Raw genomic sequence first — 209,463 nt, 5'->3', positions numbered from 1 at the left:
CCCGGGCTCAAGGTCACGGCGGGGACGGCGCTCGGTGCCAGGGCCACGTACGCGCGCCGTGCGGGCCCGGCCTGCGGGACCTTGACCCAGCGCGACCCGAGCGGTGGCCGAGGGCGCGCGCGCGGCTCAGGCCCCAGGCCCTGGACTCGGCCTCCGGCTTCTCGCGGGCGCCCGGACAAGGCTGTGCGTCCGCGCAAAGCCACGGTGTCTGCCCCTGCAGTCTTAGGTGGTGAGCAAGAAATAAAATCACTCATCGTCCGCGGTGAGCCCTCAGTGAAGCGCAGGGGAGTAGTGGGGAAGTAGCTACGAACAGTCTGACTTGCATGGAAAAGTAGGCAACGGATCCGAAAGTATTTAGAAGTTACCAGCACTAAGTAGGCGTTGGGTTCAAGTTTAAACTTTCTTCGGAACGCATTGTATTAAATATTTGGTTTTCCGGACTTCATCCCTTTGACATATCCGTGCCCCGTTTTCCATGTTCAAAAACCAAGCTCATATTGACTTACACGTAGATTTGCTTTCTGGTTTTCTTCACATTGGCTAATTTAAACGTTATCTGTTTGTGGCTAAATAATGAGCCTCTAGAAAATTCAGTTGTCACTTAACGAAAGAGTAAAGGGACTGCCTGTTTGTTAAACTCTTACTATGCGCCAGAGAGTTTATTTAATCTAATCCTAGAAGCAATCTCAAATAACAGGATCTGCATTTTACCCATGAGATGGAACCTCAAAGGGGGTGAGACCCCTAGCTAGAAAAGGCATGTGAACTCAAGTTTATCCGGCTTTCCTACGACTGGTGCCCAACTTGTATTTCCAAATTTGACGTTTGTGTTTCCAAGTTGATGAACAAATCAGTCTCCTTTTATTTTTTATTCTGTTACTGAGCATCTACTGTGTCTTGTTTTTGTTTTTGTTTTTGTTTTGTTCACACCGGTGATAAGAAACTGTGAAATTCAAATTTTCTTCTTTCCAGAAAAGACAGCTGAGGCTGAAGGTGTTCACCCAACATACTCACTTAGAGTGCCCAAGGTCACAAAGCTAGTAAACTGGAGATTTGGACCTGGGTCTGCCCAGTACCCCCACCTCCTGCTGGGGCCAAATGCTCTTGAAACTGAAGCCCAACCTGTTGGCTCTTGGATTACTTTCTCAGGCCCCCTGTATCTTTTGACTGCCTTAACTGTAGGAGTTCTTTGGGACTCAGTCTTAACCCAATTAATTCACTAAGTCTGCATAAATTGAATGTATACGATGTCTTGAAGCCTTGTGGAACTCAGCATCATAGCCGTGGTCACTGTCCCCAGGAAGCCATGGCAGAGGTAAAAATCCATATAGACTTAAAGATTGAGGTAGGTGGTATGAGAGAAGAGCAGGGAACCTACCCCATGAGATCATGGAAGGCGTCTCCATGGCTAGATTCCTCCAATGGCACCTTCTGTGCCATTATGACCTAAGGTCAGTGTGCAGGAAAGTCCTGACCGGGAAGGAGTAAGGCATACTGGGACACTGCAGAAAAGCCTAGGAAGATGGAACATAGGAGTGAAGGGAAGACAGGCCAGAAGACAGGGGGCAAGGAGCAGGAGCCCCATAATTCCAGGCCTTGCAAGACATTTTAGAGAGGTTGGATTTTATACTGAGAGCTGTGGAAGGCATTTAAAGGTATACATTCCAGGGCGACATGATCTGATCTATGTTTTTAACATATTAGTCTGATTTTGGAAAAGAGACGAAACCAAGGTTAATGGCCAACTGAGCAGCTGCTGGTGCCATTTACTGAAAGTCCCTGTTCCACAAGCATATGAGTGTCCACCATGTGCCAGGGGCTGTTGGGAAATATCAGTGAATAAAGTCGTTGCCATCTGGGAGCTTGCTCCTAATTCAGAGAAGGAAGAACAGGTACGGGGTGGGGAGGGGGGATTCCAGAGCACTTTTGAACCTGGTAAAGTTTGAGATGCCTGTGAGCTATTCAAATGGAAAGGTATTTGGCCTGTTTGATCTATGTGACTCCTCAAAGGAGATGTCTGGACCACAGGTTACATTTGGGAGTCGTGGGTATATAGGAATGCTCAATGTTGATAGATCCGTGGGTTTCATTATACTGTGTTGCATTTAATTGAAATTATTCTTAATAAAACATTTTTTAAAACCATAGGAATGGATGCAATTGCTTGAAGAGTGTGAATAGAGAAGGGGCTAAGAAACAGGCCCTGAGGTGTGTCAGCATTCACAGGCTAGCCAAATTATGGAAAGAGCCCAAATGTCCATCAGCTGATGAATGGATAAAGAAGATGTGTGTGTGTGTGTGTGTGTGTGTATACACACACACACAGTGGAGTATTACTCAGGCATTAAAAAGAATAAAATCTTGCCGTTTGCAACAACGTGGATAGAACTAGAGGGTATTATGCTAAGCAGAATAAGTCAGAGAAAGACAAATACCATTGATTTCCTCGTATATGGAATTAGACACAAAACAGATGAACACAGGGGAAGGGAAGGAAAAATAAAATGAGATAAAAACAGAGGAAAACTGTAAGAAAATCAAATATGGAGAACAAACAGGGCTGGGGGGTGGGCTAGATGGGTGATGGACATTAAGGAGGGCACTTGTTGGGATGAGCACTGGGTGTTATATGTAAGTGATGAGTCAATAAATTCATCAAGAAACCAGTACTACACTATATGTTAACTAACTTGAATTTAAATTAAAAAAAAAAATTCACAGGCTAGATGTAGGAAGGAGAGGCAGCCAGGGAGACTGGGAGAGAGCAGCCAGTGAGCACTGTTTGTGGCAGTGCCCAAGGGTAGGTATTTCAAGGAGGTAGTGGTCGACTGTGCCAGATGCTGCTAAAAAGTTAAGAGGACAGAAAACTGAGTTTGCCAACAGGAGTCTGAGTGACCTTGTGAGAGGGATTTCAGAGGGGAAGGAGGAAGCCTTCCCAGGAGACTTATCTGCCAACACCTCTTAGCTCTGCTCAGTGCCGGGCCTGGAGTTCCAGTTGCTTAGAGGACATTGCGCTAGTGTCCTACTGGGGCTTGAGATGCTTGCGTACCCAGGATTCAACTCAGCTTCCTCCTACAGAACCTGCTTGTTCCTCCGGGGTTCTCTCTCCAGTAATGGTCCATCTTCCATTTCGTGGGCCCATGCCCACCCCCTCCTGCTCTCTCCCAGCTAGCCAGTTGCCAGATCTGTCAGTTCTACTTCCAGCAGATCTTGACTCTACCTTCTGTCTCATCATTCCCCACCTCAGCTCTTGGCAACACTTGTCTGGAGTCCTGTGAAGAGTAAGGACTTGAACCTGTAGGAGAAGGGGACAGCTAAAGAATTCTGAGCAGAGCTTTTTCCTATTAGAGATCTATGACATGAACTTGGACTGGATGCTAATCCCTTTTCTTTCCCATTCCCACCCCACCCTACCCTTGCCAAGAAGAACTATGAAAGACATTTTGGGAACAATTGGGGATGGTTTTTGGATTTTTATTTTTTAAGATTTTATTTATTTGATGGAGAGAGAGAGAGCGAGCAGAGTACTCACAAGCAGGGGGGAGTGGAAGGGAGAGGGAGAAACAGGCTTCCCGCCGAGCAGGGAGCCTGATAGGGGGCTCCAACCCAGGGCCCCGGGATCATGATCTGAGCCAAAGGCATCTGCTTAACCGAGCCACCCAGGCGCCCCTGGGGACAGTTTAATATATGAAATGGATATTAGTTAGAATTCTTTTCCTCAGATGTGAAAATCATATCATGGTTTTCTCTTTGTTCTTAGGAGGTGCATGCTGGAGTATTTAGGGATAAAGCATCATAATGTCTATACTCTGCTTTCAAATGGTTTGGTAAAAATAAAGCATATATATAGAAAGATTTAAAATGATAAAATGTGGGGCGCCTGGGTGGCACAGCGGTTAAGCGTCTGCCTTCGGCTCAGGGCGTGATCCCGGCGTTATGGGATCGAGCCCCACATCGGGCTCCTACACTATGAGCCTGCTTCTTCCTCTCCCACTCCCCCTGCTTGTGTTCCCTCTCTCGCTGGCTGTCTCTGTCTCTGTCAAATAAATAAATAAAATCTTTAAAAAATAAATAAATAAATAAAATAAAATGATAAAATGTTCATTTTTTTTCACCTACAGGCAGGGTATAGAGGTCTTCATTATACTGTTCCTTCATCTCTGTGCAGTTTTTATTTTATTTAAAGATTTATTTGAGAGGGAGAGAGAACATGAGCACATTACAAGATTTGGGGAGGGCAGAGGGAGAAGCGGACTCCCTGCTGAGCAGGGAGCCTGACACGGGGCTCAATCCTGGGACCCTGGGATCATGACCTGAGCCGAAGGCAGACGCTTAACTGACTGAGCCACCCAGGCACCCTTGTGTGTCATTTGTAAAAATGAAAAGTTAGGCAATAGCTCTCTATAGCAGCAGTGCGGAAGACAGGCTTATTGGGGTGCAGAGGGTTTGGCGGTGAGGAGGGGAGCACACAGTGACTGCTTTCATGCAAGACTCTTTGGATCAGGCCCTTCAGCCTCCTGTCTCCCCCTCATCTCCTGCTATACCCACATACTCCTGGCCTTGGCAGGTGTAGTTCTGCCAAAATGGCAGGTGTTCCCCCGGACAGGTGCTCCTCATCTTTCAAGTCTTCAGTTCAAGTGCTTCTTCAGAGATTTGGTTCATGTCTCTCCCCAGGCCAACTTAGACTCCATTTCCTCCACCCCGACCCGTGTCCCAACCACTACCTTATGTGTCTATGAGGAGCTTATCTCACGTCGGGCTGTGATCACGGCCGTCCATCTGCTCCTACCCGCAGGCCGCTCTGTGGGGTCAGGGCCGGGGGTGTCCGTCTTCACAGCCTCAGCCTGGCCCAGGGCTTGGCACCTGCAGTGCATGGTCCGTAGATACTCGGTGCTCGAATGAACGAAGTCCATTTCACCACTGCTGCCTCATCCTGTGGCCTCAGTGTTGCACGTATTTCCCATCTGTGGTTGGCTCCAGCTAACCTATAACACTGTCTGTCTAGACACCTCGTCAGGACCCTGTCTTCCTGCCCTTCACCTCAGGAATATGTCTTGAAGGTATGTATTCCTTCCCTTTCATTCGTACAGCCCTAAGCGGAACCCAGGACTGTCCTTCAGTCCTTCCAGTGAGTAGTGAATTCCTCCTGTGTGGCTGGCACTGCTGGGCATGGCCACCAGCAGGGAGCCCAGGAACCACGCTCCCTGCCTCTGTTGTTGCAGTCCACCCGCCACACCACTGCCAGGCTGCTTTTCACAAACTCACTAGCACTGCCCCATGTGCCGGATAAAATCTGGTTGACGGGCATATGGTGCGCAAGGGTCTAACCACTCTGCCCCCTTGCCTTCCCATTCTTTTTCTCACCATCCTCCCACACGCTGTTCTCCTGACTTACTGAACTCTTTGCTGTTCCAGAAATATGCCATACGGTTTTCCAGGCCCCTGGACATGTTCCTTTTCACTGGAATTATCACCTGCCTTGTCCACAAGTCTGTGTCGCCTTTCAAGACAGAGCCAGAATGTCTCTGCTGGAGTTCCTCTCCTCACAGGCCAAGCCAATGGTTCATTCCCTTGAGCTCCCACAGTGCGTGCACGAGTGAGTGTGTGTGTGTGTGTGTGTAAATCTATAGTATCTGAGCGAAGCTTCTGGTTCACCTTTATATCCACAGAGCCTGGCACATAATGCTTATTTTTTTTTAAGATTTGGTTTTTTTATTTTTGAGAGAAAGCATGCAGGGGGGAGAGGGAGAGAGAGTTTCAAGCAGACTGTGCACTGAGTGGAGCCCAACGCGGGGCTCAGTCTCACCCGAGATCTTGACCCGAGCCAAAACCAGGAGTCGGACACTTAACCCAGGTGCTCCATGGCACATAATGCTTCTTCTGTTTAAAGTCTAATATTCTGTGGGGCACCTGGCTGGCTCGGCTGGTAGAGCGGGCAACTCCTGATCTCTCCAGCCCCCACTCTGGGCATAGAGATTACTTAAAATCTTTGGGAAAACACAATAAAAATGAAGTCTAATGTTTTGTAGAATGTACTGCCCTGTACCCCACCCTCTGTAAAGTGCCACACAACATATGTATGACGTTATAAAGACTACTGATCGTGCTGTTTGCCATTCTCAAAAAAGGACCCCAGCCTGGGTCTTACACCCTGACAGCTGTTGGCCTAGCTGCTTCTGCTGTCTTCCGTGATTCAGCTTGGACAGGGCACATTCGTCAGCTTGGGTCACCTGATGCTGAAAAGATTTCTGAGTTTGACTCAACCGGGGGTAATGCTGGGCTGGACTGTGTTTCTTTCGTCAAGACAGTTGCTACCCAAGTCGACAAGCAAACGCCACTCGGGTTCTTGTGTGCGTGTCCCACGATGTTGACTGTTTCTTGGGCTCATCTGTAGATTACAGAGCGTTGCCATATACTTTACCTCATTTTACCCATCTTAAAGTAAATCCGTTTGGTGCTATTAAAACCTGGGAAAATGCTCAACTGGGGAGATTGATGTTTGGGGGGCATCCCTTATTCGTGAGAATGTTTTGAACTTTATAGTCATATCTGGGTTCCTGTTTTCATTTTGCCACGTCTTAGCTCTCATGTCATTTAACCTCTCTGAGCCAAGCTTTAAAATGTGGTAATACCTAGCTTGCTTGGCTGTGCTGGGAATTGAATGAGGTGACGTAGACAGCTACCTAATTCAGTGCCTAACAGGAAGTATGTATTTATTAATTTGTAATCCCCTTAAATTCTAAAGAAGAGGGGAAAAATTACTTTGGGTTCTTTCCCCTTCCAAATTTAGTTCGCCAATGTACCTATATGCCTTTCCTATAAAAGGCTCTCTAAACGTGCACTTTTATAGCTAATTTTAAGTATAATAATAATATATGTATGTGGAAAATTGTCAAATAGTCCAGAAGGCTGTACAATGAAAAGGAAAAACCTTACTCCCACCCCACGCCCAGTCACATATGGTACATTTCTGTACCTGCTTTTTCCACATAATTTTTTTTTCAGAAATATCAACATATCAGTTCATGTAGATCTATTTCATTCTTTTTAATGATTGCATTCTATTCTGATTTTGGATATTCTAAATTTATTTGACCAGTCCCTGTTAATGGATATCTAAATTGCCTAAACCAGGAAAAAACTGGCAACAAGGTGCTAATAAATGTTCTCAGTTTATAAAGTATTAAATGTCATAGAAATTAAATGTCATAGAATTAAATACATGATGATGCATGTCTATGCATTTCTGGAATTAAAAACTGTTAGTAGTGGTTGCTTTGGTGAATATTTGTTATTTTAAATGAAATTCCCTAATGCTGATATTTTTAGAAACTTTCATTGTACCCCTTTCTTAATTGTTCATAGTAGTTATTCCTAAGCTCTTACAATTTATTTAACCACCCCCACAATTTTTAAACACAGTTTCTGTCTAGTGAACTTAAAATCTGAAATAAATAAAAAAACAGGAATTATATAGTCTTATTAAAAAATCTTAAAACTTTCTACTTTGTATATCACTAATTTTGTCTGCCTGCCATTGGGCTTCATGATATTTTTAAGCAAATATCCCAAAATGTGATATGTTTAAAACACTTAACCATTGACAAAATGTTTTTATTGACATAAATTTTACTGTGGTCATTTGGAGATTTGCCACCTTCAGAATTAACTTATTTATATAATCAGAATAAATTGAAAACAAACACCATATGGTTTAGGGTTTTGCTAAAAGGCTAACGACTTTATGTGTAATTTATTGCTTTTAATTTTAAAAGTTTGTTTTTATTGAAAAAGTAGTTTTAAAAACTTAAGTTTTTTAAACTTTCACCATATATCCAGTGCTGTCCTAAGTGCTATGTGGCTGACTATGTACTTAAAAATATACAAAAGTAAAGGCACAGCATAAGGAATACAATCAATGATACTGTAGGAGCGACGTTCCAAACATACGGTAGTTACACTTGCTGGTGAAATAGCATAATGTATAAAGCTTGTCAAATCACTAAGTTGTAGGGACGCCTGGGTGGCTCAGTCGGTGAAGCGTCTGCCTTATGGCTCAAGTCATGATCCCAGGGTCCTGGGATCGAGTCCTCCAATGGGCTCCTTGCTCAGCAGGGAGCCTACTTCTTCTCCCTCTGCCTGCCACTCCCCCTGCTTGTGTGCGCGCTCTCTCTCTCTCTGACAAGTAAGTAAGATCTTTTTTAAAAAATTACTAAGTTGTATAGCTGAAACTAATGTAACACTGTGTGTCAGTTTTGCTCAAATTTATGTATATATATGCATATATGCAAATACACAAAAGTAAAAAACAGTCAGTACAGACATTAGATGGGTAAATCTGTATCTCTTCTGCCTTCTCTCTGTCCCTCCCTGAGGGATACACCATAAACACTTGGCTAATTCTAAGAAATTTTAACATCTAGTAAAAGCAATGTGCAAGATTTTCCAACGTGTTTTTACAAATGCCATTTAGAACTATATATTTTTGTCCTATGCACTTACAAGAAAGATTACATGAACAATACTAGTATTAACTGATTATTTTACCTTTTTACTATGAGTTTGCTGCTTTTTAATCTTCGAAGGATTGAAAAAGTACTTTTATATTACTTGATCATTATGGAAAACATCTTACTGTTAATATTTGCATATTCTATGTTTGCATATTTGTAAGCTTACATCATTCAGAAGTCTTTTTATATGGTTTTTAGCTATTTGTTTTTTTTTAATAATTTTTTTTTTGAAGATTTTATTTATTTATTCGACAGAGATAGAGACAGCCAGTGAGAGAGGGAACACACGCAGGGGGAGTGGGAGAGGAAGAGGCAGGCTCATAGCGGAGGAGCCTGATGTGGGGCTCGATCCCATAACGCCGGGATCACGCCCTGAGCCGAAGGCAGGCGCTTAACCGCTGTGCCACTCAGGCGCCCCTAGCTATTTGTTTTTACCTGGTTTTTAGCTAATATCCTATGAGTTGGTTTTTAAATTAAAAGAACATTTTTTTTTTTAAAGAACATCTTATGGGGAGAAAATTGCTCTGGAATGTTTGTTAATTTGAAAAAGAGGAGGAATTTGTACTATTGTAATGTAGACTGCACCGATTCATCTGATAAAGAAATGGGGAGTTTGCATATCCTGACAGCTTTTCTTGCCTCTGGTTAAATTCCCAGTTCTCTTCTTTAATCCCTTTAATACTCTTTTCCTCCTGCTCTCGCTTTGTGGTGTCTGTGGCCTTAAACAGACCTCATAAGCTAATTGGAAATAATCTGTAGAAAATCACCCAGTGTTTGCATAGAAAGCCCCAGGAAAGGCTCACACCAGCCTGTCAGCATCCCGACCTAGCTTTGCGGCACTGGATACGCTCCTGAGCATTTCTGCCTGCTGTTCGGAATCCCAGTGTATTAGCGCTCCTAGCATGATCTAGCCAAGGGCAAAAAAAATCATTTTGGTGTAGATCAAGTTAAAGATTAGAATTACAAATATGCCGTAATAGGCCTGACCAGAGCTGACGGTCATCAGTTATAAAAGGGATTGTGCAAAAAGAATGGGCACAGACTCCAAAGGCTACATTCTGTATCAGTCCATAAACAAGACGTTCTGGAAAAAGCAGAACTATAGGGACATAGAACAGATCAGTGGTTGTTAGCAGTCAGAACTGGGGAGAAGGGTTGATGACAAAAGGAGTGGGAGATACAGGCTTCTGGTTGTGAAATGAATAAGTCACTGGTATAAAAAGTACAGCATAGGGAATATAGGCAGTGGTGTTCTGATACCCATTGTATGGTGACAGGTGGTAGCTACAGTTACGGTGAGCACAGCCTACAGACTTGTTGAATCACTGTGTTGTACACGTGAACGTGATGTAACAATGTGTATCAACTATACTTCAATTTTTAACAACCAAAAAAGGAGAATTTTAGGGACTGGTCCATATCTTCTTATGGTGGTGGTTACAAAACTGCATTTTGCCAAAACTTGTAGACGTGTATGCCAAAAAAGAGTAAATTTCACTGTATGTAAATCTGAATTAAAATGAAGAAGAGAAAAGGATACAGCTTGTCATTTGTGGTGATGTGAGATTAAGAAGAAGATGAGTCTCATCCATGTTCTGATTTTTTTAATTGAAGTGTAGTTGACATACAATATTATATGATTCAACATTATATACAGTATGAAATGATCACCCTAAGTCTACTTACCATCTGTCACCACACAAAATTATTACAGTATTAGTGACTGTATTCCCTAGGCTGTACTTTACACCCCCTTATTTTATTTTATAAATGGAAGTTTGTGCCTCTTGATCCCTTCACCTAGTTCACCGTTCCCCCTGCCCACAGCCACCAGTTTGTGCTCTGTATTTCTGTCTCTCAGCTCTTTGTTCATTGGTTTTGTTTTTTAGATTAAGTGAAATTGTATGGTATTTGTCTTTCTTAGTCTGACATTTCACTTAGCCTAATACCCTTGTGACCCATCAATGTTGTCACAAGTGGTGAGATTTTATTCTTTTTTTTATGGAGGGCACCTGGGTGACTCAGTCAGTGAAGCGTCTGCCTTCGGCTCAGGTCATGATCCCAGGGTCCTGGGATTGAGTTCCGCATCAGGCTTCTTGCTCCGCAGGGAGCCTTCTTCTCCCTCTGCCTGCTGCTCCCCTTGCTTGTGTTCTCGGTCTCTCTCTCCCTCTGACATAAATAAGTAAATCTTTTTTAAAAAATTTATTTTTTTTTATGGCTGAATAATTTTCACGCACGTGTGTGTGTCTTACAATATATAATATTACATATGTATATGGTATAGATATACACACACCACCTCTCTTTATTCATTCATCCAGCAGTGGGCTTAGGTCTTAGGTTGCTTCCATGTCTTGGGTGTTTTAAATAATGCCACAGTGAACGTAGGGGTGCATATATCTTTTCTAATTAATGTTTTCATTTTCTTTGGATAAATACTCAGAAGTGGGATTGCTGGATTGTATGGTATTTCTATTTTTAATTTTTTTGAGGAACCTACACTTTTCTTCTGTAGTAGTTGCACTAATTTGCACTCCTGACCACAGTGCACGGGGATTCCCTTTTCTTCACATCCTCGCCAAACTTGTTTTTTACTGCCTTTTAGATACCAGCCATTCTGACAGGTGTGAGGTGATATTTCACTGTAGTTTAGATAAACATTTCCCTGATAATTTGTGATATAGGCCATCTCGATGTCTTTTTTGGAAAAATGTGTATTGAGGTCCTCTGCCCATTTTTTAATCAGATTGGTTTTTGGTGTTGAGTTTTATAAGTTCTTTATATATTTTGGATATTAACCCCTTATTATATACATTATTTATGAATATCTTCTCCCATTCAGTAGGTTGCCTTTTCATTTTGTTGATGGTTTCCTTTGCCGTGAAAAAGCTTTTTAGTTTGATGTCCCACTTGCTTATTTTTGCTTTTGTTTCCCTTGCCAAAGAGACAGATACAAAAAAAATACATTGTTAAGACTGATGTCCAGGCACGTGGGTGGCTCAGTTGGTGAAGCATCTGCCTTCAACTCAGGTCATGATCCCAGAGTCCCGGGATCGAGCCCTATGTCGGCAGGGAATCTGCTTCTCCCTCTGCCCCTCCCCTGCTCGTGCTCTCGATCTCTCTCAAACAGATAAGCAGAATCTTTAAAAAAAAAAAAACACAAACACAACTCATGTCTAAGAGTTTACTGTCGATGTTTTCTTTTAGGAGTTTTATGGTTTCAGATCTTACATTAAGGTATTTAATCCATTTTGAGTTTGTTTCTGTATATGGCGTAAGAAAGCAGTCCAGTGACATTCTTTTCCATGTAGCTGTCCAGGTTCCTCAGCACTGTATGTTGAAGAGACTGTCCTTTCCCCCTTTGTGTATCCTTGCCTCCTTTGTCACAGATTCATTGATCATACAACCATAGGTTTATTTCTGGGCTCTCTATTCCATTGACCTATGTGTTTTTATGCCAGTAGCATAGTCTTTTGATTACTGTAGCTTTGTAGTATAGTTTGAAATCCGGGAGCAGATACCAATTAATTATTTGTTCTTCCTTCTCAAGATTGGTTTGGCTCTTCAAGGTCTTTTGTGGTTCCATACACATTTTAGGATTATTTGTATTTTGGTAGGGATTGCATTGAATCTGTAGATTGCTTTGGATAGGATGGACATCTTGATAGTATTAATTCTCCCAATCCATGAGCATGGACTATCTTTCCATTTATTTATTTATTTGTGTCACTCAGTTTGTTTCATCAAAGTTTTATAATTTTCAGAGTGCAGATCTTTCACCTCCTTGGTTAATTTATTCTGAGGTATTTTATCACCCAGTCTCTAATTTTAAAATCTTGTTTTCAGGTTATATACACCTGTATACCTTTCCCATAAAAGAGTCTCTAAACATGCACTTTGAGATTTTAAGTACAAAAATAATATATGTAAGAGTATATGTATAGTTCAGAAGGCTATACAATGAAAAGGAAAAACTCAACTCCCACCCCACGCCTGGCCGCATTCCCCAGATATCACTACTACTAACAGTTCATTTTGTATTTCTGGTACGGTTCTGTACCTGCTTTGTCCACATAATTTATTTTCAGAAATATCAACATATCATTGTGTGTAGGTCTACTTCATCCTTTTTAATGATTGCATTCTATTCTGATTTTGGATATGCCAAATCTATTTGACCAGTCCCTGTTAGTGGATATCTAAATTGCCCATACCAGGAAAAAACTGGAAACATGCCGCTAGTAAAATTTCTTGTGCATTCAACTTTGTGCAGTCGTCTAAATAATGCTGCCTGTAAGACATGACTACTAGTACAATTATTGGGCGGAAAGGCCCACACAGATTTAATTTTGATGCAGATAATGCCACGCTGCCCCCTAGGGAGATGTGGAATCCCACTAGCAAGCGTGTAGAAGTTAAACATGCCCTTAAAAGTTCATAGTTAAAGTATAGTTTGTTACTTCAAATTTATCCTCACTTTCTCACAGTAGGTATAGTAGAAATTCAGTTATAAGATGAAAATTAGAAAATTGTGTATCAATGAAATTTGTATTCTTAGGGTTTTTGGGTTTTTTTAAGATTTATTTATTTATTTGAGAGAGAGAGAGAGAGAGGGCTAGAGAGAGGGCACAGGCAGGGGGAACAGCAGAGGGAGAGGGAGAAGCAGATTCCCCGCTGAGCAGGGAGCCTGATGTGGGGCTCGATCCCAGGACCCCGAGATCATGCCTGAGCCGAAGACAGACATTTAACTGACTGAGCCACCCAGTACCCCAGTATAATTTTTTTAAAGAAAGAATTACTTCATTTCCCCTGTGTATTTTCACATGTATTTATTGTGATAGAGTATATATAACCTAAAACTTGCCATTTTAATCATATTTAAGTGTGCAGTTCAGTGGTAACATTAAGTAAATGCACACTGTTGTGCAATTGTTACCACCGTCCATCTCCAGAACTTTTTCATCTTCTCAGACTCTGTACCAATTAAACGATAACTCCCCATGCTCCTCTCACCTCAGCCTCTAGCAACCGCTATCCTACTTTCTTTCTCTATGAACCTGACTGCTCTAGGTTACCATTTTTTTTCTATGTCAGAAATTGCTCTGGAGGAGAGAAAAACACATAGCAGAAATGCAAAGATAAACACGAACTCTCTGTGAAAAGATGTTCAGCATCACTAATCATCAGGGAAATGCAAATCAAAACCACAATGAAATAATCACCTTACACCTGTCAAAATGGCTGGTATCAAAAAGATAAGAAATACCGACTGTTGGCAAGGTTGTGGAGAAAAGGGAGCCCTCATGCGCTGATGGTGGGAATATAAATTGGTTCAGCCATTGTGGAAAACAATATGGAGGGTCCTCAAAAAATGAGAAGTAGAAATGCCAAGGAGAGTAGGAGGTACAAGGCTTGCAGTTATGGAATGAATAAGTCCCAAGGATGAAGGGTACAGGGTTAGAAATATAGGGAAAAAGAAAAGAAATACCATACAATCTAGTAATTCCACTACTGGGTATTTAACCAAAGAAAGTGAAAACACTAATTTAAAAAGATCTACACACCCGTATGTTTATTGCAGCATTATTTACCATAGCCAAGATGTGGAAGCAACCCAAATGTTTATGAATAGATGAATGGGTAAAGAAGATATGGTATATATAGATACACATATATATACACACAATGGAATATTATTCAGCCATAAAAAAGAATGAGATCATGCAACAACATGGGTGGAACTGAAGGGTATTGTACTAAGTAAAATAAGTCAGAGAAAGACAAATACCATACAATTTCACTTACATGTGGAATCTAAAAAACAAAACGAACAAAGAAACAAACTCTTAACAATAAAGAACAAAGTGGTGATTACCAGAGGGGAGGTGGGTGGAGGGGGGATGGGCAAAATAGGTGAAAGGGATTAAAAGGTACAAAATTCCAGGGGTGCCTGAATGACTCAGTTGGTGAAGCATCCAGTTTGGTCTCAAGTCATGATCTCAGGGTCATGAGATCAAGCCCCATGTTGGGCTCTGCGCTCAGCACAGACCCTGCTTGGGAATCTCTCCCTCTGTCTGTCTCCCCATACTAGTCTCTCTCTCTCTCTCTCAAATAAGTGAATAAAATCTTTAAAAAAAAAAAAAGGTACAAGCTTCTAGTTATAAAATAAATAAGTCACGGGGATGAAAAGTACAACATGGGGAATGTAGTTGATAATATCGTAGTAATAATGCTGAATGATGACATGGTATCTGTACTTACATAGCTTAATGTGTAGAATTGTTGAATCAATATGTTGTATGCCTGAAACTAATATAACATTATATGCCAACTCTATAACTTAAAAAAAAAAAAAACCCTCTCTTAGGAGAACCGCAAGTTACATCTTTTACACCTGACTCCTGCTGTTTAGATTGTGTGCTGTCGTAGTGGCGAGTGGACACTTTGTGGTATCCCAGGTTCTGTAACAGTGCCTGGAATAGGTGCTCAAGGCATGTTTGCCAAATGGGTTGATTGTATGAAAACAGTGTACTATGTGACATTACCTAAAGATGCTGAACTCTTCATACCACTAATGAGACTCAAATTTTTAAATTTGTTATTCCATAGGAGATTGACGTCCTCCAGTAATAGACACCGAGAAGACAGCTGGTTAAAATCCTTATTTGTCCGGAAAGTTGATCCAAGAAAAGATGCTCACTCTAATCTCCTAGCCAAAAAGGAAACAAGCAGTCTATACAAATTGCAGTGTGAGTGATAGGTTTGCTATCTTCATAGTTGACTTTTTCCCCTTTGTTCATAAGTTTATCGTTGAATTTTCTTTTGTTTCAGTTCACAATGTTAAACCGGAATGCCTAGAAGCATACAACAAAATTTGGTGTGTATACCAGACTATCCTTTACTTGGGGAAAATTAACTATTTGAATATTTGTTGGTTCAGCTAACACTTGATAGCAGAAGTGAGATCTTTGATCCCTCCTCTTGAAGCTGAATGTTCAGAGGCTCTTAAGTTGAGCTCTGTATGAGATTGCCAAGGGCGTTTTGATTTTAAGGACTCACACGGCTAACTCATCACATAAGCTCTCAGACGTTAGAATGTTCTAGACTCTTAAGGTTGGAAGGAACCTTATAAGGCCATCTAGTCCATCTCCTCATCCATGCATGAGTCCTTTCTGCAGACCTTCCTGACTGGTGTTTAAGCACATTCATACGTTCCGTCTCTGGATAGCCTTGCATGTTAGGAATTAGAACTCGCATCCTCATGATCTCCATTGTTTCCAGTTTTACTCCTAAGTAAAACTGCCACATGCAAATCCTGTATGTGAACGTAGGCACCATTTCTGCCCAAGTCTTCATTCACCAGGATTCAAGTCCCTTTGGCTGATTCTCCTAGGATAATGAGATCCATATGCTTTTACAGAATTTGTAAACTTTAAGACCAAAGAGAGAATTAAGTGCATTGATTCTTAATTAAGCTAACAAATTGTATTTTAATGATCAGTTGTGAGCAAACATCATTAAAAAGCATTTTTTTTACCTTTCGTATCTGCTACTTTCGTGAGAAAGCAAATGATTTTGTCACCAGAATCAGCATAATTTTCAGATGCAAAAATCTTTTGTCGTTTTATTTGGGGAGGCGATTCATGAACTGTAACATTAGCATAGAGGTTCTTAATCACCTCAGCGCAGTTCTCTTTATTAAACAATGTCCTAAAATAAAGCAGATGCTTATTTCTAAATCCTTTTTCATAAAATGAAATTTCTTGTCTATGCTAACGTTTCCCTGCATTATCTTTCCTGTCCTGTTTGTTATCACTTCATCTCCTGTCTCAGATTTTCATTTCCTGTCTATTCATATTTCCATTTGGATGTCTTCCTCTCCCTTCAAACTCAACATCTAGAAGCACCTGGCTCTTCCTACTTCCCACATGTGTCACTCACCATGGTTTCATTTAACCTTTTCTTGAGTTCTTTGCAATTGGTTGCTAAGAGCCGTGCAGTCTTCATTTGACATGCATTTTGGTTCTATTTCATTTCCTTTTCCTTCTGCCTCTCGTAGCCTGGTGAGCCCCATTTCTTAGTAACCTCCTTGCTGACTGCCTTTCTGGCCTCAAGGCTGTCCCTGTACCTTACCCCACACCCAATCCATTCCTTACAAGTTTGTCCAGCTGATCCCCTGAGTTCCGCTTTCTCCTTCATCGTGTTTTTTTTTTTTTCTTTTCTCTGAAACTTCCAGCAGCTCTCTGTTTCCGTTACCTAAAGGCTTAACTCCCGCCTGGTGTTTGGGGGCCCCCACCCAGTTCTGGGTACAGGTGCTACCTGCCATACAGCCGTCATTCATGTAAGGAAGGCCAGGGCTTCCAGGAACAGCTTCGGTGTCCCCAGCAAAGCAGTTACGACTTCATATTGGTGAAAAACCTAGGCCTCATCGTCAGGCCCCAGCCCCTTCTGGACCCCACGTGGGTCATCTGTACAGATTTTCTTCTACACTGGCTCTGATTTGGGGTTGTTTATTTCATGACAAAAAAGGAAATCCATTTCTAGTAACTTCACATAATCCATCTTTCCCCACCTCTGATTTCCATCAGTCCCCGTGTTATTTCTAACATAAGTCTTTTTTGACCAGTACAACGATCCCACCATGTGTATTTTTTGAAGGGTGGCATTTCAAAAAATACACATGGTGTGGTCATTGTACTGGGTCATAAACATGTATGGGTTTTCATTTAGTTAGACCTAAGACCATTCTGAGCTTTTCTTTGTTAGCTGCATACACACTCAGTTCCAGTGCCCCAGCCTCTGGTGGTGATCACTAACTTACTTTCACTCAGTGCCAGCAGATAGTTCGAACAGGTTCCATTTCCGACCCTTGATATCCTTTTGCATTTATTGCTGAATCTGTGTTGTACTTTTTCATCATAATTTTTCTATTCAAAAAGTGTGCAGGTTTTAGCTTTTATTTTGGGATGGCACGGTTCTGTCTCTTCCTTCTGCTTCTCTCTGTATATTAGAATCTGTACCATAGGGAGGTTTCCATGGAGCCAAGCTCTGGCACCTGTTAAATTAATATTCTGCCATGATGGTCATANGGGGGGGGGGGGGGGGGGGGGGGGGGGGCTGCAACAGGGGATCATAGGATACTTCTTAAATCCCCTCAGCGAGTTGAATTGAGTGGAACCTAATTTACACTCCATGTTGTATCTTTAATTTGAGTTCTTCGGCCATGTGGATGCCCTCGGGGACCGTTAGAGCTGGGTTGCTTCCAGACTGTGTTGGGTTCTAGCTGTCTTCTTCCTCCCTCCTTACAGCCAACTTGTTCTCTGCCCTTGCTACCCCTGTGGTCTCCCTGATCTTAAACATTACTTCCTTCTCTTATTTCTCTCATGCTCTTTTTCTGCTATTCCTGTTTCTCTCCTTCCTGTCTTGGGAACCAGCAGAACTTAGCTCTTAGAAACTTCACCATTCCTAGGTACCTCTTCCCCGCGCCCCCCCCCCCCCCCCCCCCCCCCCNCCCCCCGCCCCCACGCTGAAATAGCAAATAGTAGACCCATGTAGTTCCTGGAATCCTGGGACCTTTGGCTCTTCTTTATCCATTTTTATCACTGTACTTGAGTTGTTTACAACTGTTCTAGGTAGTTGAGGGTAACAGAAACCTAAGCCTCTGATAAGTGGGATATTAGAGCCAGTAGAATTCAGCTAAAAGGTTAATTCTGCACATAATTTTAGCATAAATATATTCTGAGGTCAGTGGTCAGAAGAGAGTAGATGGTCTTTTTCCTATTGCTGATCATGTGCTGTCTGCCCGGTGTAATCTTGTCAGTTGTTTAATGAGTGTTGCTATTTCTTCTCTTTAAGTCAAGAGGTGTTGCCAAAGATTCATGAAGATAAGCGTTACCCTTGTGCTTTGGTGGGGACTTGGAACACGTGGTATGGCGAGCAGGATCAAGCTGGTAGGAAGCAGAAGTCTCTGGAATAAACACTTGTTCCCTAAGCCTTTATTGTTGATGACTTAAATAATATTCAGTTTAATGCTTGTTTTTATAATCAGAGCTTTCCGAGTCTCAGTCTAGTTTTATGGTTAAAGTAGTTTCTACAGTAATTGATTCCAAAAACTACTTTTTGTTGTTGTTTTTAACATTTGAATCCGTTACTGAAACTTGATGGTGTGACTCGTCTGCCAGCACATGGCCCATCCACGTCTGTATTGTGATAACAGTATGTGTATGCAAACTGTTTTCAAGGTAAGAGTATCGTGAAACTCTAAATGAATGTTCTCTTTTAAAATATATTTCAGTCCACCTCTGGAGGTATGAAGGAGGCTATCCAGCCCTCACAGAGGTCATGAATAAACTCAGAGAAAATCAGGTAATGATTTGGAGAAATGTTTCCTTATTCAGACTAATGATGTAATAAATGATAGTACAGAATTAAATGGCTCTTTCTTGTCCTCATTTTTTTTAACATTAATAAACTTTTTTGTAGTAAAAGTTTTATTATTTAGGTTCTTGAAGTTGTGTTGAAACATAATTAACCAGTTGTAATACTATTAACATAACTGTTCTTACTGTAAAAATCAGTTGTACTTTGAAACTGACGAATTGGTACTTTGATCCCAGTACGTCAGCGATGGTAGACACAGTCAGCCACGCTTTACCTAACACGTATCTGCTCCGGGAACTGCCAGCCACACAGTCACTCCCTGGGGCTGACTTCCCTCTCCTCCCCACTCCCTTCGGTAACAGGTGCAGGTCAATGAAGAGAATTTTAACAGCCATATGTTATTAGGAAGGAAAACCTTTTGTGCAGATTCCCAGTCCAAATAGAAGCGGATATTATATATTCTTAATAGAATATTCTGTAGTCTCTATGTCACTTCTAGTAACATGTTGTCAGATGCTGTCGGAGGAACTTACACATGTAGGGAATTAAATTTGCTTACACTGTTACTTAAATAATTAGGATGGCCATGTAGTTTGTCATCCAAATCTGGATGCTTTCGAGAGTGAAAGCAAATGCTTCTAGTTATTATGCTGGTTCAACAAAATGTAAATGGGGGGGGCTGTTGTGGGCCACCTGGGACCCTATTTATGATAGTATTATAGGAGGAACATAAATGATACTAAAGTGGATTTATATGTAAATATTAGAGGATATCATGAGCACATTTTTTATTTTCCCTCAAAGGAATTTGTGGAATTCCGCAAGGCAAGAAGCAACATGCTTCTCTCAAGGAGGAATCAGCTGCTCCTGGAGTTCAGTTTCTGGAACGAGCCTGTCCCACGGTCAGGACCTAATATATATGAACTCAGATCTTACCAGCTCCGAGTAAGTCCTGAAATACGGGTTCACAGCCCTCTCATTCTTCTGTGAGGAGGCGTGAGCACCCCTCAGTGCCAACCACAAAAGTTGAGTCGACATTTTGTGGTGTGTGTTTGGCATAATATTTTGATTGGTTTGTTTTCTCCGCTGTCCAGTCCTCCTCTTCTTTCCTTTTTTTTAAATCATCTTCTCTCTCCCTCCTTCTCTTCCGCAAAGCTTTTTTGTTTTTTATAAGCTTACGTATAATGTTTATTATTTGACATTTTTCCATATAGCGTTGCTATTTTGAAGAGGAAAGACCTAAAATGCAGGACTAGCTCAAATATATAGCATCTGCTGTAATTGAACTAGAGCAACTAATAAATGCGAGACGCTGAATGAATTACACAGCACTGTAAGAGTCAAAGGCAAGAATACTTTGTAAGCCATTCATGATGTTTCCCCACTAAGAACTACTAGAAAGCAAGCCCCAGATAGCAACATAGCAACATGGTTAAAAGGAGTACATATCAGCAGTAAATCTTTGTAGTCTGATACTCACCATTATACTGGAAAAAATAGTGATTCAATTAAATTGAATTTTTTTTTCAAATTTCACAATAAAGTATGAATGGGTACCGACAGTTTAATCATGAGTTCAGTACATCTAGAGAATGGGCCTAACTATGGTTTGATAACCATAACCGGATGACTTACTGTCAATACTGCCTTCTTGTATGAAATAGAAGAGAATATTACTCCCACTGTGGGATAGATAGGAGCATGGTGAGTAATTGCTAATTTGTTACATTTTTTATTTGTTACACTTCACATTATTAAAAATAATTTTTAAGTTAGTTTTGTCATTTGATATTTTTTATACTACTATTTCCATATTTCTTCACAGAAGAGCTAACAAACCAAAATCCAAATCTCTTTTCAGCCAGGAACTATGATTGAGTGGGGCAATTACTGGTGAGTATATTACCAGATGGTGAGTTTATAATCTTACTATTAGATTATTTTAGGTCATAGTGTTAATTCTAGAAGTAAAATCTGGGGATAAACCCATGATTTGATACTAGACTGTTTTATTTGATGTTTTGTTACGAAAGTTTTTGAACATATGCAAAACTAGAGAGAATAATATTGTGGATCTCCCCACCTTCCATACCCATTACTTAGCCTCGATAGTTACCAACACATGGCCAATCTTGCTTAGGTCTAACTCTGCCAACCCAGATTATTTGAAGGTAAATCCTGAATAACATGTCATTTCATCCATAAATATTTTACAAATATTTTACATATATATGTGGGGTAAGGATTCTGTGGGGTTTTTTTTAATAAAACCCCAATGTTGCATTAAGTTATTTCATATTCTGGGATATTACCTTTTTTGAAATGTTGTTTTTGTCATAGAAACAGCACCACGATGACACAGATGCTTGTTGTTGTTTTCTTTATTTAAGTAGCAAAGTACCAGTTTTCCCCAAACTGGTCTATAAATTCACCACAATCCCAGTCAAAACCCCAGCAGGCTCAGAAATGCAAAGGACCCAAAATAGCTAAAACAACCTTGAAAAAGAAGAACAAAGTTGGAGGACTCACACTTCTCAATTTCAGAGTTAGACTCCAAAGCTAGAGTAATCGAGACGGTGTGGTCCTGCATAAGCACAGGCATACAGATCCGTGGGGCAGAAGTACAAGCCCAGAAATAAACTCATATATGAGCCGTCTGTTTTCAGTCCGTGCACCAAGTCAATTCAATGGGGACAGGTCGTCTTTTCAACAAAGGGTGCCGAAACAACTGGATATCTTTGCAAAAGGATGAATTTAGACCCCTACACCTCACATATATACCAAAATTAACCGTAACAGAGTTTTTAGAAGAAAACACAGGAGAGAATCTTTGTGACCTAGGGTTAAGCAAAGAGTTCCTAGACACAACACCAGAACCACAGTCCATGAAAGAAAATGATAAATTATAATTCATCAGAATTTAAAACTTTTATAATTCCAAGGGCATCATTTTTAAATTAAAAGACAAGTAAGTCATAGACTGGGGGAAAATTTAACAAATCATATCCGATAAAGGACTTGTATCCAGCATATATAAAAAAATCGTACAACTCGATAATAAGAAGACAAATAACCCAGTTAAAAATGGACAGAGCATTTGAATAGACAATTCTCCAAAGATCTACAAACAGCCAAAAAAGCATATGAAAAGATGTTCAGCATCATTAATCATAACAGAAATGCAGTCAAAACCACAATGAGGTATCATGTCACACCCTCTCTGATGGCCGTTATCCAAAGAACAGGAAATAACAAGTGTTGATGAAGATACAGAGAAATTGGGACTTTGTACATTGTCAGTAAGGATGTAAAATGTTGCAGCCACTATGGAAAACAGTACAGGGGTTCTTCAAAACATTCAAAATAGAATTATCACTTGACCCAGAAATCCTCCTTCTGGGTATATAGTCAAAAGAATTCAAAGCAGCATCTCAGAGATTTTCACATTCACGTTCACTGCAGCATTAGTCACAGTACCCAAGAGGTGGAAGCAACCCAGATATCCTTCAACAGATGAATGGATAAAGAAAATGTGACATATACATAGAAAGGAATATTATGCAGCCTTTCAAAGAAGGGAATTCTGCCGTGCGCTACAATGTGATGAGCCTTGAGGACGTTAAAATAAGCCAGTATAAAAGGACAAATACTGTATGATTCCACTAGTGCAAATATCTAAAGTAGCCAAAGTCACAGTCACGGAAAATGAATAGTTGTGCAGGTGAAGGGAACTTGGTATTGAGTGGGTATCAGGTTTCAGTTTTGCAGGATGAAAAAGTTCTGGAGATCTCTTGCCCAACAGTGTGAATGTACTTGACGCTACTGAACTGTGAGGTGCCTGAAGTGTTTATAAAATATAATAAATTAATCAAAATAATAATCAAAATAAATTTTTAAAAAATGTTTTCAATGGGCAAAGGATTTGAATAGACATTTCACCAAAGGAGAGGTATAAATAAATGCCTAATAAGCACATGGACAAGTGCTCAACACGCTGAGTCATTAAGGCAATGCAGAGTAAAACCACAGGGGGTAAGACTCACACCCCTTCACATGGCTGTAACTAAAAAGGCAGATGATAACAAATGTTGGTGGGGAATAAATTGGGACCCTCATACATTGTGGCAAGAATGCAAAATGGCGCAGCCACTTGGGAAAACAGGCAGTTACTCCAAATGTTAAACATGGAATGACCATACGGCCCAGCAGTTCTGTTCCAAGGTATATACCCAAGAGAATGAAAGCGTGCACCATATAAACTCATATACAATGATCATAACGTTTTTCATAATAACCAAGTAGCAGAAACAACCTCAATGCCCATCAGCAGAGGAACGGATAAAGAAGTTGTATATCCACATAATGGAATACTATTCAGCAGTAAGAAAGAGTGAACTACTCTTCCACCATCTTTTTTCCTCTCCAAAGGAGTGAACTACTGATACGCACTTCAAATACGTGCTATGTGAACGAGTCCAAAGGAGCCCATAGTCCATGATTCCTTTTGTACGAAATGTCCAGAAAAGTCTCATCTATAGAGACAGAAAGATGAGTGGTTTCCTGGGCTTGGGGTGGGAACAGGAAGTGAGTGCAGATGGACACAAGCGATCTTAGCATAACTGGATTGCGGTGATGATCGCGCAAGTCTGTAAAAATACTTTTTAAAAAAGTACTATACGTCGAATTGGATTTTATGGTATATGAACTATACCTCAGTGAGGCTGCAAATGACACGCCTCACAGAGGAGAGTTTATACCATGAATCCAAGGGGATTCGGAATGAGGAACTCGACAAACACAACACAGTCCGGTGTGTAATCGGCATCCGGCCTCTGCACCCCAGCACGTTGCCTCCATGCCTCTGTTGGAGCACTTGTCACCCCAGGGGGGCTCCGGTTTCCAGTTCTACGACTCTGTCTACAAGGCCTGGCACATCCTGGGGGTTGGTAAACGCCGAATGGGTGGCGGAAACGGGTGGTTACGTATGAAAGAAAGGTCAATAATTGCCAAACCTGTGAACAACCCGTGTGTCTGAGGGAAATGTAGATTCAGTGCCGGTTTTATTTTATTAGTGACACTAATTTCTAATAAGAAACACTTTAAAAATTAGGAATAGAGAATATTTTATTTAAATCGGGTTGGCAAACTTTTCTGCAAAGGACCAGATAGTAAATATTTTAGGCTTTGTGCACCATTCTGCATCCAAAACAATTACTTACCCTGCTGTTCTAGTGTGAAAGCAGCCAAGAGTGACGTAAATGGTTGAGCTTGGCTGTGTTCCAGCAAAACTTTATGGATGCTGAAATTTGAATGTCGTGATTTTCTTGTGTCATGAACTATTATTCCCTGCATGAGATGTTCTTCACGCATTTAAAAAGGTAGAAGTCATTCTTACCATGAGAGCAGGCTAAGAAGGTGGGATTCAGTCTGAGGGCCTGCTTTGGGAGCCCCGATCTAAAGGATAAAAGCATCCATTTCTTCTCTCTTAACAGCCACATTAAACTTAATGGTGAGACACAAAAAGCAGGCTCACGAAACACCAGCTTTTATCATCATAATTTTATCATCCTAATTTTATATAGTTTTTTAAAATCCTATTGTGAGAAAAAAAGCAAGTAGAAGTTATAATAATATAAAGCCTCGGTAATTAAGAGGGATACAAGAGTAGGTTCATGGCCATAAGCGAGATATAAACCCTTTCGCTTCCTTATCTTTAAATGAGAATCTGTGACTTTTTACTTACGCCCAACTTACATGTATTCTCCTTTTTTCAGTTATGAAATTTCTTTTTTTTTTTTAAAGATTTTATTTATTTATTCGACAGAGATAGAGCCAGCGAGAGAGGGAACACAAGCAGGGGGAGGGGGAGGAAGAAGCAGGCTCACAGCGGAGGAGCCTGATGTGGGGCTCGATCCCATAACGCCGGGATCACGCCCTGAGCCGAAGGCAGACGCTTAATCGCTGTGCCACCCAGGTGCCCCAGTTATGAAATTTCTTGCTTTGAACTGTACAATTGCTAAGATCTCTTCTAGCTCCAGAAAATGGTTCTGTATTCTTTTTTTTTTTTTTTTTTTAAGATTTTAAGTAATCTCTCTACCCAGCGTGGGGCTTAAACCCACAACCCAGAGGTCAGGAGTCACACACTGTATGGACTGAGCCAGCCAGGGGTCCCTGTGATTCTTATTTCTAATAAATCTTTTCTTCTTAGGTCATCAAAGGCTACATAATGCAAGTTAGAATTTTTTTTAATTTGAAAACTAGGACATACATATTTAATTGGATACCACTATTATAGGCACCATTTTATTAAGGGACCTTTTTTAGGGAGGGGCCTTAGAAGTGTAATAATTTAGTTGCCCACAGAAGAGGATCATTCATTAGTTCTGTTTTTGCACATTACTAATTCAGACTTGCCCACCGTGGACTTCACAAGGAAGTACTGGGGTTATTCTTCAGTTATTTAAACAAGTACTTATAAAGCCAGTTCAGCCTTCAATTTATATTTTGGCACATAGGTAACTATTTAAGATGGCGATCTCTTCAGTACATGCTTCTGATTATTACCAGGCAAGTATGTTTTCTTTGCCTACTGTAACTGAATTAGAAAAATTCACCATGGAATGAATAATCCTGAATATTTATCACTTATCAATGAAAGACAGTTTTTCTCTGAGTTAGAGTGCACATTAAAGTGATTTGCTTAGTTTCAGTAATTTACCAGTCAGATTTGTAATTTTTGTGAAGTTACTGATCACTTAATTCTAAATATAAGTGTTAACTTTAATACCATTTGGGGGTAGCCCCTGGGGGCAATAGCAAGAGATCCCTCCTTCACCACAAAAGAACCTGAAAGGTTGGGTCCCCCCCAGAGTCGAGCTCATGGGGATGAGAGCCGAGAATTACAAATCGTCCTTGAGGAGTCTGGATTTATCACTCCCGCCCTGGTTGCCCTTGTTCTCATCTTGTCCCCACCATTGTCTTGAGATGTTCTAATTCGGTTGCTATGAAGTTTGCCTCCGGGACGAGAATGTACTGGTCAAGCCAACTCAAATCTCTTGTCCCTCAAGAGTTAGGTCTCACTGTAGATGTTACTAGATTAGAATCCTTGTTCATCTGCCTCCAGTTCCTTTAAATTAATGAGAATGAATCCATCTTTGCAAGTCCTGTCCATTCTGGTACCTCGATGTGACAGACTTCAGCCCCAAACCTGGGCAGTGTTCATGTCAATACACTGAGAGTCTCTGAGAGACCCCAGCTGTGCCTTTCCAGGTGACCTCCTTATATCACTTCAAGCCACTTCCTTCATTTGCAGGTTTGCTTCTTGAAAACTGCTTTTGGAAAACATACAGTTTTTTTAAAAGATTTTATTTATTTATTTGAGAGAGAGCACGGATGCACACACTCGATCTGGGGGAGGGGCCAAGGGGGAGGGAGAAGCAGACTCCCCACTGGGTGTGGAGCCTGATGAGGGGCTCGATCCCAGGACCCCGAGCCCATATCAGGAGTGGGATGGCTAACCGACTGAGTCACCCAGGTGCCCCCGTACGTGTTTTTTTAAACCATTTTAGGATTTCCGATGCCTCACCAAATAGAAAAATAAAGTACCTGGTGCAATAGGAAGGACGGTGTTTAAGGAACTGATACGTTTTGCAGTAGGAAATCTTAAAAAGGAAAGTTTAAGACAAGTGCCAATTTTCAGCCAACTTAATCACAATTCCATGCTATACACATAGACACACATATATACACATTCTTCCACACATAGGAATGCCATTTGGTACTCATTTTCCTGATGGTTTGTTCTGGAAAGAAGAAAGAGGCAGGGGTTCTTTGTGTCATTTTATATTGAAGGGTGGTTGACACACGTGTTAAACTAGTTTCAGGTGTACAGCAGTGATTTGACGAGTGTGTACGTTATGCTACACTCACCCCCAGCGTAGCTGCCGTCTGTCACCATACCACAGCACTATGACGGTACCACGAGGCCGCTTCCGTTTTGATAGTGGTGGTGTGTTGCCAGGAAGCTCCACGTTCACGGTTCTTCAGTGTGTTTTCCAGAATTCATGGTCTGCAGCTGCTTTGAAGGTGTGCTCCCTTCAGCTCTGTCTTAAACCCCGTTCTCCAGGGCTGGTCCCTGTCTCCCTAAGATACAGTAACTTCTGGCATCTTGAATGTTCTAGCATCCACGTTTCCCTCACTCTCTGAGCACGTTCTTGGAGAAGCAGTTCTTTTTCCGTTGGTGGGTCCTATCCTCGGCCAATATTCTTGACTGACTATTCTCAAGCACTGGTTTTACGTTACTCATTACTGTCAACTTCCCCCCAAAATGACTATTACAGCTCCAGAAAAGTATACATCTTATAAATGTGATCTACATTCCAATAATTTCCTCCTGCACTTGATAATTAAAAAACAATTAGTCTTCATATCGTACAACTTGCTCTGAGGGTGGAAGAAATCTGATTCTTTTCAACCTACCTCGTTCAGTATCTGAACATTGTCGTTTTTCCTGACAGGGCTCGTGCAATTCGCTTCAGACAGGACGGTAGTGAAGCAGTGGGAGGATTCTTCTCTCAGATCGGGCAACTCTATATGGTACATCACCTTTGGGGTATGTATTTTTTCCTTCCTGTTTGTGTTACTAGCATTTCAGAGTTCGTTACCAAGTAAGCTGTCCTCGGCAGTAAAACACATCTCAGGTCTGTAGCAAATCCAGACATCACAGAATGTCAGTGTTGGGCCTTCTAGAAGGAAGGAGGTCCACAGTGAAAGGCCCATAGACTCGGGGCACCTCAGGAGGCTGACATGAGAGTGGGGATGATGGAGAAAGGAACAAGAGAAAGGAAGCGGGCAGCCATGGGAGAGGGACACTTTCTAGATGCTTCCCATGGCGCCTCAGAAATTACGCTGCATTGTCTCCAGAGAGGCTGCTGCCCGCATGCTCACTGACTGCCTGCCTCGTGTCCAAGTCCATCGCTCTGGAGGCCCTTCTCCTGTCACCTTTTCCATCCCCCCCCCCTTTTGTCTGGCCTCATCTTTGGTACCTCTCAGGGCCTGACTCAGGTGTGCCTCCTCGCCCCCCAGGGAACGTCACTCTCCTCCTGAGCCCCTGGAGCCTGGTATCATGGGGGTTGTCACACTGTGGCTGTTGTGTCTGTCTCTGCTAGAACGGGAGCTGGCTCTGAGTGGTAGCGTGGTACATTTTGGGCACATCTGTGTATGTTTATTAAAGTTTAAAAAATGAAGGGGCACCTGGGTGGCTCAGTCAGTTAAGCATCTGATGCTTAATCTCAGGGTCATAAGTTCAAGCCCTGCATTGGGTTCTACGCCGGGTGTGGAGCCTACTTTTTAAAAAAGTGAAAAGTATAACTCATTTCTAGACTTTATTAATTAACTGAGATATTGGTTTGACCTATTCGGTCCCGCCAAGTGCTGTACCCTGTCCGCCTGCTGTGTTCGCACGGTACGCACGGCAGGTGTACAAAGGTTGGTCACGGGACTAAGGAGGAACAAAGCCAAGCAAGGGACATGCCATGAGGCGGTGTGTGTGATCAGTAACGTAGGGGTTTCTGTTCAGGGCACTCCCAGCACCTAAGGGGATATAAACTTACCTGTAGTTGGGGGACGTCAGTAAAAGGTGACTTCAGGATCTGAATGGGTTGGCGGGTAAAGGCAGGAAGGAAGGGCTAGAACAGTGATGGAAAAACGGGAGATTACAAAGAGTGGTCAGAAAACGAAATTGTGCGGACTGGCTAAATGGTAGGAGAGCTGCCAGGGCCTAAGTCTGAATGGGAACCCCTTTCCCCCCAAATCTTCAGGGTCTGGGGAGGAGACCCCCATTCTCAGCCCCACCGATCGCTGTTTCAGCTCATCTCAGCACATACTGGGCTTCTCGGGAGTGTGAGCGACTGAAAACCCTGCATCTCGGGGCGCCTAGTGACACAGTCGGTTAAGTGTCCAACTCTTGGTTTCGGCTCAGGCCATGACCTCAGGGTTGTGAGATCGAGCCCCAGGTCCAGCTCCGCACTCAGCATGGAGTCTGCTCGAGATTCTTTCCCCCACTTGTGCTCTCTCTCTCCTTCTCTCTCACTCTAAATAAATAAAATCTTTTAAATAGAAAGAAAGAAAAGAAGTGCAGCAAATAACGAATGCCGCAAGTAACCGTCAGCTCCCCACAGTGGCAGGTGCAGCGCTGTCCTGGGGACCTTCGTTTTCTAGCGAGCTGGGATTTGACTCCATAAATATCAGAGTTCTCAGATGTCATAGATTTGGAAACAAATGTTTAAAATCTGCCTCTAGAGATGATGCTAAACATAATTTAACCTTTCTGGGTTTGAGGGAGGGGTGACATCGCTGTGATTATTAATATTTTTTTAAATAGCATGTGGTCTGTCTGGATGCTATAAACCGAAAAGTCAAACCTCTTCCCTTCGCTCGCCCTCCTCTCAGGCCTGACGCCTGCACCCCCCGCACCCCGTCCACGAGCACGGGGACTGCACTCCTGTCTGCGTTTACAGTGTGTCTGGATGGGGACTCCCAGGTAAAGGAGACAGGCAGGCACCAGGGGGTCACAGGCCATTAGCTCTGTCCCGCGGGAAGGACTGAGGTTTCACAGAGCAACAGCCAGGTGAGGCGGGGTCCGCCAAGATGGCCCGCCGTGCGCACACGCAGAGGCTGGGAACACCGTGCGCTTTGGCATTGGAGGGTGGCCAGACTGCCGCTCGCATCTTTTCTTGAGTGGTGCCTTTCTCTGCCTTCCTTTGTTGTCCTGTTAGTGTCCCAAATGTCCACTGCCTGCTTCCTTCTTTGTAGGAAAAAGTACTGAGATATGCAGAAATGAATTCTCAGTCGCCTGCCCCAAAACTTACCCTCACTCTTCTGTATTTTTTAAAGAAGCACATTGATCAAGCCCCTGCAGTGTGTTGGTTGTTCTAAGCATCATTCCCTTTAACCCTCACAGCCACAAACCACAGTGGGGTAGCTGTGACTCACAGAGGATAATAAGGCACCCAGCATCCACAGCTGTTGAGTCACTGAACTAGGCCCAGACTTGGGCATGTCTGGCTTCAAAGCAGATCTTTCTACGACGTAACACCTCTTCTGTTTACTCCTGCACTTGATGCCACGCCTTCCTCACCTTCCTCAAGGCCTTGCTCCATCCATTTGCTCCACCACCAGCCCATCTAGGGGCTCCCTCCCTCAGTACTAGTACGTTCTCAGGTGCCTCCCACCTTTAAAAGCCCCCCCAACAAAACAGCCTCCCCAAATACAAATGTCCGTTGACGGATGAACAGATGAACAAAATGTGGTATTTACATATTCGTCCATAAAAAGGAGCGAAATGCCAATACGTACTACGACATAGATAAACCTTGAAAACATTAGATTCCACTTATATGAGGTGCCTGGAATAGGCAAATTCATAGACATGGTGCAGAGTAAAGGTTACCAGGGGCTGGGGGGTGGGGAGAATGGGGAGTTAGTGTTCAGTGGATAGAGTTTTTAATTTGCAATGCTGAAAAGTTGAGAGACGGCTAATAATGAAAGGGGGACAATCGTGAATGTATTTCATGCCACTGAATTGTACATTTCAAAATGGTTAAAAGTTAATTTTGCTGGGGTGCCTGGGTGGCTCAGTTGGTTGAGCATCTAGCTTCTGCTCAGGTCATCATCTCAGGGTCCTAGGATAGAGCCCCGCATCAGGCTCCCCACTCTGCAGGGAGTCTGCTTGTCCCTCTACCCCTGCCCCTTCCCCCTCTCATGCTCTCTCCCTCTCAAATAATAAATAAAATCTTTTTTAAAAAGTTAATTTTGCTGTGTATATTTTACCACAATAAAACATTTTAATTAAGAAAATTAAAATTTGAAATTAAAAAATCAGAGCACAGCCCCCCCCCCCACCGACCTGGGTTCCCTACAGGGGGATCACCACACAGTGCACTGGCCATGCACCTGACCTCAGTTGGAATGCTGGGGCTGGTCACGTTAATGCTAACTCTTTCGCTCTGGGTAGTGAGAGGTACAAGATTTGTTTTCCTTGTGTTTTTCAGCATCTTCAAAATTGCATGTAATAAATGTATACTCCATTACTAGTTGAGGGAAATTTTATCTTTAGATGGTTAGACTCCTAGGCCTGTTACAAGGGTAGGTCTTCTTACCAGGAAAACAAAGTCCTGTGGAGAACAGGCGTGTGTCCCAGAATAGAAACCAGAAGCCCTAATTCTTGTCCTTTTAGTTTTGACTGACCCCCCGTCAAGAGGCCTGGGAGGTATTTGCCTGGTGAGTAGTTGGAAGGAGGTTGCCTAGGCTGGAATCAGAAGCCAAGGTACCCGAATGAGACACCTTGTGTCACCACATGACACTGAAGACTGATGCCTTTGACATGCTCTTCTCTCCCCCTGGAGCAGCTTTCTCTTCTGTTCTATTGATGACGTTCTTTTCAACCTTCGAGACCCACTTGATCAAATCACACCCCCAGACCGTTCTCTCCAGTCTCCTCCCTCCCTGTCTTGTGGGCTCTGTTCTCAAGTCCACCACACTGCCCAGCAGGGGCTGACCTTGCCTTTACTTGTCCTCTTGCTCTCCACTGCACTGAACAGTCTGTCACCCACATCACTGTAGTGCTCTGGAAATGTTGGGCAAAATGGAATCGAATATTGCTTATCTATAGTCTGACAGTTTCTGATTATGAATTTAACATGTTATTGAAGAAATTCACTTGGCTTGAAAGGCAGGTCTTGGATCCCTAGATTGTCAAACTTAAAGCGTTATTTATTTTGCTTCCCTCACAAGGCCTAATGTAGTTTTGCTCAGGGTGATCAGCTCACAGTGACTCGGCTTAGTATTAAATCCCCAAGGTGTGGGGCACCTGGGTGGCGCAGTCGTTAAGCGTCTGCCTTCAGCTCAGGGCGTGATCCCAGGGTCCTGGGATCGAGCCCCACATCAGGCTCCCTGCACCGCTGGGAGCCTGCTTCTTCCTCTCCCACTCCCCCTGCTTGTGTTCCCTCTCTCGCTGGCTGTCTCTATCAACTAAGTGAATAAAATCTTCTTAAAAATAAATAAATAAATCCCCAAGGTGGTGTCTTTGAGAAAACTAGCTGAGCCGCTGACTCAGTACGTGATGGACATGCTGGTGGAATGCAGGACATTTTGTTTGGTTTAGCCTTGCTTCTTCTGTGTGGTTCTTTCTCAGCTTACAAGGATCTGCAGAGCAGGGAAGATATACGGAACGCAGCGTGGCATAAACACGGCTGGGAAGAATTGGTGTATTATACAGGTAATACTGTCGTAAACATAAAATTTGTCATTCTTCTCTTCTTACCGTTCTGTGTTTTCCCCCAAGGCTAATATGTAGTTTAAAAAAAAAAATAGTACGTTGCTCTAGGTTGGGGGGATGGAGAATACTCCGGTTTTTCTTTAATAGTTACATGCCTTCTTTTCAATAAGGAGCTTTCATTCTTTCAAGTATGTGTGGGGGGCGCCTGGCGGGCTCAGTCAGTGGAGTGCGCAACTCTTGATCTCATGAGGTTGTGAGTTCAAGCCCCACGTTGGGTGTAGAGATGATTTAAAAGTAAACTTAAAAAACAAAACAAGTGTGTATGTGGTCTGGTACAATTTTCAGACCCTTGTATGTTGTAAATTTTACATCATTATCTTTTTTCATACTTTCTGAATATTTATGACAGTTTTTTTCTAAGCTTTCCCTTTCTCATCAAAATTATCTAGCCCCCAAAACATTGTAATTTAATATAGCAATTAAAAAGTAATTTTGAAAATTAATTTGACATTTTGACTTTACGTACATGTGTGTGCATGGGCATGGATAGCCACGTACATGTATACCATGAAATCCTGGTGGCTTGATTTTTATAAGAACAATTGGGCTGAATACAACCCAGTAATACTGACACAGGTAGTAAGTACCAATCATGTTGTATGTCAGGTCCATTTAAGCCCATCTACTACTAAGAAAATCAGAGTACTTTGTTGTAGAAAATAAGTATTATTATAATTTTTTTTAGTTCAAAATATCATATAATTGTATGTGACCGGTTGTGTATTCTTACATGTTCATTAGTTCCCAGAGGTGTATTTTATTCAGCAGTGACAGTTTTAGAAGTGCTGTCTGTACCATCACATGCAGTATTATTTGATTTTATATAACTTTATTTTAGTTCAGAGTTCTCAGCCTTTTAAGAAGTCACCACTTTTCTTACAACGTGGACTTTCCTAAGTTCTGCAAATGAAACAGATCTCCAGACAGAATCTGCTTTAATTTTAAAAACATCTCCTGGGATGTTAACTGATCTACAATTAGCACGTCTATTTCTGTCCCTGAGATCAGTGCTCTCTTTTCCAGTACTCTGTTCTGATTCCAAGCAGCATGTCTTCTGAATGTTCTCAGCAACCTGTTTGTTACTGTACATTTACCATAATGTTTAGAAAAGAACAAGCACAATAATCCTAATCCTTGTTTTCAGTCCCACTTATTCAGGAAATGGAATCCAGAATCATGATCCCGCTGAAGACCTCACCCCTCCAGTAAACAGATTTTAGATGTGCCTACCTAAATTTATGTGACAGATATTTGTCATAAATTAATTTTAATTGTATATCAAGTGAAACAGAAACACTGAAATGTAAACTGCTGTATATAGCTTATGAGAGACCTCTTTTCTTTAAAATTTACATAATCACAAGAAAGGAAACTATTACGGTTTGATTATAACAGTGCTCTGTAGTCCTCTTTGAAACACCCCTCTGTTTGTCAAATACACCTTATACTACTAGCCACCGCTCTCCACCCTCTGGGAAAAGAGGGCCCAAATTAAAATTTGAATCCTCTCCAAATAGGAACCTAACCATAAGAAAAAGAAGTTACCAATTTCTTTATAAAAAGCAAATCTGTTTTATAATTACAGATTTTTAGACAAATTTCTTGTATCAGGAAGAAATATAAATTTTGTCATGTTACTCTAGCAGTTTTTCTGAGCCTCAGACTAGGAACAATTTAAGAGTGTCCCCGATACCTGAAAATGTTTTAATTCACTGTCATTTTTAATCAGTTGGCATAGTAAACGACATGTCATTACTAAGCTGGTCATGGTTGCTAAGGTACATTTCATCTGTAATTCCGTCTTCACACCGTGTATTGTAATAGCTCTCTGGGGGGGAAATAATGGCTTGAACCTGTGTATCATATGTGATTTTGAAATGAACACCTTGAATAGCACTAATTTTTATTTGTAATATTTTTCTAGAATAAAATGAGCAGCATTAGGAAAAGAGGTTTTATTTTGTCAACAATCATTTGTGACCTCAGACATTCTGTAGTTACTATTTCAGTAAGCTCGCAGCAGATACTCCAAGATCGTGTATGAGGGGTGGTGCATGTTGAGATTTAAGTTGGAATAAAGCGCATACTTCGTCTAGCTCTGATTTAGTTTTTTAATACCGTGTGCCTACTTTGTGACTGTAATCATGTGAAAGTCCCGTTGAAGTGAAAAATTTTGTCTGACCCCCAAATTAAAGAATTTATGTGTAAAATAAAGTGTGAATAAATCTCATATCAAATGTCAAACTTTTACACGTGAATGGTTTTCGCCAAGAACCGATAAAAATCAATTAAAATCCTCTTGATTTTCACATATTCCTTGTTTGTGATCTTTTTTTAGGAACTTGTGCTGAAAATGAGCCTGTCCCTGTTGAAAAACAGCTTGTCCCTGTTAAGTGGGCATCTGTGAGTGTACGTAAGCTCATCAGCTTCTCCCTGGTCGTGGAGCCAAAGTGTTTTGAGGACTGGCTGTTTGTGTACCAGGGCATGGTGTTTGGGGGGTTGGGGCAGCTGGCAGAAGAAAAGGCACTTTCAAGAAAGTCCAGGCTCTGCTCCTTGACGACGTACTTCCCGTCTTTGGTGTTCAGTTCCCTGAATCCATAAAATGGGGAGGTGGAATCCGATGGCATTTAACATCCTTCAGCTCTGAATTTTGTGACTTCTTAGTGCCACGGGAAGCAGTAGGAGAGAGAGGGTATGGTAAGCTCCAGCATAGAAAACCTGCATTTTAGCAGTTGTACTGATTGGATGCTCAGGGCATGTTCGCAGGGTGTGAATGCAAGAACTATTTATATGAAACTGCTTTCAAAACTATATAAGGAAAATTACTGGTGAATTACCTTTACTGGTGATCTGGCTATTCAGAACTGGGAAAAAACTGCTAGGAACAGAGAGAATTTTCACTTACAAATTGTGCGGACTTGAACTGAACCCTGCAGAAGTCCGGAATTTTCTATCATTCACTGCGGTGTTAGGGTTCTCCAGAGAAGCAGAACCAATAGGATATCTATATAGATACGATATACATAAGAAGAGGCAGGAATCGGCTCATGTGGCTATGGAAGCCAAGAAGTCCCAGAATCTGCCATCTGCCAGCTAGAGAACCAAGAAACCCAATGGTATAATTCTGTCCCAAGTGCAAAAACCTGAGAATCAGGAGAGCTGATGGTTTAACTCCCAGTCCAAGGTCAGAGGCCCAAGAACCGGGAGCTCCAGTGTCTGAGAGCAGATGAACGTCCCAGCTCAAGCAGAGAGCGTTACGTTTGCCCTTCCTTTGCCTTGTTCCACTTGGGCCGCTAATGGATCGGCTTATGCCCACCCACATTGATGAGGATGGATGTGCTGACTCATTCTGTTGAATCAAATGCTAATATTCCAGGAACACCCCTCACAGGCACACCCAGAGAGAATGTTTTAGCAGCTATCTGGACATCTCTTAGGCAGTCAAGGTGACCGATAAAAATTAACCATCACAACTGAGCTCACAGTTGGTGGATGAGTTCCATGAGGCTCCCTAAATTGCATCATCCACCCAACTCCCCATCCCGGGGCCATTCAGTACCCAGTGAGTACCGTGGTGTCCAGATGCCAAACAGAATACACAAGAATGATGTTTTCTTTTAGAAACTTTGCTTTTCTCTTTCTGTGTTGCTTTCTTAAAGGAGCTTTCTGTTCAGAAAAGCACAGAGCAACGAACTGACTGTAAAACGGAACTCTTTCAGAATATACCCTACTCCAGAAGAGGAATTTCTGTCCTAAGTCACTGGATTTCACAAAGCAGCCTGCCTCACGCTAGGCTTTAGTGTCCCTTCAATTCAACAAATACTGAGTTTCTATTATGTGCCAAGCATCAGACACATAACGTCATGAACAAAACATGATCCCTACCTTTGTGAAGCTTACAGTCCAGCGAGAAGAGACTGGCAATTAATATATAAAATACTGTAAGTTACACGATATGGCAGAAGTTGATACATGCTCTAGTGGGGGAAAGTAGAACAGGGTAATGGAGATCAGGAAGAATCTAAGGGTGGGCTGGGAGAGTATGCAGTATTGTCAAGAGTTGGCCTCACTGAAAAGCTGAGCAAAAACTTGAAGAAGGTGACAAAGTTAGCCAGTGTTTGCAAGGGAATCCCACCATGCTGGGGGAGTGGCTACAATGGAGCCCCTACGGCAGGGTCATGCCTGGCCCACACCAGAGCAGTGGCGACCACTGGCTGAAAGAGAAGAGAGGGAGGACTTGGTGGGAGAAGCCACAGGTCATGGGGCAGGATCAGCAGAGTGTCGGGAGCTGTTGGAAGGACCCTGATTTTTACTTTGTGATGGGATCCACTGGAAGGTGTTGAGCAGATGAAGGCCATGATCTTACGTTTTAAATGGTGGCTTGGACTAGGTGGTGGCAGTGGAAGTAGGGAGAAGGGGGAAATTCTGAATATATCTTGATGGCGGAGCCAAGATGATTTCCTGAACGAATGACTGCAGGCTGTGAATGAAAGAAAAAAATCAAGTGACCGAAGTCTTGGCTTCCACAGCTGGAAGGATGGGGACGGCTATGGGTGGAGCAGGTGCCACAGGTCTGGGGACGGGAAGACCAGCAACTCGTCCCGAGTCTGAGACGGTCCATGCAGATACCCAGGTGGAGAGATCACGTAGGCACGTGTGAATTCTGCAGCTCAGGAGAGCCGTCTCCCCGGAGATCGGCATTTGTGAATTGTCCGTATATAGAATCTAAAGTCTTATGGGGAGTGAGTGTAGACAGAGAAGAGGGTAAGGAGGAACCAGGAAGAGAGTGAAAAACCGTCAGGGAAACAGGAAGAAACGCAAGGAAGTGGGATGTCATGAAAGCTAAGTGAACAATGTCCATCAAGGATGAGATCACCCGCGTCAAATGCTGCTGCAAGACTGGGTTAGATGAGGTCCGAAAACCAGCCACTGACTGAGTATGGCGGTCACTTGGTGACTCACAAGAACATTCTCTTATTACGATAACTTATCAAATAATCACTTTATTTTACCAGTTCCTGCCCAATTTGTCAAATCCTTTTATTAAACTCCCATAGAAGAACAAATTGTATTATTTTGTCCTACCATGAATTTTCATTGGGAATATTTAAAACTTCCAAACTAATTTTCCATTCGTTGGGTGTAAGTCTGGTGAACATTACTTGCACAAGCCAACTCATTTTTAATTATCATTCATGTGGTATCATTCCTGCTCCTTTTTAAAAGCCCTCTAGGACACACACTTGGCTCTCCTAAAACCAGCACTGACCGAACCTACTTCCTTCCCCCTTATCCCCACGGCTACATGTGAAAGAGCCTTTTCCTCAGTTCCACATTATATGTATTAAATTTATACTTTCAGTCTCTGGCTGGGACACACTAGATGTTCAGTAACGTGCTTGAAGAATGGACAGAAGGAAGGGATAGGGAACGTATATGGAGAGAGGGAGAAAGGGAAGATAGGAAAAGATAAAGTATGGAGACTGTCAGTTCCAGCTGGAAAATACCTGAGGCTCTCAGAAAACAGGGCAGTGTCTTTATTCAGACTACTTTTCATGCAAGTTCTAGAGATCCTTGGAAATTAAGCTATATGCCTAGGTAAACTCGGTAAAAACAATTCAAAAGGAAAACAATAAACATACATCAAAATATGTCCAGAGGTGGAAACGGATCGGCAAAGTACCGAATGGTCCTCTATTAACGAGTGCTAAAACTAGTACCTTTTGCAGAGTTCAGAGACCATTAAAAATGAAACCACTTGAATATTCTGTAAAACAGGTTATCCAACCTAGGGAATAAAATCTACTGAATTAATATACATTAATACCCGTGACCAAAGTGTTAAGTGTTAGCTTACGGTAGATTCTCCTGGTCCCAGTAAATTGTTAACTCTCTGGTAACCCACAAGATAAAGAATGCTGTGGAAATCATTGGCCCGAGCTCCAGCTCTGAATGTGACCTTGTAGCAGTCATTAACTTCTGTGAGCTTGCTGCTGTCTGTTAGAAAGAGGACAGCGGTATCTATACTGCTGACCTCAGGGTTGTGAGAATCACATGAGGACATGTGAAAACACCTTGGAAACGTGAAGGTAAGCAGTGTGACTTGTGGTCAGATCACTGCCCAGGTTTTCTGAACCTGATCATAACAATTCTAAAGGTCACAGAGGCAAAAAGCCATTGTGCTTTCCAACACTTGACTCTCTGGAATCCTCTAGAATCCTCCAATACTCCTGCCCCAGGTCTGGAACGCTCTGCCCAGCTCTTGGGAGTGACAGCCTGGTGGGTGTCCCTGGGAGTCATGGAGAAACACTTGTCTCCAGGAGAAGAGAGAGAAGAATCCTAACAGCAAACCAGAGAAGGGGGTGGGGGTAGGAGATAAATGCCATGGGGTTCTCTCCTTTTTTTAAGCATATTAAAGCTTTGAGGGACTTCTACTGTTTCAATTTAATACCATGAAAAACTTTAATTCTTAACCTCATGACTGCAATTCTTAACTTTCTCTGTCTACATAAGCATTGTGCGTCATCAGGATGAAAAAGGGCGTCACAAAGACAGGAAGCCACATCACACTGCCAGCACTTTCCGCCTCCTGTCCTACTGTAATCAAGTACATTACCTCCCGGGAGGGCTGTTCTGGGGCTGTTTCCAGGGAGTCCGGAATTCGAAAAGCATGGAAGAGGTTCCCGCAGTGCTGGCGTCATTTCAGACTCAGCCCAACACAACAAAGCAGCGATTGTGTTTGGTGCTGTTGTGCAGCCAGCTAAGAGCCGGGCCGCCCGTGGGCCAGAGGGCTTATGCAACTGGTATAAAAGGTTCTACGTGGGTACGCAGTTTCTCGGCCCATCAGACGCCTCTGAGCCAAATCCAGTACGCACCTCCTGTTCAGGCCATTGCCCCGTGGCAGGCAGGCCCTGGAGGCCTGGCAGCTGGCAGCGTTAGGGGCCGAGAGCTCCTGGGTCCTCCGCCTACCCGCTGCCGGCGGGCTCCAGCTCCCGCAGCCTGGGCGACAGCAGCTTGCAGCCCACAGCCCTCGCAGCCACGGCCTGCCCGGGCCTGCCCAGAGCTCGGCTCGGCTGAAAGTGCCGATGCCACAGAACGGCTGCCAGGCGAGAGCTGCCGGCAAGTATTCTCATGGTGAAACAACCGCCTCGTTGTTTGGGGTCTCGTGTAAACGTTGCCAAACCTCTGTCATGTCTCTCCTCCCACAGCTCGGATTTGGAAGGAAATCTGATTCATCTGATTTGGTTATTTGGCTAAATAATTACTTGATTATTTGATCAAGTTTGAATATTCTGTTAAATTATAAATTTTTCAAATAATTTCCTATATTAAACCCTTCTGGCCTTTTCTACTTAATTATCCCCTGCATGCCTCTCCCTAAACCTGTGCTTTATCCTCCCCCATTTTTCTACTGGGGAGGGTATATAACCGCTTACTTTCAAAGCATGTTCTGAGATTTCTCTTTCTTGGCACTGCACAGAATAAACACAAACCTGGCTTTCAGGTCTTTCCAAGTCCTCTGTAATGGTTCATATGGGCTATTAGGATTATTATTAGTAATTCATTTAAGGCGAAATTCATTAGGATGAGTAAAATGTTTTTGAGTTCTTTTACTTCACGTGGTTATCAAATGCCCATTTTTTAAGGTCACTACTTTTGCTTAAGGCTCCATTTTTTTAAGCCTCTGTAACATTCCTGGTATGACAAATTCCACCAGCGAATAAAGCACATCCAGCCCTCTGGCCCACTGTGAGTGTTGGTGGGGGCTGCGTGGTGACCAGCACCACGCCCTGTGCTCAGGGTGGGTCTCCAGCTCCTTGGTTCCTTGCCTGGAGGTTGTTTCTACTCAAACACTGAAAGTTCTTGAGATATTTGATACTGAAATACACGATAGGCAGAAAGTGACAATGCCGCCAATCTGAACTGATACATGGATAAACTTTTATTTACCTACCAGAGGGAAAACCAACATTCACTTAAAGCTGCCTAACCTATATTTCCAATACGGAAGGTGTTTAATTTACTATCCACCTTTAAAAGGTTTCAAATAAAATATCGCTAGGAAAATACATAAAGAATTCAGATTATAAAACTCTCCAGATAATTAACGGTCATAATAATGCTGGGACTGCAGTTAAAAAAAGAGCAATTTTCTGTAGTTTACCTGGAAGTACAGATAATCAGTACGAAATCTATACATTAAGTCATAATAGGCAATTATAAGCGAACGGTATCAAACTGTATAACTTTTAAAAATTAACCTGAAGTTGTTATAAACTGTATAAAAATTGACATTATTCTTCCAGTTCTCCCAAAAGCTCTACAAAATCAGTGATGTACCATTCTGCGTTGTCTTTTACTTGTTGTCTGATCACATTTCCTCCAAATCCAATGAAAACATCCTAAGAGGGGGAGAAAAAGGGGGGTAAAGAGTTTAAAAAAACAAACAAAAAAAGATATGGCAGCAGCCTGGGGCAGTAAGTGTTGTTTGAAAGAATAAACTGTTTGTGCAAAGAGAGGTAAAGCCCAGCCTCGAGGGGGTGCCTCCGCAGTTCCCTGGGAGCCTCCTTGCCTCCCCTGTCCCAAGAATGAACGAGTCAGTGCACCACCAGTGCCGCAAATCCATTCAGGCCGGGACACTGCAGGCTGGAAGGAGAACTTAAGCCCCCTTAAAACCAATACAATCACTTACAAAGATACAATCAAAGATAAACCCCCCCTCCCAGGGGGTGTGTTATTCTGGGCTGAAGGAGAGGACAGCCCCATGATCTCCTGGCAGCCCTCCACTTTCCATCATTAAAATTATTTAATGTTACATCTATGCTATTTCCTTCATATCTACCAAGTGATACCTTCTTGTAGTCAATGATCTTTTAAAATGGTATTTTCTCTTTTTCTGCCAGGATACAGGCACATTATACCTGATTTGGACATTCGAAATTCTTTTACTTGCCTTTTCTCTTCACTTTTGTTTTTAGACCACATAAGGGGGAAAAAATAATGAGATTCTTAACCTTCCAGTTAAATTTAGCCTCAGCCTCCTAACTGAGCTTCCCGCCTCTATGGCAGCCCTTTCTGGACGCCCGCACCAACTCAGCTGTCCTAACACACGGGCTCTCTCCTTCTCTGTCCAGAAGCCTTCCAGGGCTTCCCACGACCTAGTGGTAACACCCAATGCCTGCTACATAGCCTTCACCAATTGTTGAAGAGAAAGCCCATTCCCGCTGGTTCTGGCGCCCTGACCTGGGCCTAATACATCCCCACTCTGCTCTACTGCCCCCCTCCCTCTGGAGCTTCATCCCCCTGCCCCCCTCCCCGGTCCTGTCAGGCCTTCATGGGATGGCTGCTAACCTTCCTCCTGATGACACATTCCTCTGACTGCCTCTGAGGGCTACACGCCTGCTTGCTTGGTTCAGTCAGGCCATGTCATCTTCTGATGACTGATAGGGTCCTCCGTTATTTATAGTTTTGTCATTTCTTGACATCGGGATTAGAAGCTCCCTGACAGAACTCTGCATATCTTCCTTCCACGCACTCCTCATTAGACTAGCCCCGCGTTTGTGACTTGGTCAGTCCCAATGTGGGTTGTGAATCATCAAAGTGACTCAAGTCACTGACTCAAGTCACTTAAAAGGATCCAAAGATTCTTTAACCACTTTGGGTTAATCATTTACAGAGACAACTATTTTTAGATCTCAGGGAACTAGGTAATAAAAAGTTCACCACTATTATTTTTGGTTCAGTTTTTCTTAATTTAGAATGAGACGATAAGGGCAAAGTCCTACATGAAGGGGACACATCTTATATTCAGGACACTTGCTATACAGCATGTTTCCTGCTAGTCTCAGAAAACAGCATTCGGAAGAAGAATGAAATGCTTTAACACAGGCACATGATCAAACCTCCAGGAGCCTCAGTTCCCTAATCACTAAAAAGAAGATTATGTATGAAGAAATACTTTATCAAAGATAAAAAGACAGGGGCACTTGGGTGGCTCAATCCATTAAGCATCTGCCTTTGGCTCAGGTCATGATCTCAGGGGTCTTGGGATGGAGTACCACATGGGGCTCCCTGCTCAGTGGGGAGCCTGCTTCTCCCTCTGTCCCTGCCCCTCCCCCTGCTCCTGCTCTCTCTCTCTCTCAAATAATAAAATCTTCAAATATATATATTTTTATATATTACATATATATTAATATATATATTACATATATATAATGTCTTTATATACATAAAGACATTAAAATTTTGGTTACAGTTATAAGAGCTGGCTTCTTATTTGTGGTATGATTTGGGGAAGTGAAGCAAACCTGAAGCACACACTTGGGCTGAGGGGTGACAGGAACGGGTCGTAAACTTCTAAGCGGTTTTCTTCCTTAGGTTTGCAAAAAGTCAGCTGACATCCTAAGATTGAAGTTGTTTTAACTGTTTTGGTTTTTCGCAATGATACGCAGATGTTCTTCTCTAACTCTCACCAGTCTTACCGAGCTCGGAACCAGCCGTTTCGAGTAAAGCTATGAGCCACAGCAAGGAGCACACGTGATACATACGGCAGGAGGGCAGGCTTCCATGTCTGTGGCTCCATCCCCAATCATGACTATTTTCTTAAATTGGAACTTTTCCTTCAAAAGTTTAATAACTTTTCCTTTCCCTCCAGATTCGGCTGTTGGCTGCATTTCATCAAAACCTGCATATTCACCTTAAAAGAGCAGTTAAAACAGCGTCAGTGATCCACAGAATTACAGCAGGAGGGCCAGCTTCGTGCGTAGATGATACCCTCACTTAAATGTCACTGAGAAAGCTAAAAATGGCCCTCAGTAAATGACACAGCCTGGATTTCCACACCTACTTCTCCGCATAAACAACCTTTGCCTTTGAGTCGCAGATACCTCTTGTCCAGGTTATTCCTTTGGGTCATGAACACCATGGGGTCAATCCTCTAGCTGTCACAGCTGTAATTCTCACACCTCGCTGAGGTGGCAGAACACCATGAAACAATATACTCAAGTTTTTTTAAAAAGTTAATATATAATTTCATCTAAGAGGAGATTCCCACTTATATTTGATCAGTTTTCTTTCTTACAGTAGCTACCACACTCCCTATCTATGTTTTTTAATGATCTCTACCTGTAGACCCTTCAAAAATGTTCCATCGGCACATTTCACATTTTTAAATTTACATTATTTGGTTTTAAGGATGTCAGCCACCCCTTGCCATAACTGGAGACCTCGTGAGAGGGTAGTAAACGCAGCTGCAGCTCTGTGAGGGTCCAGAGAAGGGCCAGGAGGCACTTCCAAGGCAGTGACAGTGCAGGGACTAGCTGCTAACAAACTCTCCTTCCTGGGCCTAAATTGGTTCAAATACAGAGGAGCTCTCAAAAAACTGAAATATAACACAGAACAAAATGAGTCACCTGGGCGCACAGGAATCAAGTGCAGACATTTATATAACGAGAGAGATTAGATGAACACTAAAGCCAGGAGAGATGATAGCCTAAGTCTATTTCACAGAGCAAAGGATACTAAGGGGCAAAAGACATCAGTCAAGAGAACCCTTCATCTCAAAAAAAGAAAAAAACAAACAAAAACCAAAAAACAGAGGGCACTATGCTAAGTGAAATAAGTCAATCAGAGAAAGACAATTATCATATGATTCACTCTCATGTGGAATTTAAGAAACAAAACAGAGGATCATAGGGGAAGGGAGGAAGAAATAAATAAGACAAAATCAGAGAGGGAGACAAACCATAAAAGACTTAACTCCAGGAAACAAACTGAGGGTTGCTGGAGGGGAGGTGGGTGGGGGGATGGGGTAGCTGGGTGATGGGCATTAAGGAGGGCACGTGATGGAATGAGCACTGGGTGTTATATGCAACTGATGGATCGCTAAATTCTACCTCTGAAACTAATAATACACTGTATCTTAATTAACTGAATTAATAAAATTAAATTAAAAAAGAATCCTTCATCTCAATATTTAACTCTGAGCCTGCCTTGCTTAAACTGCATTCCAACAGACATTTCATAAAGACACTGAACACTAAAACTGACAAGAAAGGGCAAATGGTACCTTTAAAGTCTTACCATTAAAGTAGAATTTCAGCCTATTGGCAAACACATTGGTTGGCGGGATGTTGAGTTTTGAAGCAACGTGCTCTACAATGCTCCTGAAGCCACCAGATATTAGGAAAACCTGAACATTTCGCTCTTGGAGGCGACTTACTAGCTCCCTGCAAAAAAGGATAGAGAACACCAGACTGATTAATACAAAAGAAAACACATGAAACATGAAAAGGAAACTAGAACACATGTTTTTGTTCTCAAAGCATTTGCCCAAATACATTGGACAAGGTATACTGTTGCCTGGTTCATTATAATGTTTTATGTATGTCTTTCTTTTTTTTTTTTTAAAGATTTTATTTATTAATTTGAGAGACAGAGCTACAGAGAGAGAGAAAGAGAGCACACACAGTGGGAGAGGGAGAGAAGCAGACTCCCCTCTAAGCAGGGAGCCTGATGTGGGGCTTGATTCCAGGCCCCTGGGATCATGACCTGAGCCGAAGACAGACACTTAACCACTGAACCACCCAGGCGCCCCATGTATGTTTTTCTAAATGCACGTAGAAATTTATAGGTGGTGCCGGACTGCTTAGGAAACCATGCTGCCCATGAACCTAGAAACACAAAATGAAGAGGCAGCTTAGGCTCTCCCTGGGGAGAGAGGGAGGGCAGATGACTTGGACAGGGCCAAGCACTCAGACGGGACCATGCGTAAGAGCTGAAGGAAGCAGGCAGAAGGGCGCACTAGGCAACGGTGAGATACTCTCAAGAGGACATGCCCCCAAATGCAGGTGCTGCCAGAGAGACGGCACCCAGAGCGGGGCTGCTCTTACCTTATGCCCGGCGTCAGGTGTGGGGGGTGCTCCGCTATGAGCCTCTGCACCTGCTCCCGGGAGGGCTGGATCAGAGCCAAGCGCTCTGTGAGGGCAGCCTTGAAAGGCACTGCCCCACCCATGGCCCGCCGTGTCCTAGGAGGAAGACCCACAATCAGGCTAGCCAAGTCAGACGTCCCCGAAGTCCACACCATACCTCCCAAGCTCCTCCAACGTCCACCCACAAGGAAGGCGCTGCCTAGGGCCCCACCACACAGCAGACGTGCCACAATGCCATGGGCAAGACCTGGGAATAAACTTACTGAAAGTCTGCTTGAGAATCATATGAATATTTTACGGCCACGTCTCGCATCAAATGCGGCTGACCACGAAATGGTCTGCGACCTGGTGACTGCAGGCAGCCATGGGGAGGGCAGGAGGGACGGAAGGGTCTCACCCAGGCATAAACTGAGAGACTCTGCACCAAAACTAGCTTCCTAGCAAACCACGAAGGCCACACATTCAACCATGACACAAAGCATGGGACGCCTGGTGATCCCCCACCCTGTCATCTTCTTTGGCTAATGATGGTCACCGTTTTCCTGATGGAGCTAAGAGCATGTAGTCCATATTTATTTGTCAGAGGCAACTACTTTTTTTTGCCATAAGAAGTTGTATAAGTGGACGACTGGATGATGTACACTAGTAAATTCAGCTCTGAGTGACGGAAGAAGCTTACTGCCCGTGATATGTAGTCAGGGACTGAAAATCAGGCCATTGTGGCCCTGGTCCTGCATGTCATCCAAAAGCCACTCTCCTTTGCAGTTCTGTATCACTTCATAAAGTGAATAAATACTGCTCCTACATTTCCGACACAGCGTCCTCAACGCCACAGAATTTGGCGAGCTCATCAATTCCTTCTTCTCTGATGACTGTGCTGTCAACATCAAAGCACACTGCGTCCGCGGAACAGAAAAGTTTCCTCAACTCCGAATGGGAGACCATCCTTGGAAGACTCTTCCTCCTACAACAGAAAAAGATAAATATATTTAAAGACGCATCATCATAAAAAGATCCAGTTTTGCCTACTAATGCCAAAACGCCTCGATTCACATCAAAGTCAGTATATCCCACATAAACATGGGCTCATGGGCTCATTCGTTTTTTAACACAAAGTAAGTACCTTCTAATGTCGGGCTCTGGGGATACAAACATGAGCAGGACCCAACTCTTCTCCCAGGAACTCAGACTAGTGAAGGCACCAGCTTACAAATATATTTGATGTTCGACCAATATTCAACTATTTTGACCTAACAGTTATAGAATAAGGCAAGAGCTGAAGTGGAAATGCACAGAAGGTACTAACGATACTATGGGCATACAGAGAAAATGCTTAACCTCCCCATGAGACAGGGCTGCCAGAGGCACAGAAATTCGAACTGAATCTTGAAGGGTAAGTGACCTGAGTGGGTTCTCAAAGCGCAGGGTATCAGTTCGGTGTGTGCTGGGGGTAGGGGGCAGGGAGATGGAGGCAAGAAGAGAGGGTAATGACGGCAGAGAGAAGAGCAGGGGCAAAGGCAAGGAGCAAGACTGACGGCTGACGCGCTGGAAGGTACCCAGTGGAGTCAGCTGCCAGGCGGTGCACCAGCACGGGCCCTGGGCCAGGCTGACGAGTTTGGATTTTAACATCTAGGTCATGGGAAACCCTGAAAGGCTTTTTGCCACGGAAGAGAGGTCAGAGCTGAACTGCACATCTGTTAGTAACCAGTATAGAGGCGGTAATTGAGGGTATGGCCTGACGAAAGTCACCAGAGAGTGAAGGGAGGGGGAAAAGAAGAAAGCCGAGGACAGAGTCTGCAGGAACAGAAAGGATCAGATCAGGGGCCTGAGAAGGAAAAGGAAAAGGAGGCCGAGACTCACAGGAAGAGACTGAGAGACCACAGTGCTGCAGAAGCTACGGAGGATAATTTCAAAAGGAATTCTGAGGGGTTTTTATTTTTTAAGAACACCACTGGACTAGAATCTTTGGGGTAAATGGAATCCTAAAGGTTGCCTAGACCAGTCTCCCATCAAGTATGTCATGTACGAGGCCACACAAATGATGCCAATAACCTATATTTAGAACAGACACGAGCTAAAAACAGATTCAAGGCCCTGGCCAACCCATCTTGTAACTGATTTCTAACCATTGCATCTGGCAGAATGATCCAGGACAAAGTTGTGCGAAAATGTTTTGAGGCAAGGGGAGGCAAATTATAGCCAGTAGGCCAAATCAGCCTATTTTTGCAAAGCCTGTGAAGTAAGACTAATTTTCACATTTATTTTTAAAAAAATTTTTTTTTCAAGTAGGCTCCACACCCAGCATGGAGCCCAACACAGGGCTTGAACTCACCACCCTGAGATCAAGACCTGAGTTGAGATCAAGAGTTGGACACTTAACTGACGGAGCCACCCAGGCACCTCTACATTTTAAATAAATGAAAAAAAATCAATAGAATAAAACTTTGTGACATACAAAAACTGCATGAATTTCAAAATTCAGTGTCTGTAGCTAAAGGTTCAGTAGAATGCAGCCATGATCACTTGATTACGTGTCCACCGCTGCTTTCGCACAACAGAGGAAAGGAGCAGCTGCAACAGAGACTGTAAGGCCTGCAAAGCCTAAAATATGTACTATCTGGCCCTTGGCAGAAAAACTGCTGACCACTGTTTGGAACCCTTACAAAAGAGTGCTCTTCATGGGAAACAGGAGTTTCACTGGAGACCCACTAAAAAAAGGGGAAAGAGAAGGCAATTCATGAACGAGTAAGATAATAGAGTATTAAATTCTAAACTAACATCAGCCTCAAAGTGAAGGAAGTTTCCATTAAACAGAGACTGAGCTCCTTTGCTGGTTGCCTCTCTTCCAGTCTCTTAATGTTGCAATGACCACGGTCCACCCCTGGTCTTCTCTAACCGTACTTACTCTCTCAATGAATGCATCCAGGCTTGTGGTTTGAATGTCATCTCTAGAAACTGCCAAATGTGTGTACCTGCAGCCCGGTCCTCACTCCCAAACTCTCAACTCCAACCACCTACCTGACCTCACTCAGGTGTCTGAACTCGGGATCTTCTTGTCCCGCCAAACCTGCCATTTTTGCACCTTCCTTCTCTCCCGAGGGCCCATATCCAATCATTCAGAAAACCATGTTGGTTCAACCTTTAAAGTCTAACCAAAATCTGACCACTTCTCACCCTATCCACTGCTATCACTCTAGCTGAGCTACCAATGTTTCTTGCCAAGACTGTACCAAGAGCCTACTAAAAGGTCTCCCACCCAGTTTTTGTTCTCAACACAACAGCCAAAGTAATCATTGTAAGCTAAAGCCAGATCATGTCACACTTCTAGCTCAAAACCCTTCCATGGCTCCTCATCTTATTAAGAGTAAAAGCCAAAGTTCTTACAATTACCTATAAGGACTGCCCCCTACCCTGATACCACTACCACCACCACCACCACGCCCTCCCCCTTACATCTCTGATTTCATTTCCTACTCATGTCCCCCTTGCTCACTCTGCTCCAACCACACTGGTCCCCCTGCTGCTCTGGAAATGCACTAACCCGGCTTCCCACTCAGGGCCTTTGCTCCGGCTGTGCCCCTGGAGGGCATGCTCTTCACTTGGCCAATCCCTTACCAAGAGTTTGCCCAACAACATTGTGTGTCAACTATACTTCAATCCAAAAAAAAAAAGAAATTTTAAAAAACGAGTTTGCCCAAGTATCACCTTTTTCCATGAGCCAACCCTGACCACCCTGCTTAGGACTGCAACCTTGCCCTCCTTATCCTTAACCCAACTTTACTAATATCCTTCACTATGTCTTATTTTCTCTTTTTTCTGTGACATCTATCCTCTTCTAACATATGATAAAATGTGCCTGTTATGTTCATTATGTACTGTCTACCTGTCCTCATTAGGATGTAAATTTCACAAGTGTAGGCTCTTTACCAGCTCTGTTCACGGCTGGGGCCCTAGGACTGAGAACAGGACAGACAGTAGGGCTTGATAATACTTGTTGAATTAAGTGAATGCATAAAGCTCAGATGTCATCTTCACTCTGAAGTCTTCCTTGACTCCCTGGGGCCAGAAAACATTTCTCCCCAGAACTTGCACAGTACTTTATGTAGACGTGTTCTCAATATATGAAATTCATAATACTCTCCTAATTATCTTAAACTTATGTGCATGTCACCTCCTCTCCTGGGTTGCAAGCCCTTTATGCCAAGATCCAGAATTTTCCAAAATACTTACTTTGAGCCTCTTTTGAGTAGATGATCAATGAATTGCTGAAAGTTGAATGAATAAACGAAATGATATAACTGTGAAATACATACCCACAATTATTTTAACTTTTTATATTGTAGAGAATTTCGAATACATACAAAAATAGAATACATGAATTCCATATATGCATCATCCTGCTTCAACAATCATAGCAAATTGTGCTTCATCAATAACCCCACTAAAAAGGGTTCTGTACCCCAATTCCAACATGGAGAGATTCCCACACATCCAAGCAATCTTAGACACCAACATGGTGTTCCCTATAATTCAACTCAATTCTAACACTATCTACCCAGATAGCACCAGATTCCACAGGTTAAGGGTTCAGTTCAACAAGACTGGCACCCCCCCATACCACACACACACACACACACACACACACACAAAACTTATGCTCAAGGTATACAGAGGATGTCTTGTTCCTTAAATATGTCATGGTTTTTTAAACCTCTATGCCTTTGCAAATGCTGTTCCCACTGCCTGAAATCACCTAATCCCTCATATCCAGTGGGCAAATTCCTATTTATTCTTCAAGATGAAGATTAAATAACCTTCCCTATACTATACTATCTCCTTCCTACTCCTTCAGAGAATTAATTAGTCACTCCCATTCCTCTCCTTGAGTGAAATATCTTTCATCTCTGTTTCCAGGACCCAGTAGGCATAAAGAAAATGTTTCATAAATCAAACTGAGTTGAATCTGAGAAATTATTGAGAATTCAGTGAGAATTGAGATTATTGTTCTCAATGAAACTATTCCAACTCAGAGTGCTATTAGCCTAAAATTAAAATCCTTAACCAGCAATGATGACTACCACCAATGAAACAGAACTGACATCATAAATTCTGCAGTTGGATGAAACCTCAAAGCCATCATCTGGGTCTGGCCCCATACCTTTCTTCAGGAACGATATTAATGTGTCCATTTCACAGATTAACAACTAGAGGTATAAGAAAGTTAAATGACCCAAGGTCACACAGCTCCTAAGAAATGGCTAAAAAACTAAAACTTGGATCTCAAATGCACAGAGACAACATAAAACGTGGTGGATAAATTAAGAGGTGGATAAATTGAGGGGTAGATAAATTAAGCAGAACTAAATAAGGTTAAACATTTGATAAGAACCTATGTGGACTCAGGAAATGTCACAGATTTTCATGAAGAATTCAGACCAGGGCGCCTAGGTGGCTCAGTCACAGGTTATGATCCCAGGGCTCTCGGATCGAGCCAGAGTCAGGCTCCATGCTCAGCAGGGAGCCTTGCTCTCCCTCTCTCTCTGTCCCTCTCCCCGCTTGTTCTCTCTCTCTCTCAAATAAATAAAATCTTAAAAAAAAAAAAAAAAAGAATTCAGACCAAAGTTCTGCTAGCTGGACAACACAATGGGTGATGATTCATTAACCGTGAAAGAAGAAAAGTCTGCACATTCTTTGGGAGACCAGCAGATAGAAAAAGGTTTCATAAATCGTCAAATTTCTACCCAACCAGGGAATACCAAGAAGCTTCATGTCCCACTCTCTCTATGGCTCAGTGACCACCCATGTGGCTCTGGTCCAGACGGAATCAACGCAATTCGTATCCCATGGCTAGGTAGGCTAGCTCTCCCAGCCTAGAAGACAGCAGAGATGCAGGGCTTGGTGAAATGCAATCTCACTGAGTGTAGAGAACGAGTCATATGTAAATGCAGGGAAAGCCAGGAACAGAAGAGCTAAAATGAGATAAATGGGACAAGCTAAAGACCGTGCATAAGGCAATATAATGTGATTAAGAATGGGCAATACTCCAGAGATTGACTGACAGGCTCCAAAAGCCTCAAGACTCCTAACACCAAAGCCAGACCACACTGCCACCCTGTGCCTAGCCTAAGACCCAAGAAGCACAGAACAGGCGCCATCTCCAAGAGGCGACCAGTCTCACTGAGAGGACCGGACAAATCATTACTGTTCATGACTGAAAAGCCAGGGGCTTGAGCCTCTCCCCAACCACTGACAAAAGAAGTATCTTCAACCAGACCAACAGCCTCAAATATGAAAGGAAAGACACATATCCTCAAATAAAGTGAGGACTGATTTCCACATCGCCAGATGAACACTAGTCCTGACTTATGACTCAGAATTCCTGACATGAATCTCCTGGGGTGCACTGTGGTACCAAAGGCAGAGAAAAGAGGATGTTTCAGACAAAAGTTGCATTGAATTTACTTGGAAGGCTGATCTCTCTCCATGCAATCCCTAGGAGACAGACCTGGATTATACAACCTTAACTTTCCTCACAAAATGTTCACATCAGGGGACATGCCCTCCACCCCTGGGGTTACACGGGTTTCAGCTCCCTGCTCAGACTTCAGAACAAACGTCCCCAGCCTCCTTCAGCCTCTCCCAGCCCGCACTGAAAATGCCCTACCTCCTTGTTCACTTCCGGTTGCCTCTTTTTTCAGGTCTCCATCAGGAGCCACTCATAATTCAGTCAAAATTCTCATGGCTACAAGGGGGGAAAATCCGCTAAGTTCAGGTGCTTCAAAGTACATTGTGTACATTAGAATTTCACACACACAAAAATCGTTGCTAGAGAATGGACTCTGGATCCCTCACATGTGGCCCTGGGAAGGGAAACAGGACTGGGGGTGGAAAGAAGCCTGGTGGAAGGGTATGTGCTTTGACATGGCAGCTCCCAGGCCCAGTCCTGACCGTTGAGCCACTGCCCTTCCGTGGCTCAGAACAGGTCTCCCATCTGCCCAGCACCCAGCTGGTCCGTCTGGGGGAAAGAGGGGCCAAATGGTAAAGAAGGCTCTGCGGATGACCCTTTCTCACCCCCAGCTCCAAAAGTACAAAAGCAAGTTTTCCTTCAGGACCAGCCTTAGGAGGTCTCATTTTAGATAAGAGGGAAAAACCTCTTCACCCAAACTCTCTTTGACCTTCTTCATCTACGTATTTCATGAGAGGCATCCAAAATCGCCTTCGCCAACTTACTCTTTTGTTAGGACTGACCTCTTACCTTCACTTGTGTAAGAACAAATACAAGCTGGTACAGAGGTTGTGGAGATTGTGGAGATCAAGCACATCCAAGAGAACAAAACTTACTAGGCTTAGATGGGCGTCACCTTGGGTAGGAAGGGTGAGCCTGTTTCAGGTCCTCTGGGTGCTGCAACTGCACAAATGTGGCCTGAGAAGCTTCTGGATCAGAGTCAAAGAGCCTCTGGTAACCGGGCCTACGGTTCCTGGTCAATGCATTTGTAGTACATTTTATGATTTAAAAATAAGAACAACTGTTCTGGGGAACCTGAGATTTTATGGGTCCCACATACATTACAGCAGACAATTTTATTCAAGTGAAGAGGAAACTGGTAACTGATAAATAACGACAACAAAAGACAAATCAGACTCACGTTTCTCCAGTGCTGGGTTCCTAGGAAATGGCACTCTTCTCTTCCTGCTTCTTTCCTGCGTAAAAATGCAGCATAAAGTTCTGACTACAAGTTTCTTTACGAGAGATCTTGTGAGTTCTGCAAGAGGAAGAGCCTAGGAGAGGAGGAGATGAACATCAAGGTCCAGATACAAGAGGAGAAAAGAGAAACTGTCTCGCTTCCCTCTCCCCGCTGGTAGGACTGGTGTGAAGAGGGTCAGATGCAAAGTTCCCGAAGACTGCTTCCCTTGCGAAATGCTTGACTTCTGCCTCCTTTCAGCACTGCAGGGGAGTAAACACATATTTTCTCTGGCTTTGATTCTGCAAAAGCTTCAGGTCTGACAGGCAATCACCTACACCGGATTAGCAGAACGCCAAAGAGAGGGAAGGAGAAGAGAATCTACTGAGAGAATAAGATGCGGACACAGAGGAGCTGACTCAGGTATATCCCAGACTCTGCAAAACAGATCCTGCTGTCTTCAAAACAAGTAGACAAAGTCACCAACATGCCAAGAACAGTCACAGAAGAGTCCCATTGCCCAATATCAAGGGAACACAGCCAACAATTTTGAATTAACATCTTCATAATTAAAACTGTAAATAGAAGTAGATCAAAGTGCCAAAACTCAGAAGAAAAAAAGATAAAAGAAATGGTGAAGAAGATGAGGCAAGAAAAAGCAAAGAGACTGAAAAGGAGAGGAACCATAATGGGAATAAACAATTCAGAGGGTTCAACATACAGTCCTTGGGTAACCTTTCTCTCATCCGATTTTTGAGTTAATCTCAAAAGCAAAAAAAGGAATGTGGCTTCCATCTTGGCCCAGCCTCCCTCCCTGCTCTAAGGAAAGGCAGTTGCCCTATGGTGAGGCCCATCTGACAGAACTGGAAGGGACCCCCAACAAACAGCCAGAAAGGAACTGGGGCCCTCGGTCCAACAACCATCAAGGAACTGAATCCTGCCAACAACCGTGTGAGCGAGCTAGGCAGCCGATCTTCCCCAACAAAGCATTCAGATAAGTTGACCTTGGCCAACGTGCCCTCTTAAAAGACCCTAAACCAGAACCACCCAACTAAAGCTGCTCCCAGATTTTTAACCCACAAAAGCTGAAAAAATAAATGTTGTTTTAAAGTTGCTAAGTTTGGGGGTAATGTGTTATACAGCAACAGATAGCTAGAATAATGGCTTTGAGGTAGGCAAAACTTTCTTAAATAAAACTCCAAAAGTATGAACAATAAATGGAAAACATGATAGAATGGACTTCATCAAGAGTAAAAACTTCTGCTCTTCAAAAGATACCATGATGGGGCACATAGGTGGTGTAGTGGTCAAGCACCGGACTCTTGATTTCAGCTCAGAATCATGACTCAGGGTGGTGAGATCAAGCCCCACATCAGGCTCTATGCCCAGCATGGAGCCTACTTAAGATTCTCTCTCTCCCTCTGCCCCTCCCCACCTCTCTAAAAAACAAACAAAAACAAAACAATAAAACAAAACAACTAAAGATACCATGATGGAAAAAAAGATAAAAGAAAGAAAAAGAAAAGACAAGCCACAGAATGGCAGAAAATATTTACAATACACATATTTGACAAAGAACTTGTTTCCAGAAAAAAAGAACTCTTACAACTCAGTAATAACACAACTTATTAAAATATGAGCAAAAGATTGGGATAGACATTCCAAAAAAGAATATATCAAAATACAATGAAAAGAAGAATGACTACAATAAAAAAGACTGACCACACCAAGTATTGGTGAGGACATGGAACAGCTAGAACTGCTGGGGACAGAAAATGGTACAACCATTTTGGAAAGCATTTTAGCGGTTTCTTATAAACATATGCCTACCATAAAACTCAGCAATCCCACCCTGGAGGTTTATCCAAGAGAAATCAGAGAGCGCTTTATTTGCGACAGCCCCAAACTAGAATGTCCATCAACAGATAAATGGATAAACAAATGGCAGTATATCTCTACAATGGAACACTACTCAGCAATAAAAAGGAAGGAATTAGTACTACATGCCAAAACAGGGATAGACAAAAAAAACCTTATACTGAAAGAAGCCAGACATAAAAGAATACATACAACATGATTCCATTTATATGAAACATTAGAAAACAGAAAAAAATGCTATAATGACAAAAATCAGGTCATTAGGGCTAGAGGTGGGGCCACCTGGCTGCAAAAAGGCTTTAGGAAATTTTCAGGTGTGATGGAAGTGTTATATTGTGCTGGTGATTATAATTATAGTGTGTATACAATTGTCAAAATTCATCCAACGTACACTTAAAATGGGTGCATATTATTGCATTAAATTATACATTGAGAAAACATTAGCTTTAAAAAAGTTATTAGGCGTGTATCAAATTATCTGAAAATTTAAAACGTCCTGACTACTTTATTTCACCAACATGACAGTGACAGCACTATTATCATACTGAAAACCTACCAGGTAGCTGTAATAAAATTTAGAAATCCTGGATTTTATCATTTTCTTTCCTGATCCTCATTCCGATACCGGTCAAATATTTAACAGCAAATACAATGTGCAAGGTGCTTATAAAGAAAATATAGCAAACAACTTTTATGAATGAAAGAATTATTTAAAGCCCAACTTGAAGTTGTCTCCTTACCACAATAGATCTGGTAAGTGCTTATTTAAAATTCTAATTCGGATGGGAAAGAAGATGACAAAGTCAGACAGCCACGGCCACTCTAAATTCCCAAGATTTCCCCAATCTTGTACTGATGACTCCCCTATGCAGGATTGCATCACTCATTCATGCTCTTTGCTAACAGGCACCAGTGGGATAAAACAAGGGAAAACTACTCAAAAGTAAAATGATGAAAAGAAAGCCTTGAAATCCCATGAAATGTTGTACTATCCCGATTAAGAAAAAATACACGTAGCATCAGAAGCCCTGGATGCGGAAAAGGCCGACCGGTAAATCAGAAAGTTGGGCGCCCCGGAGAGATAAACACATGCCCAGACTCACCCGGGTGCCGCTGTTCCTTCCTGGGCCGCCGCCTCCGCCTCCCAGGCTCCCGCGGCTCTAACCTTCCGACACAGCAGGGGGCCGAGGGCTGGCACCGACCTTCAGCCGCGGAGTTCCGAGGGAGGTGACCTGGGCAGAGCCGCAGAGCTTTCACCCAACAATCGTGTGAAATCTGCTGGTAGTGCGGGCGGATTCTGGTAGGTCTTGCATGTGCTTTTCTAAGCTGCAGACAGCACATTCCCACTCTACAGAGCGGAGCTCCAGAGAAGCGCGTGGCCCCGCCCCTGGGTGGGGCTCCCTGAGCCCGCCCCTCCTCCCAGCAGGGGCTCGGCGCCTGCGGCCCTAGCCTCGCGCTCCCTTGGGCGCCGTGGGCGTGTTCACGCGGAGCCTCGCCGCCTGCACCCTGCGGAGGAGGGGCCGAAGCGCTCCCCGCCCGCACCGCCAGGGATGAGGGGGAGAGAGAGAAGCCGGGGATCTCTGTGCTGATTTTGCAATGAACGAAAGCTCCTTAGGGACCTGTTTTGAATCCCCGTTTGACCTGTTCTTCTAGGAATGTAGGTCTCCAAGAGAATTTCAGTAACGACTTATATATTCGTGTTCTATGTCAACTCTACTTCAATTAAAAAAATATATATCTTACCAAAAGCAAAACAACGTATATTCGCAACAAAATGCAGAAGGGCATGAGTGACAAAATGAGTCTGCATCCTTTTACTTTTTTTTCTTGTCATCTTATTTTCTTCTAGGTGTCACTTGCCAAGCTACTTTTTTTTTTTTTAAAGATTTTTTTTATTTATTTATTCAACAGAGATAGAGATAGCCAGCGAGAGAGGGAACACAAGCAGGGGGAGCGGGAGAGGAAAAAGCAGGCCCACAGCAGAGGAGCCCGACGTGGGGCTCGATCCCATAACGCCGGGATCACGCCCTGAGCTGAAGGCAGACGCTTAACCGCTGTGCCACCCAGGCGCCCCTGCCAAGCTACTTTTAAGCTGACTATAATAAATAAGGGGTGAGCACCTCCAAACATTTACCGTTGGCTCAGCTGGCTGGAGCCAGGCAGTGAGGTCCCGCCCTAAAACACAGCCTGAAACCTCTGAGGCTAACAGTTCTGCACGTTCCCTTCAAGCGGTCACTCAGGCAGAGAGGGTGAAATTGCTGGAGCAGGACACTTGGTCACAGCATCCCTGCCCTTTGCTACAGAACCTCCCCAAAACACAATTCTATCCGGAAACAAGGCCGCTGCTGCTCTTCAGTGAGGCGTGCCCTTGAAGTTCAGTAAGAAAACGGTTGCAGGTTTGGGGCACACCGGTTTAATTTCTCCCAGATCTGTCAAAGAGGGTTCTGATCTGAAGGATGGAGAGGAGGAATTTCGATGGTTTGAAATATGAGGTAAAAAATGATACCGCTAATGGGGGAGGGCAAACTAAGGGGGTCTAAACCAACAAAGAACCTGTTTACATTTTGTAGTGATTTAGAAATAAGTATAACAAAAGAACAAGATGTTAAACACCAAATATTTGTATATAAGTATAAAAGGTAACTGAGTATTTCTAGGGGGAAAGAAACCCAACTACAGTAATGTGAAAAAGTAGAATTAATTTCTGCTATTACTCATATTTCATAGATGTTTAATATGAAACAGAATTCAAATAAAATATTTGTACTGAATAAAATCTGTCAGCTACTCATGGTCTCTGTACCTACCTCACATTCACACCTGTACTAACACTTGTGGTCATGAGGTGGCAGTGTTGTAGACACAATCCACGTTAAAAAAAAAAAAAAAAAAGCCCAGAGGAAGCTAATGGATAGTCACAGATACATGTAAGCATCACGAAGTCATCTTGCCTGACAAGGCATAACTATACAAGCAGCTTATGATATACTTCATTGTTGTTCTTCTGAAATACTGTTGAATAGCACATGTGAGCCAAATACAACGTAGTATAATAAAAACATTAGCAAATTATTTGCAGAGTTTTAATCATAATTGGTCAGTAAGAAGTAATACAGGTAATACTGGTAGTGTTCCTGAAAGCTTTCCTATAGATCACATTTTTATAAGCTACCATATTGACTGATGATTAACTGTGTTAGAATCACGTACTTTTTAAAAATAATTCAGTGCTAATAAAATAGCCTTCTAAAAGAGAGTGAGTTGGAACAATCACTCCAGAAGAGAGTGTATCATTCAGTAACACTGAACATGCACATTGTCTGTGACCCAGCAATTCCACCTCTGGAAACACATTCAGAAGCAGGAGTCACATATGGGAATATTCACAGCAATCCTGTAGACATATAGTCATTGACCAGAAACTTAAAAAAAAAAAAAAGAGTATCATTTAATATCACAAATGATAACTTACAACATAAAATTCAGGATGTAGTTATCTCTGGATACAGGAAAAAAAATGAGACTGGGAAGAAATTATAGAGGTTCTTTAATGGCAGTGAGTATACAGATTTTTAAAAATATCTGTGTATATATATTATATATAATATGTATATATTACATATATTATATATGTATCATTATATATGTGATACATGTGATATTTGTATATCAATACATTAAATACCAATACACTGAAATATATAAATGTTTTAAAAGAATATAGTTAGAGAAAAATACAACTTGATGTAAACATTGACATTCAAAATAAGTCACACCATGGAAATATGTCCATGATATGTCCTGTGAATGAGGCACACTGCAGAACAATATATACTGTTTGATTCCTATTTATGAAAGAAGAAAACTCTGTGTATGTCAACAGTAATTCTGGTGAGCAGTTAATTCTGGAGAGTAAAAGGAATGAAAAATTTACCTTTCTAATGTATTTGGTTTCATACTGGTTGAGATTAGTTTAAAAACATTTATCACTTTTGTAATGATTTGTGAATCAATTAAAACTAAACGCTTTAGGAGTAGGGGGAGGGTGAAATAGGTGAAGGTGGCCAAAAGGTACAAATCTCCAGCTATAAAATAATTAAGTTATGGGTATGTAATTAAAATGAGAAAAACGGGTGCCGGGGTGGCTCAGTCTGTTAAGCGTCTGCCTTCGGCTCAGGTCATGATCCCAGGGTCCTGAGATCAAGCCCTGTGTGGGACTCCCTGTTCAGCAGAGAGCCTGCTTCTCCCTCTCCCTCTGCCTGCCGCTCTGCTTACTTGTGCTCTCACTTGATCTCTGTCAAATAAATATACAAAATCCTAAAAATTAATTAATTAATTAATTAATAGATTAATTTAAAAAAAGAGGAAAACTCGTTTTTTTTCCTTCCCATGTAGGAAGCAAAACCCAATTCTTTCTTCCTGTGTTGTCTTTTACTACTTATACAAAATACTTTACTTTTGGTCATCAGATGTGGAAGTTTTACCCCATATCAAATAATTCTCTGCAACACCAGCTGTGTATCCTATTATCCTATAATTTAGCTCAATTCTGACACTATCTTCTCAAAGCATCATATCCCACAGGTTAAGGGCTCAACCCCACAAGGCTGCCCCTCTCCACACACACAGTTCAGATACCAGTTATCATCGGTGCCTCTGACCGACTGGCTCTAGATCAGAGGTTCCCGTGACCCCCTCCTTAGGTTTAAACGACTTGCTAGAGTGGCTCACAGAACTCCAGAAGCACTTACTTACATCTACCAGCTTACTACAGGATACAGATGGACAACCCAAGAAGAGATAGGGTGAAGTCTGGGAGAGTCCCAAGTGCAGGAGCTTCAGGCCCCATGAAGTTGGGGTGTATCACCCTCCCCACGTGGATGTGTTCACAAACCTGGAAGCTCTTTGAACCCCATACTTTTGGGATCTTACGGAGTCTTCATCACAAGGCATGATCAATCATTAACTCCATTTTCAGCCCTTCTCTCTTCTCAAGAGAATGGGGGGCAGGGTTGGAATTTCCAAGCTTCTAATCATGGACTGGTCTTTCTGGTGACTAGGCCTCATCCAGAAGCCCACCCAGAGTCGCTCCATTAGAACAAAAGATGCTCAGGGCACCTGGGTGGCTTAGTCGGTTGGGCGTCTGCCTTCGGCTTAGGTTATGAGCCCAGGGTCCTGGGATTGAGCACCCGGAGGGCACCCTGCTCAGCAGGGAGTCTGTTTGTCCCTCTCCCTCTGTCCCCCTCCCCAGCTGCTCATGATCTCTCTCAATGTCTCCCAAATGAATAAATAAAAAATCTTCAGGAAAAAAAAGAACAAAAGACACTCCTATTACCCAGGAAATTATAAGGGTTTTATGAACTCCATGTCAGAAAGAGAAGTCAAAGACCAATATTAAAATAAGAGATGCATTCTAATCACTTAGGAAATAACAAGAATTCTGGAGCTCTGTGCCAGGAACCTGGGGCCAACCAAAATATGTTTTCTGTTATTTCACTGTAATGTACAACATGGTTGCACAGTTAGTGATACTGTATTGCACACTTGAAAGTTGCTAAAAAAGTAGATCTTGGGCGCCTGGATGGCTCAGCTGGCTAACTGTCTGCCTTCAGCTCAGGGCAGGGTCCCAGGGTCCTGGGATTGAGTCCCACATTGGGATCCCTGCTCAGCAGGGAGTCTGCTTCTGTCTCTACCCCTCCCCCTGCTCGTGATCTCTCTCTCTCTTATGCTCTCTGTCCTTCTCAAATAAATAAATAAATTTTTTTTTAAAGAGTAGATCTTAAAAGATCTCATAAGAAAAAAATTGTAGCTATGTATGGTGACGGATATTAACTAGACTTATTGTGATCATTTCGCCATATATGCAAATATCAAATCATTCTGTTGTACACCTGAAACTAATATAAGGTTATATGTCAACTATACCACAGTAAAAAAAAAAATAAAACAAAATCTAAAATAAATGAAGAAATAAATAAATGTCTCAAATTGCTAAGTCAAATAATTATGTATTAAAAAAATTATCTAAAGTTGCTAACTGGTGTCAGCCAGTTGTGAAATCCTGTAATCCACTTTCCCAGCTCTCCTTCAACTCAGGGTGACCACACATTCCTGATTTGATTAGGGAGATTCATACAGAAACATGCTCAGGAGGTTGCTGGGAAAGCTTTTGGTTACCCAATATGAGAAGAATAACATCTCTGGCCTACTCCCTTTCTATTTCCTCCAGTCTCTAATATTAATGAGATGAGTGGATGTACAGCAGTCATCTTGCAACCATGAAGAAAACCAAAAGAATGACAGCAACCCAACTTTGAAATGATTGCACCATGGTTCCCAATACCAGCAGCCACCCATCTATAGATTTTTTTTTTTAATCCTATTTTTAAGCCAGTGCAGTTGAGCCCTCTGATTTTTGTAGGTGGAAGGTCAAAGAGAGCTGAAGAGAGATTTCAGCTGCTGTCCTCCACAGAGTAAAGAGTTTGTCATTTGAATCTTGTCATAGAAGAGGGGTTTGATACCCATCTTAGGCTTTCCACTAAAACCCCAGAAGGACCACAGTTTAGGAGGAAACATTATGTCCCAGAACAAAGTATTTGCTCTAAAACTGAGAGCTAAGGATGAAGCTAAGAGACCAAGTCTTCAAAGGGTTTGTTTGAGAGGTCAGGAGGGGACAGTGGGACAGACATACATGTGGGGGTCAGCCTGGGGAGTTTAGCCCAGAGTGGCTGAGCTTCCAGAGTGTCTCCCAGATGCCTTGTGAAGCCCTCTTCAGGGCCAGCTGGGGACCCAACAAAGTATAATATCAAGACACCACAAGTACAAGGCAATCAGCCAGTATTTTAACTTCCTGATAGAACAAATGTAAACATTCTTTAGAAAAAGATAATGGAACCTAAGTCCCTAAAATATTCAATCCAAAATATCCAAAATGTCCAATATCCAATCAAAAATTAAGACTTTCTAAGAAACAGGAAAATGAAACCCACAATCAAGGGGGGAAAGGCAATCAATATAATAGGCCCCAAGATAATAATGTTACAATTACCATACAAGATTTTAAAGCAATGAAGCTAAAGCTAAATATATTCAAAGACCTAAAGGAAAACAATGTCACATTCATTGCCCAGATGAGAAATCTCAGGAGGAAATGGAAGCTTTTTAAATGGAAAATATAGAACTAAAAATAAACTAAATAAAAATTTACCAGATTGATTTAACAGCATATAGAAGACCACAAAGGAAAAGGTCAGTGAACTTACAGATAGATCAATAAAGAACCAAGAGACGGGGGGTACAGAAAAAGAAGAACGAAGTAAACCCAAAGCAAACGGAGGAAAGAAATAATAGATAGTAGAGCAAAAATGAATGAAATTGTAAAAACAAAATAGAGAAAATCCATTAAACCAAAAACTAGTTCTTTAAAAAGATGAATAAAATTGAAAAGCCTCTAGCAATATTGAACAAAAAAAGAAAGACACAAATTTCCAGTGTAGGAATGAAAGAAGAGATAATACTGTAGACCTTAAAGACACTAAAAGGATAGTAAGGAAATACTCAGAACATACTATACACATAAATTCAACTTTGATGAAATGGACCAATTCCTTTAAAAACCACAAACTACCAAACTCAACCAATAGGAAAAATATATAATCTGGATATTCCTATGTTAATTAAAGAAATTTAGGGGCGCCTGGGTGGTGCAGTCGTTAAGCATCCGCCTTCGGCTCAGGGAGTGATCCCAGCGTTCTGGGATCGAGCCCCACATCAGGCTCCTCTGCTGGGAGCCTGCTTCTTCCTCTCCCACTCCCCCTGCTTGTGTTCCCTCTCTCGCTGGCTGTCTCTGTCTGTCAAATAAATAAATAAATAAAATAAAGAAAAAGAAAGAAAAAGAAAGAAAAGAAGGAAAAGAAAAGAAAAGAAAAGAAAAGAAAGAAAGAAAGAAAGAAAGAAAGAAAGAAAGAAAGAAAGAAAGAGAAAGAAAGAAATTAATTTAATCTGCAGGGTTTTTAAAGTACCTTTTGAAAAAAGCTTCCAGGCCAAGATGGTTTCACTGGAGAATTCTATCAGACATTTAAGGAAGAATTAACATTTATTTTATACACTCTCTTCTAGAAAATCAAAAAGGAGGAAACAGTTTCCAATTCACTTCATGAGGCCTGTATTACTTGATACCAAAACTAGACAAAAGTAGTACCAAAAAAAAAAAAAAAGGGAGAGAATGAAGCAAGAAAAGGAAAGGAAAGGAAGGGAGAGGGAAAAGAAAAGAAAAAGAAAAGAAAAGAAAAGAAAAGAAAAGAAAAGAGAAAAGAAAACCATAGATTGGTATCTCAGGAACTGAGGCACAAAAGTTCTCAAAAAAATATTAGCAAATCAAATCCAGCAACGAATAAAAAGAACTATACACCATGACCAAGTGGTATTTATTCCAAATATGCAAGGCTGGCTCAACATTAGAAAATCAATCAATATAACACACTATATTGGCAATATAAAAAAGAAAAAACACATCCTATTAACTGGTGCAAAAAAATTATTTAACAAAATTCAACATTCATTCATGATAAAGCTCTCAAACTATGCAAACTAGGCATAGAAGGAAACTTCCTCATTCTGATGAAAGGCATCTACATAAAACCTAGAGATATCCTCATACTTAATTAAGAAAATCTAAATGCTTTCTCCCTAAGATGGGGAATAAGGAAAGGATATCCACTCTCACCATCATTCCTATTCAACATTATATTGCACTAGGCAGTGCAATAAGGCACGAAAAAGAATAAAACTATCCTTTTTTTTCAGATGACATGATTATCTACATAGAAAATCCCAAGGGATTAAAAAAAAATCTCCTACAACTAAAAAGTTTAGTAAGGTCACAGGATAATAGGATACATGGTCAACATACAAGAGTCAACATACTAGCAATGACGAATTTGAAAAAAAAATTAAAAAACAAGACCAATTATAATAGCTTTTTTTTTTTTAAAGATTTTATTTATTTATTTGACAGAGATAGACAGCCAGCGAGAGAGGGAACACAAGCAGGGGGAGTGGGAGAGGAAGAAGCAGGCTCATAGCGGAGGAGCCTGATGTGGGGCTCAATCCCAGGACTCTGGGATCACGCCCTGAGCCGAAGGCAGACGCTTAACCACTGTGCCACCCAGGCGCCCCTATAATAGCTTTTTTAAAAGGAAATACTGAGGTATAAACTGAATAAAGTTAATAAAATATGTCCAGGACTGTAGGCTGAAAACTTTTAAATATTGATGAAAGACTCAAAGACCTAAATAATTAGATAGACATGACATATTCACGAATTGGAATACTCAATATACTAAAGAAATCAACTCTCTTCAAATTGATCTATAGATTTCTTGCAATTCCAATCAAATCCCCAGCATATTCTTATAAATATAGACAAGCTGATTCTAAATTTAAATAAGTAGGCAAAAAAAGGGCTAGATTAGCTATAACAATTTTGAAAAAAAGGGGATAAATGTGAAGGAATCACACAACCTGATTTTAAGATTTATTACAAAGCTACAGTAAGGTATTAGAAAAGGATAGGTACATACATCAAGGGTGCAGAATAGAATACAGAAACAGACCCAAACAAATATCATCAACTGATTTTTTTTACAAGGGTATTAAGGCAAGTTAGTGGAGAAAGGGTATCTTTTTTAATGAATGGGATTGGAACAATCAGAATTTACTATGCTCAGGAAAAAAAAAAAATGAACCTCCATGATCTAAAGTTCACACTTCTTATAAAAATTAACTCAGAATGTATCATAACTCTAAAAACACTGAACTATAAAACTTTGAAAAAGAAAAATATAGGAGAAAATCTTATGGTTGGGGTTAGGCAAATAGTTCTTAGACATGACACTAAAATCACAGTCTAGAAAAGAAAAAAGACACAATAATAATGGACTTCATCAATATTAAAAGCTTATGCTCTATAGTTGTTCAATAGTAGAGAATTTCAGAACTACAAAATGAAAAATTCTGTATATCTATTACCCACAACAATGTGAATATACTTAGCATCACTGAATTATATCTGAAGTTCCAAAAAGAATGATTAAATAAATCATATACTTCATAGTCAATGAAATAATGCTGTATAGATTACACGGTCACCCATACCTATGTGTATAGGATACACCCACTGATAAAAATGTTCATGATATTTACTAAATGAAAAAATAAGTTACATAAGGACATAGTTAAATTCAATAATACCTTCAATCCATTAGATACAATTGACACCTATAGACTATTTCACCCAAAAACAGCAGAACATTCTTAAGTTCACATGTAAATTCACCAAGATAGACCACATTCTGCATCATAAAATGTACCTTAACAAATATGAAACAATAGAAATCATACAATGTCTGCTTTCAGACCACAGTGATATTAAACTAGAAATCAATGACAGAAAGATAATTGGAATCCCCAAAAATATGGCAATTAAACAACACACTTCTAAACAATACATGGGTCAAAGAAGAACTCACAAGAGAATTTTTTTAATATTTTGAAATAAATGAAAATGAAAACACAACCGATTTACATATATATGTGTGTGTATATATATATATGTATACACATATATATACACACATATGTGTATACATATGTGTATACATATATATACATATATATACATATGTGTATACATATATATATATACATATATATATAAACGAACAACTCTATAAACACAGATTTGACAACTAGATGAAATTGACCAATTCCTAGAAAAACACATATATCAAAACTCACACCAGAAAACAATTTGAATAGGCCAATATCTATTAAGGAAATTGAATCAATAACTGATAATCTTCTAAAACCAAAGACCAGGCCCAAACGGGATAACTGGTGAATTCTACCAAACATTTAGAGAAGAAATTATACCAATTCACTGCACTCTCTTTCAGAGGATAGAAGAAGTGGGAATATTTACTTCCACTCATTCTGAGGCAAGTATTACCCTAATATCAAAAACAAAGGCATTATAAGAAAAGACAACTATAGAACAATATCTCTCATGGACACAGATGCAAAAATTCTCAACAAAATATTAGCAAATCAAACCCAACAACATATAAAAAGAATTATATACTACAACCAAGTGGGATTTATTAAGGTATACCAGGCTAGCTCAACATTTGAAAATCACTTAATATAATCATCACATCAACAGGCTAAAAAAAAAAAAATCACATGATCATTTCAATAGATGTAGAAAAAGCATTCAACAAAATACAATACTCATTCATGATAAAAATTCTCCATAAACTAGAATAAAAGAGAACTTCCACAATTTGATAAAAAATATCTACAAAAAAACAAAAAACAAACAAACAACCCCCAAAAATCCTACATTTGACATTATACTTAATGGTGTGAGAAACCAGCTTTCCTATTAAGATCAGAACAAGGCAAGGATGTTACTGCTCACCACTCCTTTTCAACATTGTACTAGAGGTCCTAACTAATGCAATAAAACAAGAAAAGGATATAAAATGTATACTGACCAGAAAGGAAGAAATAAAACTGTCTTTGTTTAGAAATGACATCCTCATCTAATAGAAAATCTGACAAAAATCAACAGCAAAAAAACCGAACTAATAAGTAGTTATCGCAAGGTTGCTGGATACAAGGTTAATATATAAAAGTCATCTCTTGCCTATATACTAGGCATGAACGAGGAGAATTTGAAATTTTAAAAAATGCCATTTACATTAACACTCCCCCAAAATGAAATACGTAGGTATTAATCTAACAAAATATGTACAAGATCTACATGAGCAGAACTACAAAACTGATATATAAAATCAAAGTAGTACTAAATAAATGGAGAAATATTCCGTGTTCACAGATACGAAGACTCAATATTGTCAACACGTCAGTCCTTCCCAACTTATTTATAGATTCAGTGCAATACCACTCAAAATCCTACCACGTTATTTTGTAGGTATAAACTAACTGATTCTAAAGTTTATATGAAGAACAAAAAGACCAGAATAGCCAATACAATATTGAAGGAAAAGAACAAAGCAGTAGGACTGCTTTAAGACTTTAAGCCTTATATAAAACTACAATAACCAAGACAGTGTGGCATTGGTGAAAGAATAGAGAAATGGATCAGTGAAAAAGAATAGAGAGCCCAGAAATAGACCCACATTAATACAGTCAACTGATCCTCAACAAAGGAGCTAAGGCAATACTTGGAGCAAGGACAGTCTTTTCAACAAATGGTGCTGGAACAACATGAATCCACATGCAAAAAGAAATGAATCTAGATACAGGCCTTATACCCGTCACAAAAATTAACTCAAAATGGATCACAGACCTAAATGTAAAATGCACAACTATAACACTCTAGAAGATAACATAAGAGGGGCGCCTGGGTGGCTCAGTTGCTTAAGCATCTGCCTTCAGCTCAGGTCATGATCCCAGGGTCCTGGGATTGACCCTCACATAGGGCTCCTTGCTCAGAGAGGAGTCTACTTCCCCCTCTCCCTCTGCTGCTCCCCCTGCTTATGCTCTCACTCTCTCTGTCAAATAAATAAACAAAATATTTTTTAAAAAGAAAGAAAGAAGATAACATAAGAGAAAACCTACAGGATCTTAAGTATGGCAATGACTATTTAGATACAATACCAAAGGCGTAATCCATGAAATACTTAATGAGCTGGATATCATTAAGATTAGAAACTTCTACTCTGTGAAAGATAATGTCAAGGTAATGAGAAGACAAACCACAAAGTAGGAGAAAATATTTGCAAAAGATATATCAGATAAAGGGCTGTTATCCAAAATATACAAAGAATTCCTAAGAATCAACAATAAGAAAGCAAACAATCCAATTTAAAAATAGGCCAAAAATAAATTTAAAAGTGGGCCAAAGATCTTAACAGACATCTCACCAAAGAAAATATACAGATGACAAAAAAGCATATGAAAAGATGCTCCACATCATATATTATCAGGGAAATGCAAATTACAACAACGAGATACCAGTAAACACCTATTAGAAAAATTCGAACACTTACAACATCAAATGTGGCACAGGTGTGGAAACACAGTAAGTTTCATTCATTGCTGGGAGAAATGAAAAACAGTACAGCTATTTTAGAAGACAGTTTGGCAGTTTCTTGAAAAACTAAACATGCTCTCATCATAAAATCTAGCAATTGGACTCCCTGGTATTTACCCAAATGAGTTAAAAATTTATGTCCACACAAAAATCTGCACATGGATGTTTATAGCAGTTTTATTCATAATTGCCAAAACTTGGAAGCAACCAAGATGTCCTTCAATAGGTGACTGAATAGGGGTGCACCTGGTCATGCTCTGCGTATAAAGCTTACTTAAAAAAAATCAAAATAAAAAAACTAAAATAAATGGGTGAATGGATAAATAAAATGTGTGCAGTACACGCAGACAAAATATTAATTACTCAATGCTAAAAAGAAATGAGCTACCGAGCCAAAAAACTGTAACTGAAAGATATTTGAAATGTTTACCAAAATGCTGAATGGCTGCCTCTCGATGATTTTCACTCTTCCTCATACTCTTTTTGTATTAGTTGAATTTCCTACATGGTTATGCATTATGTATTATGTTTGTCATTAGGGAAACCATAAAGCTATCCTTATAATGGAGAAAAATAGGAAAATTTACATTACAAAGCAATGTGATTACAATATAAAAAGTGCAGCAATTCATCACTGAATCTTCCCTCTCCCCCTCCTAGAAATTCTTACAAAGCAACAGAGAGATGGTTGAGGGGGACATGAAAATCCTGTATTCCACAATACTAGGAGATGAAAAGCAACTGGAGACTCCAAGACCTGAGTAAGGGCTACCAACAGCAGCTGAGATTGGGCAGCAACTGCATAGGAAGTGGCACTCGGAAGTGTTTAAGGGAACCAGCAGCAGCAGATCCCAGAAAACACCAGAAAGTAGATTCCCTGAGGATGAGAGGTTCACATGAAAATGAAAAAACTTGTTGTTCAAAACAACCAGAGTATACACAGAGACAAGAAGTGAGGTTGTGCTGAAGCTACAAGGAATACAGTAGACAGAGAAGGTACAGAGTATCCAAAAGAATGTCTTGGAGGGGCGCCTGGGTGGCACAGCGGTTGGGCATTTGCCTTCGGCTCAGGGCGTGATCCCGGCATTATGGGATCGAGCCCCACATAAGGCTCCTCTGCTATGAGCCTGCTTCTTCCTCTCCCACTCCCCCTGCTTGTGTTCCCTCTCTCGCTGGCTGTCTCTATCTCTGTTGAATAAATAAATAAAATCTTTAAAAAAAAAAAAAAAGAATGTCTTGGAAACCAAATATGGTAAATCTCAGAAAGTAGATAAATAGCTCACCTCAAATGCAGGCGCTATGTTTCCTGGGTGCAATGACAGGTGACGGACGATGCCAGAGAGCACAGGTATGACAGCAGAAGCCTTACTGGGCCAGTTCAGAACAAAGAAACAAAGGAAGACAGGCTACACAAAAACTGTAAAGAGAAGCCACATTGAATGAGATGCTCTGACTGTGGCAGCTAAAACCTTCGGCACTGTTTTTAGCCTGGAAAACTACCTTGGCCCCTCTTGCCCTTCCTCCACAGGAGATCCCTGAAAATCGCGGGTCCTAGAAAACACAACTCATTTAAACAGGGATTAAAAATAAAACAGAGAACAAAGTGACAAATACCTTTACTACAAGTTAAAATTGTGTACCCCCAAAATTCATACGCTTAAGTTCTAACCTCTAGTACTTCAGAATGTGAAACCAGTTGGAGATAAGGGTCTCAAAGAGATGATTAAGTTAAAATGAGGTCTTGCACCCTAATCCAATCCAGCTGGGATCCTACAAAGAGGAAAGTCGGATGCATGGAGAGACACCAGAAATATGAGTACATACAGAACAAAGACTCTATGAGGCCCCAGTGAGAAAGCAGCCATCTACAAGCCAAAGAGAGGCCTTGGAAGAAACCAAACCTGCCGACACCTTGATCTTGGACTTCTAGCTTGCAGAACGGTGAGAAAATACATTTCTGTTGTTTAAGCCATCCAGTCTGTGGTTTTTTGTTACACAAACTAATACAACTTTTCATATAAAATTACCATATAAGAATGGTAGAAAAGGGCAGCAAATCTTACCTACAGATAAAAGTACACACCAGAAAACTGTTAGTCACAGAAAAGATGAAAACTAAGATTGATTATACATTCTGACTTGATATTAAAAACGCAGTTAATTGCCTCCATCCAAACAAAAACACAAAGGCAGGAATTCAGGGAAGAGATGACAAGAGAAGAGGAAGACATAAGACAAAACATAAAATCTAGGGAAAAAGTCAAAGGGCGAAAAATTGAGAAATAAAGATGACACTAAAAAAGAACAGAAAGAAAAACAGATACTATGAAAAACACATTTACCAATACAGAGGATAAAAATGAGCAAAGCAAACAATATATAATGAAAGAGAATTCAGCAAAGTATATAAAATAATGAAAGAGAATGAAAGAGAAAATGATAGGTATAGAAAACGGGCAAGGGAGATACAGCAAAAGCACAGCTGAATTTCCCAAAGAAAATCACCAAAACTTGAGAATAAAATAAGTATTTAAAGATACATAAATAACAGCTATTGGATTTAAAAATAAGGAGAGACACAGTGGAAGAAACCATCAACAGCTTCCTGCTCACCTTGTTGGTGGGAGGCAGTGGCTGTGCTTACATCAGCTCATTGTCCTTAAGATCATTCTTCAGCTCCTCCCTCTCCTGGACCTAGTGTCATAGCTCCATGCCAAGGCCTCCCCGATCTGTCCAGCATCTGCAGGACACTCATCCCATCAAGATGAACCATAGCATGGTCCTCACTTCTAAATGCTGTTTGAAAGCAAGTGTAGTTGCCCTCGCTGGAGAGAACGGTCTCTGAATCAGGCCCAGAGCAATGAAAGGGGAAAGTTGGGAGAGACACAGTCTGGAGAACCATCTAGTTCTCGTGGATCTGAAGATCTCTTCAAGAGAGGAGTTATGATGGCAGAGCAGTAGGGGGACCCTAAGTTTGTCTCATCCCTTGAATACAGCTAGATAGTTCTCAAATCATTCTGAACACCCGAAAAATCAATCTGAAGTCTGAGAAAACAAACGCTGCAAGTCTACTGGTAGAAAAGCCACCACTAACTTGGGAGGTAGGAGGTGTGGAGACTTGAATCCGATGTGATACAGCTAAGGATATGGCAGCAGGGAGAGAGCCTGCCTAAGGAGACTACCCCAAAGGATTATACGCAGCGGAGCACAGCATTGGAACCTTTTGAAGTCGGTTACAGTGGAGGTCGTGCCTGGCATAAACGTGCTCAGATGGGGAAGCCGGGTGGAATATAGGTGTGACAGCATGGTCTGAGGATCCCCAGGCTCGCAAGAACCGTGGTGCCTGAGCGCCGAACAGTTTCCAGGCATAGGGACACGAAAGCCCGCTGAGAACAGTGAGTCTAGATGCCAGTTGTCTGCTCCGTGTTGTCACGAACTGCGAACCGTTGCGTGGCCGTGTGACCACTTTCATGGGACGGGCCCAGCAAAAGGAAGCAAGGTGGCAAGACCTTCCCTGGGAGGAACAGTGTGGGTCTGCAGCACAGGAGTCCCTAAAAGTTTGGAACACAGTGCATGCTTGGAATAAAAACGCTCAGACACAGGCAGGGTGAACACAGAGTTCTGACAGAAACCGTGCAGCCAAGACTGATTGATTGCTCTTCTGTGAGGGCTCACTGAAGAGTTGGGGATGCACATTTTCAGCTCTGGGGCCGGACAGCTGGATAAGGAGATATTCATCCTGCCCCGCAGCGCTGAAAGCCTTCAGGGAGCAAAACAGCACCACCTAGGGGCGCCTGGGTGGCACAGCGGTTAAGCGTCTGCCTTCGGCTCAGGGCGTGATCCCGACGTTACGGGATCGAGCCCCACATCAGGCTCCTCTGCTATGAGCCTGCTTCTTCCTCTCCCACTCCCCCTGCTTGTGTTCCCTCTCTCGCTAGCTGTCTCTATCTCTGTCAAATAAATAAATAAAATCTTTAAAAACAAAACAAAACAAAACAAAACAAAACAGCACCACCTAGTGGATCCCTGAACTGCTTACACAGAGCCCTGCCTCCCTGTGCACTGGAGGCACATTTCCACTAGTGCAAGTCCACCTGAGACCATGCAACAGGCCCCTCCACCAGAAGACCACCACAAACAACTCACTCACACCAAGTTTACTGATCATAGAGGGCTGCAAAGGTTCAGCTCTAGGAGAAAACAGTATCTAGCATTCTTTGTATTTTTATTCTTTAGTCTTTTAGTATTACTCTTTCAGTTATTTTATTTTTTCAATTCTTTTTAAAATTCTTTCTCAATTTTTATTTTATATATATTTTGTATATGTATTTTTAGTTTCCTTTCACAGTATTTTATTTTTACATATATATGTTTTTCTTTCTTTCTTATTTTGGGATTGAGTTTCTTTTAATAAGCAGACCAAAACACACCCAGGATCTAGTTTTTTGTTTGTTTTTTTGTTTCTGTTATTGTTGTTGTTGATGTTTTTGTTGTTTTTTTCTTTTTCTTTCTTCTTTTCTTTCCTGGACAAAATGATGAGATGGAGAAATTTACCCCAAAAGAAAGAATAGGCGGTAGTATTTACAGCCAGGGATTTAATCAATATGGCTATAAGTAAGATATTCAAACTAGAATTTAAAACAACATTACAAAGATACCAGCCAGGCTTGAAAAAAACACAGAAGACGCTAGAGAATCCCTTACTGTAGAAACATAAGAACTAAAATCTAGTCAGGCCAAAAGTAAAAATGCTATAACTGAGATGAAGTCCCAATTGGAGACGACAAAAATGAGGATGAATGAGCAGGCGTGTGAACCAGTGATGTAGAAGAAAAAACTATGGAAAATAATGAAGCTGAAAAGAAGAGGGAAAGAAAACTATTAGATCATGAAGGTAGACCTAGGGAACTTAGTGATCCCATAAAGCAAAATAATATCCATAATATAGCAGTCCCAGAAGAAGAGTGAGGAAAAGGGGCAGAAGGTTCATTGAACAAATTGTAGCTGAGAACTTCCCTAATCTGGGGAAGGAAACAGGCATTCAAGTCCAAGAAGCACAGAGAACTCCAACAAAAATTGGTCGACAACTTGACATATTATAGTGAAACTTGCAAATTACAAAGATATAGAGAAAATCGTGAAAGCAGTTTGGGACAAAAGGTACTTAACCTACAAAGGTAGGCACATAAGGCTGGCAGTAGGCCTGTCCACAGAGACCTGGCAGGCCAGAAAGGACTGACATGATATATTCAATATGCTAAATGGGAAAAATATGCAGCCAAGAATACTTTATCCAGCAAGGCTGTCATTCAGAATAGAAAGAGTGATAGTTTCCAAGACAAACGAAAACTAAAGGAATTCGTGAACAGTAAACCAGCCCTGCAGGAAATATTAAAGGGGACCAATTGAGAGAAAAGAGACCAAAAGTAACAAAGAACAGAAAGGAGCAGAGACAATCTACAGGAACAGCAACTTTACAGGTAATACAGTGGCACGAAATTAATATCTTTCAATAATTACTCTGAATGTAAATGGACTAAATGCTCCAATCAAAAGACACAGGGTATCAGAAAGAAAACAAAAACAAAAACATGACACATTGATACACTGCTTACAAGAAACTCATTTTAGACCCAAAGACACCTCCAGATTGAAAGTGAGGAGGTGGAGAACCATCTGTCATGCTAATGGACATCAAAAGAAAGCTGGGGTGGCTATCCTTATATCGAACAAACTAGATTTTAAACCAAAGACTATAATAAGAGATGAAGGACACCATATCATAATAAAGGGCTCTATCCAACAAGATCTAACAACTGTAAATATTTATGCACCTAACTTGAGAGTGGCCAAATATAGAAATCAATTAGTAAGGAACTTACAGAGTGCGCCTGGTTGGCTCAGTCGGTTAAGTGTCTGCCTTTGGTTCAGGTTCTACATCAGGCTTCCTGCTCCATGGGGAGTCTGCTTCTCCCTCTCCCTCTGCTGCTCTCTGTCAAATAAATAAACTCTTTTTAAAAAGTTTTAAAAAATAACAAATTTAAAGAAACTCATTGATAATAATACAGAAAGAGTAGGGGATTTTAACACCCCACTCACAGCAATGGACATCTCATCTAAGCAGAAGATCAACAAGGAAACAAGGGCTTTGCTTTCTTTTTTGTTGTTGGGTTTTTTTGTGGGTTTTTTGCAAATTTAATATATTTAAATGATTCTTTATTTTTATTTGTGAGAGAGAGAGTACAGAAGAGAAAGCTAGAGAAAGCATGAGCAGGGGAAGGGGCAGAGGGAGAAGCAGGCTCCCCACTGAGCAGGGAGCCCAATTTGGGACTTGATTCCAAGACCCTGGGATCATGACCTGAGCCAAAGGCAGACACTTAAACAACTGAGCCACGCAGGTGCTCCAGAACAACAGCTTTGAATGACACACTAGACCAGATGGACTTAACAGATATATTCTGAGCATTTCCATCCTAAAGCAGCAGAACACACATTCTTTCCAAGTACACATGGAACATTCTCCAGAACAGATCACATACTGGGTCAAAAATCAGAACAAAAAGGTTGAGATCATACCATGCATATTTTCAGACCACAATGCTATGAAACTGGCAATCAACCATAAGAGATTTGGAAGGACCACAAATACATGGAAGTTAAAGAATATCCTACTAAAGAATGAATGGATCAAGAAGAAAATGAAAGAAGAATTTAAAAAATACGTGGAAGGAAATGGAAATGAAAACACGACAGTTCAACCCTTTGGGATGCAGCAAAGGCAGTCCTAAGAGGGAAGTATATAGCAATACAAGCCTTCCTCAAGAAGCAAGAAAAGTCTCAAATACACAACCTAAACTTACACCTAAAGGCGGGGGGGACCGCAAATAAAGCCTGAATCCAGCAGGAGAAGAGAAATAATACAGATTGGAGCAGAAATCAATGATATAGAAAGAAAAAAAAAGTACAACAGATCAACAAAACTAGGAGCTGGTTCTTTAAAAGAATTAAAAAGATTGATAAACCCCTAGTCAGACTTATCAAGAAGAAAAGAGAAAGGACCCAAATAAATAAAATCATGAATGAAAGAGGAGAGATCACAACCAACATTGAAGAAACACAAACAATTGTAATAGAATATTGTGAGTCATATTGATGCCAACAAATCAGGCAATCTGGGGGAAATGGATGCAGTCCTAGAAACATAAAAACTACCAAAACTGAAACAGGAAGAAACAGAAAACCTGAACAGACCATAACCAGCAAAGATACTGAAGCAGTAATCAAAACTCCCCCAAAAAACAAGAGTCCGGGACTAGATGGCTTCCCAGCTGAATTCTACCAAACATTTAAAGAAGAATTAATACCTACTCTTCTGAAACTGTTCCCAAAAATAGAAATGGAAGGAAGACTTCCCAACTCATTCTATGAGGCCAGCATTACCTTGATCCCAAAACCAGACAAAGATCCCACCATAAAGGGGAATTACAGACCAATATCCCTGATGAACATGAATGCAAAAATTCTCAACAAGATACTAGCTAATAGAATCCAACAGTACATTAAAAGGATTATTCACATGACCAAGTGGGATTTATTCCTGGGCAGCAGAGGCGGGTTCAACATCCACAAATCAATCAATGTTATACACCACATTAATAAAAGAGAAAGGATAAGAACCATACGATCCTTCAACAGAGACAGAAAAAGCATTTGACAAAGTACAGCACCCTTTCTTGATAAAAACCCTCCATAATGTAGGGATAGAGGGAACATACCTCAACATCAGAAAAGCCATATATGAATGACTCACAGCACATATCATCCTCAGTGGGGAAAAACTGAGAGCTTTTCCCCTAAGGTCGGGAACATGATAAGGATGTCTACTCTCTCACCACTGTTGTTCAACATAGTGCTGGAAGTCCTAGCCTCAGCAATCAGACAAGAAAAAGAAATAAAAGGCATTCAAAATGGCAAAGAAGGAGTCAAACTTCCACTCTTCACAGACAACAACAGGAAATGTAGAAAACCCAAAAGACTCCACCAAAAAAGTGCTAGAACTGATACAGGAATTCAGCAAAGTTGCAGGATATAAAATCAATGTACAGAAGTCTGTTGCATTTCTAAACACTAACAATGAAGCAACAGATAGAGAAATCAAGGAATCAATCCCATTTACAATTGCACCAGAAACCATAAGATACCTAGGAATAAACCTAACCAAAGAGGTAAAGGATCTGTACTCTGAAAAACATAGAACACTTATGAAAGAATTTGAGGAAGACACAAAGAAATGGAAAAAGATTCCATGTGCATGGGTTGGAAGAACAAATATTGTTAAAATGTCTGTTACCCAAAGAAATCTACACATTCAATGCAATCCCTATCAAAATACCATCAATTTCTTTCACAGAAATGGAACAGAGAACCCTAAAATTTGTATGGAAACAGAAAAGACTCCGAATAGCCAAAGGAATGTTGAAAAAGAAAACCAAAGCTGGTGGCATCACAATGCCGGACTTCAAGCTCTATTACAAAGCTGTAATCATCAAGACAGTATAGTATGGGCACAAAAACAGACACAGATCAATGGAACAGAATGGAGAACCCAGAAATGGACCCGCACCTCTATATCTACTAATCTTTGACAAAACAGGAAAGAATATCCAATGGAAAAAGACAGTGTCTTCAACAAATGGTGTTGGGAAAATTGGACAGCCATGTGCAGAAGAATGAAACTGGACCACTTTCTTACACCATATACAAAAATAAATTCAAAATGGATGTAAGACCTAAATGTGAGAGAGAATCCATCAAAATCCTAGAGGAGAACACAGGAAGTAACCTCTGTGACCCCAGCTGCAGCAACTTCCTGTTAGACATCTCTCCAGAGGTAAGGGAACCAAAAGCAAAAATGAACTATTGGGACTTCATCAGGCTAAAAAGCTTTCGTACATCTAGGGAAACAATCGACAATACTAAAAGTTAACCTACAGAATGGGAGAAGATATTCGCGAATGACATACCAGATAAACAGTTAATATCCAAAATCTATAAAGAACTCATCAAACTCAACACCCCAAAAAAAAAATTCAGTCAAGAAATGGGCAGAAGACATGAATAGACATTTCTCCAAAGAAGACATACAAATGGCCAACAGATACATGAAAAAATGCTCAACATTACTCAGCATCAAGGAAATACAAATCAAAACCACGATGAGATACCCCCTCACATAGGTCAGAATGGCTAAAATTAACAACCCAGGAAACAACGGATGCTGGTGAGGATGCAGAGAAGGGGAAACCCTCTTACACTGTTGCTGGGAATGCCGCTCTAGAAAACAGTATGGAGGTTCCTCAAGAAGTTAAAAATAGAGCTACCTATGACCCGGTAACTTCACTACTAGGTAAATACCCCTGGTATTTGGAAGGGAGGGAGGGAGGGAGGGGAAAGAAAGAGAGAAAGAGAGAAAGAGAGGAAAGAAAGAAAGAAAGAAAGAAAGAAAGAAAGAAAGAAAGAAAGAAAGAAAGAAAGAAAAAGAAAAAAGAAAGGGAAGGAAGGAAGAAAGGGAAAGAAAGAAATTTAAAAAAAATTTTTTCAGATTGCATCTAAAGTGAAACCAAACTGTATGCTGCATTATTGAGGCTCACCTAAAAGTGATTCAGAAGATTGAAATAGGATGACTGAAGATCTGCTAGTCAAGGGCAAATTAAAACAGGAGTAATAATTGTAAAGGAAGATGAGGGGGAGGCCAAAAATTTTAAATGAGAAATACTGCTTACAGTTATAATTCACAATGAAGAGAAAAGTTTTAAGTATTAGCAACTATGTTGTATAAATATCACACTCATAAAGCAAAAATTATGAGTGATTAGGGGGAAATAAACTTACTTTTGCAGTAAAGGAGGTCCTTTTAATGAGTACTCAAATTTACAAAAACATTAGTAAGTCTGACCACATATAAATAAAAATGTCTCCACACGACAAAAACAAAAACAAACTCTTAGTTTTGTTAAAAGACAAATTTGCTGATTCAAGGGCATGAAGAGTCCAAAGTGGTCAAGTAACAGTCTTAATTTCCAATTCATTGGAATTATTACTGTGTCTCCTGTTAGAAGGATGTCTCCCTTTAGAACTAAGACCAGTAGGCTAGTAGAGCATAAGGCTGGAGGGATAAGTAGTAAACATTTTACTGGGTTACTAGGGTTGCCATTCCCATTTCCACCCCTTGATTCTTAGACCGGTGAATGCTTGCTATGAGAAAAACAGCACCATATCTTGGACACTGTTTCAGAGCATATACGCTTCCTGGAGAACCTTTCTCCCAGCCCCACTAGGTACTGCCACCTGGCTGGCGCTGTAACTGAGTCTGAAAGGCCATTCCACCATTCTGTCAAACCAGCTACTTCGGGATGGTGGGGAACATCGTAAGACCTGTGAATTCCATGAGCACGGGCCCATTGCCAAGCTCATTTTGCTATAACGTGAGTTCTTTCACCAGAAGCAATGCTGTGTGGAATACCATGGTGGTGGATAAGGCATTCTGTGAGTCCACGGATGGTAGTTTGGGCAGAAGCACTGTGTGCAAGGAAGGCAAATCCACGTCCAGAGTTAAGTGTCAGTTCCAATAAACACAAACTGTTGCCTCTTCCATGACAGAAGTGGTCCAGTGTAATCAACCTGTCATCAGGTAGCTGGCTCAAAGACTCAGTGTTGGTCTTGGCGGCTGGCAGACTGGGCACTTGGCAGTGGCTAAAGCCAGGTCAGCCTTGGTGAATGGAAGTCCATGTTGTTGATTCCATCATAACCTCATCCTGCTACCGTGGCCACTTTTAAAGTAAACTCACTGGGCAAGGACAATGGTGGCTTGAAGAGGCCAACTGCTATCCACTTATTAAAATCATCCTCTGCTGAGGTCACCCTTTGGTGAGCATTTATATAGGACACAAATATATTCATGTTTTTCACCCATTCAGAGAAGTCGATCTATGTATCTCTTTCCCAGACTTCCTTGTCACCAATTTTCTAATCATGTTCCTTCCAAGTCACTGACCATCCAGCCAAACCATTGGCCACGGCCCCTGAATTGGTACATAATCACTCATCAGGGCATTTCTCCTTCCAAGCAAAATGAATGACCAGATGCACTGCCTGAAGTTCTGCCCATTGAGAGGATCTCCCTTTATCACTGCCTTTCATGGATATACATAGCTGCCTACTTTTGGGGGGTGCCTGCATGCCCTGCAGAACCATTTGTAAAGCAGGACCCAGTTTTCTCTTCCTCTGTCACTTGATCACAGGGAACTTCCTATAAGGCCACAGGTGCAGCCTGGGAGAGAGAAGGTAGGCTAGCAGGAGTTGGGACTGTGGGTATTTGGGCCACTTCCTGATATAATTACTTGTGCTTCCAGGGGCTACTAGGATGTTAGTCTAGTTATAGTTCTAGAAGCAAAGAGGAGTGGTGGGGGTGGGTTCTGAAGAGAATCAGCAGTGTCTTTCAAGGCAACTGCCTTGGGGGAGACCATTACAGTTTCCTAGTGCCATGCAGGGTGTATCTCCTCAGACAGGGGTAGACAGGCTGCTTCTACTGGCAAAGAAAGTACAACAGAATTTAGAGGCCCAATGTCCCAACTTCATCAGGGTGTTCTCATACCTCCCATTCCAAGTATCAGGATCCCATTCCTTCCTCATCAATGCCCTCACTTTTCAATTCGCACTATAATTCAGCTACAAACAGGATGAGATTCTGGGTTTGGTTTTCAGCAATCTCAGCTCTGCAGCTACAGGAATAACTTTCAGGATAGACACAGAAGATTCACTTATACAGTGCTTGGGCTGAATCCCTGACCACCTCCTTATTCCCCCAACTTTGTTCAGTGACATTAGCAGCAATAGCCAATCTCATTATACTCATTAGTTTGACAAAAATATTTGAAGCTATCACATACATGGTAATCCAGTTCCTTGCCTCACAGAAGTGTTTGATTAGGAATATCCAATAGTGACATTTTGCATATTTCTATTATCATATCATGTCACAGACTTTATCGTTACTTTTACTCTCTTTACTACTAGAAACAGAATCATTAGTGTCTTTAAATCTGATCAGATCAGAGAGCCAATTCCAGAAACCCCAGAACTAATTCAGATAATTCATCCTTAAGATTCTGCTCCTTTAGAACTACTCTTAGTATCAAAATCTGTATTAGTCAGGATTCTCCAAACAGAACCAACAGGATGTGTATACATCTATATACCCGTCATAGTGAGGGCATTATCTACTCTTGAGAGAGACTAAAGGACAAATTTATTTTAAGGAATTGGCTCATGTGACTGTGGAGGCTTGGTAAATCGAAAACCTGCAGCATAGGCTGGCAGAATGGAGACCCAGGGAAGAGCTACAGTTTGCATCCAAAGGCAGTCTGCTGGCGGAATTCCTTCTTGCTATAGGGATAGTCTTTATTCTATTAAGGCCTTCAACTGATTGAATGAGGCCCACCCGTATTATGTAGAATAACCTGGTTTACTCAAAGTCCACCAATTTAAATTGTTAATCTCATCCAAAAAACACCTTCACAAAACTTTCAGAATAACACTCAACCAAATACCTGGGAACCAATGTGGCCCAGCCAAGTTGACACATAAAATTAACCATCACAAATGGTTATCTCTGAGGGGAGTTTATGAATTTATTTAAAATTAGTTTTTCCTACTTTTTCTATGATTATTATGTATTATCTTTGTAATAAGTAAATATATATTTTAATAGTTTAAAAAAAAAAAAGATTTGCTTTGGGAAGTCTTCCCTAGTAGCCTGGCACTCAGAATATACCATTATAGCTGTTCAGTACATCATGTATATTGTGTATCTTATTGTATGTTTGTTTAATAGACTAGGAAGGCTCTAAAGGAAAGAGCCTTCTCTTTTCATGTACATATGTTTACCCCAAGCGCAGTACTCTGCCACAATGTACAAAGAACAAATGGCCAGTAACAGAAAAAATATTACCCCAGCTCAATACTATTATTCCACCTACCCATTCTAAATCTGCCCCACTTCTGGGATTTTTTTGACCTCTTCAGACTCCTAGAAGTCTACTAAAAATGATAACCATACAGTACATGTTTTAAAATTCTGTCAATTTTATGTCAAGAATGCCTATAGCCCCTGGCCTTTTGCCATCTATATGTCCACTGCTTTAATTTGAATATCCCACTTATAAAACATGTGTTTTATTTAAAAAGTAATACATGCTTATTTTTGAAAGCATATGTCAAAAGAGCAGATTTTTCAGAACTAGACAATTCTATATTTCATTTAGGAAAAACAAACACACAAAATAGCCAGAAAATTTCTGAAGAAAGATTGATGAAGAGGATCCAGCTCTACCAAATTCTGAACCATATTGTTTTTTGTTTGTTTGTTTTTAAAGATTTTATTTATTTATTCGACAGAGATAGAGACAGCCAGCGAGAGAGGGAACACAAGCAGGGGGAGAGGGAGAGGAAGAAGCAGGCTCATAGCAGAGGAGCCTGACGTGGGGCTCGATCCCACAACGCCGGGATCACGCCCTGAGCTGAAGGCAGACGCTTAACCGCTGTGCCACCCAGGTGCCCCTGAACCATATTGTAAAACCATAGTAAACAAAATATGGTGTCGCTACTTGTAACATAGTCCAAACTGGATCCAGATACATGAGAACGTAGCATATGCTAATAACTGCATTACATTATTAGTGGTGGAAAATGTGAATTATTCTGGGAAAAAAAAAAAAACTGGATTCTGTGTGAGCTCTTTCCAAATACCAATAACCCGTTCAATCCTCAGACACCAACTTTCTTGATTCTCCAACACCAACTGAGTGTCCAGCAACTCAATTCAATTCTAACTCTACCTGGAATTAGCACAGACCCTGCAGTGAACGGCTCAGTCCCAGAAGATTGCCTCCACTTCAGACACCAGTTACAAGTTCCAGGTCTACGTGCTACCTCCATTTCTGTCTGACTTGGCTGCAAATCTGGGGGTTCCCACAATTCCCTCCTCAGGTCTGAAAATTTTTGAGACTGACTCAGACCTTGGGAAATCACTTCACTTAGGTTTATGGTTTATCATAAAGGACACAACTCAGGAAGAAACCAAATGGAAGAAATGAACAAGACCAGGTACTGGGGAAGGAGCACAGAGCTTCCAAGCCCTCTAGGTATACCACCCTACCAGGCTATCAATGTGTTTACCCACCCTGGTTATTCAATTATTTTTATAATCTATCTGCTGCCCACCTCCACTCCCCGAGGATGGGGGCATGGGATTGAGAGTCCCCACCCTTTAATCATTCTGTTGGTCTTTCTAGTGACCAGTTCCCATGCTGAGGCTATCCAGGGTTCCCACCTTGACTCACATCATTAGCACACAGTCAGGTGTATTCTAAAGGGGATTGTTATGGATGACAAAAGACACTCCCAACACTCAGACATGGTTAAGGAATTCTATGCCAGGAACCAGGGACAAAGACCAAATACATATTTTAATAATACCACAGATTCTTATCTCATTTCTTACTAAAATAAATTTCAAATGAATCAAGGATTAAAATGAAAACTAAAACCTTAAAAATACAAAAGAAAACATGGGAGCACTTTAAGAATACTTTTTAAGAACGTAAGGCCTGTTTAACACAGTATAGCACAAAATCCAAATGCCCATAAAAGGGAAAAAAAATACATCTGACTACATGAAAAGAATTTTTTAAATTTTTAATTGGAAAAAAGACATAAATACAAAACACTGTACAAACAGTATTGAGACAAGTTAATTGCAACACAGAAAACATAAAGAGCTCCTAGAAGTCCACAATAAACCAAACAGGAAAATAGACAAAAGACATGAATAGACAGTTCACAGAAATAGAACTACAAATGGCTCTTACGTATAAGCTATATGCTCACCTTCACTCTTGATAAACAAAACTTTAAGATACCATTTTTCACCTATAAGAGTGGCAAACATAGAAACAAAATGTTAAACATGTTGATGTATAATCTTCTGGTTCTTTACTGATACGTATATATACATGTATGTGTGTGTGTATATATATATATATATACACACACACACATATATATACACATACACTTCGGGGACTTAACAAAAATAAGATACTGGACATACTTTGTATATTTTATATTTTCATGTATATACTTCTGCATCTCCCTTTTGTAGAAACATAAATTTGGGGAGGTTTGCAAAAATAAAAATACATTGAATTTTTTAATATTTTGATGCATACCTTGTTTTGGTATAGATACATGGGGTGTGGTTACAAAAATGAGAACATACAATTTATGCCATTTAAAAAGTTTCTCCCTCTTATCAAGAACACCTCTTTATGTCATTTAATATGCCTTCATCAACTTCTGCATGGACTTTTCAACATCCTTCTTTCTGATTGCCCTATCCTTAGTCTTCTCCCTTAGTTCCTCCTCCATTCCACCTCCAGAGTAATCTCCATCACTAGAACATTGGGTTCCCACAGTTGGCCCAGATGTCTTAACCAGGACACGACAGTCAGGAAATGCTACTTCTCCAGATTTGTCTCTTGCAACCTTCTTCCCTCCATCCTAAGTATCCACCTTTCAATGGGCATGCCAGGTCCTTTCACTGTTGCTCTGTCTGGAATCACTCTCCTAAGCCCTCTTGTTCCAAAAAGTATCTAAGTATCTTTCAAATTCCCATTAGCCTTATCTCCTCCAAAAAACGTTCCTTGGTGCTCAAAGCTAATACCTTTGTGTTCACTGTACTTCATTTATCTCAACTATAACATCCTATACTTTACGGACATTGACCTGTTTACAAGTTTATCTCCCTAACTAGGCCATGCGCTTTCTGGAGGATTAGGGATTTTATTTATTTCTATACCCACTGGATGGAATGGGGATAAGGACGAGGAGAGGAGAGAAGTGGTCCTTTAAGAGTGTTTCAGGCTGAAGAAAGGCAGGTAGAATGTTCCAAGCACTGAAAAATTCACAGACCAGAGCATGGAGTAAGTGAGTGAGTGAGAGAGAAAGGGTTTTAACCCAGAGAGGGAGGCACAAGATGTAGTTGATTCTGGAACCAAATTAAGGCATTTATATTTCAGTCTAAGGTCTTGAGGATAACAGGAATTATAAGCAGACCTATGGCTTGTTATTTACTTTTGACAGATTGCTCCAGTAGCAACATGGGGAATAAATGCAGAACAATTACTTGGGGCACTATAGTAATTGTGCGAGTAAGAAATCATCATGGCCTAAGCCTGAGTGGTGTAAGTGGGGATGGAGAAAAGTGGATATACCTAGAAAGTGAAAGTGTTCAGGGAGTAAGTGGATGTGGGGGGCTGGGGCAAAGGGAGAAGTCAAGGGTGAAACCTAGGTTTTTGGCCCTCTCCTCATACAACACAGCATGACCTTGTTGGTCACTTAAACTTTCTCTGTGTTGATGTAATCATCTGTGAAACTGGTTTAATTATACCTGACCTATTAAATTTCAAAGGATTCATGTTAGGACCAAATGAAACACTACATGTGAAGGTGCTATAAGAATTATATAGCTAGGGGCGCCTGGGTGGCACAGCGGTTGGGCGTCTGCCTTCGGCTCAGGGCGTGATCCCGGCGTTGTGGGATCGAGCCCCACGTCGGGCTCCTCTGCTGTGAGCCTGCTTCTTCCTCTCCCACTCCCCCTGCTTGTGTTCCCTCCTCTCGCTGGCTGTCTCTGTCTCTGTCGAATAAATAATAAAATCTTTAAAAAAAAAAAAAAAGAATTATATAGCTAGGGGCGCCTGGGTGGCACAGCGGTTAAGCGTCTGCCTTCGGCTCAGGGCGTGATCTCGGCATTGTGGATCGAGCCCCACGTCAGGCTCCTCCACTATGAGCCTGCTTCTTCCTCTCCCACTCCCCCTGCTTGTGTTCCCTCTCTCGCTGGCTGTCTCTATCTCTGTCAAATAAATAAATAAAATCTTTAAAAAAAAATTATATAGCTAAAAAAAAGAAAGAATTATATTGCATTACACTGTATGAATGCAAAAGTGGCAATTAGTTCATACCTTCCATGTCAGGCACAATACAAAGCATGTTATACATGCAATTTCATTTAATTTTCTCTAAGATGTCACTTACCCCTACTTTATAGATTAGGAAATAGAGTCAAAAAAAAGTTAAATAACTTGTCCAAGGTCACCAAGGTTACCTAGTGGAAACACTGCAAAACTAGAATTCAAACTCAAATTGTCTGACTCTAGGATTCTTCCTAATACACCACCTTGCCTCATTAGGGTTCACTCCTCAAAATTTTATTCTTTATTGAAAGCCCTCCTGAATCAAATGGCTAAACATCTGCTGTCACCTCAATTTCTTCAATCATGGATTGAAATGGATCTGCTCCCACAACATGACCTTTTGTGTGAAATTCTCCAAAGACATTCTAAAGTTTTCCAACTCTCTACATACATTAGTATACAGGCAACACTCCCTTGCTACACTCTTTTGCATCATATAATGAAAACAATTAATTTGCTTGAAAGTGTGATAATGGAGAGTAGTAAAATGATATATGCAAATAGACTGCCCCTACAGGGATCATGTGGCTCTTTCTGTTTTACTGAGACTTTGTCTGGTGGATGTTAATGGAGACGCCGAATTAAAATTTCATTCATTGTGGATTTCTTGCATTAATTTTGACTTTTAAAAAAATATTGCATTAAAATATTACTGATCTCAAAATCTTTAAATCTTGTACCTCAGGAGATCCACTCCCCCTTTCCCTACCTGCAAGCACACGCCTGAAAATTCCACAATCTTCATCTCTGCTCATGTCTCCCCACACATCTGTAACAGTAAATAAATATGCATACATACCAAATAAGGTAAGCACAAGTCTCCTGTGTAATGCTATTACTCAAACTTATATATGTGCTTTTGCGATTCTCAAATATACAAAGCCACTTAAAAGCATTATGTACCAGGGTATTCACTGCAGCTTCAATAGCAAAAGATTGGAAACAACCTAAATATCAACCAGTGAAGGACTAGTTAATTTTGTCACTCTTAAAAGAATATCATGCAGCTGTTAATAAGAACTAGGAATCCCTATTCATATTGATATGGTACAATCGCCAAGATACTTTAAGTATAATACATCCAAGTGTATACTATAAATTAACATTTTATGCGGGGAAATGCTTATGTCTATATACATATTTATTTAAATTCAGAAAGCATTTGGGAAATTCAGAGTCTCTAAAGGTAATTGTGCTTGTTTGAAGGAAGTTGAACTAGAAGGACAGGACGTACCTTTCACCATATACCGTTTGGCACCTTTGAATTCTAACAATTTTCGTTATTACTCATAAAAATGAAATACAAGACATTGTCTTGTGTTATCTAATATGGGGGTGAATACTGGATACTAGAAAATGATTATAGACATCTTTTGGAATTTTGTTTTAAAAAGGAATCCTCTCAAAGAACCGGGACCGCTACTCAATCATTTTGAGTTTTAAAACCTGCCTTGACAGATGCCTGGGTGGCTGTGAGTTAAGCCTCTGGTTTCAGCTCAGGTAATGATCCCGACAAGCTCCTAGGATCCAGTCCCGCATGGAGCTCCTTGCTCAGAGGGGAGCCTTTTTCTCCCTCTGCCTGCAGCTCCCCGTTTGTGATCTCTCTCTGACAAATAAGTAAGTTGTTAAAAAAAAATAAAACCTGCCTTGAGAGCAGTGTGTCCTGAGCGGGAAGGGTGGACTGACTGACTACTTCTCGGCCGCCACCGCACCAATCCTGTAGCTTGCTAAAAAGGCATCAAGCACTTCTACCTTGCATTCTCGCTTCATCTTCCCTAAGCTTAAAACACCTAGAACACTGGGCGAGGGGCCCTTATCAGCTTCACTTCTGTATCCCCGCAGCACCTCGAACGCCTCCAAGCACACAGTAGTCGAGAAAACGCTGGTAATAGGGACGAAAAAAGCGAGGGGAGGAAGCAGGACAAACCGCGCGCGTGGGGGAATAAGGAAGCCCACCCCACACCTGCGGCCAGAGACCTCCATGAGAGAGCGGCCCCCTCTGCAGTCGCGTCCGGACGCGCGCGGCCCACAGACCCCGCCTCCGTCCTCAGGTCCCCGGTCTGCGAAAGCTGGGGCCCGGCGGGCAGCGACACCGGACCACCACTAACCCCTACTACCCGGCAACAAGGTCCTCCTATGCGCAATGGCGCCGGGGCTGGCGGCGAGGGGCGGGACCGAAGGTGCCGCGACCCAATGAGCGGCGCCGGCCGACCCGCCGTCCAATGGCAGCGGCGCACGGGCACGCTGGGGGCGTGCCGGGCGCGCCCGACTTTTCCAGAAGCCCCGGGTAGCGAGCGCCTCCTGGCCACGCTGAGCCGGCTTCGGGCGCTCCGCACGCCGGTCTCCTCCTCTTCCTGTGCTGGTTACTATGGCGGCTGTGAAGACCCTGAACCCCAAGGCCGAGGTGGCCCGAGCCCAGGCGGCGCTGGCGGTGAACATCAGCGCGGCCCGGGGCCTGCAGGACGTGCTGAGGACCAACTTGGGGCCTAAGGGCACCATGAAGATGTAAGGCGGGGCTGGCGGGGAGGGTCGGGCGGGCACCTAGCGCCATCGCGGGCCTGGCGCAGGCGGCCTGGGCCTTGAGCCCGGCGCCCCCGGGCCTCTACGCTCACCGCTGCGGCCCTACCTGCCCGCAAACCCCCGGCTCGCTCCTGTTTCCTGCCCCGGCCGTTTCCTCTTGTAATCGATACCATCTCTGCAAAGAACAAAGCTGCCCGCGTGCGCGCCTTCCTCCCTCCCTCCCCCCCCCCACGCCCTGGGACCCTAACTGAGAGTTGGGCAGGCTGTTTCTCTGAGGGGAGGGGGTGGGCACTGCACCATTCCTGTTACCGAGCGGAGAGAACCAGCCGCGTGGCCCCTACGCCCTAGGTTCTGGGTAAAGTCCAATTGTAATGGGACTCTTAATTAGGTCTCCGTTGGAAAAGTCACACTGTGATTCATTTGTGCCCATTGAACAGGCTGGTTTCTGGTGCTGGAGACATCAAGCTTACTAAAGATGGCAATGTGCTGCTTCATGAAATGGTGAGAGGCTGCTATATTAGGTCGAAAATGCCTTGGTTTTCCGTATTGCATGTGATTTGCAGGAAGATTTTTAATGTTCATTTCCAAGATAGAAGAAATTCGTCAGCTCTCAGCAGGTCTTTCAGACAATGGAGGAAGTAGAAAAGGAATGCAATCGATAATAGTATTGACAGTACAATGCCGGGAGGAACCCTGGAGCCTGATAACTTATTTTTGAATCCCTGTTCTTGCCTTGTAAATCCTTGGTTAAAGGATTGTAGTTATTAAAGTTAACTCTTAAAATCTGAAAAACTGAGCAATCTTGACATAGGTAGAGGCAAAATGATTCTATTTCTTTTTTTAAAACAGCTATTTCTGTCTGTTAACATACATCTCCACCTCCAGCTAACTGAAGGGGAGATAAAACTCTGCTTTACTATCGTTAAAGTCCCCCTGACCGTTGAAAGGGGCAATTGTTTTACTCATTCCTAAGTTTCCAAAATCCAGCATTTAAAATCGAAGAAAAGGAAATGACGAGTTCAGAATAAAATGTAGGGTGTTTTTGTTTTTGCTTTTAGCTGGGCTTGAATTCAGGACCCTGAAAGACCCAGAGATAAAGAGTGGGAAGCTTAACCAACTGAGCCACCCAGCCCCTAAAATTTAGGGTTTTGATAGCGGTATACCATGCCTTCAATAGGCAGGTGTTTGTAAATACCTTCGGTAAGGATTAGATAACCTAGAAAGTTAGTTTTTGTTTTAGTTGGCTAAGTGGTGACCTGCCACTTATTTTACTTGAGTTTTTTTTTTTAATGTGTAATACAATATAAATTCAGAGAAACACATGAACCCAGGGAGAAGTATATAGTATTAACCCATGTAATATTCTTGTCCCCCAAAATTTAACATCACATCTAGATGAGATAGTTTGCAAAATATCTGGCCTAGATTTTTTAAATTGTCAATGTCCCCAAAGACAAAAGGCTGGGAAACTGTTGCAGATTACAGGAGAATAAAAAAAAAAAAAAACCCAAAAGCAGTTCAGGAGCATTATTTGTGTTCTTTGTAATTAAGAATCTGTGAGTGATATTGGAGACAATAAATATCCTGTGCTTACAGAACCTTTCAGTGATTTAGCATTCACTGATGATCTTTGCTTAAAAGGTCTTTTTAATTTTTTTGTTCAATTCCAAATAATACTGGAGACTGCTGAGGTTTTAATTTTAGGAGGAACCTGGTTTATTCTCACAAGAGTCCTAAAGAAGCCTGCATGGTTTTGAAATTATTTCTTACCGTTAACTCTGTCATCTTCAGTAAAACTTAACTAGGCCTCAGATTTCCTCATCAGTAAAGTGGAGCTAATCTTCTCAAATCTGTATGTGAAAATGTTTGGGTTACCATAAATGGATGTGCAAAATAGTTAATGGTGAATTTTAAATCAGTATGGCATGTAGCTGAACACTTGGGCGATATATGCAAATAGATGCACTTAAGGAGACCCATCACACATTTTAAGGTATATTTGGACTATTTCAATTTAAATAATTTTCTTCTTTTTCTACTTTCAGCAAATTCAGCACCCAACAGCCTCCTTGATAGCCAAAGTAGCAACAGCCCAAGATGACATAACCGGTGATGGTACCACTTCCAATGTCCTAATCATTGGAGAGCTGCTGAAACAGGCGGATCTCTACATTTCTGAAGTATACATGATTCTTGTGTTTCCATGGTAGTTTATATATATATAAGAAATGTATATAAATTGAGGTGTTAATAGTAGCTGAGGCCATATAATAGAATGTAAAGAGCAGGGGGCTTAAATCTGGGAACCAGAGCCTGTATCCTTGTCTTAATACAAATTTATTGTGATCCTGGACAGATTGAGGAACCTTCCTTGGCTTGCAGGGTTTTTTTTAATCAAGTTGCATTTCATATTATTTATATATGTCTATCTATAACAGATTGATGGTTGAGGTCTAGAAACAGGATATTCAGGACTAGGCATATTTATAAGGAAAAAGCCAACTAAAAAATTTAAAGAATAACACAATGTTTTTAGCCCTGAGTTAGTTTGAAGATTAAGGCAAAACCTTAGTAGTAATCCAATGCCAAGAAATTCTTGGGAAGAGAGAAAAAGCAGACCCTTAGTCTCCCTGTTTGTTTTTGTTAATAAGTGATGTGAATTGAAAAGTCCCATTGAGTACAGTTTTAAGTTTTGGGCATTATTCCTTGTAGTCTGCACAGTGAACACCCAAGTGCGCTTTATAGTTCCCTTGGTTTTGATTCTGTGCTAGAGCAATGTCTGTTCTTTTCCTCTGCATTGAAAGGACTATTTATCCTTTTAAATGTATTCAAAAAGTCAGCACATTCTATTAAAGCATATGAATGATCCAGAATATTCCTTTAAAAATTTATCTTCTAATTGAAGAACTCCAGTTAGTGATGGTTATTTAATTGTATATTTATAGGGTCTTCATCCCAGAATAATAACAGAAGGATTTGAAGCTGCAAAGGAAAAGGCACTTCAGTTTTTGGAACAAGTCAAAGTAAGCAAAGAAATGGACAGAGAAACACTTATAGATGTAGCCAGAACATCTCTACGTACTAAAGTGCATGCTGAACTTGCTGATGTCTTAACAGAGGTATGTTAAATGTGGTGTGTGTCCAGTGTGTGCACCTATACTGAAAACCCCTGGCATACGTTCTAGTTGGAATTACAGAGTGCTATCTAAAACCTTCACAGTATCATACCATATGAAATAAGTAGTTTCCCCTTTTTTGTGGCAGTGAGCAGCTGATGTGTGTGAAATGAGAAAATCAAATAATAGTATACCTGACCATGTTATAAAGATGTAGTTGGAGTTTTCATTGAAGGTTTATAAAATTGAGATTTTATTGTGAAAAAACTTCTACCAATATTTTTAATAGAATAGTAGGGATGTCAGAAATGTAAATGCCTTCAGTCCTTTACAAATAATATATTCTGTTACCTCATAGAAGAAAGCATAGATTGATTCAGATTTTAAAGAAATGTAAATTTCTCTGAAGAACAAGCAACATAAGTGTCTGGACTTCTGCAAATCAAATTCCTCTAACAGATATGCTTTTACTGTAGGCTGTAGTGGACTCCATTTTGGCCATTAAAAAACAAGATGAACCTATCGACCTCTTCATGGTTGAGATTATGGAAATGAAACATAAATCCGAAACTGATACAAGGTAGGTGGTAGGATGCTAGGAAATACTTACAAAATGTGTTTACAAATTTACAGGCACTTTTTACAGTACATATTATTTGGCTGATTTCTTTTTCTTTGAATTTATGTGTATTGCCTAGATGAATATTTAGTTTATTCAGTAGTGTTTCCTCTTGAAAGGTGGTTACTGGTATGATGTGTTTATAGTCGGAACGATTTGTGGAACGTGAGCTATGTCAGTAATTTATTAAACTATAGGTTACAAAGCATAATAGGAGACTTTTGGGAAATTTAGAATATATAGTAACATTTCAAAGACCTAGTTCAAAGATGATTTTTAAAGGAGGTGATCAGAATTTGAGAGCCTACCAGTTGCAGCTGTTTCTCTGCAGAATTTTCCGTACAAGATAAGCGTGGTTACTTTTGTTTGAATGCCTTGTTTTTGTACTATGTTCTAGATACTGCTTTTTTATAGTTGAACATGCCTGGGTTTCACCCAAAAGTCTTTTTCAAAAACTCAAGATATAAAGTTGTGTGAAAATTATCAATAGTCTCAATTCAGTATTTGAATTTCATTAGTATATGTTATGTATCATCTGGAAATCAATAACAATCAATTTATTATGTATTTCCACAGCTTAATCAGAGGTCTTGTTTTGGACCATGGGGCACGACATCCTGATATGAAAAAAAGAGTAGAAGATGCGTACATCCTCACGTGCAATGTGTCATTAGAATATGAAAAAACGTGAGTTTATAGCCCCTTAAAAATGGAATAGAAAGGTGGAGGAGTTTGGTATTTTGGGCAAGTCACTTGTGAGACTTAAGTTTCCCCACGGTGAGGGCAGTAGTTCCTCAGTTGGGCTTGGGTGAATTATAGGAAATAACCTCTGAAAATAAATCAGGGGCAGGATTGGAGCTTAGTGGCTATTTGTTAAATCTCAAGACCAACCCTGTTTCTGAGACTGCTGGTTTATCTTCTCAAAAAATAAACATTCTCCCCCACCCCCGTTCTGTAACTTTTTTTTAATAGAGAAGTGAATTCTGGGTTTTTTTACAAGAGTGCGGAAGAGAGAGAGAAACTTGTAAAAGCTGAAAGAAAATTCATTGAAGATAGAGTTAAAAAAATAATAGAACTGAAAAAGAAAGTCTGTGGTGATTCAGATAAAGGATTCGTTGTTATTAATCAAAAGGTGAGAATGAAATGAGTCTGTATTGTCCATTTGTTATTTTTAAGGTAACTTCTATTGTAACTAACTGTTGTTTATGTTACAGGGAATTGACCCCTTTTCCTTAGATGCTCTTGCAAAAGAAGGTATAGTAGCTCTGCGTAGAGCTAAAAGGAGAAATATGGAAAGGTATGGATAGCATATTACCTTAGTGATGTAAATTTTACTTATTTTGCAAGTTAAGTGGGATTACTTCTTTTTTCTCTGTTCTTATTGTTGGGTTTTTCCCTTTTTATTATGAATAAAATATATATAATATAAAATTTATTTTACTCATTTTTTCAAATATATAATCCAGTGACATTAAGTTACATTCACGTTATGGTGCTGCAACCATCATCATCCTTCATCTCCAGAACTTTTTCATCTTCCCAAACTGAAATTCTGCACATTAAATAGTAACTTTCTGTTTCTTTCCCCTGCCCCTGGTAAATACTGTTATTCCACTTTGTCTCTATGAATTTCGTACCTCGTGTAAAGGAATCATGCAGTATTTGTCCTCTTGTGTCTGGCTTATTTCACTTAGCATGATGTTTTCAGAGTTCATCCGTGTTGTAATGTAGTAGAACGTCATTCCTTGTTAAGGGTAAATAATGTTTCATTGTATGGCTATATCACCTTTTGTTTATCCATTTATCAGTGGACATTTACGTTTCTCCATTTTGGCTGTTGTGAATAATGCTGCTGTGAACATTGGTGAATGCTTTAGTTTTAAACCATGACATGTGTATGAACATTACCATGTCAAGAGAACATCAAGGGGTTTCCAGAGAACTACTTTTTCCCCAAATCTCACCATGATAAAGAGCTCTTGTTCATGTCTAGGTTTATCAGAGGAGTATTTGCTGACTTTGAAAGAGTGGGTTAAATGTCGAATTAGGAGAATCACTGATTTTTAGCTGGTTGGAGGTGAATGGGAAGGTTTAAGTTAAAATAACATTTTAGGATTTTAGTATGTAATTCTGGAAGATTGCTTCCTAAAAATTATTAATAGTCTCTTTGAACATAATAAAGCCACTTATACATGTCCCTAAACACACTTCAATATTTCAGGCTGACTCTTGCTTGCGGTGGAGTAGCTCTAAATTCCTTTGATGACCTAAATCCTGATTGTTTGGGACATGCAGGGCTTGTCTATGAATATACATTGGTAAGTGTATTGTCTTTCCAAAGATAATAAAAAATGATTTTTGGTTCGTGAATTCTTTGGTAGTAAAAATTCATTCAAACTTAGGATGAGATTTTTGCTTTGTTTACATACATTTTGAAGGTTATTTGTAGTAATGATAAGTCATTGATGGGAAAAATCCCATTTCTTTTATATGTGACTTTTTTTTTAATGAAGTAATTTGCTTTTATGTGATTGGTGTGTTGTTTCCTTATACGCTATTTATTCTTCCATAGGCCTCTACTCTTTTCATTCTTTGTACAACCGTATCCCGTTTTTGAAAATATTACCCCTTCTTCACATAGGGAGAAGAGAAATTCACTTTTATTGAGAAATGTAACAATCCTCGCTCTGTCACATTATTGATCAAAGGACCAAATAAGCACACACTCACACAGATCAAAGATGCAATAAGAGATGGCTTGAGGGCTGTTAAAAATGCTATTGATGATGGTAAGGTCCTTACTGTATTTATATTCTTTGGCTAGTGTAAAAGGCATGGCTGAATACTGTGTTCTTTTTATCAGTAGTTTACACAGCCAGACACCATGCAAAAGTAAAGTCTTCCCTTGAAAATGCCTGTGATGGTATGCTAAGCTTTTTCATAGCATATCGTTTTTTTAAAAGTGGATAACAAGTAAATGAACTAATGCTAAGAGCTTGCAAATACTAGTTAAATTGAACCACGTTGCTATTTGATGTGTTGCTTATAGTGTTTTCAAGTACAGTATTAACATTGTGGTGGCTCTACTACATTCTCAGGAAATTACTGGTTTTTATGTTGTGTTTTATGTATTTTCTTAACAATGATTCTACAGTTTGATTTCCTTCGTTAGTTCAGCATTTCTGTCCTCCCCGCCCCCCACAGGCTGTGTAGTTCCGGGTGCAGGTGCAGTGGAAGTGGCAATGGCAGAAGCCCTGATTAAGTACAAGCCCAGTGTAAAGGGCAGGGCCCAACTGGGAGTTCAAGCATTTGCTGATGCACTGCTCATTATTCCCAAGGTATGACTGCTTTAACCGTCTGTGTTCTTAACTACATCAAAATGAGTTAGCAGATGAAAGTTTTGTATTGTGTGGGTTCTTTTTCATAATATAGATTTTGAGTAAACAGTTTTTATCAGCTTTCTCCTGAATGTAGCTAGAGCAGGTATCTCTTATCATCCAAATGTGTTTGGTTCCTCTGGAGGGGAATTGAATATCTGAAGTTTCAGATGCAGGAGATAAACCATTTTTAGAGGGTTTGCAGTTAAAGGGGTTATACTCGCGTACCAGCTTGGTTTTTGTTTTTATTCTACTGTGTTTGCTCATTTTGGGGGTATTGCTTATGATTATTGTGTTGCTGGGCTTGAAGTGGATTAATGAGTTAGTAACAAATGTCTAGTTATTCTCTGAAGTGAACATAAATACTGGTCTGTCTTCATTAAGGGTTTGGTTTTTGGTTTTTTGTTTGTTTGTTTTTTAGCTTTTATTTATCTAGACAGAGCACAAGCAGGGGGAGCTGCCGGTAGAGGGAGAGGGAGAAGCAGGCTGCTCCTGAGCAGGGAGCCCAATGCAGGGCTCAATCCCAAGACTGTGGGATCATGACCTGAGCTGAAGGCAGACGCTTAACTGACTTAGCTACCCAGGCGCCCCTTTGTTTTTCTTAATTGGAATTATGGTTCATTTATTGTAGAGTGACTATCATTTTTTAGGTTCTGTCTTTAAAGGATTAAATTTGTTTGCTTTAGGTACTTGCTCAGAACTCTGGTTTTGACCTTCAGGAAACACTAGTTAAAGTTCAAGCAGAACATTCAGAATCAGGTCAACTTGTGGGTGTGGACTTGAACACAGGTAAGAGAATGCGGTGGTTTGTAGGGGGAGAACTAGATTAAGGGGAGATAAAGCCAAGAAGGGTCAAAAATGGAGACAAACAGATCTTGGAGGGATGCTTTGCATTTTGACACCAGTGTTATTAGGGAACCGTGAGTTCGATTTTTGATGTTGCTGAGTAGTGGTAGGTGGCTCAGGTTAATATGGAAGGATTTCATGTTGGGCTGGCTTTACTCAATCTTTTATCAGGGACTTTAATAAGAAAATACATTAGATGATGGTATTCATGGGTGGAAAAAGGCTGAGAATAGCAAATAAGGCTGGAAGACAGGACCAAGTCTTAATGAAATGATTTAAAGCCCTAGTCTTAAATGCAATAACACAAAATATACAAGTACAAAGTGGAAGAAAGAGAACTGAGATATACACCCATGCAGTATGTGTAGGACCTATTGTTGTCAATAACATCATTTACATTCAAGTTAATAGAAAAGGTTTCTGGGATGAGGGAAATGATAAGCCCATTTTGGCCAGATTATAGTTTAGGTTCTGTTCTTTACTATGGACAGACGAGAATGTGTCCCCCAAAATTAAGATGTTCAAACATTTGGTAACCAAATAGAGCATTACTATTACTAGAAGTCTTCCAAGTAGAGATCAGCCACTTAATCAAAGATACTGTATACAGGAGTCAATGGTTTGGTGCAAAATTGGATTAATTGAGGAACTTTGGATAATGAGAATAATCAGTGATGAGCAAATCACAAAATACTCTGGTCTTAGCATTCTGATCTTGTAACCTGCTATGTGTGACTTAAGAATACTGGATTACTTTGCAGGTGAGCCAATGGTAGCAGCCGAAGCAGGCGTATGGGATAACTACTGTGTAAAGAAACAGCTTCTTCACTCCTGGTAAGTTTGAGAAAGCCAAAACTAAAATAACCTTTAGGGAAGCATCATACTCTTAATTTGGTGTGTTCTAATTACTTGGGGTTTTTTGTTTTTGTTTTTGGTGTTTTGGTTTGGTTTTGCAAAAATTGTAATCAATTGAAATTATAGAAATTAAACCAGCCTTCCATGTTTTGGAGGGGAAAGGAGAAACTTAATTGGATATAATTTGTAGTTTGTTTGGAAATTGAGTTGAATTAGGGTTCATAGCTCAAATCTGAGCCATCTGATTTTTCTCCCCTTTTCAGCACTGTGATTGCCACCAACATTCTCCTGGTTGATGAGATCATGCGAGCTGGAATGTCTTCTCTAAAAGGTTGAATTGGAAGCCTCACTCGTGTCATCCGAATCATGAAGACTCTACAGAATGATCCTAAGAATATAGCAACGGAATTTTTGTCCAAGCTTCAAATAATTTTCAAAAGCATTTTCTTTTCCCATATGAAAAAAAAGAGAACACTGACACTTAAATTCTGAAGTTCTGAAATTATTAATTACAGTATTTTTTTAAATTGCACTTCAATGTACACACATTAAACAGGCTGTTTTTACCCAATGAAAAGGGTGTTTGCTTTAGCTTCAGTGATATAAAAGTACCATGTTAGATAAGTATATGTTATCTACCTTGTTATTAAATGTTCCTGAAAAAACAAATTATAATGGTTTACTAATTTCTTCTAATGGTTGTATTTTAATTTATCCAATAGTACACTGTTAACACTTGTAAGTTTTTATGCTACTATAAATATTTAAGTAACTTAAAATTTTGAAAGCATCCCTGTTTTAGTGTAAATTCCTGAGTAAAACTATTGGATCATTGGGACTTTTAATGCTTTCAAAGTAGCTGTGCTAGAATGCTCCCCAGAAAAGTTGTAGTGAACAGAAAGATGAGTGAAGTAGAGGCAAGGGAGTTGAATAAGCTCAAGTATGAAGTGGGGGAAATAGAAATAGAGGAGGCAGAGGTTAAAAGACTTTTCAAGCATGGGGGCTAAGGGAAAGGAGAGTTTCAGTGGACCATGTTTTCATACCCCTGCACCTTTGCTTATGCTGAAATATCCATCCCAGACTCTCCAGTGCCCTTTCTCCCACCTGTTTCCACAAAATTGTTTTTATAGTCGGTATATCTCTGCAGTCCTTGACCGTGAAGTTGTGTTTTGCAGTTTTGTATTGTTGAGGACTTGGCAGTTGCGTACAATGTGTGCAATAAATGTTAAGTTGAAACCTTTTCTCTCATCTTGAAATGGTATTCCAGCGCCCCAAGGGGGTTTGAATATAAAAAGGAAGGAAATCAGTCAAAATGTTCTGTTCATAGGGTAATGAAGGGGCTTCTGGAATGGCTTGGTCCCTCAACGCTAGCCCTGAGAAAATTGCTCCTACCTGGCTCCACACCCGTTAAATTCTGTACCCTGGGACTAACCACGCCTTTCGGCCAAAAAAAAAAAAAACCCCAAACCTCGGAGGCCGGGAGCACGCTGTACGGAGGCCGACGTGGTGCACACGGGGCGCATGCGCAGCAGGGCGCAAGGCGTGTGCGCCGTTCGTGTTCCCGGCATGGGCTCCCCGCTGCCGCTGCTGACCCTGCTGTTGCTCCTGTCTGGTCCGTGGTTCGAGCTAGGTCAGTGTGCTGGCCTGCCCCCTGCCCCTGTGTGCCCCAGGAAACATCGGGAAGGGGGTGGGTCCCCCGCCTTCGTCGGGAAAGAGACCGTGGCCTCTCCGCCCGCTTCCTGGAGGGGTTTGGAGCGGCGGGGGGTACCTCCCAGAGGCGGCCAACTTAGCGAGGTGGTTAATGGCTCACGTCGTATCTAACTTCTTTTTTACTTTTTTGAACATAAAGTAAAAGAGAATTTATTAAAGACACTGCCTCCCATCTACCCGTCGCGCAACTTAGTTGCCAATTTATAGCTAATCTTGCTGTTTCCCATTTCCCTGGGGTCTTTTTGAAGTGAATCCAGGCATTACACAATTTTATTTGTAAATACTCACCTTGAAAAGCCAAAAAGACAGAGTCATGAGAAAAATTCCGTCCTCTTTCCCTACCTTAAAAAATTAACAGTTCTCACTGATATCACTTAACAGCAGGTTAAGTGTTAAAATTCACCAACTGGGTTTGTTATCGTTTATTTGTTGAGTTAGTGTCAAAATAAAGTTCATACATTGCAATTGCATGTTGTTTCTTAATTCCCTTTTAATCTGAGATTTCCCTGCTTGCCTCATTTTTTTCTCCCTTGAAGTAGACGCAATCATCAATGTGAGTGTGTCAGAATGAGAACAAGAGGGCTAAAGATAGAGAAACATGAAAAAACTGTGAACTCTGCTGCCACTGAGGAACTTATGGTACTTAGACATCCTTAAGTAGAAACATAACATTCTAAGGTGTGAAGACAAGTGTGGAGGGTTGGAAATAGCACTGACCTGGAAGTAAAGAGACTTGGATCAAGTCCTTATTCCCAGCTAACTAGCTCTTAAGTGATTTTCCTTTTTGGGTCTTGGTTTTTTCCTGTTAAGTAGGGGGGTCGAATTAATGGCCCTTTTAATTCTGATTGTCTGAGGTGCTCAGACAGCAGATACGAAGGATCTCAGTCAATTATTTGCTAATTATTGTGCTCTTGCACTAGATGCCAGGAATACAGTGGCAAAATAGATGTAGTCCTTTTCTTTCTGGAGCATATGATGTAATGGTGAAAATCATAAAGAAGTGGGGAGGAAGAGGCAGAGAAACAACATGAGCAGAAGTATGGATAGAAAGATGCCAGAAGTATTTCAGGGTATTAGTGTCTAGATTTACCTAGCTGGGACAAAGACTTGTATACAGGAATAGAGCAGTAAGGACAGGAATTAACATTTGTTGAATAATTACCATCTGCTCACAACATTTCACACATGCAATTTTAATTTATACAGCCACACTATTAAAATAGTTTGATGTTATCTCCATTTTGTAGTCAAAGAAATAAAAACTCAGATTAACTAATTTGCCTAAGGTCACCCAACAAATTCAGTGGCAGAACAAGAATTTAAGGCCAAGTTTTTAAGCCTGCATTTTTTTCATTACACCCTTATGAATATTACATATAATCCAAATTTTGCCACTTGTTTTATATCTATTCATGTATTACTGATGATACTCCTTTTTATCTGCAGGGAATGGGCAGACTACTAACATGGTCCAGCTACCAGGTGGGAGATTCCAGATGGGAACAAATTCACCAGATGGCAGAGATGGTGAAGGGCCTGTCCGGGAGGTGACAGTAAAACCCTTTGCCATTGACATATTTCCTGTCACCAACAAAGATTTCAGGTACATCAGGTGTTCTTCCAGGAGGGGTAGAGGCTCTTTCTAATTTTCATTCCTAATATCTAAAAGGAAAGTAGCGTGTTTTCTATTACATATCATCTTTGCAATAGTACGGTGGGATAAGTGTTCCCTACATTTTTAAGATAAGAATCTGAAATCCGGAGACTCACTCTATGTTAGTGGCAGAGCTGGGCCTGGAACTCAAACCCCTGACTCTTCAGCCAACGGATTCCATTACACAGGGTATAGTATTGAGAAATATGGGCAGAAGTCAAACACGCAACAAAAACCTCTTCCACGGGGAGAAGGGATTGGGAGAAGGGTCATAGTAGCTGAGAGTCTCTTAAATTCCCTTTATGTTTACTTAGGGAAATGGCGTTAGTTTAGGACAAACATTATGGTTCCAGCTCAGTCTAAGAAGCTATGTTGAGCTGTCTCAGTCTCCTCAAGGTGGTATGTTTTATGTATGTTTGTGTAGGCTACAGTAGAGAAAGATCCAGGAGAGATCTGTAACTTACCTTCAAATGATACAGGAGGTATGTAGAGAGAGGAGGAGGAAAAGGGGGGAACATTAAGACAAAGCAAATGTGGGAAATGACTTAAATGTTACATTGTGGACTTACAACTCTTTAAAATAAAAAGTTATGGGGAAAAATTGATTTAGGAGACGACAGATTGAAGTAAGCGTAAGGATGGTTGGTGTACTTCTCAGGCCCTTTGACTTAGTGATTCCATCTTTAGAGATTTTCCTTAAGGAAAAGATTAAGGTCTTCCAAAAAACATTTAGCTATAAAGATGCCATTGTAAACAAATATTAACAATATATAAGGATCGCTTAAACATATTGTATCAACATCACAGAATACTTAGTGTCCATTAAAATCCTGTTGTCAAAAAGAAGTAATTGTGAGATGTTAAGTGAGGAAAGTAGCTTACAAGCAACATACAGGGTATGATCCTATTTTTAAAGTATGTGTATAGAGTGTATATGCGTTTAAAAAGAACTGGAAGATGAAACATAGCATTAGGTAACAGATTTTGCCCATGTTTTTGTGACTTCCGAATGAAAATAATTCCAGGGAAGCACCTTTTTTTTTTTTTTCCTCAGGGAAGCACCTTCTTAAAACTATTTAAAAATCCTTGCTGGGGAGCAGAACAGGAAAGGGTATACACAGATATATATTAGTTGTGATAATGGATGATTTCAACTTTTTTGTTTTTATCTACCTGTATTTTCTCATTTTTTCTATAATACAGTGTGCATTACTTATATGTGCTTTTTAAAAGAATTTTTATTAAAATTGAAGGAGAAATCATTTCTGATCAGGCTTGCACTATATCATGACAACCAGAAACAGCTAGCTAGCCAGATGCACAGTGTGCACTTTTATATATTTCAAGTTATGACCTATTTTATGATGGAAATCTTTTATATTTCAAATTATGGCACTTATTTATTTATTTATGTATTTTATGACCTATTCGTGGTAGACTTTCAGCAAGCCCCTAAACTTTGCTTAGAACCCACGATTGGTCTCTGCTTCTCTGGTAAAAGATTTTCAAACCGTTCAGACACTCTGAGGTTGGTAAATAACTATTGCTACTAAGTCTGATCCCCTCCCCCATTCTCAGTGCCTCTTTGATGGGTGAACAATGTCTTCTCATATCAGAGGGTTGGCACTGATGGGGTACTTTTAGCCCTATGAAAACAATCCATCTTACCCTGGCAGTTTGCTTGCTGAGATTTGCTATACCATACCAAACTGTGTGAACATCCATTCTCAAATTTCAGCACATCATTTTTATCTGATTCCGTTTTTTTCATCTGTTCGATGGAGATAGTAACACACGTTCTGTCTCCCTCTCGTGACTGTTGTACGAGTAGGTATATAATGAAGACCTTTCAGAAAAGAGACCCATTCCCCACCCTTAGATCTTCTCAGCAGCTTTATTCATCATCTCCAAAAACTGGAGATAACCCAGATGACCTGTGCCTGGTGAGTGGATAAGCAAAATTCGATACATCCATGCAATAAAATGCTACTCTGCAACAAAGAGGGACAAACTACCAGTCCTGGCAATACACGGATGAATCTCAGAAGCATTATGCTAAGTGAAGCCAGACCCAAAAGCTACACGCTGTATGATTCGGTCTATGTGAATTTATATTCTGGTTAAGGGAAAACCATAGGGACAAAAAAACAGATCAGTGGTTGCAGAGGCATGAGGGAGTTTTTAGAGGTGTTTGATAGACTTGCTGTGTAGCTTGATTGTGATAGTGACTCCCTGCTTCATCAAAACTCACAAACCTATACACTCAAAAGGGTGCCTTACTGGGGCGCCTGGGTGGCACAGCGGTTAAGCGTCTGCCTTCGGCTCAGGGCGTGATCCCGGCGTTATGGGTTCGACCCACATCAGGCTCCTCTGCTATGAGCCTGCTTCTTCCTCTCCCACTCCCCCTACTTGTGTTCCCTCTCTCGCTAGCTGTCTCTCTGTCAAATAAAAAAAAAAAAAACTTTAAAAAAAAAAAAAAAAAAAAAGAGTGCCTTACTATATGTGAATTGCACGTACCGCAACAGGTTATAAAAGAAAATCTGCTCAGGCTTTCATGTTAATTGCTTGTTGTTGATGGAAACTCTGTGACGTGTGGCTCTGAGGAGAAGGATATATGAGGTTTTCTGGAACAGGACGGGGTGAGAGTGGGACATGGAACCTTATCGGCTTAACCAAGTGAAATATCTCTTTTCAGGGAATTTGTCAGGGAAAAAAAGTACCGGACAGAGGCTGAGATGTTTGGGTGGAGTTTTGTCTTTGAGGACTTTGTCTCCGATGAGCTTAGGAACAAAGTGACCCATCAGATGGAGGTGAGAGAACGTGGGCTTGCCACTGAGGGGATGCGAGTGGGTTAGGGACCCACCGGAGCCACCACAGAGAATCGCACCTGAGAACTGCAGGCTGGGAAGGAGCAAGAGCAATCCTCCGTGGAAGAGTCAGAGGAGCACACACTCCCGGGCTGAGTTCTGCGTACTGAGACTCTGTAAGGAACCAGATATGTGTAGGGTTCAAGTCACTCCCTGAAAAGGCAAGAGAACAGCTTGGCATCCCTCTAATAATGGTAGTGAGATGTCCTGCTTTCAAGGGGCCAGAAACAGCCCCACTTGGACTACCTGAGTCTCAGCCTGAAGTGTCTGTTCTGCCTCGTGTGTGTCAGTCAAGAAGGTGCCCTTGCTGGGTCAGAGCATCTAGCAGTCATATTTCTTCTTTTTTGCAGTCTGTCCTCTGGTGGCTTCCAGTGGAAAGGGCATTCTGGAGGCAGGTAAGGGTTGGTTCCTCTGCCTCATTTTCTACCCCTGTTGACTCTCATTCTAGAGGCCTGGCTTCCGTAGACCCCTTGCCCATTAGAGATACGAAATTTAAAAGGGTGACCGAAATTTCAAGGCAACGGCCAAGCAACCCTGTCTCCTCTGCCCTGGTCTTGTTTCCCATTGCCCATCCCATTTCTCCCCTGGCTCATATTTATGCTCCCTCTGACTCTGGGCCTCTCCTCACTCACCAGGCTCTCTCTTCCAACTTCCTTGCTCCATCTAGTGGTAAAAGCTGAACCCAGGCACCCTAAGCCTAGCCTTCCTCAGACTTCCGTGAGCTCGCAGAAGCCTGTCTCACTTCATCCTGGCTGTCAGCCTGCAGGTCCTGGCTCTGGCATCCGAGAGAGACTGGAGCTCCCAGTGCTACACGTGAGCTGGAATGATGCCCGTGCCTACTGTGCGTGGCGGGGGAAACGGCTGCCCACCGAGGAAGAGTGGGAGTTTGCTGCCCGAGGGGGCTTGAAGGGTATAGAGATGGCAAGGCGATTTCCCTTTATTCTTCTCCCCATCCTGCCCTGCATGGGGGGCTTTGAAGGGTGGGAAGTCTCCATAACTCCCTAGAGCAGCGCTTCTTAAACTGTGTGGTGGAGGGCCAGGTGTTACTGTTTTCAGTTCTGATCCATCTCAGACCAACACTTGTGTAAAATGCCACAAAAATGAATAACTGGAAAACTGGATTGAAGAAACAGACATAAAATTTGTTATTCTTGGAGATTCCACCGAGACATGTTACATTTCAGCGAGTATACTCAGAACAGCATAGCACAGTGAAGAAGAATTACCCAGACTGCCTTTTCCGTAGGTGTGAAGGGACTCATACAAACAACAAAGTTCTGCGATCCTAACTGAACAAAAAGTTAGGAGAAGGAAACAGCAACTCCCCATATTCCACACCTCTGCTACTCGTTGAACTCCAGCTATACCAGTAGCCAGAATTATTAATGTGATAAATGAGGTGGCTTGTTTATTTATCCAAGCTAAGTCCAGTTGACAAATTTCTGAAATCTTACTCTTAATTTCTGTACTTATCTGGACATGATCTGGTAACAGATAGTTTACAGACTGGCATTAGTCTAACCACACCTGGGATGGCACTGTCCTAGAGCAGATCAGGAATGCAGGACAGTGAGTGGAAGGGACAGGTATGGGAAATAAAAGTAAGTAATCTCTGTCTTCTTTTCTCATCACCTCCTGAATTCCTTTTGGTTCCCTCACTCTCTCTGTCTTTCCCTTCTTCTGCAACCCTTCGCCTCCCCTTCCCTGCTATCTCCTTGCTCTCCTGTCAGGTCAGCTTTACCCATGGGGAAACCAGTTCCAGCCAAACCGCACCAACCTGTGGCAGGTAAGACACACGTTCCTCACCCCTGTCCCTTCTCAAAGCACTGGCTGAGCCTTCTGAAGCTAAGCCTTGTGTTGGGCTGTGGGACTGCAGAGGGCTTGTGTTCTAATGGGACTGATAACTGGGAAAGCAACAGTGTGGTAGGGCTACGTACTGAAGCAGAAGTGAGTGACTGCCCAGGAGTGCTGGGGCTGACTTCACAGAGAAGATGACATTTGAGCCAATGGAATAGGAGTGATAAGTGGAGGAAAGGGTGCCCACAGCAGAAGGAACTACATGAGTGTCAGCACTGGATTAGGAAACGGTGCTGTGTGTTCAGAGATGGGACAAATTCAGAGACACTGGAGCACACGGAAATGGGAGGTGTAGGAGATGAGGTAGACAGTGGCTTGTAGGCAGATTAGGAAGGACTGGATGTGCCAGGATACGATTCTAGATTTTCCCCTGTAGGCAGTGGGGAGCCGATAAAGCTTTTTAAACGGGGGACTAACAGCGTCATTTGATTTGGGGAGGATGCTAGTTGCTAATTTGTGCAGGCCTAAATTAAGTAGAGCTGCAGTGTGGCAGGGGTGGGAGGTGTCTCTGAGTTTGAGGCTGTGGCAATGGCCCAGGGGACTATGAACATGGGAATTAAGAAGTGGAATGGAGAGGAAGCCAAATGGGAGAGGCATGCCTGAAAGACAGATGGGGTTTGGTAATTAGTCAGATATGGAGAAGTGAAAGGGAGTTGGATTCAGGCATGAATCTAAGCTTGGGCAACAGGGTATTGGTGCTACCATTATCCAGAACAGATGATATGCATTTGGGGTCAGAGGGATAGAACTTGATCAGTTTCTCATCAGCTCAGTTTAAGGTCATTTATGTGCTAAAGGTTGAAAATATGAGTCTGGATCTTAGGGCAGAGGTCTGGGTTAGAGCAAGTGGTTTGGGAGTCATCACTATATATCTTAGGCAAGAGTGTTATCCCCCAAGGACACTCTGTAGAGGGAGGGGGGCACAGCATCAGCATTTCAGGGGGAAGCATTAAAAAGGACCCAAGGGGTAACTGATCTTTTAGATGATCTTGGAATCAGAGCTTCGCAAAAAGACAGATCTGACTTATTCACTGTATGATCTTTGATAAGTTAACCATTTTGAGCCTCAGTTGTCAGTTTTTTAAAGGGAGAAAATACTAGCCTCACAACCTTGTAAGGATTAAATTAAAAGAGAAAAAGGTGGCAGCCCAAGCACATAGTAGCTGTGGAGTAAATTATTACCCCTTCATCTTCGCTTTAGTGAGATCAGTTTCCATAGAGTAGGGGGAGCCGAAGCCCAGTTTTATGGAGAAGAATGAACAAATTGAACAAATTACATCAGCAAATACAGGTTCCTTTTTCAAGCATTTTGGTGGTAAAGAGCAGGTGAGGACGGTAGAGTCAGGGCAGAGGAGGGAGAGTTAAACCCGTTGGTGGTAAAGGGGAAAGAGATGGTACAGCAGAGCACAGGGCAGGCATCAGCCATCCTTGAGAAGGCAGGTGTTGCCGAGCGCAGAGGAGGGGAGGGGGAGCCTTCCCACGGCACCGGAGCACATGGGGTTCAAGGCAGAGCGGGGGAAGCTGCTGAGAGTGGAGAAAGTGGGAGTGGGATGGACTTGACACAGACCACTGTGGGCACGGGGGAGACCACACATTTCCCGGTCCAGCCAGGAGGTCATGGCAGAGGCCATGAGCTGACTAGTTTGGGAGCTCAGGTTGGGCACCTCAGCGCACTGCCTCATGCCCTTCACCCTACCCCAGATGACACAGCAATATGACCTTGGTTTTCCTTTGGGTAGGCAGGAACATACCGCCTTGGAACAGAATGGTACATTTTTTTAGCGTAAATTTCTCCCCCTCAGGGAAAGTTCCCCAAGGGTGACAAGGCTGAGGATGGCTTCCATGGCGTCTCCCCAGTGAACGCTTTCCCCCCACAGAATAACTATGGTAAGGTTTCCTATCACGTTGCTCCACACTCGCAAATGGGTTGGTGGGATCATTCTGCCTGAAGGATGAGGCAGAGAGAAACACCACCAGGGAAGCCTTTGATACCTAGGGGCAGGGGAGTGGGGGGGGGTGCTGCCCAGCCTGGGACTGACCCATCTGCTATGCTGCAGGGCTCTATGACCTCATGGGCAACGTGTGGGAGTGGACAGCATCTCCATACCAGGCTGCTGAGCAGGACATGCGTGTCCTTCGGGGGGCATCCTGGATCGACACAGCTGATGGCTCCGCCAATCACCGGGCCCGGGTCACCACCAGGTGAGGAGCCTGGTCACTGGGGGCTGAGGGTCTGGATCCTGGTCTCCCAGAGCACAGGCGGCTGGCCCCAGAGCTAGTGTTGGTGCTGCTTCCACCCCTCTATGTGCACCCCAAGTTGTGGGTACAGAAAAGAGAATAAGCAGCGTTGGCATGAGAAGCAAAAGAGCCTAGGGCATCGTGTGCCTTTTCTTGCCAGCTCTCAGCACCCAGAGAGACTTCGTGTGCAGCATTATAAGGGTTACTCCTCTCATCCTCAGAACTAGGTGTGCAGAGGCAGGGGAGTGGAATGGCCACATCAATAATGATAGGTCATGGCTTGTAGTCATGGAAATATTCACTCTTCAAACTGGAAAGCACATGAAGAACCATTTTCTATAACCATTTTGTCTTATAGTCAAGGAAAAATAGGTTCGCAGAGGTGCTGGGACCTGCTCAGGTCACACAGATGGTTAGTGCGGGCACCTGAATGTTAGAGTCCCAGACTCCTGAGTCCCCTGCTGGGACTCTCACTGCTTTGCTCATCTGTAGATTTATTTTGGTGATCTCCCTCTGACTCCTCCCATTCCTGGGTTCCATAAGGTCTAGAAAGAGACCACGGTTTCTGTGACCTCAGGAAGTCAGGTTTGCAGATGTTTCCCAGGATGTTTCTTTGACACATTGAGGCCCTGGCTTTCCCTCACCTCCTTTTCTAGGACACAGTAGTGGAGGACGTACTGGCCTCAGGAACTGAGGAAGCTGAGGAACAAACTCAGGAAGCTGAGTTTGCCACTGAATCACTTGTGCTCATGGAGCAGTGATTGGCCTTGGCCAAGACATTTACATCTTCCTAGTGTCTGATTCTGGGTCTGTAAAATGGTGAACGATTCCTGCTTGTCAGAGGTGTTGAGAAATGGCAAATGAAGGGATATATGCGAAAGTCCTTTGAAAGGTGTAAGGTACTCATTGGCACCATGATATTCTCCCTTTGTACTGACAGGTTTTTTTTCAGCTGAGTTATTCTAAACTGTGAGCAGTTGAAGTTACTAGTCATTGCCTTTCTTGCCATCCAGAGCAGACTCTCATGACTGCTCACTCACGCTTCCCCCACCCTGTGCCAGGTCCCTTCTTATCCCCTTCTCCCCAGGAGTATCCTCATCCCAGGCTTCTTTCTAGACCATGCCCTCAGTCCTCAGGCACCCCGGACCACAGCAGGCCCCAGGAGGTTGAGCAGGAGAGTTGGGTAAGGCTCCAGGCCGCTTTCTCAACGAATGTCCATTCTCTTTCCTCTTCTCTGGTGGCAGGATGGGCAACACTCCAGACTCAGCCTCAGATAACCTAGGCTTCCGCTGTGCTTCCAGTGCAGGCCGACTGCGTGGGGAGTTGTGAACAGCCATGCAGAGCCAAGAAGAAGAGCCCCGTGGTACCCGTGTCCTTCCCTGGCCACATTCCAGACACAGCCAAACTTTAGCCTCAGGAATGACTTCCTTCCCCTTCCCCATCCCTCTGTGGCAGGCATCTGTCAGCAGGCCAGGAGAGGACTCTGACCTCAGAGGGGGAGGGGTACTGCTGTCTCTTGAAGAAGGGGCCTGACTTAACTGATTGTGGCCGGGGAGCTGGGCATTTCTCTTAGAGGTCCAATATTAACCAGATAGGGGCCAGTCCTCAAACAGGTGGGACAGAGTGCTCTGAAAGGCACTTTGTTCAAAATTTTTAAATCTCTTCCCTCCCCCTTTCTCAGTGTCTGATGCAGGGATCCGGCATTGTTTTCTCAAGGCAGAATTTCCCCATTTTTCTTTGTTTTCCCAGCAAACTGCTGTAGAAGGAAGAGACTTCCTTCATTAGCCTCATTTGTGTTGTTTCATATGTCTCTGAAAGAACGTAATTTCCGCTATCAGTGTGTAGAATGCAGTAGCTGGGCTCTTTAAAGCACACTGTGAGTCTTAAATGGGTTTAGGAGAACCGAATTATGTACCAGACAAAAGTGCATTGTGGGTGTCACAAAGTAGATAATAACTCCAGAGAGACAAATACCAGAACCTTCCCTTTCTATTGTTAATTACACGAGGGCTTCCATATGCCTGTAAACACATGTCCCTGGAAAAGAATCTGCTCCCATGGCATCACTGGATGTTGTGAGGTCAGTAAAATCTCCATGACTATGTATCTCAGACTGTCCTGTCTGTTATCCTCCCCCTGGGACCTTAAGGGAAGTACGCGTGAGTGTCAGGAACTCTGGGCCTCCCATGAGAAGGACCTGAGATGGTGGTACAGCTGGGAAGTAGAGAAGCAGGAAGGCTCTCAGACCACCTCTAGCTCCCCCTCCGCAGGGCCTCGCGCCGAGCACACTTACCAACATGTGGTGGGAGCACCCTGCGCTTCTTGTGCAGAGCCTCTGAGAGGGGATGGTGGCCCCACTTCAGGGGTCCTGGCCGGGGCCAAGTGCCCCCTCTGGACAGAGGCCTGGACATGATCTCACTCCTCAACTTACATTTCTGTGGCTTTCCCTCCTTGCCTGCCCCCCAGCCTACCTACCCCGCCTGCCAGCCCCTCAGTAGTCTTCCTCAGCCAGGGAGAGGAGCACAGCCTTGGGTGTGTTCTCGAAGAGGGCAGCCCGGTTCTGCTGCTGTCCCTTCTTCACCCAGTGGCCATAGATTCGGAAAGCATAGGCATCGATGAGTCGGCGCAGAGGCCGGAGGGCATAGGGGTCACGGATGACGATCTCCCGGGTCACGGGCTTCACCCGGCGGTACTGGTAATAGATCCTCACTGAAGCCAGTACTGTTAGACCGATCACCTGTGGAGAGCCAGAGCTGAGAAGCTGACCCAGCCCTTGCCGGCCTGTCTCCTTCCCCCTCTGGAGCTTGTGTGCTGTGAAGCCTGGTGTGCCTGGGCCCTTTCTCGCGTTCCCCCTACCATCCCAACCCCTCCAGTATCTGCAGAGATGGAGGCTGTAGGAGCCAGATGGGTGACATCTGCCTTCTCTGAACCAGAAGTTGCGCTGGAACCATCACAGGGATGGGTGGGGAGGGGGAGGGCAGGTGCTCTGGAAACCCTGTGGGTGAAAGGAGTCCCTGGGGGAAGAGAAGGGACTTGGGGGCTTGGGCTTGAGGAGTCCTGCCCCAGGGCCCTTGGTGGGAGGGGAGCTTCAGTACCTTGAACTTGCCCCGGGGGCTGAAGTGACGCACTTCTTCTACCACATACTGCTGGAAGAAGGGATGCGCTAAGGCCTCTTCTGCTGAACAGCGGCCCTGGGGGTTCACCACCAAGAAGCGGGAAACCTGAGAGAATAAGGAAGGGGAGCTGACAACATCAAGGCGGGGTCCCCTCCGGCACTTGAAAAGACATAGGGTCTTCCCAGCAGGGTCCTCTGTTCTGTAGCACGGTATGCGCCCCCCCCCCCCCCCCCCCCCNCCGAGCTCTGGACTTCCCCTCGTCTGAGCGGAAGAGCCAGCAGGCCCGGCCTCTCACCAAGTCCTTCACAGTGTCTGAATAATCATCCCATTCAGGTGAGCCAAACTGGTAGTTGCCACTCATGATCATCCTCAGCATCAGCATCTGTTTCCGGTGCCAGAAGGGCGGGGAGCCGGCCAGCAGGGTGTACATGATGACCCCGGTGCTCCACCTGGTACAGGGGGACGGGAGGAAGGCAAGAGGGCTGGCTGTAGCTCCTGCCGTTTCCTCCCCTCCCCGGTCAGGGGCTCCTCGCCATGGGTCCCTGCCTTCCCCATCACACTCACATGTCCACTTCCTTCCCGTAGCCTGGGTGGTCATCATTCATGGAGCATTCGATGATCTCAGGGGCCAGGTAACTGGGGGTCCCACAGACCTCTGCAGGAATAGGATAGGTCAGGGGCACCTGGGTGGCACAGTGGTTAGGCATCTGCCTTCGGCTCAGGGCGTGATCCCAGCGTTACGGGATCGAGCCCCACATCAGGCTTCTCCGCTGTGAGCCTGCTTCTTCTCTCCCACTCCCCCTGCTTGTGTTCCCTCTCTCGCTGACTGTCTCTATCTCTGTCGAATAAATAAAAAATAAAATAAAATAAAATAAATAAAATCTTTAAAAAAAAAAAAAGGAATAGGATAGGTCAGCAGGGGGCACTTGGAAGAGGAAGGTCCAAAGAAAATGGAGATGATGTGCTAGAACTCTTCCAACACTGACTTCAGGACCAAGGGCAGGGGCCGGGTGCTGGCTCCCAGGACCACCTGCCTGGGCCTGTCGTTTCCTAGCCTAGAACTCGGGCTGTGGGAACCTGGCCCAGTGCTGGGAAGAGGCTTACCTGAAGAGACACCCAGCCTGAAACAGTAGGATTTTTATTCTGGGGGGGTGGAATTGGGGGAGAAATGCAGGCATTTTCTGTTCCTGGGAGCGTGGATGAAAGACCCTGAGCCCCTGACATGGGCCAAGGCCATGTTACCAGACCTCGCAGCTTCTCGCCTGGCTCCAGCTGGCAGGAAAAACCAAAGTCTGTGAGCTTGATGTTCATGTTATCGTCCAAGAGGATGTTCTCAGGCTTCAGATCCCGATGCACAATGTTGAGTTTGTGCAAGTTGCGGATAACCTCCAGCAAGGCTCTCATGATCTTTCTGGAGTGGGACAGGCATATGTTACTCTTATATCCTCCTCTGCGGGACCAGGCCACTAGCAGGGAGAGCGAAGCCCATATACCCGCCAGGCTGCCTGTGAGGGAGGACTCGAGACAGGCTGGGGGAAGGCTGCCAAAGCCTGCAGCGCATACCCCCAGCCCAGACAAATGCATGCTATGCCCCTTCCAAGACCCTGGTGGCGGTACCACTCGTGCTCTGGGGCAGGAAATGGCCATGCGGGCAGATGGATCCTTACCTGGTTTCCTTCTCACTCAAAGTGACCTTCTCAGTGAGGTAATCAAAGAGCTCCCCTCTCTTCATCCTGTGGGGACAGAGTGTTTGTAGCTGGATTGGTCCCAAGGCCACCCCCTCCTTATCCTGCTCCCAGAGACCTGTTGCCTACCATCATATCTCCAGAGGCAACTGGGCCACAATGAAGGGAAAAGCTGGGGGAGTGAGTGAGAGGTTGTGTAGGAAGATTAGAAGAGCAGGGGATGCTGAAGGGGTGGGATGGCATCAGTGTGAGGGTCCCCCTGTCTGTGGAAGTGACAGCATGGACTGGGATCTGTCAGGGTGAAAATCAGGGCTGGGAGGTGAAAGAGGGACCCAGAGCCACTGGCCCAAGGCTGCAGATTCAGAGCAGAAGGACAGGAGTAGCCTGATTTTTTCCAGGAACGAACAGTAAAGCAATAGTGCAAGTGCCAGGGGAGCAAAGTTTGCTTATTTTAGGGTGAAGAATTACGGTTCAATCTTCTCACTTCTTGGAATGACGTAGAAAGAGGTCTCTGCTAGAACAATCTAGTTATGCTCTGGAGGGCAACCGAGAACAGCATTAAAAATAGCTTCCCCCAGCAACTTCTTCAAAGGTTAGGGATATTTGAGCTGCCCCCAAAGGGCTCCACAGGACCGTGCCACTGAGCAGAGTTGGGACAGCTGCGGCTGGTTAAGTCTTAGAGGTTCTGGGAAAGTCTCCCCTGGTTAAAGAGGAAAGGTTCAGCCTGCCCCCTCCCAGCCCCACACCCCCCAGGGAAAGTGGTAGGATTCCTAAGGCACAAGGAATTTGGTGGCACAGAGGCAAGAAAACCCTTGAGCTTAGCTGGGGGGGGTGAGGAGGGGGATTCTGTTTGAGGAGATAACCTAGAATTTACAGAGGTGATCCTTCTTTATACAACACCTGTACTGTGTTCCTAAAAGGCAATGTGTGAATCCAGTTTTTAGCATTCTACTTCCACGTTAAAGACACTAGGAGAACTCACTGTTCGCAACTGCAGAAAGCATTACCAGTAAACACGGGGTACTGTGCAAGGGGCAGCCCGCTGCTGTATTCCTGAGGCTGCCAGTTTAATTGTACCCACGGACCAAGTGACCTTGTGTCTCCAAGTAAAATAACCGGGCACATATTCAGTATGGCTACAGTGTGCACCATCCTAACAATACAAAATCTCCTTGAATAATTTCCTCAAGTAAACCCAGTCCCTAAATTAGCTGTTATGTATGGAGCAATCAAGACACCCCCACAGCAGTGATTCATGCTGCGGAGATTTGCATTCTTTCGTGAGGACTCAGAGTGGAGTGGGGGATCAAGGAGCTGGAGAGCTCCCTTCCTTGGGAAACTTTTCTAATAAAAATGGTCATAGGTGTGAACGCATTGTTCACAGAGCACTTTGTGTTGTTGGAATTGAATGCTGAGAGCCTGGGGAGATAGGCGGAGTGGTTGGTGTCATTTTTCCCTTCTTGAGAAAACAGAGGCTCTCGGAGCTAAAAGGTCACTGTGGGCAGTAGGCCATTGTGACAAGGAGCTGATCTTGTGAGCCCTGTCGGTGCAGAAGCAGGGGAATAGTGATGTCGACGGTGACAATGATGATGTTGATCTTTGAGCCACACCCCAAATACAGCCTTTACCACCTGCCTCCCTGGGCCTCTTGCCTCAATACTGCGGGCCTCCTCGTTTCCACTCTTGCCTCTGTACGGTCAGATGGATGCTTTTCAAAAGTAAATCAGATCCCGTCACCCTCCTGCTCTCATCCCTCCGAAGCCCTTACCATGGCTAACATGCCTGCAAAATCTCACATTCTGCCGATGCCGCAGGCTCGCTCCCCTCCCCCACCCTGGCTTCCTTGCCAATCCTGGAATCTGCAAAGCCCATCCAGCAGGGCCCTTGCTCTGGCTCTTCCTTCTGCCCTTCCGCCAGCCTTCTCCAGGTCTTGGCTCCGATCCCTCCCTCACTTCACCTGGCTCTCTGCTCAGGTTGCCTTCCGGAGAGCATCCCCTGACCGAAGAAGCCCCACGTCTCTCTAACCCCCGTTCTGCTTTAGGTAGCTGTACATGTGCATAACTACGTGCATAAATTATGGCTTATTTCATTGCTTTCTGTTCATTCTGTGAAAATTGTTAAATGAAGTCAGGGACCTTATATGTCTGGTCATTGCTGTATCCTCCGCATCTAGAATGAGTATTGAACGACCACCTTTGTCATCATCATTGTAGTCGATAATTTATAGCATTTACATTGTGCCATTTGCTGTGCTATTATTACTTCTGTAATACCCACGAGAAAACAGATACTTAAAGAAATCATCTAGCTTCTAAATGGTGGACCGAGGATTCAAGACCTGGCAGCTTGACCCCCAGGTCTGGTCTAGCTAAAGCATTGGTGACCCTATTTGGCCTCCAGAGCATAGGGAGCTGGCTGTTGGTCTCCAGGAAGCACTGGATGGGGGACCACAATAGGAGTTTCTCTGATAGACCCCAGGGCCGCTGGCTCCAGGGCTGGGTACTTACAGATCAAACACCAAGAAGAAGAAAGTGTTGGTCTCATAAGTGTCCTTCAGCTGTACTGAAATGGAAATGACTAACTCGTCTCAGGTAGCAGAGGAGCCTGGGCAGAGAGGCAGCAGGGGGACGGGGGCAACAGGATTAAAGCTGCGTGGACCGACCTCAAAAGCTGGAAGGGGTATCAGAACGATGCTCAAAGGAGGACCCCTAAGGGAGGGACCCGCCCCGGGACTTCCTCACATTCCCTTTCCCCGACCCGCAACCAGCCCCAGCCCTGCTTGCAACCTCTTCTGTCTGCCTGGAGGAGGAGTCTTAGAGCTGGATCTCTGCAGCAGTGAGCATGGAGCTGGGAACCTCAAGCCTCGGGCACAGGGCTGCTGGGGTTGCAGGGGGCAGGAGACACCCTGGTGGCTCTGGCTAGCTGCACAGTGGGGCCGCACTCCCTGACTTGGGTGATTGGAGCAGAGAATCATGGTGGAGCACCCTGCGGGGCCTGGGGCCATTACTCACCGATGTTGGGGAGCCCCGAGACCTTGTGCAGGATGTCCACCTCCTTCAGCGTGGCCTCTCGCAGCTCCTGCACCTCCTCAGGGCTGAAGCTGCCTCCGCCAGTGACGTCAATGATCTTCACAGCATACTCCTGGCACGTGGGCTTGTGGATGCAACGCCTGACAACGCTGCTGACTCCTCTGGGGGTGCGGAGGACAGGTGGTCCTAGGGGCCCCTCACCCCAGGGAGAATCCCAGGTCCAAGCCACCATGGAGATGTCCTGCCTTAGCCACCAACTGGCTGTGAGCTTTCGGGGATGGCAGGATGAGGAAGGCAGACGGAGGGTGATTTGTCTGGAGCTGATGAGTAATAAGCCTGGTCTTGGGACCCTTGACTCCTAGTTCAGTGCTCTTTCTCAGCACCTAAGGCCATAATCTTCCCTCTGAACCCCAATCTCTGACACTTGGCACAAAGCTGGGTTCAGATGTGCTTGTCAACAGCACCAGGAGAGCTCTGCTGGGAGAGGTCTCTTACCTGGGTGCTTTTATGCCCTTCTCATCTGGCCTGGTTCAGGAGGGCAGGACCCCAAACTAAGGGTTTCTCCAAGTGGACAGTGCTTTGGGGATGGAAAAGGGTCAGTGCTCAGGGCCCATGGAACTGGCTAGAGCATTAAGACAGCACTTCCTAGGGAAGGTCCGGGCCTTACCTGCCCAGGATCTCCTTGGGCTCATAGTTCTCATAGAAGCCCTGTGCCGAGTATGAGTCCGGCAGTGCCTCGTCCCGGGTCATGCTCAGCACCTCAGGGTAAGGCTGAAGGGCTCTGAGAGAGAAATAGAAAGAAACTGTCAACTAAATTCTGCCCCTGAAACTGATAATACACTACGTGTTAACTAAATTAAATTTAAATTAAATTTTTTTTTAAAAAGAAGAAGCTATTAGCCATCGTGATCTAGGTGATGTGCTTTTTGAGGGCTGGGACCCTTTCTTGCCCCTCTGTGTCTCCTGGCACAGAGCAGGCCTATTGTGAATGTTCAAAAGAAATGTGAATTGAAGAACCCTTTGGAAAGAGTCCACCTGCGTCTTCCCACTGGTTGTAAACTTTTGTGAACCCCAGGCAACCATGTGGCTCCCCAAATGTTCTCGCTGTAAGCTGCCGTTCCCCTAGTAGCAACAGCAGATGGTTGGCCAGGCCTAAGTGTAGGCCGGAGGCAAGAGGTTGGGCCATCAACCCCCAAGATCAGCTCCTATGAGGCTGGCACACCCTGGATTAGAAAGAACCGCAGAGAGACTTCGCGGAGGACAAATTAAAGGGCTGTTTCCTCTCTTTGAGGAGATGAGGCTGGTCCTGTTTTCCCTCTGCTTGTTCTCTGAACTTGTGGAAAAGATGAGAAGCTTCATGGTTTCCTCTTCTTCATATGGCAGTCCTACAGCCTCTCCTTACCCCCCGCAGTCGTAACTGTCCTCCCCTGGAAACTTCCCTCCTTCCAGTGCTTCCCCCTCTTCTTTACTCATTCTGCCCTTACCCAGGACCTTCCTAACCTTCCTTCCTTCCTCCCTTCCTCCCTTCCTTCCTGTCTTCCTGCCTGCCTGCCTCTGTCCATCTGTCCCTCCCTATCTCTTTCTCTCTTTCTGTCTTCCTCTTCTTTCTTTCATGCTCTTTCAGAAGCACTCTGCCAGGTGCTCCAAGGGATGCAGAGCCTAATGGGCCCAGGCTCTGGTATCACTTGTCAGTGTGTGGTGTCGCCTTGTCCATTAGACTGCTCTTCTCTGGGATGTCCCAGCCATTCCTCCCTGCTGTGCCCAGTGCTTCTCCCTGGATGTGAGTCAATGGTTGGAGGTATCCCTTTGGCTCAGGGTCCTGACGGCAGGATGGGCCTGTCCTCCGGATGCCCCACGTCCTACCAAAATATTCGCCAGTGAGCCCTGGGTGATCCTGCCACAGTGTGGGGCAGTACAAAGCCAGGACACTCGGGCCTGGACACAGAGCTGCTGAGCTGGCCAGCTTTGCCTCAGGAATATAGAGGCCACCAGGGTACCAAACTCCTACCTCAGATACAGGATTTGAGGGACGGAGAAAATCCTCTAGCTCCAGGAAGAGGGGCAGACAGAAAATGGGTGCTCAGCAGGGCCAAAGCGGCCTCTAGTCCCACTTCTACTGCCCTTTCTGGGCCCAAGAAGGCCTGGCCTATCAAAGGGGCCAATTTGCTGACCAGCCAAGTGGGGCTAGCTATTCCAGGAAGCCTGGTGTCCCCACTGCTGGGTGCCTGGTTACCAGAGGAAGAATTAGAATAACAGCAATCCCCTCTGCCAACAGCAGGTGCCTGGGCTGCTCACAGGCTTCCCAGTCAGCAACCCCAACTAGCACAGAAATATCTGTTCCTGGAAAAACAAGCCCATTTCCTTGCAAGTCCTTTTCAGTTCCCAAGATGGGCATCTGTGCCCCCCCCAAAAAAAACTGGGTAGCACACGGTCTTTCCATTTCCCCAGCCCTCTACAGGCAGAGGGTATATCTGGACCCACCCCAAGAAGCCATCCAGGCTGGGGGCTCCATTCCCTGGCATGACCGAGCTTCACAGACTTCTGGCTGTACTCACCTCTCCTGGGGTGGGGCAGGAGGGCCAGCCCCTTGCGCTAGGCCTAACTTGGGGCCATCTTTGTGCCTCTGTCCATTGCCTCCACCCACACCCCCCACACCTTTCCCAAGACTCCTTTGGAAACTGTTCCCAGATGGCAGTCGGTAACCTGGTCCTTTTTGGAACAAAACATCCCTCCCCCAAGCTAAGAGAGTCTGAAAATACAGGGAACCCACTCTCTGTAGGCAAATACCCTGAGGGGGGCTTCAAGAGTCAATGGTGTCTCTCTGCATCCATCTGCCTTCAGAAGGGAAAAGTGGGTCTAACGGCTCTTGGGGTTTCTGCTCCTCTGCCGCAGAGCCTCTCCCTCCCTCTGCCGGTTGCCTGGTTTTTGTCCATCACTGGCCCAGCTACTCACTGTTAGCTCCTCGCAGGCCCTTGAGTGAATGTGACAGGAATCCCAAAGGTCTCAGAGCCCCTTGGGGAGTGGGGACAACTGAGGGCTGAAGCAGGTCCCCCGCAGACACTCGTGGCCACAGTAGGATATCTTACTGCTCGTCCTTCGGGCTTGGCTACTTGGTGTCGGAAGGCTGACGTACCAGAAATAAATCACAACTGCAAACCTGGGATGCAGGCCAAGGCCTGGCAGGGGCCAAGTCTCACCAGGAGGTGACCTCTGCTGGAGGGTGAGGGAAGCTCGGGCGGCCTGGGAGCAGTCAGGACAGCAGAGGTGACCAGTCTCCCCTTTGGAGCTCCCTTGGCCTCCAGGGAGAAAGGGAAAAGAAGAAAAGCCAGCCTGGGTGGGAAGGCATTCACTTCTCTGGGAGCCATTTCTGTATATGCTGAGAGCAGGGCTCTGGAGAAACTCCAGCACTGGAACACCCAGAGAGCAGCCCAGGCTGCCACGGGGACCCAGACGTTGGGGCCCACTCAGGAACAGTTTGTGTGGCTGACCTGCAAAATGCAGACCTTCAAGGTTAGGGAACATCCCCGTTAGGAATGCATCTCTGATCTACCTCTGTGATTTCATCCTTAACCCATTTGGTTTTCAGCCGGTGGGCTACTGGGTGGAGCTCTGGGTGCCAGGAAAAGCGTACAGGTTCCGACAGTGTGCACCTTTGGGCTCTTTGGGTGAGGGTCCTCATCAGTATGATTAAGAGGTTGACAGAATTGGGAGTAATGTACGTAACATGCTGGCACACAGTAGACACTTACTTATTGCTCTCTCGTTCTAAAGCTACTTTTTAAAAGATTTTATTTATTTGTCAGAGAGAGAGAGCAGAAGCAGGGGGAGCAGCAGGCAGAAGGAGAAGCAGGCTCCCTGCTGAGCAAGATGCCTGATGTGGGACTCGATCCCAGGACTCTGGGATCATGACCTGAGCCAAAGGCAGTTGCTTAACCGACTGAGCCACCCAGGCACCCCTTAAACTACCTTTTTTCAAACCCCTGATTCTAATATGACAAATGAAGGGAGGGGTAATCCAGTGCTTCACACAGAGGGTGAGCCCCCAAGTGCCCGTTTGATCCGCATTTCACAAAGCACTTGCACATTTTCACTTGCACCCCAAAACTCTGGTATTAAGCCCCAAAACTCTGGTATTAAGCCCCAAAACTCTGGTATTAAGCCCATTGTAAAGAGAATGTGACTTGCTCAAGGTCACCGAATAGGTGAGTAGGAGGACCCAGACTAACCCCAGGTGTGGGCCCGAGCGCTGTTTCCATTATTCATGCTGACCATCTATTTCTCGCACTCTGGGGAGACACTTTGCCGGATTGCCACACAGACAGGAGTTGGGAATGACTTAGGGTCTAAGCATAAAGGCCTCTGCTCGCTGAGATACAACATCTGGCTCCAAGGATGAAAACACTTCAGTCTCCTCCTTTCATTTACTGTCATTAAGCTCCCCGCTCCCTTTTATTGTCCTGATGCTAAGCTATGGACTTGACTTCTGCTTTATACTTTCAATGTTTAACAAAATCCCTTCTAACCTCAGGGCAAAAGGCCAATGTATCTAGTAGATTATTCCCTGTGCCCCTTTGTGTGTAGCCGTGGCTCTTACTAGGGAGAGGCCAGCCAGCCAGACTTGCATTTTATTGATGGCAGCAGATCATTTTCATTTTCATTTTTTTTTAACTTTTTAATTTGAATTCAATAATCATATACTGTATTATTAGTATCAGTGATTCATCAGATGCATACAACACCCAGTGCTCATTACATCACGGGCCCTCCTTAATGCCCATCACTCAGTTACCTCATCCCCCACCGGTTTCCCCTCCAGCAACCGTTTGTTCCCCATAGTTAAGAGTCTCTTATGGTTTGTCTCCCTGTTTTCATCTTATTTTTCCTTCCCTTCCCCCATATTCACCTGTTTCTTAAATTCCACATGAGTGGAATCCTGTGGTATTTGTCTTTCTCTTAATTTCGCTTAGCATAATACCCTCTAGTTCCATCCATGTCATTGCAAATGGCCAGACTTCAGTCTTTTCGATGGCTGTTTACTTTTTTTTAAACGTAAACTCTGTGCTCAACGTGGGGCTTGAACTCATGACCCCAAGACCAAGAGTGACATGCTCTACCCGCTGAGTCAGCCAGGTGCCCCATTTTTCCTTGATTCATTGATTCAACAATACACTATTAGGGTACCCACCATACACCATCACAATGGATATAAGGGGCATGGATATAAGGGGCAATGACACTATGAACTTAGAAGTCCCGAGTTTTCACAGAAATGGGCAAAGGAACCCACTAATGAATCCAGAAGGAAATATGGTGGGGGATTTGCTAGGAGTGAACTGTCTGTGGTGATTCAGGCAAGGTGGTCTTGGTCCCTTTCAGGAACTCAGCAAGAGTGGGGCACTCTAGGGGCACCTGGGTGGCTCAGGTCATGATCCTAGGGTCCTGGGATGGAGCCCTGCATAGGGCTCTCTGCAGTGGGGAGCCTGCTTCTCCCTATCTGCCTGCTGCTCCCCCTGCTTGTGCTGCCAAATAAATACAATCTTCAAAACAAAAAAACACAAACTTAAAATGAGTGGGTCACTCTAAGAACACAGCAGAGAACAGGAGGTGGCAACTGAAAAATCTACTCAATAGCACTTTCCTCACCTTGCGGTAACTCGGGTCTGCAACTTAAATTGGAAATCAGATAGCTTCGGAAAGGCCCATTTGAAAGTAGGAAAAGTGCAGAGTACAATCCCAGAAGTGAATGGTATTTTGAATTGGGAGGAATGTAGCTGGGTTTTTTTTAAAAATGACCCACCCAAATTGAGTCCATCTCAAAGCCAACATGGAGTGGGCAGCTACAGCTAGCTTGAGTCTTTCAGGAAAGGGAAGCCACAATGCCTTACATAGAGGGAAGACATCTGTGGGGGAACTGCCTGTATTGAGAGACTGGTTTTCATCTCGGACCAGTTAACTGGATATTCTAGGGGAAGCGACGTATAGTGCTGACCTGGCCGCAGGAATCCACTCATGTAATAGGTCTATTCTCACATTTCCTTTCTCATTCACTTTAGAACAGTTTCCCATTACTGCTCAGTTTCCCAAACACTGGCCTTCCACCTGCAACTTTCTAATGAACATGATGTTGGATAGTGAGCTACTCCTTACAGAACCACTTCTCTAGAAAAGCTCCTCGGGGAGCATTGCTGGGACCCTCCAGATGGATGCTAATTTAATACGGAGACTATAAAACAGATACGCTTATAGACATGTGGAGACAACTGGGTTCTTTCGCAAAATGCAAATACCGTATCTAAGTTATAATCTTATGCTTCAAGGACACCACATTTTGGGAGAAAATCACTTTATTCTAATTAATTCACAAATGAGAACATCACAAGAGGTGATTTAAGGAGGCACATGAACATTTGCCCAGCCCCAAACTCAACCCATCTCAATGAACTTCTATATAGTCAGACACCCTTTTTATTCCAATTCTGAGGAAAACTATACTTAATGATGAAGGAGAGGTTTAACTGGTGGTTTTACACTGTATGTATTCACCATCGATTATATTTTTATGCTAAATTAACTTGGTCATGAGAGATGATTTTCCGCATCTTCAATGTGAACTTCGTGATTAGGCTAATCCTGCAAACAGAGAAGGATTAAGTTAGAAGAATAACGGCTGTATATTCTTAGCAAAACAGAAACCCTCCAAATGATAAAAGGAGGGATGAAAGCCCAAGGTTATCAGTTTCTTGCCTAAATGAAGGTACGAAGAGGAAAATAAGCATTTTATTAGATGGTGAATTTTTACGTCAATAGGAGGAAATTAAATAAAAACAAGTTCACTGCCAACATTCCGAGAGCCCAAATCCCAGAGTTCCACTGAGGGACTGAATAAACTCTCAAATAAGGTGTGAAGAATGCCAATAACTTATCAGTCTTTATATCCAATCTTGGACTTTGGTGAAAATGGAATGCAATTTTTTATTTTATTTATATATGTTTATTTTACCCGCATCCTTTAAGCAGAGCAAGACCTGGCACACTGATCCATAGCCACTTCAGGAAGTACCAGATTCACAATGTAACTGGTAAAAGCTTAAGATAATGACAGAAACCTCTGGACCAGCTCTTTGTTAGAAGAACTAGATTATTTTCAGAATGTAAGCAAAATCTCCTCTAACTTGTCCGTTTAATTTATTACACAGACGCCTGAAGTTCTACAGGGCCCAGGAGTATCATGCTGTGAATTGAGCAGATGCAGGTCCAATCAGGGATTGATGTATCACCTACCATTTGCAAATCTGCACTGTTTCAGCACCTCACTGAAACCTTCACAGAGCTTAAGGTCACCCTGGTTCTGGGCGCACTCCAGAAACTGTTTCATCTCGTAGTGGCACGGGCCAAATTGCTGCTGCTGCTGCTGGTATGCCGGCTGGGTTCCCTGAGGCTCCTGCAAAGGCATAACATTTAGGGCCGCTGAGAAAGGAAATCAGATTTACACCTGAACAAAGAACAATATCCAATGTCTTTGAGGTCAACTGGGGAAACATAACTAGAACTAGATGCAAATTGAAGTTTCCATCTAATACCACGGAAAGTGAAAAATTTTAAAGGCAGAAAGCAAATGGGCTTTAACAAAATCCCAGTTAGAAAGATTCAAGAACACAGATGCAATGTACCAGTGGGGTTCGGTGATGTTTCATGGAGGAGAAAGTGGGACTATTATAGAAAAATGGATGAGAGGATCAAATACACCAGAAATACAAGGGTACACACTAAACGCTCATGCTCATTGGAGGAGAAAATTCACATACTTCAGAAAGGGGCGGTGGCAAATATCAGAGAAGAGTTCAGAGACCATAGGGCTACTAAAGAGATTTTTAAATACTTAACCAAGATTGAGATTAAATTTAAAATAAGGGGAAAATGGCTGTTTACAGTGAAGTCAGGTTGAACTGCTCTTCTACTCCTTGGAAACAAATACAGTCTGTATCGTACTTGATGATGCTGGTCTCAGGCACTAACTCAACTGCCAAACATGGGCTTTTGATAAACCATCTTCTGTTAAGAGCACTGTGGATTCTAAAATTATAGACAGTTCCTCTTCATAAGGAACTTACGAATAACTACGTGTTCTCATAATGCACCCCTGAAAGAAAACACTGCCCCAGATCTTACCTGGTAAGTGATGTCAGGCCTTGAAGGCTCAGCATTACTTCCTCCACTGAAGCCCCCGGTGATGGCATGACCTATCGTGTGCCCGACGGCAGAGCCCACAGCCACGCCAGCTGCAGTGGTTGCCATCTGGGCCATGAGACCTGGCTGCCGGGGTGCCGCAGCAGGGGAGCCAACAGCAGACGGCGGAGCCACTGCTGGGGGCTGAGCCGGGGGCGCTGGTCTAGGCGCGGCTCTCATCTGAGGTGCCCGGCTAAGCAAGAAAAGAACAAAGTATGAAGTGCCCACTTCCTACCAGGTTTGGAAATTGTCAACCTAAAGAAAACTGTACTGTCGACCATTTAACACAGGGTTGAATTGCATGGGTCCACCTACATATGAATTTTTTTCGATACGGTATAGGTAGAGCACTGGATGTATTTTCTCTTCCTTATGATTTCTTAGTAACCTTTTTTCTTTAGCTTATTTTAAGAATACAGTATTATAATAATATACAAAATACCTATTACACAACTGTTTATGTTATTGCTAAGGCTTCTGGTCAACAGTAGGCTTTCACTAACATGTCCAGCACTGCTTTAAAAATCTTCACATATGGGGGCGCTGAGGTGGCTCAGTGGGTTAAGCATCTGCCTTCGGCTCAGGTCATGATCCCAGAGTCCTGGGATGAAGCCCTGCATTGAACTCCTTGCTCCGCGGGAAACCCGTTTCTCCCTCTCCCTGCCGCTCCCCTCTGCTTGTGCTCTGTCAAATAAACAGAATTTTAAAAAAATAAAATAAAAATCTTCACATGTTACATTCCCTCTGGCCATTTGTAGATTGTTTCCTTGGGTGCTTTTCCCCAAATAAGGCTAGGTCAGAAGTTTATGACTTTGCTTCCAATCAGATGGCATCTGGGATCACTTCACAAAAATGTGGTTTTCTGTCCTCTGGAGAGAAGCTTTTTCCTGTTTAGTGAACCACGTTCTTGCACTCCTAGCATACTGCTTGAACACAATCCACCTTCCTCCAGAGAAGCAATGTATGCTAAACGTCCTAAACTGGTCATTGGAAAACTCGGGTCAGACCTGGCTTTCCTACTTACTGGTAGCGTGACCTTGGGCAAGTCACTTATTCTGAGTCTCCATTTCCTTATTTCTGGAAAACAGGAATAATATCTATCCCTAAAGTTACTGGTGTTAAGGTTAAAGTGTAATTAGCAGTATAATTTTAAAGCATTATATGAACTAGAAAACGTCATGTGCACGTGAGGCTTCAGTAACTGCTTCCCCAACTGGGCCGAGCGCCTGGAACGCTCACTGCTCGTGCTCAAAGATTATCCAGTTTATTGAAATGAGATCATTTTCCCGATTATATTACTTTTCTATGACACTAGGGTTTTTTTCTTTTTTGGTGACTTTTGGCGTTTCCGCCGGTTTACACTTAATAACCCACTTCTTTCTAGGATATGACCGTTTTATGCGCTCTAGGAGCGCCTGGCTGGCTCAGTCGGAGGAAGAGCGTGGACGTCTTCATCTTGGGGTCGTGAGTTCCAGCCCCATGTTGGTAGAGATTACGTAAGTAAACTTAAAAAACATTTTTAAATGAGCTCTAAAATATTTCAATGGGCATTCGAAATTAGAAAGTTTGCTGCTAACGGGAAATCTAAAGCCCATTTACAACCAGCCTGCCGCGGGCAGAGGCTGGCCCACGCCACACCGGCCTTCGGACGCCCCCTCCCGTGGCCTCCGCCCTGCGAGACCTAGCGCGGCCTCCGTCTGCGTCACGGCGCCGTCAGGGCCCCAAACCCCCGCGGTGGCCTCACCTGGCCGGAGGGGCCATGCGGGAGGTGCGGCTCCGGCTTCCACGCGGCATGGTTACTTGCAGCGTAGCTCGGCGTCTAAAGCTTCGAGATCCGGCCGAGACCCCAGAGGCTTCTGCAGACCTAGAGAGCGGAAAACAGGGGGCGGGGTTGGCCTCGGCTCGTGGCCAATCAGCGCACAGGCAGAGGTCGCTCGTTCGCCGACGTCTCCGCGGGCCCTGAAGGTCACTGGAAGAGCAGGACGTCACGGCGGCGCCGGGCCGTACGCGGTTTGCGTCATGAGCTCGGCGCCAGGCTCATTCAGGAGACCGGAAGTGCTTGAACTTAGCCTCGCGAGTTTTGGCCTCCCAGTCTAGCCTGAGTCAGAGCCGCTTGCTGTTTGCTTCCTAGGCCTCGAGGACTGTTGCTCTTCCTTCAAACGTTTGTATTATTAACGTGGTAGACAAATCCAACCTTGAGAGTGAGGCCGATATCTGGCGCGACTGCCACTGGACCTGAGACATGTTAACTTTTGTCTGCATTGTTACTTGTTTAGGTAAACATTTTTGGAGGCACAGTATGGGCACATAATGTGAACTGAACGAAGGAAACCGAATACTTTAGGCAGGATCGACAGGGCTGAGTTGATGCTGTTTGTATTTCTATTATCTGGATTCAGGCAACAAAAGTTGAGATTGTAATAATGCCTTACATTTATTACTATACATTTTCACACCCTTTTCATATGTATCATAGAATTTGTGCCCATAATTGGGATAGTATTCATTCACTGGTAATTAAAAGTGTTCTGGATGATTTTCAAGTGCTGGCTAGGTTCTGGAGATAGACACAGCACCAAATAAAACAAGACTCTAACTTCGTGGAATTTAAATTCAGGGAGGGGGAGACACAAACGCCTACATAAATCAGATAGTGGCGACAGGAAGCAAAAGCAGGGTAGATGAGATGGGAAGTTAAAAGCTGGAGAGGGCAGGCTTTTTGAAGAGACAGCATTTGAATAGACTCCTTGAAGCGCTGAAATCAAATATTTATTAAGGGTAAGAGCATGCCAGACAGAGGGAACCGCAATTGTGAAGGCCCCAAGGGTGTGTGTTTTAGTGACTTGGTGTGGCATGCTTGTGACAGTAATGTTTTAGAACCTCTACAGTAGGGGAAAAGTTGGCTAGTGGCATTTCATGGAGGTTTTCATAGGAAGGTCCTTGGGATGGGGTGGGATTTATGGAGGAGAAAAAGCAGAGGTGTTCCTTCCATTTCTGCTTGGATGTCAAAGAGAAGTTTTCCCCTTCCACCAGAGAGAGGTAGCAGAGTTTAACACATTCTTTCCAGTAACAGCAGAATGTTTGGGGAACCAAAGGGCAAATAATGCAAAAACTATTCATGAAAAACAAAGTTTTATTTTCACAGAACTTAATGAAATCTTCACAAGTGGCATGACATTGTACTTCCCTTTGGATAATTCATAAACAGGGACAAAGTAAAGGAGCCTTATAAAGGATATCCTGGCACAAGAAAAGCCTAGAATGAGCATAACTTTAGACAGTTTAGATAGGCATCCAGAACAGAGAAAATTTTAGTCATACCTGGCTAAGTCATTAATTTCTACACTGAGAGAATATTAGCTATTTGTACAAGGTTATTTTGTAATAGTACAAGATTGGACACAAGCTAAATTCCTGTCAGTAGACTACTGATTTTTTAAAAAGTCACATCACATAATATGCAACTATAAAAAGGAATAAAAAAGCTGCTCTGGGCAGCAGCTTTTTCTGCCCACCGGTCCTGTCCCCGTGCTTTAATAATACCACCATTTTGCACCAGAGATGTCTCAAGAATTCTTTCTTGGTTGTCAGCTCCGGACCCCACCCCACCAAACCTCAACTATATTTCAAAACCACATCATTTGGCGCCTGAACGTGGGGCTTCCGAGTCTTTTCATCCGGACTCTGAGCTTTGGTGCAAACTTGGTGAGTACTTTTCCTCCTCTTCCTTTACTTTCATTTCAGGGGCCCTTCAAGGAGTACAGTCTTTTTTTTTTTTTTTTTTTTTTTTTTCTAATTTCTTTGACAGCGAGAGAGCACAAGCAGGGGGAGTAGTAGAGGAGAGGGAGAATGCGGGGCTTGATGCGGGGCTTGATGCAGGGCTTGATCCCAGGACTCTGGGATCATGACGTGAGCCTCTGAGCCACCCGAGCTCCCCAAGGAGTATACTCTTATTGGAACACTTTCACGGTGATTGCTCAGGCTGTAATCCTGTAACCCGTGGCTACTCTATGAGGAGGAGAAAGCCTGCCTTTTGCCTGGAAGTTAGTACCCTGGCCAGAATGGTAATAAGACCCAGAAACTTGATGCCCTCTTTTTACTGCTGTCCTTATAAAGTTGTCTGTCTTGGGCACAGGACAGCCACCTAAGTCACCAGGACGGCTGCCAATCTTAAAGACTACCAGGTGAGCTTTCCTCCTGATTGATCTAATGTGATCGCCTTCACATCCCTGGTCTAGCCACTTCTGGCCACAGGACCTCCACTGGGAGCCGGCACTTGACTGAATCAAAACCCAGCTGGGGACTGTTTCCCAGGGAAGTTGGCTGTAAGGACTACATGTGTTGGAATGTCGCTTAGATCATGATGGATTTCTATCTTTACTGTTTTCCGGCAGTGTCCTCTACTAAGTACTTAAGCTACAAAATTCAGTAATTTCCCCTTGTAAAACTTTTCAAGTGTTCTCCATGGGTTAAAAACGGCAGGTTCTTCAAGGCAAGGTAAAATAAGGCAGGACCTTCTATGGCATGACCTTCAAGGCATCCATCTCTAGCCTAGGATGCAATGGGGAAGTGGGGGGGACACTAGTATCCCTCCTACAGGGGCCTTTATTGGCGGTGGTGGTTATAGCGATTTTGTTCGGGAAACCCCTCGGGTCACTTTGACACCAGGAACCTCTGACATATCCTGTGGGTGGAACGCCACCTGGGAGTTGGGGGTGGGGGTCAAGGGGATTTTCAAGGTAATGGACCTTCTCTTTTCTTCACTTCCCAAGGACCCTCCCTTGGGGTGCCTTTTAACCCCCTGGAAACAATTCAGATTGCAAAACTTAGGAAAGGACTGAGCTTCTGTAACACTGCATGGCCTCAGTGGAATCAATCAGATCTCCTCTGCAGGAAATAGGGCGAATGAACCTCAGGTAACTTCGTTGCTCAAACTAGCCTTCATAGCTCTACACCAGAACCTCGACCTAAGCACCTCTTGCAGAATGTTTGCCCAAACATTCTGGCTAGTAACCACCCTCCCCCTTATTGGATGATAATTATCTAAATAGGCCTCCAAATAAACCCAGGTTGCTGGAGGAAACACAGGCCCTCAATAGCAAAGGGGACGCTGACTCTCTCTCACTGTTCCTCCTCCTAATAGATGTGGGGGCTTCTCCCTCAGTCATTTCCCGGGTTAATGGCTATAAATGGAGCCAACAGTGGTTATTCTACCTCGGGTTGGGGACTTAAAGGAATATTTCCAAGCAGCTGCTGAAACTCCCTTTGTTTCGGGGAAATTCCCTGTCTTCTCCGGCCCTACATGGACTGTCTATTCCCTCTTGTTGGCAGGAATACATGGCGTCTGCTCCTCTGTTGGAGATGATGAGCTCTGCAACTGGGAACCCTTTCTCTGCCTTTGGCAGCCCTTCGCCTCTTCTGCCTCCCCTTCTCCCACCTCCTGTTTCTGCACCACCTTGGGTGTGGGCTTCGTAACTGGCTTCTATACATCCTCCATGCCTCAACCATGGCTCCTCCCTTCGCTGTCAAGGGGCAAGAAGAGCACCTCCTGGGCCTAACACCGCCTACTCCAGATCTCCCCACCAGTGTCTCAGGTAAAACTTGACAATGGGGAGGACCCAGGTGGAACATAATTCAGTATTTAAACGAAGTTAAGTTTGTTGGTTTAAGCTAAACACGTCTTTAAAATTAGCACTAAACGTGGAACTTTTATTCTATCGAGGTTTGCCGAAGGTCAAATAACCTGTTATCTATGTTGCAATTTGTTGGTAAAAAGATGACTAAAATGTTGGTTTTTTGTCTCATGAAACTTTTCATGGGTAGTTATTAAGATAGCTTTCAAAGTCTTTGGTAGCCTGAAACTAAAGTTTTGCTTGGATGATTAGTGGGATTAAATTCATTGGACATCTAGGTCTTTTCCAAATAGGATAAAATGCTAAATCATTGATTACTGAATGTAGGTTTGCACTTTTGACTTCTTATTGCAAAGAAACTAAGGATATTTGAGTCTATCGGTAAACATGCTTTGTACTTAATAGATTCATAAAATTGCCATCTAAAAAGTTTTGGTGAAACGGTTCATAATTGGTTACTACTTAGTTTTCACTGGAGACTAAGGTTTCTAAAAGTGAAAAAATTCTAACTGTAATTAAGACTGATGGAAAAACAAGCAGTTCTGTATGTGTAAGAAAGATACAAGTGATGTAGCAGAAAGAATTCTTGAGATGTCTTTGGTGATTTTATTTAAGCACGGGGACAGGACCCATGGGCAGAAAGAGCTGCCATGGGGTCATGAGTGGCCCATTATATACTTTCAAGTTAGGAGGGGGTTAGGGATAGCGTTAAGTGTCTAAGGAATTTTGGAAGCAAGGTTTCCAGGACCTTGAGGGATTAGCTATTGTTGGGAAAATGTCATTTATTACCGTCTAATAAAACCTTAGTCATGAGACCCTTCAGATGTATATCGGTGGGCCATATGCTTGTGGGGTTTAGAGATAAAAGAAATTTTTTTTTTTAAAGAAGATTTTATTTATTTGATAGCGAGAGAGACAGAGAGAGGGGGAACACAAGCAGGGGAGGTGGGAGAGGAAGAAGCAGGCTCCCAGCGGAGCAGGGAGCCCGATGCAGGGCTCGATCCCAGGACTCAGAGATCAGGTCCTGAGCCGAAGGCAGATGCTTAACGGCTGAGCCACCCAGGCACCCCGAGATAAAGGAAATTTCTAAAGGAATTTTTATATGTTAAAGGAGACTTATAGGGTCCCGGGCTGTGGGGGGTCAGGGTAGCATTGTCTTTGGCCTTTAGCAAAGTGTCAGTATCAAGGCAGTTGGGTCCCTAGAGGAATGTCACTCTGCCTGTTTCAAGGACTTGTCCCTGGGTAGTAAGGAAATTTAATAATTTTTCTTTTGCCTTCGTTTCCCACATCATAAGGAATGGAAATGCATTTTTGTTGAAGGTAAAAGAAGGTAATTTTGTCCTAAATGAGACTGGTTGGAAAGAAATGGCTCAGGACAAAATCTGAATGCAAAGTATAGTTGTAGGTTTGTGAAGAGAAATCTTGGAAAGGAATTTTAGGCGTGGTCAGGCCGGACTAAGATTGAAATGAATGGATTTTAAAACTACGTTGGTATAAGATTGAAAGTCTGCTTTCTCTCTGTTAAAAAGATAAAGTTTTCTTTTTCTTGAATTGTTGGTCTGCTCTTGGTAAGAAAATGTAAATAGTTGTTTTCTCTTTGCCTGCTTATCTGTTTTGCCTTTATCAGGTCTTTGACCATCCCTAATCCTGTTTGGGCAGGTGCTTTAAAACTTTCTAAGGTTTTAACAGACTTCCCCAAGATTTAAATCGTGAACAAAGTCTCCTTGACTAATCAGGCTTGCTTGTTTGGTATGTTACGTTCAGGTATAAGGTCATTATCACTGGATGTTCTAGCTATTGAAGTGTTACGAGTCACACAGATAACTGAGTTTCCTTGTCAACTGCATCATAATGAATTCTCAGATCATTAACAATGTCCATTTCTGAGTTTTTGGCATTATTTATAACTGTTTTTATTGTCTTACAAAATGAGTTTCATCTTCAAGGAAGTTCATAAAAAGGACTTTTAGGACAAATACAGGTATTCAGTATCTTTAAGATCAAAACTGAAATGGGTAAGAATTTCCAGAACTAACGAAAAAGCTGCATTCAAATTAAACAAGAATTAGTAACATGGGACTAAAAGAACTAAAGAGATTATAGTATTGTGACTCTTGTTTGAAATATTGCTGGTTCTCTAATGTTTACTCTTCCAGATTAAGTAAAATTTCTCTTAAGATACCTATAACGTACAGAAACAGATAGGTCTATGGACATATTTTAAACCATTCATCCAGAATAATGGATAGTGATTTCTTACTTCTTTTTTGCTTGTTCATATTTTCCAATTTGTCTAAAATGAACACACACTAATTAAACATACCGTGATGGTTTAAAATAGGTCCACAGATTGACACTTCTTTCGAAAAGTGTAGCCTAATTCCTCTCCAACATCATGACCCTAGCTAAAACCACCCTGTAGCCACTTCTGAATTCTTCACCTCTTGAAACTAAGATAGTATTTGTTGCTTTAAGCCACTAGATTTTGGAGTAATTTATTACACAGCAATAAGTACCTAATACACAATTTCTATAGTTACTGTATTTAAACTGTGAAAGTTTTAGTATCTAAGGTGAACAAAATCTAGTTAGAACACCTTACAGAGTGCTGCTTTAACATGGCTTATGTCTGTCTGGGATTGTGAATTGGGAATTGTGTACAAACTGAGATGTTTAAGACACTAAGGTCCTTACACTCTAAATGTAATTTATTCCATTGGGTAACTAAGACATACTTATATGAATACGATGCCTTGCACGTACCAGACAAAAAAAAATGAACCAATGAATGAATTTTTAACTGTTGATCTAAAAATACAAAATACTATATACACAAATGGTTAGGTGGTGGTTAAATGAAGTTCTATGGATTTCAAAGGAATGGATATTCACTGCGGATGAAAGATTCGGAGAGAAAGTGGAACTTAAAATAAGTATAGGTGGAATTTGTTTTAGAAAGTTTAAAGTGATAAAGGGGAAAAAGGCATGCTAAGTAGGACAGCACAGATTCGCACGAAGAGGCAGAATTGAATATGGTGAGGACAGAAGGGCAAAAGATCTGTGTCAAGAACTACAGTGTGTTTTTGGAAGTTACGGGACAAAATTTAAGAAAATCTAATAGATGATTTCCAGCACAATATGAGGAATCTAGGCTTTTCATCCTACAGGGTTTGAGCAGTCCTTGAGGGATTTTATATGTTTAAAATGGCCTTCAGAAAGATTAATCTGGACATAGTGTCCCTGAGACACAGCAGGAGAGTAGGGGTAAGGAAAAATCCTGAAGGCCAAGAGTGGCGATGGGAACATTACCAATGATGTAAGTGCCATGCTTGCTTCAGCAGCACAAATACTAATCATGTGAGTGACTATCATATACCAGGCACTAAGAGCTTTCCGTGTATTATTTTATTTACACCTCAGAAGAACTCTTGAAATAGGTACAGTATTATACCCATTTTATAGATAAGGGAACAGATAACTTAAGAGTTTAAGCAGCTTGCCCAAGTTCATACAGGTGTCTGAGTCCTCAAAGCCAGGACTCCTCCTATAGCACACCACCTGAGACGTTTCAAAAGAATGAATATATTAAATGAAGAATTATAACACTTGGACTAGAGACAAAGGAGAAGGGATTGTGTTCTGTAAACTTAAAAATAGTTACTATTTATTGAGTACCTCTTATGTGCCAGGTCCTTAACTGTATGATATGTTTTTTGTATTTAATCTATAATCCACAGTTTGATAAAGTAATCCACTATCAGTTCCATTTTACAAATGAGAAACCAGAGGCTTGGAGTAATTTGAAAGTAGTTACCTCAGAAGTTTGCTGACTGCCACAGCGATGAACAGTCATAGTGAGGATTAAAATTCAGGTTGCTCCTTGCAGGACACACCACTCTTCTAACCAAGGACTCACCACTGGGCACAGAGGCCTAACGGAATGCAGGCTGAAGAGAAAGGACAGTCACCTTGACATATCGTGTATAATTTTTAAAGCCACAATTCAACTCTTGTCCTTGGGCAGGGAGTTTGTGAAGTATGGTTCTGAACAGCAGAATATTGCCTACAGTAGAGGAAAACTGTGATGCTGGAAGGAGTGAACGCGTTTGAGTATCTACTATACGTGGTCTTCTTTGTAACTAGCTGTGTGACCTCTGAAAAGTGACTTGAACTCCTTTGCCTCGGAATCCCCTTTATAAAATGGACAATAGCGTCCACCTGAAGGAACTGTTATGATATCAACATTGCAGAGAACTTGGCAAATGTTCAGTATACACTATTGCAAAGGAAAATATTCCTATTCTGACAAATATTAAACTTGCACACTACATCTATGAAGTCTTGTACAGATCCCTACCTTCGTTCACCCAACCCCATTCATCTTCTCTACGCATAAGCTGAACTTATTTGTTCATTTGTAGATTTGAAACGAGCTACCGTAGCAACTGGGGGAAAAAAAAACCCACCAGAAGAGTTAAAATGCCGTTCTTACTGCTTTTAATTAAAAACCCTAAAGAGGCATACCCACTTGGACACTTGGATGTTACTTAATTAACAATCAGTAAGGAAAAGATACCGAAGCGGTAAACTTAAGCGATGTCGAAAAGAAGTTATGTTGACCACCGTGGATTCTCCCCTTACGACCACAGTTACAGGTGGAGTCAGAGAAAAAACTTTTATCAGGGCCTTCGGGTATCCTGCAGAAAACTGACAAAAAAAATAAATTATTCTCTTTAGCCCACGCACAGGCACTGGAAGTACATTCTTCACTTCTACTTTTAAAAAGATGCTTCTGCATTTCCTAGCCTCTTCTCTATAAACTATAAAATGCAAAAGGTAGAGTTTTACACTATTCTAACCGCAGCCCAGAAAGAAGTTGGGCGTTTAGGGAGTCCAGCCACGACTCGCCAACGCGGAGCAGCCTCGGAAGGGGGCGACACCGCCCGGGTGCAGTCGCAGGGGGCCGACGCGAGAGTCGCCCGGGCGGCCGGGGTGCTCGCGGGGCTTGTGGCCGGCCGCAGCCCGCACGCACCTGCGCTCATACGAGCCGAGCGCGCGGCCGGGGCTGCAGCTGGCGCTGGCGACGCTTGCGCTGGCCGTTGAGGAGCTTCTGCGCGATCTTGCGCTCGTGGCCGCCGGGCACTGGCCAGTTGGTGCGGAGTTCCCGCTCGCGCCGCGTCCGACCCTTGCTGCGCCCGGCCCCGGAGGCCGGGAAGTCGCGCAGGTAGTAGTAATCCAGGCAATCGTAGAGCTCCTCCTCGGAGCTCACGGGCGGCCACCCCTCGGGCGGCTGCGGCGGGACCTGAGCCTGGGCGGCGCTGAGAAGGACCGGGCCCATCGCGCCGCGCAGCAGGGCCTCCCGCCCGCGCTCGCGCTTCTGGAGGCGCCTGCCCCGCGTTTCGATTGGCTCTGCCAGCGGGGGCGGGGCTTAGAGATGACGTCACAGAGCCCGGAATGAGTCGCGCGCTAGGTCCCTGGCGCTCTGGTCCCAGGAACTGTGACCCTTCCCTCTGCCCCGGCCGGTGCGCCGCCGGCGCGAGGGGACGTGTGGCAAAATCCGACTGAGCAATCTGTTTCTGTCGGCCAAAACTGGAAAACTAGCCAAGTCTCGACAGTGAGGGACAGCTTAAAGAACACGGGCTCTGCATTCCTCCGGAGGACTTTTATCAGGAGTAAACATTTTGTTAGGCTGTTTGATGATAGGAGAAAAGTGCTCAATAACGATGTAAAGTGAAAAACTCGCTTTTCAAGAAATATCTCTGGTATCCCAGTAGCGTATTTTTAAAACATCTGTCTCTATAAAAGATTGAAAGGAAGCCCATCAAAATGCTGAAACTATTTCTGGCTGGAAAGGGCACACATATATACATTGGCTCTTTTTCCTTTCCACCGTCCCGGTTTTCGATGCGGAGTATGAAGTGTAGTAAGCGAGAGATTATAAAAGGAAAAGGATTGTAAAAGGAAAAGCGAGAGATGATAAAGGCCGGCTACCAAGCCTGGAACGGCGCGCAATTGCGGATTATTCGCGGGTGTCCACGTCCTCCGGTCGGGTGACGCTTAACTTGTTAACTTGACACGCCGGCAATTTGGGGTGAGGGCCGGAAGTAGGGGGAGGCGGTGCAGGGGAATTCGCCCGAGCCGAGCGTCAGGCCAGCCCGTCCACGCTGGGTCGGGCCCCCGCGAGCTAGCCTGGGCGGCAACAGGGATCAGGCCGGGTGACTGCGCCCGAAAAGCCCAGGTCTCCCGCCTCGCCGAGGGCTGCAGGTGCACCGCAGGGCGGGAGTCTTTACGCTCCGCGGCACCCCGGGCTCTGCGGCGACTCCCAGGTCTAATTACCTAATTACTGTCTCTCTAAACGCTGCTCTCAGGGAGTTACTGCGAAGAACGCCTTTGTTTTGATGAGGTTTAACTAGCCCAGATAATTCTCTTCCCACAAAAATTGCAGCTATCCTCTCGGGGATTTTCTTTTTAATAGATCAAAAATAATTCCCTACTTAAAAAAAAAAAAAGGCCTTCGCAGATATTTGATCTTGCTGAGTTTGTTGCCGTTTTGAGTTTTTTTTCTTCCGTACTCTGAAGCCATATCCCTGGTGGGGCGTGGCCTACATACCCCGCTCTGAGGGCAATTTTCGTGGTCCTTAAATGAACAAGTCCCAGGAGAGTGTTTTAATAAAACACCAAGAGGATTTTCTCTTCCACCCACGTCTTACATTTGCTATTGCGAAAAAGAGAAACTAATATTTATCCTTTTACTACTCTCCCACGCATGATCTTTAAAAAAAATAATCTCTAAAGAGTTTGTTGTTATGAAAATATTCAGATATCTTAAAAGTGCAAAGAATAGAACAATGAACTCCCATATCCCATCACACGGATTCAGCAATTATCAAGATCCTGTCACATTTGCTTTATATATCCCTTTCTGTTTTCCTCTGCTGCAGACCTGATGTCATTTCACCCCTATATTTCTCAATATACAGCTCTAAAAAACTGGACTTATTTCTTACATAACTGCAGTGTTATTTTCACACCTGACAAAATCAACCAGTCCTGTTATTAGCTAGTACCCAGTCCAGAATCACATTTCTCTGATTGTCCAAAAGACATCAGAATGCAATTCAGAATATACATGAAATCTGTACATGAAACTTGCTTGAAGTCTCTCATATTCTAGGGCAGCCTCCCTGTCCTTTCATTTTCCCCTGACATTGACTTGTTGCAGAAACCAGGTCAGTTGTCCTGTAAAATGTCCCACTTTGTGGATTTGTCTGCTTCTTTGTGGTGTCATTTAACTTGTTCCTCTCTCTTCCATATTTCCTGTAAATTGAAGTTGGATCTAGAGGCTTGTTTATGCTCAGATTCAATTTTGGGGGCAAGAAAACTTCGTAGGAAGTAATGTGTGTTGGCATCACAGCAGGATATCCACAATAGTTCATTGTCCCCCCAATTTTAGTGATTCTATGACTGATCAGTGAGCTCAGGTGATAACAGTCTTTCCTTGAAATTGTGAAGTTCCACAAAAACTTTTATCTAATGATTCATCTATAGTTTATTGCTTTATTTGCTATTATGTTCACTTGTGATTATTTCTTTTCTTCTATTTTTTTTTAAAGATTTTATTTATTTATTTGACAGAGAGAGAGATAACCAGTGAGAGAGGGAACACAGGCAGGGAGAGTGAGAGAGGAAGAAGCAGGCTCCTAGCGGAGGAGCCTGATGTGAGGCTCGATCCCAGGACTCTGGGACCACGCCCCAAGCCGAAGGCAGACCCTTAACGACTGAGCCACCCAGGTGCCCCGTGATTATTTCATTATGGGCTATGAAATGCAATTTTCTAATTCAATCATTCCTTCCACATTTATTTTCTAGAATTCTTTCTCTCATGAATCTAGGCCATTTGGTTACCCTGAAATACATTTTGACAAGAAAGGCAAAACAAATGTTTAATTCCCTTTTATTTTTATACAGCTTATTTACTTATTTATTTAAGTAATCTCTGTACCCAATGTGGGGCTCGAACCCATGACCAGAGATCAAGAGTCACATACTCTTCTGACTGAGCCAGCCAGGCGCCCCTAACTCCCTTTTAAAGATGGGTCCTGGGGCGCCTGGGTGGCACAGCGGTTAGGCGTCTGCCTTCGGCTCAGGGCGTGATCCCGGCGTTATGGGATCGAGCCCCACATCAGGCTCTTCTGCTAAGAGCCTGCTTCTTCCTCTCCCCCTCCCGCTGCTTGTGTTCCCTTTCTCGCTGGCTGTCTCTATCTCTGTCGAATAAATAAATAAAATCTTAAAAAAAAAAAAAGATGGGTCCTTTAGGATTCTAATGGACTCTACTTTTTTTTTCCTCTTGAGAATCATTATGAACTAACTCATGGATCTTTTTAAAACACAATGTGTTTAATCAATTTCATTCATTTTTATTCTTTTTTAATGCTCAACTTGTTCCATCTTTGGCCTGTAGAAGCTCCTTCCTGTGATTTCTCTGTTCTATTGGCATTACCCTAATAGTATCGGAGAATGCCCTTGTTTTCTGGTAAAACCAAGATGTCCATTCAGGCTCATCCTACACATTGTACGCCCCAGACCAGGGATCAGCCATTTCCCCAAGGACTCCTTGATCTTTTAGTACAGAGAATGGATTTAGACCCAGTGATCTTCAGGCCATGTATTATGTTTTTTGGTCTTTACAAAAACCCTGTGAAATATTACTGTCCCAATTTTCCATATGAGGAAACAGATTGACAACTTCCCTGGGCTTGTATAACTAATAAAAAGCAGATCCAGGCAGGGAGTGAGATCTCCTGACCCCTAGGTAATTGGTTCTTCCATTTGACTATGCCTCTTCATATAAACTCCTCACTTGTCAGTTCACAGATTGCTAAACGTTCCTGCCCTCCTAGCTTCTGAGATGATATTTAAAAGCAGGTGCCCCCATCTGTCTTGCTCTCTTGCCCCAGAACTCCAAATTAATTCTGATGAGATCATTGTGGTAAGATTTTAAAGTGGACTTTGTACCTTGTTTAGTGGTTTGACTCCAGATCCAGGGGATAAACAACTAACAATCGTGCTTCAGGAGCAGACTTTAATTCCTCATGTTAGCACATCCATGCACAGTTTATAAAGCTCTATCTCATTACTTTCTAAAGAATTATTGCAACTATCTCATAAGGTAGCAGAAAGGGAAATGGAGATTCAGCCAGGTCATACGGTTTGCCCAAGGCCTACGGTGGAGTGACTCCCCGTGTCTGCATTTGGGCCATAGCAGAGCTTGCTACTGTCTCTGAGATCCCTCTGATGAGTCTTAGGTGACACTCATTCACAAACTCAGAGCTGACTATAGCTTATATTCAACATTTCTTTCTCTTCCCCATTCATTCATGCATTTGCATTACTTACGTATTTGTATAGCTCCCCTATAAGATTAGAAACACCTTTAACCCCACCCCCATCCTCAGCTCATCATAGGTATAAAATAAATGCCTGTTATATAAATACATATATGTATGTATAAACAACCAAAACTGTTAAAAACTTAATGAAAATGAGTGACATTTATATAATAATGTAAACCTCATTCATTCATTCAAAATATATTTACTAAACATGTACCATGTGCCCAATATTGCTTTAGACTTTCAGGATAAAGTTCCCTGCTCTCATGCATTTTATATTCTAGAAGAGGCAGACAATAAAAATATGTAATATATGATCTCTCAGTGTTAAACACAGTTAAGAAATATGAAGCATGAAAATGTCATGAATGTGATATTTTAGACACGGAAGTTCTTTTTGGGGAGGTGGTATTGGAGCAAAGGGCAAGATGAAGATACCAAAAGTGACATGAGCAAAATAGTAGACTAGGAAGCTCCAAACTCTTGTTCCCACGAGAAGACATTAAAACAAACAAACAAATAAATAAAACTCCCCAAACCCAGAAACTGGCTAAAATAATCCTATAGGAGTTCTGGTAAACATTTAAGTAAATACCCAGTCAAGAAAAAGTCACATTCAAAACAGTAGAAAATTTTGTACTGTTTTTACTTGTTCTTGCCCCACATCTTTCATGCCATAGCAATGGTCTTGTCCTGAAAGAGGCAGCAGCCCAGGCCCCAATTTCCTCCTTCAAACCAGGAGAGCAGAGCAGGACTTACTTGTAACATTCTAACCTGCCTGAAGGTTGAAGAACTTGTATCTGCTTTGTCTAACCAAAAGCTCTGGTGGAAAAGTGGTGGACATTGCACAAGAAAACTGCAGAGGGACTACAGACCCGCAGATGCCTGAGGGAAGAGATTATAGGTGAAGATATACAATAGACCATCTAGAGCCCCAAAAAGCTGGATGAGACTCTGCAAAATTAAGACATTCAAAATTAGCCATGTATACAGGGGAATTAGTAAAGCCCCACAAGCTGAGGGAAGACACATACTCCGAAGAGACATGAGAAGACCTTGAGCTTTCACCTTGAGCTGATCTCAAGGACTAAAGAAGAGCCAGATAACTAGAGAAGGAATGCTTGAGTGCAATACCCATCTGCAAAGACTAGGAGAGATGGGTTCTTTCAAATGCCCAATTTTCAACAGCGTCAACAGAATTACAAGACATGCAAAGAAACGGGAGAACAGGAGAACGCCATTTAAAGGAAGAAAATAAATTGGCAGAAACCATCCCTGAAAAAGCACAGCGTCAGATTTACTAGCCAAATACTTTTTTTAAAAAACTTTTTAAGTACCCCGAAAGAGCAAAATAAAAACATGAAAAGCTAAAGGAAATCATGAATATTATTATTATTATTTTTAAAGATTTTATTTATTTATTTGACAGAGAGAGAGGCAGTGAGAGAGGGAACACAAGCAGGGAGAGTGGGAGAGGGAAAAGCGGCTTCCCTTGGAGCAGGGAGCATGATGTGGGCTCGATCCCAGAACGCTGGGATGACGACCTGAGCCAAAGGCAGATGCTTAACGACTGAGCCACCCAGGCACCCCAAATCATGAATATTATATATGAACAAAATGAGAATATCAACAAAGAGTAATTATAAAAAGGAACTAAAAAAATCTTGGGCTAAAAAATATAATAATTTAAAAATAAATTAGAGGGGCTCAATAGCAGATCTTGAGCAGGCAAAGAATCAGTGAACTAGATTCTCTCTGAGGAGAGAAATGAAGAAGCGTGAACAGAGCTGAAGGAACATGTGGGGTATCATCAACCAGACCAATATATGCATTACGGGAGTCCCAGAGGGAGACACGAGGAAGAAAGAGGCAGAGATTATTTGAAGAAATAATGACCAAGAACTTCACAAATTTTAGGAAATACATGGGTGTACAAGTCCAAGAAGCTCAATGACTCCAAATAGGGTTAAACCCAAAGAGACTACAGCAAAACACATTATAATCAAACTCTCTAAAGAAAAGACAAAGAATCTTGAAAGCAGTGAGAGAAAAGTGATTCATCATGTGCAAGGGAGCCTCAGTAAAATTTGCAGCCTGGGCACCTGCCTGGCTCAGTCAGTGGAGCATGAGACTCTTGATCTCAGGGTTGTGCGTTCAAGGCCCACCTTGGGTGTAGAGATTACTTTAAAATCTTAAAAAAATATTTGCAGTCAATTTCTCAGCGAGAAATTTGGAGGCCCAAAAAGAGTGGAATTGTATATTTAGAGTGCTGAAAAAAAAAACCCAAACAAACCTGTCGACTGAGAACTCTATATCCAGCAAAAATGAGGGAGAAAATGACTTTCCCAGATGAATAAAAGCTAAGGGAGGTCATTACCATTAGGCCTGTCTTCCAATAAATGCTACAGAGAGCCCTCTAGGTTACAGTGAAAGGATTCTAGACAGTAACTTGTAGCCATATAAAGATTTAAAAGTCTGTGTGAATGGTAAATACATAGGCAAATATAAAAGCCAGTATTGTTACAATTTTGGTTTGTAACTCCACTTTTCATATTTTACGGGATTTTTTTTTAAGATTTTATTTATTTATTTTGACAGAGATAGAGGCAGCCAGCGAGAGAAGGAACACAAGCAGGGGGAGTGGGAGAGGAAGACGCAGGCTCCCAGCAGAGGAGCCCGATGCGGGGCTCGATCACAGAACGCCGGGATCACACCCTGAGCTGAAGGCAGACGCTTAACGACTGAGCCACCCAGGCGCCCCTTATTTTACGGGATTTAAGAGACAAATGCATGGGGATAATTAGGAATCTATGTCAAAGGGTATACAATACGTAAAGATGTAATTTGTGATCTCAATAACAGATAGTATTAGTTGTATCCAGTGCAGTTTTTGATTGTGTGTGATTGAAGTCAAGTTGGTATCAATTTGAAATAGATTGTTATAACTTTGATATGCAATCCCCATGGTAACCACAAAGAAAATATTTATAGAATACAAAAGGAAAGGAGAAGGGAAACAAAAGTGTCACTACACAAAAAAATTAAAATAAAGAAAAGCCATAATAAAGGAGATGAGGAACAAAAAAGCTATAATGTGTATAATTTTATCTAATACATACAAAAACAAATAACAAAATGGTAAAAGTAGGTACTTCCCTTTCAGCAATTACTTTAAACATAAATGGACAAATCTCCCTAATCAAAAGACAAAGATTGGCAGAATAGATTTTTAAAATTTATTTTATTTAATTTATTAATTAATTTATTTTTTAGAACAGATTTAAAAAAAAAAGACTTTATTTATTTATTTATTTGAGACAGAGAGAGAGAGAGAGAGAGAATGCGAGGGAGAAGCAGGCTCCCCACCGAGCAGGGAGCCCAATGCAGGGCTCGATCTCAGGACCCCCAAGTTCATGATGTGAGCCGAAGGCAGATGCTTAGCCAACTGAGCCACCCAGGCGCCCTGGCAGAATAGATATTTTTAAATGAGCCACTTATAGCCTATATTTTATTTTATTATTTTATTTTATTTTTTAGTTTAAATGAATTTTATTTTTAGACAACCTACACGACATGTTTATTTTTCTCAAAAACAATGCCTCTGCTCCAAATAAATCAGAGTCAAATTAGTGAAGAGCTTAAGATGACATCAGTCCTATTTGTCTAAGTCCTGGTGTTGTGTGGATGAAGAGAAGTAGCCAGTTATGACCATAGGTGATACATCCAAAGCAATAGCCAAAGTAGTTGACATTTTTCCATTTCTAAACCATTCTTAAAGAAAATCATATATGGAGGGGTGCCTGGGTGGCTCAGTTGGTTGAGCGTCTTGCCTTTGGCTCTGGTCGTGGTTCCAGGGTCCAGGGATCAAGCCCCACATCGGGCTCCCTGTTCAGTGGGGAGCCTGCTTCTCCCTCTCCCTGCTGCTCTGCCTGCTTGTGCTCTCTCTCTGCCAAATAAATAAATAAAATCTTGAAGGAAAAAAAAAGAAAATCATATGTGGAGTCACACCATCCTTACAATAGTCCAGCAGATCAACCGTGCCATCTGGATTCATGTTTTCACCAATGAAGAACTGGTAGTTTTTGAAATTAGCAAGGATGTGCTTGATTTGTTCTGCAGCCCCTGTCATAAAAGTTCTTAGTCTTTTTGGCCTCCGTTCTTAAAGTTTGCCTTTGATTGACTTCATGTAATCTTTTATGTACTTCTTTGTTTAAAATATTTTTTTATTTGAGAAAGAGAGCATGACTGGGGTGGAGGGGCAGGGGGAGAGGGAAAAGCAGACTCCCCGCTGAGCAGGGAGCCTGGCTCAGGGTTGGATCGTAGGTGCTCAACCAACTGAGCCACCCAGGTGCCCCTTCATATACTTCTTATAGTCTTCTTTTGTGAAGCTGGTTTCCTGCAAGTGATGGTTCGTGACAATACCAACACCAGTGATTACTGTGGTGTGGTACCTCCACCCTCGGGGTATTTGGCAGAGGCATATCCACCAATGAACCAGTCATCAGTGTTACCCTCTGTCCTACTGACTCCTCCACCTCCGGACATAGCCTGTCTGTGATGTCCTAGATCTTGCAGATCATGGCTGATGAGGTGCTGGTAGATGACTGTGACTGCGGCTGCAGAGAGATGACAGCAGCACTGGCTTAGCAGGAGCCAGAGCTCTGAGCCAGCATGGTGCTATCAAAGCAGCACAGGAGCATGGGGTGGGGAGGTTGGGACAGGGGCGGGGGTGGGGGAGGCAGGGGGCAGGAGGAAAAGCCCAAGATACTGATTTTATTTATTTGTTTTTATTTATTTATATTTTTTTAAGAGAGGGCGGTACCTGGGTGGCACAGCCGATTGAGCATCCAGCTCTTGGCTTCAGCTTGGGTCATGATCTTGGGGTCATGAGATTGAGTCTGGCATGGGGCTCCCTGCTCAGCCCAGAGTCTGCCTGACTCTCTCCATCTCCCTCTACCCTTCCCCACCCCTGCACACTCTCTAAAGTAAGGAAATAAAATCTTTAAAAAAGAGAGAGAGAGAGAGAGAGAGAGAAGGAGCAAAAGCAGGGGTGGGAGGGGCAGAGGAAGAGGGAGAGAGACATTCTTAAGCAGGCTCTACACCCAGCATGGTCCCAACTCAGGGCTCAATCTCACAACCCTGAGATTATGACCTGAACTGAAGTCAAGAGTCAGATGCCGCCCAGATGTCCTCCAAGATACTCATTTTAGATCTAAAGACACAAATAGGTTGAAAACGAAAGGATGGAAAAAGAGATGTCATGTAAATGGTAACCAGAAGAGGGGCACCCGTGTGGCTCAGTAGGAAGCATCTGCCTTCGGCTCAGGTCATGAGCCCAGGACCCTGGAATCAAGCCCCACATCAGGCTCCCTGCTCAGCAGAGCCTGCTTCTCCCTCTCCCTCCGCCTTTCTCCCCAGCTTGTGCTCTCTCTCTTTCTTGAATAAATAAATAAGATCTTTTTAAAAAATAGTAACCAGAAGAGAGCTAGGGTAGCTATACTAATATCAGACAAAATAGACTTTAAGTCAGTGATTATTGCAAGTGACAAAGAAGAACACTTATGTTGACAAAAGGATAAATTCACAAGAAAATACAATAATTGTAAACATACATGTACAAAATAACAGAGATACAAAGTATATGAAGCAAACAATGATAGGATTGAAGGAGAAATAAATAGCTTTACAATAGTAGTTGGACATATCAATACCTACTTGCAGTAATGGGTAGAACCAGCAGAAAAAAAGATCCGTAAGAAAATAGAAATCTTGGGGTGCCTCAGCTGGTTATGCCAGTGATGACATTGGTTTGGCAATGATTTCTTGGATATGACCCTAAAAGCACAGTCAACAAAAGAAAAAATAGTTAGGTTGAACTTCATCAAAATTGAAAACTTTTGTGCATCAAAGGACACTATCAAGAGAGTGAAAAAACAGACTACATAATGGGAGAAAATATTTGCAAATCATGTATCTGATAAGGGATTTAGATCCAAAATGTATAAAACTCAACAATAACCAAAAACCCAACCCAATTTAAAAAATGGGCAAAGGCCTTGAGTATACACGTCTTCATTCTGAACCTTCCTTGACATGTTGATTTCTAGCCTCTGTGGTACTCCAGCAGCTATGGGCAACAGGAAGGGGTCTTGCTGTTTACACATTTATTGCTTCTTGTTTTCACATTCACTCTTCATTGCTTGCTGTGCAAAAATGGAGCTGGACCATAGAAAAGTAATTTTTCCTTTGTCAGGTGGTACAGGGTTAAGCTTTGTCAGCTGTGGGCGCTGGAGAGAGATTGCATGAGGAAGGGGCTTTCCTTCTTACTCTGGTGTATTCCAGCAGGCTCCTGCAGTGCAGATGGCTTTTCCAGCACCGTGGTTCTGCAGCTCATGCAGCTCCTCCAAAACGTGGCTCCCACAGTAACAGTTGTTAGCAGCACCCAGGAACCAGTGGTTTCTCCCTGAAACACCCTTTGGTTGGCTTTGTAGCTGGGTGCCTCCAGTGAGACACCTTTCTATGAAATGACTTTCTTTGGCAGCTCAGAAGGTAGGTTTCCAGCAAATTCTGGAGGGCAGATTTCCAGCAACTACCGTTGGCACAGCGCCAAGCAACTTCTGTACCATCCTAATTACCCACAGCCATGTCCCCTCCAACAAGGTCTGGTTCTCAGTCTGGGTGTTTTACCTCAGCCTCGGAGGTGGTCTGTGAACCTTATATTTGCTGATCCTATATTCTTTAGCATTCTCCTTACTTTTTGCTCATTACTCAAATCCCTTGTTACAGTTAATAATTCTACACATTAAAATTTAGCTGTTAAAATTACTGTGTGACTTCCATCTCCTAATTTGACCCTGACTGATACAGGGTCCCTGCCCAACACAACAAGGAAGAAGGACATACAACCATCATACAATATGTTGTGTTAAACCAGTAGTGGGACAGAGTGCTGGGGGCAGCAGGTAAAAAGGTGCCTAGTGGGTCCATGAGGACTAATGAGAGAATTAAGCTGAAAGGAGGAGTAGACGATCAGCGCACTCCAAGTTCATCATTAACACCTCCTCTTGTCTTTCTCCTCATGATCTCATAATCAATCTGAGTTATACCAACTCTGTCTCCCAGGTCTGGTCCATGGTTTCCATCCCACCATTGCTCCCCCAGCCAGGCCACCACCATCTCTGGCTGGTTTATTATGAGAACCCTGAAGTTGTCCTCCTCACTTCCAGGCTTGCTCACTTCAGCCTGTTCTCCACACTGATGCCAGAGGGACTCTTCTAAGATGCAAATTTGGATCAAAATGGTCTTTGACCAGAACCTGTTGGTGGCTGCACGTTGCCCTTTAGACAAAATCTGAACTCTTTTTTTTGGGCACAAAACTTGGGAATATCTCGTCTTTGCTCACCTTCCCAGTTTTATCTTGTGCCATCCTTCTAACATCCGTGCTCTCCAGCCACATGGAATGCCAGTTTCTTTAGGGACCTATGGAAGTACTGCTCCCCTTCCAGGAAACCCTCTCCCTACCCCCACCCTTGCCCTTTCATTCTCACCTTTGCTTCCTTAGCTCATCCTTAGCCTCTGTGAGGCTATCTACTCCTCTGGGAAGTCTTCCAAGCCTGCTCCCTGTGACATCGTGCATGTTTCGGTCATGCCCTCTACTTCTCTCTTATCCCTTATCACAGGCTGGTAACTGTCTAACATATACGTCTCTTCACTACACTATAAACTCCATGAAGTCAGAAACTTCTGTGTCACCGTCGTTTCCTTAGCATCTGTTGTAGTTCCTGATACATATTAGGTGTTTGGTAAATGTTGGGGAACAAAAAGAATGCACAAGCAAAAATGACAGAGTATGCATGAAAGTGTGTCACATAAGCAGAGTGTAGGGACGTGGGTAGGAGCGGCTGGACTTGAAGGGCAGGCTGTTGGAGGCCAGGTTGGGAAGGGCGTATTTGTTCATGGGAAGCATTTCATGCCGTACAGTGTAGATCAAACATCCCATGTTGGCTGTTGATGACTGCACTGCCCTTACTGTTCATGCATTTGATTTGACCAGGACAGTTTTTTTTTTAAAGATTTTATTTATTTATTTGACAGAGATAGAGACAGCCAGCGAGAGAGGGAACACAAGCAGGGGGAGTGGGAGAGGAAGAAGCAGGCTCATGGCAGAGGAGCCTGATGTGGGGCTTGATCCCATAACGCCGGGATCATGCCCTGAGCCGAAGGCAGACACTTAACTGCTGTGCCACCCAGGCGCCCTTGACCAGGACAGTTTTAAAAAACTTTCAAATATGAATGCTTTTCAGTTTGCCACAATTCCCACAGTCCCCGTATTAACAGGTGCCTTTCCCTCGTTTAAACTGGCTGTCTGCCCCACTGAGTTCTGTGTTTGCTATCCCTGCAGATGGGTGGGAGGTAGCCTAAGGAGGGGAAGACTAAAAGAGGGGGATTGAAGATATGCGTTCGACAAAGATAGATGGATCCACCCTCAGTAGGGAGTGTATTTTTGAGAGTTCCTTGGGAGAAGTGAATTTATTTTGTCCGAAGAGCCCTGGGAGCAAAGAGAGACCCAGAAAATCAGAAGAATGACCCACAGTTTGAACAGCATGTATCTTTAGACTGTTAAGCTGGCCAGGGCTAGGCTGGGTCCACTGTCTCCTGTTTACTTTCTGAAATAGAAACTGCCCTGACGGAATCCGAAGTCAGAGCTGCGGTAGATCAGCATTGACTCAGCAGCCTGCCATGTTGCAAGGCTTTCTGCCAGGAGCCGTGCAGGATAGAGAACATAAGGAAGAGCTGGAATACAGCATCTCCTGGGCAAAGTGACGGCCAGAGACACACACCGTGACCCATAGAGGCAGTGGGCTGGTGCTTTGGCAGCGCCTTACCTTGATGGGGTCTCCACGGTACAGAATGTGGCCCACAATATTATAGGTCCAGGAACTCTAGTTTTTCATGTTCCCAACATAGGTAGGGTTTTAGGGAAAGGTTCTTTCTAAAAGAAACTCCTTGGTTTTTAAGCCACGTGGTCCATTTCTTAATTTATAGAGTGGGCATTACCCCTGTAGTTGCTGAAAAACTCAAGCCCATTCTCCAAGAACTCCTGTCCCAGTGTGTATGTTCGTGGAAAACTAAGCTGCTGATCAGAAAGAAGCCATCTCTATTCCAAAAAAGAATACATCTCTTAAATGACCGGAAGACCCTTTCTGTCAACCAAGGCTGGACAGACCGGGATGAGTTTTCAACAATTTAATTCTCCCTTTATAAAACTTCACCTAAGCTCAAGATTCCTTTAAGAACAAGGAGCGTCCTGTGCTTTCATGGCCATTCCTGCATTTGTGGTTCTTGCCAAGTACAAGCAAATGATACCCTATCAAGCTGGAGGAGCCATCGTTTCCCAGTAGCTGGGCTAGAGAAAGATGGTGGACAAATGTGTCCCATTCAGCACCCACAGCTGAGGCATGCTGACCTCAACACCTGTGCCCTAGATGCCACCTGTCCCTGCAAGTAGTTCTGGAGTGAGGCTTTCGCTTTGTAAACACCACTGGCAACAGTTTATAACAGCAAATGAAGTAGTAAATACTTGATGAACAAACTCTCTGTTCCCAATTCCAGCATCAGCTGGACGAGATAATCATTTTCATCAAGATTTCCATGTGTCACCATCCTCATCGTACCTTGAAGTGAACAGAACAATTCCATGAAGATAAAGAGTGGATCCTTTCAAATCGGGCTTTCAAGAATTGCCTGTGCACAGTGTTGGTAAAGTAGGAGTTCTGATAATCTTGAACAAAGCCTTACTTGAATTTCATTTCATTTTTTATTTATTTTTATTTTTTAAAAAGATTTTATTTATTTGACAGAGAGAGAGAGAGAGAGAGCACAAGCAGAGGGAGCGGCAGGCAGAGGGAGAAGCATCTCCCCACTGAGCAAGGAGCCTGATGCGGGACTCGATCCCAAGACGCTGGGATCATGACCTGAGCCAAAGGCAGATGCTTAAGGACTGAGCCACTCAGGCATCTCTAATTTCGTCTCTTAAAGATTTTTTATTTTTAAGTAATCCCTACACCCAACGTGGGGCTCCAAACCACAACCCCAAGTGCATACTCCACCAACTGAACCACCCTGGCACCCCTATTAATTTCATTTTGTAATACTTCCTTATTTTGTAGTAGTTTTGGGGGTAGTTGTAATTTAAAAAATTAATAGAGTTTATTTTTAGAGCTCTTTTAGGCTTATGGAAAACTGTTGGGAAAGTACAGAAGATTTCCATATACTGCCCACTCTTTCCCCTGCGTTTGCATCTTGTATTAGTGTCATGCATTTGTTAACAACTGATGAGCCAATATTGATACATTATTATTAACTACAGTCCAATAGTTTACATTAAGGGTCACTCTTTGTGTGCTATAGTCTATGTGTTTTCACAAATGTCTGATGACTTGTGTCCATCAGTACTGTATCACAGAGAATAGTTTCATTGCCCTAAAAATGCCCCTACTGCATGTGTTTGTCCTTCCCTCCCCCAACCTCAGGCAAAACTATAAAACTCCTAGAAGATACTATAGGTGAAAAATCTTGGTAACCGGGGGCTTTGCATTGACTTTTTAGATATGACACCAAAACATGATCCATGAAAGAAAAAATTAATGTTGGACTTCATTAAAATTAAAAACTGCTCTGTGAAAGACACTGTTGAAAGAATGAAAAAGCATGCCACAGACTGGGAGAAAATCTTTGCAAAACTTGATTATTTGGTAAAAGACTGCTATCCAAAATATACAAAGAGATTTTAAAACTCAACAATAAGAAAATGAACAGTCTGCTTAAAAGTGGGCAAAAGATCTGAACAGACACCTCACCAAAGAAGATATACAGATGGCAAACATGCATATGAAGATATGTTCAAGAGCTGCTTGGCTGGCTCAGTTGGTAGAGCATGCAACTCTTGATCTCAAGGTCATGAGTTTAAGACCCACATTGGGTATGGAGCCTACTTAATTAAAAAAAAAAGTTAAAAAAAAAGAAAATATGCTCAACATCATGTATCATTAGGAAATTGCAAATTAAAACAACAATGACACATGACTGCACGCCTATTAGAATGGCTAAGTTTCAAAACACTGACAACGCCAAGTGTTGGTGAGGGTTTGGAGCACCAGGAACTCTCATTCATTGCTGGTGGGAATATAAAATGGTATAGTCATTCTGGAAGACAGTATGACAGTTTTTTCATAAAACTAAATGTGATTTTTTTAAAGTTGTAAATCAAACCTGTAACTTGTCTGAAGCCAATAGTGCCATAAACAGATTTTCTTTTAAGAGCTAAACAAAGCTTAAAAAGCAAGTAACAATGGGGGCACCTGGGTGGCTCAGTCAGTTAAACATCCAACTCTTGGTTTTGTCTCAGGTAATGCCCTCAGGTAAGCTCCCTCAGGGTGGTCGGAGGGAGCCCTGAGATGGGCTTCCTGCTCGGCTTGGAGTCTACTTGAGATTCTCTACCTCCTTTTCCTTTTGCCCCTCCCCCCATGCATGCTCTCTCTCCCTCTCTAAAGTTAACAAATAAATAACATTTAAAGTAAAAGCAAGTAATAGTGGAAGACAAAGTTTCTGGTATTGGACCAGCAGTCCCAAATAATGCTGTATGAGTGCCTGAATAATAAACCCATTTTGCCATAACATAATAAAAAATTATTATTAATAAATAAATAAACCCATTTTGCAAGAGACAACTTTAAGTACATAGTGTAGATTCCCCATAGTTCAAGCAGAATTCAAACTCTACATTTTAACAGCTAACTGTTCCTAAATAAAACTTTTTTTAAAAAGGTATAACCCAGGTGTTTTTTTATTTGACCAACTCCATTAAGTTTAGGTGTGTCTAAGGGCTTAGGTCAGTGGTTTTCAAACTGTAAGCAAAGGGAATCCACAACGTGAAAACTATTCTGAAAACAATATTAAAGATGTTATCTGCCTCTCATTCTTGTTTTCTCGTTAGTGTAGAGTGGAATTTTCCAGAGGCTACATGAAGTGTGATATCACAACAGATTGAATGCTGATATGAAAATCCAGCTGTCTTTTATTAAGCCAGACATTATAGAGACATGCAAAAATGAAAAATGTGTCCACTTTTCTCACTATTTTTTTTTGTTTTAGAAAATACAGTATTTTAAAAATACATTATTTGGCTAAAATTAACAACACAACAAAAAACAGGAGTTGGCAAGGATGAGGAGAAAAGGGAACCCTCTTACACTGTTGGTAGGAATGCAAACTGGTGCAGCTACACTGAAAAACGGTATGGAGGTTCCTCAAAAAGTTGAAAATAGAGCTACCTTATGACCCAGCAATTGCACTACAGGTATTTACCCAAAGGATACAAATGTAGTGATCCAAAGGGGCACCTGCACCCCAATGTTTATAGCAGCAATGCCCACAATAGCCACACTATGTAAAGAGCCCAGATGTCCATCAATAGATGAAAGGATACAGAAGATGTGATACACACACACACACACACACGCACACACAATGGAATACTACTCAGCCATCAAAAAATTGAAAACTTGTCATTTGGGATGATGTGGATAGAACTAGAGGGTATTATGCTAAGTGAAATAAGTCAATCAGAGAAAAACAATTATCATACGATCTCACTCATGTGGAATTTAAGAAACAAAACGACAGAGTATCATAGGTGAAACTAGAGAGGGAGACAAACCATAAGGGACTTTTAATCATAGGAAGCAAACTGAGGGTTGCTGGAGTGAAGGGGGGAAGGGATGGGGTAACTGGTGATGAGCGTTAAGGAGGGCGCGTGATTTAATGAGCACTGGGTATTATATACAACTCATGAATCACGACCTGTACCTCTGAAACCAGTAATACATTGTATGTTAATTAATTGAATTTAAATAAAAAATTAAAAATGAAGGAAAAAAGAAAGTATTGGGATTCAAGGAACTCAAAGGTAATTTGGATGTTAAGAGACACATAACTGCTTTAATGTATAATGTCTTTTGAGAATTAAGCTTTGAAGTGTGTATCTATACTTTGCAAATATCAGATAATAAGTAAATATACTTTTCCAGAGCATTTATTTAAATTATCATTAAAATCTAAATCCAACTAATAATAATCACCTGCTTACCTGCTTATTAATAAGTAGGGTAGCTGCATTTTATCATAAATTGTGATTACACTCTACTGTATAGGTTTTTATGCCTTATTTAGCTGGTATAGTGAGATATTTGCAATTATAATGTACTTAACCTTAATTATGAAGGCAATTTTACCTAGACTTCTGTTAATTGTGAAAAAAAGGTATTTTGTATATACTTTTGATGAGGGCAAGTAGAATTTGCAAGAAAAAAAACCCCATTATTATATAATATAAAATTTATGCAAAAATTTTAAATAAAATTAAAAATAGAATTACCTTATGATCCAGCAAGTGCACTACTAGGTATTCACCCAAAGAATACAAAAAAACTAATTTGAAGGGAGGCATGCACCCCTGTATTTATAGCAGCATTTTTTACTATAGCCAAATTATGGAAGGAACCCAAATGTCCATCAACTGATAAATGGATAAAGAAGATGTGGTGTGTGTGTGTGTGTGTGTGTGTGTGTGTGTGTATATATATATATATATATATATATATATATACACACATATATATATAATGGAATATTAGCCATACAAAAGAATGAAATCTTGCCATTTGTAATGACATGGATGGAGCTAGAGAGTATAATGCTAAGCGAAATAAGTCAGAGAAAGCCAAATACCATATGATTTCACTCATATGTGGAATTTAAGAAACAAAACAAATGAACATGGTGGAGGGTGCGGGGAGAGAAGAAAACCAAGAAACATGTATTTTCATTTCTTTTCTGGAAAGTACCTAGGAGTGAAATTGCTGGGTCATAATGTAGATGATATTTAACTTTATGAGAAACTGCCACATTTTCCGAAGAGTTTTACCGTTTTACATTTTCTAACAATGTGTGATTGTTTCAGTTTCTCCGCTTCCTGGCCAAGAATTGTTTCAGTCACTCTACTTCCCTGTCATTGTTTCTAATGTTAGCCATTCTAGTGGGTAGGAAATGGTATCTCGTGGGTTTAATTTTAATTTCCTTTTCAGAAAACATCATCCATCATATTAAATTAATGCTATGCATTTGAATCTTACTTATTTTGTACAATTACATTTAATTTTAAAATCTGCTTTGGTTTTATACCTGTATAAGCAACCATAAGAATGGGCATAAGGAAATACTGCCCCGGTGTTCCATGTCTTGCCTCGTCTGAGTCATTGACAGAACAGAGACATGTTGAGCCATACCAGCTTCTTTTCATTGATCATTTCTCTCTTCTCACCCCTAGGACTTGACAGAAGCCAGGGAAAAGTTCCCTGGGTTTTGTCTGAACTTAGTGCCTGCGATTGTTGGAGCATGGGTGGCTGTGGGCAAGAGTGTGAGTGTACACGGGTGTTAAGGAACTGCATGCTGCTTGTGTTCTGATTTTTGGCAATTGACTCTACACTTGGGTCGGTCTGTACAGCTACTTACGTCATTGTAATGATTTCACTTCTAACTGTGACATTTTTATCAAATGTATGAATAAATGCATAAAGAATGGTACAAAAACAAGAAGAAGGCATGTATATCTAGGTGTTGTTTTTTTTTTTAGATTTTATTTATTTATTTGTCAGAGAGAGAGACAGAGCGAGTACAAGCAGGGGGAGCAGCAGGCAGAGGGAGAAGCAGGCTCCCCGCTGAGCAAGGAGCCCGATGTGGGACTTGATCCCAGGACCCTGATATCATGCAAGACCTGAGTTGAAGGCAGCCACTTAACCAACTGAGCCACCCCGGCATCCTTATATCTAGTTTTCTATTTGTATGTATTAAGTATCATCATCATAAAAATAATATAGGTCAACATTTGAGGGTCATAATTTTTCCTTTACAAGATGTAAGTGCATTTCTTAAGTTTGAACCGCTAACCTAGCCCACACATCTCTACTATGCTAGTCTCTGTCCAATTTTCAATAAGTTAATTCAGCTACAGCTTTTTTCATCTACATATACAACTTGTTTCTAGTCACCTTATCTGGATTCAGGTGTTTCTCAAGCCTCCATTAAAATTTCAAAAAGTGTACTAAGCTAGGTTTTTTTCATAGATACCTTTCATTGTGTTAATGTTTACTGGTGTAATTCTTAGACAGTAACTTTATTCTTCATATTATGAGTGTCACAACTGAGTGTGTGACAAACTCAAAATAGTTCTAAACATCTCTTTACTAGGTTCTGAACATTTTGATAATATTAACTTTGGGATATATATACGGCTTTTTAAAATTTGGGCTTGAGGCTAGATGAATAATGGGCTGAATTTTTTAGAATTTATTTTTATTTATTTTTTATAATAATTTTCATTATATTATGTTATTCACCATACAGTACATCCCTAGTTTTTGATGTAAAGTTCCATGATTCATTACTTGCGAAACTTTATTTTTAAATTATAGGTATATATGACAATATCACCAAGAGTTTGGAAAACATGAGAAAATAAAAAGAATCACCCTTACTTTGGTATCCTAACACATCCATGATCATTTTGTAAATTCATTTTCAATATTTTAATATTATATGATTTTGCATAGTTAGACTGTAGGACACATTGTTTCTTCATAGACTTGACAATGATAATTTTTAGTGATACATAATTTTTATATTGAGTACAATTGTCATAATAATAACAATCATAATAATAGCTGTAGCTAACATGCATGAGCTCTTACTATGTGCCTATAAATACCATAGATTGCTTAATTTCTCACAACAACTTTATTTTACTTAACCACTCTATCTCAAATTGCTTCCAGTTTTTCACTGTCTTTATGCATATGACCTTTCTTTAAGTTGAATCATCTCCAAAGTGAGATATTTCCAGAAGTGAGTGAGTCATAAGACATGAACATTCTTGTTGCCCTTGATACAAATTGCTAATTTTTATCCCCGAAGGCTTATATAAAATATAAATGTCATTAAAAACACAAGAAAGTGCCCATTTTAGTGCGCCTTTGACAACATGAGGCATTATAATTTAGAAGGTTATTTTTTTGACTATTTTTAATAGATAAAGACCTCATCACTACTTGTCAAAAATCAGTATCTTTCCTTATGTTCATTTATTAGCTCTATTTCTTTTCTAAATCATCTGTCCATTTCCCCCCATTTATTTATAGTTAATGTACCTTTTGCCAATTTGGTGGTCTATTTGTTTACTTAATTTTTTAAATCATAAAAATAGTAAATGGTTACTTTTGAAAGAAGACGTAAAAATCTTTCTTCACACCTTAGCTCCATACTCTTATTTAAAGAAAGAATTACTGTTAACAATTTGGGGCATATTCTTCCAGATACAGACACACAAAGTAGATCTCACTTCATACTTTCACACTTTAATATATATCATGGACACCTATGCTAACACCTAAGGATTTACCTTAATCTTTTTCATGGTTACATAGTGTTTTATTTTATGGATGTATCATCATTTACTAACCAACCCCTGTTGGCATGTAGGCTCCTTCTCAAATCTGCTATGAGCTCCTTACTTAATTAAAAAGTAAACCTGTATCATATTTCCTGGTAACATTTTCCTCCCTGGGTTTTCCCCATAAGCCTTTGAATTTTGGTAACTTTTCACATACTATTTAAAACTTTTAAGTGCTAATATCTGTTTACTTCCTCTTTTTTTTTTCAAGATGTCTTTTATTATTTTCAGCTCTATCCTGGGCTTCACAGTGAGGCAACATGTCATTGATGGGCAGTAACTCAAGAATGATCAAATAGTAGTGTGCGTATCAAGTGCTTTAGGAAACTTGATGGAGAGAATCAAGTTATGGGAAAGTGAGAGAAAGCTCCACAGACAAGATGATATTTAAGCTGGATTTTAAAAGGTAGGGAAGAGGTATAGAGTCAGAGAGGAAATGGAATGGGGGTGGAGGGAGCCAATTAGGTAGGGAAAACAACCCTGGAAAGACCTAGACAATTAAGATGGTACACTTTGTTCAGGGCATGGTGAGTTAAGTGTGGCTGGAATGTTTTGGAAAGAGAGTAATGATAATCACAATAACGTTTAGCATAATATTTCATTAATGCTCACAAAAACCATAGGTAGCTGCCATAATTATCCCCATTTTACAGATGAGGTAATTAAGACTTAGGGACAATGAGGGGCGCCTGGGTGGCTCAGTCATTAAGCGTCTGCCTTTGGCTCAAGGTGTGATCCCAGGGTCCTGGGATCGAGCCCTGAATCAGGCTCCCTGGTCTGCTGGGAGCCTGCTTCTCCCTCTCCCACTCCGCCTGCTTGTGTTCCCTCTCTTGCTGGCTGTCTCTCTCTCTGTCAAATAAATAAATAAATAAATAAATAAATAAATAAATAAATAAATAAAAATAAATAAAATCTTTAAAAAAAAGACTTAGGGATAATGAGTGATTTGCTCAAGCTCATATAGATTCTAAAGCAGTCAAATTTAGGATATGGTCCAACTTTCAAGTGTGCTTTGTTCACTAGGACCAGGCAATGCCCCTCCTCAGTGAAGAGAGTAGACAGGCCAGGTGGGGGAGACACTTGTACGTCAGGTTAAGATAGGACTTTTTCTTAGAGGCCATAGGGATCCACTAAAGATTTTGGAGTAACAACCAAATCTGGTTTTTAGAAAATAACTTTGGTGGCAGTATGATGATGGATCAGATAGGAAGAGAAAGATGAAGGAAGGAGAGAGGGAGAGAAAGAGGAAGGCAGGAAATTAGCCAAGCACTATTAACTAAGATTTTAATTATTGCCACACACTGAATTCAGCAATTTCCGTTGCAAGAGCCCAGATGATAACTGTGGAATTGAAGAGAAGGCACCCACAGATTCTTAGAAGGTAGAATCAGAGAGGTTTGTGATGACTGGTTTGATGTGGATGGTGAAAGAGTAAGAAGTTTTGATGAGAAAAAACAAATCTGTTTTGGGGTGCATATACTGAGTCTATCTGGTGAGCTGTTATCTTGGAGGTCATGGCATCTATCTGGATAAGACTAGAAGACATCTGGAAATGAATGTCGTGCTAAAAAGATGGATTTGGAAGCAGATAGGGAGCAAGCCGTTGAAGCTTTGTCAGGAGATAGTGGAGCAAAATAAAAAAAATAAAGGGAACACAGTCCAGAAAGCTGAGTATCGCCTTCACAGGTCGGCACTGGAGGAACTGCTAGAAGTGGAGAAATGGGGGCTGCAGAGAGTGCCCATTCCTTCACCCAGCAAGCAGGAACCCGGGGGCCAGGGAGGCTGAGGTGGTCTGGAATAAGCTGACTGGGCTTGCCTATGAACTGCTGTGCATGGCACTGAGGGTGCAAAATGATGAAAGAGCCTATGTCACATGGAAGGAAAACATTAAATTCCAGGAGAATAAGGTCAGCAATCAAGGAAATCATCATCAAGGAAGGATAATTCAGAAAATTAGATTACAAGCTTTTAAAAAATTATAGTGGTAAAAGACACATGACACTAAATTTACCATCTTAACCATTTTTAGGCGTACAGTTCAGTAGTGTTAAATATATACAGATCACTAGAACTTTCTCATCCTGCAAAAGTGAAACTCTAGACCCATTAAACACTAATTCCTTCTCCCTACTCCCCCCCCACACTGCTGTTATATTTCTATATAAACTTAATGTTTCTATGATTTTTACTATTTTAGATACTTTATATGAGTGGAGTCATAAAATATTTGTGCTTTTGTGACTGGTTTAGTTCACTTAGCATTTTGTTTTCAAGATTCATCCAGTTGTAGCATGTGAGGGAATTTCCTTGTTTTTGTTTTTTTTTTTAAAGATTTTATTTATTTATTTGACGAAGAGAGACAGCGAGAGAGGGAACACAAGCAGGGGCAGTGGGAGCGGGAGAAGCAGGCTTCCTGCTGAGCAAGGAGCCTGATGCGGGGCTCAATCCCAGGACCCTGGGATCATGACCTGAGCTGAAGGCAAGACGCTTAAGGACTGAGCCACAGGCGCCCCAGAAATTGCCTTGTTTTTTAAGCTGCATAATATTCCACTGTACATATATACCTCATTTTTTTTTAGATTTTTTAATTTATTTATTCGACAGAGATATAGACAGCCAGTGAGAGAGGGAACACAAGCAGGGGGAGTGGGAGAGGAAGAAGCAGGCTCATAGCAGAGGAGCCTGATGTGGGGCTCGATCCCATAATGCCGGGATCACGCCCTGAGCCGAAGGCAGACGCTTAACCGCCGTGCCACCCAGGCGCCCCTATATACCTCATTTTTTAAAAATATTTTATTTATTTATCTGAGAGAGGGAGAGAGAAAAGCAGACTCCCTGCTGAGCAGAGAGCTTGATGTGGGGCTCCATCCCAGGACCCTGGGATCATGACCTGAGCCAAAGGTAGACGCTTAACCAACTGAGTCACCCAGGCGTCCCTATACCTCATTTTTTTAAACCTGTACTTCTGTTGATGGACATTTGGGATATATACCCAGAAGTGGAATGCTAGGCCATATGGATTATTCTTCTTCAAACTTTTTGGAGAAACCTCCATACTGTTTTCCATGATGGCTGCACCATTTTTCATTCTCACTAGCGCACAAGGGTTCCAACTTCCCTGCATTGTCACCAACACTTACCGCTTCCTATTATTTTCACAGTGGCCATCCTAATATGTGTGAAGTGATATCTCATGATAGTTTTGATCTGCATTTCTTTTATGATGAGTGATGTTGAGCATCTTTTCACATGTTTGTTGGCCATTTGTATTTCTTCTTTGGAGAAATGTCTATTCAAGTCCTTTGGCCCCTTTAAAAATCAAATTATTTTGTTTTTATTGTTGAGTTTTAGGAGGTCCTTGTGTATTCTGGATATTAATCCCTTGTCAGATGCATGATTTGCAAATATCTTCTCCCATTGTGTAGGTTGCCTTTTCACTCTGTTCATTGTTCCTTTTGATGCACAGAAGTTTTTAAGTTTGATGTAGTCTGTTTTTGCTTTTGTCTGTTTTTGCTTTTGTTGCCTGAGATTCTTCCATCCAGTTACTCCATTCTGTGGTCTTGTTCAAGAGGGAAGGATCTGCACCCTAGGCAGCAGGAGGGAGGGAAGAGAAAAAGGATGAGGGAGGGGTATGAGCCATCTTTTGAGGAAGGTTCCCTGGTGTGTCCAAATCTTATTTGGCCGCCTCTAGCTGCAGGAGAGACTTAAAAACATACTCTTTATCATGGACAGCTGTGTAAAATCAGAGTGTGTTTGATTACCACAGAACAGTGGTTTTCAATTATGGCTGCACGTTAGAAACACGTAGGAGGGGCGCCTGGGTGGCACAGCGGTTAAGCGTCTGCCTTCGGCTCAGGGCGTGATCCCGGCGTTGTGGGATCGAGCCCCACATCAGGCTCCTCTGCTATGAGCCTGCTTCTTCCTCTCCCACTCCCCTGCTTGTGGTTCCCTCTCTCGCTGGCTGTCTCTATCTCTGTCGAATAAATAAATAAAATCTTTAAAAAAAAAAAAAAGAAAAAAGAAACACGTAGGAGCTTTAAAAACCCCAATGCCCACACAAGTCAGTTGCATTTCTATACACGAACAATGAAGCAACAGAGGAAGAAATCAAGGAATTTATCCCATTTACAATCGCACCAGAAACCATAAGATACCTAGGTATAAACCTAACAGAAGAGGTAAAGGATCTGTACTCTGAAAAATATAGAACACTTATGAAAGAATTTGAGGAAGACACAAAGAAATGGAAAAACATTCCATGCACTTGGGTTGGAAGAACAAATATTGCGAAGATGTCTATGCTACCCAAAGCAATCTACACATTCAATGCAATCCCTATCAAAATACCATCAACTTCTTTCACAGAAATGGAACAGAGAACCCTAAAATTTGTATGGAACCAGAAAAGACCCCAAATAGCCAAAGGAATGTGGAAAAAGAAAACCAAAGCTGGTGACATCACAATTCTGGATTTCAATCTGTATTACAAATCTATAGTCATTAAGACAGTATGATACTGGCACAAAAACAGACACATAGATCAGTAGAACAGAATGGAGAACCCAGAAATGGACCCTCAACTCTATGATCAACTCATCTTCAACAAAGCAGGAAAGAATATCCAATGGAAAAAAGACTGTCTCTTCAACAAATGGTTTTGGGGAAATTGGACAGCCATGTGTAGAAGAATGAAACTGGACCATTTTCCTATACCAACACAAAAATAAACTCAAAAGGGATGAAAGACCTAAATGTGAGACAGGAATCCGTCAACATCCTAGAGGAGAACACAGGCAGCAACCTCTTCACCCTTGATTGCAGCAACTTTTTGCCAGATACATCTCCAAAGGCAAAGGAAACAAAAGTAAAAATGAACTATGGGGACTTCATCAAGATAAAAAGCCTTTGTGCAGCAAAGGAAACAGTAGACAAAACTAAAAGACAACCTACAAAATAGAAGATATTTGCAAATGTCTTATCAGATAAAGGGCTAGCATCCAAAACCTATAAAGAACTTATCAAACTCAAAACCCGAAAACCAAAAAATCCAGTGAAGAAATGGGCAGAAGACATGAGCAGACATTACTCCAAAGACAACATACAAATGGCCATCAGACACATGAAAAAATGCCCAACAGCACTTGGCATCAGGGAAATACAAATCAAAACCACATAAGATACCACCTCACACCAGTCAGAATGGCTAAAATGAACAACTCAGGAAACAACAGATGTTGGCGAGGATGTGGAGAAAGGGGAACCCTCTTACACTGTTGGTGAGAATGCAAACTGGTGCAGCCAATCTGGAAAACAGTACGGAGGTTCCTCAAAAAGTTGAAAATAGAGCCACTTTATGACCCAGCAATTGCACTACTGGGTATTTACCCCAAAGATACAGATGTAGTGATCCGAAGGGGCATCTGAATGCTGGTGTTTAGAGCAGCAATGTCCACAATAGCCAAAGTATGGAAGGAGCCCAGATGTCCATTGATGGATGAATGGATAAAGATGTGGTATATGTATACAATGGAATAGTACTCAGCCATCAAAAATAATGAAATCTTGCTATTTGTAACAACATGGAGAGAACTAGAGGGTATTATGCTAAGTGAAATAAGTCAGTCAGAGAAAGATAAATATAATATGATTTCACTTATGTGGAATTTAAGAAACAGATGAACATAGGGGAAGCAATGAAAAAATAAAGATGAAATCAGAGATAAATCATAAAAGACTCTTAACTATAGGAAACAAACTGAGGGTTCCTGAAGGGGAGAGGGTGGTGGGATGGGGTAACTGGGTGATGGACATTAAAGAGGGCACTTGCTGCAATGAGTACTGGCTGTTATATGCAACTGATAAATCACTAAACCCTACCTCTAAAATTAATAATACAGTATATGTTAATTAATTCATTTTAAATAACAAAAATTCCAATGCCCAGGCTTCACCCAGACCAAATAAATCAGAATTGCTGGGATAGGTTATGGGTATCAGTATTTTATGAAAACCCCTAGGAATTTCCAATGTGCAGGCAAAGGTCGAGAACCCCTGCTTTAGAAGGTTTATCAGGGAGAAGCCAACAATGTTTGCTCACCTATTGATTATAGCCCTCAGTCCAGTGAAGTTGACTTGAGCCCCCCCAAAATTTAATAAATCTAAATCTGGGGTTGGGAAGGATGGGGCTAGAGAATCTGAATTTGTAAATAATTTTCTCAAGTGAGTTTTGTACACAGAGAGAGAAGTTGGAGAACTGCTAGATTCTCATGTTTACAGATTGGTTCAGAAAGGTGGTTCCTTCAATTTCCTCTCCCATTTGACATATTTGGAAAGATAAAGATAGTTTTTGTTCTTGATTTGTCTAAATGAGTGTCCTTTCCTTTCCATCAACAAATGTTCTTTGAACACTTACTATATGCCAAAGGCTATTCTAGTTGCTAGAGACATATCAGTCAAAAAAGAGACAAAGATTCATGTCCTCATGGAACTTACATTATGGCACAGGGATGATCAACAATAAATCTAGTAGATATGTGAAGTGTGTTAAAGTTGATAAGTATTTTGGAAAAAAAGAAAAACTTGAGTAGGGTAAGAGAATCATCAATGCAAGACAAAGTCATGGCTTCTCAATGATGTCCCCCATGTCCTAATGCCCAGGACCTGTGAGTATTTTACCTTAAATAGTGAAAGGCACTTTGCAGATATGATTAAGGAGTTAATATGGGGAGATTATCCTGGATAATCTGGCTCAACCTAATGCAATCACAAGGGTCCTTTTAAGGGGAAGAGGGAGGTAGGGGAGTCAGAGTTGGAGAAGGAGATGTGCATGGCAATGGAAGCAGGGGTGAGAGAGAGAGATCTGAAGATGCCACAGTGCTGACTTTGAACACGGAGGGGCCATGAGCCAAGGAATGCAGGTGGCTTCTCAAAACTGGAAAAGGCAAGGAGGCAGATTCTCTCTGGAGCCTCCAGAAAGAATGCAACCCTGCTGACATCTTGAGTTTAGTCCTATAAGACTTAATTTGGATTTTTGACCTCCAGAAGATAATAAATTTGTAAGGTAAAAAATTTGTGTTGTTTTAAGGCACTTTATTTATGGTAATTTGTTACAGCAGCAATTAGAAATTAATAGTGGGAATGGACACAGAGAACAATATAAAATAGAGTGGGTTGGCCCTAATGAAGTGGACATTAAGCAATGGCTTGCAGGAGGTGAAGGAGCCGGCCAAGGGGGTACCTGGGGGAAAAGCATTTCAGGTAGAAGGAACAGAGTAAAGTCCCTAGGATCTCTCTGGTGCGTCTGAAGCTCAGGGAGGTAGTCAGCAGAAGAGGGAGAGTGAAGGAGAAGTAGGGAGGAGGCCAGGAGGTTGATAAGCATGGGTCAGTGCAGATCATGTGAGCCGTTGGAGGTCGTTGCCAGGACTTTGGCTTTGACTTTGAGATAGTAATTACAAGAGGGTTCCGAGCAGAGCAGAGAAGTGACACAATCTGGGTTCTGATTTAAAAGCATCCTCTGGCTGCTGAGTTGAAAAGCAACTGCAGGGCACCTGGGTGGCTCATTCGGTGAAGTGGCTGCCTTTGCTTGGGTCATGATCCCGGGGTCCTGGGAACGAGCCCCCAGTTGGGCCTCCTAGCTCAACGAGGAGTCTGCTTCTCCCTCTGCCCCTCCCCCCGCTCATGGGCGCTCTCTCTCAAATAAAACCTTTAAAAGAAAAGAAAAGGTACTGCAGGAAGATTTGAGTAGAAGCAGGGAGACCATAGCAGCGTCAGGGTGGGACACGATAGTGAGTCTGCCCAGGGTCAGAGGAGTGGTCCGATCCTGGATACTTTTTGAAGATCAACAGGATTTCCTTCCTGATGGACTAGATGTGGGGTATGAGGAAAGGTGGGGTCAAGGTTGAGTTTTAGTCTTGTGAAATTCTTAAGTGATTTTTGAAAATAATACTGTCTTTCCCAAGCCGACCAACTACAGGAAGCTAGATTAAAGAAATCTCGGGTCAGATCAGCCCCTCTCTGGCGATGTGCCCTTGCAACACTACAGCCATGCAGCTGGGTTTGTGATGCTAAGGCTTAGGAGACCTCCACATTGTCGATTAAATTGAATCAAATTTATTTTATCATCCTTGATAATCTTATACATATGTGCTTTGGGGGATTCTTCGAACAGCTTATAACATCTCATTGATATTTCCCTCTCAGTTTTGATTAATGAGAAAATGAAATTAAGTTGTTTGCATACTTTATCCAAGATTGGTGTCGTATTGGCTAAATCAAATCAATACTTGAGCAAATGTGAAATTACAGCTTCTTTGGCATGGAGCATTCTAGGTATCATTATTGAAGATGTCATTTTAGAAAATGGTCTTTAAAAAACAGCTGCTATTGGGGTGCCTGGGTGGCTCAGTCAGTTATTCTTGACTCAGGTCATGATCTCAGAGTCCTGGGATCGAGCCCTGCTCAGGCTCCCTGCTTGATGGGGCATCTGCTTCACCCTCTGTCCTTCCCCCCAATTCATCCACTCTCTCTCTGTCTCTCAAATAAATAAATATTTATTTAAAAAATACTAGCTGCTATCATTTCACATCACTTGCTATTTAGGGGCTTTGATTTTTTTCTCATTGGAAGGCATATAAAGAAAGTAGACTGCTGGCATTTGTAATGGATTTAGCATTCATAATTTCCATGACTGCCTTCCAGAGTTGTAGTTTTACTAGCAAAGTTTCAGAAGCCACTTAGCTAATGACTTAGCCAACCAGCCACCCAGCATTATATCTCAGTGCTCTTCTGTTTTTCTCTACTCCTCCTCAAACTCAGTCACAAGTGATAAAAACTTGCATTACTTTTTTTTTTAAAGATTTTATTTATTTATTTTATTTTAGAGTGTGCAAGCAGGGGGAGGGGCCGAGGTAAAGAGAGAATATCAAGCAGAGTCCGTGCCAAGTGTGGAGCCCAACTTGGGGCTCAATCTCACGACCCTGAGATCACGACCTGAGCCAAAACCAAGAGTCAGATGCTTAATCGATTGAGCCAGCCACGTGCCCCAAATTTGCTTTGTTTTTTAGTAACGGCTTTAGTGAGCTGTAATTTACATACCATACAATTCACTTATTTAAAGTGTACAATTCAGGGGCTCCTGGGTGGCTCAGTCATTAAGCATCTGCCTTTGGCTCAGGGCATGATCCCAGAGTCCTGGGATCGAGCCCCATATGAGGCTCCTCCGCTGGGAGCCTGCTTCTTCCTCTCCCACTCCTACCCTGTTTGTGTTCCCTCTCTTGCTGGCTGTCTCTCTCTCTCTCTCAAATAAATAAATAAAATCTTTTAAAATAAATAAATAAAGTGTACAATTCAGTGGTTTTTAGAATATTCAGACTTGTACATCCATTGCTACAGTCTGGGACCTTTTTTTATCCTATAAAGAAACCCGCTACCCTTCCTTGCCTCCCATTCCTCTGTGCTGTGTCTTAGGCAACCACTACCTTACTTTCATTCTCTATAGATTTGCCTAATCTGGACATTTCAAACAAATGGAATTGTATGATAGGGTTTTTTTGTGATTGGCTTCCTTCCACACTGAGCAGGGAGCCCAATAGGGGCTCGAGGCCAGGACCCTGGGATCATGACCTGAGCTGAAGGCAGAGGCATCACTGACTGAGCCACCTAGGTGCCCCTGTTCATTCATTGTTGATGGACATTTGGTTTATTTCCATTTTGGGGCTACTATGAAAAATGTTGCTATGAACATTCATGCACAAAATTTTGTGTGGATGTATGTTTTCATTTTTCTTGGGTATAAACCCAGGAGTGCAACTGTTGCATCATATGGTGACTGTATATTTAACCTTTGGAAAAACTGCCAGATTGCTTTCCAAAGCCATTGCACCCCCACCAGCAATGTGTCAGTGTTCCAATTCCTCCACATCTTCACCAAATTATTATTTGTCTTTTTTATTATAGTAATCCTAGCAGTGTGAAATGATAAAATGTATTTTTTTTCTAATTAATCACAATGGGGAGGGGGTGCCGGGGTGGCTCAGTTGGTTCAGCATCCGAATCTTGATTTCAGCTCAGGTCACGATCTCAGGGTCGTGAGATCAAGCCCTGCTTGGGGCTCTCTCTCTCCTTCTCCTTCTGCCCCACTCCTCCCCACTCATGCTCACTATCTCTCGCTCTCTCTCTCAAAAAAAAGACAAAACAAAAAAACAAACTCTCAGTTAATCACAACGGGAATTTAATTATTAATGCAGCCATGAATCTAAGGTCACCAATAAAATCTAAGCAGTTATGTATCAAAACCAGGGTTATAAATCAGTAGACATGCATTAATAATCTATACAACTTAAAGTTACACCAGAAAAGGAATTGAATACAAAATTTCCCTTGATTTTTGGTGGTGATCAAATTTCATGGCACGGGTTACCAATAAAATTGTAAAAAACAGATTTTAAATAGTTTCAATAAAATGCTAAAAAATTTAATGAGCCTTTTAGGTTTCATATCGGGCTGAAGATTTAAAACATCAGGCTGTCCCCAATCAGTAAAAAACAACAGATAAATATTTACAATGACTAGACGGGTTATTTAATTGCAATGGTACCGGAGGACTATTTACCCCTGGCAACAAACAAACAAACAAACAGACCTCTTTGGGTTTAATTTCTCAATGCAAACAAGTCTTCGTAAATACTGTGATAATATAGACTTGGAATCAAGACAATGAAGAAAAATAACACGCAAGTCAATTTTATTTTTGATCTGTCTTCATAAAGCTTTCTGGCGCCAAATGCCCAACACCGTCCCTCAATATAAAACTAAATTAAGAAGAGTAAAATGACTCGCTGACTTTCTTCCACGGAATTATCTCTCACTAAGGCAAGGCTCTAGCTCCATTAACTTGCTTCTCTCGGGTGTGACTAGCAGAGCACCAAATTTATAAACTGATAGAACCACTCAAAATGCTGAACACACTTTGCAAACAGAAGCAAACGTCCCCCCCCCAAAAAATTGTTAGTTCCATGTGCCATGTTATTCTTGAAACTTACATGGTTACCAATAAGAAAAAAATTAGGGAAGCTTTGAACTTTTTGTCAAGACTGAAGTGCAAAATATTTCCATATTTTAATAGGAAAAAACATCAAACGTATAAAGGAACTGAAGTGACAGGAAAGCTAAAAAAAAAAAAAAAAAGGAAAAAAAGCCTCTTTAAAGATATACTTGAAGAGGGGCTCCTGGGCGGCTGCATCAGTTAAGCGTCTGCCTTTGGCTCAGGTCATGATCCCAGGGTCCTGGGATCGAGCCCCACATTGGGCTCCCTGCTCAGCGAGAGTCTGCTTCTCCCTCTCATTCTGTGTGCACACTCTATCTCTCTCAAACAAATAAATAAAATCTTTAAAAATATATATATATACTTGAAGACTACAGAAGACCAATTTAATTTTTTTTCTTCAGTGAAATCTGTAAGTGAACCAGGTTTTCATAGAACTTGACATTTTATTTTCTTTTTCCCAGGATCAGAAATACCAAATTCAAGGGGAAAAATGGGGGAAAAAATTAACATGGTGTGACAAATGGACATTGTTCATAAAGACCCTTTTTTAAAAAATGAGATATTATGGAAGAAAGTACCATGAAAATAATCATAATAATATGAGAATTGTTTTTTAGGCACAGTAAATTTGAGCCTTGGTCTTCATGAAGATACTGCAGCTTATATAGGAAACTATAAATATATAAGACTCCAGGAAGAAAAGTCAAAATACATCTTATTTAACATTCTGTAGGCCTTGAAAACTTTTGAGGGGAGGAAAAAGGATAGGCAACTGAATGTTCACTTAAGAATATAGAACTATGGGGCACCTGGCTGTCTCAGTTGGTAGAGCATGTGAGCCTTGATCTCAGGGTTGTGAGTTCAAGCCCCTCATGTTGGATGTAGAGATTACTTAAAAATAAAATCTTAAAAAAAAATATAGAACTATGAAAAATTGCTGGGTCAAAGGGTGCTCCAGGTGGAATCATAGTTTGTGAAATCATACAACTTAGATATATTTTTAAAAGGAAAGAAAAAGTACTAAATAATTACAGTTCCTTCCAAAATGGAAATCTTAAATAAAGGGGAAAAGATTCTAATAGTACAAATGAGCCTGGCTCAGAAAGCAAACCGAACAACGTATCCAAGATTCTGTCCATAAAAGTAAAGACATTACATCTTTAATATGAAAGAAATAGGCTATAAAAAAAGTTCATTCCTAGACATGGTTTTAGTAAAAGCTCATTTGTGCTCTTTTGTGGTGCATAATAAAGTTCCATGGGTTTGTTCACTTTCCAATATTACTCAGTGGTCGATTGCAAAGAAAAAGAACCATTTAATACAGTGAATGCCCACTGGCTGTTGCTGTGTAAATGGTATACTATGGCTTCTCACTGGCTGTATTAAGGTTCATCTGGTTTGGTTTTCCTTCGCTTCCAAGTTCTTCTAAAGCTGACCTCACAGCCAGATACTTGGATCCGTGATCAACAGTGGCATTATCTTGTCTGAGTACTATCATCTTTTTCTATTAGTATGAAATGAGGCCTGAATACTTATTCAATTTCACTTGCACCGTCGAGTACTGGATCAGTGGCCACTCTTGCACTGCTGTTATCAGGCTCACGCTGGGGATCATCAGATGCTTTGGTCTGTTTGCTACTAGGTCCTCCTTCCTGATTACTGTGTCTCAAAGCACTGCTACAGTGAGCACTGTCACTGCTGTCCTGTCTTCTGCTCGACTGCCATGTTCATTCAGTCTGTTGTTTCTTGCCTCACTGTCATCTGTCCATGGCCTATATCTTCAGTCCTTCCCCAGTGCTGTCGCTGACTGCTTGCCGATCATGGCGAGTTCTCTCTCTTGATGAACTTCATATTCACCACAACTTGGATAAATTTTGCTAATGAGTGCATCAAAGTTCGGGTCTGGCCTTAGTGATCTTTCAGAAACTAGCATTTTCCAACAGGTAGGATATTCTTTGTTTGTTTTAAAGATTTATTTATTTATTTTAGAGAGAAAGAGAGAGAGAGAGCACAAGTGGGAGGGGCAAAGGGAGAAGGAGAGAGAATCCCAAAAAGACTCCACGCTGAGCAAGAGCCTGACGTGGGGCTCGATCTCACAACCCCAAGATGAAGACCTGAGCTGAAACCAAGAGCCGGACACTCAACCAACTGCACCACCCAGGCACCCCAAGACATTCTTTATTGCCACTTCCGAGGGCTGTAATAGTGCATTCTGCACAAAAACAACGTAAACGCTCCTTTGCAGTCATGGTGTTCTTCAACGTATCCACACAAACTGGGCACATGAATTCACTGTGTAGACTTGGAGGTGAAACCACAAATTCTAAGCCATCCGTTTTTGCCTCCTGAGGTGTTCACCGTAATTCATAAAAGCTGAGTTCCCATGTTCTGCTTACTGGTTGAGTCCCGTTTGTCTGCACAGCCTGAGACATCGCGGCTTCTGCCTCAGCCCCGGACTTGCTGGCCATGGCCAGATCCGGATTCAGGGATGAGCCGCACAGTATCAAAATGTTATTTCTTAATGAAAAATGGCCTGAAATGAAAGTCAGCGCTAGATCTGGTGATTGAAATTTAGGAAAAGCTAAGAGGCTTTTACTGATTTTTTAGCCAGAAGACTATTTTATAACTTTCAAATCCTGTATGTATAGGAATCATTACGAGTCTGAAGGATAACTTAAAATTTTCAGCTAAACTAGACTGAATTAATATTCACGAATTTGGGGATTTGTGAAGATCTCAGGACTGGACCTGTGAATGCCAAGAATCTACTCTGGGTTTCGGGGCACCTGGGTGGCTCAGTCGTTAAGTTTCTGCCTTCGGCTCAGGGCGTGATCGCAGAGTCATGGGATCGAGCCCTGCATAGGGCTCCCTGCTCCGCTGGGAGCCTGCTTCTTCCTCTCGCACTCCCCCTGCTTGTGTTCCCTCTCTCGCTGGCTGTGTCTCTCTCTGTCAAATAAATAAATTAAAAAAAAAAAAGAATCTACTCTAGGTTCGAATCCCAAATTTGCCTTGTCACAGGGACAGTATTTTAAAAATCCTGCCGTTAACGATCACCTTGCTTTGGCGAGCCGGGTAATCAGTGAGCTACTCCTTTGTGCTTTAGTCTCACTGCCGTAGGAGACTCAAGCAAAGGTGAGATATTTTTATACTTTTTGCTTCTCCATCCAAGAAGCCCCTGTGTTCTGAGTTTGTGCTCCCCATCCTTAGAGGGTTCCTGATGGCTTTTATGTTGCAAAGCTGGGGAACGAGGGAGTGCTGGTAGGATTGCCAGGTAACATATGAGATGCCCAGTTAAATTTGTAGTTCAGATAAAGAGCAGATAATTTTTTAGTATAAGACCCCCCCATTATTTCTTGTTTATCTGACATACAAATTTAGCTGCACATTCTGTATTTATATTTGCTCAATTTGACAACCCTAAGTGGAGGATAAAATTTATAGCTCCAAGAGCCTTTACCCTGCTTCCCCACCCCATAAGGCTTTTGTTTGGGAGGGTACAAATCAGTTCAAATAGACTGTAGTGAGGCTGGAGGAAGTGGAATGGCAAACTCAAAAGTTGGAGTCCTGGGGATGGCCTCTGGGGTTGGGTTCGGTGAGGGTCTGGGACCTGGTCTTTACGGCCATGTGACTCCTGAGAAAGTCCAGCCAGCCCAGGGAGCCAGCCGTGGGGGTGGGTGTTGTGGAAGCTGACCGGTGTGGTGGCTGGGGAGCCACGTGGCCCCAAAACCCTGCCAAATAATCCTACATTGTTGTATGACTCAAGACAGCGAGCAACGAGGGGCAAATGGGATTTATCTGATACATTTAAAGTGACTGGCACAGAGTAAGTTCTTCAGTGAACATTTAGAACAAATGGAGTAATATGATGTTTCTTGAATTTCCATAGCATACATCAAAATAATATTCATTGTATTTCCATTAAAGAAGTTTCTTTCGGCCCCTCCTTTCCTGATTGTCCATGGATTTTGCTCTCTTAGGGCATATCTACTTTGGCACCAGGCATAGCAGTCACAAAATCCCCATAGCATCAATTTCACTGTCCAAATTACAGAAAAGTACATACTATTTGAGCACCACAAAAATATCACAGCACCATCTAAAAATGGTTTCGGCCTGTTTTTAAAGCATTCTCCAGTACAATATTTTAGCACAGCTGAGATATTTGGAGAATCCCTTGGAGGTTTGTGATAAAGGAATGTGACCAGTATTTTTCAGTTTACTCAGCCTAATCACTAAATGATTAATAATACAAATAATTTCTATACCTCCAGGTATACGTGTGATTTCGAACATGGCAGATCCTTAAGGTAGAGTGTAAAGAATAGAGACTGAATGTTCTTTCTCTGCTGTGAGCAAATCTGCCAGACAGATTTGCTGGAGAAGGTCATTGAGCCTCTCCGAGCTACACTTTCTCCTTTGGGCTCAGAATTAAATATCACTAAGGTTCTTTCCAATGTAAAGAGAATGCTATTTGCTGTTCAAAGACCTGGATTTTAGTCCTGGCTTTGCCAGTTATTAGCTGTGTGACCTTGGGCAAATTATAAAATCTCTTTCAACCTCTGACTTCTCACTTGTAAAATGGAGATAATGACACTTCCCAGGTTGTTTCAAGGACCAAATAAACTAATATATGGGATAACACTTTCTAATAAACCATGAAGTAATAAATTAATGCAGAGGTATCAATTTTTATTTTTAAGTGTAGCTGATCATAGGGGTGCCTGAGTGGCTCAGTGGGTTAAGCATCTGACTCTTGGTTTTGTCTCAGGTCATGATCTCAGGGTTGTGAAATGGAGCCCCTCACCAGACTTTGCGTGCTCAGTGCAGAGCCTGCTTGAGATTCTCTCTCCCCCTCTGCCCCTCCCCTGGCTCACGCTAAATAAATAAATAGATAGATAAATAGATAAATAAAATCTTGTTTTAAAAAGAGTAGCTGATCATAAAGCAAAACAAAACGAAACAGTTTTTATTTGTGGTCTTGGTTTCTTCAAAAGTCATGAAAATAGGAAAATTATAAATGTACTTACTGGGCCTATATAGCAACAGGCACTCAGTTTAAAATATTCATGACTTATAATATATAAAATGGTACACTCTGGGAAGGCTTGGCCATAGTGAAGGAATAGAGCCTACCAGCTGTGATACAGAGGAAGGCTAAGCCAACGCTTAGGAGCAGCTTATTTATCGGGGCCAGTGAGGCACAAAACACAACACATCAGACGGCCATGAAACACTTTGCTTCTTGGGACCTAAAAAAATCATACTTCTCACTGGGGGCAACCCCTAAAGATTCAAATTATATACAACAATTTTGATGGACTCTAGAGTGTGTGGGGAGTGGAGGGAGGGATAATTTTAAGTAAAAAGAAATCTGCTTAACTATTCCATGACCTGAGTAATTTAAGCATGCAATGCACTGAAATGAGGTTGGAAGTCCCAGTACCTTGGACTGACATTCTTGGTAATGCATTTTCTTCTACCAACAGTCCGTAGACTGCTCCATGGGATCCCAGTATTCTTTAGAAGCTATAGCAGAGCCAGGGGACGATTCCCAAGGGTTATTAGAGTTTGGATATATGTGTTGGGTGGGATTATATAATATTGTATCTGTCTGGGATATATAATTATTAATTCATGTCAATTAGTTATTGAGTTATTAGTTACTAATTTATTCAGCCTTCAGTGGGAGCTACTGTGTGCTAGGCTTTGTGCCAGGAGCTGAAAACACAAAGTTTAGTAGGACTGACCTTGACTTCAACTAGCTCGCAGTGTAGTGCAGGAGAATGATATAAAAACAGATACTATGCTTATAACTCAAGGTATGAACTGCATACGTCTGGATTCTACCACTTCTGTTTATTCTTTCTGAGTCTCAGTTTTCTCATCTGTGAAAGATGAGTAATAACACTTCCCTTACAGTATGTGCATAGTTGTTTGTGTAGACCCTGGCTTGCTCCTGATATGTCCTTGTGCCCCTCCCCCACGTGGAGAATGGTTTGGTGATGGGAGAAGCCTGCGCTCTCTTTTTGAGGGACTGATTCCATATGGCTTTTTCAGGTTACAAGAACTGAGCAACCTGAAGACTGGGAGACTTCTTGTAAGGAATTCTAGTACCCAGCCAGCTACTCTATTATTCTTGGGGTCTTTACTTCTCTCTCTGATTTCCATCATCAGTCCTTCTTTGGGTTTTGATTGGATCCATCAGTCACCATCCAATGGAAGACCCACAACTAGAAGACACAGTTAGATAGGAGAAGACTCACCAGCCAATATAGAAGACCCACCAATGGTTCAGACTCCAGCCCAGAGAAGTCTGTCTAGCTATGCTAGACATTTTTTTCCAAAGGCCAATATGAATAAAGGCTGATATTTTTCTAAGTTTTTATTTTAATTCCAGTTAGTTTTAATTCCATACAGTGTTATATTAATTGCAGGTGTACAATATAGTAATTCAACATTTTCATATCATCCTGTGCTCATCACAACAAGTGTACTCCTTAATCCCCATCAACTTTGAACCCATCCACCCACCCACCTCCCCTCTGGTAACCGTCAGTTTGTTCTCTATAATTAAGAGCCTCTTTCTTGTTTTGTCTCTCTCTCATTTTCCCCCTTTACTTGTTTGTTTTGTTTCTTAAATTCCACATATGAGTGAAATCATATGGTATTTGTCTTTTTCTGACTTATTTCTCTTAGCATAATACTCACTAGCTCCATCCACGTCATTACAAATGGCAAGATTTCATTCTTTTGTATGGCTGAGTAATATTCCATTGCATATATACACCACATCTTCTTTATGCATTCATCCCATGATGGACATGTGGGTTCCACATAATAAGGCTATTGTAGATGCTGCTATAAACATCAGGGTGCATTGATCCCTTCGAATTAGTATTTTTGTATTCTTTGGGTAAATACCTAGTAGTGCAGTTGCTGGACTGTAAGGTAGCTCTATTTCTAACTTTCTGAGGAACTGCCATACTGTTTTCCAGAGTGCCTGCACCAGTCTGCATTGCTACAGTCTCGCCAATACCTGTTTCTTGTGTGTTGATTTTAGCCATTCTGACAGATCATTGTAGTTTGGATTTGTATTTCCCTGACAATGAGTGGTGTCGAGCATCTTTTCATGTGTCTTGTTGGCCATCTGTATGTATTCTTTGGAGAAATGTCTGGTCATGTCTTCTGACCACTTTTAAATTGGATTATTCATTTTTTAGGTGTAGAGTTGCGTAAGTTCTTTATATATTTTGGATACTAACCCTATGGCAGATATGTCATTTGCAAATATCTTCTCCCATTCTGTAGGTTGCCTTTAGTTTTATTGATTGTTTCCTTCACTGTGCTTTTTATTTGATGAAGTCCCAATAGTTCATTTTGCTTTTATTTTCCTTGCCTCAGAAGACATATCTAGAAAATGTTGCTATGGCTGATGTCAAAGAGGTTGCTGACTGTGTTCTCCACTAGGATTTTAATGGTTTCTTGTCTCATGCTTAGGTCTTTAATCCATTTTGATTTATTTTTGTGTATGGTGTAAGAAAGTGGTCCAGTTTCATTTTTTTGCACATTGCTGTCCAATTTTCCCAACACCATTTGTTGAAGAGATTGTCTTTTTCCCATTAGATATTTTTTCCTGCTTTGTTGAAGATGAATTGGCCATATAATTGTGGGTTTATATCTGGATTTTCTGTTTTGTTCTGTTGATCTGTATGTCCACTTTTGTGCAAGTATCATACTGTTTTGATTACTACAGCTTTGTAATATAACTTCAAGTCTGGAATTGTGATGCTTCCAGCTTTGCTTTGCTTTTCCAAGGTTGCTTTGGCTATTCAGGGTATTTTGTGGTTCCATACAGATTTTAGGATTGTTTGTTCTATTTCTGTGAAAAATGCTGTTGGTATTTTGATAGGGGTTGCATTAAATGTGTAGCTTGCTTTGGGTAGTAGGGACATTTTAACAATATTTGTTCTTCCAATCCATGAGCATGAGATGTCTTTCCATTTTTGGTGTCTACTTCAGTTTCTTTCATCACCGTTGTATAGTTTTCAGAGTATAGGTCTTTTACCTCTTTGGTTAGGTTTATTCTTAGGTATCTTATTATTTTGGATGCAATTGTAAATGAGATTTTTTTAAAATTTCTCTTTCTGCTGCTTCATTATTGGTGTATAGAAGTGTAACAGATTTGTGTACATTGATTTTGTATCCTACAACTTAGTGAATTCATTTACAGTTCTAGCAATTTTTTGGTGGAGTCTTTGGGTTTTTTATATAGAATATCTGTCATCTGCAAATAGTGAAATGTTTACTTCTTCCTTACTGATTTGGATGTCCTTTATTTCTTTTTGTTTTCTGATTGCTGTGGCTGGAACTTCTAGTACTATGTTGAATAAAAGTGGTAAGAGTAGACAGCCTTGTGTTTTTCCTGACCCCAGGGGAAAAGCTCTCAGTTTTCCTCAATTGAGTATGATATCTGTTGTGGGTTTTTCATGTGAGACCTTTATTCTGTTGAGATATGTTCCCTCTGGAGTTATTTGTTGAGGGTTTTTATCATGAGTCGATGTTGTACTTTGTCAAATGCTTTTTCTGCATGTATTGAAATGATCATATGGTTCTTACCCTTTTTTTTATTGATATGATGTATCATATAGACTGGTGAATATTGAGCCATGCTTGCAACCCAGGAATAAATCCCACTTGATCACGGTGAATGATTTTTTTAAGTGTATTGTTGGATCCAGTTTGCCAGTATTTTATTGAGAACTTTTGCAACTATATTCATCGCAGATATTGGCCTGTAGTTCTCTTTTTCAGTGATGTCTTTATCTGGCTTTGGTGTTAGGGTAATGCTGGCCTCATAGAATGAATTTGGAAGTTTTCCTTCCTTTTCTGTTTTTTGGCATAGTTTTAGAAGAATAGGTATTAACTCTTCTTTTTTTTTTAAGATTTTATTTATTTATTTCGCAGAGATAGAAACAGCCAGCGAGAGAGGGAACACAAGCGGGGGAGTGGGAGAGGAAGAAGCAGGCTCATAGCGGAAGAGCCTGATGTGGGGCTCGATCCCATAACGCCGGGATCACGCCCTGAGCCGAAGGCAGACGCTTAACCGCTGTGCCACCCAGGCGCCCCAGGTATTAACTCTTCTTTTAATGTTTGATAGAATTTCCCTGGGAAGCCATCTGGCCCTGGGTTTTTAATTGTTGGGAGTTTTTGGTTACTGACTCAGTTTCTTTGCTGGTTATTGGTCTGTTCAGATTTTCTGCTTCTTCCTATTTCAGTTTTGGCAGTTTATAATGTTCCAGGAATTTATTGATTTCTTCTACATTGTCCAGTTTTTTGGCATATAGTTTTTCGCAATATTCTCTCATGATTATTTGTATTTCTGTAGTGTTGGTTGTTATTTCTTCCCTCTCATTTGTGATTTTATTTCAGTTCTTTCTCTTTTTTTCTTAACAAGTCTGACCAGAAGTTTATCAATTTTACTGTTTTTTTTTCAAAAAACCACTATTGGCTTCATTGATGTGTTATATTATTTTTTAGTTTGTATATCATTTATTTCTGCTGTAATATCTATTATTTCCTTCTGCTTGTTTTGTTTTATTTGTTGTTCTTTTTCTAGCTTCTTTAGAGATAAGGTTAGGTTTTTTATTTGAGATTTTTCTTACTTGTTGAGCCAAGCCAGTACTGCTATAAACTTCCCTCTTAGAACCACTTTTGCTGCATCCCAGAGGTTTTGGATCATTGTTTTGGATCATTTTCATTAAGGCTGTTATTTTTCAAAAAGTGCAATAAGGGGCAGTGTAAATGACTTGTAAGCTTCTGGCTTACACACCTGAGAACGGAACAGTTTGTTGATTTGGGGACACTCACAATAGCTACTTGAAATTGTTCCCAAAAAATGTGCTTCACATGGTCCCTTATTTTAACCTCACAGTAACCCAAGGAGAGTGAGGATTATTACACTTAAGAGACAAGATAATTGAGACTTACAGATCTTAATGAAGTTGTTTCAGTGCAAGAACCAGGTTATGATGGAGTAAGTTCTGTTGGACTCCCAAGCCCCTGTGATGTCATGGGGGATTTCCCCTCTGAGACCAAAACAGGAAACCTTTTCTGAAGTCAGTAACAGCACTAGTTATATTTCTTATTGCACACTGGTTTATTTTTATTTTTAGGAAATTCAGGGAATTGCTTATTTTGTTCCCTTCCTCACAGTGGCTAATGGTTAAGAGAGAGATGTAAGTAGACATAAAAGTGTATGCTGGGGAGTGGTACATATACAGTTATTCCCTGTGCTGTCCCAAGAAGGCCTGGGAGCAGTGACACCTAATAGTAATGAACATGCCTAGTGCTCAGATCTTAGCTTCTAAATACTACTCCCCACTAAAAGTAAAACAGAGCTCCTTGAGAAATGACTAATTTCAGACAAGGCTTGTACAGAGAATTTGTAAGATGGACCTGGAAATTTTTGTTGTGAAGAAAATGTTCAAGTAATGATGGGAACATGTCAAAAGACACAGAAGAGGGGTGCCTGCATGGCTCAGTCAGTTAGGTGTCCGACTCTTGATTTGGACTCAGGTCATGGTCTCAAGGTCGTGAGATCAAGCCCCATGACAGTCTTCTCGTCTAGTGAGGAGTCTGAGATTCTCTCCCTCTGTTTATCCCCTCACTTGCACTTACTCTCCTACTCTCTCTCTAAAATAAATAAATAAATCTTTAAAATTCAAAGACACAAAAGGTAATTTGAAGGAGCTCCCACTTGCCAAATCTGGGACAATTTGACCATCAGAGTAAATAATGGTAATAACTTGTTAAAACCAATTGAAAAATACAGACATTCATGATCTAAAGAACAAATAAACTCTTCTTCATATATTAGAATGTAGATTAACAAACACAGAGAAAAACAAGAGGGGCTAGAGATAGGAGAGAGTCAACCAAGTATAGCGGAAAACAAAAGAAAGAATTGTATTGGAAAGGCAGGGGTAGTCAAAGACATTGACTATTTCTGACAGAAAAGCAATGTAAATTCTAAAAGGGGTCTGGCGGATCCAGGCCCATGGAGATCATTGATGAGAACTGACTGGGTGGGTTGAAGAGGGAATGAGAAGTGAGAAAGTAGAGACAGAAAGCACAGACAACTCCATGAAGAAATTTGGCTGTGAAGTGGAGGAAAGAGAGGGATAGCAACAGGGGAACACATTGAGTTTAGGGAGGGCTTTTTATTTATTTTTTATTTAAAAAAAATTTTTTTAAAGATTTTATTTTTATTTATTTGACAGAGATAGAGACAGCCAGCGAGAGATGGAACACAAGCAGGGGGAGTGGGAGATGAAGAAGCAGGCTCCTAGCAGAGGAGCCTGATGTGGGGCTCGATCCCATAATGCCGGGATCACGCCCCGAGCCGAAGGCAGATGCTTAACCACTGTGCCACTCAGGCGCCCCAGGGAGATCTTTTTAAAATGGAAGAAACATGAGTAGTTTAAATGCTAATGGGAAATAACTAAAAAAGAGGGCTGAATTAAAGATACAAGAAAGTGGGAAAACATTTGATGTGAGGTCCCAGAGAAGGTGAGAGGGGGTCCACCAGATGGGGGATTAATGCTTACTTTATAGACCAAGTGGAAAAGATGAAATAAAGGATAGTAGGTCGATTTAGGGGCAAAAAATTGAGGAAGTTTCTATGTGATGGTTTCCAAGCTTCTGTGAATTAGGAGATGGGAGTTATTGTCTGCAAGTGAGGGGCAGACTCCTGGGGCTAGGGACATGAAGAACACAGAGAAGGGTCTGAGGAACAGGGGAGATAAAAAGCTGGCTCCAGACGTGCAGACCGCTTCTTGGAAGCATGAAGGGTCCAGTGGAGGGTGGCAGTCTTGGAGTTATAGTGGCTCCAACTTGTGTGGTTATGATGGTCTCTCCCGTCCCTCTCAGACTGAGTCTGCAAAGCTGGAGGACCCAGCTTCCTTGAGTCTCTTCCTTCTACCCTCCCTTTCTTCTTTCTTCCCTTCTTTCCTTGGCAAGTGGAAACGATGTATCATGTAACTGGTTATCAGTTGATTGCCTCTAAGTTCCAAATTCACCCTTCAAGGCCTGCTCTGCGAACATGGAGGTGTGTCCTTCAAATGTTTCCTTTGCCAGCTGACACAATATGAAACACGGTCAGTAGAGGATGCTAGAGAAACATTGCAAGAGAAAGGGTTGTTGGTTTTTTGTTTTTTGTTTTTTGTTTTTTTTATTTGTCAGAGAAAGAAAGCAAGCACAAGCAGGGGGAGCGGAAAGCAGAGGGAGAAGCAGGCTCCTCGCTGAGCAGGGAGCCTGACATGGGACTTGATCTCAGGACCCTGGATCATGACCCGAGCTGAAGGCAGATGCTTCACCAACTGAGCCACCCAGGCATCCCAATAAATAAAATCTTATAAAAAAAATTAAAAAGATCCTGAAGGATAGATTTCCAGCAAGTTCCAGAGGGCAGATTTCTAGCAACACCACCAGGGCTGCACTACAATGACTTCTCTGTCTTCAATAACCCACAACTGTGTCTCCTCCAAAAGGTCTTGATCTCAGCCCTGGGTGGAGAGCAGGGAATCCCTCCCTTAGGCACTCTATGTCAACCCAGGGATAGTGGCTACTCCTTATATCTGCTATTCTTATATTCTTTAAAGTTCTTTTTACTTTTTAATAGCCAGTCTTTCATTACTCTGATCCTCTGTTATAATAATTCTTTATATTAAACTTTACCTTGTTCAACTTCTGTGTGGTTTATGCCTCCTGATTAGACCCTGACAGACACAGAACTGGTATCAGGAGTTGTACCAGGTGATAGACCCACAAAGATGGGATTTGGTGACAAGTTTGGTCATGCTTTCGCCCTTGTGCAATGCTGAGCTCTTTGTCAGTGGAAAATGGGATGTGGTTAATGTATGACATGAAGTGACATCACAATTAATCAAGATATTACTTGTTGTTTATTGTGATGAAACACCAACTGAAACAAATGCCTTGGAGGCTAAGTGGCTGCTGCACTTGACCTTTATGACAGTAATGATGACTAGGAAGACTGTGGTGTGGGATGGATGCACTTGAACACTTACAGAGAGAAAAACAACAATCTCAAGACTTTAGCACTCAACTTGAGTCATGGCCTTCGAACCCAAGACTTGCCATGACAGCCTTAAAAGAATTCCTTATTTCTTGTATCCATAGGGCTATTTTTGAAAATTGAATATAAATTTAAGTATGTGGGTTGCTGAATTACAACAAGAATTTAGAGTCTCACTAAATGAAAGTAAAAAAATTCCCATGTGAAACTGGGGAATTATGTAAATTTGTGGCATCACTTGGTAAAGAATGGGATCCTAAAACTTGGAATAGGAAAATATATTTGCGCCCAGATGAAACTAAGTCTTTCATAGAACCTGAGAAGCCAAAAGTGAATTATGCATTATTATTAATTTATTGCATCTCAGCTCAAAGCCGTTCTTCACTGCCTGCTCTGCAGAAATAAAGATGGGCCCTTTAAATATGTTTTCTTGGCCAGGTGGTATGATGTTCAGCTTTATCAGTAGAGGGTAACAGAGAAGACATTGCAGGAAGTTTTCCTTCTTGCTTCTAATCTGTTCCTGTTGGCAGACTTCTATAACATGGGCAGTTTCTCTAGTATCCAGCTCCTGCCTCACGGGTGGCTTCCGTATCCTGGATGCTGGTTCCACTCAGTCATGGAGGCTAGAAACCTGAGAGTCATATGAAACTTCTCTGTTTCCCTTGCTCTCCTATATATTGATCATCAGGTCAGGTTGATTCTGTCTGCTGAATATTTCTCATCCTCTATTCCCTCTGTCCCTATCCTCAGCCCCCTCTCAATTCCCATTCCCACTGCTTCAGTTGAAGCCTCACTTGGAGGATTTGGATAGCTCCAAACCTAGAGCCTCTGCCTGTATTTTCTTTCTTTCTTTTTTTTTTTTTTTAAGATTTTATTTATTTATTTGACAGAGAGAGAGACAGCCAGCAAGAGAGGGAACACAAGCAGGGGGAGTGGGAGAGGAAGAAGCAGGCTCATAGTGGAGGAGCCTGATGTGGGGCTCGATCCCATAATGCCGGGATCACACCCTGAGCCAAAGGCAGACGCTTAACGACTGCGCCACCCAGGCGCCCCCTCTGCCTGTATTTTCATCTCCAATTAATTCATTCTCCACTCTTCAGATAGAGTGATTTTACTAAAATAAAATCTGATCTTGTCATCCCCTGGCATAAATTCTTCAAATGGGTTCCCATTTTTTATAGCAGTAGTCTCTGTACTTTGTTCCTGCACCCCCATCAGTAACATGTTTTTGGCCATGCAATCACAATGTATGTACATTAAGTTATATACATGTTCTACTCAAAATTATGAATATAAAATATGTACAAAAAGAGGAATGAAATAGGCAAAGGAAAAATAAATATAAAAAGAACGTCTAGTATTTTCTTTGTATCCCTCAATAGTTATTTTTGGAATCTCCTGGGGAGTGTTTGCCTACTCCAGATACCACTAACTAATTGGACAAAAGAACTGCTTAGCTTGGCCTACAGAGCTCTCATGATGACTCTTCTTTGACATTAAAACTGAGCTTAAGGGGTGCCTGGGTGGCACAGCGGTTGGGCGTCTGCCTTCAGCTCAGGGCATGATCCTGGCGTTGTGGGATCGAGCCCCACATCAGGCTCCTCTGCTGTGAGCCTGCTTCTTCCTCTCCCACTCCCCCTGCTTGTGTTCCCTCTCTCGCTGGCTGTCTCTCTCTCTGTCAAATAAATAAAAAATAAAATCTTTAAAAAAAAAACTGAGCTTAAGACTTATGCCATTGTCTTTACTTTTCTGTTGAAGTTGGAGACTTCTGTCCATGGTCCCAAAGTCCTTTTATCATATTTTTTCCACAGCAGTTTTCATCCGTGGCAGTTTCAGAGTCTCCACCTCAGAAGACTTAGAGGCAGAAATTGGGTGAAGGTGGTTGGGTTTGGAGGAGGTTGTTGGTACCTGACTTGTCCCTTAGATTATGGTGATTTATCCGGCATGACTTTAGTGAAGGATGTTGAAGGTGATGAGGGTATTGAAGCTTCCCAGCACCCACCTCTTGACAAATCCCGGAGACCAGTGCAGGGCTATCAGGGTCTGTTAATAGAAGACTCATCAGGAGGGAAGAAAACCATGGCACACATGTCTGGTTCAAGAGTGATGGGCCAGGGTCAAGGGAAAAGTAATCCTGAGAGGACTGCTCAGTCTGCTCTTCTCATCATCCACCATCCTCCAGCCCACAGTCACGTTAGACTTGTTAGAGAGGCAGACGGACCAGACCCTGCCATGGCAAGCCATTTAGGGTTTGTAGTGGAGTGCCTCGGTAGGGTTTGGAACCAGGGAATTACATGGTCTGATTCACGTTCTCCATGCACCACTCTGGCTGTCCTGTGGAAACTAGATTGTAGAGGGACAGGGGGAGGTAGGGTTGGCTTTGTGCAGATATTGTGGCAGCAATAGGGGCTCAGGTGGACCATAACCCTGGCAGTCATTGCTACACTGGGCCCCAACAATGCCAGGAGATATAATTAAGTTTGCGCCACATCAAAGGAAGATCCACTGGAGTAGCCAAGAACACATGTGATATATGCCCTGGGCAGATCAAGATTTTATAGCAGATGGAGTTCCCAGAAAACAGGTGGGTAGGACAAAACCAATAATATTCTCCTAAGACCATGGTGGTGGCCTCATTTTTCCTCTCCAGCTAGCATTAGCATGGCCTAGGAACCATGGATTACACCTTTATTGCTATTTGTTTTCACCTGTCATTAAGAATTCACTTTTTGATTTGTATATATATACATGAATACACAATGAATATGAGTATATGATATGTACATATCTTCACACAAACATTCAATGTGAAAGAGATATTTGAATACCAAGAGATTGATAAGCTTCCTTGGGCTTTGGAACCATCCTTAGAACAAGCACTAAAGAAGAACAAAATATCATCAAAAATGAAAATGGACAGAGAGGACCATGAGTCAATAGTACTTTGCACTTCAACCACCTGCCAACAGAGCATCTCAAAGGGCTGGATATATCTGAATATCATATCCTTCCACATAGATCAGAAGGCTGTGTCATTACTACCTCTCTTAAGACCTAAGCATGACCCTTGTCAGGGTGAAATCAACAGCTATTTCCCAAATCATAGAGATATTGAATAATAGCTTTGGTCAGGAAGTGGATATTGCATTTGGCAGTCAGGACAAGTTCCTGGTCTGGGCAGATGGAATATTGCAGAAATATGTGTGTGTGAACTCTCATGTGCATACAAGTGGGGGTGGGGGTGGGGAGTTGAGCTTGATAAAACCAGCAGGAGGCAGGCCAAGTAGGAAGGACATTGGCTTTGGCATCAGGCAAGGTTCTGACTCCAACTTTCCTAGTTCTGTGACTCTAGAAAATTAACAAATACCCATAGATCTCAGTTTCCTCTTCTGGAAAATGAATTTATAATTCCTACCTTGATGAGTTATATGGGATTAGATTAACCAATATGTGCAAAATATCTAGTATGTAATAGGTGCTGAGCAAATAAATGAAATTTCCTACCACGAAAAAAAAAAAAAAACAAAACCCAAAACCAACTTGTTTTTAGCATTACATGATAATCATTTCATACCTCTTTCTGTGCAAATATGTAATTTAATAGGTAGATAAACAAAGGGATTAAAAATAACTTTACAGAGGTGCCTGGGTGGCTCAGTCAGTTGAGCCTCAACTCTTGATTTCAGCTCAGGTCGTGATCTCAGGGTCATGAGATCGAGCCCAGCATCAGGCTTCGAGCTGGGTGCGGAGTCTGCTTGTCCCTCTCCCTCTGATCCTCCCCCCTGCTCTCTCTCTCAAATAAATAAATAAATAAGTAAACAAACAAATAAATAAAATCTTCTAAAAATAACTTTGCATATTTTACATGTATTTTAAATACATATGTTAGCTTTAATTTTGCTTGATATAACGGAAGCAAATGAAACTAAAGATGGGGGATTTTCCGAACTTCAGATAATGGCTTATGCACAAGTGAAGTGTTTCTTCAAGATTCATTAAGGTTATAAAAAAGATAATGAAAATATGAGGATTCTTTATAATGGGCAGTTTCCATTTTAGCTCATATGTGCTTTATTTCCTGAGTGGTGCATGTTTGAGAGTTTCTGCTTAATGATTTTATACTTGGATGACATCTGTATGGTGGAATATTCTAGATTCCCTTCCTTTGAGCTATGACTGTAGTCTTCCTTCGAGCTATGACTTCAGTATCACCTGGCACTGGTTGTGGCTATGCATAGTTCTGGGGCTAGTTGAAGATTTTTCTCATATGAAGGTCATGGCTTCCTGTCCAAAAGCCTGTGGAATGCCTTCTTTATCCTTGAAGTTTAATAGCTTAGGCAGATTGGCTCTGGGCCAGTCATTCTATATTAATTTTTCCAGGTATGTGGTGTGCCCTTTGACTGCTGATTACATTCTTTCATATCTCTGCAAACTTTTCCTTTTTCATTTTTCACATTCTCTACCTCAGGGCCACCAGCTAACAACCTGAATTGTCTCTTTCTAATTTCTATAATCAATAATTTGGGGGGGTGCTTTATTTTTTTAATGATTTTTTTATTATATTATGTTAATCACCATACAGTACATCCCCGGATTCCGATGTAAAGTTCGATGCTTCATTAGTTGCGTATAACACCCAGTGCACCATGCAATACGTGCCCTCCTTACTACCCATCACCAGTCTATCCCATTCCCCCACCCCCCTCCCCTCTGAAGTCTTCAGTTTGTTTCTCATGGTCCATAGTCTCTCATGTTTCATTTGGGGGGGGTGCTTTAAATCTATTTCTTTTATCCTCTGAATTCACTATGATTATCTCAAGATTAATTTTTATTTTTATTATTTTTTTTTTAATTTAAAGATTTTGTTTATTTATTTGACAGAGATAGAGACAGCCAGCGAGAGAGGTTACACAAGCAGGGGCAGTGGGAGAGGAAGAGCGTATAACACCCAGTGCACCATGCACGTGGGGCTCGATCCCAGAATGCCGGGATCACGCCCTGAGCCGAAGGCAGACGCTTTAACCGCTGTGCCACCCAGGCGCCCCTAATTTTTATTTTTGATCATATTGATTCTCTTCCTGTTTCTAATTGATTCGATTTTTTATGGTGGTATTTTGGTCGTCTCTTTGGTTTCTTGGTTCTGTAATCTTCCTTTCATCTCATTCTGTGGTGTTGTTTTCTTGTCCTTGTGCTCTTATTTTCTGATTCATCTGTAGTGCAAAGCACTTGTAGGGACATTTTCTTCTAATTTTGGGCTATGTTTTCTTTCCAAATAGGGTCCTGAATGTTGTAGCATCTCTAAGATTAGTCCTGTTGTCTGTCTGCATCCTTTGGCTGGGTGATGTCTTCTAACCTTTGACTTTGGCTGCTATGTATGTGTTAACAACTGGCATATTTATACCTTAAGACCACACCTATCTTTTGAACTCAAATTAAATTTCAATGGATTTCCTTGCTATTTCCACTTGTATATTTAATATGCATCTTAAAAGCCAAATGTCTTATAGAGAACTCTTGGTTTTCCTCTCCTGCCTCCCATTAACTTGTTCTTCCCTCGGTGTTCTCCATCAGAATAAACAGCAACAATACTCACCCCATTGCTCAAACCAAAGGCCTCAGAGTCATCCTTCTCGTGCCCCACATCCAATCCACTACCAAGTCCTGATATGTCTACTTTCCAAATGTGGCCTCACATTCTGCATGTCTTTCATGTCCACTCCATTGTCATTTTTTTTCCTGGACACTGCACTGACACTTCCCTGGCCTCCCTTCCTCCACCGTTGCCCCCATACAATTTATTTTCCACTCAGGAACCAGGATGTGGTGGTTTAAAACATGTCTGCAAATTCTTTGACACTGTGTCATCAAGACGTGGAACGTAGTTCTTTTTCCCTTGAACATGGACTTAGTCACATGCCCATGACTTCCAAGCCTAGGTCATAAAAGATGAGATAGCTTCCACCCAGCTCTCCTGGGATTGTTGCTCTTGCAACTCATTTACCATTCCTTAAGAGAGCCCGAGCCACGTGGACACGCTGCATATAGGTGTTCTATCAGACAGCCCCAGCTAAGGTCCCAGCCAATAGCCCACAAGACACTTGAGCCAGGAAACCTTGAGATGACTCCAGCCACAGTCAATATTTACAGGCAACTACATGAGAGAACTTGAGCAAGAACCACCTAGTTGAGTCCAGTCAGCCTCCAGAATTGTGAGAAGAATAATGAGTGTTGCTGTTATTTTATACCACTAAACCTGGAGTTGTATGTTATACAGCAATAGATAACTGATACACAGAGTAATTTTCAAATATAAATGATATTATGTCACTCCTCCACTTGACAGTATTTAATGGTTTAGAATTGAGTTTAAAACAGAATAGAATAGAGTAGAATAGAATAGAATAAAATAAAATAAAATAAAATAAAATAAAATAAAATAAAATAAAATAAAATAAAATAAAAATAAATCCTAGATCTGGTTCTTCCTTCCATCTCCTAACCCTTCCCTCTTGCTCACTGTGCTCTGGCCACATGGGTTTCTTTTCTGCTCGTGTAAATACCAAGTGTTTTCTCTCCACAGAACCTTTGCACATGCTCTTCCCTGCATGAAATGGACTTCCCATGCCATGGCTAGATCTTTCTCCTCTCTCAGGCCTCAGCTCAAGCACCAGTTCTACAAAGTATTTCTCTCTCACCTTGTCTAAAGAAGGCACTTATCCTCCTTCCCATCCCATCACCCTGCTAAGTTCACTCAGAGCAGAGGAAACTAATCTAACTTAATCACATTAAAAATTAGCTTGTTATTTATTTTTTAAATTGCATGTCCTCCTCCCCAAATTAGAACATAAGCACCGTATGGCAGGAGTTTCATCTTGTTCCTTCTCAGAACCTAGCATAGTGGTTGGCGCATAGTAAGCATACAATAATGTCTCTAGAATGAATGGGTATCAAAGGAAGGAGATTTTGGGATTTGCCACCTTTATATGGAAATCCTACCTACCTTTGAAACATTTCATCTGATGGCATTTCCTATTATTGAATCTAAACTAATTAAAAGGGAATTACCTTTTGCTGGTTGTCATCAATCATTTTTATTCATTGATTCATTCATTCATCAAGTACAAGATTCCTTCTTCCAGAAGGTGGGGGTAGACAAACAATAAGCACTAAAGATACAATGTAAGGTTAGGTTATGATAAGTCTATGAAGAAAAATAAAGCAGGGCAAGGGGATAGAGAGTGAGGGGGCACCGTTTAGATGGGAGGATTAAGAAAGGCCTCTCTGAGGAGGTGAACTGAGCAAAGACTTGAATGAAGTGAGAAGCAGAGTCACGTGAAGATCTGAGAGTCTGCCAGCACAGAGATTAGCAAGTGCAGAGTCCCTGAGAAAGGAGCATGCCTGGCGTGTTTGAGAAATAGCAGAGAGACCACTGTGGCCAGAGCAGGAGAGAGCGGCAGGAGATGGGGTCTGAGGGACCACGGGGGCCTGTCAGGAAGAGTTTCTGAGCCCCTAGGAAGGTCTTTGGTTTTTAGTCTAAGAATACTGAAGATTGTTGGAGGGTTGAGTAACTAGTCTTTGTTTTAAGAACATTCTAGCCGCTTGTTGAGAAATTGCACATGGCGGGACAAGAGAGGGAGCAGGACAACGGTGAAGAGCTACCACATCAATTTCCTTTGATCATTCCAGGCCAAGTTTTGAGCAGGGCCTCTGAGAAAGCATGACCCAGCCCAGATCCCTTCCTCTTCACATTCAGTGCCTGTGAAGGCCCAGTGGGGTCAGGCTGTGGAGGCTTCTTGGGAAATCACTGGCTTCTCAAACCAATATCTTCATTCATTCCTTTGATGTTGGAGACAATGGTCTCTGCTGTATCCAATTGCAAACTGAGTGGACTGCCTTTGAGCTCAGGAGTATGTGTTGCTCAAGAGTTCACACAAAGAGAAATCATTGTTACAGGCTCCCAGCTGAAGGGGATTGGTTATGACTCAAGGCAGCCCTTGGGCAGCAGTGGGTTTCTAAATGACGAATGTTCCCCCAGCATCTCTTTTCCCAAGTTTGTCAGTGAAACCCACACTTAGAGAGGGAGAAAGAAATGGGAAAGAGAGAAGGACAAGAAACCAACCAGACTGAGTTGTATAAACACTAAGTTCCTTAAAATTGTTTTTACTTTCTCTAATACCTTTCGATTCAGCTTTTTCTCAGTTTCTTTGTTATGTTATGTTTTTTAAAAGTTTCCAAATGGTATTTTAATTGTTTTCCTTCTCAGTAAATTCAAACATTGAGTATCTTTTCTGTCTTTGAATGAAGCAAATATTATATACACTTGGGAAACCATTTTTAAATTATTGGATTATGGAAAGGAAGGGTACAAGACTGGAGACAAGGCAGAGGAGGGTGTCACTGTGGCTGTGTCCCTCTGTTCCTTGCCACCTCCTTAGTCTCCTGTCCAGTACGTCATCCCTCCCTCCCACCCCACCGAGGACTGCTCTTCTGGCATGCTTGTTAAGTGCCGTAGTATGCAGAGTGAGGGATTACCAAATGGGATGTCCAAAAGAGATCATTCTTGGCTTCACAGAGTTCATTTTATTTAATTTGTCTACTCATAAAATTCATTAACTGTGCACGTTATCTGAGGGCTTCTGAATATCTACACCAACTGTTAAACACAATGATGTTATTAGAGTATGAAAACAAGCTTCATTTTGTAACCGTGAAGATCAGCAGCCGGGGTGAGTGAGTTGTCCCTAACCTGGCAGCAATCTGGCAGCAATCTGGAGAACACAAGGCCCTCTGCGGGCACTTGGTTAGAGTGTGCGGACTGGCTGCATGGCGGCATGCATTCCTCATCTTTCACCTGCCAGCTCAGTGACTGATGCCACGTGTCATACTGGCCATCTAACCCGGGGACCTGAGAGGCTTCTTTGGCTCTTCTTTCATGCTCCCCACTAGATTTGCTTGCTCTCCAAGTCCTATTTGGTTGTACCTCCGGACCATCTCTCCTGTCTGCCTCCCCTGTCCTTCAGCCCACAGCCACTGTATCAATCTTGCTATCATTTCTTTTTTTAAAGATTTTATTTATTTATTCGACAGAGATAGAGACAGCCAGCGAGAGAGGGAACACAAGCAGGGGGAGTGGGAGAGGAAGAAGCAGGCTCATAGCAGAAGAGCCTGATGTGGGGCTCGATCCCACAATGCAGGGATCACGCCCTGAGCCGAAGGCAGACGCTTAACCGCTGTGCCACCCAGGTGCCCCTGATTTGACTTCTAAACTCATTGAGTGGTATGCATTAAATACACACAGCTTTTTTTTTTAATTTTTTTTTAAGATTTTATTTATTCATTTCACAGAGAGAGACAGCCAGTGAGAGAGGGAACACAAGCAGGGGGAGTTGGAGAGAAAGAAGCAGGCTCCCAGAGGAAGAGCCTGACATGGGGCTCGATTCCAGAACTCCAGGATCATGCCCTGAGCCGAAGGCAGACGCTTACGCTTAACGACTGAGCCACCCAGGCACCCCTACACACAGCTTTTTATATGTCAATCATACCTCAAAAAGTGGGGCTAAAAAAAGACACAACTTTAAAGAAAACAAACTATGTAGGCACCTTTTTCATTAACTTAATTGTCGTTAATGTACTTCGACTGTGATCTCATTAGGCCATAATGAAACTGATCATTTGTAGCTCATTGGATTTTCTTAGACCCAAAAGGTATTGCTAATGCATTTTACTAGATCTAGAAGTGGAAAATCATTTTCTCTTTCCACTTTGCTTAAGTTGCTCCCCAGCATATTTAGTTAAGCCTCGTTCTGGTTCGCCAGAACAAAGGCATCCCTGGCTGCCCTGGAGTGAATGCTTGCATTGTCTGGCTTTATTGTGTCCTATTTCCGTGGGGAAAATTCCAGAGGTGGTGGGGGAGCAGATTTTACTAGCTCACAGCTTTTCTTCCTAACTAAATACTTAAGGAACAGGCATGGATTTAGGACTGTAAGTGATAAGCCAAAGTAGGGCTCTTTGGAATCTTTTCTTGTGCTAATTATAGAATTGGAGGGGAGAGCAGACAAACAAAAGCATGGACCTGCCTCCAACTTTCTTGGGGATTTCCCCAGTTCTCACCCAAGTCGTTTTCTCTCCCCTTCCTCCCCAGTCTTCCTTTCCCCTCCTTTTTTGGTATTCTGGGAAGCAAAGGAAAAAGATGTTAATCTTATTTCCATGGGCAATATTTTAATGGAGGAGAGTCCAATAAACACTATTTCTGAAAAAAATACCTGCTCAACTTTCAAAATGTTGCTTTTTTCTTCACACTCCGTTTTTTCCTTTCCCTATCTTTTAGCATCCAATTTCATGAAACATCTCTGTTCTCATCCTTTCCTCCTTTGACTCTTGGGTCTTTTCAATATGTTGTCTTGTATTTCCACGTTGTTTATTTTGCATTTGGAATTAAAAGCTACGTTTCAGGGGCACCTGGGTGACTTAGCTGGACGAGCATCCAACTCTTGGCTTCGGCTCACGTCATGATCTTGAGGGTCCTGGGATCAAGCCCTGAGTCAGGCTCCACGCTCAGTGCAGAGTCTGCTTAAGATTTTCTCTCTCCCTTTCCCTCTGCCCCTCTCCCTTGTGCTCACTCTCTCTAAAATAGACAGAAAAATCTTTAAAAAAAAAAAAAAGTAAAAGAAATGTTCACTAAAAAAAAAGTAGAGCATCTTGGGAAAATGCAGGATGCTTATTCTGAAATTTAAAAAATAATAATGAAAAATAAAAGCTAAGTTTAATTTGGGCTGAGAGAAAGCATATAGAAAAGCAGACTTTGCAATTGATGAATCACTAAACTGTACCTCTGAAACTTCAAAGAAGGAAAGGAAGAAAGAAAGAAAAGAAAAAAGAAAAGAGTTACTTCCATCTCCACTAGCATAGACATCAAAGATCTTTTCAGGTTTCTCCCCTAGTCCACCTGTTCCCTGACAGTTGACCAGTTATAAAGTCTCATACCAAGTGGGAACAGTCAATGTTCTCCTCCAGTTTGAATTTACTTCAAGAATAAAGTAACTTTCGGGGCGCCTGGGTGGCACAGCAGTTAAGCGTCTGCCTTCGGCTCAGGACGTGATCCCGGCGTTCTGGGATCGAGCCCCACATCAGGCTCCTCTGCTGTGAGCCTGCTTCTTCCTCTCCCACTCCCCCTGCTTGTGTTCCCTCTCTCGCTGGCTGTCTGTATCTCTGTCGAATAAATAAATAAAATCTTAAAAAAAAAAAAAAAGAATAAAGTAACTTTTACTCTTCCTTGATGAGCTGGTCTTTATTCACCTCACTAGGAAAAATACACGTGTTTTTTCTGTCACCTCAGGCCTCTGGGGAAGGACTTTGGAGCAGGGCCAAGCCATCCCAGCCTTTGCCCTCAATTGCACACAGAGTGGAGAGTCTCTTAGCTCAGGAGTTTCTGCTGCTCAAGAGTTTGCATAAACACAATGTTGAGAAATACCTCTTGCTGGAGTGGGTGCAAAAGGCAAAGGACGAGCTGTTCCCCTGAGATGGAGACATTGCCAAGTTGGCTTTAGCTGTTCTATATTGGACCCCTAGTGGGAATAACTGATCTAAGTGTCATTCTTCTCCAACTACTTGGTGAGTTACTCAGCCTCTTTGGACCCCAGTTTCCTCATTTTCAAAATTTGGGGTGAAAACACATATTCCCTAAAATCTTTTCATCTTGGCTGTTTTATGAGTTATTTAATGAGATTTGTTTTGCAATAAGCACCCATCCGAAACAGTTCTGTGGTCCTCAAGGTAGGCCTTATGTGTGTTTCTATAATCTTGTAATCACCCAAAATAAAGGGGGGGTATTCAAGGGAGAAGATCTTCCTTCCTTCCTTCCTTCCTTCCTTCCTTCCTTCCTTCCTTCCTTCCTTCCTTCTTATACCCTTCCTTCCCCCCTTCCTTCCTTCCCTCCATCCTTTCTTCCCTCCCTCCCACCTTCTTTCCATCCTAGCTTTATTGCTTTCTGATAACCTAAATTGTCTTTTGAGACTAGAGTTGACATTTACAAATAGCCATTTGAGCTAGGTCTTGTGAGTAAGTGAGTAGTCAAACTTGATGCCACCACCTTGGCTAGAACAGTTTCGCAGAGAGCATGCTGTGAACTCTGCAATGCTGTCTGCCAGTCATGAGGCCACAGTTCACATTTCTTGCCAAATTCAGAATTCCATAGGAAAAATATCCCTAATGTCCAAGGATTAAAGCACTAGGGCCTTCTCTTTTGTTTGATCTGTTTATTTTCTTGGTTCTGGAATTTTTAACTGCTGCCTTTGGTTTTGGTATTACTAGATAGTCCCACTACTTTTTTTCTTTAAAACTTGCTGATTTGTTCAGCTTCTTAGAGAGATCTTTTGTGTTTTATATGTCAAAGTATGTAAACTAATAGCTGCAGAAACATTCTACGTGTTCCAGGTTACTTTAAAATTTAGACCAAAAATAAGTAGGATCCACGCCCTGTATGGAGCCCAATGCAGGGCTTGAACTCACAATCCTGAGATCAAGACCTGAGCTGAGATCAAGAGTCAGACACTTGACTGTGAGCCACCCAGGCACCCCTAGACCAAATCTTTATTTACAATTTACTTTTCAGCATTCATCAAAGCAGTTGACCATCATCTAAAGAGAACAGAATCTTCTGACCTTTCCACCGTTCTCACAGGTTAGAGGGTGCTGGCATGGGCATGGATGGATGAATGTTACAGGCAAGTGGTTTCTAGCCAAGTATAACAAGGATACCACTTCTGACCACATCATTGTGCAGATGTAGAATGAAAAGCTACTTGGCAGGGAGCTATATCAGGAATTCAGGAAGCATGTGGATGGCTAGATTTACAAGGCCTCTTCATTTCAATCAGAAAAATCTACATTTCCGTGATTCTGACCTCTTTCTTACCTTCTATATATGTCTGTTGCAGGCAGCTTCTGACAAGGTTCCCAATAATCTTGCTTCTTGGTATTCACTCCTTTGTATAATGCCTTCCTCTTTTTTCTTTCTTTTAAGATTTTATTTATTTATTTGTTTATTTATTTATTTATTTATTTATTTGAGACAGAGAGAGAGAGCACGCACGAGCTGTGGGAAGGGCAGAGGAGGGGGAGAGGGAGAAGGAGACTCCTCACTGAGCAGGGAGCCTGACAAGGGGCTTGATCCCAAGACCCCAGGACCATGACCTGAGCTGAAGTTAGCCGCCCAACTGACTGAGCCACCCAGGCGCCCCTAATGCCTTCCTCTTAGGTGTGGAATGGACCTAGTGACTTGCCTCTAAGGAATGATATACACAAAGGTGATGGGATATCACTTCCATGACAGGTTACAAAAGATTGGGACTTCCCTCTCACTAGCAGGCTGGCACCCTCTCTCGCTCTTTCTGCTTGCTCACTCTGATAAAGCAAGCTGCCATAAGGACGGCAGCCATCAGAGAATGGAGGCCCTTAGTCCAACAACCAGTGAGGAAGTGAGTCCTGCCAAAACCACGTAAGGGAGCTTTGAGGCAGGTCCTTCTGTAGTCAAGCCTTCAGGTCAGACTGCAGCCTTGGCTGACAGCGAGACGCAGCCTTGTAAGAACCCTGAGAAAGAGGACGCAGGGAGGCTGTGGATTCCTGGAAGCCTGACTGCCGGCTGAGAGAAACTGCGAGATGATAAGTATTGTTGTTCTAAGGCACTGAAGATTCTAAGGTTGGGTTGTTGTGCAGCTGTAAATAACCAACACATCACCCAAGGTGGTCAAGAATCCTCACTCTCTTGGGGCACCTGGGTGGCTCAGTTGTTCAGCGTCTGGCTTCAGCTCAGGTCATGATCCCAGGGTCCTGGGATGGAGCCCCACATCAGGCTCTCTGCTCAGCGGGGAGCCTGCTTCTCTCTCCCACTCCCCCTGCTTATGTTCCCTCTCTAGCTGTCTCTCTCTGTCAAATAAATACATAAAATCTTTTAAAAAAAATAAATTCTCCAGGGAGTTTGAAAGCGATACTGTTGGCTTTAAACTCTTCCCTCTTTCCTTTTCTTCTATTTTCCTTCTTTTCTGCCCCTTTCTCCCTCTCTTCATACCACCTTCCTCTATCACCTGCTATAGGCAAAGGCATTAAAAGAGGCTTTTTCTTTTTTGCTTTTACAAAAACCAGATGAATATACCTCAATTAAAAACGTAGACAAACAACAAATTCCCAAATTCTTTCTTTCTCAGCCCCAGGCATTCTAGCGAGCCTTGTTTTGAGGCTACAATCTGTGGCCAGGGCCTGGTGGATGGGTTCTCTAGCGAATCGTGGAGGTTGTTGTGAAGTAATGGATTTCCTGGGGCCGCATCAGCCTGTGGATAGATGGAAGGTCACATCGATAGTCATGAATATCCCAAACATGTCTGGGTCTTACCCTCACCTACTATCGTAGAATCATCCTTCCACCATTAAGGGGAGTCTCCTAGGGTGTCGTACAGGTACTCCTGCAAACTGGTAGGTTTGCTACCCCAGGGCTTCCACTGTGCTCTCCCCCAGCCCCTGCTCTGGCCTCCTCTGTTGATGTCCACAGCCCCTGGGTAGGCCTGACCCCTGCTGAGCTAGTGGCATCCTTGTAGATACTGGTATCCCTGCTGAGAGGTCTGTGCTCTGAAGCCTCTGGAGTTAAAAAATGTTTAAAAGTGCCAGTATTGGTCAAAGCCTTATGGGCAAGCATCACAATCAACTCGGGCTAAATTTTTTTTTTCAGATTTATTGTATTTATTTGAGAGACAGAAGAGGAGGGCAGAGGGAGAGAGAATCCTCAGGCAGACTCCCTGCAAAGTGCAGAGCCCGACTCAGGGCTTGAAGCTGGACCCCAGAACCCTGAGATCGTGATCTGAGCTGAAATCAAAAGTTGACAGCTTCACCAACTGCACCACCCAGGCGCCCCAACTCAGGCTAATTTAAAAAGAAAAGAAACTTGTTATTAAAACATTATTGGATATTGGATAGTTTTCAAAATTCCTGAATGGCCAGGGAAAACACGATGGGAAGCTCTATAGATTGCAACAGAAGTCCAGGTCCTATCTGGGGGCTATTACAGTGAAGAAACCCCTCTCCAAGATGCCCTGGCAGGACACCTGGCCTGTCCCCACTGATGCTAGAAGCCTGTCACCATCACCTCCAGAGAAACTAGATGGAGATGCTGTCATGCATCCACTCTCCCAGACACGAGGCCTGTGGGTCTCCCTGTACCCCACTTTTGCAAACCTGGGAAAAGCAAGTGTCTAGTGTTTTCAGCTCTTTCAGTGGGAGGTGAGCTCTGCCTCCTTAGGTAGGAGATTGCCCAGTGTAGAGCAGTTTAGATCCTGGGTACCTGGGAGAGAACCAGCTGTCCACTGCAGTGGGGCTAAATCTCCTGCCCCACCTGACACTCCAGCCTTCTCTGAGCCCCACCACCAAAGTGCATGGTGTGGACCCCAGCGTAGAGGCACTTGTGAGAACTACTCCTTCAACCTGAGCTGTGGCTCCTCCCTCCCCAGGACCAAGTCTGACTCCTGTTGATATCTTCATACCCCTCCTCACCTCCTCCAAAACCCCTGCTGTTCCTCGAGCAGCCATCTCATCCATCCGGGGTAACAATTTCCTCACTGTACTGGAAGTCAAGAAAATCCTGAAAACTCTTTCCTAAATCCGTGGAGCATGTCCCCTATTTTCTGAACAAGCAAGTGGTTCAGGGGTTCCTGGTAGGTGTGGCAGAGAATCCTGGGCGGCAGAGCTGGTACTTCAGTGTGTTCCGTGTCTGGGCCTAAATGGCTCCCTTCCTCCCAAGCATCCATCTGCATCTGCTGACTTATATACGGGGGACCCTGGGGAAAAATCAACTTCAGTCTCATTCATGATTTAGAACTATACGGATTTGTAGGAAGGGTTGGTTGGGATCAGTGGAAGCAGACTATGGAAACTATCACATTCCTATTGGTACCTGGTGTGATGGCTAGGTGTTTATGTGGAGCCGGGCTAAAGAGGAAGGAGCAGGTGGACACAGGAAACACTCCTAGAAGTGTTTTTGCTCCAGGGAGAACGACCATGTCTGTCAGTTAAGAAAACAGTTTTACTACTCTCCATCAGTTTGGGCCCCAAATAATAGTGTCCCAGCCTGCACAAGTGAGCACAGTCCTGGGGGAGGGAGTTGTTTGTTTATTTGATTCTGTTACTTTCCTTTCATGGGCATTCGTGGCTGGGGGAATCAGCAGGCATTTGCCCCTCGGGGGTGGGGTGACAGCAGGAGGGGGGGTGGGCAGGCAGGTCAACTCAGAGGTGACTCTGTTGGGCTGCCTGCTGGAGTTCGGGGTTGGTGGCAATACTTAAGCTGAGGCGGTGGCAGCAGGAAATTGCAGCCAGTTGGTGTGGGGGTCCAGGCACTGGCACCTCTGAGAAGGTTTGGGGACCAGTGGCTGCAGTCTTGGCTTAGCCAGCATGAATCTAGTCATGGTGGAAGATATGCAGACAGTGAGGGGGATTCAGGGAAACAGGGGGCAGAGGCAGTGGTGTACTTGGCCTCAGAGAGGCACTTCCAAGGACGCTTGGGGGCCCTGGCTGCATGGTTCATCGTTCAGTGAGTGACGATGGTAGCGGTGATGATAATAGCATGTCAGATACCATTCTAAGTGCTTTCCATGTATATGTTCACTTCGTCCTCACAATCCTATTTTTTTAAAAGATTTTATTTATTTATTTGAGATAGGGAGGGAGCACACACATGAGGGGGGGGAGGGGTAGAGGGAGAGGGAGAAGCAGACTCCCCGCCGAGCAGGGAGCCTGGCATGGGGCTCAGTCCCAGGACCCTGGGATCGTGACCTGAGCCGAAATCAAGAGTTGGTGCTTTCACTCACTGAGCCACCCAGGCGCCTCCTCACAACCCTGTTAAATAGATATTATTATCATCTTCCTTCTACAACTCAGCCTTGGACAGGGCATGTGGCAGATGGCGTTTTCCAAGGACGGCCACCACAGCAATGTCTCCTAACCCACATATTATTCTGCAATGTGACTTTGGTCCTCCAACCATTGAAAGACGGGGTCTGTTCCCCTTCACTTGAATCTGAGCAGTCTTCTGAATCTCTTGTAACCTATAGAATGCAGCAGAAATGAGGCAAAGTGACTTCCAAGGCTAGGTCAGAAAGGAGATGCACTTTCCTCCGTGTTCACAGAAACACGTATCCTGCAGCCTTGCCCTGCCGTGGAAGCAGTCTGACTGTCATGAGGCCACCATGCTGTGAGGAAGCTCAAACTAACCCACATGCAGTGACCATGTAGAGAGGTCCCCAAACTACATGAAGAGGGACGGAGAGATACCCAGCGAGCCCAGCTGCTCCATTGCCTGCTGTTCCAGTTCCAACCACTGTCTGATCGCAACCGCATGAAAGACACTGAGCCAACCAAGCCCTTCTGAAACTCCCAACCACAGAAACCATGAGAAATAATAGAATGATTATTGCTGCGTTAAACCACTAAGTTTTGGGATAATATGTAATGCAGCAACAAATAAGTAACAACGCCCACGGCTCGCAAGTGGTGAGGCTGAAATTTGAACCATCGGTCTGGAGAACGATAAGACAACACATACATACAAGAAAGCACTTCTTCAGGGGCGCCTGGGTGGCACAGCGGTTAAGCATCTGCCTTCGGCTCAGGGCGTGATCCCGGCGTTATGGGATCGACCCACATCAGGCTCCTTTGCTATGAGCCTGCTTCTTCCTCTCCCACTCCCCCTGCTTGTGTTCCCTCTCTCGCTGGCTGTCTCTATCTCTGTCGAATAAATAAATAAAATCTTTAAAAAAAAAAAAAAAAAAAAAAGAAAGCACTTCTTCGGACATCTCCAGATATACAAGGAGAGGGAAACTGATTCTTGCATAATCATCCGGTGTTCGAAATTCACAAGGTCCAGTTATAATTTTATTGTGACCTTATTTGTACGTACAAGTTGATGAAATCTGAGATATTCAAATTACATAGGAAAGTCAGACCTTTTTGAAAAAAAAAATGTCTGGCTTTTCTCTAGCATACGAATGACAAAAGTCAAAAAACTGCTTCTCTGGGGCGCCTGAGTGGCTCAGTCGGTTGGACGCTGACTCTTTGTTTTGATGTGGGATCCGTGCTCAGAGGAGGAGTCTGGGGATTTTCTCTCTTTTCCTTTCCTCCTGCCCCTCCCCTCGCTCCCTCCTCCACGTACTAGTTCTCACTGTCCAGTGCCCTCTCTCTCTCTCTCTCTCTCTCTCTCAAATAAATAAATAAATCTTTGCTTCTCAAAGACTCACCCTAGAGGGGAGGGGCTGGTTAAAAAATGCAGATTCCCAAGTGCCAAGTGAATCTCGGAATCTGAATCTCTTAAAGTAGGACCGCAATCTGAATTTTTAGCAACTCTCCAGGGGATTCTTAAGCAACATTAGAATTTGAAAACAATGGCTCTATGACCAACAGCATTTAACCTAGATAATATTCAAGGTGGGGCTTACTAATTCCCCTCCTCAGGAAAATCATGCACTCACCAACCCTTCAATCCTGTTACTGCCTGAATTTGCCTGATCCTAAGGATCACCCGAGGCTTGACCAAAAATACACATTCCTGGGGTGCCGGGGTGGCTCAGCCATTAAGCGTCTTCCTTCAGCTCAGGTCATGATCCTAGGGTCCTGGAATCGAGCCCCACACTGGGCTCCCTGCTCAGCGGGAAGCCTGCTTCTCCCTCTCATACTCTCCTTGCTTGTGTTCCCTCTCTCGCTGTCTCTGTCAAATAAATATATAAAATCTTTTGAAAATACACATTCCTAGGCTTCTGCTCTGCTGGGAATCAGGTATAAAGCAACGCCCAGGAATCTTCATTTGACATTCGGTTATTAAATGTTCTTTAAGTAACTACACAATGTGATGTGTTTCATGTAGTTATTGGAACACAGATCAGTTCACTTTGGGATAGCATTTACCCAATATGATAATCTTCATCTTCAAATAGCAGTTTATTTTAAGGCATTGCTTTTGGGAAAAAAAAAACTTAAGTTCACGGAATGCTGCGTTTTTCTTTTCTCTGTAGAGACCGGGATTAAGATAATAATAGTCAACGGGTATTGAGCACCTACTATGTGCCAGGTACCATGTATTTAACCCTCCTCAAACCCTCCGAGGCAGCAACAACTGCCATCCCCACTTTACAGATGAAGATCCCCAGGTGGGGTCCCCCAAGTTAAGTACCTTTCCAGGCGTAAGCAACAAGTACAAAGCAGAGCTGCAACCTATGCTCTTAACCTACACAGCACTGCCCCTCTGCCCTTATTCTAGACCAATTCCTCTGACGCTTAAGATGTGCCTTTATTCGACATGCTTTTGTGAAATGTATTTCTAATATGAAAGAGGTTTATCTTGGGCTGAGTGCAATTCATGGCCAAAAGGTTGCTAAAAGAGGCTTCATTCCTTCTAAAAAGTATTTTCTGTACCAGCAAGGAAACATCACCCTCAAAATTATTAAAGACAATAAAGCCTTTTGTTGATGATTTTTGAATTACTTATTCTTGCACTTCCTGTGAATTGGTGAGGAGTTCATAGAGTATCTTGGGAAGTCTCTAATTAGGAAGTTTATAAATAAACAAAATGATAAAATTTCATAGGAGTTGTGTTTGAAGACAACTGCTTTTAACACATGGTGCCACTAGGAATTCAGCATCTTGCCAGGGGTTTATTTATTATGTGTTTTGCTTTAAACGGAAAGCACACACATTGATCAGCTCGAAAGTGTCCTTGTCCTCATAGAGTGAGGAAAGTGCACGCAAGAAAACAAAGGGTGGCGTGCAGGGACAGCCAGGTACAGCCGACAGATGGCTTCGCTGCTGGCTGGAATATGGACTGTGGGCAAATTAACTCTCCTCTTTAGGGGGGCATATGAGCCTCCTCAGAAAATCTCAGAAATCCTTAGGGAGAGAACCCTATAAAACCAGGGCTTGCTGCAGTCACATGGATTGAATATTCTTGGTGATAGACTGCGGGAGAATGCAGAGACATTTATGTAGCCCAGCAGGATGAATAATGGTCTGGAAATGGCCATGAAGAGCAGGAAGATGCCCCAACCTATCTCCTGCTGGGACTATGGGGAAAACATCAATTAGGTCACAGCAGGTCTCCAGAGAGAGACTAGGTTTGGTGAGTAAGAGAACTACAGAACTAGAAGGAAAAGAGTGTGTTTCAGTTACTCTTGCTACACAATGTGTAACCCTCAAGTTTCAGAGGCTTAAAAAACAATTCTTTTTTTTCCCCCACGGTCCTGGTTGTTGACTGGATTCAGGTAGGCGGTTTTCACTCGGGTTCCTTGTGCTGTTGCTATGGTTGGGGCTGGAGTTATCACAAAGCCTTCTACAGTCCCATGTCTGGTGACTAATGCTGACTGTCAGCGGAGACCTGGGGCTGTTGGCTGGGAGATCTAAATGCAGCCTCTCTGTGTGGCCTGGGCTTCCTCGCAGCATGGTGGCTGGGTTCAGAGAACAAACATCCCAAGAAGACCATGAAGAAGGAGTATCACCTCCGAAGGTGCAGAGGGCCACTTCTGCCACAGTCACAGACCCTCTTGGACTCAAGGGAACACAGACCTCACCCTGACCGGAGCAGGGTCAACATTGCAGTGAAGAACATGTGGCATGGGGGAATCTCGTTGCGGCCATCTTGGAAAATGCAATCTGCTGTGGAGGGTAAGTACTAAATGCAGAGTACTGGATCTTAAGAATTCAGAAATGTAGCCATTCAAAAGGATCACAAGGGCCACTCCTATGGGCAGCTTAAATGGAATGGAAGTAAAAATCATCAGAGGTGAGGAAGATATGGGACAATGAGTCAGGGGAATTGCATGGCCATCACATGGACACTGACATCCTCAGGAAAACAGGACTTGAGAGAGGTGTGGTGAAGGCAGGGAGGACAAACACTATTGTAAAAACTTCTGAGTTTTGCCTTTGGTTCTGGGGTGGTAAAAAAAAAAAAAAAAGTAATCCCTGTGGGGAGGACTTCTCTTTTATTTGGGAAAAGACACTTGCTGTGAGCCTTTTGCTTGTGCAAGATACCAATGGTTAACATTTTTACGGTGCACGTTCATTCATTCATTCAAAATTTTTTACTATTATTTACTAGGTAGATACCTGCTCTGGCCGGGTCTGTTTTATTTTTTAAATTTAATTAATTAATTAATTATTTTATTTATTTATTTTTAAAGATTTTATTCATTTATTCGACAGAGATAGAGACAGCCAGCGAGAGAGGGAACACAAGCAGGGGGAGTGGGAGACGAAGAAGCAGGCTCATAGCAAAGGAGCCTGATGTGGGGCTCGATCCCATAACGCCGGGATCACGCCCTGAGCTGAAGGCAGACGCTTAACCGCTGTGCCACCCAGGCGCCCCAATTTATTTATTATTTTAAAAATTTTTATTTACTGCTTTTGGAAGAGAGAGAGAGCAATAGAGAGAACAGGAGTGGGGTGGAGGGGCAGAAGGGGAGGAAGATCAGACTCCCTGCTGAGCAGGGAGCCCATCTCACAACCCTGAGATCATGACCTGAGCCAAATCAAGAGTCAGATATTTAGCCGACTGCATCACCCAGGTGCCCTGGTCAGGTCTGTTCTAGATACTGATCTAGACGCTGATACAGTAGTGAACAAAGCAGACAAAGATCTCTACCCTTGTGAGGTTTATATTTTAATGGGAGAGACAAACATAAAAGAGGTTTTTTGTTTTCTTAAAGTACAATGCATATTATGTTATATAATGGTAAATACTAAGGGAAAAATCCAAATTCTCTGTGCGTATTAGATCATAGCACAGGAGCTAAGAGCATGGATCTGGGAGCCACACTGCTGGGGCTTGAATCCCAGTTCTGTGACTTATTAGCTATGTGATGTTTGGCTTCTCTGAGCCTCAGTTTCCTTATCTGTAAACCATAGAAAACAGTAGTTCCTACATCAACAGTTGTTGTCAGGATTAAATGAGTTAATACACGGAAAGAACTTACAATAGGATGACAGGGACATGAGGCCTAGTGGGGGGAGTCACAGGCTGCAAAGTTCCTGCTGGAGCTCTGGGACCAAGCTTAGGCTGTCAGTCAGGATACCTGTGCTGGGGTTCATGGATCTTGGAAGGAAAGGACCTCCTTGAAGACATATCAAAGTGTCCTCAGGCTGCCCCAGGGTACTATGTGGGATGGCAGTGTGCAGATGAAATCTCAGCAGACTTCAGGATTTAATCCTGGGTTCAGCCTACTGCAGACCACAGGGAAATAATCTGTTTTCACCTTGATGCAAGAACAAGACCTTGGAACTTAGTTATACTGATAGAGTAGAATGGAAGGGGGGAGGTGGTGAGTAACCCCCTAGGAACAAGAAGAGCATCCAAGTTAAATGGAGAGATGGTTTCCCAGAGGGAAGCCACATAGGTGGAAAGAGGGAGAGCACTTGAATCAGACAGGCCTGGGTTCTCATTGAAGTTCTACCTCTTTTTTTTTTTTAAATTCCAGTTAGTTAGCATACAATGTAATATGAGTTTCCTGTGTACAGTATAGTGATTCAACACTAACATACGACACCCCACGTGAAGCTCTACGTCTTAAGTAATTGGGCAACTTACTTAATCCTCTGAGACTTACTTTTCTCCCGAAAACTGGGGGTAATGATACTTACCTTATACAGATCTTGTGAAGTTCATTTATTATTTTTTTTAAGATTTTTTCTTTTAAGATTTTATTTATTTGACAGAGAGAGACACAGCAAGAGAGGGAACACCACCAGGCGGAGTGGGAGAGGGAGAAGCAGGCTCCCCACCGAGCAGGGAGCCCAATGCAGGGCTCAATCCCAGGACCTTGGGGTCATGACCTGAGCCAAAAGCAGACGCCTAACGGCTGAGCCACCCAGGTGCCCTGGATCTTGTGAAGTTTAAATATACCATATGAAGAGGCTGACACAGTGTCTAGCGCTTAGATGTGTGCTCAGTGGATGGCTTCTTCACCTGGTGGGTCAGCAAGTCATCTGTATACATACGATGTGTCCTGGTCTACTCCTCATCAGTATTTAAAAATGAGCATTTCCTCTGTACTGATAGTTATGAAATGATATCAGAATCCACTATCCCTTGAATGAGAAAATGACACATCCATCCTCTCTCGCTAGGACATTTACTTTGACTGGTGTTTTCCTGAAGGGCCCTGGGAGACCTGGGCTTTCACAGATTCTGCGGTAGAAAGATATCTGGCCAGCTGCTTCCAATACTGTCCTGCTAGATCCTTGCTGTGACCTTTCTCCAAACAAAAAATGTAGAGCATAGCATTCTAACTCAGCAAAGCAAGTTTGAGGTCATGAACAAGCTTATGGACACATTTTTCAGATTTTGGTTCTGGCATGGTAGATTAAGCCAACACAGAAAATACAAAAATACTAATACAGAAATACTGGATAAAACGTCAGAAAAAACAACTCCATCACATAGCCAAGCTTGGCAGAGGAAAGGCCCATCCCCAGGTGTTGATGAAAGATAGACCTTAAAACCGGCCTGGAGAATGGAGGGAGTGGTAGTTGCAGTGGCCCAGGGGGGTGTGGCCATGGATACTGGCCCCAGAAACCAAGGCAATGAGCTAGAGCAGAGACCCCCGCCAGACGAAATCTGTCCCTCCGATGACAGGGAATGAGGAGAGAGTCTTTGGGAGCACAGAGCGGGAAGTGTTCTGAATGAGGCCAAATACTGTGCCAGGCGCTGCACCAACTACTGGGAGTAGAAAAGACCCAACCACTGGCCTCATGGAATTTGCAGTTCGTGGAGAACGACATTAAGTGAGCTAGCACAATGAGGAAACGCTTTGCGCACACTTTTTAAACAGCTTTATTGAGATATAATTCACATACCAGAAAAATACACCCTTTTAAAGTGGTTTTAACATATTCCTATAGTTGTGCTTCCACCACCACTAGTGAATTCCAGAACATTAAATTACCCCAAAAAGAAACTCTGTACCCATTAGCAGGCACTCCACATTTTCCATCACCCCGGCCCCTGGTTACCACTAACCTACTTTCTCTCTCTAGGGGTTTGCCTCTTCTGGACAGTTCATTTAAAGGGGATCATACAATATGTAGCCTTTTATGTCTTCTTTCCCTAAGTATGTTCATCCATGTTGTAACATGTATCAGTATTTAGTTCCCTTCTATGGCTGAGTAGTAATATTGAAAGTCAGTTAATGGACATCTTTGGCCATTAGGAATAATGCTCCTATGAACACTCATGTATAAGTTTTTGTGTGGTCACATGTTTTCAATTCCTTTAGATACAGACCTAGAAGTAGAATTGCTGGGTCATATGGTAATTCTGTGTTTAACATTTTGAGGAATTGCCAGATTGTTTTCCAAGTGACCGCACCATTTTACATTCCCCACCAGCAATGTATGAAGTTTCCATCTGTGCATAAATTTTGACGTTTACATTCTTTTTATTTATTTTTTTTAAAGATTTTCTTTCTTTATTTGACAGAGAGACAGCCAGCCAGATAGGGAACACAGGCAGGGGGAGTGGGAGAGGAAGAAGCAGGCTTCCAGCAGAGGAGCCCTATGCAGGGCTCGATCCCATAACGCCTGGACTACGCCCTGAGCTGAAGGCAGACACTTAACGATTGCGCCACCCAGGCGCCCCTGACGTTTACATTCTTGAATTGGAAATCAACCTCCCAGAGTTGTGCCCACCAGTGGAAGACCTTGGCTCCCCGTTGGTACTGCAGAAAGGCTGATGAACAGCCTTTGTCTGTCTGGGAGCGGAGTGGCTTCTTGTCTACAACAACAGGGGCTCTCCTCTGTGAGCCCCCAACAGGGACAGCCTCACCTAGCTTCTCCCGCCATGTGAGGTAAGGACCATTGCTCGTCTTCTCCACTATGGCTCCAACTCTTGCAGTTGTTCCTGCACATAGTAGGTGCTCAATAAATATTTGTGGGATAAATGAATGGATTAGCGTCCTGCTTTGTCTGTGCAGTGACCTCTTCCTGCTTCTGGGACTAGCACTTTTTTGTTCTTTGGGAGGACTGCTCCTTCGTAGGATCTCCTATGGGTGTGTGGGGCTGCCATCCCGGGCACTCTTTCTAGCTACAGGGCCCATGAGTGACCTAAGGCTGGTCAACCTGGAATTCTTCATCAGGATTTTAAAATTGGATTGAAGGGATGATAGGCAGGAGAAAACAAAGATGCAAGATGGAGGAACTACAGTGGTTACTTTTGCTTCTGAATGCACAAAGCTGAGAGGACAAAATCAGCACAGAGAGGTAGGAGATGGACAGAGAGAGTCCTGATGGGGTTTGAGTCCCTCATCTGGTGAACTTGGTGTGTGTTACCTGAGTCCTTGCTCTTACAGATTTTATTTATGTGTTTGACAAGAGATAGAGAGAGTCAGAAAGCACAAAGTGGGGGAGGGATGGCAAAGGCAGAGGGAGAAGCAGGCTCCCCACTGAGCGGGGAGCCCCATGTGGGCTGGATCCCAGGCCCCTGGGATCATGACCTGAGCCAAAGGCAGACACCCAACTAACTGAGCCACCCAGGCGCCCCAGAGTCCTCACTATTACAACAGAAGTGGGAAAGCCTTCCAGAAGAAAGAGATATGTAAGCTGTGAATAAGTAAGAGTTTGAAATCTCCAAGGTGAGAGGTAGTGGAATGTATGTGAGGAATTCAAAGTCTCTTCTATTGTTCAGCAAAAAGAACACTAAGAGAGGGAAAAGGCAAGCCACAGTGTGGGATATCTGCAATACACATATTGACCAAGGATTTGTATCCAGAATATATAAAGAACTTCTATAATCCAATAAGACGGACAATCTATACTGCCAAGTGTTGGGGAGGATGTAGAGTATAAGGAAATCTCATACATTGTTAGTGGGAGTTTAAATTGGTATAACCACTTTGGAAAACTGTTTGGTAGTGTGGTGGCCCTGGTGATACACCACTCAGATCTCCCTTCAAGACAGCCCGCTGCAAGAGGACTAGTCAGCCAATAGCCTCCAGCTGCCACACCTTTGGGTCCACTCCAGTGTTCATGCTGAGGCCATGCCTTTTCCAGGCTGCTCCCAGTTAGTGATTGTGCATGGCAGAAGTGCTAGTTCCAGGCCATGCTGCCTTGCAGACAGCGCCTATGATGGACAGTCTGTACACTGGGCTCCCTGTCAGCCTGGCTGAGACTGCAAAGCTTTCGCAGTGGTCAGACCTGCTTGTGGTTTGGAGGTTCCCCATGTCTGCTCTTGCTCCCTCTCTCCTTTATCCTTCCCAGGCATTGCCCCCTGTAAATGTCTTGCACATCTCATTCTCCCTTGGGATCTGCATTGTGGAAGATCTAAATTGACAGAGGCAGTTCGTACTAATACTGTCTGACTCTAATCCCGCTCCTGGATGTATTCCCAATAGAAATGAGTGCTTATGTCCACCAAAAGACATTTACAGAATGTTCACAGCAACTTAATTCGTAACAGCTAAAACAGGATCAATGTCTATCAACAGTGGAGAGAATGGATAGATAAAATTTCGGTTATGGTCAAGAACAAGACAGGGATGTCCACCATTGTTATTTAACATAGTACTGGAAGACTTAGCGTAAGCAATCAGACAACAAAAAGAAATAAAAGGCATCTAAATCAACAAGGGAGAAGTCAAACTTTCACTATTTGCAGATTTTGACATGATACTCTATGTAGGAAACCCGAGAGACTCCACCAAAAAATTGCTAGAACTAATACATGAATTCAGCAAAGTCTCAGGATATAAAATCAACATACAGAAATCTGTTGCGTTTCTGTACACCAATAATGAAGCAGCAGAAAGAGAAACCAAAGAATCAGGATTAATCCCATTTACAACAGCACCTAAAATAATAACATACCTAGGAATAAACCTAACCAAAGATGGTAAAAGAATTGTACACTGAAAAGAAATTGAAGAAGACACAAAGAAATGGAAAAATATTCATGCTCACGGATTGGAAGAACAAACAGTTAAAACGTCTATACTACCCAAAGCAATCTACACATTTAACACAACCCCTGTCAAAATACCACCAGCATTTTTCACAGAGCTAGAACAAACAATCCTAAAATTTGTATGGAATCAGAAAAGACCCCAAATAGTCAAAGCAATCCTGAAAAAGAAAAGCAAAGGAGGAAGCATCACGATTCCAGACTTCAAACTATACTACAAAGCTGTGGTCCTAAGACAGTTTGGTACTGGCATAAAAAGAGACACACAGAACAATGGAACAAAATAGAAAACCCAGAAATGGACGCATGGCTACATGGTGAATTCATCTTTGACAAAGCAGGAAGGAATATCCAATGGAAAAAAGATAGTCTTTTCAACAAATGGTGCTGGGAAAACTGGACAGCAACATGCAGAAGAATGAAACTGGACCACTTTCTCACACTGTACACAAAAATAAATTCAAATGGATTAAATACCTAAATGTGAGGCCTGAAACCATAAAAATCCTAGAGGAGAACACAGGCAGCAACCTTTGTGACCTTGGCTGTAGCAACTTTTTACTAGACACGTCTCTAGAGGCAAAGGAAACAAAAAGTAAAAGTGCACTATGGGGACTTCATCAAGATAAAAAAACTTCTGCACAGCGAAGGACACAAACAAAACTAAAAGGCAGCCTCCGGAATGGGAGAAGATATTTGCAAATGACATATCTAATAAAGGGCTAATATCCAAAAATCTATAAAGAACTTATCAAACTCAACATCCAAAAAACAAATCATCCAGTCAAGAAATGGGCAGAAGACATGAATAGATATTTTTTTCAAACAAGACATCCAGAAGGCCAATAGACACATGAAAAGATGCTCAGTATCAGTCATCGTCAGGGAAATACAAATCTAAAACCACAATGAGATACCACCTCAAACCTATCAGAATGGCTAAAATTAACAACTCAGGAAACAACAGACGCTGGTGAGGATGTGGAGAATGCAACATACACTTACACTGTTGGTGGGAATGCAAACTAGCACAGCCACTCTGCAAAACAATATGGAGGTCCCTCAAAAAGTTAAAAATAGAACTACCCTATGATACAGCAACTGCATTCCTAGGTATTTACCCAAAGGATACAAAAATGCTGATTCAAAGGGATACATGCACCCTGATGTTTATAGCAGCCTTATCATAGTAGCCAGATTATGGGAAGAGCCCAAAATGTTCATCAACTGATGAATGGATGAAGAAGATGTGGTGCATACACACACACGTGCGCACGCGCACACACACACACACACACACACAATGGAGTATTACTCAGCGATTAAGAAGAATGAAATCTTGCAATTTGCAATGACGTGGATGGAACTACAGTGTATTATACTAAGCGAAAGAAGTCAGTCAGAGAAAGACACCATATGATTTCACTCATATGTGGAATTTAAGAAACAAAACAGATGAACATATGGGAAGGGGTGAAAAAAAAAAAGGAGTGAGGGAAGCAAACCACAGAGAACAAACCGAGGGTTGATGGAGGGAGGTGGGTGGGGGGATGAGCTAAATGGGTGATGGGTATTAAGGAGGGCACTTGTTATGATGAGCACTGGATGTTATATATAAGTGATGAATCACTACATTCTATTCTTGAAAATACTATTACACTATATGTTAACTAACTAGAATTTAAATAAAAAATTGAAACAAAAAAATAAGGTATTGAAGTGAAATAGTGGTTATTCAAATAATGGACTATAACACAGCAATGAAAAATAACAAAGGCTACGTACAGTAGCATAGATAAACCTCACAGACATAATGATGAGTGAAAGAAGCCAGATGATCAACGGATCTCACCAAATCAGGAAAGGAATGAAGAAGGAGGTGGGCTGCAGGAGAATGACCTCTAGCTTTATTAAGAAATAATTGACATTAACGTCGTGTAAGTGTAGAGTATACAACATGATGATTTGTTATACACATGTGTTGTGAGATGATTACCACAATAAAAGTCAATTAACACATCCATCACCTCATGTAATTACCTTTTGTGTGTGTGTGGTGAGAACGTTTAGGATTTATTCTCCTAGCAACTTTCAAGCATATAATACAGTATTATTAAGTACATTCACCATGCTGTACCTTCAACCCCCAGAACTTATTCATCTTATAATTGCAAGTTTGTACCCTTTGACCAACATCTCCCCATTTCCCCCACTCCAGCCCCTGCCAATCACCAATCTACTATCTGTTTCTGAGTTTGGGTTTTTTAGATTTCACAAACAAGTGAGATTGTAAAGTATTTGTCTTTCTCTGTCTGACTTATTTTGCTTACGGTAATGTCTTCAAGATTCATCAGTGTTGTTTCAAATGATAGGGTTTCCTTTAGTTTTCTGGCTGAATAATAATCCATTGTATGTATAGTATCACATTTTCTGTATCCATTCATCCTTTTTTAAAAGCTTTATTTATTTATTTATTTATTTATTTATTTGAGAGCAAGCAGGGGGAGGCTCAGAGGAAGAGAATCTTCAAGCAGACTCCCCACTGAGCACAGAGCCCGCTAGGGGGCCTCATGGTCCTGGGGCTCTACGGTGTAGGGGCTCTATCGTGGCCGCGGGATCTCCACTGAGTGGGACCCTGTCACATGGCTCCATCCCATGACCCCTGTGATCATGACCTGCGCTGAAACCAAGAGCTGGTTGCTCAACCGACTGAGCCACCCAGGCTCCCCTTTGTCTATTCATCCTTGATGGACACTTAGGTTGTGGACTAGCTTCTAAGTAATAGTATAAGTAAAAGTGATTGGCTGTCTGTTCTGAATTAGGTTACAACAAAGACGGTGACTTCTGTTTCCCTCACTTATTCCTTGCCCTAGGGGAAGATAGCAGCTTCTTATGGAGGGGTACGAGTGGCCGGAACTAATGAAGGACCTGAGGCCTGCCAATAGCTTTTGGGTGACCTTGAAAGAGGATTCTTCTGCCTTGAGATGCCTGTCGCCCTGGCTGAGTTGAATGGAGCTTTGTGAGAGACCCTGAGCCAGAGGACCCAGCAAAATGGCACCCACATCCCTGACCCACCGAAATTGTGAGAAAATAAAGGATTTTTGTTTTAAGCTGCTGAAGTTGGGGTAATCTGTTACCCAACAATAGATAATACAAGTACATTGCTTATTACTCAAAATCACTATATAAAGCTCCTGAAATCTCTTTAAGAGCTGCAACCAGGGAAAAGCTGGCCGTCTCCAAGAATGGAGTGTTTCTTTCTTCTCAGAGATGATGACAATCCCACATACGTGTTTTCTTTTTAATTGTGACCACCAGGAAGCTCAGAGCCAAATTTATGGTTCAATTTTAATAATTATGCAAGACCCTATGACCTGCTTATCTGTGTTCTTACTCTTGGTGTTTCCTTTTATTCTGACTTGTCTTTTTCTTTGTCCTGGTTTTCCAGTTCATTTTTACATTTTTCTATATTACATCAATTATGTTAAGCCATCTCAAGTTCACCTTACAGAGAAGCAAGGCATTCATAAATAAATTTTTTGGTTTTTTCATAAATAATTTTTTAAAAAGATTTTATTTATTCGACAGAGATAGAGACAGCCAGCGAGAGAGGGAACATAAGCAGGGGGAGTGGGAGAGGAAGAAGCAGGCTCATAGCAGAGGAGCCTGATGTGGGGCTCGATCCCATAATGCCGGGATCACGCCCTGAGCCAAAGGCAGACGCTTAACCGCTGTGCCACCCAGGCGCCCCTCATAAATAATTTAAAATGTTTTTATAAGTTTGCACCTGTTGGACACGGAGGTGCTTGGAGGTTGTGGTGGGGAGTATCAGGTAATGGAAGTGTGGCTCTGGAGCTCTGGGCATTGGCCAGGGTTAATTCGGATTGGGTCAAAAAATATCAAATGATAATGACAAAAAAGGAAAATACGATGGCCATTGATCACCACCCCCCAGGGGGAGGGGCCGAGGGCTTAGTCACACAGGGTGGTATCTTTGAAATTTACTATTCATTGTACCCAGTCCTCTAAGGCCCTCAGGCACCGCCCCTCCTCTCCCCTCCCCTCCTCTTGCCTCTAGAGCCCCGCCCCTCTTTTCCTATGGCCACGCCCCTCCCCTCGG

The 209,463-nt window shown here is 42.4% G+C and overlaps 7 protein-coding genes, 1 long non-coding RNA gene, 2 other non-coding genes and 2 pseudogenes across 35 annotated transcripts; 6 read left to right on the top strand and 6 right to left on the bottom strand.

The window, feature by feature from the left end:
- The first annotated feature begins 4,357 nt into the window (after window positions 1-4,357).
- Window positions 4,358-36,977, top strand: NIPSNAP2 (nipsnap homolog 2). Of its 4 annotated transcripts, none has more exons than XM_034670051.1 (10): window positions 4,358-5,596; window positions 15,123-15,262; window positions 15,345-15,390; window positions 18,369-18,463; window positions 18,808-18,878; window positions 19,698-19,838; window positions 20,755-20,786; window positions 27,410-27,504; window positions 32,086-32,169; window positions 34,568-36,977. In XM_034670051.1, exons 1-10 carry the CDS (start codon window positions 5,520-5,522, stop codon window positions 34,828-34,830), a joined length of 1,044 nt encoding a protein of 347 aa, XP_034525942.1. In that variant the 5' UTR covers window positions 4,358-5,519; the 3' UTR covers window positions 34,831-36,977. The 4 variants fall into 4 exon arrangements, with proteins under 4 accessions (XP_034525942.1, XP_019662051.1, XP_034525943.1 ...); XM_019806491.2 differs by lacking the exon at window positions 34,568-36,977 and adding an exon at window positions 33,374-34,542 and having other exon boundaries at window positions 5,411-5,596; XM_019806492.2 differs by lacking the exons at window positions 32,086-32,169; window positions 34,568-36,977 and adding an exon at window positions 29,343-30,586 and having other exon boundaries at window positions 4,366-5,596.
- A 3,171-nt stretch (window positions 36,978-40,148) lies between these two features.
- On the bottom strand, window positions 40,149-85,697 carry PSPH (phosphoserine phosphatase). 16 transcript variants are annotated; one of them, XM_019806496.2, is made up of 9 exons: window positions 55,822-56,131; window positions 52,805-52,937; window positions 51,823-51,900; window positions 49,389-49,423; window positions 45,964-46,122; window positions 45,120-45,254; window positions 44,311-44,456; window positions 42,777-42,925; window positions 40,149-40,631 (listed from the first exon to the last, which is right to left on the bottom strand). In XM_019806496.2, exons 5-9 carry the CDS (start codon window positions 46,101-46,103, stop codon window positions 40,524-40,526), a joined length of 678 nt encoding a protein of 225 aa, XP_019662055.1. In that variant the 5' UTR covers window positions 46,104-46,122; window positions 49,389-49,423; window positions 51,823-51,900; window positions 52,805-52,937; window positions 55,822-56,131; the 3' UTR covers window positions 40,149-40,523. The 16 variants fall into 16 exon arrangements, with proteins under 16 accessions (XP_019662055.1, XP_034525948.1, XP_034525951.1 ...); XM_034670057.1 differs by lacking the exons at window positions 49,389-49,423; window positions 51,823-51,900; window positions 55,822-56,131 and adding exons at window positions 82,785-82,826; window positions 85,638-85,697; XM_034670060.1 differs by lacking the exons at window positions 49,389-49,423; window positions 51,823-51,900; window positions 55,822-56,131 and adding exons at window positions 82,785-82,826; window positions 85,638-85,687 and having other exon boundaries at window positions 52,805-52,859.
- Window positions 85,698-87,204: 1,507 nt separating this feature from the next.
- CCT6A (chaperonin containing TCP1 subunit 6A) lies at window positions 87,205-97,497 on the top strand. Its single transcript, XM_002925800.4, has 14 exons — window positions 87,205-87,433; window positions 87,886-87,949; window positions 89,494-89,628; window positions 90,394-90,567; window positions 91,041-91,144; window positions 91,760-91,870; window positions 92,156-92,315; window positions 92,398-92,480; window positions 93,405-93,501; window positions 93,825-93,972; window positions 94,388-94,521; window positions 95,247-95,349; window positions 96,168-96,240; window positions 96,525-97,497. The coding sequence occupies exons 1-14, from the start codon at window positions 87,297-87,299 to the stop codon at window positions 96,595-96,597; spliced, it is 1,596 nt and encodes a 531-aa protein (XP_002925846.2). The 5' UTR covers window positions 87,205-87,296; the 3' UTR covers window positions 96,598-97,497.
- LOC117804262 lies at window positions 90,162-90,295 on the top strand. Its single transcript, XR_004628609.1, has one exon. It is a non-coding gene; the product is annotated as a small nucleolar RNA SNORA22 (small nucleolar RNA).
- LOC117804260 lies at window positions 94,016-94,157 on the top strand. Its single transcript, XR_004628607.1, has one exon. It is a non-coding gene; the product is annotated as a small nucleolar RNA SNORA15 (small nucleolar RNA).
- Window positions 97,498-97,756: 259 nt separating the features above from the next.
- SUMF2 (sulfatase modifying factor 2) lies at window positions 97,757-108,691 on the top strand. The gene is made up of 9 exons (XM_002925799.4): window positions 97,757-97,891; window positions 99,418-99,574; window positions 102,321-102,435; window positions 102,843-102,887; window positions 103,252-103,402; window positions 104,223-104,278; window positions 106,152-106,236; window positions 106,407-106,551; window positions 107,832-108,691. The coding sequence occupies exons 1-9, from the start codon at window positions 97,783-97,785 to the stop codon at window positions 107,914-107,916; spliced, it is 948 nt and encodes a 315-aa protein (XP_002925845.4). The 5' UTR covers window positions 97,757-97,782; the 3' UTR covers window positions 107,917-108,691.
- Window positions 108,559-117,666, bottom strand: PHKG1 (phosphorylase kinase catalytic subunit gamma 1). 2 transcript variants are annotated; one of them, XM_019806507.2, is made up of 11 exons: window positions 117,370-117,666; window positions 115,085-115,198; window positions 114,400-114,578; window positions 114,051-114,058; window positions 113,896-113,945; window positions 111,371-111,436; window positions 110,951-111,114; window positions 110,268-110,358; window positions 109,999-110,152; window positions 109,683-109,808; window positions 108,559-109,324 (listed from the first exon to the last, which is right to left on the bottom strand). In XM_019806507.2, exons 2-11 carry the CDS (start codon window positions 115,165-115,167, stop codon window positions 109,079-109,081), a joined length of 1,167 nt encoding a protein of 388 aa, XP_019662066.1. In that variant the 5' UTR covers window positions 115,168-115,198; window positions 117,370-117,666; the 3' UTR covers window positions 108,559-109,078. The 2 variants fall into 2 exon arrangements, with proteins under 2 accessions (XP_019662066.1, XP_002925844.1); XM_002925798.4 differs by lacking the exon at window positions 114,051-114,058 and having other exon boundaries at window positions 113,896-113,950; window positions 117,370-117,664.
- A 3,077-nt stretch (window positions 117,667-120,743) lies between these two features.
- Window positions 120,744-124,588, bottom strand: CHCHD2 (coiled-coil-helix-coiled-coil-helix domain containing 2). The gene is made up of 4 exons (XM_002925797.4): window positions 124,388-124,588; window positions 122,587-122,836; window positions 121,699-121,858; window positions 120,744-121,047 (listed from the first exon to the last, which is right to left on the bottom strand). The coding sequence occupies exons 1-4, from the start codon at window positions 124,435-124,437 to the stop codon at window positions 121,037-121,039; spliced, it is 471 nt and encodes a 156-aa protein (XP_002925843.1). The 5' UTR covers window positions 124,438-124,588; the 3' UTR covers window positions 120,744-121,036.
- LOC105240488 lies at window positions 123,546-132,737 on the top strand. 6 transcript variants are annotated; one of them, XR_004628394.1, is made up of 6 exons: window positions 123,546-123,643; window positions 124,028-124,139; window positions 126,235-126,348; window positions 127,416-127,559; window positions 127,975-128,237; window positions 132,163-132,737. It is a non-coding gene; the product is annotated as an uncharacterized LOC105240488 (long non-coding RNA). The 6 variants fall into 6 exon arrangements; XR_004628395.1 differs by lacking the exon at window positions 123,546-123,643 and adding an exon at window positions 126,779-126,827 and having other exon boundaries at window positions 123,888-124,139; XR_004628391.1 differs by lacking the exon at window positions 123,546-123,643 and having other exon boundaries at window positions 123,888-124,139.
- A 25-nt stretch (window positions 132,738-132,762) lies between these two features.
- Window positions 132,763-133,637, bottom strand: NUPR2 (nuclear protein 2, transcriptional regulator). Of its 2 annotated transcripts, none has more exons than XM_034670049.1 (2): window positions 133,309-133,637; window positions 132,763-132,983 (listed from the first exon to the last, which is right to left on the bottom strand). In XM_034670049.1, exon 1 carries the CDS (start codon window positions 133,612-133,614, stop codon window positions 133,315-133,317), a length of 300 nt encoding a protein of 99 aa, XP_034525940.1. In that variant the 5' UTR covers window positions 133,615-133,637; the 3' UTR covers window positions 132,763-132,983; window positions 133,309-133,314. The 2 variants fall into 2 exon arrangements, with proteins under 2 accessions (XP_034525940.1, XP_034525941.1); XM_034670050.1 differs by having other exon boundaries at window positions 132,763-132,973.
- A 7,733-nt stretch (window positions 133,638-141,370) lies between these two features.
- Window positions 141,371-142,213, bottom strand: LOC117804076 (annotated as a pseudogene).
- Window positions 142,214-166,436: 24,223 nt separating this feature from the next.
- LOC100477163 lies at window positions 166,437-167,708 on the bottom strand (annotated as a pseudogene).
- Between the last annotated feature and the right edge of the window lie 41,755 nt (window positions 167,709-209,463).

The sequence above is a fragment of the Ailuropoda melanoleuca genome, chromosome 10, assembly GCF_002007445.2.
Source record: "Ailuropoda melanoleuca isolate Jingjing chromosome 10, ASM200744v2, whole genome shotgun sequence".
Taxonomy (NCBI): Eukaryota; Metazoa; Chordata; class Mammalia; order Carnivora; family Ursidae; genus Ailuropoda; species Ailuropoda melanoleuca.
Note: the sequence above shows the minus strand (reverse complement) of the source record. Positions and strands in the feature narration are given on the sequence as shown.

Coding starts and splice junctions, on each gene's coding strand:
- SUMF2 (XM_002925799.4), top strand. CDS start 97,783: ATGCGCAGCAGGGCGCAAGGCGTGTGCGCCGTTCGTGTTCCCGGCATG. Junction 102,888..103,251: donor AAAGGGCATTCTGGAGGCAG/GTAAGGGTTGGT, acceptor CCTGGCTGTCAG/CCTGCAGGTCCTGGCTCTGG. Junction 106,552..107,831: donor CGGGCCCGGGTCACCACCAG/GTGAGGAGCCTG, acceptor CTCTGGTGGCAG/GATGGGCAACACTCCAGACT.
- PSPH (XM_034670057.1), bottom strand. CDS start 46,103: ATGGTCTCCCATTCGGAGTTGAGGAAACTTTTCTGTTCCGCGGACGCA. Junction 45,255..45,963: donor GAGGACGCTGTGTCGGAAAT/GTAGGAGCAGTA, acceptor TCTTCCTCCTAG/GACACGGCGGGCCATGGGTG. Junction 42,926..44,310: donor GCTGAAATTCTACTTTAATG/GTAAGACTTTAA, acceptor TGCTCTTTTAAG/GTGAATATGCAGGTTTTGAT.
- CHCHD2 (XM_002925797.4), bottom strand. CDS start 124,437: ATGCCGCGTGGAAGCCGGAGCCGCACCTCCCGCATGGCCCCTCCGGCC. Junction 122,837..124,387: donor CGCATGGCCCCTCCGGCCAG/GTGAGGCCACCG, acceptor TTTCTTGCTTAG/CCGGGCACCTCAGATGAGAG. Junction 121,859..122,586: donor GGCCTGACATCACTTACCAG/GTAAGATCTGGG, acceptor ATGCCTTTGCAG/GAGCCTCAGGGAACCCAGCC.
- CCT6A (XM_002925800.4), top strand. CDS start 87,297: ATGGCGGCTGTGAAGACCCTGAACCCCAAGGCCGAGGTGGCCCGAGCC. Junction 91,145..91,759: donor AAATCCGAAACTGATACAAG/GTAGGTGGTAGG, acceptor GTATTTCCACAG/CTTAATCAGAGGTCTTGTTT. Junction 93,973..94,387: donor TAAAAATGCTATTGATGATG/GTAAGGTCCTTA, acceptor CGCCCCCCACAG/GCTGTGTAGTTCCGGGTGCA.
- NIPSNAP2 (XM_034670051.1), top strand. CDS start 5,520: ATGTCTCTGCTGGAGTTCCTCTCCTCACAGGCCAAGCCAATGGTTCAT. Junction 18,464..18,807: donor TGGCGAGCAGGATCAAGCTG/GTAGGAAGCAGA, acceptor AATATATTTCAG/TCCACCTCTGGAGGTATGAA. Junction 19,839..20,754: donor TCAGATCTTACCAGCTCCGA/GTAAGTCCTGAA, acceptor ATCTCTTTTCAG/CCAGGAACTATGATTGAGTG.
- PHKG1 (XM_019806507.2), bottom strand. CDS start 115,167: ATGACCCGGGACGAGGCACTGCCGGACTCATACTCGGCACAGGGCTTC. Junction 111,115..111,370: donor TTGAGTGAGAAGGAAACCAG/GTAAGGATCCAT, acceptor GTCCCACTCCAG/AAAGATCATGAGAGCCTTGC. Junction 110,153..110,267: donor TACGGGAAGGAAGTGGACAT/GTGAGTGTGATG, acceptor CCCCTGTACCAG/GTGGAGCACCGGGGTCATCA.
- NUPR2 (XM_034670049.1), bottom strand. CDS start 133,614: ATGGGCCCGGTCCTTCTCAGCGCCGCCCAGGCTCAGGTCCCGCCGCAG.